This window comes from Doryrhamphus excisus, chromosome 23 (genome assembly GCF_030265055.1).
Source record: "Doryrhamphus excisus isolate RoL2022-K1 chromosome 23, RoL_Dexc_1.0, whole genome shotgun sequence".
NCBI classification, from domain to species: Eukaryota; Metazoa; Chordata; class Actinopteri; order Syngnathiformes; family Syngnathidae; genus Doryrhamphus; species Doryrhamphus excisus.
The window spans coordinates 3,202,509-3,445,280 of record NC_080488.1 but is presented as its reverse complement, the minus strand read 5'-3'; the positions used below and the strand labels follow the sequence as shown (position 1 = coordinate 3,445,280).

At 39.7% G+C, this 242,772-nt stretch overlaps 12 protein-coding genes across 26 annotated transcripts; 2 read left to right on the top strand and 10 right to left on the bottom strand.

Annotated features, from left to right (window-relative positions):
- Positions 1 to 868: 868 nt before the first annotated feature.
- On the bottom strand, positions 869 to 21,356 carry kdm3b (lysine (K)-specific demethylase 3B). 3 transcript variants are annotated; one of them, XM_058063159.1, is made up of 25 exons: positions 20,838 to 21,356; positions 19,769 to 19,924; positions 18,357 to 18,470; positions 17,359 to 17,464; positions 17,049 to 17,173; positions 16,912 to 16,971; positions 16,129 to 16,818; positions 13,711 to 14,830; positions 13,418 to 13,634; positions 12,156 to 12,370; positions 11,922 to 12,074; positions 10,144 to 10,251; positions 9,946 to 10,073; positions 9,581 to 9,875; positions 9,238 to 9,491; positions 7,978 to 8,250; positions 7,724 to 7,895; positions 7,548 to 7,638; positions 7,339 to 7,469; positions 6,308 to 6,427; positions 5,811 to 5,834; positions 3,468 to 3,607; positions 3,217 to 3,393; positions 3,008 to 3,142; positions 869 to 1,842 (listed from the first exon to the last, which is right to left on the bottom strand). In XM_058063159.1, exons 1-25 carry the CDS (start codon positions 21,042 to 21,044, stop codon positions 1,762 to 1,764), a joined length of 5,292 nt encoding a protein of 1,763 aa, XP_057919142.1. In that variant the 5' UTR covers positions 21,045 to 21,356; the 3' UTR covers positions 869 to 1,761. The 3 variants fall into 3 exon arrangements, with proteins under 3 accessions (XP_057919142.1, XP_057919141.1, XP_057919144.1); XM_058063158.1 differs by having other exon boundaries at positions 9,581 to 9,878; positions 20,838 to 21,355; XM_058063161.1 differs by lacking the exon at positions 5,811 to 5,834 and having other exon boundaries at positions 9,581 to 9,878.
- Positions 21,357 to 21,934: 578 nt separating this feature from the next.
- spon2a (spondin 2a, extracellular matrix protein) lies at positions 21,935 to 52,116 on the bottom strand. 3 transcript variants are annotated; one of them, XM_058063162.1, is made up of 8 exons: positions 51,839 to 52,116; positions 48,406 to 48,525; positions 38,889 to 38,983; positions 34,125 to 34,356; positions 30,016 to 30,236; positions 24,188 to 24,379; positions 23,861 to 24,032; positions 21,935 to 22,546 (listed from the first exon to the last, which is right to left on the bottom strand). In XM_058063162.1, the coding sequence occupies exons 4-8, from the start codon at positions 34,351 to 34,353 to the stop codon at positions 22,359 to 22,361; spliced, it is 1,002 nt and encodes a 333-aa protein (XP_057919145.1). In that variant the 5' UTR covers positions 34,354 to 34,356; positions 38,889 to 38,983; positions 48,406 to 48,525; positions 51,839 to 52,116; the 3' UTR covers positions 21,935 to 22,358. The 3 variants fall into 3 exon arrangements, with proteins under 3 accessions (XP_057919145.1, XP_057919146.1, XP_057919147.1); XM_058063163.1 differs by lacking the exon at positions 51,839 to 52,116 and adding an exon at positions 48,833 to 48,900; XM_058063164.1 differs by lacking the exons at positions 48,406 to 48,525; positions 51,839 to 52,116 and adding an exon at positions 42,311 to 42,466.
- Positions 52,117 to 52,300: 184 nt separating this feature from the next.
- Positions 52,301 to 70,192, bottom strand: ctbp1 (C-terminal binding protein 1). 3 transcript variants are annotated; one of them, XM_058063782.1, is made up of 11 exons: positions 70,016 to 70,192; positions 68,981 to 69,030; positions 67,339 to 67,465; positions 63,044 to 63,198; positions 62,800 to 62,944; positions 61,007 to 61,213; positions 60,618 to 60,832; positions 58,647 to 58,777; positions 58,425 to 58,552; positions 57,099 to 57,216; positions 52,301 to 56,028 (listed from the first exon to the last, which is right to left on the bottom strand). In XM_058063782.1, exons 3-11 carry the CDS (start codon positions 67,397 to 67,399, stop codon positions 55,845 to 55,847), a joined length of 1,344 nt encoding a protein of 447 aa, XP_057919765.1. In that variant the 5' UTR covers positions 67,400 to 67,465; positions 68,981 to 69,030; positions 70,016 to 70,192; the 3' UTR covers positions 52,301 to 55,844. The 3 variants fall into 3 exon arrangements, with proteins under 3 accessions (XP_057919765.1, XP_057919766.1, XP_057919767.1); XM_058063783.1 differs by lacking the exon at positions 70,016 to 70,192 and adding an exon at positions 69,764 to 69,783; XM_058063784.1 differs by lacking the exons at positions 67,339 to 67,465; positions 68,981 to 69,030; positions 70,016 to 70,192 and adding an exon at positions 66,080 to 66,177.
- A 657-nt stretch (positions 70,193 to 70,849) lies between these two features.
- On the bottom strand, positions 70,850 to 77,639 carry LOC131110346 (protein FAM53C-like). Its single transcript, XM_058063392.1, has 5 exons — positions 77,581 to 77,639; positions 76,125 to 76,292; positions 74,896 to 74,956; positions 74,020 to 74,816; positions 70,850 to 73,054 (listed from the first exon to the last, which is right to left on the bottom strand). The coding sequence occupies exons 2-5, from the start codon at positions 76,200 to 76,202 to the stop codon at positions 72,812 to 72,814; spliced, it is 1,179 nt and encodes a 392-aa protein (XP_057919375.1). The 5' UTR covers positions 76,203 to 76,292; positions 77,581 to 77,639; the 3' UTR covers positions 70,850 to 72,811.
- Positions 77,640 to 78,028: 389 nt separating this feature from the next.
- On the top strand, positions 78,029 to 82,638 carry phykpl (5-phosphohydroxy-L-lysine phospho-lyase). Its single transcript, XM_058063719.1, has 12 exons — positions 78,029 to 78,187; positions 78,292 to 78,410; positions 78,536 to 78,695; positions 79,643 to 79,717; positions 79,802 to 79,889; positions 79,969 to 80,085; positions 80,158 to 80,240; positions 80,303 to 80,528; positions 80,609 to 80,763; positions 82,224 to 82,313; positions 82,381 to 82,514; positions 82,588 to 82,638. The coding sequence occupies exons 1-12, from the start codon at positions 78,129 to 78,131 to the stop codon at positions 82,605 to 82,607; spliced, it is 1,326 nt and encodes a 441-aa protein (XP_057919702.1). The 5' UTR covers positions 78,029 to 78,128; the 3' UTR covers positions 82,608 to 82,638.
- A 689-nt stretch (positions 82,639 to 83,327) lies between these two features.
- hnrnpaba (heterogeneous nuclear ribonucleoprotein A/Ba) lies at positions 83,328 to 87,466 on the bottom strand. Of its 3 annotated transcripts, none has more exons than XM_058063723.1 (9): positions 87,359 to 87,466; positions 86,054 to 86,256; positions 85,527 to 85,695; positions 85,286 to 85,444; positions 85,079 to 85,210; positions 84,904 to 85,000; positions 84,651 to 84,812; positions 84,463 to 84,545; positions 83,328 to 84,056 (listed from the first exon to the last, which is right to left on the bottom strand). In XM_058063723.1, exons 2-8 carry the CDS (start codon positions 86,239 to 86,241, stop codon positions 84,478 to 84,480), a joined length of 975 nt encoding a protein of 324 aa, XP_057919706.1. In that variant the 5' UTR covers positions 86,242 to 86,256; positions 87,359 to 87,466; the 3' UTR covers positions 83,328 to 84,056; positions 84,463 to 84,477. The 3 variants fall into 3 exon arrangements, with proteins under 3 accessions (XP_057919706.1, XP_057919705.1, XP_057919704.1); XM_058063722.1 differs by lacking the exon at positions 87,359 to 87,466 and adding an exon at positions 86,703 to 86,863; XM_058063721.1 differs by lacking the exon at positions 87,359 to 87,466 and adding an exon at positions 86,644 to 86,808.
- Positions 87,467 to 87,897: 431 nt separating this feature from the next.
- Positions 87,898 to 91,232, bottom strand: LOC131110308 (nucleoside diphosphate kinase homolog 5-like). The gene is made up of 5 exons (XM_058063295.1): positions 90,837 to 91,232; positions 89,546 to 89,742; positions 88,312 to 88,412; positions 88,134 to 88,246; positions 87,898 to 88,048 (listed from the first exon to the last, which is right to left on the bottom strand). The coding sequence occupies exons 1-5, from the start codon at positions 91,005 to 91,007 to the stop codon at positions 87,965 to 87,967; spliced, it is 666 nt and encodes a 221-aa protein (XP_057919278.1). The 5' UTR covers positions 91,008 to 91,232; the 3' UTR covers positions 87,898 to 87,964.
- On the bottom strand, positions 89,637 to 95,717 carry LOC131110309 (nucleoside diphosphate kinase homolog 5-like). Of its 3 annotated transcripts, none has more exons than XR_009120869.1 (6): positions 95,389 to 95,717; positions 95,126 to 95,322; positions 94,189 to 94,289; positions 94,005 to 94,123; positions 92,573 to 93,893; positions 89,637 to 89,742 (listed from the first exon to the last, which is right to left on the bottom strand). XR_009120869.1 is itself a non-coding variant. In XM_058063296.1 (5 exons), the coding sequence occupies exons 1-5, from the start codon at positions 95,509 to 95,511 to the stop codon at positions 93,828 to 93,830; spliced, it is 606 nt and encodes a 201-aa protein (XP_057919279.1). In that variant the 5' UTR covers positions 95,512 to 95,717; the 3' UTR covers positions 92,397 to 93,827. The 3 variants fall into 3 exon arrangements, 1 of the variants encoding a protein (XP_057919279.1); XR_009120870.1 differs by lacking the exon at positions 89,637 to 89,742 and having other exon boundaries at positions 92,397 to 92,747; positions 93,733 to 93,893; XM_058063296.1 differs by lacking the exon at positions 89,637 to 89,742 and having other exon boundaries at positions 92,397 to 93,893.
- Positions 95,718 to 97,735: 2,018 nt separating this feature from the next.
- rack1 (receptor for activated C kinase 1) lies at positions 97,736 to 102,261 on the bottom strand. Its single transcript, XM_058063260.1, has 8 exons — positions 102,037 to 102,261; positions 101,518 to 101,689; positions 99,687 to 99,834; positions 99,489 to 99,584; positions 99,190 to 99,300; positions 98,327 to 98,467; positions 98,025 to 98,135; positions 97,736 to 97,848 (listed from the first exon to the last, which is right to left on the bottom strand). The coding sequence occupies exons 1-8, from the start codon at positions 102,143 to 102,145 to the stop codon at positions 97,783 to 97,785; spliced, it is 954 nt and encodes a 317-aa protein (XP_057919243.1). The 5' UTR covers positions 102,146 to 102,261; the 3' UTR covers positions 97,736 to 97,782.
- A 744-nt stretch (positions 102,262 to 103,005) lies between these two features.
- On the bottom strand, positions 103,006 to 235,320 carry LOC131110289 (collagen alpha-1(XXIII) chain). Of its 4 annotated transcripts, XM_058063255.1 has the most exons (30): positions 234,802 to 235,320; positions 234,280 to 234,349; positions 149,989 to 150,053; positions 144,086 to 144,112; positions 133,739 to 133,765; positions 133,623 to 133,649; positions 132,416 to 132,442; positions 130,657 to 130,683; positions 125,385 to 125,459; positions 123,598 to 123,705; positions 118,222 to 118,248; positions 118,074 to 118,100; positions 117,954 to 118,007; positions 117,803 to 117,862; positions 117,672 to 117,707; positions 116,301 to 116,378; positions 111,672 to 111,716; positions 111,521 to 111,565; positions 111,351 to 111,431; positions 109,968 to 110,021; positions 109,726 to 109,800; positions 109,633 to 109,659; positions 109,493 to 109,552; positions 109,338 to 109,409; positions 109,226 to 109,252; positions 109,088 to 109,141; positions 108,099 to 108,185; positions 107,847 to 107,948; positions 107,390 to 107,428; positions 103,006 to 106,181 (listed from the first exon to the last, which is right to left on the bottom strand). In XM_058063255.1, exons 1-30 carry the CDS (start codon positions 235,096 to 235,098, stop codon positions 106,179 to 106,181), a joined length of 1,803 nt encoding a protein of 600 aa, XP_057919238.1. In that variant the 5' UTR covers positions 235,099 to 235,320; the 3' UTR covers positions 103,006 to 106,178. The 4 variants fall into 4 exon arrangements, with proteins under 4 accessions (XP_057919238.1, XP_057919235.1, XP_057919236.1 ...); XM_058063252.1 differs by lacking the exons at positions 125,385 to 125,459; positions 149,989 to 150,053; positions 234,280 to 234,349; positions 234,802 to 235,320 and adding an exon at positions 125,679 to 125,738 and having other exon boundaries at positions 144,086 to 144,609; XM_058063253.1 differs by lacking the exons at positions 125,385 to 125,459; positions 149,989 to 150,053; positions 234,280 to 234,349; positions 234,802 to 235,320 and having other exon boundaries at positions 144,086 to 144,609.
- Positions 235,321 to 235,676: 356 nt separating this feature from the next.
- Positions 235,677 to 241,288, bottom strand: LOC131110287 (dual specificity protein kinase CLK2-like). Of its 2 annotated transcripts, XM_058063242.1 has the most exons (13): positions 241,165 to 241,288; positions 240,031 to 240,191; positions 239,674 to 239,926; positions 239,005 to 239,107; positions 238,650 to 238,716; positions 238,462 to 238,578; positions 238,199 to 238,365; positions 237,996 to 238,090; positions 237,776 to 237,905; positions 237,608 to 237,690; positions 237,451 to 237,530; positions 237,277 to 237,367; positions 235,677 to 236,282 (listed from the first exon to the last, which is right to left on the bottom strand). In XM_058063242.1, the coding sequence occupies exons 2-13, from the start codon at positions 240,189 to 240,191 to the stop codon at positions 236,100 to 236,102; spliced, it is 1,530 nt and encodes a 509-aa protein (XP_057919225.1). In that variant the 5' UTR covers positions 241,165 to 241,288; the 3' UTR covers positions 235,677 to 236,099. The 2 variants fall into 2 exon arrangements, with proteins under 2 accessions (XP_057919225.1, XP_057919226.1); XM_058063243.1 differs by lacking the exons at positions 239,005 to 239,107; positions 240,031 to 240,191; positions 241,165 to 241,288 and having other exon boundaries at positions 239,674 to 239,823.
- A 262-nt stretch (positions 241,289 to 241,550) lies between these two features.
- Positions 241,551 to 242,408, top strand: tmem126a (transmembrane protein 126A). Its single transcript, XM_058063261.1, has one exon. It carries the CDS (start codon positions 241,676 to 241,678, stop codon positions 242,291 to 242,293), a length of 618 nt encoding a protein of 205 aa, XP_057919244.1. The 5' UTR covers positions 241,551 to 241,675; the 3' UTR covers positions 242,294 to 242,408.
- The last annotated feature ends 364 nt before the right edge of the window (positions 242,409 to 242,772 follow it).

The following is a 242,772-nucleotide window of genomic DNA, read 5'->3' as shown; positions in this document are numbered from 1 at the left end:
AAATACATTCTAAATATGTAAAAGCAGTACATCTGTCATAAAATGACATACTTAAGGAGTCACATTTAACGAATGCAAAGTCTGTGTCTTAAAGGGCCAGTAACACTCATTCTATGGTGCTCCTCCCATTCATGACAAAAAGTTAAACTTTAATGCATTTTCTTGTTACAGTTTCCTTGTATTTATTCAGTGCAGTAAATATTTTACCTAAAAATACAATCTAAATATGTAAAAGCAGTACATCTGTCATAAAATGACTTGCTTAAGGAGGAGTCCCATTTAATGAATGCAAAGTCTGTGTCTTAAAGGGCCAGCAACACTCGTTTTACGACTTTCCTCCCATCCACGTGACATAAAGCTATACTGTATTGTATTTTCTAGTTGGGCTTGACTTGTTTTCATTCAGTACACTAAATATTTTTACCCAAAAAAATACAGTCTAAAGGTCATAAAATGTCATGTTTACACCGATCACTTATTCTGGTCCTACATTTAATGAATTTGTGATGTATTAACCAGAGTTAACTCATTAATTTTGTGAGATATCTTCTAGAAAATGTTCTATTCCATGCCCCAATTGCAGATTCTATTTTCAGGATAGTCATTGGAAACTAGGCCACACATGATTGAGTCCGGTATGTCTTAAATTAGTGAGGAAAATCAATTAAGTGTTAAGATGCATTTAATCTATGAAGCCATTGTCTTCTGGGCGTGTATGCTATCACATTTGATTGGAAAGTATCCCGAATATAATCAGAAGGCCAAATATCATGCTCACAAAATGTATTTTTAGTGGAAGTAAATGAGTTAACTATACTGTGGAGAAAAGTATCTATTTTCAGGGAATAGAGGACTAAACACACACAGCCATTTTCCTCAGCTTTATTGTGAAAAATCAAACAGACTGCTAAGATCAATATATATATTGATACAATGTTAATGGCCAGTAGTTCTGTTCAGCTGCAAATGTGATTTTTTTTTTTTTTTTTTTAGAACAATGTTGTTGCAAATCTGCAGTTATTCAGCCTATGAAATAAAGTAACCCAAAAAAAAAGCCACTTCTATGAAATCCACCTGTGTAATGATGCACACAGGTGTAATAATAAAAGAAAAAAAAGACTCATTATTCTGAAAGTGAAAACTAAAAAGATACAAAACTTTGGTCTGCTTCCCTTCGCTTGGCTGCTTCACAAACACATTTCAGCCATATTTAGGGTAGGAGCACTCTTGTTTGAAAACTGCAACAACGACAAAAAAAAAAAAAAAAGAAATCTACAAAAAACATGTTAACCTTTGCGTCTATTGAAGAAATACGTCGACGTCATTAAAATAGAAACGCACATTATCGGTTTCGTACACGGTAGCTGAACATCTGCTGCGAAGGCACGCGCCAGCTTATACCTCCGTTACTCGTTAACTCTCACATACATACGTATACAATGGGAAACGACATAAACACATTGACCTTAAATACAGAGTTAATCAAAGCAAAAAAAAAAAAAAAATTTGAAAACAAAAATTGGAAAACTTGACAAGTTTGAGCGTATTGTGTGACAGCGATGACGGGACTTTCCTTCATTGTGGCGCCCCCCCACAAGTCCAAACTCGGATTGAATCCCTCCCCCTTAAATTTGCCATGCTTTTTTTTTTTTTAACCCACACTTTTAATTTCTGCCCGTTGCACCTTTTTGAGTGTGTCTGTGCATGGGAAGGTTTGCAATGTAATCGTGTGGATGTGTGTGTGCGGACGGGATTAAGTGACTAGGGGCGGGCTAGTTTCGGTTCGTGAGCCTTCAGCGTGCCGACGGCGTCCTTCACTGCGTGGTAGATGATGTTTTTCACCTGCAACAAGTGAAGAAAAAGAAAAATCTATCAGTCGACGTACACAAATATTTTGATTTCACTTCTTTTCAGGAGCTAAAAAGCAGGAATAAACGCAAACGCTTTATATTCCGGAGACTACGCTACAGCAAAAGCGGACGCTATTAAATATCAGGGTTGCAGCTTCGGGAAATGGAAGCTAATATCACGTTGAGAAGTCTTACGCACTCCAAATTGTCCATAGGTATGAATGCGAGTGTGAATGGTTGTTTGTCTATATGTGCCCTGTGATTGGCTGGCCACCAGTCCAGGGTGAACCCCGCCCGCTCTCGCCAGAAGACAGCTGGGATAGGCTGCAGCACCGCCCGCAACCCTTGTGAGGATAAGCAGTAGAAAATGAATGAATGAATGAGTTCTTCTATTTTGTGTGGAAGTGGTAACTTTTTGGCTTCTTATTTTGTCTTTCCCCACCCTCGGCCATCTCTGTGTGGAGTTTGCATGTTCTACCCGTGCATGTGTGGGTTTTCTCCGGGTACTCCGGTTTCCTCCCACATTCCAAAAAAACATGCTAGGTTAATTAGCGACTCCAAATTGTCCATAGGTATGAATGTGAGTGTGAATGGTTGTTTGTCTATATGTGCCCTCTGATTGGCTGGCCACCAGTCCAGGGTGTACCCCGCCTCTCGCCCGAAGATGCCTGGGATAGACTCCAGCACATCCGTGACGCCCGTGAGGATAAGCGGTAGAAAAATTAATGAATGAATGAGTTCTCCTCCTATTTTGTGTGGAAGTGGTAACTTTTTGGCTTCTTATTTTGTTTTTTTACATAGATATGTCCATTTTTTCTACATTTATTTACTACTAAGGTACTTATAAAATTGCACTTCTGGTTGGATGCTAACTGCATTTTGTTGCCCTGTACCAGTGACATGAGCAATAACAATAAAGTTGAATCTAATCTAATCTAATGAAGAGGATGGGTCAATATAAATGGCTAATTTGCCTTGAGACAAAACAGCAACAGCAAAACATGGGGAGGCTGACAACGTGTGTGACAAAGGAAGATGCTAAAAAAAATGACATCATCAGGTATTGGACGTGGGTAACTTAAAAACTGCATGGAGGTTACTGATTAAAAAGACCTGCAGAAGCAGATTTAACATGCAAACATGGCTAATGTTCTAACCTGTAGCTTGTCTTCATGGTTGGTGTGAGTGGTGGACAGATGTCTGAACTCCTGGGTCAGTCTGAAGCAGTGTCTCACATGCTCCGGAGACACAAAGTCCTCAGCCACCTTGATGCAACTGTACAGGTTGTGTACCTGAGAGAAGAACCAAGAAACGCTAAGTGAAGACACGTTCTACAGAGTGACGGGCAGGAACACGTGTACAAGACCTGGTGTGGCGCTCCGGCGGGTATAAAAACCGCATCGCCTAAGAACTGCACAATGGCCCAGCCTTGGACGCCGTATTCTTCAAAGAGTCTGCGGCGGAGGACCTGGTCCAAGTACCAGCTCTGGTCGTGGATTGGGTCATGGTCCAGAGGATTCTCCTGACCCTGTTCCTCTCCCACCTTTGGAAGAGAACACATGTCAGCCGCATGAACTTCTTCGTCTTGTGACCGGAAAAAATCTACTAGGTGCTAACCTTGCGGAGCAGTTCTCGGATCTTCTCGGCGTCCTTGGCCGCGTAGATGTGCCAGAGAGCTCCGGGTTTCTCTTTTCCTTCGTAGACCCTCCTCTTTGTCATTTCATCCACGTCACCCTCCTCAATAGTGGTCATGACCTCTGGAGGATCAAATGAAAACTGAGGTGAGAACATGTTTTTAAAGACGACCTTCTCAAGGGACAATACTATAAAGTGAAACTAGTACTGCCACAATAAGTATATCCACCACTACTGTGGGTTTTCTCCGGGTACTCCGGTTTCCTCCCACATTCCAAAAACATGCTAGGTTAATTACCGACTCCGAATTGACCATAGGTATGAATGTGAGTGTGAATGGTTGTTTGTCTATATGTGCCCTGTGATTGGCTGGCCACCAGTCCAGGGTGAACCCCGCCCGCTCTCGCCAGAAGACAGCTAGGATAGGCTCCAGCACCCCCCACATCCCCAGCCGTATAAAATGAATGAATGAGTTCTCCTCCTATTTTTGTGGAAGTGGTCACTTTTTGGCTTCTTTTTTTGTCTTTCCCCACCCTCGGCCATCTCTGTGTGGAGTTTGCATGTTCTCCCCGTGCATGCGTGGGTTTTCTCCGGGTACTCCGGTTTCCTCCCACATTCCAAAAACATGCTAGGTTAATTGGCGACTCCAAATTGTCCATAGGTATGAATGTGAGTGTGAATGGTTGTTTGTCTATATGTGCCCTGTGATTGGCTGGCCACCAGTCCAGGGTGAACCCCGCCCGCTCTCGCCAGAAGACAGCTGGGATAGGCTCCAGCACCCCCCTGTGACCCTCGTGAGGATAAGCGGTAGAAAATGAATGAATGAGTTCTTCTATTTTGTGTGGAAGTGGTAACTTTTTGGCTTCTTATTTTGTCTTTCCCCACCCTCGGCCATCTCTGTGTGGAGTTTGCATGTTCTCCCCGTGCATGCGTGGGTTTTCTCCGGGTACTCCGGTTCCCTCCCACATTCCAAAAACATGCTAGGTTAATTGGCGACTCCAAATTGTCCATAGGTATGAATGTGAGTGTGAATGGTTGTTTGTCTATATGTGCCCTGTGATTGGCTGGCCACCAGTCCGGGGTGTACCCCGCCTCTCGCCCAAAGACAGCACCCCCCGCGACCCTTGTGACGTGAGGATAAGCGGTAGAAAATGAATGAATGAATGAGTTCTCCTCCTATGTTGTGTGGAAGTGGTAACTTTTTGGCTTCTTATTTTGTCTTTCCCCACCCTCGGCCATCTCTGTGTGGAGTTTGCATGTTCCACCCGTTCCGGGTACTCCGGTTTCCTCCCACATTCCAAAAACATGCTAGGTTAATTGGCGACTACAAATTGTCCATAGGTATGAATGTGAGTGTGAATGGTTGTTTGTCTATATGTGCCCTGTGATTGGCTGGCCACCAGTCCAGGGTGTACCCCGCCTCTCAGCCTGAAGACAGCTGGGATAGGCTCCAGCACCCCCACAACCTCTGCAGTAGAAAATGAATGAATAAGTTCTCCTCCTATTTTTGTGGAAGTGGTAACTTATTGGCTTCTTATTTTGTCTTTCCCCACCCTCGGCCATCTCTGTGTGGAGTTTGCATGTTCTCCCCGTGTATGCGTGGGTTTTCTCCGGGTACTCCGGTTTCCTCCCACATTCCAAAAACATGCTAGGTTAATTGGCGACTCCAAATTGTCCATAGGTATGAATGTGAGTGTGAATGGTTGTTTGTCTATATGTGCCCTGTGATTGGCTGGCCACCAGTCCAGGGTGTACCCCGCCTCTCGCCCATTTTTGTAAACAACCCGTGGACATAGCATGCTAACAAGTTTAAGTGACAGTGTATTATTACTTTGTTTACAGCAATTTTACAAGTACCGGTATTTCAATTGTCTTGTCTTGTAATTGTAAAAGCTAGACTGAATGTGTGTGTTTGTTTAGTCGGTTATAAAGACTAGACCAGGAAAGAGAGGAGGGTGGGAGTCCACCAGAGGAGGGAAAACTTTTGTCCCACAGTGATAACAGCAGAGCACAACACATCAACTTCACATGAACATGTTAAGGAAAGGTTATCAAAGTGTTACGTTCAGACATTTAAAAGGGAAAACAAAAGAGAAGTCAAAAGGCCAAAGAATGAAGTTTCCAGTTCTTATTAGCTTGAATTATTTGGCAAAGCTTGTATTTAAATACAAAAGGGGAGTCAACACAGCTAAAGCCCCACTCGCATAGATAACGACAGAGTGATGTGGAGTGGAACTGTCGAGAGAGGAGAGGGGTGGTTGGGGGGAGTTAGTCAGGAAGAAGGGCATGCTACTCAAAAGCGATACAACTGAAAAGTCTACAGACCTTTGGATCCAGAGATATCTGCCTCTGTGAAGGAGAAATGTTGCCATAATGAAACGGACAGATGGCGTCACAATACTACTGTTATTTATGCCGATATAAACATGTGGGGCGCTTTGCCATGACATGTACAAGAGCAAAGAGAAAAGTCTTCCCGCTGTCCTCTTAAAGGGGGAAGATGTTGAATAAAATGTAAGTTACAAGGTAACTTTGGGGACAATTTGCGAGGTCAAAGGTCACTTCTGTTGGACTTGACGGAAGGTGTGGTGGTTCTACTTCATGGCAAAGGTGCTAGAGGTCGAGAACTTGGTGTGTGTGCACTGGGGCACAGTCATACCGGAACAGAAAAAAGGGCCTTCCCGGAACTGTTCTGCATAATAATTTCAAGCTTAAAAAAAATGTCCAAAAAGTCTAAGTTTTTGTCTTAAATGAAGTCCTGTCGTCTGTAATCTGTCATTGCTGATAATCATAACAACAAATTGTTTAAGTCGTCAACTGACCTTTTTCCTGGTCACCCTCTCCTTGGGGTATGCCAACGTAAACCATGACGTTGACAGCATCGGAGACGTCGAGATGAAGGTTGGTGGTGCCGACCTTTCTGTCTTCACTCGAAATCAGTCCTGAGGAAAAAAAAAAACAAAAAAAAAGTGAGAAAAAAAAGCTCAAATGTGACGACAAACGTTTTATATAGAGCAGGGGTGCTCATTAAGTCGATCGCGAGCTACCAGTTGATCGCGGAGGTGGTACTGGTCGATCGCGGCGTGACATAAAAAAAATATCATCCCAGCATCAATGCCGTCACTTGATTGATATACAGGGCAGCCATTCAGATGACAACTGAATGTTGCCCTTCGGGCGACCAATCAAATCAAACAACGTCTCTAAGTGCAGCAGAACTTACGATGTCAGCCTATCATCCATCCCCGTTACTTGATTGACATACAGGACAACCAGTCAGATGACAACTGAATTTTGACCTTTAGGTCACCGCTCATGCGTAAACAACGATGCAAAGTGCTAAGCTAGTCGGCGAATTGCGAGATTTTAAAGCCCTCGCTAAAGTTTATGGTCACTAAAATGAGTGAAGGAGCTGGACCAAGTAAAAAGGCAAAAACTGGACCAAGTAAAAAGGCAAAAAACATATCACTTCCATACGGATATGGAATATTATACGGATATTGTGATACGGATATTATCCATGATAAACATTTGGAAGTGTGCTTGAGGCTGGCTATCAGCAGCTACTGTCCGGACTATGCATCCCTGGCTGGTTCAATTCAGTGCAAGTCATCAAAGTAAACTCAGGTAATTACAAAAAATGTTAATAGTTAATTATGTGTGTTTTGCAATATTGGCTCATTTGGTTATGTAAGGTACATCAACATACATTGTACGTACAAATAATCCTCAATACATTTGAAAATAAATAGATGTTTTGCATTTTTGTAGTGGGTAGATCATTTTGACTCGGTCATTTTAAAAGTAGCTCGCATGCTGAAAAAGTGTGAGCACCCCTGATATCGAGTCTCACCATAGGCGTTGTACATCTTGGGTCCTAGATCGGGTCGCACAAAAAAGTTAGGCAAACGGGCGGCTAGGTTTAGTCGCCCGTCTCTTTTAGTGTACTCGGGCAAGGGAAGGTTGTCCATCAAATCGTCAAACCTGGGACACATGGAAAAAAAAAAAATCAATGAAAAAAAAAAATGAAAATATGCTAATTTTTGTCTCCCATCTCCTCACCGTGTGGGCATCATGTCCCTGAAATCTTCTCCTGGAGGCCAGTCCTTTAATTTCAACACCATAGGCTGACCTTCACTGTCCTGCAGTCGCTCTGCAGTTCAAAAAATAGCATTCGTTTTAAATGGACGCAAAAAAAAAAAAAGTATAATATGTGAATCAAGCATTAGGAGACTTACTGGAGATGATCTGGAAGCCATCCCAGAAGTCCCGCACCTTCACATCAGAAATGATGGCACAGTTTCTGCAGTTGACCAAATCCACATCCTGGTCTCCAAACTCCTCGCTGAATGCCTCGGGACGCCACAGCTCAGATTTCAGTCGTTTGTGTATCCCCGACACCAACACAGGCTAAGAAACAAACAAACAAACATGAATCGCAAATAACAGAGGAGGCCATTTTTCCAAGTAAATGTTCCGCAATCATTCTTACTTGTCCTTGCTTCCAGCACTCTCTAAAGATCTTCCAGTTGTTGCTATTTCGAGGGTCTTGCAGGCAAAGGAGTCGCCCGTCACACAGCCAGGAGTGCGAGGTATGCGGTTCCAAAACACTGAGCCCCATGACGCCGTCTTTACGGGCTCCGAGCACACCAAGCTCGCTGCCGTCTGAGGTTCCCGTACGACGGCCTTCCGCCTTCTTGGTCTCCACCACTGAGGCAATGATGTGGTCCAGAAAGTTAGGAAGGCTGCTCTTCAGCTTGTCACCCTGGTAAAGAAACATTTACCATAAAGAAGCTACGTTGAAGGCAGAGTACTACAGTATGTTTTAGTAGTAACCACTTATGGAAGGTTGGGGTAGTAACACAAAAACTAAAATTTCTTAAAATTTATAAAAGGTAAGTTAAAAAAAGTGAATGGTATGATAGCAAAAACATGTTTTTTGAGGAATACCTGGAATATGAAACAATAAAACATTTTCATTTTTGGCATTTTTGACCCACTTATGGAAGGTTGGAGTAGTAACACAAAAATTAAAATTTCTTAAAATTTATAAAAAGGTAAGTTAAAATTGTGAATGGTATGATAGCAAAAACATGTTTTTTGAGGAATACCTGGAATATGAAATAATAAAACATTTTCATTTTTGTCATTTTTGACCCACTTATGGAAGGTTGGAGTAGTAACACAAAAATTAAAATTTCTTAAAATTTATAAAAAGGTAAGTTAAAATTGTGAATGGTATGATAGCAAAAACATGTTTTTTGAGGAATACCTGGAATATGAAATAATAAAACATTTTCATTTTTGTCATTTTTGACCCACTTATGGAAGGTTGGAGTAGTAACACAAAAACAAAAAATTCTTAAAATGCATAAAAGGTAAGTTAAAAATGTGAATGGCATGATATCAAAAACATGTTTTTTGAATAATACCTGGTATATGAAATGATGAAAAATTTTCATTATGAAGATATTTCAAGAAAACAACCTGACCGGGTCATTTTTGACCCACTTATGCATCTAAGGGTTAATAGGAAATACTAATTACAGATTACTGTATTGCAATTTTTGGGCTTCACCAGTAGGTGGCAGGGCAAGTATGAACACGCACAAGTACCAGTACACACACCAGAGATGCGTTCAGAGTCTACTTTGGAATATTCTCATCATTTCTTGATGGGTGTCACTGCATTTTCCGTCATTTGGGAATTGCAAAACACACACACACACACAAATTGGGAGTGTATACATACGCCTCCAGAGGTAAAAACCGATGGGAATGGAACCCCGCTCTCTCCGGGTCCTTGTGGAAGCTTGCCGGGTCCGGAGTTGAGCAGGTCACGAAGACTGGAACCTTCAGGTTTGGACTGGGTCGCGCTGGCGCCCAGCAAAAGGCTGTTGAAGAGTTTGGGGCTGGAAGCAGAAGGCCTTGACAGGCAACTGAGGGAGTCCAGGCCAAAAGGAGGCCGACTTTCTCGGTTCATTATGGCACGGAGGGAACCGGATTCTGAATGGTGGGAGAAGACAGCGGCGTCAGTCAAATTATTGTTATTATTGTTATTAATTATTGCAAATTATTATCTTTTGTGTCCCCACCTTTTGTGTCATCCTTGGATTTCTGCGCGGCCAAGTCTGCCAGCCAGTGCAGAGCGGAGCTGTTGCCCTCGCCCGATAAGCGCGGCGACTCCTTCGTGGAGGACTGTGCGAGGTTACCGATGGACGGCGTGCCGCCGCTGGTCGGGTTACTCGTACTCCCGACGCTTTCCCCTCCGCCGCCGCTGGAAGACACGGCGGTCTGCGCGCTTTCAATTTTGATAGTCGACGCTTCGCCTTCGGACTTTACAGCGACGGCGGGCGCAGCGGCGAGGACGCCGCCGCTGTTTGTCGTCGACTGCTGGTTGTAAACAAAACAAGTGTGAGCGCACATTAACAAAAAAAAAGATCCCTACTTCCTGTTGTACCTGTGAAATTCCATTAGGCGCGCTATGGCGGACTAGGGACTTAGTATGCCGACTGGTGCAGGGGCAGTTGGCTTTAATGCCCCACTTGCCTCTCGCTGAGTGCACCATGTCACCTATGTTGTAAAGAGCTGTGGGGGGGGGAAACAAAAATAAATCATATTTTCACAGCCTTTTCACAAGAGTGTAATAATTTTTTACCTGTCCCAGGTATAATCTGTGTCGGCATGAGGTTTTGCGGCTCATGAGGTTGGCCCTTTGCGCACTTCAACCAGGAGAACACCTCATCCTCTGGGCCTTCGTCTATCTCTGAAAACGTACAAGTATTTAGTACAAAGTATTATTTGAATGAACGCCGTACAATTCATACAATACCAGGGCTCTACATTAAAAACAAAAATTACTAGTCCATGGGGAATCCTTAAGGTGAGAACTACTTGCCCCCATGTAAAATGAAAAGACTGCCATAATAATGATAAGATAAGACAAAATGATTATCATTTCTTGTGGTTGTTTTCCTACATAGATCATGACGTTGCATGGAAATGTAGACTTCTAGGCACTTTGCCTTGATAAATAAAAAGTAAAAAAAATTGTGGAGATGTATACAGTAAACCTCGGATATATCGGATTCAATTGTTCCCACTGGTTTTGTCCGATATAAGCGAAATCCGTTATATGCGTATAGCGGAAAATGTCCGTTTTACGCATATATCGGATTTATATCCGGTATATGGAAACAGAAGTAACATAGTAACATAACATAGTTGGAAACATAGTCAAGGAAGTGCCTTTTTATAACGGATAAAATCCGATTTACGCATATACCGGACCGCGGACCGCGGTCTAAATAAATAATTCTGATTGGTCCATTTTTATTTGTTTAGGAGGCACTGTTTCGTCACTTTTTGGTGTTTTCCTTCACAAGTTGTTGAAGAATTAGACCATGTTGGCAGGGACGCCATGATGGATGTTTTCATAGTCAAACCATCGCTGATTGGTTGATCGCAAACAAGAACGGGTAAAACGCGGACTACGGACCGCGGTCTAAATAAACGATTCTGATTGGTCCATTTTTATTTTTTTAGGAGGCACTGTTTCGTCACTTTTTGCCGTTTTCCTTCACAAGTTGTTGAAGAATTAGACCATGTTGGCAGGGACGCCATGATGGATGTTTTCATAGTCAAACGATCGCTGATTGGTTGATCGCGAACGGGTAAAACGCAGACTGTGGACTACGGACTGTGATTGGTCCATTTCAAGATTTGCAAGGATTGGTTTGCAAATTACCACCGGAATTACGCAGTCCGTGTTTTACCAACACCCAACAAGAACCGCTTAAAAAAAAAAAAAAAAAAAACTCTTGGCAGTATGGCATGCCAAAGTGCATTCCCGACAGGAATATCACTGATTGGATTTACAGTAAACCTCGGATATATGGGAAATTCGCTCACAACGGACAGATAAAAAAAAGAACCGATTTTTCTGTAATGCATTTCCAATAAAAATTCATTGCATAAATCGGATTTTTTATAACGGATTTCGCCTATTTCGGACAAAATCTCCAGTCCCGTTCCAATGCATTTCCATTAAATTTCCCTCGCATATATCGGATGGCCGCATCGTGGCGCTCCGATTCGCCGAATCGTGACAGGCCGCTATACGACGTCATTTGCAGCGTTTGCAGCGTTGCCTGCGCGTCCAGGTACATTGGAAACATAGTCAAGGAAGTGCCTTTTTATAACGGATAAAATCCGATTTACGCATATGCCGGATATATATCCGATATATGCGTAAAACAGACATTTTCCGGTATACGCATATAACAGATTTCGCTTATATCGGACAAAACCAGTGGGAACAATTGAATCCGATATATCCGAGGTTTACTGTACTTGCCCCAAATTTAGTTTTAACTTGCCCCGGGCCATCGGTATACATGGTTATTGTCGAGCCCTGAATACCAAACGATGACGTACCCTCGACCGGTCTGTTCCTGCGAAGCCGATAACAGTCGAGACACACTCCGAAGCCACACTTGCGGCACACCCAGTGGATGTTGAACAAAGTGGTCTCGCACACGTCACACATTTCCCTCACGCCTCGCACTGCACGTTTCCAAGCTACTTTCTCTGTGGAAAAAAAGTCATAAAAATAAAAATTAATCAGTCCGATAATTCTGACAGCATAAGAATATGACAATTTTTACTTACGGTGAGGTTCCACCATCATCATGGCCTCCTTCTCAGACATTACCAGTTGGCAGAACTGGTCCCCCACATTGGCGAGGATATATTTCGATGTATCAAGGTCGAGACCTTCTTGGACAGCGGGCGCTGGTAGCCAGAGACCCATCGCCATGGAGTCGCTCTGCTGGGGGCTTAGAAAGCCTTCGACACGCAACATGCCTTTACGAGTGAACGCCAACCTGGTCACAGAGTCGGAAAAAAAAAAACGTTATGAGTCATTTACACACAGACTGGAAAATACAGTAAACCTCAGATATATCGGATTCAATTGTTCCCACTGGTTTTGTCCGATATAAGCGAAATCCGTTATATGCGTATACCGGAAAATGTCCGTTTTACGCATATATCGGATTTATATCCGGTATATGGAAACAGAAGTAACGTAGTAACATAACATAGTTGGAAACATAGTCAAGTGCCTTTTTATAACGGATATAATCCGATTTACGCATATACCGGATATAAATCCGATATATGCGTAAAACGGACATTTTCCGGTATACACATATAACGGATTTCGCTTATATCGGACAAAACCAGTGGGAACAATTGAATCCGATATATCCGAGGTTTACTGTATTTATAAGTTGTGCACCACAATGAAACATTATACAGTAAACCTCGGATATATCGGACTCGGATATATCGGAAATTCGCTCACAAAAAAGAACCGTTTTTTCTGTAATGCATTTCCAATAAAAATTCATTGCATATATCGGATTTTTTATAACGGATTTCGCCTATTTCGGACAAAATCTCCAGTCCCGTTCCAATGCATTTCCATTACATTTCCATCGCACAGATGCGTATACCGGAAAATGTCCATTTTACGCATATATCGGATTTATATCCGGTATATGCGTAAATCGGATTTTATCCGTTATAAAAAGGCACTTCCTTGACTATGTTTCCAATGTACCTGGACGCGCAGGCAACGCTGCAAATGACGTCGTATAGCGGCCTGTCACGATTCGGCGAATCGGAGTGCCACGATGCGGCCATCCGATATATGCGAGGGAAATTTAATGGAAATGCATTGGAACGGGACTGGAGATTTTGTCCAAAATAGGCGAAATCTGTTATAAAAAATCTGATATATGCAATGAATTTTTATTGGAAATGCATTACAGAAAAATCGGTTCTTTTTTTTTATCTGTCCGTTGTGAGCGAATTTCCGATATATCCGAGGTTTACTGTATCTCCCGAGTGATTCCGATGTATCGTACCTTCGGAAGTGAAAGAAACGACACGCCACGTTCGGGTCGTCATCGTCCTCGCTGTCGTCGTCCGTATTGCGGTACTTGCGGTAGCGCTCCAAGCGGCACTCGCGGCACTTGTGCAGGTGAGGAGCCACGTTGATGCACGAGCCGTCCTGAAGGAAGGATTCGCCGGACTGCTTCAGACGGCGGACTTTGCTCTGGTCTTTCAGTACAGATTGTCCCACTAGGAAAAAAAATTGACTGTTTAACCTATTTTATCGATTTAAGTACTTCGGAATTTCTTAGGAATTAATAAGTACCTTTGAAAGGTTTATTACGCGGGCGGCTTTTTGCATTGCCTTGGACTTTCGTTTTCTGCAGCATGGCGCCATCCTTCGCCGGGTGTGACAAAGCTCCCGGGGCTTGACCTTTGTCTGGCGCGTCCTCGTTGTCACTCAGGTCTGAGAGGTCGCTGTTGCTGCTGAGGTCGGAGTCGCGTTTGGTGGACTGGGCTCGTTCCTCCAAGACAAACCTCTGACTCGGGTTGAGGTCAAACGACACGGGGAGCTGATCCATTCTGGCAGGGCCGGCGATTCCAAAAACGGAGCTCCCCGATGTGGATGACGGCATCTCTCCGATTGACTTTTCGTCCTTTATCGGAGTGCCTTCGTTCTGCGATCTCTGAGTCGTAGTCGGCGCCGGAGAGGTTGAGGAGCTGGGCGAAACAGCGGATGAGAGCGACAAAATTCCCATCGGCGGCTCCGCCATTGTGAAAAGGTTTGACTTGCTATCCGAGCCAGGCTCGACCCTGGAGAGTCCGGCAAAGGTGTGCGCCAAGAATGGATTCGCCGGCTCTTTGGAGCCCTGCAGAAAAAGGTTCTGATGGCCGTCTGAAGGTTTAAAACTAGACTGCATAACCACACCTGCTGTAGATGTGCCGTTGTTACAGTTCTTTAAAAGATTCTGTAGTCCAGATACCGCCGTCATGGTGGAAACCCTTCCTGCTGCCGCGGCGCCCATGCCCGGGAAAGCCGATGACGAGATGACACCGTTTCCCGTTGGATGGGATTCAGGCATTTTGGGCTGCTCCGGTTTTTTCATTCCTTCTGTAGAGGTCTTGAAAAGGTTCGAGGACTCCCTACTCAGGGCTTCAGACGCCGCGGCAAAGTAATTTGTGTCCTTGGACTGGCTTTGTGCAGCTGCGAGGCCTGCGTTGGTGTCGGAATTGTTGGTCATGCACTGGAAAAACAAGTTTTGATCCGGCTGAGATTTAGTTTCAGTCTTATCTCTGCCAAAGCCAAAACCAAACGGTCTGGAAGTAGTGTCCTTGGAGGTTGTCGAAGAAGCAGCAGGCGCTCCGTTGGTTTGGGAGGTAACCTCGCCGAATACAGGAGCGGTAGACGCAGCCGGAAGACGGAAACTAGACGCGGTCTTAGATGCCTAAAGACGCAGGGGAGGGGGGGAGAAAAAAAAAGGCATTTTAAATACAGAGTTGATGATCAGGTTGTGAACTTGGAATCGGTGTGGTGAAACTGTTACCATGGCAACTAGTCTGGGGCCAACCCCAAGTCAACTGACACTTGCCTTATCGTCCCTCGTCACCTCCACTTTGGTTGCATTTTAGCACTTTCAACTGCACTGAGTTATTGATAGAAACCTACAATAAAACCACCTATGAGGAAGTAACACTTCCGTCAATAAGATCTCTTGCACAGGGGTCTCAAACACGCGGCCCCCGCTTTGATATGAAAGTTTAATGTTAGCGCGACCCCGCGCCAAGTTTGATATGGATGCTGTATGGTATCATGTACCCAGAGCAAAATTATTACGTTTCATTAATGTTCATGTTAAAGGTTAAATAACTGTTAATAGTTATCCTCCCTATCCGTGTGGAAGTGGTAAGTTTTTGGCTATTTAAGTTTAAAGGAAATAACTTGAAGGCTACCGTTTAGGTCGCTAGCGGTCTAGTTTGCGAGTTAGCATGTGTCTCGAGACCCCGCAGTTGCGCAATATGTTGTAAATAAAAAAAAATTGAGTATAAATGTGACTATAGTCGTGTTTTGTCATGTCTACAGGGCTCTAATAATGCTTTGTTCATTTTAATATGAAAAAAAATAATTTGTCTACCCACCAACTATATGTGGTTTCTTAAGTTTTTATTATTATTATTATATTTATTTATTTATTACTAATTGATTGATTTTCTTTATTCTTGATTGGTTTATTTATTTTTCATCTTATTTTGTGTAGAAAAATAAAAATTTTAGATATTTGAGCACAGTGGAGCTTTTATTGTAGAAAATCGGAACCAAAGCACTGAAAAAGTTTGTATATTTTTCTGTTTTTAATAAATGCGTTTTTTTTTTTTTTTTTAAACCTGATGCGGCCTAGCCTTGCCCAGACCCTAGCTCCAATGGCCCCCAGGTAAATTGAGTTTGAGACCCCTGCTCTAGCACCACTCAAAAATGTATTAGACCGAATAAAGGCTTACTTACAACCTTGTGTGTAGTAAATATATATGTTACGCGCTAACTATGGATCGCAGAAATCGATCGATTTGTGCGCTAACGATGGATCCATCTCGGGCGCAGCGCTATCGATCGTTAGCATGTAATATATATATATATATATATATATGTATGTATGTATACACACATACAAACAGAGCACCACAATAATAGCTTTCCCATTGCTTTTCATACAAATAGAACAAAAGGGACTGGGACTACAGGTCTTACCTCCGTCTGGTTCCCCCAAGTGGGTGCCTTGGAATTGAACCCCACAGAAGCAGACAGCGCCACGCTCGGGCTGCTGTCTGGTGAAGACCAAGAAATGGTGACGGGCCCGGGGGAAACAAGAGCGGCCGTCTTGGAAAAGGACTGTGAGGCCTCTTCTCTGGCCGGCTGAGGGGTCGGGGAAGCCTTGGGGACCGGGGCTCCGGGGACCAGGCTCGGCATCTGGCCGAGAGAGGGGAAAGATGTGGCGGAGAAGGGAGAGGGTGCTGGTTTGAGCGGCGGCGGTATGGGCGTGTGAGACACCGACGTGGTCGAGTCCGCCGCGCCTTGCGTGGACAGCGTCCGCCCGTTTTCTTTAACGTGCGTGTAATAACACGCTTGGGTGGCATTGGACTGGTCCATCTGGACGACGGGGTTGGCGTGGGCCGACGGCGCTTTGCTCGGGTGAAAAGTTCCATCCGAGGAGCTTCCGTTTTTGGTCGTGCTGCTGACTCGGTCGCCGGAGTCGCCTCCCCGCACGTCCGCCCCGTCTGTCGAATTCGTCTTGGGATCGTCGCAGCTTTGTCCGTCCTCTCCGGATTCGGCTGCTCCTTTGAACCGCTTCAAGTTCGTGTCTTCCTCCTCGGAGGCGGTCCTTCTCCGGCGACTATTGTCCCCTTTCAACGTCTCGCTGTCCATCTTTCGTCGGCCATTCTTGTCGAAAAACAATAAAAATGTTTGGAAGTTAGTTGAAAGTTGATGCCCCCATTTTGTGGGAATAGTGACTTCATTCCCGGAAGTCCTTACCTCTTCTTCTGCTAGCATGACTTGTATCACACGAGGGTCCACCATCTGCTTTTCTTTACTCTGCAGTACAGAGTTCATTTTTAATACAAAACAAAAGTGACATATTATTTTTTTTTTTTTTTTAAATGAATGATTACCTTATCCAACATAATCTCCATAATGTGTGAGACGGGGTCATGCTGGGAGACAAACCCGGGGGCCCAACATTCCTCAAACTCCGGCTTATAGACACACACCTTTCGTCCTTGAATTGTGAACGAACCTAAGCAAGGAATAGACAGCATTCCGGTAGATAAGGGGGGAAAACTGTATCAGCAGAACTCCGAATGCAGTAAAAAAGACATTCCCAAGTGGACTTGGTATCCGAACAAATTCCCTGAAGCTTCCATTTCTATTAAATAAGACGCTAAGCCGTGGAAAAGGAAGACTGACCAGTGTTCATCTTACCCTTCCTGAGGATCTCCTGTAGTTCAAAGTCGCTTCGCCAGCTGGAGATGGCAGCCTGCAAGGACGGCTGCTCCAACAGCAGTGGGTGTCTGATGTCTTTATCAACCTGCACAGCAACACAGTACACATCGGTACTACAAAGAAGCGTATAAATACACTAAGTCGCAAAGAACTTTGTTATTTCTTTGTTGTAGCCATACTTCCAGTTTCATCTGTCTATCATCTGGATGGAATGGAAGGGAATGGCCTTTATTGTCATTATACAAGATGTACAACGAAATTGGAGAGCTTCTCCTTTCAGTGAAGTAGTCAAGTTTAAAAACTAAAAAGTATATAAAGTAGAGTAAAAAAGACAATTTAACAAGATACAGTAAACCTCGGATATATCGGACTCGGATATATATCAGAAATTCGCTCACAACGGACAGATAAAAAAAGAACCGATTTTTCTGTAATGCATTTCCAATAAAAATTCATTGCATATATCGATTTCGCCTATTTCGGACAAAATCTCCAGTCCCGTTCCAATGCATTTCCATTAAATTTCCCTCGCATATATCGGATGGCCGCATCGTGGCGCTCCGATTCGCCGAATCGTGACAGGCCGCTATACGACGTCATTTGCAGCGTTTGCAGCGTTGCCTGAGCGTTCAGGTACATTGGAAACATAGTCAAGGAAGTACCTTTTTATAACGGATAAAATCCGATTTACGCATATACCGGATATAAATCCGATATATGCGTAAAACGGACATTTTCCGGTATACGCATATAACGGATTTCGCTTATATCGGACAAAACCAGTGGGAACAATTGAATCCGATATATCCGAGGTTTACTGTATATTAATTTTAGTGCAATGATCAATATGTCATATGCAAATAATGATGAATGGTGTATACAGATGAGTAAAGTCACATATGAGTGTATTATATTGGGTTGTTAAATAAATAAATATGATTGAGGTAGTACTATCAAGTCACAAACACAAAACACACCTCAAACCTGTGGATGGACTTTTTATCGGGTAGAAACTCAAGGTCGTTGTTTCCAAAATACTGCACTGGAAGAACAGATCCTAAACCCACTCTGTCCACGAGTGAGTGGAAAGCCTGTGGGAAAAAAAAAAAGCATCGTTCAACTCATGAACCTAGAAGTAAGAAAACCCACATTTCAATTGTGTGGGTGCAAATTTCACAGACTTTTTCCAACACAGCTATATTGAAAAATTAGGACTATATTATACTACACTATATATTAAAACACAAATACTACCTCACACACTCTGCCTTAACCCTCCTCCACCGACCCGTTTTACATTTTAATGCATAAAAAGAATCACATAACATTTGTTTATTGCATTTTAAGGCTTTTTGACTTTGTCAGGAAACTATTTCAACAAAATAAAACCAAAAAAAATAATTTTTACTACATTTTAAAATGGTCTGGTTGAAATTATGGGATAGGCTCCAGCACCGCCCGCGACCCTCGTGAGGATAAGCGGTAGAAAATGAATGAATGAATGAGTTCTCCTCCTATTTTGTGTGGAAGTGGTAACTTTTTGGCTTCTTATTTTGTCTTTCGGGTGGCACAGGGGTCTAGTGGTTAGCGCGCAGACCTCACAGCTAGGAGACCGGGGTTCAATTCCCACCCTCGGCCATCTCTGTGTGGAGTTTGCATGTTCTCTCCGTGCATGCGTGGGTTTTCTCCGTGGGTACTCCGGTTTCCTCCCACATTCCAAAAACATGCTAGGTTAATTGGCGACTCCAAATTGTCCATAGGTATGAATGTGAGTGTGAATGGTTGTTTGTCTATATGTGCCCTGTGATTGGCTGGCCACCAGTCCAGGGTGTACGCCGCCTCTCGCCCAAAGACAGCTGGGATAGGCTCCTGCACCGCCCGCGACCCTCGTGAGGATAAGCGGTAGAAAATGGATGAATGAATGAGTTCTCCTCCTATTTTGTGTGGAAGTGGTAACTATTTGGCTTCTTATTTTGTCTTTCCCAACCCTCGGCCATCTTTGTATGGAGTTTGCATGTTCTCCCCGTGCATGCGTGGGTTTTCTCCGGGTACTCCGGTTTCCTCCCACATTCCAAAAACATGCTAGGTTAATTAGCGACTCCAAATTGTCCATAGGTATGAATGTGAGTGTGAATGGTTGTTTGTCTATATGTGCCTTGTGATTGGCTGGCCAATGAATGAATCTGCAACATGGCCACACAGTGGATTCGTGGCTAGCATGTTGACCACAGTCAACAGTTCCATAACTGTACACAACCTTCCCACTCCAGTTGTGCCTCTTTACATGGAAAACTGCAGTGTCGATTCCGTCCCCTCAAGTTGTGTTCAGGGCACAGACACAGCAATCAAGTAGCTTTTCAAGTCAACGTGAAAGGGGCTTAACACTCACCAAAGCAGGCCAGGTCATGGCTGATCCGGTAGCGCCAGTAGGAGCGTTGCGATTGGCCCAAACGACGGAATCTTCCACCAGCACGGCCTTAACGCTGTCGTCGTACACCTGCACCCACGAACACTGCTGGGATGCATTCTCAAACTCCACAAACACCTGCGGTTGGACACAAAACAAAGAGACGCCATCAGTTAAGATAATGAAACTTAATATTTTGCATTGTTTTTTTGCATGTGACTTTATTTGACTTAAGCTAAACCATTCATGTGAATGAGACCCGCTTTGATTAGGCATAGGTTGGCGGTGCGTTCACTACTAGTTCACGGACTTTTTAGGCGTTTTAACAACAAAAAACACCACAAAATGCTAAGAGGTCAAATCTACACTTTCAAAATATTTTAAATGTATCAATTAAACCCCAGTCTTTCTGTAAATTACAACTTTACGCATCAAGAAAGGCTCTAAACTTTGATATTTGTATGATAACAGCCTATGATTTATATGTAGGTCAACCACCTTTGTACACCGTAGTGGCGTTTTCTTGTAGTCTTAAAGCTTTGGCTTTGCATCAAAACCAAATAGTTTTACCTAATATATTTTTAATAATTACTGAAACAAACAATTATGTGACGTGAAATGTATTTACTCGCTCTCAACTTCCAAGGCCGCTAATCTGTAGACTAACGACAAGCTAGCAGGTGAAGAGCTACATGCTACATGAGAGCGAACAACGATTAACAAGCAAAGCTAACTATTTAATAATACCAGATATATAATTAGTTTATGTTCACATATATGCTGTATTATTAACGGCGAATGTCACTAGTATATATGCTAAAAAAAAGCGAACAATGCCAAGGCCATAAAAATCCCCGAACTCGATTTTAGCTTCAGTCCACTATCTGTGACGTTAGCTTGGGCGTACTTGGGAAAGCTAGCATATGACAAACAAACGAATAGAAAACAAGCACATATTATTTAAGGGATTACAGTAGTTATTATAGGTTCCGGTTACTTAGTTGTTATTTCGTTTATGCGGTCCGATACAATAATGTATGTAAACACGAACCGTCAGTCCCGCAGCAGGAGTTGTTGTTGTCGCCTCCCCTGCGCTAGGCTCCGGAGCGGCCAGGCCGATGACACTCACTGCCCGCACCGTCCCCCGCAGCCAGTCCCGGATTCGCGGCGCCTGCTCCGGTTCGGCTCCGTTGGCAGTCCCGCCGTCGCGAAGGAGCAATAGTAGACGCTTCCCTATTAATTCTAGAGACTCCCCCATGGTTTCCCCGCAAGCTAGCTTGCTTCTATTGAGCCACCATGAAACACTGTTAACTTCCTCGCTCGGGAACTCCGAAGTCCTCAAAGACGCGTACGGGGGTTAAATAACCTTTCACTGCTCTTAAACGTATCCACAATACACCGCAAACTGAATACCGAGCGGTGTTACCAGCAGCGGTCGAGAAACGACGGCTGGTATTGAACTAGGAATAGATGTTATTGTCCTCCGTTGATGTGGGGCGACTACAGTGCGATGTCCGCCATTGAGCCCTGCAACAATCAAACGCACTCCTCGTAGGCAGAGCAGCACTGCGGAGATACGGAGCGTGTTTTTAGTCCAACGGCGACCTCTAGTGGCGGAGTTTAAAACTACACCCGTCTGGATGACTGCGGAAATGGTGGCTCGCACAAGGAGTATGATGTTCCATTTTCTTTAAATCTTTAAAGAATAAACGAATTATGCGTCACAAACTCAATGAAACGTTAAACACTTTAATACAACATATCTTTCACATCACAGTTAACGCAACTCTTATTAAATTATATAATTAGAACCAACCACATTGTAACTTTTTATAGCGCATAATGGGGTTTGTTCTAACAGCAGTACCAATACTGGCCACTGCATGGCGCTACAAAACAGAAAACCGAAATCTCATTGCAGCAGACAGAAAGGGTGTCGGCTTAACCTTTGGGGTCAACAAAGAGGAAATAATTGATTGATTTTCTTCTTAAATGATCAAATAATATAATAATTTAATTTTGCACACACACTGCAACTCCTACAAGTAAAGTGTCGACAGTGCAGATCCAGAAAATGATAATAATGATCATTTTTCCATGCTGAAAACCACACAGAAATGTCCTACTTGAAAAACACTCCATATTTATTCATGAGTATACAATATAATATATACAAAAAACATCCATGTTAAAATAAAATAAATCAAAATACAAATATTATTTATTTCTGTAAAAAAAATGTATCTAAATGTTTCAAGCCTTTCTGTCAATTTGGGTGTGAGGTTATTTTTAGAAAGTTTGGCGAGCATATGTTATGTACAATAATACACACATGTTATGTGTGTGTGTGTTCCGTGTCCACTGTGACTTAATAACTGCAAGAGCAACATTGGTCCAATACTATATTAATATATTCATATATTCATATATTCAATACAATAATACACACTTAAAAATAATAAATGCAGTCTTGACAGGGAGAGAAATTCATTCCATTGCATAGAAATAACACAGTACGTTTTTCCCAGTCCAGCAGTAATAATGAGTCCCAGTGTTGGCTCTTCTCTGTGGGTTACTGGAGCTTCATGCAGCTGTGTGGTACGCACTCGGCCTGTTCCTCCAGCTCGGGACAGGGGACGCCAGCGTTGGCCGGTCGTAGCAGGATGTAGCGTGTGCGATGGCGGACGCCGCCTTTGGAGCAGGGGCCCAGACACAAGCCCCAGGATGACCACAGAGACACTTCACAGTCTAGGGGGGTCACTGGGGAGGGGGAGAAAAATATACAAAAACTCACTGGATGAATAAGTAATGGTTTAATTTCATTTGAACATGCATCAGATTACAATTGAATGCATCACATAATCAGTTCACAGTTCCACATGTCCAAAAAGGAGTAGGAAGAAGCAAAGCTTATTAAATCCTACCCCTCCATCTGGTACTTTTACAATCAGTAACTGTTACATTTGTTCACTTCCTGCTTTCCTAATATAGTTTAAGTTTATTTTTTTTTAATTTTAGGCAATTTTTAAGGCAATTAAAAGACGTTGCGATGACATGTAGTAATCTATACCGGTCACTAGGTGTCAGTATTGTTGCACTGATGAGACAAAAAAAGAAGTACAGTACAAAACAGGAAGTAAAACAAAAATAGGAAGTCTTCCAATGCTAACATGCGTCTTATTTTCTTTTACTATATTGTGTAGTAAGTGTAAAGGTGATTATTGGTGATTATTGATTATTGGTGATTATTGGGGTGTTATTTAATGAAGAAGGCTGTAAACAGGTTTTCTATGCTTTAACTACAAAAATATTCAATTTCTATAATATGATATGATATAATATGATGATATGATATAATGATATATATTCATATATTAATTAATATATATAATATATTAATATATATATATAAATAATATTATAATAATAATATTATATTCTATAATAATATAATATAATTATATTATATATTATATTATAATCCCTCGTTTATCACAGTGACAGTGATAAGTGAAGCCGTTATTATATTGTATATATTATATTATAATATAATATATTATATAATATATTATAATATAATATAATTATATTATATATTATATTATAACCCCTCGTTTATCACGGTGACAGTGATAAGTGAAGCCCTTATTATATATATATATATATATATATATATATATATATATATATATATATATATATATATATATATATATATATATATATATATATTATATTATATTATAATATAATTATATATTATATTATAATCCCTCGTTTATCACGGTGACAGTGATAAGTGAAGCCCGAATTATATTATATTATATTATATTATATTATATTATATTATATTATATTATATTATATTATATTATATTATATTATATTATATTATATTATATTATATTATATTATATTATATTATATTATATTATATTATATTCATTCCTTCATTTTCTACCGCTTTTTCCTCACTATTATAATAATATTATTAATATATAATAAGGGCTTCTGAAAGACAGTTATGGCGCCAAAGAAAGTGCAGTAAAATCCTGATCCTTCTCTGCGACTCACCTGAGAACCTCTGAGGACTGATGGAGTTTGGGAAGATGTGATTGGACATGGGGACTTGGCGATGAGGGGACCTGCTCTGCCGCATGATCTTGATGCTGGCAATGGGCGGAAGGTCCTTCAGGCGTGGATAGTAGAAGGAGTTCGCTGGGTGGTTTGGCATCTGAGAGGTGATCTGGAAGACACACAAAGAAAAATATACAGTCAGAGCCAACTAAAGTCCAGTCCGCCCCCCCCCTCCCCGACCCCATGTTCTCCTGATCTACATCCAACTGAGAAGATGTGGTACATTTCAGACGACATATTATAAACAAGTATACGATAACTGACCTTCGTAATATTCTCCTGGGGGCTGGTGGGAAAGTTGGGGGAAGAGAAAGTGAAACCGCTGTCCGTCCCGGCGTCGTACGGTTGGAGGTCGATGGTCACTTCCTGTTTCCAGTGGTTGCCCTCGCAGAGGGTGAGGCTGTCCACACCCACAAACCAATCAGGGCTGGGGATCATCTTCACCAGCAGAGACAGCTGGAGGTCAAAGAGAGGAAATATTATTTAAAAAATTAATAAATTATAATAAATAATATATAATTATAATTAATTTTAAATAAATAATACAAAGTATAATAAAAATTAAATATTTTTTATTCCAAGAGAGGAAATATTCCAAGAATAAAAAAATAAATTATAATGAATAATATATAATTATAATTAATTTTAAATAAATAATCAAAATTATAATAAAAATTAAATATTTTTTATTCCAAGAGAGGAAATATTCCAAGAATAAAAAAATAAATTATAATGAATAATTATAATTAATTTTAAATAAATAATAAAAATTATAATAAAAATTTAATATTTTTTATTCCAAGAGAGGAAATATTCCAAGAATAAAAAAATAAATTATAATAAATAATTTATAATTATAATTAATTTTAAATAAATAATAAAAATATAATACAAATTAAATATTTTTTTTAATAATAAAAAATATTAAAAATATTCATGTAACTATATGTTTATTATTGTGTAGTGTCAATCAAAATGACGGGCGAGTAGGTTTCTCAAGGTCGGCTTCTTGTTCTCCTTGTATTGGCGCTTACAAGATGGCGTAGGTCGGGGATCTCAAACATGCAACCCGCGGGCCAAATGTGGCCCGCAGGACACTAGTTTGAGGCCCCCGCCTTGATATGAAAGTTTAATGTTATGAAAAACAGTTTATATAGACACTTAGCACCATCATGCTATGTGTTAGCATGATTATACATTAGCATAGTAGTTTATTAATTTTTTTGTTTTTAATAAATGCGTTTTTTTATTTTTGGAAAACCTGATGCGGCCCAGCCTCACCCAGACCCTAGCTCCAGTGGCCCCCCAAGTAAATTGAGTTTGAGACCCCTGGCGTAGGTGTACCTCGAGTGATTTCAGCACATGTGAAAGCAGACATGAATATGATATCCAGAAGTAGAAATTAATAATAAAATAAAAATACATATACAGTTGACAGGACTTTGTTACTTGAGTATTGCACGTGTATGCCCCCCCCCCCCTCCGCTCAGTTTCCTGTGTGATAAATGTTTCCTGTGAGCTCATGACCTCATACAGGAAGTTGCCTTGGGGGGGGGGGGGGGGGGGGGGTCAGCACATGTTGGGCTGGCCGTCACCCAAAAAAGCAGCGGCGCTTTATTCTTTTCAAAGGACTAGAATGATTGGGAAAGGCTGATTAGGGTAAGTAGGTGGGGGGGGGTGGTCATGGGGGGGGGGGGTAGATGTCAAATGAGTTCACCAGGCTGAACCACAAAGTGGATGTGTTGCTTCTTTAATTTAATTTAATTTAATTTAATTTAATTTAATTTAATTTAATTTAATTTAATTTTATTTTATTTTATTTTATTTTATTTTATTTTATTTTATTTTATTTTATTTTATTTTATTTTATTTTATTTTATTTTATTTTATTTTATAATTTAATTTAATTTAATTTAATATTATGATATTATATGATATTATAACCTGTTTACAAGTGGATGTGTTGCTTCTCAGTTCCGACTCCGCCGCCATCTTTGTCGCCAGGAGCCATCGTGCCACCGGGACCCGATGGCGCCGTGTCAAAACGTCCCACAAAACGGACTTTTCCTTTTCCCGCATGGCGGATCTCCGACCGCAAAGCTTCCCAAACTTGGAATCTCATGTTGCAGAGCTGTTATTGTCCCACTTTTATGTTGTTCTATCTGCTTTAAATAACAAGTAAACAGCAAAAGCGGGAAGCTCTTGGGAATTGTGGAGACGGGAATGATGGAGATATTTGCGGAGGAAAGGATGGCCTCTAAAAAAAAAAAAAAAAATGGCGCCTGCACAAAAGCTGAATAACAGATTAAGCTGTCAACAGAGTCTCTTCGTGTTGTCATGTTCGACAAACCACACGACCGTCTGACCCCCGCCCGCATTGTCCGCTTGTCTGGAATCAAACGTGCTCGGCGAAAGCGGCCCACAAACCCACGACAATATCCGAGATCATATGGCGAAGGCTTGTTTTGAATTTAAAGGCCCTTGAGGTCAGGCAGTGGAAGAAGTAATAAACATATGTAGGTCACCAGACGCACACCTATTGTCTAAAAACACACCCCTGACCCTCTTACTCATGGCCTACATATGTTTTACACATAAAGCGCTTTATTTCTGTCCTACTCTCTACGGAGTCTATGTTTTTTTTTCTTTCCTTAAATTAGTTCACTCAAATTTAGCCCACACCGCAAAGAGAGTCCGCTCTTGACCTTTTGACTTATTTGGATCAAGATACAAGCGCCATGCGCTTATGAGGCATTCAAGCGCACTGCGTGTTTTAGTGTTTAGATGAGTACATGTTGACAATTACAGTGGACAACAGGAAGCCATTCTAGCATACAAAAATGTGAAATTAGTGCTTATTGTTACTTAAAGTAGGGCTGCACGGTGGATAAGTGTGAAGCACAAAGACCTCACAGCCAGGAGACCAGAGTTCAATTCCACAACGGGTTTCCTCCCACATTCCAAAAACATGCTAGGTTAATTAGCGACTCCAAATTGTCCATAGGTATGAATGTGAGTGTGAATGGTTGTTTGTCTATATGTGCCCTGTGATTGGCTGGCCACCAGTCCAGGGTGTACCCCGCCTCTCGCCCGAAGACAGCTGGGATAGGCTCCAGCACCTCCCACGACACTTGTGAGGATAAGTGGTAGAAAATAAATGAGTTCTCCTCCTATTTTGTGTGGAAGTGGTAACTTTGTGGCTTCTTATTTTGTCTTTCCCCACCCTCGGCCATCTCTGTGTGGAGTTTGCATGTTCTCCCCGTGCATGCGTGGGTTTTCTCCGGGTACTCCGGTTTCCTCCCACATTCCAAAAACATGCTAGGTTAATTAGCGACTCCAAATTGTCCATAGGTATGAATGTGAGTGTGAATGCTTGTTTGTCTATATGTGTCCTCTGATTGGCTGGCCACCAGTCCAGGGTGTACCCCGCCTCTCGCCTGAAGAGAGCTGGGATAGGCTCCAGCACCCCCTGCGACCCTCGTGAGGATAAGCGGTAGAAATAGAATGAATGAATGAGTTCTCCTATTTTGTGTGGAAGTGGTAACTTTTTGGCTTCTTATTTTGTCTTTCCCCACCCTCGGCCATCTCTGTGTGGAGTTTGCATGTTCCACCCGTTCCGGGTACTCCGGTTTCTTCCCACATAGAATAAGTGGTAGAAAATGAATGAATGAATGAGTTTTCCTCCTATTTTGTGTGGAAGTGGTAACTTTGTGGCTTCTTATTTTGTCTTTCCCCACCCTTGGCCATCTCTGTGTGGAGTTTGCATGTTCTCCCCGTGCATGCGTGGGTTTTCTCCGGGTACTCCGGTTTCCTCCCACATTCCAAAAACATGCTAGGTTAATTCGCGACTCCAAATTGTCCATAGGTATGAATGTGAGTGTGAATGGTTGTTTGTCTATATGTGCCCTGTGATTGGCTGGCCACCAGTCCAGGGTGTACCCCACGTCTCGCTCAAAGACAGCTGGGATAGGCTCCAGCACCTCCCACGACGCTTGTGAGGACAAACGGTAGAAAATGAATGAATGAATGAGTTCTCCTCCTATTTTGTGTGGAAGTGGTAACTTTTTGGCTTCTTATTTTGTCTTCCCCCACCCTCGGCCATCTCTGTGTGGAGTTTGCATGTTCTCCCCTTACATTGGCACACCACAGTGGCATTACGAGAGCGTTAGGACTTGTGTAAACAAAGTGGCATCACGATGTGGTCATTTCTTTTTACTGAGGCATTGCGCAATCCCTGTAGACCGCACATCCAAAACATTAGACTGGTATCAGTCAGGCCTCCTATAAATATAGTGCACAGAAAGCCAAAGTTGGAGGACCATTTCCAATAAATCAGCGGTGTTTATGTTGTAATGTAATTCTGGAAGAAAGCTGATGAGTGCATTTGAAAATTGTCAAACTATTCTCCCCATGAGATGACCGGGGTTCAGTGGGACAGGCGTCAGGCGTACAGAACCCAGACCGTGCAGGATACTTGTGGGCGTTTGTGGCTGCAGGGCTTAGAAGCTGGTGAAACAGAAGTCTGATTGGATGATCAGTTCACAGTTCCACATGTCCAAAAGGAGTCGGAAGAAGCAAAGCTTATTAAATCCTACCCCTCCATCTGGTACTTTTACAATCAGTAACTATTACATTTGTTCACTTCCTGCTTTCCATAATACAGTTTGTTTGTTTTTTTTTGTCAAATAATCAGTTCACAGTTCCACATGTCCAAAAGGAGTAGGAAGAAGCAAAGTTTATTAAATCCTACCCCTCCATCTGGTACCTTTACGATCAGTAACTGTTACATTTGTTCACTTCCTGCTTTCCATAATACAGTTTGTTTGTTTTTTTTGTCAAATAATCAGTTCACAGTTTCACATGTCCAAAAGGAGTAGGAAGAAACAAAGCTTATTAAATCCTACCCCTCCATCTGGTACTTTTACAATCAGTAACTGTTGCATTTGTTCACTTCCTGCTTTCCTAATATTGTTTGTTTTTTTTATTTCTTAAAATTTTAATAAAAATTAAACAGTTTGATGTGGTCTGATATTTATTATATGATATATAAATTTTTTATTAAAATTAAAATTAAAATTAAAATTAAAATTAAAATTAAAATTAAAATTAAAATTAAAATTAAAATTAAAATTAAAATTAAAATTAAAATTAAAATTAAAATTAAAATTAAAATTAAAATAAAAATTAAAATTAAAATTAAAATTAAAATTAAAATTAAAATTATGGCTACCACATAGTTTCCAGCTTAACAAAATTGTTAAAAAGTTAACAAAATCGTCCGGGGGGGGGCAGAACATATATTTAACACACACACACACTATTTTATGCTTATAATTATCCTTGAATTATTAGTCTAATTTTACCCCGCCTCTCGCCCAAAGACAGCTGGGATAGGCTCCAGCAAACCCCCGCGACCCTCATGAGGATAAGCGGTAGAAAATGAATGAATGAATGAGTTCTCCTCCTATTTTGTGTGGAAGTGGTCTAATTTTATACATTAAAAAAAAAAATGTTTAATGTTATACTACTTTTTACTACTATACTACTTTTTTCAGGAGCACTTCAAATATCAGACCACATCAAACTATGTTATTTAATTTTACAGTTTTGTTATTTATTTATTTTTTTTTTTACAAAATAAGACTTGTAAGTCATGTTCCCAGTTTTTATGTTAAAAGTTGAAATACTTAGAAAGCAACTGGCGGGCCGGAGTCAAACGCTTGGTGGGCCGCATTTAGCCCCCGGGCCGTAGTTTGCACACTCCTGCTTTAAACCCTACCATCCATCAATTTTCTCTTCCGCCAATGGACGTGATGTATTTGTGTAGGTGTGCCCCCCCCCCCCCCCATTTGTCCACGTGTACATGCTATATAATTCAAACCTCGGTCAAGCGGAGGCTATATATAGCCTAGCAAAAAATTGTGTCACGCTGCTATGATGTCATAGTATTTATACAGCTGACGCAGCTATGGCGTTTCCGTCGACACACCCTGGGGTCGAAACACGAGCCAGATCAACGTCTACAGTCGAAAAACGGGCGGAAAAACGTCCGAGCGTGTGCAATGTGTGCTTTTGTGAATGAGTTCAAGTACCAGCGAGTTCCTGGGCTGCATGAGCATCTCTGTGGAGCTGTGCCCGATTCCGTTAGGGATGCCGGCCGTTCGGTACATGGCGCCGACTGAGCGTCTCCTCCTAGCGTCCTTGGCCGCCTTCATCAGCTCCACCGTCACTCCCAGTTCAGCAAAATTCTGCACCCCTGCACTGGCCGGAGAACCGTCCTCCCAGAGTCGAAAATGGCGATTATGGCTCACCGCTAAAAGTGAAAAAGACGTACAAGACAGCAGTGAGATTTCTCATTCATTGGAACGATTCCCAATGTCAGCGAAGGACCGCAAGAGCCTCCGCCAGACGCTGAGATCATTTCCACCGTGCTGGAGTCTGTATGTATTTCAATGGCCGCCTCCGACTTCCTGCATTTAAAGAGATAATGCTTCAATTCATAGCTCCTGTAGCTAACATGCTAGGTTATTTAGCGACTGCAAATTGTCCATAGGTATGAATGTGAGTGTGAATGGTTGTTTGTCTATATGTGCCCTGTGATTGGCTGGCCACCAGAACAGGGTGTACCCCGCCTCTCGCCCGAAGACAGCTGGGATAGGCTCCAGCACCCCCGCGACCCTCGTGTGGATAAGCAATAGAAAATGAATTAATTAATAAGTTCTCCTCCTATTTTGTGTGGAAGTGGTAACTTTTTGGCTTCTTATTTTGTCTTTCCTCAGCCATCTCTGTGTGGAGCTTGCATGTTCTCCCCGTGCATGCGTGGGTTTTTTCCAGGTACTCCGGTTTCCTCCAACATTCCAAAAACATGCTAGGCTAATTGGCTAATTTTCCATAGGTATGAATGTGAGTGTGAATGGTTGTTTGTCTATATGTGCCCTGTGATTGGCTGGCCACCAGTCCAGGGTCTACCCCGCCTCTCGCACAAAGACAGCTAGCATAGGCTCCAGCATATTTTCTCCCATCTGGTGCGGCCGCTACAAATCCCGAATATACTTTTTAAAAAAATAATAAACCCTCGATTCCTTTAAGCCAACACGATAATTTCACATTCTCAAATTTAGTTCTGGTTATCAATGAATGGCGTCAGCTTAGGTGAAACGGGCGCTCCTTATTGAAAACCGCAGAACCGCTGGCCCGGGTCTGTGGTTTTAAGGCCAGGGTAGGGTTAGCCAGAAACACGCTGACAAATACTCTGATGGTTCTGCCTTACCTCACTTTGCAAGGGCTGCCTACACACACACACACACACACACACACACACACACACACACACACACACACACACATGCGCTCATACTTAAACAGTCCTGACATATGTATTAATGCACACAGACACACACAAACACACACAATGTGACCGGGACACTTTACACACTATCCTATTTCTCCCCATACTGTCATTACCTATGCCTATAATTGCGTTTCCATTCTAACGAGGTTCCCACAAGCATCAGGACCTTGAAATCCGATAACCCATCACGGTTTTTTTTAAGCCCCACCAAGACGTTAAGGCTTCCCGTGCTCTTCTAGTCAGTCATTTTTAAGTACCTAAACCTCATTAGGTACCTGGGCACGATATTTGACAGCAGTCCGGCTTCTGAACTTGGACCCATTCCCTATCCAGATTTCGCACAAACTCGCTTTAGCTTATTCATTCATTCATTCATTTTCTACTGCTTTTCCTCACGAGGGTCGCAAAGGGTGCTGGAGCCTATCCCAGCTGTCTTCGGGCGGAGAGGCGGGGTACACCCTGGACTGGTGGCCAGCCAATCACAGGGCACATATAGACAAACAAACATTCACACTCACATTCATACCTATGGAAAATTAGCCAATTAGCCTAGCATGTTTTTGGAATGTGGGAGGAAAGCGGACTACCTGGAAAAAACTCACACATGCACGGGGAGAACATGCTAACTCCACACAGAGATGGCCGAGGGTGGGGAAAGACAAAATAAGAAGCCCAAAAGTTACCACTTCCACACAAAATAGGAGAACTCATTCATTCATTCATTTTCTACCGCTTATCCTCACGAGGGTCGCGGGGTTGCTGGAGCCTATCCTAGCTGTCTTCGGGCGAGAGGCGGGGTACACCCTGGACTGGTGGCCAGCCAATCACAGGGCACATATAGACAAACAACCATTCACACTCACATTCATACCTATGGACAATTTGGAGTCGCTAATTAACCTAGCATGTTTTTGGAATGTGGGAGGAAACCGGAGTACCTGGAAAAAACCCACGCATGCACGGGGAGAACATGCAAACTCCACACAGAGATGGCCGAGGGTGGAATTGAACCCTGGTCTCCTAGCTGTGAGGTCTGCGCGCTAACCATTCGACCACCGTGCCGCCGTGTCTAATCTTGTGCATTAAAAAAACAAGAAGTTGAGACAGTTGTGAAGAAGTTGTGTCTGGACAGGTGACCAACCCTAAGTCCTACCTGAGGTTTTTAGACGTGCTTTTTGGTTTGTGTGTGTCTAGTCTTGTGCATTAAAAATCAAGGTTTTAGGTTTTAGGTCTTCTTCATGGAGTAAGTAGGCCATCATCTTCTGGCAAGGTAGGTAGGACCAGTGCGGCTGAAAACGAAGAAATCCGCTGTCGCCACAAGCACTGACGCACAACCGCGGTCTGGCACAAACACGCAAGGACACACACATGCATAAACATCTGACATCCATTGATGATTGAGAAATGGGGGGGTGGGGGGGTGGGGGGGTTTGAGATGATGTTAAATTGTTTCCCATTCTCCTGTCTGACCCCACCACGCCCCGACACCCACCTTCGCTCAACCCCCAAACCTCCGCTCTGCTCTTTATCGCCAGCACTGTGGTAAACCAGTGGAAATGTAGGGTGGGGGGGTTAAGGGGGGTGGACGGGGGGGTGGAGAAATATTAAAGATATGCCTGGACAGTCAGGAGACAGTTCGAGAAAACCCCCAAAAGCCATCTGGTAGCGTTTAGGCCGTCTGCTCCTCGCCACTTAGCTCATTAACATCTCCACGCTGCTCGTGCCCGCGTGTTGAAGTGCGTGCTGACAGCGAGGCCATAAACTGACACTTCACGGGGAGCAAAAAAAATAAAAAATACCATCCAGGCAGCGAGCCCGATGGTTTGGATTGGAAGAGGATGAAGGTGGAACGCCATGGACCGCATTGGGCCAAACTCAATTAAAGAAATGGGGATTTGGAACTGGGGGCCAGGGTCTATGGTTATAAACTGTATTGATTTCTAACATGTCAAATCAAATCAACTCAACTTTATTTGTAGAGCACTTTTAGTGCTTTACAGAATTCAATGAATTAACAATTTAAAAAAAAACAATCACACACAGTAGGGAGACAAGCCAAAAAGTTACCACTTCCACACAAAATAGGAGAACTCATTCATTCATTCATTTTCTACCGCTTATCCTCACGAGGGTCGCAACGGGTGCTGGAGCCTATCCCAGCTGTCTTCAAGCTGAGAGGCGGGGTACACCCTGGACTGGTGCCCAGCCAATCACAGGGCACATATAGACAAACAACCATTCACACTCACATTCATACCTATGGACTATTTGGAGTCGCTAATTAACCTAGCATGTTTTTGGAATGTGGGAGGAAACCGGAGTACCCGGAGAAAACTCACGCATGCACGGGGAGAACATGCAAACTCCACACAGAGATGGCCGAGGGTGGGGAAAGACAAAATAAGAAGCCAAAAAGTTACCACTTCCACACAAAATAGGAGAACTTATTCATTCATTAATTTTCTACCGCTTTTCCTCACGAGGGTCGCATGGGGTGCTGGCCGAGGGTGGGGAAAGACAAAATAAGAAGCCAAAAAGATACCACTTCCACACAAAATAGGAGGAGAACTTATTCATTCATTCATTTTCTATTGTCTGGCAAATATCAACAGTCTCTGCAGTCCTGAGGCTCTCCGGCAGGCTGTTCCACAGGTGGGGGGCCATAGTGGCTAAATGCTGCCTCACCGTGGGTTTTTGTTCTGGGTTTTGGTATAGTTAAAAGGCCAGTGCCGGAGGACTGCAGGGTATGCAGGGGTTGATATGGTAAAAGCATAGATAAATAAGATAAATAAGAAGGTGTTAAGACATTTAAAAGTAAAAATTGAGTATTTTATGCCAGTATGTTCTCACCTATGAGCTTAGACCACTGTGCAGGGGGCCGGAACAGTGGATACTGCTTCGGGAACGCCTGCGGACTCCAGTGACCCGTAAACACCACAATGTAAGAAGCAGGTCCTTTGGCTGTGCATTCGGTCCCGTTGAGCGGCCGCAGCGGACCAGCAAACGTAAAGCAGAGCTTCAAAAACACGACGAGAAGCCGCCGCAGCCAGCTGCCGCTCAGGTGTTGCGATGACGCCATGGTCTGAAAGAAACAGATGGGAAATATCCTTACTGGAAGTAACATTCCAGTGACAATTAAGCTCATTCCTGCACAAATAAAACAACATTTTCGGTCTCCAGACCTGTTTTTTTTTTTACCTCCAGTCTGGAATCTTACAAGTTCTTATTGTCTTGTTTATGCGAGTCAGTGCTTGTGCAAATTCATTTGTGGCCGCCATGTTTGTTTATGTGGCCTTCACATCTTACTTTTATTATTCTCCTGATACCTTTCAGAACTCTTTATGGAGTTTATTAATTCCCCAAGCATGTTGAATGCTACAAAAAATAAATAACATCCTGTCAAATAAAACATAATGGGCAAACATAACATAATAATAATAACAATAATAATAACAACAACAATAATAATAATAACAATAATATTATAATAACTATTATTATTATTATTATTATTAAAAAAATAATAATTACTATGATTATGATAATAAAATAATAATAATCATCATCATCAGAAAAATAATAATAACAATAAAATAATTATTATTTTTATTATTATTATAATAATTATTATTATTATAATAATTAAAATAATAATAATAATAATAATAATAATAATAATAATAATAATAATAATTATTATTATTATTATTATTATTATTATTATTATTATTATTATTATTATTATTAAAAAATAATGATGATGATGATGATTATTATTATTATTATTATTTTATCATCATCATCATAATTATTATTTTTATTATGATGATGATGATTATTATGATGATGATGATGATGATTATTATTATTTTTATTATCATCATCATCATGATAATAAAAATAATAATAATTATCATCATAATCATAATAATAATTGTTATTATTATTTGTATTATCATCATCATCATGATAATAAAAATAATAATAATTATCATCATAATCATAATAATAATCAAATAATATACTATTTTCCTTTATAAATATTTTTGAAAAACTTTTTTCTTTTAAAATATGGGACATTTCAGACTGCAATAAAATAAAAATATTTTTAATATATTTTAAAAAATAATTAATATTAAAAATAATTAAATATAATAATTAATACATAAAATAATAAATAATTAAATAAAATAAAAATAATTAATAGAATTAAAAGATATTACATGGAAGCAGAAGTTTGATACCAAGGAACATGGAGCTGTCTCAGCATCTCGGGGGTCAGTTCTAACTATAAGCTGTTAAGTTTTAAATAGGGAGAGGGCGTCTAGGGGGAACGGGGGGGGGGGGGGGGGTGGCGGATATTCTCCGTCTATGTTGTGTTTGGCTTCTGTTGTGCTTCGACATAAAATATGCAACCTGAGGCCGCCTTCCCTTTTAAAAATAACTGACGTATTCATTGTAAGAACACATCCCTCATAAAATCATCGCCCGGGAAGAAAAAACGGACATTGATAAATGATAAATACAAATGATGTCATGATGAACATTAAAGGAACAGATAGAGGAGAATCAATGGGAGGCTTGACACTGAAATCTCCCTATAAGCTCATACAAACACCTCATCTGTCTTATTTAAGCTGGGTGAACCTATTGAACCCCCCCCCGTCCTGGCCGGGCCCGGCCGGGGTGGCTGTAAGGGGCGACTGGGACTGGTCATCCCAAAAAAAGACAACATGGACGACATCCCTAATGATAGACTCAAATCCCGTCTGCTGCGCTGCTCTACTGACCTCAGCAACTGACCATGCTGACCACGCCGCCATGTTGGACTGTACTCATAGCATCATTTTTTTAGCATAATTCTATAAGTAGTGCGCAGGCCTCACAGCTAGGAGACCCGAGTTCAACTCCACCCTCGGCCATCTCTTTGTGGAGTTTTCTCCGGTTTCCTACCACATTCCAAAAACATGCTAGGTTAATTGGCGACTCCAAATTGTCCATAGGTATGAATGTGAGTGTGAATGGTTGTTTGTCTATATGTGCCCTGTGATTGGCTGGCCACCAGTCCAGGGTGTACCTCGCCTTAAGACAGCTGGGATAGGCTCCAGCAACCCCCGTGACCCTCGTGAGGATAAGCGGTAGAAAATGAATGAATGAATGAGTTCTCCTCCTATTTTGTGTGGAAGTGGTAACTTTTTGACTTCTTATTTTGTCTTTCCCCACCCTCGGCCATCTTTGTGTGGAGTTTGCATGTTCTTCCCGTGTATGCGTGGGTTTTCTCCGGGTACTCCGGTTTCCTCCCACATTCCAAAAACATGCTAGGTTAATTAGCGACTCCAAATTGTCCATAGGTATGAATGTGAGTGTGAATGGTTGTTTGTCTATATGTGCCCTGTGATTGGCTGGCCACCAGTCCAGAGTGTACCCCGCCCGCCTCTCGCCCGAAGACAGCTGGGATAGGCTCCAGCACCCCCGCAACCCTCATGAGGATAAGCGGTAGAAAATGAATGAATGAATGAGTTCTCCTCCTATTTTGTGTGGAAGTGGTAACTTTTTGACTTCTTATTTTGTCTTTCCCCACCCTCGGCCATCTTTGTGTGGAGTTTGCATGTTCTTCCCGTGTATGCGTGGGTTTTCTCCGGGTACTCCGGTTTCCTCCCACATTCCAAAAACATGCTAGGTTAATTAGCGACTCCAAATTGTCCATAGGTATGAATGTGAGTGTGAATGGTTGTTTGTCTATATGTGCCCTGTGATTGGCTGGCCACCAGTCCAGGGTGTACCCCGCCTCTCGCCCGAAGACAGCTGGGATAGGCTTCAGCAACCCCCGTGACCCTCGTGAGGATAAGCGGCTGAAAATGAATGAGTTCTCCTCCTATTTTGTGTGGAAGTGGTAACTTTTTGGCTTCTTACTTTGTCTTTCCCCACCCTCGGCCATCTCTGTGTGGAGTTTGCATGTTCTCCCCGTGGAAGCGTGGGTTTTCACATGATCTCACGTATTATTACTTTTTATTAGTGTTTATGTGTACGTGTAAGCCACTGTGTTGTTTCTGCATGCTACTATACTCTAACTAACCCTGGGGGGCAGCTGCAGAATGCCCTCGGTTAAATCCGGTCAAGTTGGCGAGCACGCATGTGTGCGCGCACTAACACATTGTCCCTGAAGTCTATTTCAAGAGGTCAGATTGTGTTACTCTGCTATTGTGGATGCAAAACTCCCACTCTGACACCCCCCTGTCCCCCCCTCCCTCCCTGAGCAGGTCTCCTACGTCACAAGCATTTTATCAACCCCCCCACCCATCTCCATTAAGTTGTGTATTAACCTCTACACAGTTTTTAAGAGCCTGCAGTAAAAATAAATAAAAACGGCTGCAGGATGGAGACGTGACGGAGTTCGGCTTTGAGCTCGCTGCTTAGTCACATGATTGCGGCAAATAAAACATAAGCTCCATGCAGTCTGTGACTTTCTGTGGAAATCATGACCTACTAAATATACGGTTCATCTACACGTACTTGGAAATGGAATTAAACGTAAATAAATGAAAAGCTAAATATAACACATTTTTTATTGATGTATTGGAAGTAACCATAAAAGGACGTGCGGCGGTGTAGCGGTTTCTCAAATCCCGCTGACAAGTGCATTTGTTCTCTTCCTCGTAACTCATCCAATTCCAGAGTTTCATCCAGAAAACGACAACCCGAACCAGAGAAAAGAATTATCTCTGAAGCCAAGACATTACAAACGCCTTGGAACCGCAGACGAAACTCCAACAGGAAGTGCTAACAATTGTAAATAAAAGGGATTGACCTTGCTGGGAGGTAAGAGAGTATGCCAGACTAAAGGATCAGATCTAGTGGTATATTATACTGTATATTCCACCATATACTACTACTACTACTACTACTACTACTACTACTACTGCTACTAGAGATAATAAAACAGAATTTATCTGACTTTTGTTATCCAGTTGTTGATGTCTTAGTGCAGGAAGTGAACAAATGTAACAGATTGTAAGAGTACCAGATTTAAAATTAAAATTAAAATTAAAATTAAAATTAAAATTAAAATTAAAATTAAAATTAAAATTAAAATTAAAATTAAAATTAAAATTAAAATTAAAATTAAAATTAAAATTAAAATTAAAATTAAAATTAAAATTAAAATTAAAATTAAAATTAAAATTAAAATTAAAAAAAACTCAAATTATATTAGGAAAACAGGAAGTGAACAGTTACTGATTGTAAAAGTACCAGATGGAAAATTAAAATTAAAATTAAAATTAAAATTAAAATTAAAATTAAAATTAAAATTAAAATTAAAATTAAAATTAAAATTAAAATTAAAATTAAAATTAAAATTAAAATTAAAATTAAAATTAAAATTAAAATTAAAATTAAAATTAAAATTAAAATTAAAATTGGAGGGGTAGGATTTAATAAGCTTTGCTTCTTCCTACTCCTTTTGGACATGTGGAACTGTGAACTGATTATGTGATGCATTCAATTGTAATCTGATGCATGTTCAAATGAAATTAAACCATTGCCATTACCACAGTGAATATGGGTGAGGTTAAGATAGCTCAGAGCGGAGGTGGTCTGAGAACAGATTCTGACCTGGATTTCCAGCAATGCGGGTTAATGGAAGTTCACCACCCGGGGTCGGCCTTTTTTTTCCTTGGCTGCCACCGTCTCGTCTGTCTGCTCTGTGCCTTCAGGATGGAAAAAGAGGTCAGTAATGTCAGGCTGTTGCAAATATTAGTTTTTCTGTGTCACTCGCCAGAGGTGGGAGCAAAGTCGGTGTTTTGAAAGTCTCAAGTAGGCCGCAAGTCTTTCATCTTAAGCCTCAAGCCAAGTCTGAAGGAAAAAACGTGCGAGTGTCAAGTCAAGGGCTTTACATTTGAGTCCTTATAAGTCAGCGGTCTATTAAGACATGCCATAAAAAAGGCATTTTAATAGGGTTAGAGTGCCTTGGAGTTTTGCAGTTTTTGGCGATTTCCTGTCCCTATTCCAAAGAGTACCTCTTCCTTGTGACTTCTGCAGTTTTGGGGGTCCTCTTGAACCCTTTTTTGATAGTCATAATCACAGGCCTCACAGCTAGGAGACCCGAGTTCAATTCCCGCCTCGGCCATCTCTGTGTGGAGTTTGCATGTTCTCCCCAAAAACATGCTAGGTTAATTAGCGACTCCAAATTGTCCATAGGTATGAATGTGAGTGTGAATGGTTGTTTGTCTATATGTGCCCTGTGATTGGCTGGCCACCAGTCCAGGGTGTACCCCGCTTCTCGCCCGAAGACAGCTGGGATAGGCTCCAGCACCCCCTGCGACCCTCGTGAGGATAAGTAGTAGAAAATGAATGAATGAATGAGTTCTCCTCCTATTTTGTGTGGAAGTGGTAACTTTTTGGCTTCTTATTTTGCCATCTCTGTGTGGAGTTTGCATGTTCTCCCCGTGAGCGGTAGAAAATGAATGGAACACTTTGAATGGTTACTCAACACAGACGCTCAACCTCAAGTATTTTCAAGTCCGAGTCAAGTCCTGAGTCACTGATGTTAAAGTCCGAGTCAAGTTGCAATGTGATCTTGTCAAGTCATCAAAATTGTGACCCGAGTCTGAGTCCACACCTCTGTCAAGTTCCACATGGAGGTCCAGTGAGTCAGTTCCATGCAGAACGTCTGTTATGGTAATTAGCTGATGTCATGTGACCTCTGCTGCTCCAATATGACCCTATTCTAAAAGATGGGATTGAGTGCACATTTAACAGACATTTCCACATTGACTGCTGGAGCCACTAAAAACACACTAATAACACATAATAATAATAATAATAATAATAATAATGACTCTCCAAAGTATTTAGGAGTACGCTTATTTAGCTTTGTCTTTGATGAACACATACTAAAAGATGATCAGTCAGCATGTACAGACACAATATTTTGGTCCCAGACGCAAGACATTATAAATACAGAGGGGGGGTGGGGGGGTGGCGTAGAGCCAAATGTGCTGCCACATGGGCACCCCCGACTGTGTAATTACGGCAGAGTCACGCAGAGATAATACACACATTCACATCGCCTCATATACACAGGAACGCAGCCATGCACGCACAAGCGAGCGTTTACACAAGCGTGGAGGGCGGTCAGATGGCGCTTTTTTTTTTACGAAAGAAGATGTCGGAAAGGTCATTCCTCAAAGCTGGCGACAGAGAGATAAATGCGCTCGACTTTGGCACGGCTAGGAAAGCATGACCGTGATGGCGACAGTTCAGAGAGGAAACGGGAGAAGAGTGTGCGGGGCTCTTTAAAGCCTCGACTTTGAGAAGAAGGAGCCACGGAGAAATTTTACGCCTAAATTTAAGAGCACCTGAGGGCGAGGTTGCTAAATGTGTAATTACAGTTGCAGCTTTGGGTGGTCAGGACTCGTTCATGTGAGAAATGGCTTGATTGCAAAATCAGCATATCAGAAGATCTAATTGCAGTTTATTGGGTGTGGAGTCGTATTGGGTAACAAGTGGGAGTTCGCTGCAGGTTTCGATATAAGAGAGTAAAAACCGTGGGATTTATCGTAAATGTAGTGAGCTCTTAATGACGAAAAAAACGTACAATAGGCTCCGGTTACCTACGACCCGAAAGAGGTCAAGTCCTATGGAAAAATTTACATTTTAATAATTAAAAAAAAAACATTTTTAAAATGTATTACATTTTAATTTGAATACATTTTACTATAAAATTAAAAATAAAATTAGGATGACCTTAATTTGACCTTCACAAATTTTCAATACCTGCTGTTTTCTAATATAATAACAGTTGTGCATGTCCGTAACTTCTTGGGACTATATTAATATATATTTTAAATTTTTGTTATTTTTTAATATATTTTAAATATATATTTATATATTATATTCTATTATATATTTTTATATTTATTTATATTGTTATATTTAATATATTTTATTAATTTTTCTAATTTATATAATAATATTTATTTATTTATTATTCTTTTAATAATATATAATAGTGGAAAACTACATATAAGTTACCTGAATGTTCAAACTCTGAATGTTCAAATCTTGCATAAAAACCGATAAGCATAAAAACCGATAAGTTTTTGCATAAAAACCGATAAGCCGATATCTGGTACTTTTACAATCAGTAACTGTTACATTTGTTCACTTCCTGCTTTCCTAATATATTTTTTTTTTAATTTTTTTTTTGTCACATAATCAGTTCACAGTTCCACGTGTCCAAAAGGAGTAGGAAGAAGCAAAGCTTATTAAATCCTACCCCTCCATCTGGTACTTTTACAATCAGTAACTGTTACATTTGTTCACTTCCTGCTTTCCTATTTTAGTTCAAGTTTTTGGGGGGGGGTTTTTGTAATTTTTGAAAAACTTTTGTCACGTACCAAAGTCCCCTATTAGCATAATTATACATAATATAATCTGTAATAAGTTAAAAAATATTTTTTTATTGTATTTTTTTTATTTTATATTTTTATTTGTTTATTTTTTTAAATAAATGACATTTATCAGCAATGGAAAAAAATATAAATGTATATATATATATTCCTCTATTAGCATAATTATACATAGTATAATCTGTAATAAGTAAAAAAAAAAATAATGTAAATATTAGCATAATTATACATAATTATACATAATATAATCTGTAATAAGTAAAAAAAAATATATATATATATATATATGTTTATCAGCAATGGATTCTAAAATGCTAATAACTGCAAAGGTAGAATTATATATTGAAAATCTTCATTGTGAGCAACTTCCTGGTTACTGTAACATCACAACGGTGGTGAGTGAAATTATATGATGTCAAACATATTACGCATAAAATAAAAAAAACAGCACACGAATCTGATCAAATGTGACACGAGAGCACATTCGAGTCCGCTGTCCAATGCGCAAAACCCAAAACCTCTCATGCAACTTGAGTGGAATTCCAAATGCACGCCAAATGATCTTTTTTTCCAAAGTGCATCCTCAAGGAAGCGAGGGAATGAATGGAAGCCAGTGTGTCCTACCTGCGTTGGGTCAGTCGGGTCAGTCGGCTGAGCTGCACGGTCGCCGGTTCGACACCTCAGGCTCCGCTTGTCCCTAAACGGTCACTGGTGCAACCTTATCAACATTTACCGGCTTTATCTCCCGCTCCACGTTTCTCTCCTCCCTTCTCTCTCTCATCGTTGTCTCCCGTTGTCACCCACCGCCCTCGCTGGCTTTCTCCTCCCCCTCCTCCTCCTCCTCCTCCTCCTCCTCCTCCCTTTCCTTGTATGGAAAGGAGGTCTTTTTCTGTCCCTCCTGACAAGCTAATCAACACCACATTGGCGTCTAAAAACATCACACCGCTTAGCTTTGTATAGCATGTGCAGGTGTAGCGTTCCTGAAAAATGAAAATAGTCATCTCGGATCCGACTCGGAGCGGCGCCCACTTTAGTTTATTTACAGATTCGGGAAGAAAAAGCAAAGCAAATTCTTGTCCGAATTGTAGCACATCCAGCTGTGATGTCAGCTGAGGAGCTGCTTTTCTTCAGGTCAACGTGCGCTAGTCACCGCTTCCCACAGCTGCTAGACACATGCACGACTCGGGAGGTTTTGTTGCCGGCCGGCCGCCCCTCACTTATCATCATGTGTGTGGAAATTCATTCATTCATTTATTTTCTACCGCTTTTACTCACGAGGGTCGCAGGTGGTGCTGGAGCCTATCCCAGCTGTCTTCGGGCGAGAGGCGGGGTACACCCTGGACTGGTCGCAAGCCAATCACAGGGCACATATAGACAACCATTCACACTCACATTCATACCTATGGACAATTTGGAGTCGCTAATTAACCTAGCATGTTTTTGGAATGTGGGAGGAAACCGGAGTACCCGGAGAAAACCCACGCATGCACGGGGAGAACATGCAAACTCCACACAGAGATGGCCGAGGGTGGGGAAAGACAAAATAAGAAGCCAAAAAGTTACCACTTCCACACAAAATAGGAGAACTCATTCATTCATTTTCTACCGCTTATTCTCACGAGGGTCGTAGGGGGTGCTGGAGCCTATCCCAGCTATCTTCGGGCGAGAGGCGGGCGGGGTACACCCTGGACTGGTGGCCAGCCAATCACAGGGCACATATAGACAAACAACCATTCACACTCACATTCATACCTATGGACAATTTGGAGTCGCTAATTAACCTAGCATGTTTTTGGAATGTGGGAGGAAACCGGAGTACCCGGAGAAAACCCACGCATGCACGGGGAGAACATGCAAACTCCACACAGAGATGGCCGAGGGTGGGGAAAGACAAAATAAGAATCCAAAAAGTTACCACTTCCACACAAAATAGGAGAACTCATTCATTCATTAATTTGTACCGCTTATCCTCACGAGGGTCGTAGGGGTGCTAGAGCCTATCCCAGCTGTCTTCGGGCGAGAGGCGGGCGGGGTACACCCCGGACTGGTGGCCAGCCAATCACAGGGCACATATAGACAAACAACCATTCACACTCACATTCATACCTATGGACAATTTGGAGTCGCTAATTAACCTAGCATGTTTTTGGAATGTGGGAGAAAACATGCAAACTCCACACAGAGATGGCCGAGGGTGGGGAAAGACAAAATAAGAATCCAAAAAGTTACCACTTCCACACAAAATAGGAGAACTCATTCATTAATTTATACCGCTTATCCTCACAAGGATCGTAGGGGGTGCTAGAGCCTATCGCAGCTATCTTTGGGCGAGAGGGGTGGTGGCCAGCCAATCACAGGGCACATATAGACAAACAACCATTCACATTCAACCATTCACTCACATTCATACCTATGGACAATTTGGAGTCGCTAATTAACCTAGCATGTTTTTGGAATGTGGGAGGAAACCAGATTACCCGGGAGAAAACCCAAGAGAACATGCAAACTCCACACAGAGATGCCCGAGGGTGGAATTGAACCCTGGTCTCCTAGCTGTGAGGTCTGCGCGCTAACCACTAGAACACCGTGCCACCCTGCAGCATAGTCTTTTTTTCTTTGTTATTGATTGATTTTTTGTTTATTATGATTATTATTATTTCTTTAACTAAAGCTGTATAGGTTTAGATGCAGACCACTGTATGTGGAAATGTGTGTAATTTTGTGTTCTGAGTCAAAAAAAAGGCCCGAGTCATGATGAATATGATGTAATCACAGTGTTTTTACACTGAGCACATCAGTGTTCAACTGGTTCATATAAATGTTTGTTCATATAGTTTATATATTATATTATTTATTTATATTTATTTATATTTATTTATATTTATTTATATTTATTTATATTTATTTATATTTAATATTTTTTCTATTTTATATAATAATATTTATTTATTTATTATTTATTTAATAATATTTATTTATTTATTATTTATTTAATAATATATAATAGTGGAAAATTACATATAAGTTACCTGAATGTTCAAATCTCCAATATTGTCTTTTTTTTGCATATGTGTAACATTAAAATATCTCTTCTTAGTGTCTTTTTAGTGGTTTGTGTGCGTCATTTGGAGACAAAACACCATTTTGACAAGAATGAAGACTGTTTTTGGATGTAAAGTTTCATTTTGCAGGAGAATTGAGGGTTTTTTTTCAGAAATGTGTGAGTTGATTTTTTGGATTTGTGTGTAGAGTTCTGAGAATATGAGGCATCCTTTCACAAAATGTGTTTAAAACAATCGAGAAAAACTGTAACGTCCATGAGCTCAGCAAGTCACCCTAATGAGAAACACTACATATACACACAAGTGTGTGTATACGCATGAGTGGACGCACAAAATGACTCACTATCGGAAATCTGCGCTTGACCTCGGGCACAAAATGAGGGCATTTAGAGTTTGATGACGACTTGGAACAATCTGACTATTTACTGTACTACACACACACACACACACACACAGCGAGATCTCAGGTTGCTTCCTGCCAATGGCGTGCACACGTCAACGTCACATGAGCCAAGTCAGTGAAGCATTGCGAGGAAAACCAATAAGCTAATCACGGCGCATTAGCTCAACGCTTCGCTGCATCAAACCCTCCAGATATACACCCACGTTTACGCAAACACACGGTACAGCTTAAAAGTGGGAACCCAATCTGGTGCCCCGGACGCAGGTTGATTTCCGATGGCAAAACTAAATTTCACGTAGGAAATTGAATGAATCTGTTCCAGGGTCAAACTCGTCCAGTGGTAAGTTTGTACTAACTGCGGTGCTTTAATGCTAAGAGTCCACTGTGCCGATGGCAGTTGGTGCCAGTTCGCGTCAATGCAATTTGCTGTGGCATCTAGTGTCACCAATAAGGTGCCTAGTGGCATGCAGTGGCTCAAACTGCCTCCCAACTGGCTCGTGGTGACCCGTAAGTGTTGGTGTTAAATTCTTATGCAACGAGTTCACTGGGCCGGTGCCAGTTGGTGCCAGTTCGCGTCAATGCAATTTGCTGTGGCATCTAGTGTCACCAATAAGGTGCCTAGTGGCGTGCAGTGGCTCAAACTGACTCGTGGTGGCCCGTAATGGTGGCAAAAATTGAGTTTGGCGGCAAGAAAATTTCAAAATATTCATCCATCAAGTGGAACCAAATATCACAAACAATCCGCCTACTGGAATCCATTGGAATGTACTGGCGCGAGCCAAGTTGTGCCAATGATGCTCGGAGTCCACTGGGCCGGCGCCAGTTGGTGCCAGTTCGCGGCAATGCGGCAATTTGCTGTGGCACCTAGTGTCACTAATAAGGTGCCTAGTCGCGCGCAGTGGCTCAAACTGGCTCGTGGTGGCCCGTAACGGCAGCAAAAATTGAGTTTGGTGGCATGAAAATTTCAAAATGTTTAAAATCTTTTAAGAAGATTTTCCACCAAGTGGAACCAAATGTCACAAACAATCCGCCTATTGGAATCCACTGGAATGTAATGGCGCGAGCCAAGTTGTGCCAATGATGCTAGGAGTCCACTCGGCTGGCGCCAGTTCACGCGCCAAACATTATATGATTGGCACATGAACGTTAATTCGGCGCCATAGTGAGCCACTATGCGCCATGGACTCCTAGCATCATTGGCACAACTTGGCTCGCGCCATTACATTCCAGTGGATTCCAATAGGCGGATTGTTTGTGACATTTGGTTCCACTTGATGGACGAATATTTTAAACTATTTGAAATTTTCTTGCCGCCAAACTCAATTTTTGCCACCTTTACAGGCCAGTTTGAGCCACTGCATGCCACTGGGCACCTTATTGGTGACACTAGGCGCCACAACAAATTGCATTGGCACGAACTGGCACCAACTGGCGCCGGCCCAGTTCAAAATAGTTGGAAAACTGCTAGATTTAGGATCTTTAAGAGATAAAACTACACACTTTAGCTAAAATTATAATTGAGAATATGATTTTTCTTCGCAAAAATGCCAATCTGAAAATGAATGGTACAATATTCTAAGTGCCTGACGTAATAATAACGAAAGCACATACAGCTGAGGAAGGTTTAAAGATGGCTGCCGCCATTCTATACCGTCCTGCAAATCTTTCAACAAAACAAATCAGTCGGTTTCTAATTACCCGTCTTTTTTTGTACCCGGGCGGCAAGATTTATAGCGTAAGTGTAGCAAGCAAGCTTTGTAAATACACAGCGAGGGGAAAAATGGGCTCACGGGCAGGAGAATGAAGTCACGCACCCACATGCGCGATGTAATCTGAGCACTGTTATGATAGCTGCTGTGGCCTTGTGTGTGCATGTTAGTGCGTGGGATGAAAAGATGGCAGCAGCGGGCAACCTAAAGTAGAGACTTGGACACATGAGGGATTTTTTTTTTATGGGGGGGGCAATGAGATGCAGTAGACTTGAAATTCTTCCACTGGCTCAAAAAGGTTTCTCACCAGTAGTGCCAGTCTTTACTGGCTCCTGTACTATATTACATCACTTGGGGCAATAGTGCGAAATCTCGCAACCAAACAACTCAAAATCTTCATCTCAAATCGTAAATTAAGAATATGAAAGGGCTGCACGGTGGTCGAGTGGTTAGCGCGCAGACCTCACAGCTAGGAGACCAGGGTTCAATTCCACCCTCGGCCATCTCTGTGTGGAGTTTGCATGTTCTCCCCGTGTATGGTTTTCTCCGGGTAGGTTAATTTGCGACTCCAAATTGTCCAAAGGTATGAATGTGAGTGTGAATGGTTGTTTGTCTATATGTGCCCTGTGATTGGCTGGCCACCAGTCCGGGGTGTACCCCGCCAGACAGCTGGGATAGGCTCCAGCACCCCCTCTCCAGCACTATCCTTATGAGGATAAGCGGTAGAAAATGAATGAATGAATGAGTTCTCCTCCTATTTTGTGTGGAAGTGGTAACTTTTTGGCTTTGTATTTTGTCTTTCTCCCACCCTCTGCCATCTCTGTGTGGAGTTTGCATGTTCTTCCCGTGTATGAGTGGGTTTTTCTCCGGTTTCCTCCCACATTCCAAAAACATGCTAGGTTAATTAGCGACTCCAAATTATCCATAGGTATGAATGTGAGTGTGAATGGTTGTTTGTCTATATGTGCCCTGTGATTGGCTGGCCACCAGTCCATGGTGTACCCGGCCATACAGCTGGGATAGGCTCCAGCACCCCCTCTCCAGCACTATCCTTATGAGGATAAGCGGTAGAAAATGAATGAATGAATGAGTTCTCCTCCTATTTTGTGTGGAAGTGGTAACTTTTTGGCTTTGTATTTTGTCTTCCCCCACGCTCGGCCATCTCTGTGTGGAGTTTGCATGTTCTCCCTGTGTATGAGTGGGTTTTTTTTTCCCCAGGGACTCCGGTTTCCTCCCACATTCCAAAAACATGCTAGGTTAATTAGCGACTCCAAATTATCCATAGGTATGAATGTGAGTGTGAATGGTTGTTTGTCTATATGTGCCCTGTGATTGGCTGGCTGGCCACCAGTCCAGGGTGTACCCAGCCTCTCGCCCGAAGACAGCTGGGATAGGCTCCAGCACCCCCGCAACCCTCGTGAGGATAAGCGATAGAAAATGAATGAATGAATGATTGAGTTCTCCTCCTATTTTGTGTGGAAGTGGTAACTTTTTGGCTTCTTATTTTGTCTTGGGTTGGCTGGGAATGAATGAAAACTTACTTACCAGCCGCTACGATCTAAGAGTAATCATAGTAATGATTGACATGTCAGATTGAAGACTGGTGACGGCAGTGACCAATCCACGGTGCTGCCATCAATGACGGACATGTAGAGCGTTCAATGACTGCATGAAAAGAAAGTGAAATATCGGTCAATGACAGTATAGACTCAATATTCAGAGCTAGAGACAGTGAAAGAATACATGGAATAATGGTAAATATTACTATATGGGAATGTGGGAATATGGAGGAATATGATGGAATGGGAATGCACATCTCAGGTTGCGTATGAACGTCATGTAAACTGATCGGGGAAACACACTCAATTCAATTAGGTTTTCTACATTATCTGCAAAAGGCCGTTGCTAGCAACAACGATGACGGCTCCAAATGGCGCGTATAGAAGATCAGATTGATTTAGTGGAAAAATACCCTCACTCCCGGATACAACGCTCCTGAGGGCATTCCGTTCCCTTAAGTTTTCCTGCGGTGTGATTCCGTTGCTGTGTGGAGAGAAAACAAAAAGGTAGCGGTGAGCGCTACCTTACGCAAATGACGGCCATCAATCTCATGTAATCAACGGCGGTGACATTTACTATTACTGCCAAGGAGGTGTTTTGATTGATGGGAGTCATTATGCAAAAATGACCTAATCAGGTTCCATAAAACTTTTACATAATTAACAAAATTAAAGTGTTTTTTTTTTGTTTGTTTTTTTAAGCAAGCATTGCAATTGTTACATGGCTGTCTAGAGGGCGCTAACTTGCTAGCATGCTTCTGGCATTCTGGCCCAACATTGCACATGTTTGATGTCAGCTCATGATAGTGATTTGGCATTGTTAAGCCACTAAAGGCGGCACGGCGGTCGAGTGGTTAGCGCGCAGACCTCACAGCTAGGAGACCCGGGTTCAATTCCACCCTCGGCCATCTCTGTGTGGAGTTTGCATGTTCTCCAGCACCCCCCGCCACCCTCGTGAGGGTAAGTGGTAGAAAATGAATGAGTTCTCCTCCTATTTTGTGTGGAAGTGGTAACTTTTTGGCTTCTTATTTTGTCTTTCCCCACCCTCGGCCATCTTTGTGTGGAGTTTGCATGTTCTCCCTGTGCATGCGTGGGTTTTCTTCGGGTACTCCGGTTTCCTCCCACATTCCAAAAACATGCTAGGTTAATTTTTCGACTCCAAATTGTCCATAGGTATGAATGTGAGTGTGAATGGTTGTTTGTCTATATGTGCCCTGTGATTGGCTGGCACCAGTCCAGGGTGTACCCCGCCTCTCGCCCGAAGACAGCTGGGATAGGCTCCAGCACCCCCGCCACCCTCATGAGGATAAGTGGTCAAAAATGAATGAGTTCTCCTATTTTGTGTGGAAGTGGTAACCTTTTGGCTTCTTATTTTGTCTTTCCCCACCCTCGGCCATCTTTGTGTGGAGTTTGCATGTTCTCCCCGTGCATGCGTGGGTTTTCTCCGGGTACTCCGGTTTCCTCCCACATTCTAAAAACATGCTAGGTTAATTTTTCGACTCCAAATTGTCCATAGGTATGAATGTGAGTGTGAATGGTTGTTTGTCTATATGTGCCCTGTGATTGGATGGCCACCAGCTGGGATAGGCTCCAGCACCCCCCGCGACCCTCGTGAGAAAAAGCGGTAGAAAATGAATGAATAAAGCCACTAATGAAGATCGACACTATTGATGATAAGGGGAATAGAAAACAGATGAATGGAATATTACAATTCTTAGTGGTTTTCGTGACATGTGTTGTTGGCAGGTAGGTTCCACTCTGCAGACATGACTGTATTAGTTTTGGAACGTCTGCGTAAGAGTTTAAAACTGAGCGGGAGAGAAAAACAAAGAAGCCAATAGCTTACCACTTCCACATGGAATGGGAGGAGAACTTCTTTTGACTCAGTTATGCCCTTTTTTGTTTTGGCGTGCCTGCTTAGTGCGAAGGAAAGTGGGCAGAGGATGCTAATTAGGGCGAGACACGATACTAAACACAATTGATCGTTATTGTCTGCAATACTACGAGACACAAATGATCTGATTTTGTCATCAGTGGGCGATCGGTCGGCGTATCCCGAGTCATATCGTATCCCGAGTTTCACAACAAATCCACATTTAGTTTTGTATTTCCTGTATATTTATTTCTAAAGGAATTCACAGTACTAATTTATACAAAGGAATAATCTAGTTGGTTTAGTCCCACTGTGATGTAACATTTGTGTCATTCAGTAGCTGCCAGAATATAAAATGACTAAGTTAATGCATCCAAGTGTGTTAAGTCATCTAGCAGGAGACTAATGCATCACACAGACAGTGTAAACACACACACACACAACTTCAGATGTCAAACGACTCTTCTTTCTCCGAATCCGAGCTCTTGGCTCGATGCTCTGCATTCGAACACTGGAATAATATGACGCATATCGAGCCGGGTTCGCTTTTAGAGAATGAATGTAATCAGGATGGGTCGGAGATACAGTAGCGAGCCAGCTTCACTGCACGAGCTCGAGTTCTTATTTTACTGGTTTTGGAAGGTTCTCACACCAGATCAAACCCACTGGGCTTTCAGCGCCATAACTCTTTTGTCCCGCGTGGAGGTGTACAAATAAATAAAAGTAATCTGGCAACCCAGCATGGGAGCTGACAGTGCTTAATGTATTGCACGCTTGCACAATCCTGAGTTGGACTTGTGGAAGTAATGAGGCAAAGTGTTGTTTGAAGTGTGTCTGAATCAGGCCTGTAAAAATACTGCTTGCATCCTGGGCCTCCTTGGGACTACCAGAACTTGTACACACACAAGCTCTTATGCAACCTGTATGTCCTTCAACTTTGGATACACGGTGTCCAGCTAATACGCACGGCTGGATACTACACTGATTCAAATAACATTCATGTATACAAAAAAAAATAATAATACATTCAATGTTTTATGTCAGCCTAGCAACTAGCTGTATAGCATGGAAATGTTGAACGCTTTCCTTCGTCATTTGTGAAGTGTTTTACCATGTGTACCTTATTTATTTTTATTTTTTTACAGGTTTAGGACTGTTTAAAATGTGAAAATATTACTTTCAACATAAACCGGATTAGACTCTCCCTCGTTTATCGCGGTTAAATGGTTCCAGAACCGACCAGGATAATTTAATTTAAGTAGTAGTCAATATTCCAGTAGTGTAGGGTTCTTAAAAAACGACTTTCGTTTACGTTATTATGTTTATTTAAAGTTATAATTGTCATTTTAAATGTTGAAACTACACACGGAAGTAACACACATAAGTATTACGTGCGCATGCGCAAAGTACGTCACACAGTCAAACAAGTACAATGATTAATCATTCTTCACAGCTTAATTACTTCTTTAGAAATACATTTAAATATATTTCTAAAAATGTAGATTTACAATATCGCTACTATATTCAGCTGAGTCGCGTTACTTACAAATGTTTTCGTTAATGTATCGCAGAGACACCGACCGAGGAAGAATGCCGGATACAGTACAAACTTTCGTGCGCGTGCGCAGTGCTGCCTTTACAATGTGACATCGCCAACTACTGGTCTGGCATGCACATTACATCATTTATGTGCTCATGACTGTATTGTAGTACTGTAATACATTTTCCTTTTACTGTGTTGTGGTGTAAATCGTTGCATGCTAATAAATGATTACATAATACAGCTGATACTTCTGTGGGTGTCAGCAAAATAAAGGTTCCTCATGTGACTGTCTGGCTGGCTGCTTTTAGTCCACTGTCATTTAAAAAAAGCAGGCCCCTGATTATGTGCATGTGGTAGCAATTTTAGGCCCGATAATCCCCCACCCAGTTCTATAGCCTGCGGGCGTACACAGAAGCCCCTTTCCCGTGTGTGTGCACTCCACCCGTAAAAAAAAAAACGTGTGGCCATCTCGGCACTGCGGTGCCCGTGTGACGCCCAATAAAAGAACCCGACAAACCGCAGTAAACAATTTTGTTTATGGTGAAAGCTCCGTAAACACAAATCCGTGTCCTAAAAAGCGGTGGGATTGCACACTGGAAACCAGTTCAGATGAAATGAGCTATAAAAGTTTGTGTACACAACACAAAAGTATAGCGTTTATAAAGTTAAAACATGTAAACAAGTTTAATTTTTAAGATTTTATTAAAATATGGTGTGGAGTTTACCATTGGGAGTTACCATCACAAACATGATTGTTTCTAATAAAAAAAAAAAGTAAACAAAAAAATAAAGCTTAAGAGCCTAGTTACAGAGATGGGTTGTTTTTTTTTTTTTTTCATTTTTTGTGTTTTTGTTTTTGCAGTCTGGTGAAAATCAGTACACAAATGAGGGTGACAGAAAAGAGGAAAAAAAAAATTCACGTCATAAAAATACATTTCCCAATCTTAACATCACACACACACACACACACACACACACACACACACTTACTAGCATTCTTTCATTCACTACTTGTTAGATGGTTTAGACGTCAGTGCCAAAAGGAAAACAAGAGAAGGAAAAAAGCTGTGGAACAAGACAAGAGGTCGGGGGGGGGGGGGTTCTAAAAACACTCGGCCGTTCTACATTCGGAAGGAGGGGACAACTGCTAAAGGATATGTGTGTGCATTCAAACCCTGAGAGAGAAAAAGTGACCAATTCTTTTTTTTTTTTTTTTTGGGACAGATGACACCAGTGTCTGCTGTGCCCCCCACCCCATACTTCACCCCTTCCACCCAACTCCAGCCCTTCTGGGGGGGGGCTCTGTCACAGCAGAGTGAAAGACCCTTCATAAGCTCCCCGGTAGTAGTAGAAGTAGTAGCAGGAGGGGCGGTGGTGGTAGTGGTGGTGGGTGCATTGCAATTTTAACACCCGAGAGTGAAATATCAGCTGGAGCTTTGTGACCACACACACACACACACACACACACACACACACACACACACACACTGTGCTTATATTGGTAGCCTGTGAACAAATATACTGCTGGCTTGACTTGACAAGGGGAGGAAAAAAAAAATTGTGTTTTATGTTTGATCCAAAAATATAAACTGTCGACTCCGGACTGTATTTGGTGCAAAGGTGATATCGAATTCTATGAAGTTTTTTCAGAGCCACACGGTAAAGAAAAGAAAATTGTACTGAGAATAAAGTTGAATATTACAACTTTTTTTTTCTCAATGACTATTTTCTGTCTTTTTTTACTTGCTAGAAACTCAGGAGTGAGGGGTTCTTTTTTTTTTTTTTTGGCTAGTTGGTTTCTACCGGTCACCTGCTGTGGTCAACTGTTATTAAGGCAGTGAGTGGTTCCATGGCGACTTTCTAGAACAGCTACAAGGGGGGAGGATAGTAAGGCCGGGGGGGGATATGGTAGGAAGCAGAGGGGTATCTTATCTAAATTTTTCAGTACAACATGTAGAACACAGCATATATGCATTAAAAAAAAAACAAAAAAAAAAAACATCTACGTTAAAACTAACCGGTATACATGACAGTGCACGGCTGAAATGAAAAAATATATATCATTATCATTATCATCATCATCAACAGCGAAAAATTTAAGATTACTCATTAATGGTAAAGTAATGGGGGGGTTAACAGAGAGGGAGGGAGGTTATTCTTAAAAATATATATTCATCACATGACATGAGGAGCTAAGCATCACATGCTCCAAGTCACTCTTAGACTCTGAGGGTACAGGATAGCGGGGGACGGGGCGGCAAGGGGGGGTGGTAGAGGAGCAGAACTGCACATTACTGGAAACTGACCACGACATAAATGTCAACTGGGGCTTAAAAAAAAAAAAAACAGCCATTATTTTGAAGGGTTCAAAACAAACAAATCACACATGCACTACAAACAAGAGCAGCAGGGCGATGACAAAAAAAGGGACGCAAAAAAAAAAAAAAAACCTTTCTTTGTTCCTCGTTTATCATTAGCCAGTAAGACAGAGGACAAAAAGTGGTCATAAAGGTCAAGGCAAAAAAAAAAAAAAAAAAAAGACAAGCATTGGTTTTTTCGCAGCCTGAGTATTCAGTAGCCTATGAAGAGACAACCTATTGGTCTATTTTATTTTATAACGAGGGGAGTTTTTTTTTTTTTTTTTTTTTAATTTCATCTTATTACTGCTACAATATCACAACCCTTCTGGTAAAGAACAGTAAGAAGAATCTAGAAAAATCTGTACAAAAAAATAAAAGGGTATGCACGGTACATTCAATATCTGTTACTGAGGTACGAGAAAAAGGTGTTTTCCTTGACACCAGAGGGACAGCGGTAAAGAGTTATTCCCGGTGGGGGGGGGGACTATTCCTTTGGAAAGAAATCAGCTTGTTATAAACAGGGTGAACAAACACGCATATACACACACACTCATTACACACACACACACACCGCTGTTGTTAACAAAGCCAGCATGTAAAGAATAACGTCCCCCTCACTCCTTGTGACGATCTAAAACTCCACTGTCCCCTCACGTTTAAAGGAAGAATGCATACTGGGTTCATGAGCATGTGTGGGGGGGGTGGGGACATGACAGGGTGGGATGGTCTGCACGTTTTTTTTTTTTTTGGGGGGGTGTCTTTGCTTCACAAACCAGAGTTGTCCTATTGAGGCTGAAACAAAGCAGTCAGGCAGCGCCCTCTGCTGTTTGAATGTTGGCTCTGCGGCTTTTTTTGGGCATGAGACAGAAATTCATGCCCGGGATTGGTGGGGGGGAGTGGGGGGAGTAGGGGGGGTGTACGCAAATTCATCAATTCTACAAAGGATTCTGGGCATCACTGATCACTGAGGCTGGGACTAACAAATAACGAGCTGAACAAAGTCAAAAGCACCAAAAGGTTAAAACTGGGGCTCGAGGTGATTAACTCGATTAACTCGAAGTACACATCAAACCCTTCACAACTACGTTGGATGGCAGAAGAAGAGGAGAGAGGGGTAAGAAAAGAAGAAGAAAGCAGTAACACAAGCCTTTCATGGACAAAAGGGCGGCTTCCTGCCCCCGAGCACCTCCACTGGGGTGAGTCAAGTAGAGGATGCGGCCAAGTGGAAAGCCTTGAAAATGTTTTTTTTTTTTTTCTTTTTACAAACATTAACACCTAAAGTCACAAGTGATCGACTTTCCATTGAAACGACAGCCAACTACGGAGAAAAAAAACACCACTCCGATGAATCGAATCCTTGAGAACAAAGTTATTGCTGACTTTAAGGGGTTGTGAGGATGACTGGGGAGGATGAAGGAAGGGTGAAAGTGAGAACGGGTGTGAGTGGTGGGCCGGTCACGTGACGGCGAGCGGCTCGGCATCAGGGCGTACTGTGTCTGATGCTGCGTGGATGGGTTTGGAGCCCGTTTTTTTTTTTTTCCCAAGAGGTGACGGAATGTGCTGGCGGCAGCAAGGGGAGGGGCTAAAGTGGGGTGTGTATGGTGGTGGTGGTGGTGGTTGAGGGGTAAGGGAGGAGTGGAGGGGGGGGGCTATTGGTCGGAGGGGATGTCTCTGTCAGCTTCGGCCTTAGTTGGCTGCCCCGGGGAAGGGGCATGTGGTGGGTGAGAGACGGGGGCGATGCCGTGAGCCAGGTTTCCCGACACCAGGCTTTCAACCCCGGCGCCGGCTCCCGGGAGACCCCCTGCGGCAACATTGATCAGACCTGGAGGAAATCTGCAAAAATAGATGGGATAGATTACATTCTATTTTAGTTTAGGCAACATATTTTTGGGGGTCTTGAGAAGACGCCGTTTTTGCTGATTTTAGCTCTTTGCACAGATAATGACCGAGTCATCATAAATGGAGTTAAAAACACGGGTGTCCAAAACCTGCTTCCACTGAGGGCTCTCTGGTTCTACCATATCTTACTTATTGTGTGGAAATATGGGCTAATAACTATAATAAAAGCAATCTTCACTTACTAAATGTACTGCAAAAAAGGCCAGTAAGGATAATTCAGAGAGCATACTAACTCCTTATTTCTAAAATCACAAATACTTCAACTTGCTGATATAGTTCATGTTCAAACAGCTAAAATAATGCATAAGGCTAAAAATAACCAATTAGCTAAAAATGTCATCTAATACTTCTCTACAAGAGAGGAGAAATATGATCTCAGGGAAGAAATACATTTGAAACACTTCTATGCTAGGACTACATTATGCTAGCCATAGCATTTCAGTATGTGGAATCAAACTATGGAATGGATTGAGTAAGGAAGTCAAACAATGCACAACGATGAGCCAATTCAAGAAACAATACAAGCAGTTGATGTTTGCTAAATACAAGGATGAAGAGTCTTGAACCAGTCATGATGTGCTATATATATCACTATATTGACACTTACTATGGTACCCATTATGGCATTGGATGCTCATATCACCACCTACTTCGGTACGTGACAAAAATAAAATAAAATAAAAATTAAAAAAAAAAAATTTATGTTTAAAAATTTTACAAATTTTGAAAAATTTTAAAAATTGTAAAAAAAAAAAAAAAATAATAATAATAATAAAAAAATAAATTAAACTATATTAGGAAAGCAGGAAGTGAACAAATGTAACAGTTACTGATTGTAAAAGTACCAGATGGATGGGGTAGGATTTAATAAGCTTTGCTTCTTCCTACTCCTTTTGGACATGTGGAACTGTGAACTGATTATGTGATGCATTCAATTGTAATCTGATCGCATGTTCAAATGAAAATCAAACCATTACCAGTACCCCCGGCTCATTCCTTCTTACCTGTACGTTGCTCCGTTAAGTTCCGGGTGAACGGTGGCAGCCTCCATGCTGGGCCACTGAGACGCTGCCATCAGATACTCTTTATTCACGCAGTTCTTCAGGCTGTCCGGGATACGACCTTGAGCAGAACAAGGAAATTTTAAAAGGCTGCATTTCGATAGGATACAGGAGACCTGTAGTCATATACACAAGCCAGTGCTTCAGTCTGGATGATATGTGGGTGGAGCAATAGCTGAGACGGTCAAAAATAATAGAATAATAATATATGTATAAAAAAACTCTAAACTCTAAACTAGGGCTGGGACAATGCAAAAAATACATCGGCACACAAACTACACATCGATGCGTCGCAGATCGTCTGCATGATAAGATGCTCCACTCTGTTTGCTAATCACCCTCTGTGGGTATCTTACATTTATATTGTATACATATATTATATTTTTATATAAAAAAAATATTAAATATATATTTTTTAATTATATATTTATATATATATTTTTATTATATTTTATTTTAAATATATATGTATATATTATAATTTAAAAATATTTATAATTTTTTGTAAATATATATCTTTTTAAATTATAATATACATATATATAATTTAAAAATATATATATTTAAAAAATATATAAAAATATAATAATTATTTTCAAATATATATTTTTTTAAATTATATGTATGTGTATATGTATATACGTATATATATACACATACGTATACACATATATATACATACATATACACATACAATTTAAAAATATATATATTTGAAAAAAAATAATAAAAATATAATATATGTACAACATATAAATGTAAGATACGCAACATGGACCCACAGAGGGTGATTAGCAAACAGAGTGAAGCATCTTATCATGCAGACGATCTGGGCCTATTTTTTTTTTTTTATTCTGAGTGCCGACGCATCGATGTGTAGTTCGTGTGCCGATGTATTTTTTGCATCGTCCCAGCCCTAGTTTAGTGAAGAATTGTCTTTTCAGACTCGGATGTCAGAATTATGGCACTGGTGTACTCTGCCCTGAAACACAAGCAGACTAAAAGGCATTTTGCACATTGGTCAGGAGTCTCCATATTTCTAAATAATGAATTACATATCTTTGAAACAACTACGGATTTAAGACAGGCTGCTGTATTCACCTAATTTGGGCATTCATTGTCCTGATTTGCTTAGAGAGGATATCGCTACAGTCGGCTTTATTTTCAAAGCTTTTCATGGGAATCTTTCAAAAGATTGAGCGAGTGCTTATGGCATTTAAAAATCATGTCAAATAAATGTGTTGTTTTCGGTTTGACCTCATGACCTACCAGTGATGGCACGACGCACTTCCCTGGCTGCCTCCTCCCGAGCCTCCACCGACGCCTGCTCGCTGTACCAGGAAGTATGTGGAGTGCAGATCAGGTTTGGGGCATCCTTCAGCGGGCCTGTTGAAAAACTGTCAAAGAACAGGAGCGTTGCTATGGACGGGAGTGATGAATTGAAAACATCTTTGAGGCTGGAAGAGGGAGGAGGGCCTGTGGTGAATTTACCTGAAGGGTTCGGTCTCATGGACGTCCAAAGCGGCCCCTCGTATCCGACCCTCCTTCAAGGCCTGAGCCAGTGCTTTTTCGTCAACGAGACCGCCTCTTGATGTGTTCACAAGGAAAGCTCCCTGCCGCATCTAGGTTGTGGAATTTAGTCACGGATCAGTCAAACTTTATTGTGTACAAAGATGCGATCATGAATACGAAAATACTATAGTTGATTTCAGACTGAGCAGGTATATCGAATACGGAGGTGTGGCAGTCGGGCTTTATTTTGGCAGCCAAATGTTGATTTTAAGCTCATTTCCTCTCATTTGTTGCTCTTTACTACTGTTGCTTTTTGTTTGCTTCAACTTGGGAAGCCATAACAGTAAGTTTTATTCTTGGAACCCACACTAAAAGAGGCTGATTTGGGTTCTAAACATCTGGCTGCTCATTTTACTGTGACATTATTTTGTTGGTACGCCCACCTTCAAGCAAACCTGTGACACTATGACTAAATCCAGATTGAAAAGAATATGAGAACATCAAGCTAATGATAAAACTTGTAGCCTGTTTGTGCATATTCTGCTTGTATTGGGGTCCTTTCAAAAAAACAGGTCTCAGCGAGGCAACAGAGTCATGTGACTTTCTCATGCCAATCAGCCAAGATCAGACAATATCACAGGAAGTGACATCATGGGCTGTGATCAATCAGGAGTGAGCCAGAGAGTATCAAACTTCCTTCTTCATTCAGAAGTCGGAAAGACGCTTGGGCCCCCGGACACTCTTGGCCCAAACATAAAAACTAACCATCTTGATTTGCACCCAAAACCTGAAACTTTTTTAATTTTTATAATTTAATTAAATTTTTATAGTCGAAAAAATGTCTTCTTATAGCCCCCAATAACACTGAAGGATTGAATTGTTATATTTCTAAGTATTTCAGTGAGTGCCCTATAAAGAGGGGTCTCAAACACGCGGCCCACGGGCCAAATGTGGCCCGCAGGACACCAGTTTGAGGCCCCCGCCTTGATATGAAAGTTTAATGTTTGATATGGATGCTGTATGGTATCATGTACCCAGAAAAAATTATTACGTTTGATTAATGTTCATGTTAAAGGTTAAATAACTGTTAATAGTTATCCTCCCTATCTGTGTGGAAGTGGTAAGTTTTTGGCTATTTAAGTTTAAAGGAAATAACTTGGAGTTTATCGTTTAGGTCGCTAGCTTTCTAGTTTGCGAGTTAGCATGTGTCTCAAGACCCTGCAGTTGCGCAATATGTTGTAAATAAAATGTGACTATAGTCGTGTTTTGTCATGTCTACAGGGCTCTAATAATGCTTTGTTCATTTTAATCTGAAAAACAAAATTTGTCTACCCACCAACTATATGTGGTTTCTTAAGTTTTTAGTATTTGCCGTTTTATTATTATTATTATATTTATTTATTACTGATTGATTTTCTTTAATCTTGATTTATTTATTTATTTTTCATCTTATTTTGTGCAGAAAAATATTTAAATAATAATTTGAGAACAGTGGAATGTTTTATCAGAGCTTTTCTTGTACAAAATCGGAAGCCAAAGCACTGAAAAAGTTTGTATATTTTTCTGTTTTTAATAAATGCGTTTTTTTGGGGGGAGGGGGGAGGCCTGATGCGGCCCAGTCTCACCCAGACCCTAGCTCCAGTGACCCCCCCAAGTAAATTGAGTTTGAGACCCCTGCTATAAAGGGTTAACAGAATTGCCCCATAAAAGCAGAATCCCACAGAAATTGACATAATGTGAATTAAATGCTATCATGGTGAAGAGAAGGAACATTCGTGTGGGGAAGTTTTCGCTCAATCGTGGCGGAATCTCATCACAATCACCCGCCTAACGTCCTGAACTAAACATGTCAAAATGTCAACCCGAAACACTGGCAAAAGTTTACGTAAAAAAAACATACCGGAAGCTACCAAAACCGTATTTCATACAGCACCAGTGAATGCAACTCACCTGTTTGATGGTGAAGTCGTTGATGAGGTGGTGGTTGTGCTCGTTGAGGCTGCAGTGCAGGGATACGCAGTCGGAGTGGATGAGCAAGTCCTGGAGGGTGGCCATGCGCTGCAGGCCCAGGGAGCGCTCCACGCCATCAGGCAAATAGGGGTCATAGAAAATAACGCCGAATCCGAACGCTTTGGCACGAAGCGCCACTGCTTGTCCAACGCGCCCTGGCGAGGCACAATAATAAGCTCGTGAGTGCAACTGAGGGGCGTTTATTGGAACCGAGGCTTATGTCGTCAAATACTAATCTTTCTTTTATTGACAATATAACAATATACTGCACTTGAGCAGGTCCACAAAAAAAAAAAAACTACTCCGCACAATTTAACAAGTGGACTTACCAAGTCCGATGATCCCCAGCGTCTCTCCTCGTATGCGAGCGGCACCGCCAGCCACCTCTCGGATCTGCTCCACACTGGAGGCACGGGTTCCCTCCCTGAGAGCCTGGTGCATCCATGTGACTCGCCTGTACAGGTTGAGGATCAAACATAGAGAAGTATCGGCTGTCTCCTCCACCGAGGACGCTGGAACGTTACAGACAGCAATGCCTGCGCCGAAGGAAACATGAAACGTACGGTTAATTCAATGACTGCTTTAATGACAAATGTCAAAGCATGTATTAAGTTGCTTCGCAAGATGGCAGGATTTGTCCAAACAAAGAAAAGAAAGCACGATGCTTTCAAATGTTCAAGGCAAATCTACATCAAGTTAAAAAAAGGACCACAGGAAGCCAAAGTACTTGATGACATCAAGGAAGCGGACAAATATTGAGGATTACTTTACAGCAGGGGTCTCAAACATGCGGCCCGCGGCCCAAATGTGGCACGCAGGACACTAGTTTGAGGCCCCCGCCTTGATATTAAAATTTAATGTTAATGCGGCCCGCGCAAGTTTTTATATGGATGCTGTATGGTATCATGTACCCAGAAAAAATTATTACGTTTGATTCATGTTCATGTTAAAGGTTAAATAACTGTTAATAGTTATCCTCCCTATCCGTGTGGAAGTGGTAAGTTTTTGGCTTTTTAAGTTTAAAGGAAATAACTTGGAGGCTACCGTTTAGGTCGCTAGCTCTCTAGTTTGCGAGTTAGCATGTGTCTCAAGACACTGCAAGTTGCGCAATATGTTGTAAATAAAAAGTAGTCGTGTTTTGTCATGTCTACAGGGCTCTAATAATGCTTAATTTTAATCTGAAAAAATAATTTGCCTACCCACCAACTATATGTGGTTTTTTAAGTTTTTATTATTCGCCGTTTTATTATTATTATTATATTTATTTATTACTGATTGATTGATTTTTTTTATTCTTGATTTGTTTATTTTTCATCTTATTTTGTGCAGAAAAATAAAAATGAAGATATTTGAGAACAGTGGAATGTTTTATCAGTGCTTTTATTGTAGAAAATCGGAACCAAAGCACTGAAAAAGTTTGTATATTTTTCTGTTTTTAATAAATGCGTTTTTTTGGGGGGGGGAAACCTGATGCGGCCCAGTCTCACCCAGACCCTAGCTCCAGTGGCCCCCCAAGTAAATTGAGTTTTACAACATCTTGACTACAAGGAAAATGAAAATCAGCCTAATGGAACAATAAGCTACAGCAACACAATGAATGAATGAATTATGTGAATGAATTATCAATAATAGACACGGAAAAGGGGTAGGATTAAATAAGATCCACTTCTTCCTAATCCTTTTCAGACTCGCCTGGCATCGGGGAGAAGGCTCTGCTGCAGCATCCGCTGTAGGACGACCAGGTTCAGAGACAGCTACTTCCCCCTGGCCATCAGACTGCTGAAAGCCAAATAAGCCCCTCTACCTTACTTACATTATTATTATTTATTTAAATTATTTGGGCAATTTACTGTTCACGCTGCACTTTACATTATGTTGTTCATATTTGGTGTCTATTCTATCTATTTATTCTCCACATTATTATTATTATTATTATTTCTTATCTTCTTTTGTGTCTGTTATTATATGGGAGCCAGGCAACAACATTTCGTTGGCAATTTCACTACTGTGTTTTTGTGCAATGACAATAAAGGGAGTCTATCTACATGTTGAATTGTGCACTTGTTAAGCAAGGGCCACAAACAAAATAAACCATAAATCTATGTAAGTTGGGCTTTCTTACCAAGTTCAGCAGCTGCTTTGATGTCAACATTGTCAAAACCAGATCCAATCCGCACAATTACACGTAGGCCTTTAAACTTCTCTAAGTCATCTCTGGATAGAGTGATGGTGTGATAAAGCAGGGCGGCCACAGCCTCATTCAGCACCTGCGCAAAACAATTGTATCATTAATGAAATGATGAAATGACGTCTCCACATAATCAATACAGACGACAGATTGTTGTTCAAATTATAGTCAAACTTACCTTCTCGTGAATTTCTTGCGTGGACTGTGCATCGCAGAACGCCACGGTGGCGACATCTTTCAAAATGGGCATTTCCACAGTGCAGTCGCGCCCATCCAAAAGCGCCACCAGAGGCCGTGGATGCATGGGCCCATTAAGGATGGGGGGGCGGATACCTGAGTCATGTAGAGAGAAAGCATTAAGATATGAATTTGTTGTTTTTGAAAAGCAATATAATGCTAACAGAGCTATGTAAACAAGCAGCACATATTATATAACCTCACTGAGCCGATGCAGTACTTCTACATAGTAGCGTTTCATTGTACAGTAAACCTCGGATATATCGGATTCAATTGTTCCTACTGGTTTTGTCCGATATAAGCGAAATCCGTTATATGCGTATACCGGAAAATGTCCGTTTTACGCATATATCGGATTTATATCCGGTATATGCATAAATCGGATTTTATCCGTTATAAAAAGGCACTTCCTTGACTATGTTTCCAATGTACCTGGACGCGCAGGCAACGCTGCAAATGACGTCGTATAGCGGCCTGTCACGATTCGGCGAATCGGAGCGCCACGATGCGGCCATCCGATATATGCGAGGGAAATTTAATGGAAATGCATTGGAACGGGACTGGAGATTTTGTCCGAAATAGGTGAAATCCGTTATAAAAAATCTGATATATGCAATTAATTTTTTATTGGAAATGCATTACAGAAAAATCGGTTCTTTTTTTATCTGTCCGTTGTGAGCGAATTTCCGATATATCCGAGTCCGATATGTCCAAGGTTTACTGTAGTACAGGATAAACAGTCAGAGCAATGGTAATGGGCAGCCGGGTGAGGGCTTGCTGACTCGGGGCTGCGGCCCACTCTCAACACGCCCACCCTGGCTTTTTAATGCATGACACTATGTATGATAAATACAATTAAATAAATTAATAAATAAACAAAAAATAAAAGAATAAAGGAAGTGGAAAACACTGTAGTTGGGATAGCAGTGATAGGGAAGAAGCAAAACTCAAGTGTGATTATTTAATTTGAGGTATTTTAAAGAATATTTTTCTTTTTTTCATTCACATTTATTTATTATTCAATCTCACAGAAACAATACAATAACAGTGATGTTTTTATATCCTTGTTAACTTGTGATGACCGGACAATATAATACAATAGGATGACTAGTAATTGAACTGGTTGCTCTTGGCACAGTGGTCGGGTGCCTCAAGCTAGGTGAGGGTGCTTGGATGTGGGTTTTTGCATTCTGGTAGACAAGGAATAATATATGTTTTTGTTGTGATGAGGCTGGAATCTGGGTGGGATTAGATAAGTCTTGACTTCGTCCCATTCCCTTTCGGAATATGTGTATGTTTATATGTACATAGGTGTTTTTTATTTGTGTTGATTTATGGTTAGTTTGTTGTGCTTTTGGATGATTTTCATGTTCGAAATAAAGAAGAAAAAAAAATGGCACAAATTGCTAAGCAAAAATGATCAATGCTTGCCTGGGTATTGTTACAGCCAGGGAGAGCTATTCCTATTCCTATTTCTTATGTGAAAATACATTTTTTGGATGTTACATACGTGTGTGACAAGCAAGAATGCTAGCTGCTAATAAGTTAAGACAGTGGCTAACTTATTTTTACACTTGCATCACACACTCAGTTCTTAAAGGTTTAATAATAGCGATTGTTTGACCCTAGAATTACTGGATTTTCCATTTAATTAAAAAAAGGTGAACCAGTGCCCCAGAATGAACTACGTTTGACCCCAGAAGTTTGACTGTGTACATAATTCCTCCTTACTGTATGTAGGGGAAGGGGGGGCATGCATGAGAAGAGGGTGGGGGACACAGAAGAGGTGATGGGGAGTGTTGTGGCTAAAGGGGCAAAGGGGGAGGGGTGTAGAACTCTGCAGGGTCTCAGAGGAGAGGCGAGGGGGGTGGGGGTGGTTGGGGGTTCATGACTGGGTCTGAGTCATGACCTAAATTCTCCAATGTGGGAGACTTCCTCGCATGTATTTTTCCTGCGTCTTCCACCCCCCCCCCTTTCTCAATTTAAGAAGACAACTTTGCAGCGACACAGTATCCCATCATGTTGCATTTGAGAGAAACGGGAAAAAAAAATGCTTCCATTGAAATTGACTTTAATAACAACACAGCTACTTTTAATTCCATGCTTAGTGCAACGTCACACATGCACCGGTACACACCATCATGTTCCTGCTGCGTGACAGGTGTCTGTGTGTGCGTCTCCCAGTGTGGGGGGGGGAGTGTGACAAGCTGGAACATTTACTTGGGAAAAAAAAAAAAAAAAAAAAAAGGAAGAGATAATAATGGAGGCACGCCGGCTAGTAGTCCAGGGTGCAAAACAAATATTTGTTCCCGCTTGCTGCAATGTCAGATATTTATCGACGTGGAAGAAATGAAAGAGAAAGAGAAACACGCTGCTAGTGAAAAAGTGCCGCATATGGCTGAGAGAGAGAGGGGGGGGGGAAGCAAATACGCATACTTCTTACACCCTGGGTGGAGAAAGACAAACCAAAATGGCTTCATGACAAAGAAGGCCTCAGAACAAGTTGCAGGGGAAATACACAAGGCGGCCCACTCACAGTGGGTAATTTGAGTAAAGGACGCTAGCCGACAAAACGCAAGCATGGCCGCACACAATACATTTCATTCAGTGTTTCATTCATTCTCCCTTTTTCTCTCCCCCCCCCCCCCACTTCATGCTCACTCTGGCTGCATTTGGACGAAGAAGAGGAGGGGGGAGGGGCAGCAGATGATGATAATGCAGCAAGAAACGGTACTCCACCCAGACATGCGCGCGCACGCACACACACGCTCTTATTCAGTTCCTTCTGTGCGGCTGCGACAACACAAATGTGCTGAAACGCACAAGCGGAAAAACATACCCGCCTTGAATTTTGCGCCACACCCAAAAACCACAGTCCTCCCCCCTCCCCCCCACAGGCAGCACAGAAAACCAAAACCGGACAAAAACACACACACACAACCCCAAACAGAGAAAGACATGAGCAACAAGAGCTAACCTTGCATTATGAAGTCTGTCAGCCCTTCTTCCTCTCTCGCCTCGCTCTCCCGCTATTGCTTTTCGCTCTCCCTCTCTCGCCACACGCTCCCTCCCTCTCTCTCTCTCTCAGCTGTCATACACGCCCAGCCGTCCGTCCCCTACCCCGCCACCCCGACTCCGTGGTCCAATCGCACGCGGCTCCATTCAAGGCCAGCCAACCAGCACTAACCTTATTAGCATATAGCCGAGGCCTGAGGGCGGTTTGGGGCCGTTGTCATTTTTTAAAGAGACAGCTGGCCCGTTTCCCCATGGCTGTAGCCGCGACCCTTCACCTTGCACTCTCCTTCTCACCCGTCTCCAGAGACTCTCCCACAATATTCCCTCCATTTCAAGCTCGCCGTTTACGTCGGATGTCACATCGTCTACTCACAATACTTCAAAACGTGTCACATAAAATTTCAGCAACAGAAATTGATATTTTTGTATTGTTGCATATTGCATGTAATGAATTAAACTATCACTGTGCAAGTGATCATTTATTTTTTTATTCCTCTACTTGGATTGTGAACACATGTGTCCAACATTTTTCTGCCGACCAAAGGGGCCACAAATGGCCCCTGGGCCATATTTGGGACACCTCTGCTTGACACTTCATTGTTACCATGTGCTTGATTTTCTCGACTATATTGAGTTTTCTATTTATATTATGAAAGGTGGTGATTATTGAAAATTGTCGAGGAGCAAATTACACGCAACAAAATATATAAATACTCAAAAAATATAAAAATAACACTTTGGTTTCTTCTTCCATTTTTCATCAGATGAACTCAAACAGCAACAATGTTTATTCTATGCAAATAAGTCATATTTCGCTCAAATATTCTACTCAAATCTGTACAAATATGTACCGACATAATCTATCCACCTATCTATCACAGGTGTGGGATTACACAGCATGACTATTGCACAGGTGTGCCTTAGACTGGCTACAATAAAAGGTCAATTCAAAATGCCCGGGTTTATCACAGAGCATAATACCACAGGTGGCGACTGTGCAGTCGCCATGCCGACGGCAGGAATGTGAATTGAATTTTCATTTTTCATACTTTTCATAGAATTTGGCAGTAAAGCCAACCGGGGAATCATAACCGCAGAGCCAAATAGTGCACCTAAAGTTGTGTTTTGTGCATATGGACTTAAAAGCCAGATACTGATCATGATTCCAATTCTTAAAAGTTTAGTTTTGTAACAACAACAAAAAAACAAACATAACCTCACCCTCACAAATGCGGTCGAGCCTCTGGCGCTTGACCTGTTTATGTTTGTCCATCAGAGCCATAGACCGAGCACACTGGATGTCCAACACAGGAGAACCGATCTGAGAACCTCTTGATCAAATCCACTCCTGTTGACCGGAAAACACAAAGAAAACAGTTAAAACTTATGACAAAGTACCAGAAAACAGTGTATACATGGAAAGGAATATTCCAATCTCCTGTCTACATGCACCGCTATAATAAAAACAGAATAGTCAATGGGGCATGCGCAGTAAAAACGTAAACAACATCACGTGATTCATCAAAGATGGCGGACAAGAGTGTGATTACCACAGTTGTTGGGACAGTTGCTACTCTTTTTCGCAGTTGCGAGTTTTTCATCCGTGCAGTTCTTTTAAAGTTTGTATCAAAAACGAACTTTCCACTGTAGTCCAGTGATGACTGCTCGCCGCCATTTTCAAAACCTGAGAGACGTCTGCGTGTTACGTCACGGCTGAGCGTGCGCTAAAAGAACGCACCCTGACAACTTTCCGATTGAACGGGTACAAGATATGTCAATGCGGCACGGTGGTCAAGTGGTTAGCGCGCAGACCTCACAGCTAGGACACCAGGGTTCAATTCCACCCTGCATGTTCTCCCCGTGCATGCGTGGGTTTTCTCCGGGTACTCCGGTTTCCTTCCCACATTCCAAAAAACATGCTAGGTTAATTAGCGACTCCAAATTGTCCATAGGTATGAATGTGAGTGTGAATGGTTGTTTGTCTATATGTGCCCTGTGATTGGCTGGCCACCAGTCCAGGGTGTACCCAGACAGCTGGGATAGGCTCCAGGACCCCCTGCAACCCTCGTTAGGCTAAGCGTTAGAAAATGAACGAAAGAATGAATGAGTTCTCCTCCTATTTTGTGTGGAAGTGGTAACTTTTTGGCTTCTTATTTTGTCTTTCCCCACCCTCGGCCATCTGTGTGGAGTTTGCATGTTCTCCCCGTGCATGCGTGGGTTTTCTCCGGGTACTCCGGTTTCCTCCCACATTCCAAAAACATGCTAGGCTAAGTAGCCACTCCAAATTGTCCATAGGTATGAATGTGAGTGTGAATGGTTGTTTGTCTATATGTGCCCTGTGATTGGCTGGCGACCAGTCCAGGGTGTACCCCGCCTTACGCCCGAAGACAGCTGGGATAGGCTCCAGCACCCCCCCTGCGACCCTCGTGAGGAAAAGCGGTAGAAAATGAATGAATGAAGATACCTCAATCGGATTGGGGAAAGGAATATTATTATATATTATTATATATTCATTCGGATTGGCACTTTTCTTTCGGAATGAGGTGTATACAAAGGTTTCCGTTTGAGCAAATAACCCGAATGGAATTGAATATTTGTGTCCATGTATACGTGGCTATTGTTAATACTGTATTTTGATACAGTCTTGCCTTTTTAGGAAAAATTGCTTTAGGTTTTCATTTTATGGAACAACTAACAAAAACAAGATTACATTAATAAGAAATAAATTACAATAGCATCATTTTAAATTTAAAAAAAGTGACAGCATATGTTAATATTCTGACTTTCTTCTTGTGCACAGCGTCAAAAAGGATGGATAAAAAAAGAGCATTATATAACCGTAACGTTTTGTTCCAGCACTCACCTGGAAAGCAATGTCTGTTGTGAAAGTTAGGCTGTCAGCTGAAGTTGATACTGAAAACAAAGAAAAAGTACATTGACTTTAGATCGACATTGTCGTGCTTGTGTCTTGTTAGCTTGACAATAGCATGCTAACAACACTCAGTAATCAATGAAATAAATACAATACCGCCAATACATTAGTCACGTGTTTACAGTATATATACCAAAGTGTACAATAGACTATAGTTTTAAGTATATGGCGTAAGTTAGCCTCTCACTATGTCACGCACGACTTGTACAGCGTTTAACAGTTGAAGACAACTTATTCAAATACTTATTCAAAATAAGACATCCAATACTTTATCAACTATTAGTGTAATTTTAGAACTCGCTACCTCGACAGGGCTCCCTTGTTAGCAGCAAAGTTACCGTTACCCAATTAACATTAGCTAGCTAGCCACACATCGATATAATAATGAATGGTGGATGCTACTTCAAAAGTATTTCATTTAAAGCGTTTGCTAATATAAAACACGTACAGTGGCCCCGTTTGTTAAAATGAGTCATGTTAACTTCTAAGCAGCGATCTCAACTATAGCTAACTATCGACTTAGCTAAAATCAGCTAGCTTAGCCGATGTGAGCTAGCGTACCCAAACACAAACATGGGGTTCTTAAGTAGATTATATTTGAATGGGAAATAGCAAAAACGCACCGAGATTATGTGTGCGCGACATTTAAATGTGACTTAACTACAGCTGAGTGGCAAAAAGTGGCGTTTTTAGCCATGTATAAAACTACATTACCTGGTACGTTTACACATTGCTAACTAGCTAGCTAGCTAGCTCGTGAAGCGAGCGTGTGTGGGGAAGGATGCAAAGAGGGGAGCCCATTTCGCTCGATTTGTTATCAGCTACGTTGAAGGGAAAATCGATCTACATTTTTTTTAAAAAACTACAAATAAAAATACAAATGTCCATTGTGACTCAATCCAAGTAGCACCACACACACAGTGCCCAGAGATCGAATCTAGTTTGAAATAAACGCTAGTTATTTACCCCGAATCAACTCTTTTGGAGAGTGCCGAGACAGTGTGCGTGCGTCGGTGTGGTTCCCTCTCTCCCGATCGCCATGAAATTGCACAAAAGAGGAAGTACTATGTTTGGTGGGGGGCAGTGTGACTGTGAGAAAGAGCGCCGGTGGTCTGGAAGGAGCGCCCTCACCTTTCATGGCGGAAAGATTGCCTTCAATCTTGACACTACTAGAGTGAAAACATCTTTGACCTTACCATGATGGCGGAACTTTAAATACCGGGGGGTACTGCTGTTAGCATCTTCGATTATGACTCATTAGCGCATGTCCGTTATAATAGAAAAGAGTAAAAAGTTTTTTTTTTCTTTTACATCCAAATGCTAACTTTTGTAAAATGACAGTTTTATGAACATAGTCATAATTTTACGGTAGGTACTTTTAGGTGGTAGGTACGCTTCATAGTTTTAGATTTGACTTCAGTATTTGACAAATGGCAACTTTACAGTGAAGTCATCATTTTATTTATTTATTTATATTATTATTTTTTATTTTTTTTATTTTTTTCATCATTTTATAAAATCATATAACTTGTATGAAATGTTTAAACATTTAATTACAGACCCTAGCTCCAGTGGCCCCCAGGTAAATTGAGTTTGAGACCCCTAGTGTATATAAAAAAAATGCTAAGAAAAGTCTTTAACCTCCGTTTAAAGGAATATATATAATTCTATTAATTTTTTTGCTGATCAATAAATAAGTTATATTTATCCCCAATTATGTAGAAGAGCATTGTATCATACTGACGTTAGATGTTTCTAACACTTACCTTCTTATCACACACAAACACATTTTTATCATTCTCTATCAAACTTTATTGGTACATAAATTGTGCAATACTGTATATCCATATCTGGAATATGGCCATCTGAAAACATACTGTATGCAAAATCAACTCTGAAAGGCCACTAAAAAAATCAGCCATGTCGCATTCAATCACATCCACACTCACAGTCCATTCATTACATTGTGCCGTATTGTATGTAATGAGCTGGTCAAAGCGTCCATGTTTGGTGATTCGAGAGGCTTTTCCAGCGTGTAACGCCAACTCTAAAATATCGGAATCACCAACAGCACGTCAAGTTTAAGGCATGGTCCGATTATAGTGTCGTAATTGCTTGTTTAGAAACATTTGGTCGTGTTCGAGGAAAATGGACGATAAATGAAGGTACATCCATCAACCTTAAAGGAACGGATACATCTGATGATCGACTTCAATCATGAACAGTAGCGAACTAATGAATCGGGAAAACGACACCAACATGAGATAAGTTCAAATCAATAACAAACAGGTCATGTGACAGAGACGCCATGCTCAAAAATGAGCAGTATTAGACGGAACTCAAAAAGGCTAACTTTTTACCTCTTAACCTATACATGACAATCATAAAATAATGGCAGTGGATTCAAGCTATATCAGCATATTTTGCTCACTTTTTCCAATATATCAATTATGGATGCAGAATTAACCCTTAGATGCACGAGTGACTGGACCCTACACTCTTCCATAAGTGGGGCAAAAATCACCCATACTAGAATCAATGCGTTTTTTATCCCAATTTTGTCATTTTGGTTAGGAATAATCACTTGTATGATATTTATTATTATATTTAGGACCACACAAGAATGAATTCATGTTAGAAATATCTTCATTTTTTTACTTTTTTACATCTTTGAAAAAGAAAATGACCCCATACAACAATAGAAAATGTGAGGATCCATTGTGTGTTGCATAAAGGTAAGTTAAAAATGTGAATGGCATGATATCAAAAATATGTTTTTTGAGGAATACCTGGAATATGAAATGATAAAAAAAAATTTCATTATGAAGATATTTCAAGAAAACAACCTGACCGGGTCATTTTTGACCCACTTATGGAAGGTTGGGGTAGTAACACAAAAACAAAAATTTCTTAAAATGTATAAAAGGTAAGTTAAAAATGTGAATGGCATGATATCAAAAACACGTTTTTTGAGGAATACCTGGAATATGAAATTCTAAAAAATTTTCATTATGAAGATATTTCAAGAAAACAACCTGACCGGGTCATTTTTGACCCACTTATGGAAGACTTCTTAAAATTTCTTAAAATGTATAAACGGTAAGTTAAAAATGTCAATGGCATGATATCAAAAACATGTTTTTTGAGGAATACCTGGAATATGAAATGATGAAAAAATTTCATTATGAAGATATTTCAAGAAAACAACCTGACCGGGTCATTTTTGACCCACTTATGGAAGGTTGGGGTAGTAACATAAAAACAAAAATTTCTTAAAATGTATAAAAAGGTAAGTTAAAAATGTGAATGGCATGATATCAAAAACATGTTTTTTGAGGAATACCTGGAATATGAAATGATAAAAAAATGTCATTACGCAGATATTTCAAGAAAACAACCTGACTGGCTCATTTTTGACCCACTTATGCATCTAAGGGTTAATGTGTGGAAAACATTCTCTAAAGTCAGGTCCGGAAGTCGGAACCCGGAAAGAATAAAGCTTAAAGCTCCAGAAATTATTTACCACCAGAAATCCATAACGTCTCAGTCTTGGCGGGTCGCTAATGGAGGCACTATGTACTGTATAACGCTGACGTTTTTAACAGGAAGTAGCTCCAGAGTGGTTGCTGTAGCTTCAAACTGCTTCCATCTTGAGTATCGTGTAAAAGTATAGTGTAGTACTGAAGCCCGAGGCAGCAAGCAGGTCCTTAACGTGGTAAAGGAAGCCGTGACCACAGGAAGCACGGCGCTCTACATCCGTCATCAGTTCTCTTCTATGAGGTTCAAGTCCAGTTCTGTGCAGTCTCTTTCAAAAAACATTTGCACCTCAGGTGTTGCAGTTCTTTTGATTGAATCATCGTCGTCATCATCGTCGTCGTCGTCCTCTTCACTTTCACTTAGCGGCCCGATGCTGGCTCGACCCAGGAACTCAGCAGGCGAGACAGCAGAGTTTGTCTGGATGTTACAGGCACCTGAAGTGGACATGAGAATGTCACCATTGCCAATCTGCAGGGGAGACAGAAGCAACGTGATTATCAGGTCTTAGTTCTCAGCAAACATGCAACAAAGTCCTGTTTTATTTTAGTCATCATCATGGCACTATCATGCTGGAGGAAACAAACACGCATGCACGGGGAGAACATGCAAACGCCACACAGAGATGGCCGAGGGTGGGGAAAGACAAAATAAGAAGCCAAAAAGTTACCACTTCCACACAAAATAGGAGGAGAACTCATTCATTAATTTTCTACCGCTTTTCCTCACAAGCGTCGCGAGGGTGCTGGAGCCGATCCCAGCTGTCTTCAGGCAAGAGGCGGGGTACACCCTGGACTGGTGGCCAGCCAATCACAGGGCACATATAGACAAACAACCATTCACACTCACATTCATACCTATGGACAATTTGGAGTCGCCAATTAACCTAGCATGTTTTTGGAATGTGGGAGGAAACCGGAAAAAACCCACACATGCACATGCAAACTCCACACAGAGATGGCCGAGGGTGGGGAAAGACAAAATAAGAAGCCAAAAAGTTACCACTTCCACACAAAATAGGAGGAAAACTCATTCATTCATTTTCTACCGCTTATCCTCACGAGGCTCGCGGGGGTGCTGGAGCCTATCCCAGCTTTCTTTAGGCAAGAGGCGGGGTACACCCTGGACTGGTGGCCAGCCAATCACAGGGCACATATAGACAAACAACCATTCACACTCACATTCATACCTATGGACAATTTGGAGTCGCTAATTAACCTAGCATGTTTTTGGAATGTGGGAGGAAACCGGAATAAAACCGGAGAAAACCCACGCATGCACGGGGAGAACATGCAAACTCCACACAGAGATGGCCGAGGGTGGAATTGAACACTGGTCTCCTAGCTGTGAGAACCAAAAAAAAAAAAACAGAGACCAGTCCAGAAGTACTGGCACCATCAACCAGGAGAATATGATCTACCATATGATCTGCCAACCTGTGTCATCTTGCCGAAGTCCAGTCCAGGCCTCGGACCAGGTAACACATCTGGATCGTGACGCCTCTTCAAGCGAGGTTTCCGCATGTCGCAGGGCTGCGAGTGGCATCGCGGCAGTGTCGGGTGCAGGCTGCGTCGAGATGATGATGGCGTGCTGCAGGCCGAAGTGGGAGAAGGAGACAAGGCGGGGACCTCCATGCCCACAGCGTGGGCTGCCTGAGGGTGCTGGTGCGGCGTGGATGCGGTCTGAACTTGCAACGGCGAGAGCGAGTAGCGGCGGTGAAGCAACAAGTGGCGCATTAGCGGTGTCGGTGATGATGAGCATGAGGAAGGGGTGGCCAGGGATGAAGAGCAGGCCGTTTTTGGCGAGTCGCATGGGTCCCACGGAAAGCTCCACGGCAGTGGAGAGTCCGCCGACAGTGCTAAGCTAAAGAAAGTAGGGCTGGAGGAGGAATGCAAGGACGACTTATTGGAAGTCCGAGGACCACTAAGACTTAACAAGGCATCTCCAGAACCCACATTAGATGTTCCTATGCTTTGACTGGTACGTTTTACTGGGGTCCAAACTTTGGATGCACTGGGATGCCATGTGGAGCGACATCGAGAAAGATCCTCCGGAACAGAGAGGGAGCGACAGTGGCGTTTTGGAGGTGGCGGAGGAGGAGAGCTGTGGAAATCCTGGTTTGTCATGGAAAACTCAGCTCCACGTTGAGGTTGCCGAGGCCACGTGGAGTCCAGTCCCCAGGTTGAATCCAGAGGTTTGGCTTTGAATGATGGCTGCGGAGCAAAGCTGGGCTCTGGGGGCGCCAAGAGACAAAACATGAGCCAGATCTCACAACATGAACATGTAGCAAACATGTCATCCACTGGACTTGCCTTGTGTGGATTTGCATGTTCTCCAGGAGATTGTGGGGCTGGAGCCTAACGCAGGTAGCGTCTAAAAAAATAAAATGGATTTAATAAAAAAAATATATATGAAAATATGAGCTGGAAATCTCATGTTACAAATATACAACATAAGGTGGCCAGAAATATTTCAATATTAAAATGAAATAAAAAAAAATTGTAATAAAAATTTTCATTAAAAAAACTATTTAACTCTTTTAAAGGGACAAAACAGCATTTCAGTGTCATCATTGAACAGTACTAGTATGTATGCGAGTACACAATCATTTGATTATATCTTCTCATGGGACAATACAAAAAAAAATTAATTAAAAAGTTTTTTTATTTTTTTTAATTATTTTATTATTATTATCATTTTTTTGGTATTGTCCCAGGTTCAATGATGACACTGCAATGCTGTTTCCCGTCTCCCTTTAAGAATGAGCTGAGTTTTTTTTTTATAAAAAAAAATAACATTTAAAAATAAAAAATAAAAATTTAACAAATTTTAAAAAATTTAAATAAAAAAATTAAAAAAAATTTAACTAAGCCAAATACAGGGATGAAGAGTACTAGTACGTATGCGAGTACACAATCATTGGATTATATCTTCTCATGGGACAATACTAAAAAAATATATTTTAAATTAAAAAAAAATAATTTAAAAATTATAAAAAATTAAAATAAAAAAAAGACTAAAAAACATAATGAACTTAAAAACTTAACTTAAAAAAAACATTATATCATTGTATGGTCATATCACCTCGTACTTATTAAAAATGACATTAAAAAAACAAAACATTTTTTTTTACTATATTAGGAAAGCAGGAAGTGAACAAATGTAACAGTTACTGACTGTAAAAGTACCACATGGAGGGGTAGGATTTAATAAGCTTTGCTTCTTCCTACTCTTTTTGGACATGTGGAACTGTGAACTGATTATGTGATGCATTCAATTGTAATCTGATGCATGTTCAAATGAAATTAAACCATTACTAAAAACCAGAACTGATAAGTACAGCAATGTTATTCCTCCAAGGGGTACAGATCAATTCTTTATATCATATGGCACCAGATGATATAATAATAATAATAATAATCTCACAAAAGTGGGTACACCACTCACAATGTAGTAACCATTCTTATTATGGTACTCTTCTCATGGGATACTACTAGTAATCAGTATTTTCTAAATTAGGGCTTGTCAACAGACGACGTACCACATTCACATTAAAAGCCTTGTGATAAGGTTCTTCCAAACTTTGCTTCCGGAGCTGCTCCGTGATAAGTGTCACCATAATGGCCGCTCTGATCCAGTTCAGTCAGACCCCTGGCATGGCGTGCGGCCTCCACACATCAGTGACCAGTCGTAGTCATCTTTATTCCACCTGTATGACCGGGAATAAAAACAATAACAATATTTAATGTAACACTAGTTACTTAGCAGTTATAGCATCCTTTATAGGCTTTTATGGACTATAAAGCTGCATACAAGTTTCTCTGTAGTGAATAAAATCCTGAACTTATGAGTCCTTTGCAGGCCAGGAGCAGAAGTTCACGTTCACAAAAGCAGAGAGCACACATGGACACGAGGAGACCCAGAACAAAGAAACACTTCACATTCCATCATAGTCACATAGGAAGTGAACACTGAAATCTTGGTATTAGTACAAAAAAAAAAAATACAAACTATAGTCATGCATGGCAAAGAACATAAGTCCCCGATTGGAAAGCTTTGAGGTAAAACTTGGGGAGTTGGCCTAAACAGATAACAGCAGTTGGGACTTGTGAAGGAAAGGGGGAGGGAGAGTCAAAAAGGGGAGAGAATGGGGGAAGTGTGAGGAAAATGAATGGGGATAGAGACTGCTAGCATGCCATAGAACCTTTACAAGGGGGGTACAAAAGAATAATTCAACATTTATACTACAAATTCAGGATAATTGTTGCACAAATAATTGCACCAAACCTGCATTGTTTGTTGCATGCAAGAGAACCTTTGCACGGCTCCATAAAAAAAACCACCATGCCTATCACCAAATGCTTGCACACAAAACCAAAAGACATATTAATATGTAACATGGTTGCACAATGACACCATAAGTGTGTGAAGATTGGTTCTAACATGCTGACACTATGCAACTAGGATGAATATGGTGTGATTCAACACTTGTTGGCAGTCAGACGTGGCCTTGCAGGAAGTGTGCATGCAAACACTCAATAATAACTCAATTTTGACACCAACAATACATATATTTTTAGCGTGTAATAAAACACACTAGACGTGTTCTGACAACTACAGAGTTCATAGTTCCACCAACTTTATGCAACATTCAACCCATATACATGGCGCGTCATAACTTATTCTCTTTTTGCTTCTTTAATCGAACACAAGTTGGTTCAGTTACACGGTTAAGGTTGTCATAACATGGGTTAGCAAGCAGCCCCTGCTAGCATGCTACTGGCATCACAAGTGTCCATATATACGACGTTAGCCCTGCTATTCGACACGTTTTTTGTACATTAAAAAATATATTGACAGTGAATAGAAGTGCCTCTATGTTTCTATACAGAATAATATGTCAGAATATTTCAACCGAAATACCACGTCGGAGCTGATATGTTCGCGTTAGCTTATTTATTGTAAGCTAGCGTGCTACAGCTGTCCTGATGTATTACCTTCGTTCTGTGTTTCCTTAGCAACCGAAGCTGCACAGTGCACCCAGATAGCCACTGCTAGGCCGAGTGTTTATATAGCTCTTGAGCGATACCATTATACCATTACTGGGGGGGAGAGTATTTCTAATGTCATCATGAAAGGACACAATGAGTGGCATTTTTTATAATATAATTAGTTTTATACGTGATTAATGACTACGTGTTTGATGTACTTTAGAAGCCTTAGCAACACAGTCGATGTTAACTTGGGCGTATACACCCCTGAATAAATCCTAGTTAGACCATTCCATAAAAAAATTAAAGGCGCAAATGTAAGAATCGTAACAACATTTTTTATTTTGCTGTATTTTTATATGTGTGCTAATTTAAACAGTTGTTTTAAATTTTGATTTCATAAAAATGTATAATATAGCACGGAACGTTTGTAATCACAAAGCGTGATCAAATGTCTACGCATGCGCATGGCATATCAAATTTGAGCCACTGGGCTGTCTTAAAAAAGTAAAGCTTTGATCATTATTGTACGCAAAGCACAACCCGAACAAGACATGGCGTCACATTTACTCAGCAAGGAGGACACCCTGGCAATGAGGAAGAGATTGATAGGGTAAGTACTTTGTTTTTAAAACCATGAAACCTCGTTCGATGCCATTTGTATTTAGCCATAGTGTGTCACGTGCTCACTGGCCGACATGGCGTTTTTCATTACAGAGAATCGTGCAGACTTTTTTATTCAGACGATCCTGTCAAAATTATCAAAGCAAGGGGACAATATCTTTTTGATGAGAACGGTAGTCGCTACCTGGACTGCATCGGAAATGTCCATCACGGTAAATATATCTATTAATTCAATGCATTGGTCACCATATTTTAAAAGTTAAAAAAAAGAAAACCTGCGTACACTCCTGCCATCTAGTGGCCGGATTTAGAATCAACACTTTTCTTTGTGCTGTAGTGGGCCATTGCCATCCCAGTGTTACAAAGGCTGCAGCAGAACAAATGGACCTTCTGAACACCAATACCAGATTCCTGCACGACAATTTAGTCCTGTATGCAAATCGCCTGGCTGCCACGTTGCCAGACAAACTGTCTGTCTTCTACTTTGTCAACTCTGGGTAGGTCTGAAAACACAAATAATATTAATAGTATATATTTGTTTTATTTAAATTTTTAATATTATTTAATAAATGTATTAAATTTATTTATAATAATAATAAATTTATTAAATTTATTTTATTTATTAATTTTATTTATAAATTTATTTTATTTATTTATTTTTAATTCAATTTCACTCATTCATTCATTTTCTACCGCTTTTTCCTCACAAGGGTCGCGGGGGTGATGGAGCCTATCCCAGCTGTCTTATTAAATTTAAAAAATATATATATATATTATTTAATATTTGTCAACTCTGGGTAGATCTGAAAACATAGATTATTAATAGTACATATGTTTTATTTCAATTTTTAATAGTATTTAATAAATATTTATAATAATAAATGTATTAAATTTATTTATAATACAAATATTAAATATATTTTATTAATTTTATTTATAAATTAATTTTATTTATTTTTAATTTATTAAATAAAAGCAATTAAAAAATATTATTTAATATTTGTCAATTCTGGGTAGGTCTGAAAACAAATAGATTATTAATAGTATATATGTTTTATTTCAATGTTTAATATTATTTAATAAATTTATTAAATGTATTTATAATACATATATTAAATGTATTTTATTTATTAATTTTATTTATATATTTATTTTTAATTTAATTTATTAAATTACAAAAATAAAAAATATTTAATATTATTTCTTTTGCACCACCCAATTTGTACTAAGTTGCAACAACATATATAATTATCTCATGCCATGCTTTTCCAAGTATGAGACTTACTTTAAAAAATTGTTCAAATCCCGCAAAGCACACTTTAGCAATGTTCTAGCCCAAATGAATGCAATTTTCATATGCATAATCCACAAAAGTCCACAAAGTAGTCCGCCAAATGTGACTTTATCGAATCTATTGCAACCAAAAATGTCTTTTCTCTCCCAGCTCAGAAGCCAACGATCTCGCACTACGCCTGGCCCGCCAGTACACCCAACACGAGGACGTCATCGTGCTTGACCAGTGATGCTTCCCTTTTCAACGAATCATCATCATCTCAACTCATACGCCAGCCATGTTTAAAATGTCCGCCTGTTTTGCTTTTAGTGCGTATCATGGTCATCTAGTGTCCCTCATCGACATCAGTCCTTATAAATTCCGGAAACTATCAGGGCAAAAAGAATGGGTTCATGTGGTGCGTAAAATGAATAATTATTATTATTATTCAAATATGTTTCTCAGAAATAATATCTTTGACCCCCCCCCTCACATAGGCCCCCTTACCAGACACCTACAGAGGCATATACAAAGAGGATGAACCCAATCCGGGGTTGGCTTATGCAAATACAGTGCGAGACTTAATAGAGGATGTGCAAAGCAAAGGTCGAAAGGTGATGTCACTCAAAAGTCACTACTGCAATTCTTACTTAACAACACCCCCCCTTGCCCCCCTCCCCGAATAGATTGCTGCCTTTTTTGCTGAATCAATGCCAAGTGTCGGAGGACAAATCATTTTACCCCAAGGTTACTCATCCAAAGTTGCAGAGTAAGTACTTGTACACGTTTAACTCTATTACATCTACTTCAGTTATTACTCGTGCTCTACAGGTACGTTGGCGCAGTGGGCGGTGTGTTTGTGGCCGACGAGGTGCAGACAGGATTCGGACGCGCGGGGAGTCATTTTTGGGCTTTTCAGTTGCAAGGTGCAAATTTCTGCCCCGATATATTGACGATGGGGAAACCGATGGGAAACGGGCATCCGATCGCGTGTGTGGCGACGACGGCGGAGATAGCCGGAGCGTTCACCGACAATGGCGTGGAGTACTTTAATACGGTGAGATTTTCATAGTATAATTATATATATATGCCATTCTAGACATGTTATTAAAGTACTTTTTTGTCAATTTCTTTCAGTTTGGAGGTAATCCAGTTTCGTGTGCAATCGGGCTGGCGGTCCTGGAGGTCATCGAGAAAGAGGACCTGACAGGAAACGCCACTCGGGTCGGCGCGCATCTTAAAGATTTGTTCACAAAACTGCAATCTCGACATCAAATAATCGGCGATGTTAGGTACTGATGCAGTAAATGAGTACATGCAATTCTAGTACATTTAGATTAGGAACTATGAAGTATTGTGTAAGTCGAGGCTGTTTCCGGTAAACGTTGACCTCCGCCAAGGCTGCCCTGTTCAAGGTGTTGAGGGAGTCCGGTTCGGGGGGGGGGGGTCTTAGAACCTCATTTCTGCTAATTGCAGATGATGTGGTTCTTATGGCGTCTTCGGTCTTCGACCTTCAGCGTCTTACTGGGACGGTTTGCATCTGGGATGAGACTCAGTACTAGTCCCAAATCAGAGGCCATGGTTCTCAAGTCGGAAAAGGGTGGAGTGCTCCCTACCGGGTTGGGAATGAGGTCCTGCCCCCAGGTGGAGGAGTTTAAGTATCTCGGGGTCTTATTCAAGAGATGTGGTTCTTATGGCGTCTTCGGGCTGCGACCTTCAGAGTCTTACTGGGACGGTTTGCATCTGTGATGAGACTCAGTACCAGTCCCAATTCAGAGGCCGTGGTTCTCAGTCGGAAAAGGGCGGAGTGCTCACTCCGGGTTGGGAATGAGGCCCCCAGGTGGAGGAGTTTAAGTATCTTGGGGTCTTATTCAAGAGATGAGGTTCTTAAGGCGTCCTCGGTCTTCGACCTTCAGTGTCTTACTGGGACGGTTTGCATCCGAGTGTGAAGCGTCTGGGATGAGACTCAGTACCAGTCCCAATTCAGAGGCCATGGTTCTCAGTTGGAAAAGGGAGGAGGGCTCACTCCGGGTTGGGAATGAGGTCCCCAGGCGGAGGAGTTATGGCGTCTTCGGGCTGCGACCTTCAGAGTCTTACTGGGACGGTTTGCATCTGAGTGTGATGCATCTGGGATGAGACTCAGTACCAGTCCCAAATCAGAGGCCGTGGTTCTCAGTCAGAAAAGGGTGCTCACTCCGGGTTGGGAATGAGGTCCTGCCCCCCAGGTGGAGGAGTTTAAGTATCTCGGGGTTTTATTCACAAGTGAGGGAAGGTGGGAGCATGAGGTCGACAGATGGACCATCGTGGATCTATGTTCCCACCCCATGAGGTTCGGGTTATGACCGAAAGAATGAGACCCCGGATACAGGCAGCTGAAATGAGTTTCCTCCGAGTCCTAGCTGGACTCACCCTAAGAGATAGGGTGAGGAGCTCAGTCATCCAGGAGGGGCTCAGTTGAGGTGGCTCGGGCATCTAGTCCGGACGCCTCCCTGGTGAGGTGTTCCGGGAATACCCAGCCGGGAAAAGGCCCCAGGGGGCAGACCTAGGCCACGCTGGAGGTTATTATGACTCACAGCTGGCCTGGGAACGCCTTGGTGTCCTCCCGGTGGAGCTGAAGGAAGTGGCCGAGGACCGGGAAGTCTGGGCTTCCTTACTAAGACTGCTGCCCCCTCGACCCGGACCCGCATGAAAATGGGTGGATGCACTGCTCACCTTATGCAAGATACAAATTTAAACAATGCAATTTTAACAGGGGCAAAGGTCTTTTTATCGGAGTCGAGCTGGTCCAAGATCGACAAACGAGGAAACCTGCCACCAAAGCTGCAGCACACGTGGTAAAAAGGTAACGTACAGTAAAACCCAGTGTTCAATGCTGCGGTTGTAATTTCTGAGAAAATTATTTAATTCAGGCTGAAAGCTGAGGATCGAATCTGTGTCAGCACCGATGGCCCCTGGGACAACGTGTTAAAGTTTAAACCCCCAATGTGCTTCAGCGTGGAAGACGCTGAGCTGGTGGCGAGGTGTATTGATCGCATACTCACAGGTGACTCCCAGGCAACCATTAATCATTGAAAATTAATTTTCACAACATTAAATAATGTAATTTTTTTTTTTAGACATGGAAGCCAGCCATTGACGTGAAACTGGAAAATGAAGACATCTTTTTTTTTAAAAAATAAAAAGGTGTGTGGAGCCTGTATAGAAAAAGTTTTAATATGTTCAGACATTGTCATATGTCACATTCATAAAGTTCAGAGGTAGAAATTAGCATTTTGGCAGATGAAACAGTCATTTCATATACTGCCATTTCCTTGACCTAGCTAGGAATTTCATGTCAAAAAAAGCAACTATCAATTTGTATCATTTGTAACATTTTTTTTTACCTTGTTTTCATAGGAATCAGCCATTTTGCAATACTGAAGGGTGTGTGCGCCGAATCCATCTGGCTGCAGACAGCTCTACCATATCAGCATTACTGCTTTGAGAAATTTAAAATTTCAGTTTTTTTTGTTATAAAAAAAACATTGTAACATATGCGAGTGAACAGACATGTCTTTAAATACTTAGCAATTTTAAAAAAATAATTTCTCTCACATAAAACACTATTCAAATACACGTTTTTAAAGATAATCACTTACCAGATTACACTCACACTAACGTTCAAGTATCGCAGTTTCACATCTTTAGTGGGTTGAATATTAAACACTGCAGGTGGCGGAAGCCCTCTTTCCCACAGCTTCCCAATGTAGGCATCCGTCGCGACGTTCACATTACTCCGGCTATAAATCCAGCAAGCCATTTAACAGTACAATACATTTAACGTTAACTTTACAAAAATAATAACAGTAAGGTCCAGTTGTAATAAACCAAAAGTTTATTTCTACCAATTTGCCCAAGACACTAGAGGAATGAGTATCCAGTGAGAGAGGGGGTACCCTCTTACATTTAACAGGCTTGCGTTCAGTTGTGTTACACTAGTAAAGCCACTTAAAAATTGCAAACACGAAACGGGGGAAGAAACTCCTTAAAAGCCAAAAAAAAAATGAAAAAAATGATGCTGGTTGTCTTCTACTAAGCCATCTGCAAACATTCATCAAACACGCTTACAATGAACCCCTTTGATTGGTTTTCAATCCCTTATTTTGCCTCACCCCCACAGCCGAATGCACAGCCATGCAATTTGCATCCAACACTCAGCACGGGAGAACATAACTAAGACCTAGAAACACTGAAAAGAAAAAAAAAAAAAAACTAATTTGTTTTATTGGGGAGCTTTAAAAGCTCTTTGCTCCTGTTTTGTCTGTGAATCCAGTAGACATGTAAAAATACAACCATACAATACATTAGATTCAAAAAGGTACCAAAAAGTACAGTAAAAATAACACTTCCGTCACTGGAAATGTAAATGGACACAAAAAACAATATAAAATAAAAAGTGGAAAAGTGACATTTGCTTCCCCAGTTCCTCACTTGATCTGTACAAATGGAGCATGAGTCCAAATTTTCTGCCAACTCCAAAGGAAAAGCCAGAGCCCATGTTCGCTGTGGTCAGACCATGGATCTCTTTTTCTTATTTACGTTAGACCTTAAGAGAGAAACACGTTGCTTAACGTTACTGGGAATAAAACGAAAACGTGGTGAGCAGTTACAAAGACAAAAAAAAAAAAACAGGTGCATGAATGAGTTAACAGGTCGGTGAACAGACAAGAACCGAAAAGCAATTACACCAAAAAAGGTGAAACGTCCTATTCTCAACCACCACCAGCTCAACCCTTATCGATCAAGTAGTGTTTGTAGGGATGCATCTTGTGATGATAGGTGGAATGGATCCTGACCCCCATCAAAACAATCTACCCTAGCCCCCGCCACAATGTTGGAATGGATTTAAGAGTAGATGGAGGGTTTTTTTTTTTAAGGGAGGGGGGGTCAAAAAGGCACCAATGGTACGAGCTATAGTCTCATACTACCATGGATGATGCAAAAATGCATACCTGCACTACGTGTGATCAGTATGGCTTGTAGCTACTCGGGTGGCCACGTCTTGGAGTTTTCCCATAGCTTGTATTGTTCTGGTCTGGAGGACAAGAGAAAAAGGGACTGAGTTCTGTACAACATGGAGGACCAAGAAAAATAAGCTTCTCCCATTCAGTCTTTCCCCCTGGGGCCACTTATCGCTTACTGTAATCGTAGCCACCCCCATAGCCGTAATAACCGGTAGAGTAGTCATAGCCGCCATAGCCACCGTAGCCGCCATAGCTCTGCTGTCCATAGCCATAGTTCTGGTTGTATCCTCCTTGGTTCCAGTAGTTGTTGTAACCTTGATTCCAGTTGTGGCCCTGGCCTATTTCAATTTTTAAAAAAAAGCAAAACAAAAAGCTATGGTACAGCTAACAACAAAAACGGGCAAAATCAGAGTGCAAAAGCATTCTTACCTGGACGACCGCCCCTGCCACGTGCACCGCCGTACCCACGAGCGCCGTACTGCTGCTGCTGGTAGACCTCTTTGGGTTGAGCGATCTTAATTTCACACTGTAATATAAAAAAAAACATTATTGTACCTCATTGATACGCACTAACATCTAAAAATGTGACAAAACACGAGCTCACCTTGCTTCCACCGACGGTGTGGTACTTCTTCTCCATGACTTTCTTCACGTGGGCCTCCTCCTGGTACGTGATGAAGACAAAACCTCTCCTCTTTTCAGTCTTTGGATCTTGAGGAAGCTCAATTGTCTCGATCTGTAAAGACAAAAAGTATTAGTCGGCAAATATAAGTAGTTATTGTACTACAGCAGCAAAAATTCACAGTCATACCTCGCCAAATGTTTTGAAGTATTCCTCGATGACCTCCTTTGCCGTGTCTGGGTTAAGACCCCCCACGAAAATCTTCTTTACCGGATCCTTTTTCATGGCCATCGCCTTCTTGGGGTCAATCTGTCGTCCGTCCAGCCTGTGCTCCTTCTGTTCAAGAACCTACAAATAGCCAAAATATTAATTACATGAAAAATACACATAAAAAAATGATTAAACTACTCAGACAACTTCTCCAGCTCACCTTTTCCACACTAATTGGATCTTTAAAAAGAATAAATCCAAAGCCTCGTGACCGGCCTGTCGTCTGATCGATCTTAATGGTGCAGTCTGACACCTCGCCAAACTTGGAGAAGTAATCTTTGAGATCCTTCTTGGTCGTATCCCAGCTGAGGCCACCGACAAACATTTTCCTGAATACAAAAAAAGGGGATAAATGAGGTCATTGAAAGCATTTGTGTCCTTACAGCTACATGTGGATTGTGTGGGGGAGTGTAAAGCTACAATGTTCCAGAGTATGAGTTTAACAGAGGTTCTATTTAAGCTAATTTGCGTTATTGTACTGCGTCAATTTGTTTAAAAACACAACATAACCGAGTAGCTTATATGCTACTCGTCTTCGTGATGGATTAGCTGTTCCCAGTAGCGCCCATCCCCCACCCGCTTTGCACATGGCGCCAACAAAGGCCGGCTGGAACAAAGAAACACCGCGGCTCACCAAAAGCCCCGTTTTCTTGGTCAAAATGAACAACAAATTTCATTTTTACTTACCCCGCATCCTCTTCGCCTTTACTCGCGTCGATTTGACCGCCTTCTGTGCCGCCGTTTTGCGAATTGTCGTCCGCGTCGGGCCCTGCGCCATCACAGACGGTCCCTTCCGCCTGGTCGCCTCCATTAAAGTCGTCGACTTCGTGGCCGTTTTCTGAGGTCTCCATGTACTGTTGCTCGATATCGGCCATTTTGTACTAATACAGCTAATGAACACATAGAAAGGTACATAAGCGTTTGGATTACTCTAATAGGTTATATAAGTGCATGCGGTAGGAGTGTAGCTATTTTGATAATACATGCGTTTCCCACCATTTTGACCGGCACGGTTCGGCCTTCGATTTACCGGTTTAAAATTATATAACTAACAGTTAATCACTCAACATATATATAAAACATGCGTCATTTTTTGCTGTTACCATACAATAGAATTAAACGCGTATTTCCCATGTATAAAACGAAACCTTGTTTGTACAATTCATTCGCAGTTACGTAACGCATAGGCCTCATCATAAGTCGCAGCAATAATTTCAAAACGCCGCTACACTTCGCTTACAAAATAACAAACGCAGGTACAAAAGCACATCACTTACTTGCCAATTGAGGGGAAAAAGCACAATTTAAAGTAAATTACGCAAAATTGTTCGCTAACCACGCAATCGGAGTGCTCTCTTTAAGATGGATTCTCCCACAAGACGGCGGTCCTGGTTGCTTTTCTAGCGCCGGTGGGGAAAAAAACGACAGTACTGAGATGACGAGATTTGATTGGACAAGCAGCGGCGCCATTCACAACATTGACCAATCAAACGCGAGACGCTTGCTATGCATAGGGTTCCTACCGAACGAACTAGTTATAATTTATCAACTCTAAAACAATTTTACGTTTTATTTAACTTAACACACGCTGTACATAATCATGCGTCTGCATTTGACTATTATACACGATGAAATACTTTATTTAAAAAAAAGAAATCAGCTACTGTGCGTGATGTCGTCGGCCCGCCCATTTGATAGATGTATGACATCCAAGATGGCTGCTCCTTCTTTCGACAGGAAGTGAACGATGAAGTGTGTGCTTTCATTTTTTGTTTATACCCTATTTGTCGGTGATATTTTATGTATAATAAAATTATCCATATTTGCAGCGACGCCACTGTGCTGACCTATTTTGTCATCATTATTATTATTATTATTAAACTCATGAACTGGTATTGCTAACCACGTAGTATTTCTGATACCGCGACATCATGGAGTAGAGTAGTTTTAAATACAAAATAAAGACATTTGAGCAGCAGATAAGCAACGTACCTTCATTAAAAGTTGTCAAAGATGGGGAATGTGCTACGTGCGGGAGCGTGTGAGTGCAAAAGCACTGCGATTGTGTCTTTACATTGGACCTCTTTCATATATGTGACGTCACCAAATGGAGACTTTAATACCACTGTGTAACTGTTATTTTTGGCGTGCACTCGGATTGAAATGCTTGTAAATTATGGGATGATCTTTGAAATTATTAAATCCTAAGACTGGGGAAAGAAAAAAAATAGTAGCATTCATGCTCTACCAATGAATTGTGACTAAGAACATCATCAAAATGCAAAAAAAAAAATGTTTTGCTGAAAACAATGTTGAAATTAACAACTTTGGTTTCAGTTCTTTAAACGCAACATAACCACAGAAACATACCTGACAGAAAATAACATGAAACTCTGATTTTAGTGCAAATTTGGACTTTTTAAAGCTTCAGTTTTGAACTTTCAAAACACTGTTTTCAATTGTATGTTTCTTCTTTTTGCATGTTGATCCTCGACTTACATTTGTCTAAAATCAAGTGCAAATTCAATATCAGTCAACATATTTTTATTAAATTCGCATTTCCTGCAATCACATATTCCTCTTGGTTGTTCCTAAGTGTTATTTTTCTTCTTCCACAAGAGCATCATCACATATTTGAGGCCTGTTTGGATTATTTTTGATGAGCCACGCGGCAAGCCAAACCTATTGAGAGAATAATAAATAAGGAATATTTCACACTTTTATTCAGTAAGAATAAATAAGTGCTTATATCACATGGAGTACTTACACACGGCGTCAAAGGTTTGTGCTTGCAGAGCTCAGTGAGTCCTTGCAGCAACGTTTGGTTCACGTATTTACTCAAGTATTCTTCCGTTTCCTCCTTCGTGGGAACAGTTAGAGCTACAAAGATAGCGTTTTAAATACATTTGTGTTCAAATGCAAACGGGTGTATGTGTTTATCTTACTTCTCGGGAACATGAATTTGATCTCTCGCTCGGCCACGTGAAAGGAGTCGCTGCCATGGAGTGCATTTTGCAGCTCAGAAGTGCCATATTTTGCTCGAAGGCTGGGGAAACAGAGTGGTACAATACAAGCGTTTAAGACTTTTTCAAGAAATAATGTGGGGGAAAAAATGTGTACAAGTCAATCTATTGAGGAATAAAGTATGATAACGAATTTAATAGAAAATAATGATTTACAATACAAAAAATTAAAAAGAAAAAAACTGCTTTAATGCATGTGTGTTAGAGCAAAAAAGGTTGGTTGTACACTCAAAAAATAAATGTTTAGCCTCAAAAAAAAAAAATCAACGCAACAATTTCCAAAATGTTAAGTCAACTGACTTCATCATTTTATTCAAAGTAGTTGAATTTGTTGTCGACTTAATTATAATAACAATGCACACAGCTTTTTAAGTAGCAGTAACTTTATATATATATATATATATATATATATATATATATATATATATATATATATATATATATATATATATATATATATATATATATATATATATATATATGAATAAAATTTGATGAATAAAATAAATAAATAAAATTTGAGTGTATATGACATGCAAAATTTTATTTATTTAGCATATTTATTTATTATTTATTATTATATTTATGTATAATAATAAATAATAAATACATATGCTAAATGACAATGACATGCAAAATTTTATTTAGCATATTTATTTATTATTTATTATTATAATTGTTTATAATAATAAATACATATGCTAAATAAATACATTTTATAATATTATAATTATTTATAATAATAAATAATAAATACATATGCTAAATAAATACAATTTAGCATGTCATATACACTCAAATTTTATTTATTTATTTTATTTCATTCATGAATGAATGTTATACATTTGAGTGTATATGACATGCTACATTTTATTTGTTTAGCATATTTATTTATTATTATAAATAATTATATTTTATTTATTTTATTTAAACATATCTTAAAACGATGAAATGAGCTCCCGCCATTACTACATTGATTCTGTTGTTGCTGTGCTGTGCCGTAAACCTGTTAATAAATCACCATGTGACCACAAAGAGCTATATTTTTCTTCCCACTTTCTCATGCACTCCAAATCATTGTTAAAGTCTAAAAAAAACTGTTGTCTTTCCAGCAGTTTGCATAAATAAACATCCCTATGAAGCCATCAACACTCACCATTCCGAATGAGTTTCTTCAGGCTTAGCGGGTCCAATGATAGATTTCCAAAGCGCTATTGCATTATCCCGAGCTAGAGTCAGTGCAAGGATCGGACCGGAGCTCATGTAAGCAGTCAGTTTGGAGAAGTTGAGTTTTCCATGGTGTTCGGCGTAGAAGTCACTGCACTGTTCCGGACTCAGATGAAGTTTCCTCTTCTGCCACATGGAGGAATGATTGCACACTTGAGTTAAATGCACAGGCGTGATCATATTTAATGAACTGTATTTGGCCTATTGAATTCAAGGGGAAATCATCTCATAATGCAGAATAATAATGAGCATAGTCATAATCATTTAGCATTTCATTTAGAACAGGGGTCTCAAAATCGCGGCCCGCGGGCCAAATGCGGCCCACGAGACGCTAGTTTGAGGCCCCCACCTCGATACCAAAGTTTAATGTTGAAATGACAGCTTAAAGCTGTGTGCACACCGGACACAATTACCCAGAACGGCCCGGCTTCACCCAGAACCTAGTTCCGGAAATTTAAATTTAAATTTCCGAAAAAAAAACCCAAAACGCATTTATTAAAAACTGGGGGAAAAAATCAATAAAAAATGCTTTAAAATGCTAAAAAATTAAAATTAAAATTAAAATTAAAATTAAAATTAAAATTAAAATTAAAATTAAAATTAAAATTAAAATTAAAATTAAAATTAAAATTAAAATTAAAATTAAAATTAAAATTAAAATTAAAATTAAAATTAAAATTAAAAAAATTAACATCTTATTTTGTGTATAGAAAAATACAAATTTACATTTTTATAATAAAAAATAAAATAAACAATAAACATTATTTATTTATTTTTCCCAGTTTTTAATACATGCGTTTTGGCTTTTTTTTTTAAACCTGATGCGGCCCGGCTTCACCCAGAATCTACCTCCGGTGGCCCCCATGTAAATTGAGTTTGAGACCCCTGATTTAGAATTTCTCCCAGCAAATCAGTGAACAAAGTAATAACACATATTACAAATATGAAACAGTAATTTGAACTATTACTTATTATATATATATCAATGTATTAGCATTTGATGTGAACCAGAATTATAACTTTTATACATGGAAAAAAAAATAAATGAAACACTTTCTGTGATGTCATTTGAATGACTGTACGTGTTATGTTTCATACATCAGTACAGTACATTAGAAAGTTATTGACGTTATGTCCTATCGTAATCAATGCATAACGTCCTTGACGTCATTTCCCATCGTAATCAATAACAATTACGTTTATTGTACTTTATAACCAACCTGCAGGATAGTGAAGCCCGACGTCAGGATGATGTCCTCAATTTCTCCACTTTTATGGATCGCGTCAGGTTTAATGATGGCTAGTGTTCTTTCCACATAAACACGGGTAAACTCGTCTTTTTCGTCCGTTTGAGGGTCTTCAATAGATCGATTCTCGGCTTTTTCGTCCATTTTTTGGGTATGTAATATATTGATTCAAGTCTTTTTCGCTTGTGTTGGGTGTTTCGACTTCTGTAGAAGTTATTATTTCCACAAGCTCAGCGAGAATGGTACTTTCTGATGTCATACGGACGTTACGTTATGTTGGACTGGGAGTGGACGTGATGACGTCACAAGTTGATACCTATATACAAGTGTGTATTTTCTGCAGAACAGTTATTTGTGTAAGCTATTTATTTGACGCACTTGCTTTGGTACCCCCCACAGGATGTGCTGTTATTTTGAAGGCCGGAAGTGTGTGTGTGTGTAAAGGCGTCCCCAGCATTCCTCCTCCCGTGCTTTTGTTCCCACTGCGCTTCTACACCTTTATTTTTGTCGCTCGTCTCTTCACTTCCCTCCAACAAGCTACCTCAACACAGATACTTCCGGCCTTCAAAATAACAGCACATCCTGTGGGGAGGGAGTACCAAAGTAAGGGCGTCAAATAAATAGCTTACATTTGGATATCTTCACAAACATCATTATTGGTGTGTAATAACCTACATTTTTAGACTATGTGTGAAAATGATTTGACAGATATACCATAATAGTGGCCTCTGTAATGTTAATGGATGCACTATATGATAGTGCATCAATAGATCTTGTTTTTAAGCCACTACTAGGTAATGGTAAAGGTAATGGTTTGATTTCATTTGAACATGCATCAGATTACAATTGAATGCATCACATAATCAGTTCACAGTTCCACATGTCCAAAAGGAGTAGGAAGAAGCAAAGCTTATTAAATCCTACCCCTCCATCTGGTACTTTTACAATCAGTAATTGTTACATTTGTTCACTTCCTGCTTTCCTAATATGTATAAAAATAAAAATAAAAATAAAAATAAAAATAAAAATAAAAATAAAAATAAAAATAAAAATAAAAATAAAAATAAAAATAAAAATAAAAATAAAAATAAAAATAAAAATAAAAATAAAAATAAAAATAAAAAATTTTTAAATTTTAAAATAAAAATTTTAAATTTAAATTTTAAATTTCAAAAATTTAAATTTAGGTTATTTTTAGCCTTATGCATTATTTTAGCTGTTTGAAGATGAACTATATCAGCAAGTTGAAGTATTTGTGATTTTAGAAATAAGGAGTTAGTATGTTCTCTGTAGGCGGCATTATGAATTATCCTTACTGGCCTTTTTTTTGCAGTACATTTAGCAAGTGAAGATTGCTTTTATTATAGTTATTAGCCCATATTTCCACATAATAAGTAAGATATGGTAGAACCAGAGAGCAATAAAGAGTGGGGGTTGGATCCTTTCATTTTTCACTATGTGGCCCTCAGTGGAAGCAGGTTTTGGACACAAGTATTTGTATTTTCAACATGGACGTTACAGTAACTAATCAGCAATTTTCCAACATCCAATTTATTTTTGTTTCCTGTATATTCCCAATGGGATCTCTAAAATGTACTACTTGAAAGAATATAATATGAATATATTCATATAAAGCATGTCATCGGTATGTCATGTACATCTTAAACAAGTCATCAGAGTTACCATCATCATTACACACGCTTACATACCTTTAGCATCATAATTGTCATACTCTTTGATGAATACAGCATAAACCAAATGGGAGAGAACAGCCTTGGTCAGATGGATGAAGTCCTGCCCCAGGTGGAGTTGAATAACTGAGAAGGATGGAATACGGGATGGACAGATCGGGCTCTGCATCGGTCCGTTGTGGTGAAGAAGGAGCTGAGGTGAGAAGCAAAGCTTACCGGTTTACCGGTTGTAAGATTTTAAGTCGCTTAATTTGGAGTCGCTAATTAACTATTTATGCTCTTAATGTTTTTGGAATGTGGGAGGAAACCGGATAACCCGGGGAAAACCCACGCATGCACGGGGAGAACATGCAAACTCCACACAGAGATGGCCGAGGGTGGGGAAAGACAAAATAAGAAGCCGAAAAGTTACCACTTCCACACAAAATAGGAGGAGAACTAATTCATTCTTTCATTCATTTTCTACCGCTTATCCTCACAAGGGTCGCAGGGGGTGCTGGAGCCTATCCCAGCTGTCTTCGGGCGAGAGGCGGCGTACACCCTGGACTGGTGGCCAGCCAATCACAGGGCACATATAGACAAACAACCATTCACACTCACATTCATACCTATGGACAATTTGGAGTCGCTAATTAACCTAGCATGTTTTTGGAATGTGGGAGGAAACCGGAGTACCCGGATAAAACCCACGCATGCACGGGGAGAACATGCAAACTCCACACAGAGACGGCCGAGGTTGGGGAAAGACAAAATAAGAAGACGGAAAGTTACCACTTCCACACAAAATAGGAGGAGAACTAATTCATTCTTTCATTCATTTTCTACCCCTTATCCTCACAAGGGTCGCAGGGGGTGCTGGAGCCTATCCCAGCTGTCTTCGGACGAGAGGCGGGGTACACCCTGGACTGGTGGCCAGCCAATCACAGGGCACATATAGACAAACAACCATTCACATTCATACCTATGGACAATTTGGAGTTCCTAATTAACCTAGCATGTTTTTAGAATATGGGAGGAAACCGGAGTACCCGGAGAAAACCCACGCATGCACGGGGAGAACATGCAAACTCCACACAGAGATGGCCGAGGGTGGGGAAAGACAAAATAAAAAGACGAAAAGTTACCACTTCCACACAAAATAGGAGGAGAACTAATTCATTCTTTCATTAATTTTCTACCATTCATTTTGGATGGATGGATGGATGGATGGATGGATTGATGGATTGATGGATTGATGGATGGATGGTCTTCCTCAGTGATTTATTCCCCAAATTCAAACCCCATAAGATATTTGAGGTTTGTTTGGATTGTGTTTGATGAGCCAGTCAGCAAGCCAAACCTATAAAGAACACAATATATTGTTTACAATGATAGAAGGCCCATTGCAACAAACAAGTGTTATAATGTACAGTGTGCGTCTTTAACATAGTACAGAACATCCAGTACTTACACATGGGTTGAGTGGCTTGTGTTTGCAGAGCTCAACGAGTCCTTGCATCAACGTTTGGTTCACGTGTCGACTCAGGTATTCGATAGTGAATTCTCTCGTGTGAACGCGCTCGATGACGGCTGCAGAAGAGTGAATGTGTTGCATTTTAAATGTTAAGAATTTAAATAATATGAGTATTTCTTACTGTATGGGAACATGAATCTGAGTTCTCTCTCGGCAGCTAGCAGGGATCCGCTGCCATGGAGGGCATTCTGCAGCTCTGAAGTGCCATATTTTGCTCGAAGGCTGAGAGTGGAACAAGAGTGGAAAGGGATCATCACACAGGATTCCTCATCTGACACCGCCACAATAAAATGCATATTATATACTGTATAAAGGTGAATTAGCACGGCACGGTGCTCGAGTGGTTAGCGTGCAGACCTCACAGCTAGGAGACCAGGGTTCAATTCCACCCTCGGCCATCTCTGTGTGGAGTTTGCATGTTCTCCCCGTGCATGCGTGGGTTTTCTCCGGGTACTCCGGTTTCCTCCCACATTCCAAAAACATGCTAGGTTAATTAGCGACTCCAAATTGTCCATAGGTATGAATGTGAGTGTGAATGGTTGTTTGTCTATATGTGCCCTGTGATTGGCTGGCCACCAGTTCAGGGTGTACCCCGTCTCTCGCCTGAAGACAGGTGGGATAAGCTCCAGCAATATCCTCGTGAGGATAAGCAGTAGAAAATGAATGAATGAATGAGTTTTCCTCCTATTTTGTGTGGAAGTGGTAACTTTTTGGCTTCTTATTTTGTCTTTCCCCACCCTCGGCCATCTCTGTGTGGAGTTTGCATGTTCTCCCCGTGCATGCGTGGGTTTTCTCCGGGTACTTCGGTTTCCTCCAACATTCTAAAAACATGCTAGGTTAATTAGCGACTCCAAATTGTCCATAGGTATGAATGTGAGTGTGAATGGTTGTTTGTCTATATGTGCCCTGTGATTGGCTGGCTGGCGACCAGTCCAGGGTGTACCCCGCCTCTCGCCCCAAAGACAGCTGGGATAGGCTCCAGCACCCCCGCGACCCTCGGTAGAAAATGAATGAATGAATACTGTATAAATATACAGTATAAAATAAATATCACATACCATTCTGGATGACTTTCTGTAGCCTTAGCGGGTCCAATGATGGACTTCCAGTGAGCAATTGCATTGTCCCGGGCTAGACGCAATGCAATAATGGGACCAGAACTCATATAAGCAGTCAATCCGGGAAATATTAATTTTCCATAATGTAAAGCATAGAAGTCACTGCACTGTTCTGGAGTCAGCAGTAGCGTCCGCCTCTGTCAGACACATGAATTGTTAGACATTATAATTCAAAGTATAAAGAAGCTGAAAAATGAACCAACCTCCAAGATATTAAAGCCATTCCTTTGAATAATGTCCTCAATCTCTTCACTTTTATGGACTGCATCTGGTTTAATGAGAGCTAGAGTTGTTTCCACGGAAATAGAATAAGAAACGGGCTCCATTTTCAATAGGAGTCAATAGGCTATTGGGTTGCTAGGATACAGTAAACATTGTACGGCATGCATCGTAAACAAATAACAGGCGGTCGCCATCTAGTGGCCAACGAGACGTTAGCAATTTAGGGGGAAAATTAAGTTTCCTTATAAACAAATTAGTTTCTAGATTTATTACAGCGCCATATTTGTTTTGTCGGCAGATGTAGAACCTGTAGAAGTAGCAACGCGATTCTCTCAGGTGACAACAGCGCCATCTAGAGGATAGGAGTAATCACATACACATAATCACATACAGCATATTAAGGGCTCTGTGCTGCCCTTAAGGCAATTTTCTGAATATATAAGTTGGGTTTAAATAAGCAAAGTTAAGGGTATGTATTTTGTTAAAAGTGATTAAAAGTTGTTTAGGTAAGTAATTCATGGTTTATACAAATTTGTATTAAAAAAATGTTATCGCCGGGGTTCACTTCCGGTTTTTGGAGATGCACTTCCGGTTCACTTCCGGATGTCGCAGGGGAGGAGATCGCTCATTGAGACTGCACGTGGATGTCACCCATGTTGAGTTATCACGCTGGAATGCCGTGAGTTTGACTGTATTGTGATTTATTTGTGATATATTTGGATATATGTTTTTGTTATTGATTGGGCTTGGGGCATTTGATAATGTAGCAGCCGCTCAAGATGTTGAAATGTACCTTTTCTGTTGTAGTTTTCACTACTGTAGCCTTTGCTTTGTTAGTCCTATTTAATGCTCTTAGTCTTCAGCTTTTAACTCCAGTGTTTTGTTTTTATCTTTTTAGTCATATTTTTTTGCTCTTGGTCTTCAGCTTTTAACTCCAGTGTTTTGTTTTTATCTTGTTAGTCCTATTTTATGCTCTTAGTCTTCAGCTTTTAACTCCAGTGTTTTGTTTTTATCTTTTTAGTCCTATTTTATGCTTTTGGTCTTCAGCTTTTAACGCCAGTGTTTTGTTTTTATCTTTTTAGTCCTATTTTTTTGCTCTTGGTCTTCAGCTTTTAACTCCAGTGTTTTGTTTTTATCTTTTTAGTCATATTTTTTGCTCTTGGTCTTCAGCTTTTAACTCCAGTGTTTTGTTTTTTATCTTTTTAGTCATATTTTTTTTGCTCTCGGTCTTCAGCTTTTAACTCCAGTGTTTTAATTTTAACTTTTTAGTCCCATTTTATGCTCTTAGTCTTCAGCTTTTAACTCCAGTGTTTTGTTTTTATCTTGTTAGTCCTATTTTATGCTTAGTCTTCAGCTTCTAACTCCAGTGTTTTGTTTTTATCTTTTTAGTCATATTTTTTTTGCTCTTGGTCTTCAGCCTTTAACTCCAGTGTTATGTTTTTATCTTGCTAGTCCTATTTTATGCTCTTAGTCTTCAGCTTTTAACTCCAGTGTTATGTTTTTATCTTGTTAGTCCTATTTTATGCTTAGTCTTCAGCTTCTAACTCCAGTGTTATGTTTTTATCTTTTTAGTCCTATTTTATGCTCTTAGTCTTTAGCTTCTAACTCCAGTGTTTCCTCAGGGGGGGTTCTCCACACTGGGGTCCCTTCGACACGGCCGACTGGGGGTTCCTCCCTTTAATGAGGGGGTCCGCCCGTCTATCGGAGTCGGAGGGGCCCGGTGCTGGTCCTCCGATGGCACGGCCTGCAGATCCTCCCAGTGTGGACGGCCCCAAAGGTGGCGTTTCCTTGTTCCTCAGTGCCATGCCATGTCTCACTACTGTGTGTGATTGTGTGTGTGGGTCTAGTATGGAGGGTGTGAAAGAGGGGCTTTCTTTTTGCTTCATTTGTGGAAATTGTTTTAATTCTGTAAAGCACTTGGTGTTGCATTTCTTTGCAGGAGAAGTGCTATACAAGTAAAGTTGATTTGAATACTTGGGTTGTTTATATTGTTTTTCTATATTGTGTATTTTGTACTGCTTAACTGACTCTGTACTCTTGCTGTGCAATACAAATTTCTCCACTGAGGGACGAATAAAGGCATATCTTATCTTATCAAACACTTATTTTCTGTGCAGTTTAGTTTATGTATGAACCTTCATTACAAGCTTTTGATCATAAATGTTATATGCAGGGTTAGAAAACAATCATATCTACAAGTACAAAAATGTCAGGTTTAAGGGAGTCCTTGAAGTGGATTTATTTCAATTTCCGATACACTGTAACTTATTTCAAAATGAAACAATAAGAAAAACACACAAAAAGCATTAAATCCACATAAACCACACATTCTTTCAAACTGTCTTTTATTCAAAGTTAACTTTGATGAAAAGTTCTTATCGGGTTCCAATAGTAACCTGCCACACTCTGATAAGGTTGTCAGTGTAGCCAGCAAACAGAGTCTGCAAAAAAAAAATAAAAATTAAATCTCAAATATTGTTATTTTATACAGTAATACTATATTTCCCCCTCATATTTGCAGGACTGTCACCATGAGACATCAGAGCTTAAAGTGAATGGGTATAATCACCGGGGGATTTACAAAGAGTCGCTGTGTATATAAAAAGCAAAACATTACCTGTCCGTCAGCAGACCAAGCCAGAGAGGTGCATTGTGGGGGCTCAGCCTTGCTGTTTGTGCTGATCACCTCCTGTCTCAGCTCGTCCACGATAATCTTACCCTCCAGATCCTGTACAAATAAAATGTGCGTGCAGTCAGTAAATATCGAGGAGGTTCATACAAAACCAGGAAGTCGGTTCCCAAAGCGCTCAGAAACAGCCTCATTGTCATCAAATAATACAGTTGGCATTGGTCTCATTGATCCATCATCGCTTTTAAAACATACACACAGCACGGTCGGCATTGAGAAAGTGTTTTTACCCAGATCTTGATACTGGGGCCGGTGGCGGCACACAGCCAGTAACGGTTGGGGCTGAAGCAGAGGGCGTTGATGGTGTCGCCGCTGTCCAGGGTGTAGAGGTGCTTGCCCTCATTCAGGTCCCACAGCATGGCTTGACCGTCCTGAAGTGGACAAAACAATCCAAGTAACATTGCTGTTCAGCCTCTTTATCATCAACGGCAGGGGTCTCAAACATGCGGCCCGCGTAAGTTTGATATGGATGCTGTATGGTATCATGTACCCAGAAAAAATTATTACGTTTGATTAATGTTCATGTTAAAGGTTATATAACTAAGTTATCCTCCCTATCCATGTGGAAGTGGTAAGTTTTTGGCTTTTTTTTTTTTAAGTTTAAAGGAAATAACTTGGAGGCTACCGTTTAGGTCGCCAGCTCTCTAGTTTGCGAGTTAGCATGAGTCTCAAGACCATGCATTTGCGCAATATGTTGTAAATCAGGGGTCACAAGTGGCCCGCAGGACACCAAGTTTGAGGCCTTGATATGAAAGTTTAATGTTAGTGCGGCCCCGCGCAAGTTTGATATGGATGCTGTATGGTATCATGTACCCAGAAAAAATTATTACGTTTGATTAATGTTCATGTTAAAGGTTAAATAACTGTTAATAGTTATCCTCCCTATCCGTGTGGAAGTGGTAAGTTTTTTGGCTTTTTTAAGTTTAAAGGAAATAACTTGGAGGCTACCGCTTAGGTCGCTAGCTCTCTAGTTGCGGCCCAGTCTCACCCAGACCCTAGCTCCAGTGGCCCCCCCAAGTAAATTGAGTTTGAGACCCCCTGATCAACGATGTACAGAATTGATTAATTAATTGCGTTGAGAGCGAGGCGTTACCTTTCCACCAGATGCACACAGGGAGCCATCAGGCGAGACGGTCACCGTGTTCAGGTAGCCAGTATGGCCGATGTGGTTCGTCTTCAGCTTGCAGTTGGCAAGGTTCCACACCTTTGGGAACAATCAACCGTTATGTGTGGCATCACGTAGAGTCGGTCACATGATCAATTGTGTACGATGTGCCCTCATATGGAAAAGGTTTCGTCAGCGTGAAACTCGGATAATACATGCAATAAATGAAAATCATCGGGCGTACGGCATCACGTCTCAGTGGGAGTGGGGGAAGTGGGGTAGCGTACCTTGACCATCTTGTCCCAGCCACAGGACACAATAATGGGGTTGCTGCTGTTGGGGGAGAAGCGGACACATGACACCCACTCAGAATGGCCTTCATCCTAATCACGGAAAAACAGAATATATATTTTTTAATCGGAAATGTCAATTAGCCGGGGTGGCAGCACACTTCAGCCGCCCCACCCATCCACCCACCCACCTACCTGGATCGTGTACTTGCAGACACCAAGCGTGTTCCACAGCTTGATGGTCTTGTCCCGGGAGCCAGACACAATTTGGCGGTTATCGGCGGAGAAGGCCACGCTGAGGACGTCCTTGCTGTGTCCCACAAACCGGCGAGTGGTGGCGCCACTGAGGAGACACAATACGAAAGTTGAGAGGAATATTGAACTGCATCGAGTCCGAGGTCGGGAAGAAATCATGCATGCAATTACACCTCATAATTTGCATAAACTCTGGTCTTATTTTGTAAAAATAAATACAAAAAAATAAGAAAACGTTAAAAAAATTTAAAATTAAATTCAGTGTATGTCGTTCGACTTACATACAAAACATACCGACTTGCCCCCACCTCTGCCATCCAGAATGATTTTCGCTTATTAAATTATGTTTTTAAATGTAATATTGCAGTTATGGCCAGAGGAAACACACTAATGTAGGTTCTTACAAACATTACTGCATTTGAAACTTGTACATATTACACATGTTCTACTATAAGACAATGGTATTAACATGGGTTCTATGATTTTGGCTTATTAAATTATGTTTTTAAATGTAACATTGCAGTTATGGCCAGAAGAAACACTAATGTAGGTTCTTACAAACATTACTGCATTTTAAACTTGTGCATATTACACATGTACTACTATAAGACAATGGTATTGACATGGGTTCTATGATTTTTGCTTATTAAATTATGTTTTTAAAAGTAATATTGCAGTTATGGCCAGAGGAAACTCTAATGTAGGTTCTTACAAACATTACTGCATTTTAAACTTGTACATATTACACATGTACTACTATAAGACAATGTATTGACATGGGTTCTATGATTTTGGCTTATTAAATTATGTTTTTAAATGTAATATTGCAGTTATGGCCAGAGGAAACACTCTAATGTAGGTTCTTACAAACATTACTGCATTTTAAACTTGTACATATTACACATGTACTACTATAAGACAATGGTTTTAACATGGCTTCTATGATTTTTGCTTATTAAATTATGTTTTTAAAAGTAATATTGCAGTTATGGCCAGAGGAAACACTAATGTAGGTTCCTACAAACATTACTGCATTTTAAACTTGTACATATTACACATGTACTACTATAAGACAATGGTATTAACATGGTTTCTATGATTTTGGCTTATTAAATTATGTTTTTAAATGTAATATTGCAGTTATGGCCACAGGAAACACTCTAATGTAGGTTCTTACAAACATTACTGCATTTGAAACTTGTACATATTACACATGTACTACTATAAAACAATGGTATTAACATGGGTTCTATGATTTTTGCTTATTAAATTATGTTTTCAAATGTAACATTACAGTTATGGCCAGAAGAAACACTAATGTAGGTTCTTACAAACATTACTGCATTTGAAACTTGTACATATTACACATGTACTACAATAAGACAATGGTATTAACATGGGTTCTATGATTTTTGCTTATTAAATTATGTTTTTAAAAGTAATATTGCAGTTATGGCCAGAGGAAACATTAATGTAGGTTCTTACCTCTATGTACCTCTTCTGTACTACTATAAGACAATGGTACTAACATGGGTTCTATTGCTGTTGAGTTAACCATTACACTTGTTAATAAACTTCCTCATATACTTCAAATCATTATTAAATACTTCCGATTACCACATTGTCCTCTATGCATAAAAAAACTATAAGAAAATAAAAACTATAATAAACTATAATAAAATTTACAGGACTTAAGTACCTCAGAATAATCTACAGAGATATGAATCAGTAAGAGGTTGAAGGTTCATCTCCCTATGCTGACAGGTCTTACGTGGTAAGGTCCCACAAGCGGAGGGTTCCGTCCCAGGCTCCGGATAGAGCAAACTGTCCATCCGAGGAGATGACAACATCACTTACAAAGTGAGAATGGCCCTTCAATGAGCGCTGGGGGACGCCATAGTTCGTTTCATCGCGGGTCAGCTTCCACATGATGATGGTCTTGTCTGCGGGGAATGGGCACTATTACTTTACAACGGATACAGAGTTTTGGGTCAGGGATGATACATTAACGAACAGTGCTAATTTTATGGACACACCGAGTTTTACTTAACGCTTCAGCCACGCAGTCATTTTGTGGTTACAGGTGACCGCAACCGCGGATAAACCTTTTTCTTACACCCGACTAGCTTAGCCAGAATGAGTCAATACCCGTTATGAATGCACGACTTCTAATGTATGTTCGGTAAATATTCACCATAAGTCTCGTTAACTTACATGACGACAGCTAACTTAGCTAGCTTACTTATGCTAGCACAGCCATGTTGTCGAAGCCGGCGGGGGGAAAACTCACCTCGGGACGCCGACAGAATCATGTCGGGATATTGAGGCGTCGTGGCAATTTGGGTGACCCATCCACTGTGCCCTTTAAGGGTCCCCCTTACTGTCATCTGCTCGGTCATTTTGGCGTTGTTCGGTGATGCCTACGACAAGGATGGATTCGGATTTTTTAGAGGTCCGATTTTACTTAGGTCCTCATCGCATCGGAGAACAGAGGAAAAGGAAGTAGCGACCCGGATGCAAAAATTATGAGGGAGGTGAAAAGCCAGCAAAGGATGCTGGGAAATGTGGAGGTTAGTCGAAACAGCGCCACACAGGCGTAAGACGGTACTACAGTTAAAAAAGTTATTTTTAAATGTATTAAATTGGTTCATTAAGTTATTGTTTTAAATTAAATTTGTATTTCTGTTCCACGCAAAAGCACCATGACATACTTTTAAATGAAGCACATTATTTTACTTAAAGGGATATTTTAAATTCATATTTAATATATCCCTTGTATAATATAATATAATATAATATAAAATTTGATTTTTTACCCCAAAATTATAATAATAAAATAAAATAAAATAAAATAAAATAAAATAAAATAAAATAAAATAAAATAAAATAAAATAAAATAAAATAAAATAAAATAAAATAAAATAAAATAAAAAATATATATAATTTGATTAATATATTTTGATTGACATTTTTTACCCAAAAATAAAATGAAAGAAGGTAGAGAACGTATCTATGATACATTACTTTCACTTGTCTATCATAAACAAAGCTGCCATTATATAAATATAAAAAATATTTTTTATTGTTGTTGCTTTTACTTATGCATGGCAGTACACTACCAAAATGCTAACTATTACTAAATATGTACTACAATAATCAGACAGAAATGAAAAGGATGACTGAATTATTGAATAAAAAAATGAAGTATTCTGTTTTATTTCATGAACTGACATGTTTGACAAACACAAACACGAAGAAAAAAAAATATGTTTCACGCCAGCTTTATTAGAAACTGAAAATCAATGATCATATTCAAATTGTCATGTTCATGTCTAATAATTTATACTTACTAAGACATACGGGACAAAAAAAAAAACGCATGAAATCATACTTTTATTTTAGTCTGCATGTTAAAATAACCAAGTTACACATACTGTATATTTAAACAACAACAATTACAAAAATAGCTTAATTCTCTTACAACCAAATACACACCCAAAACATTCTCCCAAAGTCAAGCTAATACTGCGATATTAGATTACTGGCTACAACACCAAACAATCCAGTCGTTGGGCTAATGTTAAAGATTCCATTAAGCCTTAAAAGTGATCTGCGGAGGAAATCAAATGTTGACAGCTTCCAGTCAAATCGAAAAAAAAAAGTGTGCATTACAGAGAAAACACTTCAACCATTCATATGACTAAAATCAAATAATTAAGAATACACAACATTTTCCTGGTACAATTACGTGAATAAAACTTTATGTACATAAAGTCAATTGAATGCACTGAAAGTGAAAGAATAACGGGACTCTGGCACTTTGGTGATTTCAAATCCTGATTAATAATACAGAAAAAAACATTTTAATACAAAATAAAACAGTGTACTTTATCTGGATTGCATACAAAGAATTGCAATGTGCATTGGAGAGAACAGTCAGCCCACCAGCCGAGGTCAAGCAAGGTCCAATAGAGTCCCCGAACTATTTGGATTCAACCAGTCCTTGGCTAGACGACTGAGCATCTCAGCCAGACTCATAATAAAACTATATATGAGAGATATTAATTAAAACAGACACATGCATGTTGCAGTACCCATCCAGAACAAAGTAGTTCTTCAATAAAATTTTGCTATTTTAATTTTTTTTTAGGCCCTATTCTTATATAATATCACAGTACAGTATGTCTTAAAACCTTACATACACTGTATAGGAAGCCGACTCTAAACACATTCGTTAATATCCAGTAAATGTGATGCAAACACCAACCAATAAAGGTTCTGTAACATTTTGTCGGAAATTCAAATAAGGCACACACACATTCATATTAAAAAAAAAAAAAAATCCACATAACTGACCCAAATGTCATACTTTAGTCGGTTAGTTCCTCAGGTTAAATGACTAATATTCATTCAAAACTATCATACAAACAACACATTTAAGTCAGCAGCAACAGCGAAGCAAAAGAATGAAAATCTCCTGATCAGTCAATAAGTGAAAAAGGGTGTCCTAACTTTTTCCATCAATGGCGACGTACTAAAAAAAAACTAGAAATAATGAAAGACATTATATTTTTTAAAACGGCCAAAAATGTTATATTTGCATTTCTGTACATTGTGCCTGAGAGGGGTTTTGTTTTGTGTCTATGATGCGCCACGGGCCAATAAAAAACTAACCACGGGACACATCAGTTTTAAGGCAAAAATACAGATTGTTCATTGGTGCACTGGTTTACCGTCAATACTGTTGTGGCTACTTCAAATATTAAAAAAAAAAAAAAAAAACACGGGCCGATAAAAAACTAACCATGGGACACACCAGTTTTAAGGCAAAATACCATCAATACTGTCCTGGCTACTTCCAATATTAAAAAAAAAACACGGGCCAATAAAAAACTAACCATGGGACATATCAGTTTTAAGGCAAAAATACAGATTGTTGATTGGTGCACTGGTATACCAACAATACTGTTGTGGCTACTTCAAATATTTAAAAAAAACCACGGGGCAATAAAAAACTAACCATGGGACACATCAGTTTTAAGGCAAAAATACAGATTGTTGATTGGTGCACTGGTTTACCATTAATACTGGCTACTTCAAATATAAAAAAAAAACACGGGCCAATAAAAACCAAACCATGGGACACATCAGTTTTAAGGCAAAAATACAGATTGTTGATTGGTGCACTGGTTTACTATCAATACTGTTGTGGCGACTTCAAATATTAAAAAAAAAAAAAAAAACACGGGCCAATAAAAACCAAACCATGGGACACATCAGTTTTAAGGCAAAAATACAGATTGTTGATTGGTGCACTGGTTTACCATCAATACTGTTGTGAATACTTCAAATATAAAAAAAACACGGGCCAATAAAAACCAAACCACAGGACACATCAGTTTTAAGGCAAAAATACAGATTGTTGATTGGTGCACTGGTTTACCATCAATACTGTTGTGACTACTTCAAATATTAAAAAAAAAAACACGGGCCAATAAAAACCAAACCATGGGACACACCAGTTTTAAGGCAAAAATACAGATTGTTGATTGGTGCACTGGTTTACCATCAATACTGGCTACTTCAAATATTAAAAAAAAAACACGGGCCAATAAAAACCAAACCATGGGACACATCAGTTTTAAGGCAAAAATACAGATTGTTGATTGGCAAAAATACAGATTGTTGATTGGTGCACTGGTTTACCATCAATACTGTAATGGCTACTTCAAATATTAAAAAAAAAACAAACAAAAAACTGCATAGGAATGCAAAATGTAACTGGCCGAGAAAGCACATTTCTACTGCCGCATTAAAAAATAAAAAAATCAGTAAAAAGCCTGCAAAATACGTCGTAATTATGCAGTTAATTCTTCCCGTAATACCCAAGCATAATACTGCACGTGCTGTCAATGCTTCCTTCATCAGTCACAGCATCCCGGGGTGGGGAATCGCGGAAGTGGATTTGTCGCCCCCTGCTGGAGAGTCTCCATTATGGAGCCTTTTAAGTGTTCATGGCGACACCAAGGCAGTGCATGTTGAGCTCCCGCCTCCTTTAAGTGTTCCTGTTCTCCAAGCAGGCCCTCACGGCTGAACGAGACGCTTACGTTTAAGCTTCTGCCTCGCCATCTCCTCCTTTTTTTCCGGAAAAACAGAGAGGAAAAAGACATCCAAGCATCCAATCAGCCTGTGTCGGTCAGCCTTTGTTAGTAACGACACTTTCGACTCCCAACACGATGCATCTGGTCCCGCTTCCAGTTCAGTTCCTTAAAGCGTGGCTGCTTTTTTTTTCTAAACAACATGGATCTCTGGAGTTCTTAATAATACCGTGGAGGTGTCCATGCTTCAATATATTATATAAAAAATGAAAAGGTAATCAGTTGCAATATATACCATAACAATATGTACAGATTCCATGCTGCTGGTTAGTCATCACTGCAAAAGAAGACAACAGAGGGGATACGGTTAGTTGTTTAGTCATACCAAAACAGAAACAAATAGGGGTGTCCAACATCTGGTCTCTGACTGGTAAAACATCACACGACTAATCCTGAAGTACGACACCTCGATCAAGATTATCAGCCAATGATGACCTCATTATTATATAGGTTATAGGTTATATAGGATGTTTACAGTAAAATAACCTATAATAATAATATTAATTATTATTATTATAAATTATAATACATATTATAATAATGTAAAATGACCTATAATAATAATATAATTATTAATATAATAATAACAATAATTATTATTATTATTAGGTTTAGGCTATTATAGGTTATGTTACATAATAATAATAATATAATAAATATATATTATAATATTATGAGTATTATAATAATATTATAATTACTAATATAATAATAATAATTATTATAGATTATTTTACTATAAATATCCTATAACCTTTATAATAATAATAATTATTATTATTACTATTATTATTATAGGTTATTTTACTGATATTGAAATGATATATACTGTATATATTGTGAGGAACCAAAAATAATAACTATAATAATAACATATAATAATAATTATTATTATTATAGGTTATTTTACTGATATATAAATTATATATACACTGTTTATATTGTGAGTTTTTATAATAATAATAGTTATTATTATTATTATTATTATTATTATTATTATTATTATTATTATTATTATTATTATTATTATTATTATTATTATTATTATTATTATTATTATTATTATTATTATTATTATTATTATTATTATTATTATTATGGTGGACAATGAGACTGGTTCACTGATCGCCATTATCTTAAAATTAAAATGACAACTGTGGCTCGCGGCTGCCTCTCTGCAGGTCACTAGCGTGTGTGAGTGACAGGAAGAAAAGCTCTGACCGGCATGAGTAAATCTCTAGACCACAAGAATTGATTTTTTTTAAAGCTGTCTTATATTCCGGCGAATATGTTTTTTTTCTCTTATCACCTACTGTATAATAGAAAACTGCAATATAGGCTGTTTTTCTTAAATATATAATTTTGTACACCCATGCATTAAACTCACTGTAGGTCTTCCCGGTATCAAACCAGCACACACATTCCACTCTCACTTAGCCATAATGCAAGGCTATTATATAGACAAGATGCCCGTCCAAACCGTACCTTGTGCCAGCAGCCTGGTATGGGCAGCCCGTCGTGTCCCTGCATGGAGACAACAATAGAAAAATTCTTATTAACAAGCTAATACATTGTATTTATTGAATATATTTATATATAATTCATCTTCTATGACAGTAGAATGTTTTTAAAAAATCAGCAAATGTTATTATATATGATGTGATATGTTTGTTTACTGTTTATAAGGTGTTAATATAATGTTAATCCTAAAGTTATTAAAGTAATTAATAAATCCAGGCTTATTCGATGTGTGAAATTATACACATACTATATGTCAGGATAAAAAAATTAATAATTTCTTCCCTCTTTTGTCACTTTTAGATAAAAGAAGATAAAAAATCCATTTTAATATTCCATAGTCTTTATTAGTGAGAACACATAACATGTTGTGATTGAGGTAAGGAAGGAAAAACAGAAATACTGTAGAGCAGAAATACCGTACCACAGGACAAAGGGCCACAGGGGCAGAAGGAGGAAGAGGAGGAGGAGGAGGAGAAGAGAGTGCTCCTTCCGCACGAGAGACATCTTTTTTGTCATCACAACCCTGTCAGCAAGAGTTAGTTACACAACTCGGAGGAAGGACGTTAGATAGATAGATTCAGGACTCAGATGGAGATATAGAGGTTGGTGGTATGGTGTGTGTGTGTGTGTGTGTGTGTGTGTGTGTGTGTGTGTGTCGGTGGAGGTCACATACCACAGGACAAGGTTGGTCCAGACCAGGAGGACCTTGTTCTCCCTTCTGACCCTTCAGTCCTCTCTTTCCGACGCTTCCTCTGTCTCCCTGAATGACACAAGATTGATAATAAATACATTTTTTCATAATAAATGAAAGTGAACTCGACAATGGACTGCACGGCGGACGAGTGGTTAGCGCACAGACCTCACAGCTAGGAGACCTGGGTTCAATCCCACCCTCGGCATGAGTGGGTTTTCTCCGGGTACTCCGGTTTCCTCCCACATTCCAAAAACATGCTAGGTTAATTAGCGACTCCAAATTGTCCATAGGTATGAATGTGAGTGTGAATGGTTGTTTGTCTATATGTGCCCTGTGATTGGCTGGCCACCAGTCCAGGGTGTACCCCGCCTCTCGTCCAAAGACAGCTGGGATAGGCTCCAGCACCCCCCATCACCCCTGCGGTAGAAAATTAATGAATCAATGAGTTCTCCTCCTATTTTGTGTGGAAGTGGTAACTTTTTGGCTTCTTATTTTGTCGGTCCCCACCCTTGGCCATCTCTGTGTGGAGTTTGGATGTTTTCTCCGGGTACTCCGGTTTCCTCCCACATTCCAAAAACATGCTAGGTTAATTAGCGACTCCAAATTGTCCATAGGTATGAATGTGAGTGTGAATGGTTGTTTGTCTATATGTGCCCTGTGATTGGCTGTACCCTGAATCTCACCCGAAGACAGCTGGGATAGGCTCCAGCACCCCGGTGAGATGTTAAATTAAATTAAATTAAATTAAATTAAATTAAATTAAATTAAATTAAATTAAATTAAATTAAATTAAATTAAATTAAATTAAATTAAATTAAATTAAATTAAATTAAATTAAATTAAATTTAAATTAAATATTTTTATTTTAATTTATTGGATGAGCCAAATACTGCAATAGATCAGTATATACAGTAGGTGTGTGTAAAAAAAAAATGAATTTTTGACATTTCTGCATATTTTGTACCAACCTTCTCCCCTCGTTCCCCCCTGTTTCCTTTCTCTCCCATAGAGCCTGGCAAACCCTGTAAATAATGACATCATAACATACAATTCAGGATAAAATATCTAAAATATTAATATCATATTCCATAACTCCAGATACTCACATCAAGTCCAGGTTCCCCTGGTCTGCCCTGTAAACACAACACATGATTCATACAATGGATTCATACAATAACATGGAAAACGTGTTAAATGTCTTAGTATTATGATGCCTACTCTTTCTCCTTTAGCCCCAGGTAGACCCACTAGGCCGGGAGATCCAGGTGAACCAGGAAGTCCGTCTAATCCCTGCAGTGGGAGCATAAAAACACATTCATCATACCACATGGTTTGATTCCTCAACAATCAACCTGAATAATTCCGTTACTCACGTCTGTTCCTGGTGCACCAACGTCACCCTTCTCCCCTCTGATTCCAAATCCTGGCTCCCCCTGCATTGCAGTAGAGGAACATGAGTACCAAGTAACACGTCATACCTTCATTATTACGTTGTTGTGTACTTTATACTCACCTTAGGTCCAGGCATTCCGTGCAACCCCTAAAAAACATAATTATTATATGACTACTAATACTGACAGTATGATTGTATGATATGAGAACTCACCATAGCTCCAGGGGACCCGGGTACTCCAGGCGGGCCTGGTGGGCCAGGAAGACCCGGTTGGGAAATCATTTGAACCTGAATAAAGAAACGTCATCTTTCATTGTGATGCTGTGATGTCTGGTGTTTTCTGATGTATAATTGCTAATATACATACAATAATACATGATGCTCTATATATGAAATATATATATATATATATACAGTACATACAGTACTCATCCCAGTAAGGAAATGACACTCACCAGGTTGTCATCCAGTCTGCAGTCGCCCTTCTCTCCTTTCTGTCCATCAACACCCTAAGAAACAACATGCGAGATTCATTGAAAACTGTTTATGCTTTAAGCGGCAGTTGCTGGAGCCTATCCTAGCTATCTTTGGGCGAGAGGCGGGGTTACACGCTGGACTGGTGGCCAGTCAATCACAGGGCACATATAGACAAACAACCATTCACACTCACATTCATACCTATGGACAATTTGGAGTCGCTAATTGACCTAGCATGATTTTGGAATGTGGGAGGAAACCGGAGTACCCGGAGAAAACTCACGCATGCACGGGGAGAATATGCAAACTCCACAAAAAGATGGCCGAGGGTGGGGAAAGACAAAAATAAGAAGCCAAAAAGTCACCACTTCCACACAAAATAGGAGGAGAACTCATTCATTCATTCATTTTCTACCGCTTATCCTCATGAGGGTCGCAGGGGGTGCTGGAGCCTATTCCAGCTGTCTTTAGGCGAGAGGCGGGGTACACCCTGGACTGGTCGACATAAAGACAAACAACCATTCACACTCACATTCATACCTATGGACAATTTGGAGTCGCTAATTAACCTAGCATGTTTTTGGAATGTGGGAGGAAACCGGAGTACCCGGAGAAAACCCACACAGAGATGGCCGAGGGTGGGGAAAGACAAAATAAAAAGCCAAAAAGTTACCACTTCCACACAAAATAGGAGGAGAACTCATTCATTCATTCATTTTCTACCGCTTATCCTCAATAGAGTCGTAGGGGGTGCTGGAGCCTATCCCAGCTGTCTTCAGGCAAGAGGCGGGGTACACCCTGGACTGTTGGCCAGCCAATCACAGGGCACATATAGACAAACAACCATTCACACTCGCATTCATACCTATGGACAATTTGGAGTCGCTAATTAACCTAGCATGTTTTTGGAATGTGGGAGGAAACCGGAGTACCCGGAGAAAACCCACGCATGCACGGGGAGAACATGCAAACTCCACACAGAGATGGCCGAGGGTGGGGAAAGACAAAAATAAGAAGCCAAAACGTTACCACTTCCACACAAAATAGGAGGAGAACTCATTCATTCATTCATTTTCTACCGCTTATCCTCAATAGAGTCGTGGGGGGTGCTGGAGCCTATCCCAGCTGTCTTCAGGCAAGAGGCGGGGTACACCCTGGACTGGTCGCCAGCCAGCCAATCACAGGGCACATATAGACAAACAACCATTCACACTCACACCCCGCCTCTCGCCCCAAGACAGCTGGGATAGGCTCCAGCGACCCTCGTGAGGATAAGCGATACAAAATGAATGAATGAATATCTTTTTGGATTCTCCAGGTGTACCTAATAAACTGACCAGTGAATGTATCTGACTGCTTACCGCAGGCCCCGAAAGCCCCATCTCTCCCTTTTCTCCTCGATCCCCTGGTGGTCCCATTTCACCGATGTCACCTTTAAATCCCTGGTGGCCCCCGTCCAAAAAAAGTACCAATGAATGGCTACCAGCCCATAATATATGTACAGTATTGTTACAGCTTTTCCTCTACGTACCATCTCTCCATCCACTCCAGCTGGCCCTGGTAAACCGAGCTCCCCCTGATGAAAGCATATAAACACTCTTAGTGTATGAACTTAAACATAAACAATATTAATTTGACTCCATTATGTTCACTTTAAGATAATAATAATAATATTGGCATACCTTTTCTCCTGGAGGACCTTGGGGGCCAGGTGGTCCTGGTGGGCCCTGGTGAAACAAGCCAAAGGTCGGTCAATGCTAACTCAAAACTTAAATTTTGGAGTCAAAAACGATACGGGTATAAAATGCTAAATAAGCTATGATTTAAACGCATGCAAGCAAACTTAATAAAGCGTCCATCGGTCATATTCTTGCACACGCATGTAACATATATGAATGACAGGAATCTCCCGTGCATGCTAGATCCACCTCAGAGCCAATTTGTATGCCGGTTGGTGACAGACAGCTCCCTTAAATCAAGCTCTTAAATCTCTGCATCCGCAAGAATCCACCTTGCTACACTTATTACTTTCCCCTCTGAAGTCCTCGGCCATCTTGAAGTCATAAAAAAAAAAAAAAAAAAAAAGGAAACCACATTGCCTCCTGAAGGTGTACATGGCGCTCTGTGAGCTCCTTCCTAATTTACGACATTGTGTTTGTCTTCTATTAAAACCATGGAAAGCACGGCAACAAAGCATAACAACCCATGCAAACAATTAAATAACAAATACAAATAAGTACAACAAATAAGAAGCCAACAAGTTACCACTTCCACACAAAATAGGAGGAGAACTCATTCATTCATTCATTTTCGACCGCTTATCCTCACAAGGGTCGTGCTGGAGCCTATCCCAGCTGTCTTCGGGCGAGAGGCAGGGTTACACCCTGGACTGGTCGCCAGCCAATCACAGGGCACATATAGACAAACAACCATTCACACTCACATTCATACCTATGGACAATTTGGAGTCGCTAATTAACCTAGCATGTTTTTGGAATGTGGGAGGAAACCGGAGTACCCGGAGAAAACCCACGCATGCACGAGGAGAACATGTAAACTCCACAAAAAGATGGCCGAGGGTGGGGAAAGACAAAATAAGAAGCCAAAAAGTTACCACTTCCACACAAAATAGGAGGAGAACTCATTCATTCATTCATTTTCGACCACTTATCCTCACAAGGGTCATGCTGGAGCCTATCCCAGCTGTCTTCGGGCAAGAGGCGGGGTTACACGCTGGACTGGTCGCCAGCCAATCACAGGGCACATATCGACAAACAACCATTCACACTCACATTCATACCTATGGACAATTTGGAGTCGCTAATTAACCTAGCATGTTTTTGGAATGTGGGAGGAAACCGGAGTACCCGGAAAAACCCACGCATGCACGGGGAGAACATGTAAACTCCACAAAAAGATGTCCGAGGATGGGGAAAGACAAAATAAGAAGCCAAAAAGTTACCACTTCCACACAAAATAGGAGGAAAACTCATTCATTCGTTCATTTTCTACCGCTTATCCTCACAAGGGTCGTGCTGGAGCCTATCCCAGCTGTCTTCGGGCGAGAGGCGGGGTACACCCCTGGACTGGTGGCCAGCCAATCACAGGGCACATATAGACAAACAACCATTCACACTCACATTCATACCTATGGACAATTTGGAGTCGCTAATTAACCTAGCATGTTTTCGGAATGTGGGAGGAAACCGGAGTACCCGGAAAAACCCACGCATACACGGGGAGAACATGTAAACTCCACAAAAAGATGGCCGAGGGTAAGGAAAGACAAAATAAGAAGCAAAAAAGTTACCACTTGCACACAAAATAGGAGCAGAACTCATTCATTCATTCATTTTCTACTGCTTATCCTCACAAGGGTAATGCTGGAGCCTATCCCAGCTGTCTTCTGGCGAGAGGCGGGGTTACACCCTGGACTGGTGGCCAGCCAATCACAGGGCACATATAGACAAACAACCATTCACACTCACATTCATACCTATGGACAATTTGGAGTCGCTAATTAACCTAGCATGTCTTCGGAATGTGGGAGGAAACCGGAGTACCCGGAAAAACCCACGCATGCACGGGGAGAACATGCAAACTCCACACAGAGCGATCTCCGAGGGTGGAATTGAACCCTGGTCTCCTAGCTGTGAGGTCTGCACGCTAACCACTAGACCGCCGTTAGTAGCATTCTTAGCATCATGTATATGAAACCAATATGGCCGCTAACACAAATGAGCAACAGGCAGGTGGTTTGCTGAGAACTCCAGCTGAGAAAGTGTACGATTCGGTTTCAAGTCACCCCCTCCTTTGGTGCGAGGCTTCTGATAACATCTCAGGTTGGTGTTTTACCGACTTTTTTCGAATCATGCTGTTTTAGCCGCGTTGCATGCAGAAGCCCACAGCCGTGAGGGACTTGGCTCTGTGAGTAGTTCGCTTTAAATTAAACACACACTCCACGGCTGAGATATCCATCTTCTATTAGCATGTAGCCCAGGACTTGGTCGGACTCTCGTGTGCACGCAGGGAGGGATCTTAAATCGTGCACCAGCTGAGTAACGTGAAACACACACAGCCAGAAAAACTCCATGCTGCCAAAAAAAAAACACTGTCTGAAAAAAAACAAACGTGACAAAGGCTGTTGATGTTAACGCATGACTGAGTACTGCTCTGCAGTCTACACTTTATCTGATAGAACCGCGCAGCTGAATTGAATTTGCAGAGGCTGTGCATGACTTCCCGGACAAATATACAGGAATAGACAAGTTCGCTAGAAATCCCGCTAAACATGACATTTAATACGCTAAAAATTGAGATGATTGTGGTTGTGCGACTGTTGAAGTCTGTGTGAGTCTGCTCGGCTTCCTAATGTGGGGTTAGTCAGTGTTGGCACATCCAGACACCATGCAGAAACAGAAAACCTAAATATATGTATTTTTGACATTATTAGAGCCCTTTAAGCATTTGCACTCATATTACCAAATTTAGTATAGTACAGTAAAAAAAGCATTTTAGACATAAATAAGCCTTATACTTGCATTTGTTACTATAAATGTGGAAAGCAGAGTGCAACAGTACCCCCGTATTTATTAGGAATTATTGTTCCTCTTGTATATTACAAAATATAGTATATATAATACAGTAAAAAAGGCATTTAAGACGGAAATAAGCCTTATACTTGCATGTGTTACAATAAATGTGAAAAAGCAGAGCGCAACAGCACCCCCTGTTTTTATTAGGAATTATTGTTCCTGTTGTATATTACCAAATATAGTACATATAATACAGTAAAAACGATATTTAAGATGAAAATAAACCAAATACTTGCATGTGTTACTATAAATGTGGAAAGCAGAGTGCAACAGTACCCCCTGTTTTTATTAAGAATTATTGTTCCTGTTGTATATTACCAAATATAGTATATATAATACAGTAAAAAAATTATTTAAGACGTAAATAAACCAAATACTTGCATGTGTTACTATAAATGTGAAAAAGCAGAGCGCAACAGTACCCCCTGTTTTTATTAGGAATTATTGTTCCTGTTGTATATTACCAAATATAGTAAATATAATGCAGTAAAAAAGGTATTTAAGATGTAAATAAACCAAATACTTGCATGTGTTACTATAAATGTGGAAAGCAGAGTGCAACAGTACTCCCCGGTTTTATTAGGAATTATTCTTCCTGTTGTATATTACCAAATATAGCATATATAATACAGTAAAAAAGGCATTTAAGACATAAATAAGCCTTATACTTGCATGTGTTACTATAAATGTGGAAAGCAGAGTGCAACAGTACCCCCTGTTTTTATTAGGAATTATTGTTCCAGTTGTATATTACCAAATATAGTACATATAATACAGTAAAAATGATATTTAAGATGAAAATAAACCAAATACTTGCATGTGTTACTATAAATGTGGAAAGCAGAGTGCAACAGTACCCCCTGTTTTTATTAAGAATTATTGTTCCTGTTGTATATTACCAAATATAGTATATATAATACAGTAAAAAAAATTATTTAAGACGTAAATAAACCAAATACTTGCATGTGTTATTATAAATGTGAAAAAGCAGAGCGCAACAGTACCCCCTGTTTTTATTAGGAATTATTGTTCCTGTTGTATATTACCAAATATAGTATATACACAATACAGTAAAAAAGGTATTTAAGATGTAAATAAACCAAATACTTGCATGTGTTACGATAAATGTGGAAAGCAGAGCGCAACAGTACCCCCTGTTTTTATTAGGAATTATTGTTCCTGTTGTATATTACCAAATATAGTATATACACAATACAGTAAAAAAGGTATTTAAGATGTAAATAAACCAAATACTTGCATGTGTTACGATAAATGTGGAAAGCAGAGCGCAACAGTACCCCCTGTTTTCATTCGGAATTAGAAATCCCGCTAAACATGACATTTGATACGTTAAAATTGAGATGCTTGTGGTTGTACAACTGTTGAAGTCTGTGTGAGTCTGCTTGGCTTCCTAATGTGGGGTTAGTCAGTGTTGGCACATCCAAACACCATGCAGAAACAACTGCAGATTACCGAAATACTGATAGTGTTGATGGCCTGTCAAAACAAGAAATGGCAGCATGACTAGTTTTGTTTGATTCCTATTGAAAAACCTCATACATGTGAAATAACCACACAAAGGATACACTCATAAACTCCTGATCAATATTTTAAGACTATTTACATTACATTACACATACACAATGCGTCCCACTTTTGGGTTCAAACCCACCAGTTGAGAATCCCTGGTCTACTTTCCCATGTGATGTCACTCACCTGGAAAGCGTCTAGAAGCTTCCCATTGAAGTCAATAATGTCAGAGGAGCCTGCGATGCCTTTTGCACCAGGAAATCCCTAAAATGAGACAAGTCAAAGAAATTCAATACACATGAGATTTATTCCTGCAAACAATAGTTGACAGAGCTTTTCTTCTTGTCACTCACACACACTTCTGACTTGTACAGATGCAGTCAAGCGACACCCCAAAAGAAAAACAGGTTTCAAAGTTGTTAGCAAGTTAGCAAACAATAGTTGGCAGAGCTTTTCTTCTTGTCACTCACACACACATACACTTCTGACTTGTACAGATGCAGTCAAGAGACCCCCAAGAAAAAAAGGTGTCAAAGTTGTTAGCAGGTTAGCAAACAATAGTTGGTAGAGCTTTTCTTCTTGTCACTCACACACACACTTCTGACTTGTACAGATGCATCCAAGAAACACCCCCAAGAAAAACAGGTTTCGAATTTGTTAGCAGGTTAGCAAACAATAGTTTGCAGAGCTTTTCTTCTTGTCACTCACACACACTTCTGACTTGTACAGATGCAGTCAAGAGACCCCCCGAAAAAGAAAAACAGGTTTCAAAGTTGTTAGCAGGTTAGCAAACAATAGTTGACAGAGCTTTTCTTCTTGTCACTCACACACACACTTCTGATTTGTACAGATGTAGTCAAGAGACCCCCGAAAGAAAAACAGGTTTCAAAGTTGTTAGCAGGTTAGCAAACAATAATTGGCAGAGCTTTTCTTCTTGTCACACACACACACTTCTGACTTGTACAGATGCAGTCAAGAGACCCCCCGAAAGAAAAACAGGTTTCAAAGTTGTTAGCAGGTTAGCAAACAATAGTTGGCAGAGCTTTTCTTTTTGTCACTCACACACATTTCTGACTTGTACAGATGTAGTCAAGAGACCCCCCCCCCAAGAAAAACAGGTTTCAAAGTTGTGAGCAGGTTAGCAAACAATAGTTGGCAGAGCTTTTCTTTTTGTCACTCACACACATTTCTGACTTGTACAGATGCAGTCAAGAGCCCCCCCAAGACAAACAGGTTTAAAAAATTGTTAGCAAACAATAGTTTGCAGAGCTTTTCTTCTTGTTACTCACACACACACACGTCTGACTTGTACAGATGTAGTCAAGAAACCGCCCCCCAGAAAAACAGGTCTCAAAGTTGTTAGCAGGTTAGCAAACAATAGTTGACAGAGCTTTTCTTCTTGTCACACACACACTTCTGATTTGTGCAGATGCAGTCAAGAGACCCCCCGAAAAAGAAAAACAGGTTTCAAAGTTGTTAGCAGGTTAGCAAACAATACTTGACAGAGCTTTTCTTCTTGTCACTCACACACACTGAAGAAAAGTTTGAAAAACTCACCATGGGGCCCCGCTCTCCTATTGCTCCTGTATCACCCTGAGTAATACAGACACAAAGATAAATGCACCAAATGCAAGGAAGCACAATGCATAATAATTAATATGCATGCACTGTTAACCCCTTTATTTTACCTTCGACCCTGGTAGTCCATCCAAGCCTCGCTCTCCTTTTTCTCCAACACCCGCTTCACCCTATTTGATACACAGTAACCCAATAAGCCGAGTGGTCTAGTATATGACAAGTTCCATCTTAACAAGACGTTGGTGAGGATTGTAAATATACCTTTGCTCCAGGAGGACCCTGTGGTCCTGGATATCCTGGCTCACCATCTTCTCCCTATGATGATAAAATCATAATTTACATTTTTGCAAAACTAAATATTGAAGTCTGCGTCAATCTTACCGGCTTCCCAGGCGATCCTTGAGGTCCCTGAAGCAGAAATAAATTTATTAACTATATGATCTTTAGTAGTCATGATAATAAAAACAGATAATAATAATATGGCAACATTGCATGATTTGTATTTAAACATATTTAAAATGATATTCACCTCAATGCCATCACGGCCTGGAAAACCCTAAGACAAATAAATGGAAGTACATGAGTTTGACCACAAGATGTCAGTATTTAACAATGTACAGCATTGGGAATTGCTTCTGTATGGAACGTGCATGCAACTGGAAAACACAATATGTAAACAACAGTCTTCCATATGAGGGGAATAATCAATATCAATGTGAAGTGACGGCCTTCATAAGACACTTGAAGGACATTTTGGACATTGGGAATATCTTCTCACGTACCATGGTTTTCCATTCATATGTGTTGAAAAATATAAATACATTTAGGAATAAGAAATAAAAAAAAAGAATGGTGCAAGATGAGCAATAAGCCACAAATGCTAAGTACCAGCATCCCAGTTCTGCAAGTGATTAGACTCATTTCGAGTAAACACAACAATTTGTGAGGGCCACTTGGCCGTCTTAGCCTTTCAACATCTGTTACGAAGCGGTGCATGGCAGTGCATCTTATGAGCGCGCCAACTCTAAATATTGCCGTGCACTATTGCCACACACATATACAAACAATTGGGGCAATTTGAACCCGGAGAAATGTGTGTTGGAGTCGGACTTGAGAGTTGAGGTTATAAGCATTTAGCCTTGATGAATACATGCGGTACATAATGCATTGATGTTTGAAGTTGTGGTAGAAGATGGACTTAAAAACGGCATTTACTATTTTTGTAGACCCGATATTTTTTATCCCAATTAGTTTGTGGTTATTGAATGACTACTTCATAATTATTTTTAAGAAAAGTCAAATAAAATAGAAAATAATAAAAAAAATGTTCTGCTCATTGTGGTTGTTCAAGACAATAATCCCTCGCTTATCACAGTTAATTGGTTCCAGACCAGACAGTGATAAGTGAATTTCAGTGAAGTATGATTCATTTATTATAAATGACATATTTTCCTTGTTGGTTAATAGAAAACCTAAATATATGTATTTTTGACATTATTACAGCCCTTTAATTTGCACTCATATTACCAAATAGTACAGTAAAAAAAAGCATTTAAGACGTAAATAAGCCTTATACTTGCATATGTTACTATAAATGTGGAAGTCAGAGTGCAACAGTACCCCCTGTTTTTATTAGGAATTATTGTTCCTGTTGTATATTACCAAATATAGTATATATAACACAGTAAAAAATGTACTTAAGATGTAAATAAACCAAATACTTGCATGTGTTACTATAAATGTGGAAAGCAGAGTGCAACAGTACCCCCCTCGTTTTTATTAGGAATTATTGTTCTTGTTGTATATTACCAAATATAGTATATATAATACAGTAAAAAAAGCATTTAAGACGTAAATAAGCCTTATACTTGCATGTGTTACTATGAATGTGGATAGCAGAGTGCAACAGTACCCCCTGTTTTTATTAGGAATTATTTTTCATGTTGTATATTACCAAGTATAATATATATAATACGGTAAAAAAAGGCATTTAAGATGTAAATCAACCAAATACTTGCATGGGTTTCTATAAATGTGGAAAGCAGAGTGCAACAGTACCCCCCGTTTTTATTAGGAATTATTGTTCCGGTTGCACATTACCAAATATAGTATAGTACAGTAAAAAAACATTTAAGATTTAAATAAGCCATATACCTGCATGTGTTACTATAAATGTGGAAAGCAGAGTGCAACAGTACCCCCCGTTTTTATTAGGAATTATTGTTCCTGTTGTATATTACCAAATATAGTATATATAACACAGTAAAAAATGTACTTAAGATGTAAATAAACCAAATACTTGCATGTGTTACTATAAATGTGGAAAGCAGAGTGCAACAGTACCCCCCTCGTTTTTATTAGGAATTATTGTTCTTGTTGTATATTACCAAATATAGTATATATAATACAGTAAAAAAAGCATTTAAGACGTAAATAAGCCTTATACTTGCATGTGTTACTATGAATGTGGATAGCAGAGTGCAACAGTACCCCCTGTTTTTATTAGGAATTATTCTTCATGTTGTATATTACCAAGTATAATATATATAATACGGTAAAAAAAGGCATTTAAGATGTAAATCAACCAAATACTTGCATGGGTTTCTATAAATGTGGAAAGCAGAGTGCAACAGTACCCCCCGTTTTTTATTAGGAATTATTGTTCCGGTTGCACATTACCAAATATAGTATAGTACAGTAAAAAAACATTTAAGATTTAAATAAGCCATATACCTGCATGTGTTACTATAAATGTGGAAAGCAGAGTGCAACAGTACCCCCCGTTTTTATTAGGAATTATTGTTCCTGTTGTATATTACCAAATATAGTATATGTAATACAGTAAAAAAATGTATTTAAGATGTAAATAAACCAAATACTTGCATGTGTTACTATAAATGTGGAATGCAGAGTGCAACAGTACCCCCTGTTTTTATTAGGAATTATTGTTCTTGTTGTATAATACCAAATATAGTATAGTACAGTAAAAAGGTATTTAAGACATAAATAAGCCTTATACTTGCATGTGTTACTATAAACGTGGAAAGCAGAGTGCAACAGTACCCCCCGTTTTTATTAGGAATTATTGTTCTTGTTGTATATTACCAAATATAGTATAGTACAGTAAAAAAAGCATTTAAGACGTGAATAAACCAAATACTTGCATGTGTTACTATAAATATGGAAAGCAGAGTGCAACAGTACCCCCTGTTTTTATTAGGAATTATTGTTCCTGTTGTGAGATAATTCAAACCTGCAATAAAAGCATGTTGTTCCAGCAATCACATCATTACTGACACCTAGTGTATAATACTACTACATCAATGCATATTTTGAATACATGATATTGATATTCTAATAACACACCATACAGGCCTGTGAAATTTGAGATTTTTTTTGTAAAAAAAAAATAAATAAAAAAATAAAAAAAATAAATAAAAAATATAAAATTATTTAGGGGGGGTTAAGAACATTTTAGGGGGTCTGAAGCTCCCCTAAAATAGGCCACTGGGCTGTAGCCAATCTCATTAGTATATTTTAATTTATATATATTTATTTCTTACATATATATATATATATATATATATATATATATATATATATATATATATATATATATATATATATATATATATATATATATATATATATATATATATATATATACATATATTTATTATATTAATTTAATATATATATTTAATATATATATATATATATTTATATTAACTCTGACAAAACCTCCTTCTTTGTATGGTATATGCATTTAATGCATATAATACATGTAATATAATAGGGTGCAGTTGTGCCTAATTGAGCATCTATTGTGTTGATATTCCAAGATATTCCCAATCCGAAAGTGAGCAGTAAGCCGATGCTTGAAAAATAGCAGACATTCCTGAACTTCCTTTCACTTTATAGTGACATGACACATATGACAACATGACCGCACAAAACCGGCTCTCAGACATCTGCACACAACATGGCCGCCACCATACCAAGATTTGTTTCCCATGTGCAATTGTTCTTTGGCGAGGGAGCGCTTGTTTTACTCATCTGTTTAGTACTTATTGTCGACATGCTCTTCATTCCGTATGAACTGAGCTGCGTGTGGGAAAAATGATCCTGGGAAAGATAAAGATAAACGCCCCCCCCCCCGGTGAGAAGCGTAGCTATTGTTTTGGTGGTGGCGGAAAACTGCCGGTGAACTTGCCGCCATATCTGGTTCAGGGATGCGTGGCGATGGAGAGTTGGGGTTGGGGGGTCGGGTGGGGGGGGGCTTGTGGCTGCTGTCTTACACAAAACAGATGAAGCCAGGAAAGATGGTATGCTGGGAGATTTTAGGTAAACCACATTCTCGCTAGATTGAGTACAGTCGTGTCTCGCTACGCTGTAACTCTCACTCGATTGCCATTTTGCAAAAACGAATACACGATCGCAGTTTTGTGGTTGAATATGAACCATTATTAGTAAAAAAGTACTGCATATGTAAGCAAATTGTACATATTCATGGTCTAAATTAAGCAACATTAAACATATAAATGGCTAAGTCAACAAAACCCTAAATAGAAGGAGATGGATGGATGGATGGATGGATGGATGGATAGATAGATAAAATAATAAATAAATAAATATATAATAATAAATAAAATAATAGATAGATAACAAAGCTGTGAAATTGCCAACGAAATGTCGTTGTCTGGCTCCCGTATAATAATAATAGTAATAATAATAGTAATAATAATAATAAAATAAATAATAATAATCATAAAAATAACACAATAAATAATAATAAAATAAAAATAAAATAATAGATGGATAGATAACACCAGCTGTGAAATTGCCAACGAAATGTCGTTGCCTGGCTCCCGTATAATAATAATAGTAATAATAATAATAATAATAATAATAACACAATAAATAATAATAATAATAAAATAACACAATAAATAATAATAATATAAAAATAAAATAATAAAATAATAGATAGATAAAACAGCTGTGAAATTGCCAATGAAATGTCGTTGCCTGGCTCTCGTATAATAATAATAATAGTAATAATAATAATAATAGTAATAATAATAATAATAATAATAAAAATAACACAATAGATAATAATAGGAAAATAAAATAATAAAATAATAGATAGATAACACAGCTGTGAAATTGCCAACGAAATGTCGTTGCCTGGCTCCCGTATAATAATAATAATAATAGTAATAATAATAATAATAACTATAATAATAAAATAAATAATAATAATAAAAATAACACAATAAATAATAATAAAATAAAAATAAAATAATGATAGATAACACAGCTGTGAAATGAAATGTAGTTGCCTGGCTCCTGTATAATAATAATAATAATAATAATAATAATAATAATAATAACACAATAAAGAATAACAAAATAATAATAAAATAATAAAACTTCTTGTGCTAGCTGCAGGTTAGCAGTGTAGAGAGTGGCAGACAGCAGCTCCTGTGTGAAATGTTCACTCCAAATGCAGCCAATGAAGTACATCATGAGTCTCTTTTTAACCATGAACAGCGGCAGTAGAGTAGTATTCCACACTAGTCTCTGGGTGTCAATCATGTTACATTGATGATGCAATAGCTACCAGGAAGTACGCCATCTGTGCTAATGTGTCCAAGATTGCTTATTTTCTATTATTACGTCGACTATATCGGATAATACAAGTGTAAATGTGACTATAGGGGTGTTATTTCATGCCTACAGGGCTCTTATGGAACTAAACAAATATTAAATGTATTAAAATCGCATACCGCATGTGAAAACGTGTACATCTCCTTTTAAAGAGAAGATTTACGTGTGCAAGTGAAGGACAATATTTACTACGCCATATTTTTATCACTATGCCATCAAAAGGTAAAGTCCTTACTGGCTCTCCCGTTGGGCCACGGGGTCCGTCTTTGCCTGTGTTCCCGGGCGGACCTCTGGGACCTGGAGGACCCGGGGGGCCAGCAGGTCCAGCCTGGCCTTGGTCACCCTGATGAGAAAAACAGAAGAGTGTTTGAAAGGACACAATGAACATTTCGCTATGTGTAGTAAATAATGTTTGCTTTTCAACATGCTAATGCTAGGCTTCGGCTGCTGTTTGGACACTTCCTGTGGGAGGAGCAGGAAAAAGATAAACTATGGCCAAATGTGGCTAAATATATTTATTCCTTTCACACAATGGGAAAACATAACTGACAAAAAAATGCCCTCCAAAGCCACACAGTCACATATTTTTATTGCTTTTCTAATGCATTGTGGTTTACTATGTTATGCCAAATCAGTACATTAGAACTGTTCATTACTATAATAATTCATTGTTCTTATCGCAGGATACTATTTCCTCAGCACTGACAGTTATTAGCTTGATATCATGCTCTTCACATTTTTAACTTATCTTTTATATATTTTAAGAAATTTTAGTTTTTATGTTACTACCCCAACCTTCCATAAGTGGGTCAAAAATGACCTGGTCAGGTTGTTTTCTTGAAATATCTTTGTAATTAATTTTTTTTTAATCATTTCATGTTCAAGGTATTCCTCCAAAAACATGTTTTTGATATCATTTTTAACATATTTTTTATAGATTTTAAGAAATTTTAGTTTTTGTGTTACTACCCCAACCTTCCATAAGTGGGTCAAAAATGACCCGATCAGGTTGTTTTCTTGAAATATCTTTGTAATGAAAATTTTTTATCATTTCATATTCCAGGTATTCCTCAAAAAACATGTTTTTCATATAATTTTTAACGTACGTTATATAAATTTTAAGACATTTTTGTTTTTGTGTTACTACCCCAACCTTCCATAAGTGGGTCAAAAATGACCCGGTCAGGTTGTTTTCTTGAAATATCTTTGTAATGAATTTTTTTTTTATCATTTCATATTCCAGGTATTCCTCAAAAAACATGTTTTTGATATAAATTTTAACGTACCTTTTATAAATTTTAAGAAATTTTAGTTTTTGTGTTACTACCCCAAACTCAGGTTGTTTTCTTGAAATATCTTTGCAATTAAATTATTTTATCATTTCATATTCCAGGTATTCCTCAAAAAACATGTTTTTGATATCATTTTTAACATACCTTTTATAGATTTTAAGAAATTTTAGTTTTTGTGTTACTACCCCAACCTTCCATAAGTGGGTCAAAAATGACCCGGTCAGGTTGTTTTCTTGAAATATCTTTGTAATGATTTTTTTTTATCATTTCATATTCCAGGTATTCCTCAAAAAACATGTTTTTGATATCATGCCATTCACATTTTAACTTATCTTTTATACATTTTAAGAAATTTTAGTTTTTGTGTTACTACCCCAACCTTCCATAAGTGGGTCAAAAATGACCTGCATGCATTTTCTATGGAATCCAATAGGAACCTTTGATTCTTATCAAATTTGGCTGTCAAGAATAAATTAACCTAAATAATAATAATAATACTAAATATAATACAAGTGATTATTCCTAACCAAAATGGCAAAATTGGCATAAAAAGGCATTGATTCTAGTATGGGTCATTTTTGACCCACTTATGGAAGAGTGTAGGGTCCAGTCACTCGTGCATTTAAGGGTTAATTACATGCTCGGACACACAACGATTTCATGCCATATTGTTAAAAAAATGAAAAACTGATTTGGGAAGGGAGTGGCATGCCGTGCAGTTGTTGTATACCTTCAGAAAACGTCTCTGAAAAGTGCTGGACTGGTCACCGGCGAGAAAGCCGTGATCGTATCGAGGATAGACCATCTATCAGGCGAGGGAAGGATAGAGAAGTGGAGAAAAGGAGAGGATGTGAAGTCAAAAGGGAAGTGATAGTAAAAGGAAATCGGAGGAAAAAGTCTGGAACAGCTGTAAGGAAAAAGGAGACGAGCGACCAAGTGGACACCGACGGAAGAGGAAGTGGAATCTGGCACATCAGCACCTCGACGAAAGAAAGAAGGAGGGAGTTCACCGCTAAGGACAAACCTTGACGGTGAGAATCTGATTACTGTGCAGTCCTGCAAATGTGCTGTAGTTAGGAGGACCCTGAGGAGGAGAAGTGACAAGTAAACAAACATGGCGACCGTTTTGACTGCAGTATATCATCATCGGGGGGTGCTGGAGCCTATCCCAGCTGTCTTCGGGCGAGAGGCGGGGTACACCTGGACTGGTCGTCAATCAGCCAATCACAGGGCACATATAGACAAACAACCATTCACACTCACATTAATACCTATGGACAATTTGGAGTCGCTAATTAACCTAGCATGTTTTTGGAATGTGGGAGGAAACCGGAGTACCCGGAGAAAACCCACGCATGCACGGGGAGAACATGCAAACTCCACACAAAGATGGCTGAGGGTGGGGAAAGACAAAATAAGAAGCCAAAAAGTTACCACTTCCACACAAAATAGGAGGAGAACTCATTCATTCATTCATGTTCTATTGCTTATCCTCACGAGGGTCTATGGGGGTGCTGGAGCCTATCCCAGCTGTCTTCAGGCAATGTACACCCTGGACTGGTGGCCAGCCAATCACAGGGCACATATAGACAAACAACCATTCACACTCACATTCATACCTATGGACAATTTGGAGTCGCTAATTAACCTAGCATGTTTTTTTGGAATGTGGGAGGAAACCGGAGTACCCGGAGAAAACCCACATGCAAACTCCACACAGAGATGGTCGAGGGTGGGGAAAGACAAAATAAGAAGCTAAAAAGTTACCACTTCCACACAAAATAGGAGAACTCATTCATTCATTCATTTTCTACCGCTTATCCTCACGAGGAGAAAAAAACTCACATATGCATGGGGAGAACATGCAAACTCCACACAGAGATGGCCGAGGGCGGAATTGAACCCGGGTCTTCTCGCTTTGAGGTCTGCGCACTAACCACTCGTCCACCGTGCCAAGCATGGTGGTGGGAGCATCGTTTCCGAGGGAGGGCCTCACAGGCGAGCACCTGGTGGTAGACCCACCACCCACGGGGGCAAGCATAAGGGACCGGTGCATTGCGGCCTGGGCGACCTGGTCTTGGACAGCCAAATCTGGTACTTGGGACATGTTTTTTTTTTTTCCATGATTTTCCCGGCACCACCAAACATGGTCCTTTGTGGCTTTTCGGCAGTGGCGGTGCCCCCTCCGCCCCCATTCCTCCATTGAAGGTACCAGGAGAACGGAATCAAGCTTTCAGAAAGAATGAAAGATGGCGCACAGGAAGTCAAGAGGAGATATGCTCATCTGCTCATGAGGTTCCTGTTAACAGGCTGCTGAGAGATATGGGAATATTGTCTTTTTTTTTTTTTTTTTTTTTTCAAAACCGCAAATGCGCTCCCTTCCCGATTCCCGATTCACACGTGTTCCTTAAACGCCTCATAAGAGAGCTGTTTCACGGTGGGCTTCTCCTATTGCTCATTTTCATCATGGAGACCTTAAGCTTGATATCGAGACATTCAAGCTCCGTGCTGGGGAGGGGGGGGGGGGGGGGGGGGCAAAGGAATGCTTTGGTCGGGGATGAAATTTGAACATTGTGTCTTGTCTTTCAGTGCGGCTACGACTAACCTAAACATGAAGTGACAATCTCCTCCATATGGAATCGAACGTACGAGTCCTGCCTCTAGATGTGACCTTTAGTGGCGTGTTTGACACTTTCATGACATGTGATTATCTTTTAACGCCGACTGTTGTCACTTCAACACCGAGCCTGCATTGTACTCGATGAAGGCGCTGCGAAGGATCTATTGACAGGAAGTCAAAGGTTAACAGAGATTTATTATCACTTCCTATTTGCACGTTTTGGCGTGGGTGAAAAGTGGGTGAAAAATTACCCAGTCAGGTTGTTTTCTTGAAATATCTTTGTAATGAAAAAATTGTATAATTTCATATTCCAGGTATTCTTCAAAAAACATGTTTTTGATATCATGCCGTTCACATTTTTAACTTACCTTTTATACATTTTAAGAAATTTTAGTTTTTGTGTTACTACCCCAACCTTCCATAAGTGGGTCAAAAATGACCCGGTCAGGTTGTTTTCTTGAAATATCTTCGTAATTAAAAATTTGTATCATTTCATATTCCAGGTATTCCTCAAAAAACATGTTTTTTTATATCATTTTTAACGTACGTTTTATAAATTTTAAGATATTTTTGTTTTTGTGTTACTACCCCAACCTTCCATAAGTGGGTCAAAAATGACCCAGTCAGGTTGTTTTCTTGAAATATCTTTGTAATGAAATTTTTTTATCATTTCATATTCCAGGTATTCCTCAAAAAACATGTTTTTGTTATCATGCCATTCACATTTTTAACTTACCTTTTATACATTTTAAGAAATTTTTGTTTTTGTGTTACTACCCCAACCTTCCATAAGTGGGTCAAAAATGACAAAAATGAAATTTTTTATCATTTCATATTCCAGGTATTCCTCAAAAAATTGTTTTTGATATTCATGCCATTCACATTTTTAACTTACCTTCTATACATTTTAAGAAATTTTAGTTTTTGTGTTACTACCCCAACCTTCCATAAGTGGGTCAAAAATGACCCGGTCAGGTTGTTTTCTTGAAATATCTTTGTAATGAAATTTTTTTTATCATTTCATATTCCAGGTATTCTTCAAAAAACATGTTTTTGATATCATTTTTAACGTACCTTTTATAAATTTTAAGAAATTTTACTTTTCGTGTTAATATCATGCCATTCACATTTACCCTGAAAGACGTTTGGGATGGTTCTGAATGCTCGGTTTCAGAGAGTTTTTTTTCAATAATGGCTCCCTGTGACATCACAGTGAGGTGCACTTCCTTGTATGGGCATGCCCAGGTACAAACTGTGCAAGCAGATTCTGAATCCCTTCTTTTTCTCGTTATTCTCTTAATGAGCAACTTGTATTAATATTGAACCCCTTTCAAAAAATATTAATTTTGGGGTTAAATAAAGAGTTTTGAGGCGGTAAAATATTGAAGTTAAGCGGTGAATTCTTTATTCTGAAGCTTGTGACATGCTGAGATTCATGAGGGGGGGGGGGGGGTGCAGACGTACTCAAAGACTCCACAAGTCCTTTCCAAGGTCAATATTAACCAATTCAAGTATTGTGCAAAATGCTAAAAAAAAGCTATTATTTCACAATCTAAAATAGACAAAAGGGAATTCATCAAGTGTGCACATTCTCTCCGGTGATTCCTTAGGGTGAAGCCCCCCCCAGCTAAAAAAAGCAGGGCTTCAACCCCCCAAACACTGCATAAATGACCTCAGAGGGCTATCCTCACTTTCATTCTCATGACCTGATATTCCAAGCACAGCAAAGGAAAACATTCGGAATTAATGGGAGTACGTGACTACTTCAAAGAATCCACAATGGTGGTATTTTCAAACCACACTGCATGAAGACAATTACACAGTCGTCATGGCGAGTGGAATGATATCACATGAAAAGACTGACAACATGGACCAGATACAGAGCTTAGAGTCGCCCCACAATGTTTTTTTTTTTAAAGGGACGAGATGGCAGCTATGGCTTTGTTTTTTGTGGCTCCGTAGCTTTAAGGATGGAAGGGATGAGGGCTTTTTAAACCTCATCTGAAGAGCCAGATTGTTATTATTGGAATAGATGTACAAAGTAAACATATATATAACTGCTGGGTATGGTTTCACCTTGTTTTTTTTAGGAAAAGCCACAATATGTGATGATAACCATAGAACTGGAAATTCAATGTATGACTACTATTATTATTATTATCGACAAAGAGAACATTCTTATTCTTCCCCTTCTTACACCCTGGACTGGTGGCCAGCCAATCACAGGGCACATATAGACAAACAACCATTCACACTCACATTCATACCTATGGACAATTTGGAGTCGCTAATTAACCTAGCATGTTTTTGGAATGTGGGAGGAAACCGGAGTACCCGGAGAAAACCCACTCATACAAAACTAAACTAAACTAAACTAAACTAAACTAAACTAAACTAAACTAAACTAAACTAAACTAAACTAAACTAAACTAAACTAAACTAAACTAAACTAAACTAAACACAAAACTAAAAACAAAACTAAAAACAAAACTAATTAAACTAAAAACTAAACTAAACTAAAAACTAAACTAAAAACTAAACTAAAAACTAAACTAAACTAAACTAAACTAAACTAAACTAAACTAAACTAAACTAAACTAAACTAAACTAAACTAAAAACTAAACTAAACTAATTAAACTAAAAACTAAACTAAATTAAACTAAAAACTAAAAACTAAAAACTAAACACTAAACTAAACTAATTAAACTATAAAAGAAACTAAACTAATTAAACTAAAAACTAAACTAATTAGACTAAAAACTAAACTAAAAACTAAAAACCAAAAACCAAAAACCAAACTAAACACAAAACTAAACTAAACTAAACTAAACTAAACTAAACTAAAAACTAAACTAAACTAAACTAAAAACTAAACACAAAACTAAACTAAACTAAAAACTAAACACAAAACTAAACTAAACACAAAACTAAACTAAACTAAACTAAACTAAACTAAACACAAAACTAAACTAAACACTAAACTAAACTAAACTAAACTAAACACTAAACTAAACTAAACTAAACTAAACTAAACTAAACTAAACTAAACACTAAACACTAAACTAAACTAAACACTAAACTAAACACTAAACTAAACTAAACTAAACTAAACTAAACTAAACTAAACTAAACTAAACTAAACTAAACTAAACTAAAAACTCAACCAAACCAGAAAATAATTGACTTGGCCAGTTGAATATTTGTATAATATTATATTAGTACTAGTAGTATAATATATAATTTAATAATATGTACATTCTATCAATTAATTATTGAAAATTGCTGGCAAAATAGTGACATTTTGTCCACTTGTCCACCAGATTTCTATAAGACTGTATGCAAGAATTCCCATTTATGTTCCAAGACAAAGATTTGGCTTACCCTCGGTCCGATGTCTCCTTGGTCACCCTGGAGGAGAAATATCAATCATTATGTTTGTACAGGCCAGTACCTACGTAATACTGTAATACTGCAATACTGTAATACTGTTAGGCAATTGGAACTGACAAGCTAATAAATTACTTTTGAGAGTAGGAAGAAAAAGTATTCAAAGTTAATTTGTCCCTGAACGATCCGAGGATTCTGATCCAGTTGGAATCATCCCACAATTCCAATGCTGATTTTTTTCTGGAAGACTCGGAGTACTTGAAGCGTTCCGGTTTTTCATACTTCAACATCGTTTTGTCAGCCTGTGACGGATGCTGTTTATGTCAGCCGTGTTGTTCTTGCGGTCGAGCGCCATTTAAACGTCTCGACCGGCGAAAACCGTCCTATCCACGATGGCAACTCAGAGTTGCCATCGTCTCCGATTTGGCCAGAGGTTCAGAGAACGGGAAAAAAAACATCTGGCTACCATCGAGGCCTGTAAACCTGTTAAGTGCCCTGACGTGAGAATGCGGCGAGACACATGAGATCCTGCATTTCGACATGTAATCTACGGCTGCTTTTGACGGATGCCCGCTGAAAATGGGAATGTGGGAGGGCGATGGAGAAAACACCTGATCGTGTTCCCGACGCCGTGGCTGCTGTTAACCCTTAGATGCTTAAGTGGGTCAAAAATGACCCGGTCAGGTTGTTTTCTTGAAATATCTTTGTAATGAAATTTTTTATCATTTTATATTCCAGGTATTCCTCAAAAAACATGTTTTTGATATCATACCATTCACATTTTTAACTTACCTTTTATACATTTTAAGAAATTTTAGTTTTTGTGTTACTACCCCAACCTTCCATAAGTGGGTCAAAAATGATCCGGACAGGTTGTTTTCTTGAAATATCTTCGTAATGAATTTTTTTAAAATCATTTCATATTCCAGGTATTCCTCAAAAAACATGTTTTTGATATCATGCCATTCACATTTTTAACGTACCTTTTATAAATTTTAAGAAATTTTAGTTTTTGTGTCACTACCCCAACCTTCCATAAGTGGGTCAAAAATGACCCGGTCAGGTTGCTTTCTTGAAATATCTTCATAATGAAAAAATTGTATCATTTCATATTCCAGGTATTCCTCAAAAACATGTTTTTGATATCATGCAGTTCACATTTTTAACTTTTTTTAATGCATTTTAAGAAATTTTAGTTATTGTGTTACTACCCCAACCTTCCATAAGTGGGTCAAAAATGACCCGGTCAGGTTGTTTTCTTGAAATATCTTTGTAATAAATTTTTTTTAATCATTTCATATTCCAGGTATTCCTCAAAAAACATGTTTTTGATATCATTTTAATGTACCTTTTATAAATTTTAAGAAATTTTAGTTTTTGTGTTCCTACCCCAACCTTCCATAAGTGGGTCAAAAATGACCTGGTCAGGTTGTTTTCTTGAAATATCTTCATAATGAAAAATTTTTATCATTTCATATTCCAGGTATTCCTCAAAAAACATGTTTTTTTAATATCATTTTTAACGTACCTTTTATAAATTTTAAGAAATTTTAGTTTTTGTGTTACTACCCCAACCTTCCATAAGTGGGTCAAAAATGACCCAAATTGTCATAAAAAGGCATTGATTCTAGTATGGGTGATTTTTGCCCCACTTATGGAAGAGTGTAGGGTCCAGTCACTCGTGCATCTAAGGGTTAATTCATGTTAGATAGAAGCAAAGAATGCTTAGTTAACAGGTGGTATTGAAGCCTACCTTTTCTCCCTTGGGCCCCATCGGTCCCTGTGGGAGAAAAGGAGGTAAGTGGAGGCAGATGGTCAAATCATCTATCATAAGCAACAAGCAACATGTATCCGAATAAGGCATATTGCAGCATTTCTTGTGTCTGGAGATATTTCACTGCAGGAAGGATGGATGACATGACACAACATCTTGAAGGATTGCAGGAAAACTCGTTTAGGTGACACAGCTGACTGGGTCTATGCAGAGGCGGAGATCACACTTGAACAAAGTGACCGAAATGAACGGATCTTTTTACTGAATGAACCGTTTTGCCCACCACAATTTGGAGTCGCTAATTAACCTAGCATGTTTTTGGAATGTGGGAGGAAACCGGAGTACCCGGAGAAAACCCACGCATGCACGGGGAGAACATGCAAACTCCACACAGAGATGGCCGAAGGTGGGGAAAGACAAAATAAGAAGCCAAAAAGTTACCACTTCCACACAAAGTAGGAGGAGAACTCATTCATTCATTCATTTTCTACCGCTTATCCTCACAAGGGTCGCGGGGGGTACTGGAGCCTATCCCAGCTGTCTTCGGGCGGGGTACACCCTGGACTGGTGGCCAGCCAATCACAGGGCACATATAGACAAACAACCATTCACACTCACATTCATACCTATGGACAATTTGGAGTCGCTAATTAACCTAGCATGCCACGATATTGCGGCGTAAAGATCAAGCTGTTCGATGTACGGCCATTTTAGTTTTAAAGTCTGTGTCTGCTTTTTACCCAATGCTGTGTAACCCATTTTAACATGCTTCGCTTGATTCCATGCAACACTTGGGGGGTGGGGTCTCAGAGTGTGGGCGACGTTTCAGGCAATGATGGCTGATGAATGGGACTCAGAGGTGAAGTGCAAAGGGGATTTCAGCACTTGGTGTAGTCCAGCCCTGACCAATTTCGGACTGAGAGCCAGGTCTCGGATGACTTAGGAGGTGGAAGAAGAAACAAAATGGCATTGTTTTTTTTTTTTTTTTTACTCCACTTGAATTATTCCCCCTGGGAAGAGTGAAAGTGACTGATGAGGTAGCAGACCAAACACCCGCATGGATCCATGACTCCAAAAGTGGGAATTCTTTTGGTGCAAATGATAGGTGCTGACGTGGGCTAAGAACAAGTCAATAGGTGTGTGTGTGTGTGTGTGTTTGTGTGTGTGTGTGTGTGTGTGTGTGTACCTCGCTTCCCTTGAGACCCGGTGGTCCCTAAAAGTAGTAAAAAAAACACAGAGTTCAAGTATGGCCAATCTAGTTTTAAAGTATTTCCTTGTATTTGTGATTTATGGTCTACTTACCGGTTTACCATCCAAGCCGAGTGGACCCTGTAGGAGACAAATAAACACAATGGATTAAAAAACATGGGGGGGGGAGGTCACCAAGATTGACATCGGTACGGTCTAAATAGTAAGTTGTCCTATTATTATATGACATGATCATACATAGTAGTATAAAATAATAATTTATCTAATAATATTTATATTTATTAATAGTTTTTAAATAATATTTATTATTAATTTATAATCATATGTATAATATATGTATATTTATTAATATATTTTACATAATATTTATTATAATTATATAAAATTAAATTAATTAAATTAAATTAATTAAATTATATAATTCATATTTATACTGATAATAATATTTATATTTATTAATAATTTTTAAATACTATTATTAATAATTAATATTTATATTGATAATAATATTTACAATAATAATTATTATTTTACCCATATTGCACTTTTTTGCTAACAGGAGGTAAGTTGTCTTATTATTATATAAAATGATCACTGCACCTACATTGTAAACATAGTATAAAATAATAATCAATATAATAATATTTATATTTATTAATAATTTTAAATAATATTTATTAATTAATATATATATATATTTACAATAATATGTATATTTAATCATATTTTTACATAATATTTATTCTAATTAATATTTATATTTATAATATTTTTTATTAATAATTTTAAAAATAATATTAATAATTCATATTTATATTTATAATAATATTTACAATAATAACAATTATTATTTTACACATATTGCACTTTTTTCTGACAGGAGGTAAGTTGTCTTATTATTATATAAAATGATAACTGCACCTACATTGTAAACATAGTATAAAATGATAATTTATATGATAATATTTATATTTATTAATAATTTTTAAATTCTATTATAATAATATTTATAATAATTATTATTATTTTACACATATTGCCTACAGGAGGTGTCATGCTATGGGAAATGGCCTGGAAGTAGGAGTTCAGAATATTCCAGGAGAGATTTCCCCCATCTCTAGTTGGCTGATATGAGTCCTGATATGAAATTATGTAATAGTTGATTGATAGATACAAAAATGTCAGAAAAGAAGAATGATTGACAGCTTGTTAAGAAGACAGTAGCAGGCAAAGATCCAAAGATTGTGCCACGGTAAAAAAAGAGATACATGTTATCGGAAAATACAGACTATCCTGCCCCATTTTTTGTGTACTATAATGTGTATGTGATTAACTTGATTAACTCAAGGTGGTTTTGTGGTTAATTTTTGGATGGATGTTGGTGTGATAATAACCAGTGGTGTGTTAGTGGTGTCTTTCGTCATTGACATCACCACACAGACAAGAGCCTTCGGTCTTCGGTTGCCCCCTTGCGACATCTCAACATAGCCATCTGCCGTTAGACGCCCCTGCACAACATGAAGCTCCATTGTTCCATTACAGGAAATATCACCGTGCCATGTGGAAACCATCTCCTTGTCATGCCAGTAAAGTTGGAAGCCATCAGGAGCGTCAAGGTTACATTTTTTTCTCATCAGAATAAAACTTCCACCTTTCAATGTCCCAAATTTAGTGCTCTTGTGCAAATTCCAAAGAGAGCAATTTGGTAGCGTTGAAGGACACGAGGCCTTTGAAGACATTTTATGTTCTTAAACCCTTCTCTTGCAGATGGCATCTGATGGTATGGTATGTTTTTTTCTACCCAATTGTGGATTTTTGGCCTTGTGCGACTTATACTCCAGTGTGACTTATGTATGTTTTTTTCTTCCTAATTATGCATTTTTGGCCTTGTGCGACTTATACTCCAGTGCGACTTATGTATGTTTTTTTTTTTTTACCTAATTATGCATTTTTGGCTTTGTGCAACTTATACTCCAGTGCGACTTATGTATGTTTTTTTTTTAACCTAATTATGCATTTTTGGCATTGTGCGACTTAAATTCAGTGCGACTTATGTATGTTTTTTTCTACCTAATTATGCATTTTTGGCATTGTGCGACTTATACTCCAGTGTGACTTATGTATGTTTTTTCCTTCCAAATGATGCATTTTTGGCATTGTGCGACTTATACTCCAGTGCGACTTATGTATGTTTTTTTTCTACCTAATTATGCATTTTTGGTCTTGTGAGACTTATACTCCAGTGCGACTTATGTATGTTTTTTTTAACCTAATTATGCATTTTTGGCATTGTGCGACTTAAATTCAGTGCGACTTATGTATGTTTTTTTCTTCCTAATGATGCACTTTTGGCCTTGTGAGACTTATACTCCAGTGCGACTTATGTATGTTTCTTTTTACCCAATTATGCATTTCTGGCCTTGTGAGACTTATACTCCAGTGTGACTTATGTATGTTTTTTTTTTTTTTTAATAATTTTTTTTTTTTTTTTTTTTAATTTTTAATTATGCATTTTTGGACTTGTGCAACTTATACTTCGGAGCGACTTATAGTCCAGAAAATACGGTAGTTCTTCGGCTAATACTAATTAGAGTACATTTTGGGGGGGGGGGGGTCTAGAACTTGACTTTTGGATCCCATAACCTTGCAGATTTTGGATGAAGTTACAAAACGTTTTACTGCGTCCAACATCAGCAGCAATGTCGTCCTGCACGAGGCCTTGCTTATGCAGCTCAATAATCCGACAAAGGCTACTTAAAGAGAGAAAGCTTTTTGGCCTTTGCTATCAAGCCATCATTTTTAAGGTTGTGGACTTAAAGTTTTGTTAGCAAAGAGAGCTAACGCGGGGTTGCCATCTGTTTTCCTAAGCAGAGACTCCAACAAAACCATATCAAATGTGTGCGTCTGTGTTTGTAGCGACGTGAACATCCACCAGACGCCCCCCCCCCCCCAGCTTGTAAATCTCGACCCCAACCTCACCAAAGTGCAAAACCAGCAGTGGAAGTCATCCACCGTGTTAACCTGTACAATAAAAAACCTAAGAGGGATCAACCACTGAAGGACGTCTGCAGTCGCTTTTCAGACCACTCCATCAAAAGTCTCCAAAAAACCACTTTGCAACTTCCTCCCTTGACAAGCATACACAAAGTGTTTGTACGCGGCCCGTTTGGGTCACGCTTTAAAACCAGAAATCACCTTCCTCTTCACCGTCATCATGTGGCCTTGGAGAGTTCACATAAGCTGGACTTCGACTTTTATCACGCTCTGGGGTGCCATCAGTCCACGTATATGATATAACAGGAGGAAGGATGGAAGTTCTTTGTGCTGAAACCTTTCTGCTTCTCTTATGTGCCGTAAATGCCGTGTAAATGTGAATAAAGAGATTTACAACATCAACCGAAAAGCATTTCCAAGGATGCATTTTTTGCATGATTGATGGTACAGAGATATTCATAATATCAATGTATGCACAAGGCCGGTTATCATTAATAACTGGCAGGACGGGGGGAACACTCGGATGAATTATGAGCCACTACATTAAGTGTGTGTCATTAAGTGTCCAAGCATGAGTGAGTATATGGCGGGTTTTGTCTTTGCAGTCACTTGTATTATGCAAGAGGAAGGTTATCATTAATAACTGGCAGGCGGATTGATCACATTCAATATATAACACAACACATGTTAGAGTGAGCAACTTGCAGGCTTTGACTTTATGGATGATTTCACTCTTGGATTCACTTCTATTATGCAAGAGGAAGGTTATCATTAATAACTGGCAGGAGGAGTGATCGCATTACATATATAAAACATGACATGTGTGCATGTCAGAGTGAACATCTCACAGGCTTTTACTTTGTGGATGATTTCAGTCTTTGAATTCACTTCTATTATGCAAGAGGAAGGTTATCATTAATAACTGGCAGGAGGAGTGATCGCATTAAATATATAAAACATGACATCTGCCCATGTCAGAGTGAGCATCTCGTAGGCTTGGACGTTGTGGGCGATTTCAGTCCGTGCATTCACTTGGATTATGCAAGAGGAAGGTTATCATTAATAACTGGCAGGAGGAGTGATCGCATTAAATATATAAAACGTGACATGTACCCATGTTAGTTTGAGCATCTCACAGGCTTTGTCTTTGTGGATTATGTCAGTCTTTGTATTCACCTCTATTATGCAAGAGGAAGGTTATCATTAATAACTGGCAGGAGGAGTGATCGCATTAAATATACTATAACACGACATGTTCCCATGTCAGAATGAACATCTTCACAGGCTTTGACTTTTGGGTGATTTCAATCCTTGCATTCACTTCCATTATGCAAGAGGAAGGTTACGATTAATAACTGGCAAGAGGACTTATCGCATTAAATATACTATAACACGACATGTGGCTATGTCAGAGTGACCATCTTGCAGGCTTTGACTTTGTGATTATTTCAGTCTTTGCATCCATTTCCATGATGCAAGAGGAAGGTTATGATTAATAACTGGCAGGAGGAGTGATCGCATTAAATATATAAAACGTGACGTGCCCATGTTAGAGTGAGCATCTCGCAGGCTTTGACTTTGTGATTATTTCAGTATTTGCATTCACTTCTATTATGAAAGAGGAAGGTTATCATTAATAACTGGCAGGAGGAGTGATCGCATTCAATATATAACACGCCATGTGCCCATGTTAGAGTGAGCATCTCGCAGGCTTTGACTTTGTGGATTATGTCAGTCTTTGCATTCACTTCTATTATGAAAGAGGAAGGTTATCATTAATAACTGGCAGGAGTGATCGCATGATTTCAGTCTTTCAGTGTAAAAATATTATGCAAATCAGCACGACGCGTGTGCCGTGGATTTTGACTATTTCCAGTCTTTCTGTCTCTGTTATACAAAGTGTGCCACCATTGCAGTGTTCCTGACTTTATGGTCTATTGATTATTAATCATTAATAACTGGTGAGCTTGATGATACGACGTTCGTGAGGGAGTGTCCCATAGACTTAGTGCATTATTTCATATATTTGTAGTGTGCCCATAACCTGCAGAATAAAACAAATAAATACGTGTAAAGAAATAAGGCATTAATGTTAAGACGAAGGTCCATAAATCCTAAGAAACATCTCTGGTGAATTCAGAGGAAATGAAACATAATTTAGAGTGTACTGTATTTGCACATATTACCATGTTATCCTGCGGTGTACCTCGCCATGTAAGTGGAACGGTCAGCATTCCCGGCACTTATATAGCCATTAAACACACTTCTGGAAAATAACTTGACCACAGGAGATCACGTCTGTGTATGTTTGTGAATGTGCATGATTTCTAGTGTGTGTGTGTGTGTGTCTGTGTGTGTGTGTGTGTGTGTAGTCCCAATGAAAAAGGGCAAGGGGTTCTTTGACGTTCTTTACTGTGTTCCCTACAGTGTAGACTCCCAATTAGCCAGTGGGGGGTAATTGTAGAGGATGCAGCTTAAAAGGTAGGGTGTCTACATACAAGAACAATCACAGGGCACATATAGACAAACAACGATTCACACTCACATTCATACCTAGTTACCTAGCCGGAGTATCCGGAGAAAACCCACGCATGCACGGGGAGAACATGCAAACTCCACACAGAGATGGCCACGGGTGGGGAAAGACAAAATAAGAAGCCAAAAAGTTACCACTTCCACACAAAATAGGAGGAGAACTCATTCATTCATTCATTTTCGACCGCTTTTCCTTACGAGGGTCGTGGGGGGTGCTGGAGCCTATCCCAGCCGTCTTCAGGAAAGAGGTGGGGTACACCCTGGACTGATCGCCAGCCAGCCAATCACAGGGCACATATAGACAAACAACCATTCACACTCACATTCATACCTATGGACAATTTGGAGTCGCCAATTAGCCTAGCATGTTTTTGGAATGTGGGAGGAAACCCACGCATGCATGGAGAGAACATGCATACTCCACACAGAGATGGCCGAGGGTGGGGAAAGACAAAATAAGAAGCCAAAAAGTTACCACTTCCACACAAAATAGGAGGAGAACTCATTCATTATTCATTTTCTACCGCTTTTCCTCACAAGGGTCGTGGGGGGTGCTGGAGCCTATCCCAGCTGTCTTTGGGTGAGAGGCGGGGTACACCCTGGAATGGTCGCCAGCCAATCACAGGGCACATATAGACAAACAACCATTCACACTCACATTCATACCTATGGACAATTTGGAGTCGCTAATTAACCTAGCATGTTTTTGGAATGTGGGAGGAAACCGGAGTACCCGGAGAAAACCCACGCACGCAAACTCCACACAGAGATGGTCGAGGGTGGGGAAAGACAAAATAAGAAGCCAAAAAGTTACCACTTCCACACAAAATAGGAGGAGAACTCATTCATTCATTCATTTTTTACCGCTTATCCTCACAAGGGTCGTGCTGGAGCCTATCCCAGCTGTCTTCGGGCAACCGTACACCGTGGACCGGTGGCCAGCCAATCACAGGGCACATATAGACAAACAACCATTCACACTCACATTCATACCTATGGACAATTTGGAGTCGCTAATTAGCCTAGCATGTTTTTGGAATGTGGGAGGAAACCGGAGTACCCGGAGAAAACCCACGCATGCACGAGGAGAATGGGCTTAATTATGTGATGTTAAAATAAGGGATTCTACCCCCCCCCACCCCCGTCAGTCCATCTCATGTTTCAGAAGGAACCAGTCAAAGCTACATGACCGCAACGTGCCGTACATGACATTCGCCTGTGGTTGCATCCAGAAATAATCACAGTCGGAAGACGACAATGACAGACGTGTTGTTGGCTGGAAGTCTGGCTTTCATGTGTACTCCGCAAGCGAGGGAGGCGGGAACATGGAGGCCCGCTTGACCCGCTTGTCTATCACAAACTGACATTGCTATAGAAACACACTAACCGTAATGGTGACTGCGCATAGGAATTAGAAACAACGTGTGTTTTCCATGCTGTAGTAATTCTGGTAAATGTTAATTGTCTGACAGCGAGGGGAGGTTTGAGTCCCTCGGCGGTGATTGATGAGGAAGAAGTGTGACGAGGATGACATGAAGAGCGAAAACATACATCGGGACATATATGATCATATTCTCACAGCACGGATTTGCATAAACAACACGTCATTGACTCTCATTGACTTTGATGCATGCATTGTTTTTATGTAAGACATTCCAAGCCATTCCAGGACACTTGGGAATTGCATTCATTTTCTACCGCTTATCCTCACAAGGGTCGCGGGGGGTGCTGGAGCCTATCCCAGTCATCTTCAGGTGAGAGGCGGGGTACACCCTGGACTGGTTGCCAGCCAGCCAATCACAGGGCACATATAGACAAACAACCATTCACACTCACATTCATAACTATGGACAATTTGGAGTCGCTAATTAACCTAGCATGTTTTTGGAATGTGGGAGGAAACCGGAGAAAACCCACGCATGCACGGGGAGAACATGCAAACTCCACACAGAGATGGCCGAGGGTGGGGAAAAACAAATTAAGAAGCCAAAAAGTTACCACTTCCACACAAAATAGGAGGAGAACTCATTCATTCATTCATTTTCTACCGCTTATCCTGATGAGGGTCGCGGGGGTTGCTGGAGCCTATCCCAGCTGTCATTGGGCGAGAGGCGGGGTACATGCTGGACTGGTGGCCAGCCAATCACAGGGCACATACAGACAAACAACCATTCACACTCACATTCATACCTATGGACAATTTGGAGTCGCCAATTAAACTAAAATAAGACAAAATAAGAAGCCAAAAAGTTACCACTTCCACACAAAATAGGAGGAGAACTCATTCATTCATTCTGTACCGCTTATCCTCACAAGGGTTGCGGGTGTGCTGGAGTCTATCCCAGCTGTCTTCGAGCGAGAGGTGGGGTACACACCCTGGACTGGTGGTCAGCCAATCACAGGGCACACATAGACAAACAACCATTCACACTCACATTCATACCTATGGACAATTTGGAGTCGCTAATTAACCTAGCATGTTTTTGGAATGTGGGAGGAAACCGGAGTACCCAGAGAAAACCCACGCATGCACGGGGAGAACATGCAAACTCCACACAGAGATGGCCGAGGGTGGGGAAAGACAAAATAAGAAGCCAAAAAGTTACCACTTCCACACAAAATAGGAGGAGAACAATATCGGCATATCGTTTTTCCGCAAAAATTAATTTTCCGTATTTATTTTTGAGTTACAACCAGATCCCACTGCGCTTCCATGCTAAGGCCGCTGCCCCCTTGACCCGACCTTGGATAAGTGGAAGAAGAGTGGACTGGAGTCATAAATAAAAGTGTGCTTAGGCCCCCACTTTGTGTCCACACAAACCCCCCTCCTTCCCAATCATTTATTTTGTGTATTTTTTGTTGCCGATGGGATTGATTTCACTACACAAAGTAAATATCATTGTATCATCCAGATTAAATATCCTCAAAGTACTCCATCGTGCAGTTGTCAAGTCGTCCAAAAGTACTTTTAAGGTCTTGCTGATTAAGACGGTGACAAAGACGAATCGAGTCGCAGACAAATAAAAACAAATGCTTTGTGCCTTTGCTCCACCTGCGTGTAATTACAAGCAGGCATTTCCCGTCAGGAGGCTTGTGCAGTGCCAGGCAGACTGGGAATCAGACTGGGAAAGAGCCAAATCCCTGGTTAGACAACATCCAGAACACCACACCGGGTAACAAGTTTGTACAACTGTGTGTGTTAGGGTGGGGGTGTTTGTGGGGGGGTGGGGGTGGCATGACAGGTTGTCCTGCTAGAACACGCTCAGGGAATGCTGCACCCAGGCTGAGTTCCACGCTGCTGGATAGGCTCTTTTCAATGGAGGATAACAAGTCAATGGCATCTCTGGCCACTAGAGGCCGCCAAACCTCAGCTAAAAACACCATTAAACAACTGAAAAACCTTTCTTTTACGGTTACTGATAATCTTTCATTCATTCATTTTCTACCGCCTTTTCCTCACGAAGGTCGCAGGGGGGTGCTGGAGCCTATCCCAGCTGTCTTCGGGCGAGAGGCGGTGTGGTTACTGATATCATATGTGTATTATTTCAAACTCATTTGATTAATACTGTTGTGGGGCTGCATGGCAGTCGAGTGGTTAGCGCGCAGACCTCACAGCTAGGAGACCAGGGTTCAATTCCACCCTCGACCATCTCTGTGTGGAGTTTGCATGTTCCAAAAACATGCTAGGTTAATTAGCGACTCCAAATTGTCCATAGGTATGAATGTGAGTGTGAATGGTTGTTTGTCTATATGTGCCCTGTGATTGGCTGGCCACCAGTCCAGGGTGTACCCCTGCCTCTCGCCTGAAGACAGCTGGGATAGGCTCCAGCACCTCTGCGACCCTCGTGAGGATAAGCGGTAAAAAATGAATGAATGAATGAATGAGTTCTCCTCCTATTTTGTGTGGAAGTGGTAACTTTTTGGCTTCTTATTTTGCCTTTTCGCACCCTCTGCCATCTTTGTATGGAGTTTGCATGTTCTCCTCGTGCATGCGTGGGTTTTTTTTCGGGTACTGCGGTTTCCTCCCACATTCCAAAAACATGCTAGGTTAATTAGCATATCCAAATTGTCCATAGGTATGAATGTGAGTGTGAATGGTTGTTTGTCTATATGTGCCCTGTGATTGGCTGGCCACCAGTCCAGGGTGTACCCCGCCTCTCGCCTGAAGACAGCTGGGATAGGCTCCAGCACCTCCGGCGACCCTCGTGAGGATAAGCGGTAGAAAATGAATGAATGAATGAGTTCTCCTCCTATTTTGTGTGGAAGTGGTAACTTTTTGGCTTCTTATTTTGTCTTTCCCCACCCTCGGCCATCTTTGTATGGAGTTTGCATGTTCTCCTCGTGCATGCGTGGGTTTTTTTCGGGTACTCCGGTTTCCTCCCACATTCCAAAAACATGCTAGGTTAATTAGCGACTCCAAATTGTCCATAGGTATGAATGTGAGTGTGAATGGTTGTTTGTCTATATGTGCCCTGTGATTGGCTGGCCACCAGTCCAGGGTGTACCCCGCCTCTTGCCTGAAGACAGCTGGGATAGGCTCCAGCACCCCCGCGACCCTCGAAAACGATGCGACGGGCCAGATCTGGCCCCCAGCCCTTGAGTTTAACACTTGTGAGAAATTCCAAAGGGTGTTTCAGCATTCATATTTCTAGTTATGTAAAAATGTTTTTGTAATGTATCCAACATGTGGGATGTTAATAATATTTTCCCCCATTCATAATACATGTCATATCATGTTTGTAGTATATTAGTGTATTCAGGTGTGTACTATTCAATCATAGGGCAGGATAATGCAGATAAAGTCAGAAAAAAACCACAGAAAAATCAGAAGAATTTCCAGAAGAGGTTTAAAAAGAGTCGTGATTGGCTGAAAAGAAGAGTGACAGGCTATACAACAAATGTTAAAATTACCGGGTATCCATCCCGTCCCGCCTTGCCCTGGTGAGGGTTAGAGATGAAAGCATGAAGCATTGAAACAGGTTAGAACAAGGCTGCAATTTGTTGGCTATGCTGGAAATGATTCAGGGTGGAATTCAGTGTGGGAATATAATCAGAAAAGTACACTGAAACCTCCAAAGTCAAACTCTATTCATGGTGTTCAATGAAAAAATTGGGCAAAAATGTGGGGAAGAAATATGTAAATCAGAATTAACTGGCAGTACTTCGTACCTTTGATGTGACTTTGACGAGTCATGGAAGCTTTTACATCTTTTTTTTTTCACATCTTAACAATAGCAATTGACTTCTTTTTACACTTAAAAGTTTTTTTCTGTACACTTTTTATTTTTATTTTTTTCCCTTTTACATCTTAACAATAGCAATTAACTTCTTTTTACACTTAAAAGTTTTTTCTGTACACTTTTTATTTTTTATTTTTATTTTTTTCCTTTTACATTTTCACAATAGCAATTGACTTCTTTTTACACTTAAAACGTTTTTTCTGTACACTTTTTATTTTTTAAATTTTTAAATTTTTTTCCTTTTACATCTTAACAATAGCAATTGACTTCTTTTTACACTTAAAAACTTTTTTTCTGTACACTTAAAATAAAAAACAAAATTGTACGATAGCGACAGTTGATCCCGGAAGAGATTATTTTTACTTTTGTGAGGAAAAAAAACGTACAATTTTTTTTCTTTTACATAGTAACAATAGCAATTGACTTCTTTTTACACTTAAAAGTTTTTTCTGTACACTTTTTATTTTTTATTTTTATTTTTTTTCCTTTTACATCTTAACAATAGCAATTGACTTATTTTTACACTTAAAACGTTTTTTCTGTACAATTTTTTTCATTTACTTTTTTTCCTTTTACATCTTAACAATAGCAATTGCCTTATTTTTACACTTAAAACGTTTTTCTGTACACTTTTTGTTTTTATTTTTATTTTTTTTCCTTTTACATCTTAATAATAGCAATTGACTTCTTTTTACACTTAAAACGTTTTTTCTGTAAACGTAATTTTTTTTCTTTTACATCTTAACAATAGCAATTCACTTCTTTTTACACTTAAAACGTTTTTTTCTGTAAACTTACTTTATTTCTTTTAGATCTTAACAATAGCAATTCACTTCTTTTTACACTTAAAACATTTTTTCTGTACACTTTTTATTTTTAATTTAATTTTTTTCTCTTTTACATCTTAACAATAGCAATTGACTTCTTTTTACACTTAAAACATTTTTTCTGTACACTTTTTATTTTTAAACATTTTTTTAATTGTATTTCCTTTTACATCTTAACAATAGCAATTTATTTTTTTTCTTTTACATCTTATTAGCAATGGACTTCTTTTCACACTCAAAACGTTTTTTCCGTACCCTTTTTTTCCCTTTTACATCTTAACAATAGCAAGTGACTTCTTTTTACACTTAAAAACTTTTTTCTGTACACTTAAAATAAACAATAAATTTGTATGATAGCGACAGTTGATCCTGGAAGAGATTATTTCTACTTTTGTGAGGAAAAAAAAGGTTCAAAACTCCAAACAAATCATAATTTGGAACAATGTATTTGAGTTTAGAGGTTCCATTGCGTAATAGCTTTATAAAAACACCATTCATATCTGTGATATATATATATATATATATATTTTTAGCTGGATTTGTGTGTTAATAAAGCCATTCCGCCGCTGCTCCTACTACACCCACACGGACACTTCCTGCTACACGATGCTACCAAAGTGATATGAGGTGAAACCGGGAATTGTGTGATCTGGAATCTCAAACCGGAAGGCTGCAGACGTGTCCATTTAGAACTGGGATGTTTTGTGTGCATATAAGTAAGATTTATGAGCCCTCGGGGAAGAATAACTTGCTTTCTGTCCTTAACACACACGTATACACACACACGTATACACACACACGTATACACACACTTCCCTTGGTGGTCCATTTACTGCTGTATTCCGAGCGTCCACATGTGTCACAGTCGGTATTGTTGCTTTTTAACGCAGTACAGCCACTGAATGTGACTTTTATACGAGTGCTGGTTAATACTACCTTGCTGGAAGAGAAGGAATTATACTCACAGGAGGTCCTGCAACAGAAAAAAAAGAAAAGAAACATGAGATATACTGTACTATATACTGTATGCTTAGAGTACTTCCAATGTGGTTTTGTCTGCAATCAAACATGCGACATGAACATCAGATCGGCCGCCAGAGGAGTTTGTGGCGAAGATGTTATGATAAACAGACCTCGGGATTATTTGTAATGTTTGGCGTAGGCTTGTGAAGTCATGTAAGGTCTTTGATGGAATGCATTAAGGTCTTGTTTTGTCATGCTTTGTTATTTTAAAAGAACATTTCCAACCTAAAAAAAAAAGTTTTTTGAAAAAAAAACAAAAAAAAACACAAAAAAACCTTAAACCATATTAGGAAAGCAGGAAGTGAACAAATGTAACAGTTACTGATTGTAAAAGTACCAGATGGAGGGGTAAGATTTAATAAGCTTTGCTTCTTCCTACTCCTTTTGGACATGTGGAACTGTGAACTGATTATGTGACAAAAAATAAATAAATAAATACAAAATAAAATAAAAAAACTTAAACTATATTAGGAAAGCAGGAAGTGAACAATAACAATTGCATTATAACACAATAAAATGAGTTTTAAAAATTGAAAAAATAAAGTATAAAAAAAGTTAATATGAGCTAGCTAACAATGCAGCATTATGTGTATAAACGTTTTGTTTTTAAAAAAATTGAAAAAATAAAGTATAAAAAACAGTTAATATGAGCTAGCTAACAATGCAGCGTTATGTGTATAAATGTTTTGTTTTTAAAAAAATTGAAAAAATAAAGTATAAAAACAGTTAATATGAGCTAGCTAACAATGCAGCATTATGTGCATAAACGTTTTGTTTAAAAAAAATGAAAAAATAAAGTATAAAAAAGTTAATATGAGCTAGCTAACAATGCAGCATTATGTGTATAAACGTTTTGTTAAAAAAAAATTGAAAAAATAAAGTATAAAAAAAGTTAATATGAGCTAGCTAACAATGCAGCATTATGTGTATAAACGTTTTGTTTTAAAAAAAAATTTAAAAAATAAAGTATAAAAAAAGTTAATATGAGCTAGCTAACAATGCAGCATTATGTTTATAAACGTTTTGTTTTAAAAAAAAATTTAAAAAATAAAGTATAAAAAAAGTTAATATGAGCTAGCTAACATTGCAGCATTATGTGTATAAACGTTTTGTTAAAAAAAAATTGAAAAAATAAAGTATAAAAAAAGTTAATATGAGCTAGCTAACAATGCAGCATTATGTGTATAAACGTTTTGTTTTAAAAAAAAAATTAAAAAATAAAGTATAAAAAAAAAGTTAATATGAGCTAGCTAACAATGCAGCATTATGTTTATAAACGTTTTGTTTTAAAAAAAATTGAAAAAATAAAGTATAAAAAAAAAGTTAATATGAGCTAGCTAACATTGCAGCATTATGTGTATAACTTAATACAACACAATATATGTGACTGGCAACAAAACTGATGTGTTCCAGGGTGAAACTGTTGCCATTTTACAATAACTGAACATCAATTATAAATGGAGTAATTATTCGCATTATTGTATCCAATATATCCATCATGGCGGGCTACTTGTGGTGTTCTGTTACTATTCAAACACTCGGCAAATGCGGCCCAAATCTTTCTGTTGCGGTTGACTGAAAAGAAAAAGCCGTTTGCTTACACGACGAATGAAAAAAAGGCAGCGCAACGAGGATGTCAAGGGGAGACGAAGTTGGAGGTGTTGGGGTTTACGAGGCACGGAGACCGAGTCAATTACGTGCAGTTGCGTCTAGACGCTGGGACAAGGACCTCCTGCGCCAGACGGTAAACAAACACGGCGACTCAAAGCGGACTTAAACTTAAACTTGACACTAACGAGAAGAACAGGAACTTGAGTGGTTAATATGAATGAGGTAGAGGTTAACAGGGATGAACTACAGGGTGAAATATAATAAAAGTAATACAAAAAGAACAACAAAAAAAACACAAACATTCATTCATTTTCTCCCGATTTTCCTCACGAGGGTCACAGGGGGTGCTGGAGCCTATCCCAGCTGTCTTCGTACGAGAGGCGGGGTACACCCTGGACTGGTGGCCAGCCAATGACAGGGCACATATAGTCAAACAACCATTCACACTCACATTCATACCTATGGACAATTTGGAATCGCTAATTAACCTAGCATGTTTTTGGAATGTGGGAGGAAACCGGAGTACCCGGGAATGCAAACGCCACACAGAGATGGCCGAGAGTGGAATTGAACTCGGGTCTCCTAGCTGCATTCATCATTCAAATGAAGTAAAATAAAAATATAAGAAGACACTTTCAAAGACGATCATATGAAGCCGAATTAATGTAGTGAACAGGAAGTAAAAAAAAGAACAATGATGCTCCCAATGCTAACAATGCTAACATGTGTATCTAGTAAGGCCTTTATTGTCGGAATTTTTCTCCTCGATTTTGATGGTGGCCAGCCAATCACAGGGCACATATAGACAAACAACCATTCACACTCACATTCATACCTATGGACAATTTGGAGTCGCTAATTAACCTAGCATGTTTTTGGAATGTGGGAGGAAACCGGAGTACCCGGAGAAAACCCACGCATGCACGCGGAGAACATGCAAACTCCACACAGAGATGGCCGAGGGTGGGGAAAGACAAAATAAGAAGCCAAAAAGTTACCACTTCCACACAAAATAGGAGGAGAACTCATTAATTCATTCATTTTCTACCGCGGGGGTGCTGGAGCCTATCCCAGCTGTTTTTGTACGAGAGGCGGCGTACACCCTGGACAGGTGGCCAGCCAATCACAGGGCACATATAGTCAAACAACCATTCACACTCACATTCATACCTATTGACAATTTGGAATTGCTAATTAACCTAGCATGTTTTTTGGAATGTGGGCGGAAACCGGAGTACCCGGAGAAAACCCACGCATGCACGGGGAGAACATGCAAACTCCACACAGAGATGGCCGAGGGTGAGGAAAGACAAAATAAGAAGCCAAAAAGTTACCACTTCCACACAAAATAGGAGGAGAACTCATTCATTCATTCATGTTCTACTGCTTATCCTCACAAGGGTCGCGGGGGTGCTGGAGCCTATCCCAGCCTATCACACCCTGGACTGGTGGCCAGCCAATCACAGGGCACATATAGACAAACAACCATTCACACTCACATTCATACCCAGGGTGGAATCGAACCCTGGTCCTCCTAGCTATAAGGTCTGCGCGCTAACCACTCGTTGTCGCGTGCCGCCCAAACACAAACATATTTGTACTATTTTGGTTTTAAACGCAGAAAACAATTCTAAAGAGACTCTAACCAGGGCGGACGCTAACCAAGGTCCAACTGGTTACTCTTACTATTATTATTTTACTCACTCTTAATTGGACCATCATTAATACTGTATTAACTATTCAGTCAATTGTCCTAGTACAGAGTCTAAAGGGTATCGTAGTCACGCGTTTACGACTGCGAACCGCATGTCGATGAACCGACGTGAACCGAACCGAGTCGCTAGCTCCAAGCTAAAGCGACACAATAATGGAGGGCAGTGATGTTGGCACTCATTAGCCTCATTACGACCGCAGCTGCAAGTCCTCAGCGAAGACGGCGTGACATCTGGACGGGGTTAGCGCTACCACATGGACCAGGTTAATGTGTAAGGAGATGGGCCAACCCGAAGCCTGAAGGCCCCCCCGCCTTTCCAAGGTTGCCTTCCAGGTCCACTCGGAGAATGTTATAGCGAGGGAACGAGGGAAGAAGACACGAAAAGAAAGAAGAAAGAACAGGTGGTGGGTTTGACTTACCCGGTTCCCCTCGTCTTCCCATCCTTCCACGCTTTCCGGGAGGCCCTGTGAAAACACAGATGGAGCAATAAATTCCACAAATCTTCACTGGATGCTCGAGTAAAGAACAAGTGAGTTTCGCTTCTTGTTTCCCTGCAGGAGGTCATGTGTTGTGTGGCGTTCGTGTGCGCCGATCACACGTTTTGTGTCATCTCATCGGTAGATAAATGAGTGACGGTGCCACTGCTGCTTTACTTAGATCGGATTCATTCGATATTCCGACTTCTGCTTCGTTCAGCCATCTGGGGAAAGACGTTCCGGTGTCGGTGGGAAGTCTGGTCAGGTTGTAAAAAAAATAAGAGGGTCGTGAGGAGTGGAGGATGTGATGTGGCCACATTTACGGAGTCGTGAATCATTCTGACACCTCAACCGGTTTACGTCAGTATTGATCCAGGAACTGGATGCAACACTGAAAATTCACTTTTTATTCAGGAATATAACCTTTTAATAGTTCAATTCCACCCAGGATAAGCGGTATAAAATGAATGAATTAATGAGTTCTCCTATTTTGTGTGGAAGTGGTAACTTTTTGGGTTCTTATTTTGTCTTATTTTGTGTGGAGTTTGCATGACCCTCGTGAGGATAAGCGGTAGAAAATGAATGAATGAATGAGTTCTCCTCCTATTTTGTGTGGAAGTGGTAACTTTTTGGCTTCTTATTTTGTCTTTCCCCACCCTCGGCCATCTCTGTGTGGAGTTTGCATGTTCTCCCCGTGCATGCGTGGGTTTTTTCCAGTTTCCTCCCACATTCCAAAAACATGCTAGGTTAATTAGCGACTCCAAATTGTCCATAGGTATGAATGTGAGTGTGAATGGTTGTTTGTCTATATGTGCCCTGTGATTGGCTGGCCACCAGTCCAGGGTGTACCCTGCCTCTCACCCCGAAGACAGCTGGGATAGGCTCCAGCACCCCCGACCACGACCCTTGTGAGGATAATCGGTAGAAAATGAATGAATGAATGAGTTCTCCTCCTATTTTGTGTGGAAGTGGTAACTTTTTGGCTTCTTATTTTGTCTTTCCTCACCCTTCGGCCATCTCTGTGTGAAGTTTGCATGTTCTCCCCGTGCATGCGTGGGTTTTTTCCAGGTACTCCGGCTTCCGCCCACATTCCAAAAACATGCTAGGTTAATTAGTGACTCCAAATTGTCCATAGGTATGAATGTGAGTGTGAATGGTTGTTTGTCTATATGTGCCCTGTGATTGGCTGGCGACCAGTTCAGGGTGTACCCTGCCTCTCACCCCGAAGACAGCTGGGATAGGCTCCAGCACCCCCAACCACGACCCTTGTGAGGATAAGCGGTAGAAAATGAATAAATGAATGAGTTCTCCTCCTATTTTGTGTGGAAGTGGTAACTTTTTGGCTTCTTATTTTGTCTTTCCCCACCCTCGGCCATCTCTGTGTGGAGTTTGCATGTTCTCCCCGTGCATGCGTGGGTTTTCTCCGGGTACTCCGTTTTTTTTCCGACATTCGAAAAACATGCTAGGTTAATTAGCGACTCCAAATTGTCCATAGGTATGAATGTGAGTGTGAATGGTTGTTTGTCTATATGTGCCCTGTGATTGGCTGGCGACTAGTTCAGGGTGTACCAGCAAGTTGAAGTATTTGTGATTTTAGAAATAAGGAGTTAGTATGTTCTCTGTAGGACAGCAGACTGGTGCTAAAAGTCTGCATGGGTCCCTGCAAGTCACAGCTAATGTGAGTCGAAGGCACGACAGGACCCGCCCCCACATGAGACAAGCGGAAAGAGACAAATGGAGTCAAAACAATGAAAACCTAAACTGGCACCGGTAAAAGTCAACTCATGACTCCAAAGTGGATCCAAGCATCAACACGGAACACTTCATAGCCGGTTTTTGTTTTGCCGACAACTGATAAATGTATCCGTGTTTACCGCGTTTGTTTACGGCAAATCGTGCATGATTAAAAACAACCAATCAAATCCTTCTTCTGAGTGCTTGTGAATGTGACTGGAAAAATCGGCGAACACCCTCGCGTGACAATACTCGAAATGGACTAAACCCACCCAAACAAACCGATAAATCACACAAATGTTCACACAAATACACCGACACAATGCTAATGCTAGCGTGTGATTATTGTTCAGCATTACAACAACAGTATTGTTTATAAAATGGCTTCTTTAAAACATGTAATAATAGTATATCTTAAAGTTTGATCTACTTTTAAGTTAGCTTCAAGTGTTCTATTAATCCGTTGTTAAAATGCTGGGAATGACAATAAGAGTTATTTTTGCAGACAAGCCAAGTTTGGGACCACCGGTGTTGCAAAAACATCCCGGATGCCTGAAGGTGTGAAATCCAGGCCTCTCGGAGAATAAACACAAGGGTTAACACGCCAAGCCACGCCAAGCCACGCACACACGCAGAGCACACGCTAGGAAAACAATTGGGTCACCTGAAGGAGCACGGCCAAATAATAAATACTAATATGTATTCTCCGGAGGGCTGCACGGTGATCGAGTGGTTAGCGTGCAGACAACACAGCTAGGTGACCTGAGTTCAATTCAGCTCTCGGTTATCTCTGTGTGGAGTTTGCATGTTTCTCCGGTACCTCCCACATTCCAAAAACATGCTAGGTTAATTAGCGACTCCAAATTGTCCATAGGTATGAATGTGAGTGTGAATGGTTGTTTGTCTATATGTGCCCTGTGATTGGCTGGCCACCAGTCCAGGGTGTACCTTGCACAAAGAAAACTGGGATAGGCTCCAGCACCTCCTGCGACCCTCGTGAGGATAAGCGGTACAAAATGAATGAATGAATGAGTTCTCCTCCTATGTTGTGTGGAAGTGGTAATTTTTTTGAATTCTTATTTTGTCTTTCCCCACCCTCGGCCATCTCTGTGTGGAGTTTGCATGTTCTCCCCGTGCATGTGTGGGTTTTCTCCGGGTACTCCGGTTTTCTCCCACATTCCAAAAACATGCTAGGTTAATTAGCGACTCCAAATTGTCCATAAGTATGAATGTGAGTGTGAATGGTTGTTTGTCTATATGTGCCCTGTGATTGGCTGGCTCGCGACCAGTCCAGGGTGTACCCCGCCTCTCGCATGAAGACAGCTGGGATAGGCTCCAGCTTCTCGTGAGGATAAGCAGTAGAAAATGAATGAATGTTTTATCCAGTTATATTCTTTATTTAATCCTAAATATGTTCCTGGTTTGGTGCTCTGGAACATGTTAAAGCAAAACCAGAGAACAAAGCACCAAGAAGGGTGTGTGTGTGTGTGTGAGTGGGGGGGGGGGGGGGGGGGGGGGGTCCTCTACAGTATATTGTAAAGTCTGTTAATCACCATAACTTTAAACTTCAGCATCTGTGCTGATGTGAGATCCATGCCTGAGGTAACATAGTGGAACTAAGTCAACCCACTCACTCTCTCTCCAATGATCAAGACATTTTTTTTTTTACCGTGTATACGGCGCCTCTAATCCCCTCAGCTATTACCCTTAAGTGTCGTCTTGCTCTGCTTTGTATCACCTCTTCGGTCACACCTAAAGCGGACATGACACTGTGGATGTGGTCAAGGTGAGAGCATGCAATAGTGATTTTGGAGACCGGTTCAATCACGACCTTATGACACACTACAACATGTTATACCCACTCTTTTAGTCTGTCAAATATATATATATAATATCTATGACCCAATTTATCCCCCCCCCCCCCCAGTATGTAAAAACACAGGCAGTGAATGTACTGTAACTGGATTATTCCCAGAGTCAATGTTACAGTTACTGATGCAGCACTTCAGTGACTTGGATGGATATGAAACAGTCAAAAGTTAAATCATCGGTTTAACACATGAAGCAGGCTTTGTAAATTTTAATTTTAATTTTTAAAATTTTGATTTTAATTTTAAAAAATTTAATTTTTAAAATTTAAATTTAAAAAATTTTGATTTTGAAAATAATAATTATTTTTTGCTCCCTCCTTGTTAAAGCCTCGTAAGATGAAAGCGGACAACGATTTAATTTTAATTTTAATTTTAATTTTAATTTTAATTTTAATTTTAATTTTAATTTTAATTTTGAAAATAATAATTATTTTTTTCCCTCCTCGTTAAAGCTTTGTAAGATGAAAGCGGACAATGATTTAATTTTAATTTTAATTTTAATTTTAATTTTAATTTTAATTTTAATTTTAATTTTAATTTTAATTTTAATTTTAATTTTAATTTTAATTTAATTTGTTTAAATTTAAAACATTTTAATTTAAAACATTTTAATTTTGAAAATAATTACTTTTTTCTCCCTCCTCGTTAAAGCCTCGTAAGATGAAAGCGGACAACGATTTGTAGCAGATAACAGCTAAGAAACGCGTCAACACTTTGGGAAACAGTTTTGTCTCACAAGCTAACAAAACGATTTCTGGAAGAAACTCTCGGGTCTGGAAGCCATTAACCACGATAAACGAGAACTTACTGTATCACACTACTTACCTAAGAACTTTATTTATCCGTTAGGAAATTAATTTGTGCAGAGCATCAAAACCGTGTGCAGTTCATGTACCCAACAATACAACATAAAACACTAACAGTTCAATTGGTTATTTTTAGCCTTATGCATTATTTTAGCTGTTTGTGATCATTACTTAAAGTGATACCGCTATAATGTAAAGGGGAATATTCATTAACAAGCAATGCTTTATTGATAAATATCAACATTCCTGCAGCTTTGTAGCACCAGACAGCTGCAGATATGTTAGATAGCCTTTCTGTGCACTAATAAAAAAGCACAGAAAGGCTTTCATATTGTGGTGACCTTGCATGGAGGTCGAATGAGGGCATGCAGGCAAACACTAGTGACGCACAGCTGCAGCGGGAGCGACGCAACAAGTCATCATCTCGCTCATTTCACTCCACACGTCCTCATCTAACGCCCTCATCCAAAGTCAGCACGTTTACTATTTGATGTCATGGAATTTATTCTTTACACTTTCAAGCTAGCTGCACCTGCTTCTTGCCAAACGATTGAAAACAAAACATTACAATCTTTTACGGGCTGATCAGTGATTTAAAAAAAAAAAACAACCCCGCCGAGGTACACCGAGCGTACACCGACCGGCCCGAAGCTGGGACTAAACAGTGCAGATGGTTTGAAGCCACTCTTGCATGAACAGTTTCAGCTTTCCGTTCTAGTCTGCCAGAACCACAGTAAAACTAGCAGGCTGGTTCCTAGCATACAGGAGTACCAGGTCAAAGGTCATAGGGTACATCGCTAAATGAATACATACAGTAGACGCTTGTTTATGGTGCATTTAATTAATTTTTGTCGACGTAGTGAAGGTTATTGTTCAATTTTGCTAGCTAAAGATAAGAGCTAAAACAAACACATAGTCTCAAAAATGCAAACAAAAGATTGGTCCACACTGATTGGTCCAGGACTCCAGCCTCTTACACAATCTTTAGTGTATAAAAACACAGCCGGGCAGGGAAATGAAGGGTGCTTTTTTTTTTGCAGCTACGCTGTAATAAGACCCGCTTACTTGTAGGTATACAGGGACTGCAAATAAGCCCAAATGTCTATATCAGGTATTGTTGTCAGGAATAAACAATGTGGTTCTCATTCTATGATTTGGTTCTTTAAGATCCCCTTATTCTCTATTCGAAACCCACTTAGAGTCCTCAGGGGGAGTTCAAGCAAGGGCAGTGGCGAAAGCTGATTGGTCCAGGACTCCAGCCTCAGGACTCCAGCCTCGAGTGTATAAAAGACCGGACAGGGAAAGGAAGGGTGCTTTTTTTGCAGCTATGTTGTAATAAGGCCCGCTTACTTGTAGGTATACAGGGACTGCAAATAAGCCCAAATGTCTATATTAGGATTTGTTGTCAGGAATAAACGATCTGGTTCTCATTCTATGATTTGGTTCTTTAAGATTCCCTTATTCTCTATTCGAAACCCACTTAGAGTCGTAGGAATCACTGTTAATATTCATATTTTCATAGTTAGAGCATAGAATTAGGGAAAGGAACAGTGTTTTTTTGCAGCTGCGCTGTAATAAGACCCGCTTACTTGTAGGTATACAGGGACTGCAGATAAGCCCGGATGTCTGAAACCCACTTAGCGTCCTCAGGGGGAGGATTTCTACAGTAGGAATCACTGTTAATATTCATATTTTCATAGTTACAGCATAGAATTAGGGAAAGGAAGGGTGCTTTTTTGCAGCTGTGCTGTAATAAGACACACTTACTTGTAGGTATACAGGGACTGTAGATAAGCCCAGATGTCTGAAACCCACTTAGCGTCCTCAGGGGGAGGATTTCTACAGTAGGAATCACTGTTAATATTCATATTTTCATAGTTAGGTTATATAATTAGGGAAAGGAACGGTGTTTTTTTGCAGCTGCGCTGTAATAAGACCCGCTTACTTGTAGGTATACAGGGACTGCAGATAAGCCCGGTTGTCTGAAACCCACTTAGCGTCCTCAGGGGGGGGATTTCTACACTTCTCCATTCAAAGGAGTCTGATTCGGCCATCAATGATGAGAATGGAGGACAGCAACAGTTTTTTTTTTTGTTTTTGTTTTTACAACGTTCCACACAACTCACACAAGCCTAATTGATTGCACAAACTCACATTATAGTATTTATGCATACATGACAGCTTCCTGGATGTGCATGATTGCTCCGGCGTGTGTGACCTCCACTACCGAGACTGATGGAGGCCATAAATCTGCCGCTGTGACCTCCGAACCCAATACGGAAATTCACATTTTCTTTCCTCGGCCGAGAGAGGTTATGAACGTTATAAACACGTGTTTTCACTTCATCTTGCATGGCGGTATTATAATCAATCCCCTAGCTTGATCAGCACACACCTCTTACGGTTGAGAGTTGGAGTCAAACCCGAGAGGAGCCTCGTGTTGCCGTGTTGGCTCAACACTTCCTAGATGTCACCTTCCTGTTCGCTTCTCACGCCCGTCTGCTGCTCTGTCAGTCACCTCTGCTGTCATTTTGTGTCACACTTTGGTATTCGCCACTTGCATCAGCAACACTTGTCAGGGTTTCATCTTTCATCATCATACCTACAGAAGCATGCTTGCCCTCTGCGATGCCTGTAATTTACTAAAAAAAAAAAGCATGACCCTCTGCCATGCCACAAACAAACAACTGCGGCCATGGGCTCCCTCTAGAGTTGTGATGTGTAACTGACATACTTGAGGTTCTACTAAATGTTTTTTCAGATCATGAACCAAATTAAAATTTTCATCACATGACAACACAACTGAACAGAAAATTCAGTTTTCAATGAAATTTTTTGTCATTAAAAAAAGGAGAAAATAAATCTTTGGGACTCCAGCTAACCACAGTGAGAGCCATTATCTCTGGTGAGTTCAGTGGTGAACTCATTCGACGACTCATCCAAAAGGTCACAAAAGACCCCACAACAACATCCAACAGAACGGAAGTCCTCGCTTGCCATATAATCAACCAAATATCGAACAGAATTTTTATTCATTTTATAGTAATTCCGGATCAAAAATGTATATTTATAATCCAAAATTTAAATTTTAGTCAATGACAACACAACTGAACAGAAAATGCAGTTTTCAATCAAACTTTTTATCATTAAAAAAGGAGAAAATAAATAATTTGGGACTCCAGCCAACCACAGTGAGAGCCATTATCACCAAAAACACAAAAACAAGGAACAGTGGTGAACCTTGTTCCCAGGAGTGGCATAACAACGACTCATCCAAGAGGTCACAAAAGACCCCACAACAACATCCAACAGAACGGAAGTCCTCGCTTGCCATAAAATCAACCAAATATCGAACAGAATTTGTATTCATTTTATAGTAATTCCGGATCAAAAATGTATATTTATAATACAAAATTTAAATTTTAGTCAATGACAACACAACTTTGGGACTCCAGCTAACCACAGTGAGAGCCATTCTCTCCAAAAACACAAAAACAAGGATAAGTGACCCTTGTGAGGATAAACGTTAGAAAATGAATGAGTTCTCCTCCTATTTTGTGTGGAAGTGGTAACTTTTTGGCTTCTTATTTTGTCTTTCCCCACCCTCGGCCATCTCTGTGTGGAGTTTGCATGTTCTCCCCGTGCATGTGTGGGTTTTCTCCGGGTACTCCGGTTTCCTCCCACATTCCAAAAACATGCTAGGTTAATTAGCGACTCCAAATTGTCCATAGGTATGAATGTGAGTGTGAATGGTTGTTTGTCTATATGTGCCCTGTGATTGGCTGGCCACCAGTCCAGGGTGTACCCCGCTTCTCGCACGAAGACAGCTGGGATAGGCTCCAGCACCCATACGACCCTTGTGAGGATAAGCGTTAGAAAATGAATGAATGAATTGTCCTCCTATTTTGTGTGGAAGTGGTAACTTTTTGGCTTATTTTTTCTTTCCTCACTCTCGGCCATCTCTGCGTGGAGTTAGCATGTTCTCCCCGTGCACGCATGGGGACTCTGGTTTCCTCCCACATTCCAAAAACATGCTAGGTTAATTAGCGACTCCAAATTGCCCATAGGTATGAATGTGAGTGTGAATGGTTGTTTGTCTATATGTGCCCTGTGATTGGCTGGCCACCAGTCCAGGGTGCCTCTCACCCGAAGACAGCTGGCATAGACTCCAGCAACCCCCGCGACCCTCGTGAGGATAAGCGTTAGAAAATGAATGAATGAATGAGTTGTCCTCCTATTTTGTGTGGAAGTGGTAACTTTTTGGCTTCTTATTTTGTCTTTCCCCACCCTCGGCCATCTCTGTGTGGAGTTTGCATGTTCTACCTGTGCATGCGTGGGTTTTCTCCGGGTACTCCGGTTTCCTCCCGAATTCCAAAAACATGCTAGGTTAATTAGCGACTCCAAATTGTCCATAGGTATGAATGTGAGTGTGAATGGTTGTTTGCAAACCGAATGATGTCTGATGCAGAAATGTCGACTCCTGAAAAGCGGCTGGGCGAAAGACTAAACAAATGTAGCGTAGCATTAGCTCTCATGCAGACTGGGTGTGTGTGTGTGTGTGTGTGTTTGAACCGCTGCCACAAGACATCACAACAAGCGTTCCCATCGGAGACTGGCGCTGGCGTGTTATGGTAGGAATGGATACCGCAAAAAGACGACAACTTCCTCTCCCTTTGGGTCTTTCATAACAGCATTAGATGACAGATATCAAAATATTATGCAGAGCTGGTAACTGTGTTTGGACATGGAGCGGTGCAAACATAAAAAAAGCCCAAAGGGGGGGGTAAGCGAGGGGGGGTTTGGACCTCTCAGGGATAAGCATGGATTGAATTTGCTGCAGAATTGTCATTAGCTTCCCGTTTTAGACACACAAAATGTGCTATGAACTTGGCTCTTCTACCATGCTTGGAGAAATAAACAGGCTTAGAATAATTCAGCAATACATAAATATTCCAGGGAGGGAGACACGATTGCTTCCAGGTGTGGATGCACATTTGACCACCAACTGCTCAAGCATCCCCTCGCCTTCCTTTCACTGCGCTGAGAATTTATGCTAGTTTACCACAAAGCGATGACTTTCGCTTTTATACATCCTCCCTTTTGTCTATTTTTTTTGTCTATTTATATCTTTGTCGATATTATATAATATAATAATAATAATTATATATAATTATATTACATTATTTTACATTAAATTACATTACATTTTATTTTATATTTTATTATATTTGTTATATTTTATTACATTTTATTATTATTATTATATTATTATTATATACTTTGAACATGTGTACGTTTATATATACATGTATTTTTATTTGTCTTGATTTTGGTTGGTTTCTCCCTTTTTCCGGAATATGAATATGCGACCTGAGATTGTCTATTTATACCTTTGTCGATATTATATAAATCTATATTATAATATATAATATAATCTATTTTATATATAATTATATTATATATATTATATTATTTAATTATATTATAATAATATATATTGTTATAATTATATTATTTATATATATATATTATTTATTATATTATTTTACATTAAATTACATTACATTTTATTATTATTATTATATTATTATATATTTTGAACATGTGTACGTTTATATATACATATGTATTTTTATTTGTATTGATTTTGGTTGGTTTCTCCCTTTTTCCGGAATATGAACGAGATTGTCTATTTATACCTTTGTCAATATTATATAAATCTATATTATATTATAATATATAATATAATATATTTTATATATAATTATATTATATATATTATATTATTTAATTATATTATAATATATATTATTATATAATATATTATTATAATTATATTATATATATATTATTTTACATTCAATTACATTACATTTTATTTTATATTTTATTATATTTGTTATATTATATTTTATTACATTTTATTATTATTATTATATTATTATATATATTGAACATATGTATTATATATATTATATTATTATAATATATATTATGTATAATTATATTACATTATATTATATTATTTTACATTAAATTACATTACATTTTATTTAATATTTTATTATATTTGTTATATTATATTTTATTGTCTATTTATAGCTTTGTCGATCTGCAGCCGGGATACGCAACACAGCAACACAAAAACACAAAAACAACAGCCATTATTCTCCAAACAATTCAACCCCGAAGAGTCTATTTTCCTCTCTCTTCAGTCTTTCTCTGTGGTCGGAAATGTTTCCTTAATGGCTTCCTGTAACGTTCCCAGAGTCCCCAGTGTATGTTCAACCATCCTTAAGGGGAGCCTCGTCTGGGCGCCCAGATTGGGTCCAACAATGTAATCAAGACATGCGCTGCTGAGCCTCGGAATATCCTAAAACGCACACCACACGTGAGTCTGCATTGAAGGTGAGGTCAAAGCATCGTTCACGTGTTATGGCCCGCTTTCAGGAAGCGTGACTTCATTTCAAAATAAACTGTCACATGGGGGGTGTTTTATGTCCAGCTACCTGTCCATGTGAGGACGCTCAATAAGTTCTCTCGGGAAAAGGAAGACATTCATTTTTCCTTGAGACTTATGTTTGTGTGTGTGTTTCCTATTCGGAAAAAAACTCGATTTTCACCTCTGTGAGACCTTGCGCAATCATCGAGAATCAGCACCTCGGGGCAACGAGGCTGCTCTAAGTTGAGCAGCCGTCGTGTTGCTTTCAAGGCCCCGCCTCTGGGACTGTAGTTACATACAATGGTACTGACTGTTAGCACTATAATGAATGGCTATTAAATGGCACAGAATGAAGGAAAGGCATTAGGTAATATGGGATTATTAGGCTGGCTTATTAGCAGTCATCCATGTTGTTTTGGTTCAGTGAGCTAGGACAGCTGTTGCGGAACACGTGTGTGTAACAGAACACAGGGAAAAATGGAGGGGGGGGGTACTATTTTCCTTTTCATGTACATGTTGTAATATATTCATTTATTGATGCATTAACATTTGTTGATGGAGTCGTTCATTAGGACTCTGCAGACTTCACGGTGACGCTTTTTATGTTTCTACCGTATGTCAACAATGTACTTTGTGCTTTTTTATGTCTGTGCAATCCCGAAAAAAAAAACATTTTTAAACGTTTCCTGCATCGTACGGTAGAATATGACTCTTATTAATGCCTGCTTGGGTTCAGCGAGCTCGCCTCTAAGGTTCACGTGCACACACGTGCTCTACATCAGTGGTTCCCGAACCTTTTACAGCGGCGTACCCCTTCAGATATATTTTACCCCCATGTTTTTTCTTAATTAAATTTAAATAAACTGAATTTCGGATCAAAAATGTATATTTATAATCCACTCCCGCATCCACACTAATCTTAATTGAAAAGGTTTTCGTCTTTTTGCACTTAAATGTTTCAGATCATGAAGCAAATTAAAATTTTAGTCAATGACAACACAACTGAACAGAAAAAGCAGTTTCAAATGAAACTTTTTTATCATTAAAAAAGAGAAAATAATTTTTTGGGACTCCAGCCAACAACAGCGAGAGCCATTATCTACAAAAACAAGGAACAGTGGTGAACCTTGTTCCCAGGAGTGGCGCAGCGACGACTTATGGAAAGGGAGTGTCCCATGACATATGGCATAAAAGTAACATTTTAGAAAAAGAACAGTAAAATATGGTGGTGGTAGTGTGATGGTCTGGGGCCTTTTTTGCTGTGATAAATGGAACCATGAATTCTACTGTCTACCATAAAACATCTAAAGTAGAATGTCGGGCCATCTGTTCGTGACCTCAAGCTGAAAAAAAACCATTAAAATATGGTGGTGGTAGTGTGATGGTCTGGGGCTGTTTTGCTATGATAAATGGAACCATGAATTCTACTGTCTACCAAAAAACATCTAAAGTAGAATGTCGGGCATCTGTTTGTGACCTTAAGCTGAAAAAGAACAGTAAAATATGGTGGTGGTAGTGTGATGGTATGGGGCCTATTTTGCTGTGATAAATGGAACCATGAATTTAACTGTCTATCAAAAAAATCAAAAGTAGAATGTCGGGCCATCTGTTTGTGACCTCAAGCTGAAACCCCCCCCCAGTAAAATATGGTGGTCGTAGTGTGATGGTCTGGGGCCGTTTTATTGTGATAATGGAACCATGAATTCTACTGTCTATCAAAAAAAATCTAAAGTAGAATGTCGGGCCATCTGTTCGTGAACTCAAGCTGAAAAAAAACCCCAGTAAAATATGGTGGTGGTAGTGTGATGGTCTTGGGCCGTTTTGCTGTGATAAATGGAACCATGAATTCTACTGTCTACCAAAAAAAATCTAAAGTAGAATGTCGGGCCATCTGTTTGTATCACAGCAAAACGGTCACAGACCATCACACTACCACCACCATATTTTACTGTTCTTTTTCTTTTTCTGTTCTTTTTACTGTCTACCAAAAAACATCTAAAGTAGAATGTTGGGCCATCTTTTTGTGACCTCAAGCTGAAAAAAAAAAAAAACAGTAAAATATGGTGGTGGTAGTGTGATGGTCTGGGGCATCCACTCCTGCATCCACTCTAATCCTAATTGCACACACTCGAACACGAACGCAACCCCACTAAGGTGTCCTGCATTATATCATATACAGAAGCATATGTGCGTTCAAGCAAAGACATCCATCTCAGGTAACCGCAGCACCAATGCTCTTCAGCTGCGGCCCGCCACAACATCAACTTGTCTAAACTTACACTTCCTTTCATGTGTGCTTGACCCACGCGTCAGATCAGACCTCTGCGGGGGGGGGGGGGGGGGGTTGGGGGCGACGATGGCTCTTCTACGGGCTTCAATAATGCGAGGAGAAAGTGTTCCCTTTCATTCAAATCATGTGTTGTGTAGTTGCTGTAAACAACAGGCAGAACAGAGGCAGCCTTTGATTTGATAACAAGCGTGTTTGCCATATTTTGACATCTGGGAAGGCTTTCATTTTCACGGTAGTGAAGAACGCCATTTATAGCGTCTTTTTTTTTCTTATATGGCCGCACCGTGATTTATTTGTACTTCAAATATGCATCAGAATACACTGGGAAGAATGATATGAGTTTTAAAGCACTAGGATTCCATTTCTAACCACAAGGTTAATATTTGACCCAACAGTCAATTCACATTATTTTCTACAGAAAAATGAAGTCAAAATTCAAGACAATAAAGCAAATACATTAAATATTAAGATAAATGTGTTGTATGGTGACAACATGTTTAGTTTAGTTTAGTTTAGTTTAGTTCAAACATAAAAAACATCCAAGCACAACAAACCAACCAAAATCAATACAAATAAAAATACATATGTATATATAAACATACACATGTTCGAAATATATAATAATAATAAAATATAATAAAATATAACAAATATAAATAAAATAAATAAAATGTAATAACAAATATGAATAAAATAAATGAAATATAATATATATATAATATTATAATGAAATATGTTTATATAAAAAATAAAATAAAATAAAATAAAATAAAATAAAATAAAATAAAATAAAATAAAATAAAATAAAATAAAATAAAATAAAATAAAATAAAATAAAAAACATCCAAGCACAACAAACCAACCAAAATCAATACAAATAAAAATACATATGTATATATAAACATACACATGTTCGAAATATATAATAATAATATAATAATAATAAAATCTAATAAAATCTAATATAACAAAATGTAATAAAATAATAAACTAATAATATATTATATAAATTAAAATCAAATAAACTGTAATAATAATAACAATAATAATAATAATAAAATATTAAGAAAATAAAAATAAAATAATAATAAAAAAATAAAAAATAATAATAATCATAACAATCATAATGGTAATAATAATCATAACAATCATAATAGTAATAATAATAATGTTAATAATGTTAATATTAATAATGTTAATAATATTAATAATATTAATAATATTAATAATATTAATAATATTAATAATATTAATAATATTAATAATAATATGTAATATGTAATATGTAATATAGCATTGTTTCGGGTGAAGGTCAGCCCTCGAGTGAAGAAGAGCAGAGACAATATGGGACGCTTTAGAGGAAGAACATCACTCCTTCCTGCTCAGTGTCTGTCTGTTCCCCCGGGTGGAGGTCGGGGACAGAACATGAGTGCTGACAGGAGAAGATATGGCCAGAACCCAACTCAACATGGAGAACAGGGGTGACATAAATCACTCTTGGCTGCCCCCATCCACCCCTCACACCCCCACTCCCTTGCATGGATTGACTAACCAGACTGAAGGCTTCAAACGTTGTGATTGAGTGAGGTGAAAATCATCTTGTGTCAAGATGTACGTGCTGTGAAGGACACATCGATGTTTGGGCTCGTTTTTAGCCGGAAAAGGAATGATGTGGTGTGTTTACAAAGCTTTATTGACTACTTTAAACCTGCACCAGATGTTGGCAAAACACGCTGAACTTTGCAACTGGGACGCATCTAAACATTGGAGGCGGGACTCATCTGCATGCTCATTGTCCTAATTGCAGTTTGTGGTCGTAACTTAGCTAAAAGCTAAGTTGCAGCATGATAATGCACAGCCCCATGTTGCATGGATCTGTACACAATTCAGGGAGGCTGAAAACATCCCAGTTCTGGCATGTCACCTGTTGCAGGTGTTTGGGATGCTGTGGATTAGCGTGTATGAGACATTGTTAGAGTGGTTATCCAGCAACTTTGCACCGCCATTGAAGAGTGGACCAACAGTCCACAAACCAGAATTAACAACCTCATCAAAGTTAAATAAATCTAATGAGCGCATTTTTGTAAAGTAATAAAATAAAATAATATAAAAAATAATATAAAAAATAATATAAATAAATTAAATTAAATAAATTAAATAAATTAAATAAATTAAATAAATTAAATAATAATAAACATTTTCAACTTCAAATTCACACTACTGTTAGTGGAAACATACACTCAAATCTTCAAAAACAAGCTAAAACACCAGACAGTTGTTATCCAGCAACTTTGCACCGCCATTGAAGAGTTGACCAACAATCCATAAACCACAATTAACAACCTGATCAAAGTTAAATAAATCTAATGAGCGCATTTTTATAAAGTAATAAAATAAAATAATATAAAAAATAAATTAAATAAATTAAATAAATAACAATTTTCAACTTCAAATTCACACTACTGTTAGTGGAAACATACACTCAAATCTTCAAAAACAAACTAAAACACCAGTCTAAGTGATTCCCTGACAGACTGTCAGACTTGTGCACTGTCACTACCTCCTCTCCAGTTCAAGTCCTGCGTGTCCAACAGGGGTGCAGAGTTAAAAGTGGGCCGACCTGCTGGTTCTGATTAGCTTGTTTGCTTTCTATGGACCTGAGAGAAGGAAGTTCCCCTGCGAGGGCTCAGCGTCAACAGTCCACCCTTTGCTGCCTCGCTACAAGATCTCCAATGGTACAAGTACTAGATGTGCGTGTGTGTCGATGGTACTGCACTTTTATGATGAAAAATGTATGTAAAAGTAACATTTTAGAAAAAATATGGTGGTGGTAGTGTGATGACCTTGGGCCGTTTTGCTATGATAAATAGAACCATGAATTCTACTGTCTACCAAAAAACATCTCAAGTAGAATGTCGGGCCATCTGTTTGTGACCTCAAGCTGAAAAAAAAACATTAAAATATGGTGGTGGTAGTGTGATACTCTGGGGCTGTTTTGCTATGATAAATGGAACCATGAATTCTACTGTCTACCAAAAAACATCTAAAGTAGAATGTCGGGCCATCTGTTCATGACATCATGCTGAAAAAGAACAGTAAAATATGGTGGTGGTAGTATGATGGTCTGGGGCCTTTTTTGCTGTGATAAATGGAACCCATGAATTCTACTGTCTACCAAAAAACATCTAAAGTAGAATGTCGGGCCATCTGTTCGTAACCTCAAGCTGAAACAGTAAAATATGGTGGCGGTAGTGTGATGGTCTTGGGCCTTTTGCTGTAATAAATTAACCATGAATACTACTGTCTAACAAAAAACATCTAAAGTAGAATGTCGGGCCATTTGTTTGTGACCTCAAGTTAAATAAGAACAGTAAAATATGGTGGTGGTAGTGTGATGGTCTGGGGCCGTTTTGCTGTAATAAATTGAACAATGAATTCTACTGTCTACCAAAATACATCTAAAGTAGAATGTCGGGCCATCTGTTTGTGACCTAAAGCTGAAAAAGAACAGTAAAATATGGTGGTGGTAGTGTAATGGTCTGGGGTTGTTTTGCTGTGATAAATGGAACCATGAATTCTACTGTCTACCAAAAAACATCTAAAGTAGAATGTCAGGCCATTTGTTTGTGACCTCAAGTTGAATAAGAACAGTAAAATATGGTGGTGGTAGTGTAATGGTCTGGGGTTGTTTTGCTGTGATAAATGGAACCATGAATTCTACTGTCTACCAAAAAACATCTAAAGTAGAATGTCAGGCCATCTGTTTGTGACCTCAAGTTGAATAAGAACAGTAAAGTATGGTGGTGGTAGTGTGATGGTCTTGAGCTTTTTTTGCTGTAATAAATGGAGCCATGAATTCTGTCTACCAAAATACATCTAAAGTAGAATGTCGGGCCATCTGTTCGTGACCTCAAGCTGAAAAAGAAGAGTAAAATATGGTGGTGGTAGTGTGAAACATGCCACAAAAAAGCCACAAATAGTCTCTAAACGATGTTGGAATGTGGAGCTAATGCATCGAGACCCAGGCAACATACCTGCGGTGGTGCTTGGTTATAAGCTGTGCGGAACGTGTGTGTGTGTGTGTGTGTGTGTGTGTTGCAACGGGATCGCTTAGGGAACAACACATGGCAGGAGTGAATGGAGAGAAATGCAGATGATGCTAACTGTGTTGCCAGAAAATTTGAAAAGTTCTTGCAACATCTCTTCATGGAATTCTGCCTCAAGCCAGGATTGATCTCCTGGACCCCTGGGCTTCCAGTACACTGTAGTGGACCTGCATCATGCCAGACTGCGCTATGCTGAGCAGGGGGGGGGGGGGGTCTAGTGTTACAGTCTATTTGTCACAGGTCAGCGATGGTCTCAGGTTAATCATAACCTGTGGTCCACAACCTCCAAATAGACACGTCTGGACATGGTTAGCTGCAGTCCCACGCTGGAGATCGAATGAACAATGGCCGAACATGTAAACCTGAAAAGACGGAATGTGTGTGCGTTCACGAGACAATGGAAATCTAACACGTAAAAATCCATGCGTGCTCAAACAATGTGCTGCCCTGAGGCTAATCAACAACCCGACGAACAACCAGCAGGCCTGGGATGCATCATGGATGTATTTCTTATTTCTCTTCAGTTGGTTGCATCCTCTCACAGCTAGGAGACCAGGGTTCAATTCCACCCTCGGGTATCTCTGTTGTTCTCCCCGTGCATGCATGGGTTTTCCTCGGGTACTCCGTTTTCCTCCCACATTCCAAAAACATGCTAGGTTAATTAGCGACTCCAAATTGTCCATAGGTATGAATGTGAGTGTGAATGGTTGTTTGTCTATATGTGCCCTGTGATTGGCTGGCCACCAGTCCAGGGTGTACCCTGCCTCTCGCCCGAAGACAGCTGGGATAGGCTCCAGCACCCCCGCGACCCTCTTAAGGAAAGGCGGTAGTAAATGAATAAATGAGTTCTACTCCTATTTTGTGTGGAAGTGGTAACTTTTTAGATTCTTATTTTGTTTTTCCCCACCCTCGGCCATCTCTGTGTGGAGTTTGCATGTTCTCCCCGTGCATGCGTGGGTTTTCTAAGGGTACTCTGGTTTCCTCCCACATTCCAAAAACATGCTAGGTTAATTAGCGACTCCAAATTGTCCATAGGTATGAATGTGAGTGTGAATGGTTGTTTGTCTATATGAGCCCTGTGATTGGCTGGCCACCAGTCCAGGGTGTAGACCGCCTCTCGCCTGAAGACAGCTAGGATAGGCTCCAGCACCAGGCGGTAGAAAATGAATGAATGAATAAATGAGTTCTCCTCCTATTTTGTGTGGAAGTGGTAACTTTTTGGCTTGAATGAATGAATGAATGGTTGCATCCTTTCAGTTCTAACATCCTTGCATCATCTTCTCATGGCATTCCCAGGCTTTCTCTCCCACGCCTCTACCCCCCCTCCCCACCCCCCAACTGTTTATATGGAGCGTGGAAGCTGCAATACTTTGAGGAAACCCATGCATGCACATTAAACCCCTCAATCTCCTGAATGGGCAGCCACCACTAGACCGCTGTGTAGCGTCTCTCTATTTTTTCCCAGGTAGCTCAGAGCTAGCTAAACTTCACACAATTCACGGAAGCTGAAAACATCCCAGTTCTGGCATGTCGCCTGTTGCAGGTGTTTGGGATGCTGTGGATTAGCGTGTATGACACATTGTTAAGTTGTTATCCAGCAACTTTGCACAGCCATTGAAGAGTGGACTACCAATCCACAATTAACAACCTGATCAAAGTTAAATAAATCTAATGAGCACATTTTTGTAAAGTAATAAAATAAGATAATATAAAAAAAATAATATAATAAATAAAATTAATATAATAAATAAAATAAATTAAATACATTAAAGAAATTAAAGAAATTAAAGACATTAAAGAAATTAAAGAAATTAAAGAAATTAAAGAAATTAAAGAAATTAAAGAAATTAAATAAATTCACATCACGTGATTCTTGTTGGTTCGTAATATAAAAAAATTAATATCATATAAATTAAATAAATTCACATCACGTGATTCCTGTTGGTTCGTAATATAAAAAAATTAATATCATATAAATTAAATAAATTAACATCACGTGATTCTTGTTGGTTCGTAATATAAAAAAATAAAATAAATAAAATAAATAAAATAAATAAAATAAATAAAATAAATAAAATAAATAAAATAAATAAAATAAATTCACATCACGTGATTCTTGTTGGTTCGTAATATAAAAAAATTGTGTAATATAAATTAAATAAATTAAATAAATTCACATCACATCATTCTTGTTGGTTGGTAATATAAAAAATGTATATAATAAAATAAATAAAATAAATAAAATAAATAAAATAAATAAAATAAATAAAATAAATAAAATAAATAAAATAAATTCACATCACGTGATTCTTGTTGGTTCGTAATATAAAAAATTAATATAATAAAATAAATAAAATCACATCACGTGATTCTTGTTGGTTTGTAATATAAAAAAATAATATAATAAATTAAATAAATTCACATCACATGATTCTTGTTGGTTCGTTCGGGAAAAGTTTAAAAACTTTGAAAGCCTAAGGGAACTTCACACCATTCACTTTGCATCAGCCGGCATTGGAACTCGACTTTTCATCGCAGCCCGTTTATGCAGAACTCTCATGATACCGACATTGCTTCAAGATGTATCCTACTACACTCCGTAAGCTCGTTGATACGAACGTTGAAAAGACTCCAAATTCCATTCCAAAATTTGATAAACATGTCCATACATTCTTAAATCTCTGCGCAGATTTGCCCGACTATCAGTCAATCAAAACATATAGAAAGAGGTTATTTCCAATTGCGCTCATTTATCTAAAGAGCTGATTATTACTGTGGCGGTTAGTCGATGTATGCGACTGATTTCCTGCCTGACCAAGCCTGAAATCCTCCAAAGATGTTCCTAATGCCAATTCAAAGCGCTCCCAGCCTCAAACCTAACTGTCAATCATGGCCCGAAATCACTTTGGACTTTGTCGAGCTCATATTTCATTGACACACGGTCTGCCAGTAATCACTCTAACGAGCTGCGACACAGCGAAGCAGTATCGACTTAATCGCTCGATGTCACGCCGATGAGATAAATGACGTCATCGGACTTCATCAAAGCAAACGGAAAATGACAAGAGTGAGATTATGTGGCTGGCTTTGGTGAGAAGCGTCGGTACGTTGCGGCAGTGGAAGTGGGCGATGCATGTGGTCGGAGCGGGTGATGGAAGCGTTTAAGGAAATGGACAATTTTGATGAATCAATACGATGTGTTCGAGGACGGAGGTCTGGCTGACAGGCGGTAACACAAAACCTTCCCGTTTTCTATGTTTCTATGAAAGGTTTGATGCAATGTGCATGTGGGTCGGGAAGGACGGGACAGGACGGGACGGGAAAGGGACTGCACACAAATGAAAATCGGAGGATGTTTCTTCTGGGAAAACAAATGACGAGATGGCCAAAAAAAGATTTGAGCAGCACAGCTCAAACCAGATGAAAAAATTTAATACTTTGGCTGTTCTACAAGGTCATTGGACGATCACAACAATTAAAACCAAACGGCTCACAAGAACACGAAGAGAGCTAGCCGACTGTCATGCTAACCATTCATTCATTCATTTTCTGGAGTCGCTAATTAACCTAGCATGTTTTTGGAATGTGGGAGGAAACCGGAGTACCCGGAGAAACCCCACACATGCACGGGAAGAACATGCAAACTCCACACAGAGATGGCCGAGGGTGGGGAAAGACAAAATAAGAAGCCAAAAAGTTACCACTTCCACACAAAATAGGAGGAGAACTCATTCATTCATTCATTTTCTACCGCCTATCCTCACGAGGGTCGCGGGGATGCTGGAGCCTATCCCAGCTGTCTTCGGGTGAGAGGCAAGGTACACCCTGGACTGGTCGCCAATCAGCCAATCACAGGGCACATATAGACAAACAACCATTCACACTCACATTCATACCTATGGACAATTTGGAGTCGCCAATTAACCTAGCATGTTTTTGGAATGTGGGAGGAAACCGGAGTACCCGGAGAAAACCCACACATGCACGGGAAGAACATGCAAACTCCACACAAAGATGGCCGAGGGTGGAGAAAGACAAAATAAGAAGTCAAAAAGTTACCACTTCCACACAAAATAGGAGGAGAACTCATTCATTCATTCATTTTCTACCGCTTATCATCACAAGTGTTGCCGGGGGTGCTGGAGCCTATCCCAGCTGTCTTCGGGCGAGAGGCAAGTTACACCCTGGACTGGTGGCCAGCCAATCACAGGGCACATATAGACAAACAACCATTCACACTCACATTCATACCTATGGACAATTTGGAGTCGCCAAATAACCTAGCATGTTTTTGGAATGTGGGAGGAAACCGGAGTACCCGGAGAAAACCCACGCATGCACGGGGAGAAAATTCTCCCCCTAAAAAAAGTACAGCTTTCCTTTAAGCTGAACTCCATTATAAAGGCAAGAAGAGCAGCTGTTCACCATTGGATTCACTGCAAAATAAATCAGATGCAGGATTTCCTCATTTTGAAGCCACATGAGAGCTGCAGCTTAAAAAAAAAAACACTTTCCAGCAATCGACTTGTTGTTCCTGGACTTTTTTTTCCCTCTATACTCCATCCTTTATAAAGTACAGAGTGAAAGTAAAGTACAGAAGTGTGTGCTTTATTAATTTCCGAAAACAGGAAATGTTGCCATGGGGGTGGGGGGGTGGGGGGGGTGCGATAATGTCCTAGGATGTCCTGCTTTCACTACCTGAGAGCGATAAGACATTCAACAAGATGATAGTCTTCACCTCTACATTCAAAACATTCATTAATTTTCTATCACTTATCCTCATGAGGGTCGCGGGAAGTGCTGGAGCCTATCCCAGTCGTCTTTGGGTGAGAGGCGGGGTACACCCTGGACTGGTGGCCAGCCAATCACAGGGCACATATAGACAAACAACCATTCACACTCACATTCATACCTATGGATAATTTGGAGTCGCTAATTAACCTAGCATGTTTTTGGAATGTGGGAGGAAACCGGAGTAAACCCACACATGTACGGGGAGAACATGCAAACTCCACACAGAGATGGCCGAGGGTGGGGAAAGACAAAATAAGAAGCCAAAAAGTTACCACTTCCACACAAAATAGGAGAACTCATTCTTTCATTCATTTTCTACCGCTTATCCCCACGAGGATAGTGCTGGAGCCTATCCCAGCTGTTTTGAGGCAAGAGGCGGGGTACACCATGGACTGGTGGCCAGCCAATCACAGGGCACATATAGACAAACAACCATTCACACTCACATTCATACCTACAGACAATTAGCCAATTAACCTAGCATGTTTTTGGAATGTGGGAGGAAAACCCACATGCACGGGGAGAACATGCAAACTCCACACAAAGATGGCCGAGGGTGTGGAAAGACAAAATAAGAAGCCAAAAAGTTACCACTTCCACACAAAATAGGAGGAGAACTCATTCATTCATTCATTTTCTACCGCTTATCCTCATGAGGGTTGCGGGGGTGCTGGAGCCTATCCCAGCTTCCTGCTCACATCGTCATCATCAGCCCACAGAACAATATGTAAACAACAAACAGCTCCAGACCCACAAGCCCCCCCCCTCCTCTATTTGATGTCGGTAATTGATAGTCAGGCCTCATCTCTTCTTCCCCGCAGCGACGATGTAATCCACTTAGAATGTAACCGATGCCGGCAGCACGGCGAAGAGCGCGGAGATGAGCAAAAAGAAGTTACGCGTCTGGGAATGTCCAGCGAGGGTCTCAAAACGCCGACACAGATGGGCAGAGCGCCGCCGACGCCGCCTCTCGGGGCAAATGCTACATCCTGTTTGCGGCCAGAGGAGATACAACCGGTGCCGGAGGTCAACACGGCGGAGGTCAGAGGTCGGGGAGGTCACGTAACCTCACCTCAGTTGCAGACAGTGGAACAAACCTGTTCAAATGCCTCAGGAGTAAGGGATACCAAGCATGGCAGGCTAGGATGCACTATGTGGACAAAAGGGAGCCAATACATGGTTGGCTGCCTTTCTAGTGGACATCATTTTTACATGTTTGCCAGAATTTTTTTTTCCTCAGTTTTCAAAATAAATGTTAAAAATCATATTTAGAAGGTCGTAAAAAGGTTTTCAAAGCTCTAACTACAATATTTTCTATTTATAAGTAATGAATCCTATCCTACTTCACGGAAATTCACTTATCACTGTCAGTAACAAATTAACGGTGATTGTTTATAAGCTATAAATCCTATCTTACTTCACGGAAATTCACTTATCACTGTCAGTAACCAATTAACAATGATTGTCTATAAGCTATAAATCCTATCTTACTTCACGGAAATTCACTTATAACTGTCAGTAACCAATTAACGGTGATTGATTAAGTGGGTGTTCTGTCAAGTGCGTTGAGCTGTGGGAGAAATTTCAAGTCCGTCCTACTCAGGGCATTAATTTTTTTTTCCTCAGTTTTCAAAATAAATGTTAAAAATCATATTTAGAAGGTCGTAAACAGTTTTTTAAAGCTCTAACTTCAATATATGCTATTTATAAGTAATGAATCCTACCCTACTTCACAGAAATTCACTTATCACTGTAACCAATTAACGATGATTGTTTATAAGCTATAAATCCTATCTTACTTCACGGAAATTCACTTATCATGGTCTGTAACCAATTAACGGTGACTGATTATGTGGGTGTTCTGTCAAGTGCGTTGAGCTGTGTGAGAAATTTCAAGTCAGTCCTACTCACGGCATGAATTTTTTTTCTCAGTTTTCAAAATAAATCATATTTAGAAGGTCGTAAACAGGTTTTTAAAGCTCTAACTACAATATATTCTATCTATAAGTAACGAATCCTATCCTACTTCACGGAAATTCACTTATCACTGTCTGTAACCAATTAATGGTGATTGATTCGTCAAAAAAAAAAACTCGCAGTTTTCAAAATAAATGTTAAAAATCATATTTAGAAGGTCTTCAAAGCTCTAACTACAATATATTCTATTTATAAGTAACCAATCCCACCCTACTTCACGGAAATTCACTTATCACTGTCAGTTAACTATTAATGGTGATTAACTGTTATTAGTCGAAGCTCATCTTTCTCATCCATCCAGGCGCTGATGATGCTGCAACAGTTCAGACGTGTACTGGCTCAGCACGCCATCAATAATAATTAATAATAAATAATAATAAAAAATATGTCACTCAAAAAAAAAACAACATTTTGAGCGACAAACAGGAGAAGCCACTTACAATACAAAATATTCAAAACTTTTTTATCACTCCTATGATCAACTGAGCATGTCCGAAACAAACAAACCATGAAGTAAATACATATTTCTTTTTATTATTATTTCATTTAAAGAGACGGTGCCATTAAAGTGGGTCCACTGGGGTTCTGCGGACGGCTCCTGACCTTTATCTTCTCCTGCACATGCTTGAATCCGACATACTGATGCGATTGTATTGTTATTGTTCATTTACTACAAAGCTTTTATCGTGCTGTTTGTTTATCCCGTGATGAGATCTTATTAAATTTGCCACTAAGAGCCTATTAACTCTGACAGGCCCTGCTGTGACAATAAACATGCATCATATTTCAAGCCAAATATGTGAACAATAGGAGGGAGATTATTGTATGTCATTTTTTTTTTTATATTATCGGAATTTTGCAAAGTGCAACATGTAAGGTCTGGTGCTGTTTGACGGCTTTGCATTATATATCTTCTCAGTTTTCAACCCTTAGAGAACTTTATGTGGCTTATATAATAAAGGACAACAAAGATGAATAATTTTCAAGTGGAATTCCTGTGTAGCGGTGCCAGAAGGGGCGGGGGGCAGCACAGCTGGAGGTGCTCGGAGCTTAGAGGAGGCATAGCGGTAATTAAGGTATTTGTTACATTTAGTTAGAAAGCAAAGAAGTCAATTGGATTCACTAAAATATCTTCAAACGTTGCAAAATATTATCTAATTAATATTCAAAATGGTGATTTTCTATTCCGAGAAATCTTGAAAAGTGATTTTGAAGGCAGGAAATGGACAAGTTGTAATTATTTATAAATATTCACATCATAGCCGACAAGCGGTGTGTGTGTGTGTGTGGGAGAAAAAAAAAAGGGGGGGGTGTTTAGGGAAAGACAATTTGCACTTCCCAGACTGGGACACGATCCCAAAAATTGGCCGTGTTTTTATGGTCTGCATCTGTGGCAAACGACTTTTTCTGGTTTCTGTTTTTCACTTATGCTAATACAGTCTGTCGTCAAGATGAAAATATTGTCAAGCGGTTAAACAAAGAAGGAGAGAAATGTTTTACGTGAAATTAGACGGTAGAAAAAAAAAAAAAAAAAAGGGTGACCAAACTTTTTCCACCAAAGCCGACATACTGAAAACAATTTTGGCAACATTTTTAGGGCTGAAGACAGCTGGGATAGGCTCCAGCACCCCCTCACGACCCTCGTGAGGATAAAGCGGTAGAAAATGAATGAATGAGTTCTCCTATTTTGTGTGGAAGTGGTAATTTTTTGGCTTCTTATTTTGTCTTTCCCCACCCTCGGCCATGCATGGGTTTTTCTCCGAGTACTCCGGTTTCCTCCCACATTCCAAAAACATGCTAGGCTAATTACCGACTCCAAATTGTCCATAGGTATGAATGAGAGTGTGAATGGTTGTTTGTCTATATGTGCCCTGTGATTGGCTGGCCACCAGTCCAGGGTGTGCCCCACCCGCATCTCGCTCGAAGACAGCTGGGATAGGCTCCAGCACCCCCCACAACCCCTGCGCTAGAAAATGAATGAATGAATGAGTTCTCCTCCTATTTTGTGTGGAAGTGGTAAATTTTTGGCTTCTTATTTTGTCTTTCCCCACCCTCGGCCATCTCTGTGAGGAGTTTGAATGTTCTCACGTGCATGTGTGGGTTTTCTCCGGTTTCCTCCCACATTCCAAAAACATGCTAGGTTAATTAGCGACTCCAAATTGACCATAGGTTTGAAAGTGAGTGTGAATGGTTGTTTGTCTATATGTGCCCTGTGATTGGCTGGCCACCAGTCCAGGGTGTACCCCGCCTCTCACCCGAAGACAGCTGGGATAGGCTCCAGCACCCCCCACATCCCCTGCACTAGAAAATGAATGAATGAATGAATGAGTTCTCCTCCTATTTTGTGTGGAAGTGGTAACTTTTTGGCTTCTTATTTTGTCTTTCCCCACCCTCGGCCATCTCTGTGTGGAGTTTGCATGTTCTCCCCGTGCATGCGTTGTTTTTTTTTTCCGGGTACTCCGGTTTCCTCCCACATTCCAAAAACATGCTAGGTTAATTAGCGACTCCAAATTGTCCATAGGTATGAATGTGAGTGTGAATGGTTGTTTGTCTATATGTGCCCTGTGATTGGCTGGCCACCAGTCCAGGGTGTAACCCACCCGCCTCTCGCACAAAGTGGGCGTATCCCGGAGGCAAGTGAGTGGAATAAATTAAAACAGTTGGCAGGAAGCACAAATGAAAGAAAATACAGCTGGAATAGGTGCAGATTCTGGAAAATCTAAAAGTTTTCTGTGCGGGTTATTGTGTGTAGCTGCTCTACAGGAGCCCACAACTCAATACAAACGGTCAGAAAATGAGCAAAATAAGTCTAAAAATTGGGAGTTAAGAATGTTAAAATGGGACTAAATGTGACTCCTTATGGAGTCTGGGATTGATTCCTTCTATTGTCCTTATTCCCAATGGGAACGGTTCTTGTGAAATACAAATCAGATTGAATTCAACCTCACTAGATGACTGAAGCCCGGCCTCTCTGTCCCCCACTAGGAGGACATGACCTCCGAGCGAGGGGGCGTCTGTTGGAAGACGGACAAAAAAAGGCATCTGTGACCCCCCCACCCCTCCTCGTCCCAAAAAGTGTGATGTTGGCTAACTCTGCTTGACAGGCTCTCAGATCAGGTGTCCCTACCCCCCCCTGTGGGGTGAGGCTGCGCTGAGGTGACCTGTAGCCCGAACAGGAGTCGCCTGACATGGGGATCAAACAGTGGCACACATTTTTTCCAACATTTATATCATATCTCATACGGTTCCTCGGTTTACCGTTTGATTTACGATTAGCAAACTAATCTACGAGTAAGACTACACTCACATTCATACCTATGGACAATTTGGAGTTGCTAATTAACCTAGCATGTTTTTGGAATGTGGGAGGAAACCGGAGTACCCGGAGAAAACCCACTCATGCACGGGGAGAACATGCAAACTCCACACAGAGATGGCCGAGGGTGGGGAAAGACAAAATAAGAAGCCAAAAAGTTACCACTTCCACACAAAATAGGAGAATTCATTCATTCATTCATTTTCTACTGCTTATCCTCACGAGGGTTGCAGGGTGTGCTGGAGCCTATCCCAGCTGTCTTCAGGCGAGAGGCGGGGTACACCCTGGACTGGTGGCCAGCCAATCACAGGGCACATATAGACAAACAACCATTCACACTCACATTCATACCTATGGACAATTTGGAGTCGCTAATTAACCTAGCTTGTTTTTGGAATGTGGGAGCAAACTCCACACAGAGATGACCGAGGGTGGGGAAAGACAAAATAAGAAGCCAAAAAGTTACCACTTCCACACAAAATAAGAGGACAACTCATTCATTCATTCATTTTCTACTGCTTATTCTCACGAGAGTCACGGGGGGAGCTGGAGCCTATCCCAGCCGTCTCCAGCCGTCTTTTTTTTTTTTAATTTTAAATAAAAGTTAATTTGTTTATTTCTTTCATTTGTTTTTTGAGTTGCTTATTTATTTTTCCATTTTATTTTGTGTCAAAATGTTTTATCAGAGCTTTTGCAAAGAACCAGCAGAAGCATTGAAGACTATTACATGATGTATATATTTATTAATATTTAATATAATTCATATTTATTAATATTTTTATTATATATTTTTTCTTTTTAATATATATATATATTTTTTTTTTAACCTGATGCGGCCCAGCCTCACCCAGACCCTAGCTCCAGTGGCCCCCAGGTGAATTGAGTTTGAGACCCCTGCTTTAAAGGGAACACAGTCTGATGATTGGGAAAAGATGCGTTTAAAGACCCTCTGTTTAAAACTACATATACTGTATACATACAGTACTTTATACTATGAAGTTGTATTGTCATACCAAAGCCACAAACCTTGAGTCATGTATTGATTATTAAGGCTAAATAAAAACGGCCCTGTGAGGTTTAATTCCTCGCTTTTAGCGGTAGAAAACACATCTGGTCGTGACCAGCTGCAAAAGGCGGAGCTTCAGTGTGAAGTCACCGAGGTTAATTGTGCCTTCCGATGTTGTTCTTTGTCTGATCGTTACATAAACACACATAATTGCGCTATAAGGGCTGGTGTTTCCTATCAAGTGTAATTCTGTCACTTTTATACGCGTTCACACTTTTATTTATTGCTAAAATTGGCTTTTTTTTGTCTGAAATGGAAACAACGCAGCATAAGAAACAGATTTGTGTTGGCTTCTACCAGATTTACGGGTAGTTTTTCCCCATCCAGATGGTTTACCGTTGCCGTGGAGACAAGCATATCCAATAAAAGTCCATCCAACGAAATATTCATTCATTCATTTTCTACCGCTTTTCCTCACGAGGGTCGCAGGGGTGCTGGAGCCTATCCCAGCTGTCTTCAGGCGAGAGGCGGGGTACACCCTGGACTGGTCGCCAGCCAATCACAGGGCACATATAGACAAACAACCATTCACACTCACATTCATACCTACGGACAATATGGAGTCGCTAATTAACCTAGCATGTTTTTGGAACGTGGGAGGAAACCGGAGAAAACCCACTCATGCACGGGGAGAACATGCAAACTCCACACAGAGATGGCCGAGGGTGGGGAAAGACAAAATAAGAAGCCAAAAAGTTACCACTTCCACACAAAATAGGAGGAGAATTCATTCATTCATTTTCTACCTCTTGTCCTCACAAGGGTTGTGGGGGTGCTGGAGCCTATCCCAGCTGTCTTCGGGCGAGAGGCGGAGTACACCCTGGACTGGTGCCAATCACAGGGCACAAAAGGACAAACAACCATTCACACTCACATTCATACCTATGGACAATTTGGAGTCGCTAATTAACCTAGCATGTTTTTGGAACGTGGGAGGAAACCGGAGAAAACCCACTCATGCACCGGGAGAACATGCAAACTCCACACAGAGATGGCCGAGGGTGGGGAAAGACAAAATATGAAGCCAAAAAGTTACCACTTCCACACAAAATAGGAGGAGAACTCATTCATTTTCTATTGCTTATCCTCACGAGGGTTGCAGGGGGTGCTGGAGCCTATCCCAGCTGTCTTCGGGCGAGAGCGGGCGGGGTCCACTCGGGACTGGTGGCCAGCCAATCACAGGACACATATAGACAAACAACCATTCACACTCACATTCATACCTATGGACAATTTGGAGTCGCTAATTAACCTAGCATGTTTTTGGAATGGAAGAACATGCAAACTCCACACAGAGATGGCCGAGGGTGGGCTTGAACTCTGGTCTCCTAGCTGTGAGGTCTACACGCTAACCACTCGGACACTGTGCAACCCCAATAAAACATAAAACTGGAAAAAATGTGCAATGACACAGAAGTCCGGGAACAGTGAAAGGGAACTACCTCAATGTTCACACTTGACATTTGGCACGGAACCGCTCGGAATGAGGTCTCAATGTAACCTCTACTTCATGTTTTCCACCTGCAGCATGTGACCACATGACCGAGTGCACATTAACGTCAGACTTCAACAAGTCTCGTGATTTAGTGTGCCAATACGGAAGGTGCAGCAGTAAAAACCATATCACATTTCAAGCAGGTTGTAAAGTACGATGGCTGCATGGTCTCCTGTGGTGATCGTTTCATTAGTTGGCTAGCGAGATTCGGTTTCACAAAATAGGCAGGTAATACAATTTATCACATAACTTACATGTGATATGAAAACATGTAGAAATATTTTGGCTCCGATTTCATAGCAAGAGGTATTTTTATTATGATCATACACATTTTTGTTAAGGTTATCCGCTTATTAAACTTATCCCTGCTCATAAAGATAATAAAAAACAGCGACACAATATAGTAGCGTCATTGGTTAGCATTACAAGCCTAAACGCTTTCACCGATTGTGTTGCGTTGTGGTCTATCCCGAGTCCAAATAGGTAATGGTAATGGTTTAATTTCATTTGAACATGCATCAGATGACAATTGAATGCATCACATAATCAGTTCACAGTTCCACATGTCCAAAAGGAGTAGGAAGAAGCAAAGCTTATTAAATCCTACCCCTCCATCTGGTACTTTTACAATCAGTAACTGTTACATTTGTTCACTTCCTGTTTTCCTAATATAGTTTAGTTTAATTTTTTTGATTTTTTGAATTTTTTGAATTTTTTGAATTTTTTGAATTTTTTGAATTTTTTGAATTTTTTGAATTTTTTGAATTTTCAATCATTAACTGTTACATTTGTCCACTTCCTGCTTTCCTAATATAGTTTAATTTTTTTAATTGTAGAATTTTAAGAATTTTAAGAATTAAGAATTTTAAGAATTTTAAGAATTTTAAGAATTTTAAGAATTTTAAGAATTTTAAGAATTTTAAGAATTTTAAGAATTTTTAATCATTAACTGTTACATTTGTTCACTTCCTGCTTTCCTAATATAGTTACATTTTTTTAATTGTAGAATTTTAAGAATTTTAAGAATTTTTAATCAGTAACTGTTACATTTGTTCACTTCCTGCTTTCCTAATATAGTTTAATTTTTTTAATTATTATTTTTTTAATTTATTTCAATTTTAGAATTTTTAAATTTTTTAAATTTATTTACATTTTTTTATTTTATTTTATTTTTGTCACGTACCGAAGTAGGAGGTGATATGAGCATCCAATGCCATAATGGGTACCATAGTAAGTGTCAATATAGTGATATATATAGCACATCATGACTGGTTCAAGACTCTTCATCCTTGTATTTAGCAAACATCAACTGCTTGTATTGTTTCTTGAATTGGCTCATCGTTGTGCATTGTTTGACTTCCTTACTCAATCCATTCCATAATTTAATTCCACATAATAGGTCACGGACCGAGTTGAGCAGAAAATTCCCACAAGATACAAGGCTCCTCGTCCCACTTTTACCACACACATTCACACAGCGACGGTTGACACATGCGAGCAAAGGCTTGTTTGCATAAAACATTCCAGTGTGACACTTCCTTGGACATTAAAGAACCCCCCACCTCAGCAAGCCAAGCTGTGCCCCCCTACCCGGCACACATCCGCTGTGCCAGGGTAGGGGGTCCTATTTGCTTTATCGCTTTTGTTTGGATTCTACAGTTGATATCCAATCGTGAGCACGAGTGCCGGCCTCTCGGTTTGTTGTTGTACTGTGTCACTGTCCTTTTGAAGTGGCGGGAAACAAAAAAAACCTGTGCTCCATTTACAGTGCATGGAAACTGGGAAGCATGGAACTGAATGAGTGACCAGATCCGAGACTTATTCTAACTTGGTTTGGAAGAGGAAAATCCGTTTTTTAAAGAAAACATGCGACAGATACACAGATGTGTACACAAGTGAGGGTTTTATATTCATGGAAAAGTGAGTAAAAATATCAGAACATACTAATTGCAAGTAATATATCATATAGGTCATATCACCATTTTAATTTTAATTTTAATTTTAATTTTAATTTTAATTTTAATTTTAATTTTAATTTTAATTTTAATTTTAATTTTAATTTTAAAAAAACTTAAACTATATTAGGAAAGCAGGAAGTGAACAAATGTAACAGTTACTGATTGTAAGAGTACCAGATGGAGGGGTAGGATTTAATAAGCTTTGCTTCTTCCTACTCCTTTTGGACATGTGGAACTGTTAACTGATTATGTGACAGAAATAAAATAAAAAAATCAAAATAAATAAAAAATTAAAATTAAAATAATTTAAAAATTAAAATCAAAATCAAAATCAAAATCAAAATCAAAATCAAAATCAAAATCAAAATCAAAATTAAAATTAAAATTAAAATTAAAATTAAAATTAAAATTAAAATTAAAATTAAAATCAAAATCAAAATCAATTAGGAAAGCAGGAAGTGAACAAATGTAACAGTTACTGATTGTAAAAGTACCAGATGGAGGGGTAGGATTTAATAAGCTGTGCTTCTTCCTACTCCTTTTGGACATGTGGAACTGTGAACTGATTATGTGATGCATTCAATTGTAATCTGATGCATGTTCAAATGAAATTAAACCTTTACCATTACCAAATAATATAGAAGTAGTCCTCTATGTTGACATGACAGAGATCCACAATACATAGATCGGCTTCATATCCAACTTCCAATCCACCACATCCGTTGAGTCGCTCGCTTACACATTGATCTGCGTGAGTTACCGCCATACGTGATAAAACAGTCATGGCGGAGTCACTACAGCGCAGACACAACACAATAAAGCAGGATCCGGGACCGACCGCAGGAGCTGACTAATATGTTTGCTTGGAGAACTCACGACCATCACAGCGCCGCGCAACCAAAATAAAAAACGTTATGGACTCGCAGCAACAGCTTCCACTTTTCTGGGAAGATTTTGGAGGGAAGATTCTATGGGAATGAAAACGTCCGCAGCTGTTCGACTCCGATGGCGTTATATAACGAGTGAGGCTGGGAACACCAAGGTAGGTTGGATTGCAAGGTTTATAGTGCGCGTTTAATCCTTCTATATTACTTGTATTATCATTCATAATAGCGAATTCTGTGGTTCACAGTATTCCCTGTTCTTCCGAATCAGCTTTTCGATAAACCAGAAATGTTTTCACATTTTAGTCTAGTCTAGTCTAGTCTAAGTCTAGTCCAAGGCCGAGCTGCAAGATGTATTTATAGATAGAGTGAACAACTGCACGGTCGCTGTGTGAGCAACAGTAACTGGAGCAGAAAATAGAAAACACACACACACACAACCGTGAAGACTTAGCCAAAATGCAGGACTGGAATCCATACACACAAACCACTTCCACATGAGAGTGAGAGTCAGCAAACTGTGATTAATACTTTTTAGTGGTAAATTGTCATCCTTATGATAACCAGCATGTTACAGTCACGCCAGTGAGAAACAGTCAACCTGACTGGATGGAAATGTGGATGCAGACTACATGAATGCATTACATAATATTATATAATAATATAATATTATAATAATATAATATCGTCATTACAAAAGGTCTCATATCATGCCAAGTCTGAGAGGTTGGTCAAAATCACATTGAGTGAAGGAGACAATGGGAGAGAAATGTTAGCAAAAATAGCACCCCTATGTGAGCTACAGTGCTAACATTATAGCACATAAAAAATGAATGAATTAATGAATGAATGAGTTCTTCTCCTATTATGTGTGGAAGTGGTAACTTTATGGCTTCTTATTTTGTCTCCGCCCCCCGCGACCCTCGTGAGGATAAGCGGTAGAAAATGAATGAATGAATGAATGAGTTCTTCTCCTATTATGTGTGGAAGTGGTAACTTTTTGGCTTCTTATTTTGTCTTTCCCCACCCTCGGCCATCTCGGCCACCATGCGTGGAGTTTGCATGTTCTTCCCGTGCACGCATGGGGACTCCGGTTTCCTCCCACATTCCAAAAACATGCTAGGTTAATTAGCGACTCCAAATTGTCCATCGGTATGAATGTGAGTGTGAATGGTTGTTTGTCTATATGTGCCCTGTGATTGGCTGGCCACCAGTCCAGGGTGTACCCCGCCTCTCGCCCGAAGACAGCTGGGATAGGCTCCAGCAACCCCCACCGCGACCCTCGTGAGGATGAGCGGTAAAAAATGAATGAATGAATGAGTTCTCCTCCTATTTTGTGTGGAAGTGGTAACTTTTTGGCTTCTTATTTTGTCTTTCTCGTCCCTCCCACATTCCAAAAACATGCTAGGTTAATTAGCGGCTCCAAATTGTCCATAGGTATGAATGTGACTCTCGCCCGAAAACAGCTGAGATAGGCTCCAGCACCACCACGCAGTAGAAAATGAATGAATGAGTTCTCCTCCTATTTTGTGTGGAAGTGGTAACTTTTTGGCTTCTTATTTTGTCTTTTCCCCACCCTCCCACATTCCAAAAATATGCTAGGTTAATTAGCGGCTCCAAATTGTCCATAGGTATGAATGTGACTCTCGCCCGAAGACAGCTGGGATAGGCTCCAGCACTCCCCACACAGTAGAAAATTAATGAATGAATGAATGAGTCAGAAAACAGAGAGAACAACATCACATACCTGAAGAGAAGGAAGGCAGGTCCATCATCATCAACATCAGAAAGTGGAGACATGTCAAAGGGAGAAAAACAGAAAAAAAAATCAGTTAATGGCACATAATTACTGTATCATGTTCAATGGTGGAAGAGATGCTAGCCTACTAACCGAGTCACCCTCACCTTCTCCACATACCGAACCCTCAACCTTTGCTAACCTGGTCAAATTAGACCTTCAACCTCAAAATCAACCTCAACCACCAGAAAAAATACTTTAAAAGACGTCAGCCGGATTAACACTGGCAAGATCTAAGAAGGTCACTCTTAACTGCAAGCACGTGCAGAATTACTGGAGATAATAGATCGTTTATTTGTTCCTCACTAAGAACATTTGCACACAAGGGGGAGCCTTTTGGTTGCTGTGGAAGTGGGATGCTTCCACTTCTATTGTTGATCTGATAATTGATAGATAAACTCATTAACGTTCCTCTTGGGTTAGATTTCTGGTATCATCTCTTATGTTAACGGGTCAGTTTTGACCCATGTATTAAATGAGGTATAAAATACACTAAAAACAATAAGTTACCATTAAATTTGGTTCTCATGTCTTGGTTACCTTCTTAGGCTTCCTCAAACATGAAAATGTTGGTTTTAATACTTTTGGTGTGGCCATGTAGGCCTTTTATTGTCACTGTACCTCTCGATTTTAATTTCCAAAAATGGTCAAATGAACCTCAAAAGTTAATTTCAACCAGACCATTTTAAAATGTAGTAAAAATGATCATGATTAAAAAAATCATGATTAAAAAAATAAAAAATAAAAAATAAATTAAAATGAAAAAATAAATAAATAAATAAATAATCATTTTAAAAATCATAATTTCAACCAGACCATTTTAAATGTAGTAAAAATTATCATAATTAAAAAAATCATAATTTCAAAAAATAAAAAAATTAAAAACATTTAAAAAAATTTAAAAAATCATCATTTCAACCAGACCATTTTAAAATGTAGTAAAAATTATCATAATTAAAAAAAAACATAGTTTAAAAAAAATAAAATAAAAATAAATAAAAATGAAAAAAAATAAATAAAAATAAATAATTTAAAAAAATCATAATTTCAACCAGACTATTTTAAATGTAGTAAAAATTATCATAATTAAAAAAAATCATAAATTAAAAAAATTAAAAAAATAAATACATAAAAAAAAATTTAAATCATAATTTCAACCAGACCATTTTAAAATGTAGTAAAAATTATCATAATTTCAAATAAAAATAAAAATAAATGAAAATAAATAAAAAAAATTAAAATAAAAAAATGAAAAAAATAATTAAAAAAATCATAATTTCAACCAGACCATTTTAAAATGTAGTAAAAAAAATTGTTTTGGTTTTATTTTGTTGTCAAGTCAAAAAGCCTTGATGCAATAAACAAATGATATGTGATTCTTTTTATGCATTAAAATGTAAAACGGGTCGGTGCCGACCCTAACAAAAGAGGAGGGTTAAGAACATTTAGGGTTGTGATTTACAACCAGGGGGAAGATGAAGGTTATTATTTGGTGAAGAGCTTTGCTCCACAATGAAGGAACCTCCTGGCATCCCGACCACTGCAACATAATCGTAACATTAAAACACAATAATAACATCCGTGTTGTGTTTCAGCCTCGACGTTTGAGAACATCAGAGCGCAGCTTTATTCCCCCTTGAAGCATCGTTGCGTCTTTATCTCCCCCAGAGCATCCATCTATGTATCCATCATCCTCTACAGGGCCTCTGATGGCCATTCCATTTCTCAACTTCTGCTCTTCAAAGCCAAAGTCAGATGTTCTACAGCGATTTGAAGTGTCTTAATCAATGAAGACCAGCTGAGATATGAACATCTATTTATCTTTCAAGAAGAAACCAGAAACCGAGTCGACACGGTTCTTTAATGACTGCTTCTTATTACGATTCATATATTAGGAATTAGACGCGTTCAATCTTAATACTTCTTCTCATGAGCAAGACATTTTGGACAGCTTAACGCTTTCAACTTTACGGGAACAGATGTGGAAAAGCTCTTTTTTTCGGTCCCCAGAGCACAAAGCAAAGTTCATAAAGAAGTGCTTGGATGAGTTTGGTGTGGAGGAACTGAGCCCTGACATGAAACACCTGAGATGAAAAATAACCGATCTGGTGAGCCCGCAGAGGCTGTTCTCACCGGCGACTTTTGATCTCTCAAATATTCTTGCCGATGAATGGACACATTTTTTTTTGTTGATTTGGGCCCATTTGCAATTCCTGTAGGTTTAGGTTTAGGTTAGTCATATAGTATATATAATTACCATTATTAGAGCCCTCTAGACATGAAATAACACCCCTATAGTCACATTTATGCTCACATTACCCAATATAGTAGATATAATTACCATTATTAGAGCCCTCTAGACATGAAATAACACCCCTATAGTCACCTTTATGCTCACATTACCCAATATAGTAGATATAATTACCATTATTAGAGCCCTCTAGACATGAACTAACACCCCTACAGTCACCTTTATGCTCACATTACCCAATATATTAGATATAATTACCATTATTAGAGACCTCTAGACATGAAATAACACCCCTATAGTCACCTTTATGCTCACATTACCCAATATAGTACATGTAATTACCATGTACACAAGCACATAATAAGCACATAATAATAATAAAAATTAAAATAATTATTATATTATTATTATAACTATTATGATTATTATATTTATTATATTAATGCTAATTATTATATTAATTATATATAATAATATTGTTATATTTGCATATTTTACATTATAATAATATAATTATTATTATTTTAATTTTATTTTAATTATTATAATATTTGATTATTTTTAAAATATTTAAATATAAATATAAAATAATAAATAATAATAGCAGATTGCATGACAATTTTACAGATACAATAATACCAGGTGGACTGTTACGTGTAAAATATATAGTCTGCCCCCCCCCCGGAAATTTTGTTATATCAATGCGGCCCGCGAGTCAAAAAGTTTGCCCACCCCTGCTTTAAGGTCACGCTTAAGCAAGGTAAAGGACTCTAGTTGCAAAACAGCATCGAACCAGCGAGTTCCCACCAGTCAAACAAGGTATAATCTGCCTACTGTGATTATGCCCTGCGAGGTTCCACTGTAGTTATTAAAGTGGTAGTGGAAATCAGTGTCGGTGATGAGCAAGCCGGGCAGCGTGCTCATTAGAGTCCGGTCGTTAGCTGAGCAAAGTGTTATATAAAAAAAAAAAAAAACACTCATTAAGCATCACATGTAAACAATGGAGATTGGCCCAAAGCCCGGTGAGATTCTTATCACCTCTCTTCCTTCTCCCCAGAGGGCTAAAACAACACGGATCAACATGTGGCCTGTTTTTATTCTGCACAACATGGGGTCAAACGCTGAGCAGATCTCGGAGATAGCAGACCGTTAGCATCGCTTGAATCAACCAACTGGGAACATGACAACAAAGAAAACAACAAAGCAAACTAACCCCAAAAATATCAGTGTCTTTCAGCGTCTGTAGTCCATTAAAATAGGAACTTCGCTAGTAAAGGTCTGTTGCCTTGCTTCCCGCTGAAAGGATTCCGACAAATCGTGAGGTGTGCACGCTGTGACTCATTGTTGCCGTGGTAATTAGACTGTTTGAATAAAAAACGGGATGAAGCGTGTGCTTTTATTGAGCGGAATGTTCATCACGGAAACAGAGATGATGTCGGCAGTTTTGATAAAGGGGCTGCTTGTCGGTGCCCCGCTGCTGCACATGTGAAGTACAGATGGATAGCCGGAGTTTACATCCATCATGGTGCCCACCCCCCCACACGACCCCCCCGTACCCACCCCCCCCACCACCAATGCACTGCCTCCATGCACCCATTCCCATACGCGTCAAGCTGAGAGTCAGCTGTCGCTCTTATCACTGGGATAGAAGCCATGGGGTCGCACATCTGGCAACCCCTGGCAGGGAAGTCCCGCTGCCCGACCTGCTCCATCATGCCCCCCCCCCTCCCCATTTTAAGGCGCTCATGGGTGGATATCTTTCATTGGCTTTTACACCTCCTGAAAAAACAGATCTAAAAACCGCCAAGAGGTGGTCTGGGTTTCATCTGGGCCTACATGCTCTCAGTCAAGAACTTGCAACCATACCAATTAATAACCAGAGTTAGCATCTTTAAGCGTTCCCGTTTTTCTCAACATGAATAATAGATAGATTGTCCTTGAACTTAAGTAAAACTAAAATCATGCTATTTGGTAACATAATTACCATTATTAGAGCCCTCTAGACATGAAATAACACCCCTATAGTCACCTTTATGCTCACATTACCCAATATAGTACATATAATTGCCATTATTAGAGCCCTCCAGACATGAAATAACACCCCTATAGTCACCTTTATGCTCACATTACCCAATATAGTTACCCAATTTCAGTATGTGGAATCAAACTATGGAGTGGATTGAGTAAGGAAGTCAAACAATGCACTCAAACAATTTTTTATTGATTTTTTAATTTTTTATTAATTTGTAACATTTAAAAAAAAAAAAAAAATTTTTATTTTTTAAAAAAAAAATTAAATTTTTTTTATTTTATTTTATTTTTGTCACATACCAAAGTAGGAGGTGATATGAGCATCCAATGACAGTACGGTACGTGACAAAAATAAAATAAAATAATTTTTTTTATTTTATTTTATTTTAACTTTTTTAATTTAAAAAGTTAAAATTGTTTAAACATTTTTTTAAAAAGTAAAAATTAAAAAAAAAATTTAATTTAAAAATTTAAAAATTAAAAAAAATAAAATAAATAAAACATTTTAATTAAACTATATTAGGAAAGCAGGAAGTGAACAAATGTAACAGTTACTGATTGTAAAAGTACCAGATGGAGGGGTAGGATTTAATAAGCTTTGCTTCTTCCTACTCCTTTTGGACATGTGGAACTGTGAACTGATTATGTGATGCATTCAATTGTAATCTGATGCATGTTCAAATGAAATTAAACCATTACCAATTATTCTAATGAGACGGTGTGATGTCATTGTGAAAGACTTCAATAAAGTTGTACACTATAAGCCTGTCGAGCAGCTGTCTTCTATCAGCAAGCGATGCAAGATCAATAAATCTTCCAAGCCAACGCTGTTACATTAGTCTTTGGGAATGCCAACACAAACACAGCATGCATGGCCCTCCAGTTATTTTCCCTAAGCAGTAATCTACTTCTTTGTGTTGGGCGGTTTGCAACACTCGGGGCTTTGGGGGGCGTGCAGAGTCTGCAGGGTGTATCTATGGGGAGATTAGCCGCCTTCCGCTCCCCCCGGTAGGCTCTGTTGGTTTAAGGACTTAGCGTTATCTCGCCAGGCTGGTGAACCGCTTCCCAAAACAGGCTCTTTTATTCACTAACTAGGTGACCCACAAACGTGTTTGGGAAGGGAGGAGAGGGGAGGCATGTGGGAAAGTCGGACAAACGACATCACCACCCTGATTAGTAATGGTAATGGTAATGGTTTAATTTCATTTGAACATGCATCAGATTACAATTGAATGCATCACATAATCAGTTCACAGTTCCACATGTCCAAAAGGAGTAGGAAGAAGCAAAGCTTATTAAATCCTACCCCTCCATCTGGTACTTTTACAATCAGTAACTGTTACATTTGTTCACTTCCTGCTTTCCTAATATAGTTTTAGTTTTTTGTTGAAATAAAAAAAATAAAAATAAAAATAAAAATAAAAATAAAAATAAAAATAAAAATAAAAATAAAAATAAAAATAAAAATAAAAATAAAAATAAAAATAAAAATAAAAAAATTGTCCTGTATCGAAGATTGCTTTTATAGTTATTAGCCCATATTTCCACACAATAAGTAAGATATGGTAGAACCAGAGAGCAATAAAGACTCCTAACTCCTTACCTTATGTTATATATTTGTAATATGAGCTTTCCACCTCATATTTCCATCTTTTTCTCATATAATTTAGCGTATTTGCAAACGAAAAAACACTTCCCAAAAGTGGTGTGTTGCAATATTTAAAAGCTGGCGTCTTACATAACATTTAATTACCGCAATGGACTCTGGCGGGAGACTCATGCAAGGAAGAAACGAACCAGCGTGGCTTTCATTACGTTGCTTTGACCTCTCGTGCACACGTACGCATGAGAACGAGCGTGCCGCTGGGAGAACATGCGTGCCCGTTGATGCCCGAGCGTATCATGATATCCAAGCTCAAACTCAATTTAAGTTGACTTGAGACAATCAGGCGGAATATCAAAAACAACAGAGGCCATTTTGAAAATGAGTCGACCTTGAAGTGAGCCGAGCGTGCACTCGCGTCTGTCTCGTGTGGAGCAGCGACTCATTTTATTCATGTGGACAGTTCATTTGTCAATTACATTGTGGACTTTTATGGCAGCGCCGCAATGATGGCTTCCACCGGACACATCAACAAGATGGAGAAATCCAAAATGTAGCAGAAAACACATTTTACTGCATCGTTTTATCCAAATTTAGTTTGACTTAGCAGCCACTTTGCTTCAGTGTTCACGCTGGACTATTATGCCAAAACGCCACAACATACCTTCTAAAAATAACAGAATACAGTATTCTTGACATATTTGTTTCACTTACTTCGCTGCACGAGTAGTAGAATGACAACCATAATAATAAACATATTGCTAAGTGAATACCAGTGACAATCAAAACCAACTGTACACAGATCTCGAGATATGAAGGGGTAAAACTTTTTGTTTTGGAGAAAAAGTAGCATACAGTGGAACCTTGGTAAGTATCAATATATATAATTACCTTTATTAGAGCCCTCTAGACATGAAATAACACCCCTATAGTCACCTTTATGCTCACATTACCCAATGTAGTAGATATAATTACCATTATTAGAGCCCTCTTGACATGAAATAACACCCCTATAGTCACTTTTATGATCAGATTACCCAATATAGTAGATATAGTTACCATTATTAGAGCCCTCCAGACATGAAATAACACCCCTATAGTCACCTTTATGCTCACAATACCCAATATAGTAGATATAATTACCATTAGAGCCCTCTAGACATGAAATAACACCCCTATAGTCAGCTTTATGCTTACATTACCCAATATAGTAAATATAATTACCATTATTAGAGCCCTCTTGACATGAAGTAACACCCCTATAGCCACCTTTATGCTCACATTACCCAATATAGTAGATAAAATTACCATTATTAGAGCCCTCCAGACATGAAATAACACCCCTATAGTCACCTTTATGCTCATATAACTCAATATAGTAGATATAATTACCATTATTAGAGCCCTCTACACATGAAATAACACCCCTATAGTCACTTTTATGCTCACATTACCCAATATAGTAGATATAATTACCATTATTAGAGCCCTCCAGACATGAAATAACACCCCTATAGTCACCTTTATACTCACATTACCCAATATAGTAGATATAATTACCATTATTAGAGCCCTCCAGACATGAAATAACACCCCTATAGTGTAAAACATTAAGTTTTGGTGATCAGCAAGGAATATCTTTCTCTACTCCCAACTAGAACTTTGAATAAATTCATAGTACAACACTTAAAGTGATCTGGATGGATGTACTGTCTTTATCTGGGTTCCAAAAGTAGAGATTTATTTTCACCGTAAATAGTCGGATTCGGAGAGCGCTTAAACGTGTCATCGTAAAGGAAAGGAGGAAAGCCAGTAGCTCGGCAATGACCTTCTCTTCACCTTCTTCACGCGTTCAAATGTGTCGAGTTAAATGGAAGCAACCCTCAAGAGATGAGGGAAAAGGAAATGTTATGTAGCGCCACTGGCCCACAAAAATCACAGATTCTTTGAATATGTCAACATGAATAACTATTTATACGTTTGTTTGCTTTAATGCTGGGATTTCCTATTATTTCCCACCGAGTCAAGATTTATTGTCCCTGAAGCACATAGTCCACATTCTCGGCACTTCTGTTTTCTCTCAAAGATTTGTTTTTCTTCATATTTCATTATTTTTTTTACCAACATGCTTGATGTGCGTGGTCAGTATTTTCTCGCTGCGCCGATGGAACGTTGCCAACATGTCCCACTGATTCATACAACACACATTCAGCCTTTCTTTCCCAGAGCGCACTGGCAAAGTGTTGCGGTCGCAAACTCTCCCCCCTGTGGTCCGCAGGGTAACGTTCTTCCACTTCAACACTTGGAAAAATAAATGAAAACTGGATGGATGTGGTACCGATTCCACATTCCTACTGGCGGTTTGATTTAACCTCATCTTTAAAATCGATTACCCAATATAGTAGATATATTTACCATTATTAGAGCCCTCTAGACATGAAATAACACCCCTATAGTCACCTTTATACTTACATTACCCAATATAGTAGGTAGTAGAAAGTAGATTTAATTACCATTGGAGCCCTCTAGACATGAAATAACACCCCTATAGTCACCTTTATGCTCACATTACCCAATATATTATATATAACTACCATTAATAGAGCACTCTAGACATGAAATAACACCCCTAAAGTTGTCACCTTTATGCTCACTTTACCCAATATAGTCGAAATAATTACCATCAGAGCACTCTAGACATAAAATAACACCCCTATAGTCACCTTTATGCTCACATTACTCAACATAGCAGATATAATTACCACTATTAGAGCCTTCTAGACATGAAATAACACCCCTATAGTCACCTTTATGCTCACTTTACCCAATATAGTCGATACAATTACCATTAGAGCACTCTAGACATGAAATAACACCCCTATAGTCACCTTTATGCTCACATTACCCAATATAGTAGATATAATTACCATTATTAGAGCCCTCTAGACATGAACTAATACCCCTATAGTCACCTTTATGCTTACATTATCAATATAGTAGATATAATTACCATTATTAGAGCCCTCTAGACATGAAATAACATCCCTATAGTCACCTTCATGCTTACATTATCAATATAGTAGATATAATTACCATTATTAGAGCCCTCTAGACATGAAATAACACCCCTATAGTCACCTTTATGCGCAACATTACCCAATATAGTGGATATAAATACCATTAGAGCCCTCTAGACATGAACTAACACCCCTATAGCCACCTTTACACTTGATTTGGAGTCGCCAATTAACCTAGCGTGTTTTTGGGGTGAACATGCAAACTCCACACAGAGATGGCCGAGGGGCGGAATTGGACTTGGGTCTCCTAGCTGTGAGGCCTGCGCGCTAACCACTTGACCCGACCACTGAATTAATTTCATATATTGCCTTTTCACAAGTTAGCCAAAGTGCTTCACAGTGAAGTAAAACTGTTATTCATTGGTGGTAATCTATGTCCGTAAACACAGCTGCAACATTCATTCACATTAGTTATTTTCTGCTGTTTTTGCCTTCCAGTGCCACTTAATTAGAGGAGGACAAAGGACGTGTATTAGGATCACAGGGGGCTAAGCTGCACTTTCAACTAGCATCCACATGCTAGAAATCCGCCCCCCCCTCCCCGTCATCCTGTTCTTGTCCCATAGGTCTAAGTCACATTGAATGGATATGAATCTTTGGCTTAGCGTCGTCTGGACGCTCATTTCCTGTTTCTCACACCTCGCCGCCCTACACACACACGGTAGGCGAAGACTCGTAGGAAGGGAGATTAAGAAGCTAGTCATCAAGGTCAGAAGGTTAGCAAGTTAGCTAGCATTCAGTGATTGCGGGTCAGCGCGTTATGCACGTGTGCGCGGACAAAGCCGGGGGGGGGGGGGGGGGGTTGTGCACCGGCGCACAGCTGCGAGGGGACACGTTGATGAAGTCTTAATCAGCGCGGTTACAGCCGAGGTTGAAAGGTCGGCGGTTTGACGCGAGGTTTGGATTGGCCCTCTGGGAAACGGAGGGAGCCGCGGGGCACGCAGGCAGGGTGGCAGCAGAAAGGCCGTCGTGACACGGCTCATTCTTTACGCTCAGCACACTTTTTTTTTTTTTCGGTTTTTTTTTTTTGTTTGGACATGAGTCGGAATACAAACGCACGCATTTAAAGGGCCAGTACACACAGACAAAACCCAGAGGTTTTGTTATTATAAAGCAGGAAGTTCCTGCTGTGTGGGGAAAGCAGCTTTGTGCGAATTCTGACATTATAAAGTCTGTCCATTTGTAGAAATGGGGGCAAAGTTTTATGGGGGGTTCCACTCCTCAATGTGCTCTACTTGATTCCCTGCCAAGTGTCTAAGGTTGTGTACTTTTAAAAGGTGGGGGTAATAAATGGTAATAATTAAAATAGTTCTTGTTTATATTTTGGTTGATATAGGGGCTGCACGGTGGTCGAGTGGTTAGCACAGAGACATCACAGCTAGGAGACAGGAGTTCAATCCCACCCTCGGAGTTTGCATGTTTATATGTGTATCTTCCAAAAACATGCTAGGTTAATTAGCGACTACAAATTGTCCATAAGTATGAATGTGAGTGTGAATGGTTGTTTGTCTATATGTGCCCTGTGATTGGCTGGCCACCAGTCCAGGGTGTACCCCACCTCTCACCTGAATACAGCTAGGATAGGCTCCAGCACCCCTGTGACCCTTGTGAAAATAAGCGGTAAAAAAATGAATGAATGAATGAATGAATGAGTTCTCCTCCTATTTTGTGTGGAAGTGGTAACTTTTTGGCTTCTTATTTTGTCTTTCCCCACCCTCGTCCATCTTTGTGTTGAGTTTGCATGTTCTCCCCGTGCATGCGTGGGTTTTTTTTCCGGGTACTCCGGTTTCCTCCCACATTCCAAAAAACATGCTAGGTTAATTAGCGACTCCAAATTGTCCATAGGTATGAATGTGAGTGTGAATGGTTGTTTGTCTATATGTGCCCTGTGATTGGCTGATTGGCGACCAGTCCAGGGTGTACCCTGCCTCTTGCCCAAAGACAGCTGGGATAGGCTCCAGCACCCACTGCGACCCACGTGAGGATAAGCAGTAGAAAATGAATGAATGAATGAATGAGTTCTCCTATTTTGTGTGGAAGTGGTAACTTTTTGGCTTCTTATTTTGTCTTTCCCCGCCCATATGTGCCCTATGATTGGCTGATTGGCGACCAGTCCAGGGTGTACCCCCCTCTCGCCTGAAGACAGCTGGGATAGGCTCCAGCACCCCCATCATCACATAGCAGTGCATGTGAATTAAACTACTACACAAAAAGCTGACATAAATAATCCACATATGAAAGGAAATAAAGCACTTAGGGTGAATCTCGGGCTTCAAACAAAACCAAAAAGCAGCCATGCAAATTTCCACTCCCCCAATGAGTCAAACCTGATGTCATCCAGGCGGCAGAACGCCCTCCGCTTGGCTTTTTAAAGCAGCATGACATTACATTACCATCACCATCTTTATCTCATGTAACCTGAAGACAAATGTGCTCTCACACAGTTCTCCGGGGACGGCACGCCCACCTGCCACACACGCCAGACCGGATAAACCGCAAAGTAAGCAAACCACACAGCAGATGCTCCTCCAGCTGAAGAACGCATGTTCCTGGACCTTCACATGACTGGTGGCCGTTTGAGGCTACTCATGCCGTCAATAGCCATTTTTGACATCTTAATATAATATCTAGCACAACAAATTACAACTGGATTTGAAAGCAACATAAACATCCGATTATGTAAACTTCCAAATCAGAAATCACTCCTGGTTCTACCATATCTTACTTATTGTGTGGAAATATGGGCTAATAATAACTATAAAAGCAATCTTCATTAAGCTAAATGTACTGCAAAAAAGGTCAGTAAGGATAATTCAGAGAGCATGCTAACTCCTTATTTCTAAAATCACAAATACTTCCACTTGCTGATATAGTTCATCTTCAAACAGATAAAATAATGCATAAGGCTAAAAATAACCAATTAGCTAAAAATGTCATCCAATACTTTTTTCCAATTTTAATTTTATAATTTTAATTTTTTAATTTTTTTATGTTAATTTTTTAATTTTCAAATTTTTTAATGTTCAAATTTTAATGTTCAAATTTTAATGTTCAAATTTTAATGTTCAAATTTTAATGTTCAAATGTTCAAATGTTTTAATTTTAATTTTAATTTTAATTTTAATTTTAATTTTAATTTTAATTTTAATTTTAATTTTAATTTTAATTTTAATTTTAATTTTAATTTTAATTTTAATTTTAATTTTAATTTTAATTTTAATTTTAATTTTAATTTTAATTTTATTTTTTTAATTCTCTAATACGCAATCAGCAATTTGCTGACTTAAAATTAAAATTAAAATTAAAATTAAAATTAAAATTAAAATTAAAATTAAAATTAAAATTAAAATTAAAATTAAAATTAAAATTAAAATTAAAATTAAAATTAAAATTAAAATTAAAATTAAAATTAAAATTAAAATTAAAATTAAAATTAAAATTAAAATTAAAATTAAAAAAAAATAAACTAAATTAGGAAAGCAGGAAGTGAACAAATGTAACAGTTACTGATTGTAAAAGTACCAGATGGAGGGGTAGGATTTAATAAGCTTTGCTTCTTCCTACTCCTTTTGGACATGTGGAACTGTGAACTGATTATGTGATGCATTCAATTGTAATCTGATGCATGTTCAAATGAAATTAAACCATTACTATTGTAAAAAGTAACACCTAACTTCAACAAGCTGTAGACACTAAATAGGGCCTGTCGTTCAAACAGAGTTAACCTCCATAGTTGGAGCTGCAATTATTTACTTCCTAGTGAATTTCAATCAAGAACTTTCCCTAGAACCGCTACAAAAAAAAAGACTGTTTGTATAAAGGAGTGTGTGAGTATGTACGCCTGTAGGAAATCCAAGTGTGTGCTACGTAAACAGCCACTAGATACACAGCAGACACAAACATTTATAATAACACATGTGTTGGACTTAGGATACCAGTACACAGAAAGAAAGGACTTGTTCATATGCTAGCATCGCTCATAAACTACAGCAACTAGCGCAATCACGACCGTCTTTCGAGGTAAGGTAGTTGATATAGTACTACATATAGTAGTATTTGCGGCACTTAAAAAGATGCTAAAACTACGTGTTTCGAGGTAAGGTAGTTGATATAGTACTACATATAGTAGTACTGTAGCATGCTTTGCGGCACTTAAAAAGACGCTAAAACTACGTGTTTCGAGGTAAGGTAGTTGATATAGTACTACAAATAGTAGTACTGTAGTATGCTTTGCGGCACTTAAAAAAACGCTAAAACTACGTGTTTCGAGGTAAGGTAGTTGATATAGTACTACAAATAGTAGTACTGTAGCATGCTTTGCGGCACTTAAATAGATGCTAACACTACGTCTTTCGAGGTAAGGTAGTTGATATAGTACTACATATAGTACTACTGTAGCATGCTTTGCGGCACTTAAAAAGATGCTAAAACTACGTGTTTCAAGGTATATAGTACTACATATAGTAGTACTGTAGCATGCTTTGCGGCACTTAAAAAGATGCTAAAACTACGTGTTTCGAGGTAAGGTAGTTGATATAGTACTACAAATAGTAGTACTGTAGTATGCTTTGCGGCACTTAAAATTATGCTAAAACTACGTGTTTCGAGGTAAGGTAGTTGATATAGTACTACATATAGTAGTATTTGCGGCACTTAAAAAGATGCTAAAACTACGTGTTTTGAAGTAAGGTAGTTGATATAGTACTACAAATAGTAGTCCTGTAGCATGCTTTGCGGCACTTAAAAAGATGCTAAAACTATGTCTTTCAAGGTATATAGTACTACAAATAGTACTACTGTAGCATGTTTTGCGGCACTTAAAAAGATGCTAAAACTATGTCTTTCAAGGTATATAGTACTACATATAGTACTACTGTAGCATGCTTTGCGGCACTTAAAAAGATGCTAAAACTATGTCTTTCAAGGTATATAGTACTACATATAGTAGTACTGTAGCATGCTTTGCGGCACTTAAAAAGATGCTAAAACTACGTGTTTCGAGGTAAGGTAGTTGATATAGTACTACAAATAGTAGTACTGTAGTATGCTTTGCGGCACTTAAAATTATGCTAAAACTACGTGTTTCGAGGTATATAGTACTACATATAGTAGTACTCAGTGGATAACCAGGCCACTTTCAGGACAAGGACTTTCCCCCTTAAGTGGAACCAAACTATGACCCGACTCTGCTCTCCTGTTAACCATTACGTCCTGCTTTCATTCCGACATCTTTATGCAAATAGATCTTATCCAGGACAAGCATTTCCTGCCAAACAGGAAGTACTTGGATTGCATTTTTATGACATACAGAAAAGGGCAAAGCAAATTAGAGCTCATTAGTTCGTTTTTCTGGGGGGGGGTTCTGACTCGTGTCCATATTGTACACAACTTGTTTGGCGTTCCGGGGTCTCCATAGCAACATATATACACAATTCATCAAAGCTAATGCTAGCAACTTTACGCTGGACTTTAAGCAGGGTGTCCAAAGTGCGACCCGTGGGCTATTTATGGCGGCATAAATATAAAAAAAAATTAAAGCCATATTATTACGAGAAACAAACAAACAATTTATTCATTTTTATATTATATTTTTTACATTATTTACTTATTTTTAATTTGCGGAAAATTTTGAATGTTTGAATAAAATTCATATAAAAAAATAAAACCATATTATTATGAGAAACAAACTAACAAATTTATTTATTTTTTATATTATTTATTTATTTTTAATTGGCGAAAAAGTTTGAATAAAATTCATATAAAAAATTCAAACCATGTTATGAGAAACAAACTAACAAATAATTTATTTTTTTATATTGTATTTTTAATATTATTTATTTATTTATTTTTAATTGGTGGAAAAGTTTGAATGTTTGAATAAAATTCATATAAAAAAATTTAACTATATTATTATGAAAAAGAAAGAATTTATTTTTTAAATATTTTTTATTTTTTATTTTTTTAAATTGATGGAAACGATTGAATGTTTGAATAAAATTCATAAAAATGTATAAAATATTAAACTATTTTTTATATTATATTTTTATATTATTTTTTTTTAATTGGCGGAAAAGTTTGAATGTTGGAATAAAATTCATAAAAATGTATAAAATATCAAACATTATCGTGAGAATGAAGTCACATTTATGAGAAGAAAATTTCCAAGAAGAAGAAGAGGAAGGCCGTCGTTGGTCAAAGTGTGGCCACCCCCGCCTTAACGCCTAACACACACTTAGCTAATTAGCCGCAGCGTTGAACCCTAAACTATATCCAATAAAGGGGCGCTAAACATAAAAGCAGAAATGACACGGCTTCACATGAACTCAGGACCCCGCTGGCTTGAGTTTCATGGTCAATAAACAGCCTCTGAAAATCAGTAGTTGGAAACGTGAATTTGCCAGCTTTAGCGCTACAAAAGATTCATGAGCGGCAAGTCACATGCTTGAAGCAGACATTCTGAAAACAAACTCCTTAATTGGCCCTCGTTAGACCGTTCTCCTCGTTGATTATTATGCTTTGGGTGCAATATCCCACATGTGCTGCGGTCCCTACTCGAGTCCCGCTTCACCTTCCACACACACATGACCTCTAACGTGACCTTTGACCCCACCAGGGTCACTCCATGTGGACCCTGCCCGGTCTGTCTCTGCCCCGTCACTTATCACCCACCAGGAAGCACAGCTTGTCCCAGCAGCGAGCAGCTTGGCTCGGCCTGCTGAGGTGGCCTCTCTCTGGGGAGGATGGTGACGGACGAGGGGCGGCTTGGGAAAAAAGGAGGATGATAGCAGAAGTTCCACTCAAGTGTGAGACCGTGGGGGGGTTGAGTGGGTGGTGGGGGGTGGGGGGGGTAGCCTTGTTGTGTGAAGGGCACTTGTTGGTCGTCCCTCGCTACATCGGTGGTTCGAACATCACACCCTCACTTTATCGCGTTTTTTCAAAAGTGCTTCCCAGCATGCTTTGCGGCACTTAAAAAAATGCTAAAACTACGTGTTTCGAGGTAAGGTAGTTGATATAGTACTACATATAGTAGTACTGTAGCATGCTTTGCGGGCACTTAAAAAGATGCAAAAACTATGTCTTTCGAGGTATATAGTACTACATATAGTACTACTGTAGCATGTTTTGCGGCACTTAAAAAGATGCTAAAACTACGTGTTTCGAGGTAAGGTAGTTGATATAGTACTACATATAGTACTACTGTAGCATGCTTTGCGGCACTTAAAAAGATGCTAAAACTACGTGTTTCGAGGTAAGGTAGTTGATATAGTACTACAAATAGTAGTACTGTAGCATGCTTTGCGGCACTTAAAAAGATGCAAAAACTATGTCTTTTGAGGTATATAGTACTACAAATAGTAGTACTGTAGCATACTTTGCGGCACTAAAAAAACTAAAACTTTTCTACTACTACTACTACTAAAACTAAAACTACGTGTTTCGAGGTAAGGTAGTTGATATAGTACTACATATAGTAGTACTGTAGCATGCTTTGCGGCACTTAAAAAGATGCTAAAACTATGTCTTTCAAGGTATATAGTACTACATATAGTACTACTGTAGCATGTTTTGCAGCACCTAAAAAGATGCTAAAACTACGTGTTTCGAGGTAAGGTAGTTGATATAGTACTACATATAGTAGTACTGTAGCATGCTTTGCAGCACTTAAAGAGATGCTAAAACTATGTCTTTCGAGGTATATAGTACTACATATAGTAGTACTGTAGCATACTTTGCGGCACTAAAACTACTAAAACTTTTCTACTACTACTACTGCTCAAACTACGTGTTTTGAGGTAAGGTAGTTGATATAGTACTACAAATAGTAGTACTGTAGCATGCTTTGCGGCACTTAACAAGATGCTAAAACTACATGTTTTGGAGGTAAGGTAGTTCATATAGTACTACAAATAGTAGTACTGTAGCATACTTTGCGGCACATAACAAGATGCTAAAACTACGTATTTCGAGGTAAGGTAGTTGATATAGTACTACAAATAGTAGTACTGTAGCATGCTTTGCGGCACTTAAAAAGATGCTAAAACTACATCTTTCGAGGTAAGGTAGTTGATATAGTACTACAGTAGTAGTAGTACTGTAGTTGCATGTTAAGTTTCCGTGTGACGTTTCCACAGTGAGCCGTCACCATGACTGCTTGGTTGAGTAATGACCTCCTGTTTGGTGCCGTGTCAGTCACTTGGTTGAAACATGATTCCGGACCCCGTCGAGACCCCCTGCTCGATTCCGCCGTCCCTAAGGAGATGGACTTTGTGCAGATTGTGCAGGTGTACCTAATCAAGTGCAACTAAAGTGTGTATAAATAATCCCGACTACCTCTTGGCTAATGTACTTATGGAAGACAGACTCCGAAATTGGGTATTGCCAATCAACATTCAACATTCCAGGTTTTTTCCGTGGACCAATGAGAAGGAGACGTTTGTGTGCATGCTTGTCAAACAAGACTGAATGATATCAATGGAGGACTTGAACATTGTTTGCAAAGACAAGTGTCCTGTTCTTTCCGTGAAAAGTTCCGAGTCTCGCCGAGTGTTTGTGTGTGTGGCCTCACACGGAAAGTTGATGTTTCCATTTCTGGTAATGAACTTTCCCTCGGCGACCGGGGGGCTCCGAAAAGGTCATCCCACTTCCACCGGTTTTGACATCGGCAAACAATTATAGCTCAGAAGACATGAGGAGGAATTTTCAGTGGATCAAACGGGAATATAATCCGCTCTAATGTCCGCTTACCCATCCGACTTTTACAAATGTCAGGCTTGTATTTATGTTTCGATAATCTAATAAGCACCATCTTCTAATCTGGACCGCGGGGATTCGACCTCTCTTCTCGGCGCCCCGCCCCTCCCCCCCCAAGCCAGATGTGAGGTCACGTTACGGAGAAGATGATGAGAAGTGGCGTGCATCTGTCTTCACGCCATCATTTTTTACCAAAGCAGAAAAGACACCTTTGACTGTTTGAGAGGCGAGGCCAAGACGACTGTGTACGGGGGGGGGGGGGGGAATGGATGGATCGATGGGCTAAGAGGAACTCTCGTTGACATTGATGGAGACAGGCGGGGCGGGGCATTGTGGTAAACGGGCCCGCTCAAGGTTAAGGTTAGGGAAGGGAAGGGTGGCCGTTTGACTTGGAATGGAGTAGAAGGCACAAGGCTCGGACTCGAACACCAGTACTTCAAACACATTCCTCAGCGTAGCATCTGAGCACGGTCTTAGTGCGTGAAAACATACGTGAAAACAAAACTTTAGGGGCAAAAATATGGATAATATGAGCAAAATATTGTTGGAAGCTACACTATATTTAATATTTAACATTTAATGTAATAGCTATAGCTATAGTAATAGGTATGAATGTGAGTGTGAATGGTTGTTTGTCTATATGTGCCCTGTGATTGGCTGGCCACCAGTCCAGGGTGTACCCCACATCTTGCCCAAAGACAGTTGGGATAGGCTCCAGCATACCCTAGTGAGGATAAGCGGCATACGAAATGGTATCTGGATGCATCTTGCAATGTTTGCATGCAACACTATCATCGCTGGGATAGGCTCCAGCATACCCTAGTTAGGATAAGTGGCATAGAAAACGGATGGATGGGTAACCTTAACTGCCGTCATGTATCTGTATGCATTTTGCATTGTTTGCATGCAACACTGTCATCGCTGGGATAGGCTCCAGCATACCCTAGTGAGGATAAGCGGCATAGAAAATGGATGGATGGGTAACTTTAACCTTAACTGTCACGTATCTGTATGCATTTTGCATTGTTTGCATGCAACACTATCATCGCTGGGATAGGCTCCAGCATACCCTAGTGAGGATAAGTGGCATAGAAAACTGATGGGTAAACTTAACTGCCGTCATATATCTGTATGCATTTTGCATTGTTTGCATGCAACACTGTCATCGCTGGGATAGGCTCCAGCATACCCTAGTATGCATACCCTAGTGAGGATAAGCGGCATAGAAAATGGATGGATGGGTAACCTTAACCTTAACTGTCATGTATCTGTCTGCATTTTGCATTGTTTGTATGCAACACTATCATCGCTGGGATAGGCTCCAGCATACCCGAGTATGCATACCCTACACAGCATACCCTAGTGAGGAAAAGAATGGATGGGTAACATTAACCTTAACTGTCATGTGTCTGTATGCATTTTGCATTGTTTGCTGGGATAGGCTCCAGCATACCCGGGTGAGGATAAGCGGCACAGAAAACGGATGGCTGGGTAACCTTAACCTTAACTGTAGTCATGTATCTGTATGCATTTTGCATTGTTTGCATGCAACACTATCATCGCTGGGATAGGCTCCAGCATACCCTAGTGAGGATAAGCGGCATAGAAAACGGATGGATGGGTAACCTTAACTGTTATGTATCTGTATGCATTTTGCATTGTTTGCATGCAGGTTTTACAACGGTGACAATTTGACTCTGGTGCAGAGAACTTCTACTCCCAACAATCTGGTGGATGTCAGGCTTCCATCTTGGAGATTCTACGGTAAGTGGAAGAGCAAGAGAACCGAATACGTGGACTCCCGGTTAAAGCGTGGGAAGAGTCATCCACACTCCTTGCCAATAAATCACGTGTTAAAAGCACTCAAGGACATGTTTCATTTGATGTCCCATCTGGAGGAGAACCACTGTTTACCCGCAAACATCTGCTTTCCCCGCAAAAAAGTATACAAAGCTAACCTGGCAACCGCCCTACACATTAGAAAGCACTTAATGCCCATTAATACCTGAGAAACTGGTTCCAATGGCGGAAACACAGGAAGTGATGTGTACACTTGAAATGGATACGTTGTGTTAGGTCAAAAAAAAAAAAAAAAAGGCACACAAACTCACAGCAGGGATTCGAACAAATAGCGTTGGTGTGTTGCATTTCCATGTGTGTGTTTATTTGTATACGTGAGTGGAACCGTGGCGTGTCTGGAGATAAACATGTTTTCCTCCAGGCCTTTTTTTTGCAGGCTCTGCTGGAACTAATGACGCTCCCAATCACGGTGATAGTCATCAGAGAGTGACAGCACGCCAAAGCGGGTCGGCACACTTTACTGCACCACACCAGGCCACACGTACGTAAGTCATGGTTGGGGATTTCCTTGGAAAAACACAATTCAGCTGACGGCTAAAAATCAGCCTCTCTGCAAAAGTCAACTTCAGCATAGGTAAGGCAATAACTATTATACTGTATTTTCCGGACTATACATAAGTCACACTTTTTTTCATAGGTTGGCTGTTCCTGCGACTTATATTCCAGTGCGACTTATGTATGTTTTTTTTTCTACCTAATTGTGCATTTTTGGTCTTGTGCGACTTATACTCCAGTGCGACTTATGTATGTTTTTTTTACGTAATTGTGCATTTTTGGCATTATGCGACTTATTTTCCAGTGCGACTTATGTATGTTTTTTTAACTAATTGTGCATTTTTGGCATTGTGCGACCTATGTATGTTTTTTTCTACCTAATTGTGCATTTTTGGTCTTGTGCGACTTATACTCCAGTGCGACTTATGTATGTTTTTTTCCTACCTAATGATGCATTTTTGGCATTGTGCGACTTATACTCCAGTGCGACTTATGTATGTTTTTTTCTACCTAATTATGCATTTTTGGCCTTGTGCGACTTATACTCCAGTGCGACTTATGTATGTTTTTTTCCTACCTAATGCAGTGTTTTTCAACCTTTTTTGAACCACGGCACATTTTTTACATTGGAAAAATTTTGTGGCACACCACTAACCAAAAATATTACAAAATGACACTGCACAGTATATTTAATTACAATATAATTTCGTAATTTATTTGTACTCAGTCAGTGTGAAACCTGGGCCTGTTTAGATGAACACAAAGCCGATATCCGAGCAGGAATGGAAGAAAGACACACACGAAGCTCTTCTTCAACAGCTCTCAGTCTCTCTCTGTTTTTAGTTTTTATACTAGCAGTTAGGCTTGAAAAGCTCAGCTCACACAGATATGTTGTGGAAAATGGGAGCAATGTCAGAACAGCTTTGTTGGCCAGAATGGGGAACTCCTTTGCAGCAGTCAACCAAAAACTGTCCAAAGGAAGATCAGAAAATCTTAGTTTTACAGGCAGGTAGTATTAATGTCTCTGCCACAGTGTGCGACTTTTTGGATTTAGCAACGAGTTCGGCAACTAGGTATCTAGCTTTGAGCGCTTTCTCATTTACCTTTCGTGGTTCTTCTCATAAACGTTGCCTGTTTCGCTGTGTTAACACGCTGGCGAACAAAATAGTCCATTGGCTTGTTTTGAAGCGACGGGTGTCTTCGTTTGGAGATGGCGTTTAAGCTTGCTTGGCACCATGGCGCTGTTGGATAGCTTCTCGCCACATACCAAGCACAATGGAATAGGTGTTGTCTCATCCCCGGTGACGGTAAATCCAAACGAAAGATAGCTTTCACTATATTGCCTTGAGCTCACCGTCTTTGCTTTCTTTTTCCCACCACTCATACTAGGACCTTCCTCCGGGTCAGAATCTTGTCCAGGGCCCAGTTCGGAGTTTGCAGTTGTCCTTTTTAAAAACTTCTCCATGACTCACCACGACTTCTCAAGTGCATCACTAATTCTGTTGGAGGAACGAGCCAATCAGCTCCGTGTTGCCACACGGACGAATATTACATTACTCTGCCAGTCTTTACAGCACGGACACTCGACAATGACATACTATTTGTAGAAAATGATTAATAAATATTATTCATTCATTCATTCATTTTCTACCGCTTTATAAAAAAAGTGATACTGGATAATTTCTCACGGCACACCTGACGATCTCTCACGGCACACTAGTGTGCCGCGGCACAGTGGTTGAAAATCACTGACCTAATGATGCATTTTTGGCCTTGTGCGACTTATACTCCAGTGCGACTTATGTATGTTTTTTTGTACCTAATTATGCATTTTTGCATTGTGCGACATACTCCAGTGCGACTTATGTATGTTTTTTCTACCTAATTATGCATTTTTGGCATTGTGCGACTTATACTTCAGTGTGACTTATGTATGTTTTTATCTACCTAATTATGCATGTTTGGCATTGTGCGACTTATACTCTGGAGCGACTTATGTATGTTTTTTTCTACCTAATTGTGCGAATTATACTCCGGAGCGACTTATAGTCCAAAAAATACGGTATATTCTCCGACCATCTGCAGGAACGTGGAGTCCCTCAAGGTCTCCATGATGTCATGATGGAGATGATAAGACAAGTAAAGTCAAAATATTCACATATTATTCTCTTCTGGTCATGTGACGTGACGAGGTGGTGAAGCGAAGACCCTAATATTGTGTTTTTTTAGAGCACCGCTAATGGTGATCTTTACAAATACACATCTAATTTGCGACTTTTTCCCCCTTAAAAAAAAACCCAAACCCTCAGATAAACAAACATGGTAGGTGTAAGCGTTTATGCCAGACGCTGCTTCCTGTGTAGATTAGCTCAGTAGTTCAGAGCAGGCTACGCCGTCTTTGAGTGACAAGTCCCTCTATAAAATATCCCGGCGCTTAAACTACAAGCACAGAAACATCTGCTTTGGCCGTAAAGTCATTTGACAGAATCAGTAGCGTGTAATTGGCGATGTCTTAAAGGAGCCTGGTCTATGTTGATTCTTTTTTATCTGATGTTCCTCAAAAGATCTCATTAAATGAAAGCTCAGCTCCAGCGGCTTCTGCGGGGCCTGATGTTGACAATGAGATAATCACCATAAAAGTCCCAAAGATTCCTGAGGTTTTTCCTGCGGAATTTTGGAAAATAGAAGAAATGTTGACACGGCACTTTTAAAAATAGAAAAAGTTCACAAGCTCAAACCACACTTGAAGGTTTTTTTTTCCCTATTTGAGTATCTTCTAAACAAATATTAAACATTCTGCACGTAATGACGGAGCAAGAATCTGAATTTAATTCTGCCGTAATCCAAGAAGCTGAGGTCAGAAGTTCAGATCCATGTCCGTGGTTCCTTGTGAACGTTCTACACAATTTTCTTTCAAGGATCATCATCAGGATATCAAATCCAACGTTGCAAAACCAACCAAACTAGCTTTATCATTATATAGCAATTTAAGCAATTTTAGCATTTTAATCCAATATGGCACATTTTAAGGAACAAGCTAGCTCAGTGTATCTGAATTATAAATCCACAAAGACTGTAAAGTACTGCAAGCGGGTAGTAGGGAGTATTTCTTGAATATAATATTACATGAAAGTCACTAGGTTTTTATATGGATGTTTGTGCCACATTTGTGGATGTTTGTGCCACATTCGGTAATGTTTTTTATTTCATTTGAACATGCATCAGATTACAATTGAATGCATCACATAATCAGTTCACAGTTCCACATGTCCAAAAGGAGTAGGAAGAAGCAAAGCTTATTAAATCCTACCCCTCCATCTGGTACTTTTACAATCAGTAACTGTTACATTTGTTCACTTCCTGCTTTCCTAATATAGCTATTTTTCAAACGTATTTGTTTTTTTAATTTTAATATTTTCAATATTTTTAATAATGTTAATATTTTTCATAATGTTAATATTTTTCATAATTTTAATATTTTCATAATTTTAATATTTTCATAATTTTAATATTTTCATAATTTTAATTTTAGTATTTTCATAATTTTAATTTTACTTTATTAAAATTACAATTTTAATTATCTATGTTTTGTATTTTTATTATATATTTATTTATATTTATTTGTACTTATTTTTAATTTATTTATTTTAGATAAGTGTTTCATTTGTGAATGTTTGTGCAACATACAAATGTGCAGCTTTCCAAAATTGTACACTTAGCCAAAGTTCTCTGACTTGTTGATAGTCGGAGAATGTTCCGTTTAGCTGAAAACAAAATTTGCCGCAAAGCATGCTGGGAAGCCGGGGACCTCTCCCAACAATGAGTGCGATGGTGATGATTTTTGATGACTTTTATTGAGACAAAATGTTAATAAAAAATAAATCTGGTACTTTTTCTAATTGCTTAAATATTGCATATTGTCTTATTTGTCTTATGTGTCTTATTTTGTGTTTGTTCATTAAGTCCCGCCTTTCTGCACAGTCCACCTGTACCGCTATTGGCTGGTTTTTAAGTCGCTTCTAATGCAAACATTGGGCGGTCTGCATGTCCATTAAAGATCACACATGTTTATTATCGCACATAAAATATTAAAAGTAGGTATCTCTGACTGTTGTCGTTAGCAAAGCATATATGGTAGTTCTGGAAAACGTCCAAAAATTACTCAGACGGTCAGCGGTTGTATCATTTCGTTGTCTTGGCATCGTTGCCCTCTTAAAGGCCATCAATGGATTCGAGTTGCTGCTAAATGTCAAATGCCGACTCCAACAAGTGCATGTGTTGCAATTTAGAGCTAGCGATATCGTGATATACCCAGCTAATACCGCTAGTAAAATAAAAAGTACTACATTTTGTATGCAAATTAGTTGTTGTGGATTGAGTGTGGTAGGGAATCAAACCTGTTTGAATTGTAAGAAGCAGTTAAGATGACCACACAGAGTGTCAAAAAAAGTGAAAAATAATAATAATAATTACTCCCATATTGAGGACATTTAAGTGGATTAGGGATTGGGTAATAACAATGAATAGAGCTCAAGGTCATCGTGCCCTTCCCGAATGGGATGCACGTTTATGCGCACAGAAGTCCATGGCACCGTGACCGCGTCGGGGTGTGTGATTCCAGCAATCCGATTCCATCCGTGGGCTTGTCGGTATGTTTTACCCCCCTCGGAATTGGGAGAGGATAAAAGGAATGTAAGTAACCAAGGATCCCGCTTGAACCCGACACCGCCATCGCCCGTAGCAGCGGGACGACAACGTGCCAAAGCATTCCAACGTTCCTCTAAACATGGCCTTCGCTCCTATGCTGCAAGACGCCGCTCGGCTTTAGCGTTCCCGACGGTGATCTATGTGTCACAGCAAACACGTTATGTCTTCTGGGTCTTTCTTCGCTTCGTCCGAGTCCAATCTGATTTTTCTGGGTTGTCCGCCATTTAACAAAATAGAGCAATCCAATTAGCAAGCACAGACAATCGATCAGGATTCCTTACCCCCAAAACGGTCCTGATAAGAGCATGACGGATTCTAAACACAAGGTCTGGATTCTTCATGCAAAGACCAGAAATGACTGATAGACTTATCATGGAGATAAATGTCTCCACAAATCCACACCCAAAGTCACTCACGCTTCCTAAATCTTTTTTTTATCGATTGTTTACTCAATGACTTAAGTTTCACTTAAGTCTCACCAAAAATGATCCAAGATAACACCGTGGAACATTTCCAAGTCTAACACAAAGGACCTTCATACGTGAGGAATATTCAGAGTTCCGACTGTCCTCGTGTGTGTGATGTCATCGTGTTTCATTAGACCTCGATTCAGTGCTCTTGTGGATGACTTTGAACGTTAAAATGTGAAAAATCGATTGGACAATCTACAAAATGATGTGACAAATTTGTAGCTTAAATAAAAGGCAAATAAAGTAAAAATACTAAAAAGTATTTATTTTCGAAAAGTACATATAATGTCATTTTTCTTTGTTTCTTTATAACGCCATTATTATTATCTACAGGGTCGGGCAAAATGATGTGACAAATTTGTAGCTTAAATAAAACACAAATAAAGTAAAAATACAAAAAAGTGTTTTAATTTTTGAAAAGTACATATAATTTGCCATTTTGCTTTGTTTTGTTTATAACGCCATTATCATTATCATTATCTACAGGGTCAGGCAAAATGATGTGACAAATTTGTAGCTTAAATAAAAGGCAAATAAAGTAAAAATACAAAAAAGTATTTATTTTCGAAAAGTACATATAATGCATTTTGCTTTGTTTTGTTTATAACGCCATTATCATTATCTACGGGGTCAGGCAAAATGATCTGACAAATTTGTAGCTTAAATAAAACACAAATAAAGTAAAAATACAAAAAAGTCTTTATAACGCCATTGTTTTTCGTTTCTTTTTAAGTTGCTGCCATGAATTGGACCAATGAACATGGCGCTTTCATTATAGAAACGTTTATCAAAACAAACAAATCGGTAACTACAAACCAAAAATGCCATTATATGTACTTTTCGAAAATGTATCTTTACTTTATTTGCGTTTTATTTAACCTACAGATCATTTTATCTGACTCTGTATTTTTATTACTGGAACCGAGCGCATGTCATCTGTGATGCTATCCAGAGCGGTTCATTTCCTGAAATATGTTTGGATTGTCTTAAGTGAGAATTTTAATGAAAATTGTTAAATATGGAACCCGTGGCGTGAGAAGGTGCGAGACTTTTTAAACGAACGGCGCTCGGTAAGATGAGAGTTTAATTACAAAAGGCAGGCGTGGAAAATGTATTAGGCCATTTAGTCTGGCTGTTAGTGGAGCATCGCTGCAGGGTCACTGTGCTCATAAAAGGGTGGAAACGGGGGGGGGGGGTTTAAGGTGGGGGGGGGGCAATAGAGCCTTCAAGGCCACTAGCTTACTCCCTTACGTTTCTCAATTATCTTCCACTCAAACACACAGCAAACGCCGGGTCACTGTGAAAGGGCATTCGGCATTCCCAGCATTCCCCCAGGGTGCCTGGCATCCTGGCCTCCATCACAGAAGATCTGGCGGATCCCTTTGCACCACACACAAACGCAATCTACCACACACACACAGGCTGGACACAGATCATCAAACCGCAAGCTTCGCCTCCCGACACCCTCGGAACGCTCCATCCATCCATCCTCCCGTTCTTATTGACTTGACTTAGCAGGAAGCCACATGTGATTCCCATTTGGAATTTTGTGATGTCATACTTAAGTGGGGACGGCACATTGCCTCGCCAAGGAGGGTGATTTACAGGTGTGTTTTGTCACCGAGGTGTCTCGCGCTCATTTGGGTTATCAGGTGGTATAAAAGGTCCGAGTCGGGAGCTAATGAGGGGTTCTAACAGATCTTCCAGCAGGAGCTAAATTATTGGTGCGACATGTCCAAGGGTCACCGGTGTGCAATGAGGCCTCGGCTACTTCAAGTCTAATCATGCTTGCGACTGAAATGTGTTGCCTTCGTTTGTGTTCGAATACTCCGTTTGTCACCGTCGTGGTACCCGCTAAAGCACTTTTTGGTATCTAGAAAATGCAGATACGTTCAATTCCAACACAAGTTTGCATGTTCTCCCCGTGCATGCGTGGGTTTTTGTCCAGGTACTCCGGTTTCCTCCCACATTCCAAAAACATGCTAGGTTAATTGTCGACTCCAAATTGTCCATAGGTATGAATGTGAGTGTGAATGGTTGTTTGTCTATATGTGCCCTGTGATTGGCTGGCCACCAGTCCAGGGTGTACCCCGTCTCTCTGCCCGAAGACAGCTGGGATAGGCTCCAGCACGATCCTCTTGAGGATGAGCGGTAGAAAATGAATGAAAGAATGAATGAGTTCTCCTCCTATTTTGTGTGGAAGTGGTAACTTTTTGGCTTTTTATTTTGTCTTTCCCCACCCTTGCCCATCTCTGTGTGGAGTTTGCACGTTCTCCCCAAAAACATGCTAGGTTAATTAGCGACTCCAAATTGTCCATAGGTATGAATGTGAGTGTGAATGGTTGTTTGTCTATATGTGCCCTGTGATTGGCTGGCCACCAGTCCAGGGTGTACCCTGCCTCTCGCCTTAAGACAGCTGGGATAGGTTCCAGCACCCCCGCAACCCTCGTGAAGATAAGCGGAAGAAAATGAATGAATGAATGAATGAGTTCTCCTCCTATTTTGTGTGGAAGTGGTAACTTTTTGGCTTTTTATTTTGTCTTTCCCCACCCTTGCCCATCTCTGTGTGGAGTTTGCATGTTCTCCCCAAAAACATGCTAGGTTAATTAGCGACTCCAAATTGTCCATAGGTATGAATGTGAGTGTGAATGGTTGTTTGTCTATATGTGCCCTGTGATTGGCTGGCCACCAGTCCAGGGTGTACCCCGCCTCTCGCCCGAAGACAGCTGGGATAGGCTCCAGCACCCCCGCAACCCTCGTGAAGATAAGCGGAAGAAAATGAATGAATGAATGAGTTCTCCTCCAATTTGTGTGGAAGTGGTAACTTTTTGGCTTCTTATTTTGTCTTTCCCCACCCTCGGCCATCTCTGTGTGGAGTTTGCATGTTCTCCCCGTGCATGCGTGGGTTTTTTTCCAGGTACTCCGGTTTCCTCCCACATTCCAAAAACATGCTAGGTTAATTAGCGACTCCAAATTGTCCATAGGTATGAATGTGAGTGTGAATGGTTGTTTGTCTATATGTGCCCTGTGATTGGCTGGCCACCAGTCCAGGGTGTATCCTCAGATAACAGAACAACAGAGTACCGTTTTCGGAGGCTTATTCCGTCTGTCCCATCGGGTGTTTGCTGTCCATCCAACCATTGTGAACTCATGTGTCACCAGACACGCTTGCTAGCTTGCTAGCTAAATAGCATGCCAAGGAACACTCGTTCCAAATTCCTTCGACTGTTTTCATTGTGTCTCTACGGAGGGATGAGTCCAGCAGGGTTAAATTTAGGCTTCCATGTTTCGGTTCCTCCTCTATTGTCAGACAGCAGACAAGTGTGGCGGACAGCGGGGGCTTAGTATGTGGGGGGCGGGGGGGGGGGGGGGCGCTGTGGTGGGCCGTTTAATACTCAGATGATCAAGTCCAGAGACCAGAGATGATGAGAAAGATCATCACCTCGGTTGAGAGACAGATAGCCAGGAACAGATGCGGCAGCGGATGAAGCAAAGGGGTGAAGCAAAGGGATGCAAACAGAGTGATGGACAGATGGAGGTGTGAAATGAAAGCAGGAGAGAGAGGAGGTCGACCCTGACGGCGATCACAGGGGTCGTGACCTCCTGACAGGTGTGGCGGATGGATGCCATAGCTGCAGCCTTGCGGGGGGGGGGGGGGGGGGGGGGGGACGACAGATGACAGGTTCGCTCGTCTTTTGGTCTTTCCGCCGTACCGCTAATGACATTCCGACTTTATTGTGCGGACGTTTGTGTTCGTGGGTGTTCCACAGTCCTTCAGAAACAGAACGTGGTTCATTGACTTGCATGGAAAACCAGTATCTGGTCTGAGGACCACTATTGGTCTCAAATACCGGAGCCTATCCCAGCTGTCTTCCGGCGAGAGGCGGGGTACACCCTGGACTGGTGGCCAGCCAATCACAGGGCACATATAGACAAAAACTTACCACTTCCACACGGATAGGGAGGATAACTATTAACAGTTATTTAACCTTTAACGTGAACAAGAATCAAAACATTAAACTTTCATATCAAGGCGGGGGCCTCAAACTAGTGTCCTGCGGGCCACATTTGGCCCGCGGGCCGCGTGTTTGAGACCCCTGATTTACAACATATTGCGCAACTGCAGGGTCTTGAGACACACGCAAACTAGAGAGCTAGCGACCTAAACGGTAGCCTTCAAGTTATTTCCTTTAAACTTAAATAGGCAAAAACTTACCACTTCCACACGGATAGGGAGGATAACTATTAACAGTTATTTAACCTTTAACATGAACATTCATCAAAACGTAATAATTTTTTCTGGGTACATGATACTATACAGCATCCATATCAAACATTAAACTTTCATATCACGGCGGGGGCCTCAAACTAGTGTCCTGCGGGCCACATTTGGCCCGCGGGCCGTGTGTTTCAGACCCCTGCACACATGTTGCAGAGGCGAGGAAAAATACGTTTTAAAAAAACGTACCACTTCCACACGGATAGGGAGGATAACTATTAACAGTTATTTAACCTTTAACATGAACATTAATCAAACGTAATAATTTTTTCTGGGTACATGATACCATACAGCATCCATATCAAACATTAAACTTTCATATCAAGGCAAGGGGGCCTCAAACTAGTGTCCTGCGGGCCACATTTGGCCCACGGGCCGCGTGTTTGAGACCCCTGCAAGGAAAAATACGTTAAAAAAAAAAAACCCGGGGATCTGAGGATAAAGCAGCCATGAGCAGCACTCCAAAACTTTTTTTGTCAAATAATGTGCTGCCAACCTAATTATGGTATTATGTTCAAGTCCTGTGCAACTGCAAACATCTTGACTGAATCACGGCTCTCAAAGCCCATCGGACGACATGCGAGTTGGGCTAAATTGGAAGCGACTGAGGTTTTGGTTTTTTTTTTGGGTCGTTCAAACTGAGGATTTACATCTGAGCTTGAAAAAAAAAAAAACCTAACTCATGATTGTGATTAACATGGAGATCACTTGAACAATCAGTATAAAAGACGCATGTCAAACACTGAATTGTATCTTCATAAAATGGCCACAGGAGAGAAAGAACAAGAACACTGATTATTTTCAGACACAGCGTCCAATTATGATGATTAAATTTAATCCATAAATGACAAATGAATAGTTGCATTGCATTAACCTTGCTACATCCATCATCGACGTGATGCAGATAAAGCAAAAAACAGGAGATTGATGGAAGTCCGCAACCTCTGCCAGGGCTTTGAACTAGCGGTTTTTTGAGGCCGTATGACCAGAAATGAATGATACAGTGTGGAAAGAACGGATGTCACGCTTGTGGTAACGCTTCAGCAACAACTTATTTAGCATTAGCATCTTATTTCTGCGGTACATGGATTAGTCATGTCGTCTCTTGTACATCAAGTACAACTTTATGAACGAAAACATGGAGAATTATATCCTTGAAAATACACTTCAATATACTTTCAATGGAATACTTTCATTAATAGATTCAAAGACTGGTGGCCAGCCAATCACAGGGCACATATAGACAAACAATCATTCACACTCACATTCATACCTATGGACAATTTGGAGTCGCTAATTAACCTAGCATGTTTTTAGAATGTGGGAGGAAACCGGAGTACCCGGAAAAAACCCACGCATGCACGGGGAGAACATGCAAACTCCACACAGAGATGGCCGAGGGTGGGGAAAGACAAAATAAGAAGCCAAAAAGTTACCACTTCCACACGAAATAGGAGGAGAACTCATTCATTCATTCATTTTCTACTGCTTATCCTCACAAGGGTTGCGGTGGGGGGTGCTGGAGCCTATCCCAGTTGTCTTCGGGCGAGAGTCAGGGTACACCCTGGACTGGTGGCCAGCCAATCACAGGGCACATATAGACAAACAACCATTCACACTCACATTCATACCTATGGACAATTTGGAGTCGCTAATTAACCTAGCATGTTTTTGGAATGTGGGAGGAAACCGGAGTACCCGAAGAAAACGTTTTCCGCTGCACTGGTGTGGTTAGCGCGCAGGCCTCACAGCTAAGAGGCACAAGTTCAATTCCCCCCTCGGTCATTTTTGTTTGGAGGTTGCATGTTGCATCCAAAAACATGCTAGGTTAATTAGCGACTCCAAATTGTCCACCATAGGTATGAATGTGAGTGTGAATGGTTGTTTGTCTATATGTGCCCTGTGATTGGCTGGCCACCAGTCCAGGGTGTACCCCGCCTCTTGCCTGAAGACAGCTGGGATAGGCTCCAGCACCCCTTGCGGCCCTTGTGAGGATAAGCGGTAGAAAATGAATGAGTTCTCCTCCTATTTAGTGTGGAAGTGGTAACTTTTTGGCTTCTTATTTTGTCTTTCCCCACCATCGGCCATCTCTGTGTGGAGTTTGCATGTTCTCCCCGTGCATGCGTGGGTTTTCTCCAGGTTTTCTCCATGTTTCCAAAAACATGCTAGGTTAATTAGCAATTCCAAATTGTCCATTGGTATGAATGTGAGTGTGAATGGTTGTTTGTCTATATGTGTATATATAAAATAAATGCCGTCATATCAGTCCAACAGTCCAAGACCTCCTTGAGGCAAGTTATTCCGGTCCCAAACTGCATCCCTGAAGTCAGCTGCTACACGAGTCCACTTCCATATGCAAAGCGTCATCATATCCTCCACATGTGTGCCGCACTTGCATAAAAAAAAACAGTACGTACGCATAGTGTGCACACATGCCTGCTTGGACGGGAGTGTGTGAAAGCTGCATGAAAAAAAGGAAGATTTTCCTTCTGAAGATACTTTAATTACCGTAAAGACGAGCCGTCTTTTAGCTTGTCATAATAATAATACCCCAAGTGACGATACCGCAAAGGCGACTCACATGGCACAAATATGACAGCGAAGGAGCCAAAGACCGCATGCACAATTATAACCAGCAAGAGTGGCTTGGCGTGGGCGTCAAAAGATTTCCACGCTTTTTTATGTCGATTTTTTTTATGTCCACTCTGTTCGTGCAGGCTTGGCGTGCAGAGTCAAAGTCATGATGGTTTACATCCAGGATCTGCGTTTCGCCATCCCTTGCATCAGGGGTCTCAAACTCAATTTACCTGGGGGCCACCAGAGCTAGGTTCCGGGTGAAGCCGGGCCGCATCAGGTTTAAAAAAAAAAAAAAAAAAACGCATTTATTAAAAACTGGGAAAAAATCAATAAAAAAACTTTTGCTTCTGCTATATCCTACACTTTTTTAGTACTTTGGTTCCGATTTTCCACACCAAAATATCTGATAAAACATTCCACTGTTCTCAAATATCTTAATTTTTATTTTCAAAATAAGATTTTAATATTAATAAATTAAAAAATCTAATTTAATTTTATTAAATTGATTAAATATTAAATATTTTTCAATTTACATTAAAATTAATTAAAATTAAAATTTACATTAAAATTAAAATTAAAATGTAAATCAAATTAAAATGTAAATTAAATTAAAATGTAAATTAAAATGTAATTAAAATTAAAATGTAATTAAAATTAAAATGTAATTAAAATTAAAATGTTAATTAAAATCAAAATGTAAATAAAATGTAAATTAAAATGTAAATAAAATTAAAATGTAAATTAAAATGTAAATTAAAATGTAAATTAAAATGTAAATTAAAATGTAAATTAAAATGTAAATAAAATTAAAATGTAAATAAAAATAAAAATAAAAATTAAAATTAAAATTAAAATTAAAATTAAAATTAAAATTAAAATTAAAATTAAAATTAAAATTAAAATGTAATTAAAATTAATTAAAATTTAAATTAAAAGTATCCTGTTCCCCAACCCGACATTAAAATTGAAATTTTTATTTAATTTTTTATTTTTTTTAAATTAAATTTAATAAGATTTAATATTTAATACATTTAATAAAATTAAATTTGATTTTTAAATTTAACAAGATTTAATAAAATTTTAAAAATATAAATTTTAAATTTAAATTTAAATTTTAATTTTGAGACCCCTGCCTCTCATGTATGTTCGGTATTACATGGCGAGTGGGGTCTCCGTGTACCCGTTTACGTGTTACGTGTTAGTTGGCGATCAGGAAGCAGTTTAGACGTCCTCATTGGGGTCTGGTTCACGACTGGATTCAGCTTGAATGAGTCTGGTATCAGAGCCTGGGGTCAGGAACTGGTCTGAGGGGCCGTGTGTATGTGTATGAGCCTGACTAAGAGACTGATGATTGACAGCGGGCAGGCCAGTAAACAGAGCAGCAAACTGACAGGCAGACAGACGGACACTTCAAGGCCATTAAAGCAAGGTCATCTGATCTGGTTTTTGTGGAGGACCGTTTGACCCTTTGGGCCGGTCCTGCATCCCCCTTCACCCCCCCACCCTCTCATACATGTTTATTCCTGATGTCCTGCTTTCCATAGGAATATTAATGCATGGGAGTCTGTGTTGCGTGTGTTCCGTATTATGAAAAAAGAAACACGGATTAGAACGGGAATGTTGTTTTCGCTACTGGTGACATTGAGAAATATGATCTCGGGAAGTTGAGGAGGAACCAGAAGAGTTAGTTTGAAGAATATATCAAGATGCCAAAACGCTGCACGCTTCTGCAGAGATTGAACGCAACATCACGGAGATGTTATCGCTCGGCCAATCAATTTATTCTTCATGCGCTTGTGGCTGCTGTTAGCTTCCATCCTTTAAACACACAAATCATTTGGTCATAAAAAAGGGAAACATTTGCATCACTGTTCCTAAGTTGAACATCACGATGCGTTCAAGACATCTTGCTGGAGAAACAACAGAGCCGGCGGCAAGCTATAAATGTACCAAGATGAACATCCATACCTGCACGCTTGCTTAAGGGGTCGCTATGGCAACCAAAACACATAGAAAGTAATAAATACTTAAAAGTAATAAAGCAGTATTAAATACTAAAAACGCAGCAGAAGATACAAAGCTGTCGTAACTAGCTTGCAGTCGGGGGGAGCCATCTTGAAACATGTCGATATCGATATTTTGATATGTTAAAAAAAAATTAATACATTGATATATCGCCCAGTGAAAATGTAACAAAACATATCGGTAGTATCCGTGGGAGAATAATAATAACAATGTTATATTATGATTAATAATAATTTATGGTTATTATTAATAATAATAATAATATTATAATAAATAATAATACTATTATTGTAATTAATAATAATACTATAATAATAATAATATTTAATATTTTATAACATAATTATTTCATAATATTATTTTATGAATAATATTATTATTGTTATTATTATAATATTATTATTATGCTAATAATATTATGATAATAATAATAATATGATAATAATATAATAATGTTATTACTATATTGTATTATTATTATTAATAATAATAATAATAAATATTATTATTATATATTGACTGTGAAGATGGCCAGGTGTGCTCGAGAGAAGAACATCACAAGCGGGATCAGATATTTTGATGAAGTAGAGACGGAGATCTGACAAATTCTGAGCTCGATTATGTCATTATATGTTCATTAGATGAGGAAATTTACTCCAATCACAAACTTCTGAAAGAAAAAAACACTGGGTTAAACCAAAAAACTACCACTTCCACACGAGATGGGAGGATATGTTTTTTTTTTCCCCCCACTTTATCATGTCAGACATGCAATGGCTGACTTTATGCACTGTTGATGTTTCAATGACCAGAGTACTACAGATGATTAGGCTTCACTACACATCTTAAAATGCTAACAATAGAGACATGGGAGCTGAAGGGTTCTAAAATGTGACATAAAAAAGGTGCGATACCAGTAAAGCTAAACTAAAAGGCCTTTTAAATGGTCTAAATTCCATCTAGGCTGGATTTGGGCCGACACCCTTCAAATAGACCTCTGAGACGATTCCAAAATAGTTGAAAACCTGGATCATACGAGTCCTTTATGGTCCTTTATGCTTTCATTTCCCAAAAGGTTTATTTTCATTAGTCAGCTTCTGGTTTTATATTCTTGCTTTTTCTCCCACCTCATTCTTCACCCCATCACTCATCCAAGACTTCCCACTCCACAATATGACTGGAGACCCATGCCAGGGTGCTGATGGACGTCCAGTCCCCGGTGGAAACGGGAGAAGAGTGTGTGTGGAATTGTGGGGGGGGTTCTGTGTTTCAGGCATCCTGTTTTGTCCACACTAAATAGGACTTGTTTAGGTTTTAAGGCTTACGTGGAGAGAGATTGTGGGATGACACTTTTCAGGGGGGGTGGGGTGGGGGGGTCAAAAGGTTGCAAGGTTACAGCCAAAGGATGATTACTGGATGCGAGGAGGAGGGTAAACAAAGCTAGCTGCAGATTAGCTTCAGTGGACGCAAGTTCCCAGACAGTGAAATCCAGGCTTGTAATAATATTTGATAATAATGTGTCTCACACAGTGCCGACTATTTACAGACAGGGGGTGTGGGGGGTGGGGGTGGGGTGTGGGGGGGTCTGGTTAAGGCAGCTAAAATAGAAGTGCAACAACAGCTGTCTTTGTGTTGCTATCCGAGCAAAGCTAAATATACACCACAATCATTCCAAGACACCGCGCAGCTCACATTCCCTCCTTCGCTTACACTTCCTCGTTATGAATTTTTTTTTTTTTTTTTAAGAAATTGAGCACCTAACCCTGGCTTCACAGGACCATATTAAAACACACTGCTGTTTTTTTTTAAATTTATTTTTAATTTAATTTAGCAGCACATTCAAAAAATACTATTTAAAAAAAATATATATATATATTTTTTTAAATATATTTAATAGTATTTTTAGAATGTGGCATAGACAATTTAAAAAATTGATATATATAAAAATATTTAAAAAAAAATGGTCCACTGCACATTCTAAAAATACTATATAATAAATAAATAAATAAATAAAATAAAAAATAAAAAAAAATATATATACACAGTTATTTTTTTGCTCATATGACTTAAAAAAAGTCTTTTTTATATATTTTTTAATTTTATATGTATATATATTAAATTATATATATATATTGTTTGTTTTGTTTTTGTAGTATTTATATAGTATATAGTATTTTTAGAACATATATGTGTATAATTGGTATATATATATTTTTTATAGTATTTTTAAAATTTTATATATATATTTTTAATTTTATATATATATATATATATATATTTGTTTTTTTTTTTGTTTTTATAGTATTTATATAGTATTTTTAGAATATATATATTTTATAGTATTTTTCAAATATATATGTGTATAATTGGTATATATATTTTTTAATAGTATTTTTAAAATTTGATATCTTTTTTTAATTTTATATATATATAAATATATATATATATATATATATATATTATATATAAAATATAAAATTAAAAATATATAAAAAGAAAAAAGACTTTTAAAGTCATAAAGAAAAAAACAACTGTCATTTTTGGAAAATGATATTAAAGAAGAAATTCCACCGTGACCAGAATAAAGTGAACATATGATGTGAATAAAGTCAGTTCCAAGAAGAACATTGCATGTAAAATGTTGCATTCAAGTGCACGTGTCTAAAAGAAATCAACCACCTCCCCTGGCTTCACGGGACCATATTTAAAAACAGGACACTAAAGATAACAAGCACAGCCGCTTTGCGCTACTTTTGCTTTGTCTTTGACCCACAAATGTAAAATTTGTCAAATCAAAACATTCAGGCCGGCCTTTGAAATGCGGGGCCTACTGTCATGTCTAGGACACGACCTTGGGGAAAACATGAAAGGCAATCAGTCACTTCGGAGGGTCCTGGACGAGTGAAGGTGGTCAAAGAGCGGGGGCCCAAACATCGCAGAGACACAGCATTAAATGTTAAAGGTTGACCCCACTTTACCGAGGTCCTGCTGCGAAGGAGTGAGGGGGGGAGGAGGAAGATGAAGAGGAGGCAGTAAAAAAAAAAAAAAAAGGGAGATGCGACACAGAAGGAGGAGAGAAAAAAATACGAGCGGAGGAAGCTCCAGACGTGAGGACATTGTTTGGAAAATGAAGAATAATGGAGTGGACTGGGAGTTAAAAAGATGGGTGGATGCAAGAGAGAGATGTTGGAAGGTAAGATGAAAAAAAAAAAAAAAAGACAAGAGAGGAGTGGAGGAATTTGAGGGAGGCGGAGAAATGGGGTCAAGTCAGGAAGGCTTCCAGCTGCGTTCGCCTCTTTCTTGCTTTGGGGTGCGAAAAGGCGCTTCCCCAAATTCAATTCCTCTTCTCTTCTATCACCCGACCCACACACACACTGAATCCGGAATCCTGTCCACATGGGTGGGATTTTGGTAGTTGGAAAAACAATTGAGTCATCATTTTGACACCAAAGTGACTAAATTTTGACAAGCAACATTGCCAAATTGCACGGTGCTCAAGTGGTTAGTGCACATGCCTCACAGCTAGAAGACCCGAGTTCAATTCCAACATGAGTTTGCATGTTCTCCCCGTGCATGTGTGTGTTTTCTTCGGTTTCCTCCCACATTTCAAAAAACATGCTAGGTTAATTAGCGACTTCAAAATTGTCCATAGGTAATAATGAATGAATGAGTTCTCCTATTTTGTGTGGAAGTGGTAATTTTTTTTTGCCTTTCCCCACCCTCGGCCATCTCTGTGTGGAGTTTGCATGTTCTCCCCGTGCATGCGTGGGTTTTTTTTTTTCCTGGGGTACTTCGGTTTCCTCCCAAATTCCAAAAAACATGCTAGGTTAATTAGCGACTCCAAAATTGTCCATAGGTATGAATGTGAGTGTGAATGGTTGTTTGTCTATATGTGCCCTGTGATTGGCTGGCCACCAGTCCAGTGTGTACACCGCCCGCCTCTTGCCTGAAGACAGCTGGGATAGGCTCCAGCACCCACGTGACCCTTGTGATGATAAGCAGTAGAAAATGAATGAATGAGTTCTCCTATTTTGTGTGGAAGTGGTAATTTTTTTTGTCTTTCCCCACCCTCGGCCATCTCTGTGTGGAGTTTACATGTTCTCCCCGTGCATGCGTGTTTTTTTTTTTTTCCTGGTACTCCGGTTTCCTCCCACATTCCAAAAACATGCTAGGTTAATTAGCAACTCCAAATTGTCCATAGGTATGAATGTGAGTGTGAATGGTTGTTTGTCTATATGTGCCCTGTGATTGGCTGGCCACCAGTCCAGGGTGTACCCCACCCGTATCTTGCCTGAAGACAGCTGGGATAGGCTCCAGCACCCCCCGTGACCCTTAAGCGGTAGAAAATGAATGAGTTCTCCTCCTATTTTGTGTGGAAGTGGTAACTTTTTAGCTTCTTATTTTGTCTTTCCCCACCCTCGGCCATCTCTGTGTGGAGTTTGCATGTTCTCCCCGTGCATGCGTGGGTTTTTTTTCCCGGGTACTTCGGTTTCCTCCCACATTCCAAAAACATGCTAGGTTAATTAGCAACTCCAAAATTGTCCATTAGGTATGAATGTGAGTGTGAATGGTTGTTTGTCTATATGTGCCCTGTGATTGGCTGGCCACCAGTCCAGGGTAACTTCAATCTTGAGCAACTATATTTAACCGTCGCTAACGAGTGAATGCTGGGAACACCGAGTTTATGTAGCATTGCAAGGTTTATACAGTGTCAATCTGTGTAAATATATATCTGTAATATCTTTATGGAATTCATGTATTCATATTACAGGAAGAAAAAAAAATAGAAAAGGGGTTTAAAAGTTCACATGCAAATGAGGGAAAAATCAAATTAGCTTCCCCAGACAAGATACTTTGTCACGTCTGGCTGACGGGATCAAGTGAGATCTCCCACGGATAAAGCAGCTGGGCATTTGCCGCCAATAAAGTCATTCCGCGTGACAAGTCCTTGTGTAAACGGATCACAAACATCCACGTTGCTAAAAAAAATGTGCTCGGTACCCGATTCCAAGGGTAGCAGACTGTGAAAAAAGTGGAAGTGATGCTAAAGCGTGTTATAATACTGTGTTTATACGCTTGGGAAAAAAAAAAAATATTCCGGATCTTCCATCCATCCATCCATCAAGAGGCACCGTGAGTCATAAAGGATGTGACTCCGCCCCAGCGAGTGCCTGCATCCCACTACTTTCTCCCACAGAAAACATGAAGAGCTCTTAAAAAACAACAGACCTCGAACTTTTGACTTATCCGGCAAAAGAATGGTACAAACGCTTCTTTCCACTTCAGCAATACGCGACTGGGACGCACTGGGAAAAAAACAACAGCAGTAAACTAGATCCAGTCACTATGCTCATGACACACCACTGGTTTGTATTTTGGAAATGGTCCACGGCATATTCTAAAAATATTTTATATTTATAATAGTAATAATAAAATAGGAGGAGAACTCATTCATTCATTCATTTTCTACCGCTTATCCTCACAAGGGTTGCGGGGGTGCTGGAGCCTATCCCAGCTGTCTTCGGGCAAGATGCGGGGTACACCCTGGACTGGTGGCCAATCACAGGGCACATATAGACAAACAACCATTCACACTCACATTCATACCTATGGACAATTTGGAGTCGCTAATTAACCTAGCATGTTTTTGGAATGTGGGAGGAAACCGGAGTACCCGGAGAAAACCCACGCATGCACGGGGAGAACATGCAAACTCCACACAGAGATGGCCGAGGGTGGGGAAAGACAAAATAAGAAGCCAAAAAGTTACCACTTCCACACAAAATAGGAGGGGAACTCATTCATTCATTCATTTTCTACCACTTATCCTCACAAGGATAGTGCTGGAGCCTATCCCAGCTGTCTTCGGGCGAGAGGCGGGGTACACCCTGGACTGGTGGCCAGCCAATCACAGGGCACATATAGACAAACAACCATTCACACTCACATTCATACCTATGGACAATTTGGAGTCGCTAATTAACCTAGCATGTTTTTGGAATGTGGGAGGAAACCCACGCATGCACGGGGAGAACATGCAAACTCCACACAGAGATGGCCGAGGGTGGGGAAAGACAAAATAAGAAGCCAAAAAGTTACCACTTCCACACAAAATAGAACTCATTCATGCATTTTCTACCGCTTATCCTCACAAGGTTCGCAGGGGGTGCTGGAGCCTATCCCAGCTGTCTTCGGGCAAGAGGCGGGGTACACCCTGGACTGGTCACCAATCAGCCAATCACAGGGCACATATAGACAAACAACCATTCACACTCACATTCATACCTATGGACAATTTGGAGTCGCTAATTAACCTAGCATATTTTTGGAATGTGGGAGGAAACTGGAGTACCCGGAGAAAAAACCCACGCATGCACGGGGAGAACATGCAAACTCCACACAGAGATGGCCGAGGATGGAATTGAACCCTGGTCTCCTACAATTAGCATCATTTTATCAATAATAAACGGAGCTTAAACATGACTTGAAATGGAAAAAAATGTGCTAAAGAAAGACAAGACAGGAGTCGAGGTCCAAGTTAGAGATAAAAAAGGCCCCCCCCCCCCCCCACCATTGAGAACCCCTCCTTCTCATGCGCTGGTGTTAAGTTGTTGAGAGCTACCCCCCCCCCCCAACAACACTGACGAGTGATGCTAAAGGTTCGTTCAAAGGCCCCCGCATCAATTTTATGAGCGCTGTTCTCATTAAAAGAGGTGCCGGCCGAGTGACGAACCTGGATGGAGGATAGGTGGGGGCTTTTACATAGTGCAGGAGCGTGGGGGGGTTGGGGGGGGTCAACATCTGGATCATCAACCTTCACAGTGGCGGCACACAAAAACACCCAAGCCGCTGATTCAGTGCGCCTCCAGGAAGGGATGAGCGCCGACGACTGCGCCTCCCTTTCGACCATCACAATGCTTCTTATCTGGAGCCGGAATCAAACGCGCTGCATTCCTTCTGCACTAAATGGGTTGTAAGCGTTCCCCGGAATGTATTTCCGTGTGTAAGCTGCCTGTTGGATATTCGAAGGGATGAAGGGATTTGCATCAAAGGCGGTTTGAGTGCTTAGCGGCCATGTTGGACGATTCTTTTAATGTCCGTCAAGGCTGGGAATTGACGGAGAGTGTGACCTTGCGACGGAATCGAACAGCAGCAGGAGGGGCGCGCGAGGTTAGTCAGCTGACTAGTTAGTCCTCCAATTCTAAACTTAAGTGTTTCAAACAAAGTGGTGAAGAAGGACAAAGAATCCGAAAACCACTTCCACATGGAATGGGAGGGGAACTTTTTCCCGCTCCATCATGTCGGACATACCACTGCTGACGAATGTTAATATAATGTCATATAATGCATATTAATAATATAATGCATATATTACTGCATATTATGCAGTAACAACATTTATTATGTACTATTACTGTTGTGTACTATTACTGCCTAATGAAGTTATTGTTATTTTTGTAAGTAGTCATTTCTGTTGCATTGGCATAAAAGTACCGTATTGACCCGAACACCCTGCATAAGAATCGTCATCTTATACTAAAGGGTCTAGAGCAGGGGTGGGCAAAGTACGGCCCGGGGGCCACATGCGGCCCACCAAGTGTTTGAATCCGGCCCGCCAGATTTCAAATTTTAACATATTTAAATTTTAACAAGTATTTCAACTTTTAACATACTTTACTACGTAAATATGAATACAACTGGCAAGTCATGTTGCCAGTTGTATTCATATTTACGTAGTAAAAATTTTTTTTTAAATAACAGATAAAATTAGACAAATAATTCAAGGAAAATTATAAGCATAAAATAGTGTGTGTGTGTGTTAAATATATGTTGTGACCCCCCCGGACAATTTTGTTAACTCAATGCGGACCACGAGTCGAAAAATTTGCCCACCCCTGGTCGTTAGAGTGTTAGATTAATCCCTCGTTAATCATGATTAATTGGTTCCAGACCTGACTGTGATCAGTCCATTTCCGTAAATTGTTTTATTATTATAAATGGAATATTTTCATAGTTACAACATTCTAAATACAGTTTTTAGCAGTATTAGAGCTCTCTGGACATGAAATAACACCCCTATAACTACCTTTACACTCATATTCGGGTTTTTATTAGGGATTCTTGTGGCTGTTGGGACGTAATTCACACAAATGCGACATAACTGCTGTTTGTATGTTGTATTACTGACTTTTAGTAACCAGTATAGAAAATTAAATATTATTCCAGCATCATTTGGATGCCTTATTATTATTATTATTATTATTATTATATATGAGTTCATATAGGCATTGCTTAAAAATGATTAATTTCAGCATCAAATAGGTCAAATTTGCAGAAAAATACCAATTTTCAGGGGTCTAATAGGCTGAATTTATTTTTATTTATTTTTTTGATTTATTAATTCATATGTTTCTGCATGGGAACCCATGATGGAGTGAAGCTGCCCCCTCCCCTCCCCCGCCCCCGACGAATGCAATGGTTCTGCAATGGCTTTGCTCCAAAAAAAGGTACAGTAATGCGTGTATTGCTACCATACCGTGTCTAGATTAAGTCGGTTTTGTTTACGTGTTCCGCACATCCCAGACTCTCGGCCTTTTACTCCTTCGTGTTTCCTTCTGGGCCCCGGAGTCCCCTGAAGGCCCTGAAGGCCCTTCGCTTGGGTCAGGCTGTTTATTTTTCAGAAAAGGAAGAATGTCTATGCGACTATTAAACGCTGCGGTTGCACAAAGCTAACTTTAATAAGACCGTTGATGAGAGGCCGATGGGGGGGGGGGGGGGGTGGCTTGAACGTTCTGGATATGATTTGTGTGAATGCACGTCCATATGAAAAGTGTTATTCCCGAAACGTATACATTTTGTAGTTTCGGAACACATTAGGGCTCGTACCTGCAACTGCAACTTCATGTTCACAATTATACTTTTATGTACTGCAGATGTTTCCTGGCGACTGCATGGGGTTAGCATACGCATTAGCTTGGAAGGATGTAACACTATTATGCAGTTGCAGGTTAGTGGAAGTCTGCATAGCCCTGAAAAAAGCACAAAGTGGATCCAAACAACCTTGAGTGACACGGAGACGCCATTAGAACGCAATTTAGCCTCGGGTGGCGTTCATTTTACGATTTGCGTTTATCGAGTCTTACGCCGTCCAACTTCAGGATCAACGGTGCGCCGCCACAGGCCTCGCTTGCTCGGATCAACCATCTGACTGCGCTTCCGAGCCTTTGCCATCAAAATGACCCTCAATCCTCATATTTGGTTCTTAAACTTTGATCAGTCTATTTCACTTTTGCAATAAATTTCTCCATGAAAGATGTACGTGTTCATGTCTTGTACCATATTAATGCCAAAAGCATGAATGCATCATAAAAGAGAACAAATATAAAAAAGTAAGTACTCATTTCCTGCATGTATACAGTTTTCAAATGGCCATTAATGGCCCCCGTTATGACCAATGTACTCTTCCTGTGGTGAAGGTATGTATAGCTGGCTAGCGGAGAGCTTCCTGCCTGATTTATTATGGTTTTAAAAACAAATGCTGCTCATGGGCGGGAGGGGGGGTGGCCCCCATCCTGGCTCTCAGTCCCCCCCCAAAGCCTAAGCTTTGCCTCTGTCTCCAGCGGGGAGAGCACCGTGTCTGGTGGACGGAGAACACTTAGGTTATCATGTGCAGAAAACACACAGGACAAGATTGTTGTTGTTGTTATTATTATTATTATTATTATTATTATTATTATTATTATTATTATTATTATTATTATTATTATTGTTAAGGTCCAAGACCCATGGTCCAAGATCCATGGTCCAAGATCCATGACCCAAGGTCCAAGACCCAAGATCCATGACCCATGACCCAAGATCCATGACCCATGACCCAAGATCCATGACCCATGACCCAAGGTCCAAGACCCAAGGTCCAAGGTCCATGACCCAAGGTCCAAGACCCAAGACCCAAGACCCAAGGTCCAAGACCCATGACCCATGACCCAAGACCCAAGACCCAAGACCCATGACCCGTGACCCAAGACCCGTGACCCAAGACCCGTGACCCAAGACCCGTGACCCAAGACCCGTGACCCAAGGTCCAAGACCCGTGACCCAAGGTCCAAGACCCGTGACCCAAGGTCCAAGACCCGTGACCCAAGGTCCAAGACCCATGACCCAAGGTCCAAGACCCATGACCCAAGGTCCAAGACCCATGACCCTAGATCCATGACCCTAGATCCATGACCCAAGGTCTAAGACCCTTGATCCAAGATCCATGACCCAAGGTCCATGGTCCATGAGCCAAGATCCACGAGCCAAGATCCACGATCTATGAGCCAAGATCCATGAGCCATGAGCAAAGATCCAAGATCCAAATAGACAAACACGCTTATCTCCAGCTCAGTGTTGCCATCCAGGGTGTTAATAAGGTCTTATCTGATGGAAATGGATCTGACCACACAGCCGGGGGTCTCACCTCCCGCCATGGCGCATGCTAACGCCAAACACTTGGATGCTCCTTGCTAGCTGAGCTAACACAACAGACGGGTCAAAGTATGAAACTCAAGTCTTCATACATTTTCCAAGTTTTACATAAAACTTTGCGTACTCTCGTTAGCATTTGTCCTTCAGTCATATGTACATAACTCTGATTGTGCTACGTGAGTGTGTGTATTGTTAAGGCCTCCATGGTGGTGCAGCCCAATTTGCCTCAGGTGCACAATATAAGAAAAAGACCAAGCACCTTTGGCTTTTTCTTTGGCTTTTATATGACACAAATAATGAATTGCCACAGTGCATAATCTGCCAGTGACATACACCAAAGTATGAAATCTGAATAATTGCTTTGTTTTTATGGACTTTATTAATAAATGGCTTTCATTGCATTACGTTACGCAAGACGTCACTATTGCACAACAGCTCCGTTTACAAAGCAAAAGGATGAAATGGAGGCCGGGTGTTTTGCTTTTAATTTGTTTTTTTTTTTTGTTGCTTTTGGGCGTAATAATCATGCAGGGACAGAAGCAGTAAAACTCCAGATGCAGCACCATACTTTTTGTCCTGCATATGACGAGTGTTTTGTTGCTTATTAACTTATTTTTATTTCCCGAGTACTACATTCAATTGGATAGTATCCTAGAATGGATTGGGTCCCAACGATTTATGGTAATGGTTTTATTTCATTTGAACATGCATCAGATTACAATTGAATGCATCACATAATCAGTTCACAGTTCCACATGTCCAAAAGGAGTAGGAAGAAGCAAAGCTTATTAAATCCTACCCCTCCATCTGGTACTTTTCATGTCTAGAGAGCTCTAATAATGGTAATTATATCTACTATATAGGCTAATGTGAGCATAAATGTGACTATAGGGGTGCTATTTCATGTCTAGAGGGCTCTAATAATGGTAATTGTATCTACTATATTGGGTAATATAAGCATAAAGTTGACTATAGGGGTGTTATTTCATGTCTAGATGGTAATTATATCTACTATATCGGCTAATGTGAGCATAACGTTGACTATAGGGGTGTTATTTCATGTCTAGAGGGCTCTAATAATGGTAATTATATCTACTATATTGGATAATCTAAGCATAAATGTGACTATAGGGGTGTTATTTCATGTCTAGAGGGCTTTAATAATGGTAATTATATCTACTATATGATAATGTAAGCATAAAGGTGACTATAGGGGTGTTATTTCATGTCTAGAGAGCTCTAATAATGGTAATTATATCTACTATATTGGCTAATGTGAGCATGAAGGTGACTATAGGGGTGTTATTTCATGTCTAGAGGGCTCTAATAATGGTCATTATATCTACTATATTGGGTAATGTAAGCATAAAGGTGACTATAGGGGTGTTATTTCATGTCTAGAGGGCTCTAATAATGGTAATTATATCTACTATATTGGGTAATGTGAGCATAAAGGTGACTATAGGGGTGTTATTTCATGTCTAGAGGGCTCTAATAATGGTCATTATATCTACTATATTGGGTAATGCAAGCATAAAGGTGACTATAGGGGTGTTATTTCACGTACCGAAGTACTAGGTGATATGACCATACAATGACATAATGGGTACCATTATCAAAAAAAAAAAAAAAAAAAACTTGAACTATATTAGGAAAGCAGGAAGTGAACAAATGTAACAGTTACTGATTGTAAAAGTACCAGATGGAGGGGTAGGATTTAATAAGCTTTGCTTCTTCCTACTCCTTTTGGACATGTGGAACTGTGAACTGATTATGTGATGCATTCAATTGTCATCTGATGCATGTTCAAATGAAAACCATTACCATAGTAACCACAGTACAATTTAGCTTTTCTATAAGAGTCTGAATAGAATTTCACCGGCGACATGACTAATATGTAATATTAATAGGCGCCTCCGCCTGGCATTTACATTTGGATTTGTGCCCAAGAGTGGGCAGAGTCACTGCACCCCCCCCACCTCCACCCCCAGCAGAATGAGGCGTGTTAAAAAGCTTTTTAAAGCAAATTGCCGCGATGACAATACAGGACACATACAACGCTCACATGGTTGTAATTAGCCCAGACTGGAAGACTGTTTGTGTCCATGTGGTGCAAGTCATGAATGTGTGTGTGTGTGTGTGTGTGCGTGCGTGCGTGTGTGTGAGGAGGGTGTTAATGGCAAACACCTGAAGCTTGTAAGAAGCGCTGCACTGCCTAGCAGTTTGTGTGAGCGTTAAAAGTGTCACAACGGACAACATAAGTATGAGCAAAGTCACAGTTACACTGTCAGTCAGTGTCAGGACACTCCCAGGCGGAAATGTCGCCCCCTGTTGGACACTGGTGTGAATGCAATGCTGAAAAAAGGTGACGCTGGAGGGCAAAAAGCCTGTCATGGCAGAAATGTCATGTATGCTGCATGTGGCGCTGTATCCGTCACACACACACATACACACACACACACGTGATCATGGATGCCTCGGAGATGAGCTTCGGGTTTCAAATGTGCTGCTAAAGGGAGACGAGGGTCTCTCCTTACAGAGCGAGGAGCCGCCGTCCCCCGTTCCCCCTTTTCAAAGACTGCGTCAATTTATGGGATGCACACATGTCAGCGGTGACTATAGGGGTGTTATTTCATGTCTAGAGGGCTCTAATAATGGTCATATCTACTATATTGGGTAATGTGAGCATAAAGGTGACTATAGGGGTGTTATTTCATGTCTAGAGGGCTCTAATAATGGTAATTATATCCACTAAATTGGGTAATGTGAGCATAAAGGTGACTATAGGGGTGTTATTTCAAGTCTAGAGGGCTCTAATAATGGTCATTATATCTACTATATTGAGCATAAAGGTGACCATAGGGGTGTTATTTCACGTCTAGAGGGCTCTAATGGTAATTATATCTACTATATTGGGTAATGTGAACATAAGGGTGACTATAGGGGTGTTATTTCATGTCTAGAGGGCTCTAATAATGGTGATTATATCTACTATATTGAGCATAAAGGTGAGTATAGGGGTGTTATTTCATGTCTAGAGGGCTCTAATAATGGTAATTATAACTGCTATATTGGGAAATGTAAGCATAAAGGTGACTATAGGGGTGTTATTTCATGTCTAGAGGGCTCTAATAATGGTAATTATATCCACTATATTGGGTAATGTAAGCATAAAGGTGACTATAGGGGTGTTATTTCATGCCTAGAAGGCTCTAATAATGGTAATTATATCTCCTATATTGGGTAATGTAAGCATAAAGGTGACTGTAGGGGTGTTATTTCATGTCTAGAGGGCTCTAATAATCGTAATTCTATCTAATATATTGGGTAATGTGAGCATAAAAGTGACTATAGGGGTGTTATTTCATGTCTAGAGGGCTCTAATAATGGTAATTATATCTACTATATTGATAATGTAAGCATAAAGGTGACTATGGGGTGTTAGTTCATGTCTGCACGCATGTGAGGCAGGAGGACGCAGCTCCTTAAAACACTTTCCGTTTGTTGTGGGCCTCACAAACAAAAACAACGTGCACATACTTGACGCCCCGAGCGAGCAAAGCAAAGCAGCAGAGAAAGGCTAACAAATCTATAACGAGCAATCTAATTGTCGAGGAAACAAAAAATGTCCACAGGCATTCTGGCTGCACCAGCGTGGCAATAAACAGCTTTCCTTTCAAGTAAACAACACGCCAATGTCGACTCCATGACACTTCATAGTTCGATTTATCTAAAAATGCATAAAAAAGGTAAACCAGGCTGGTCCTAATCTAACTTTTTATGATGCGTATATAGTTGGAACCCGACTCGCATTAACAGCATCAGTAGCGTTGGCTGTGCACGGTCCGGTCAAACAGCAGCAGAGGCAGAACTCCATCTTGGCACACATGAATGCAACTCACACTAAAAAACACAACGTGTTGACTGCAGGCCAGAAATTCCACCTGTTGTAGCTGTTGCTTTTCACACCCCCACATTAAAGAGTGGAAGGGAAAAAAACATGGAGACTGCAGGAAACCCCAAACTTACTAAAAAAATAGCATGGAAAGCCCCCCCCCCCTGCCAGAATCATGATCAGTAAAACACTTTATACAACGTTTTGCTCTGAAGGTGTCTATAGGTGACTATAGGGGTGTTATTTTATGTCTAGAGGGCTCTAATAATGGTAATTATATCTACTATATTGATAATGTAAGCATAAAGGTGACTATAGGGGTGTTAGTTCACGTCTAGAGGGCTCTAATAATGGTAATTATATTTACTATATTGGGTTAATGTGAGCATAAAGGTGACTATAGGGGTGTTATTTCATGTCTAGAGAGCTCTAATAATGGTAATTATATCTACTATATTGGCTAATGTGAGCATAAAGGTGACTATAGGGGTGCTATTTCATGTCTAGGGGGCTCTAATATTGGTAATTATATTTACTATATTGGCTAATGTGAGCATAAAGGTGACTATAGGGGTGCTATTTCATGTCTAGGGGGCTCTAATATTGGTAATTATATCTACTATATTGGGTAATGTGAGCATAAAAGTGACTATAGGGGTGTTATTTCATGTCTAGAGGGCTCTAATAATGGTAATTATATCTACTATATTGGGTAATGTAAGCATAAAGGTGACTATAGGGGTGTTATTTCATGTCTTGAGTGCTCTAATAATGGTAACAATTGTATATGGAAAGTCATGTCCTATTCTAACTATGAAAATATTCTATTTATTGATACCGAACCCGACTTAAAATTCACTTATGACGGTCTTGAAGAACAGCTGTCACTACGGTTCACTTTTAACACTCAAGTCGGGAACAGCACCATGCATGAACCACCAGCCAAAGCTAATGAACGCCTTCCATTTCAATTGTATAGGAAATAAGGGGTCGTCCCACAATGTAAATTACACTCTTTCCTACGCTGTAGGGAACAAGCCAAATGAATCAAAGTCAGCATCTCCCACTCACTGGCCTGAGTGTTTGACTACTGCTGTCACAATAAGAGCTCCGGACAGTTCAGGAAGGGTTGGCTTGAAGCACTCATCTACAGAAAGTGACAGGCACACATACACACACCACGTACCTGGAGGACAGGCGCAGTCTTGGCCAACATCTCGAGTTGATCGCATCTTTGGCATGAGCACCATGACTTTCTGCAGACATAGAACATGACATTGTAAGACATGAACATGCAGTATAAAGGTATGTAAATATTCCATAAAGCAATATTTGTTTTAATACTTTGTCTATTGGTGAATATAATAAACTTTCTGGTTTGCAAACACAAAACACCAACATAAAATAATTCAAATATCCCTAAAAGTCCCAATCAGAAGTCTCCATCTTCTACTATTAAATGTACCGTAATGGCAGTGGTTTCCAATCACGTCATTTAGCGTCTATCATCAGTGGTTAATCGCAGTTAATCGCAGTTTAAACCATTTAAACTAATAGTCCACATGCAAGTCCGCTTAGTCCCCAGAGGATATCCCTTTTAATTGGGCCGCAATTACTAGAAAACTGCCGGCATTAAGCGTGCGTAAAGTACGCCATTTTTACACACAGGCACATCCAAAAGAGTATTTTGGCTGAGGTATACAAGTACCTCTTCCACGAGTTTCCCCACGGAGGAGCTCAACTCAGGCACCAGAGTCCCATCCTCGTGGATTAAAGCCCCAAGCGGCGGGTGGAAGGCGGGCGCTCGGTCCAGTACCATCTGGAGTCGCTGCTCCAGCCGGTGGGTCTTGACGCTCATGAGGAGACACACGCTTATGGAGCAAAGGGACAGCAGGATGCACACGGCGACGGGGAGACCCGGAGGCCACCGGTAGAGTGCGGGTTTAGGTGCGCACTGACACGCAGACGACTTGCCGTCTCCAGTTGGGTCGCTCAAAGACTCCATGACCTGAAATCCTGCTTTGGAGGTTTAAAAGTCAAAAGGTAATGGCGGTCCTTTAAGTAAACGTCAGGCATCCACAGTCAGCCGGTTCTTGCTCTTCGAAAGGTCGGCAGTGCGCAATGGGTTTACGCCGCCAACAGATGCTTTGGATGCGGATCCACAAGAGCGAAGCGAGGCTTGCTAACGCGGAGGTTGCGGAGTTCTGCTTTGTGTGTTGAGCAACTACCAATGCATCCAATTGTTTGCCTCATTAAAAAGTTGCATGTTCAACTTCGGATAAGCCCGCCCCCTGACCACGTGGGGTAGGGCGGATTGACAGCTCATAGGTACAGCCGATTGGCCAGGACATGATTGCTTATTACAAAACAGCCACGCCCAATTAAGTCATTCTCATTTAAGGTACACTTGCATACGTTTACCGTATTTGTTCTACTACAAGAGCAGTGATATATTATTTATCAAATCTTAACTTGTTTCCTTTAAACTTTCTTTCAAGGGGGCTTCATGCTGCGTTTTAGTGCCCCCCACTGGATTTACCAGACAACTGCATGTTTAAAAAAAAAATAAAAAGCCATGAAGTATCCATTAGTAATTATCATTTATTGAGAAAACAAATGAGACCAGTCAGTGACCCCCAAAAATATATAATAAAATCTATGTACACAGATATTCTGCCTCATAACTTTTTACAATACAATGCTGCTGATACAAAGGCAATACAGTTTAACAGTCAAGACCAACCCATTATTATTATTATTATTAGGGACTGTACAATAGAAAAAAAACATGATTTGAACCATCCACAGGCTGTACTTTAGCATATGGCAAATATACAAAGCAGACAGAAATATCCAATGATTGACATGTCAATGAATATTCTTGGCCAAGGACAAGGGTACAGCAATGCAGGGCTGAGGACTGATACAGTCTGCGTACGTTCACCTCTCCCGGAGAGTGAGGACGTTGAGGCTGGGCGTTGAGCATCCTTTTTGGAAAATGGCGCTTCAGTGTTTTTTGGTGTTGCTACCGCTTGCGCTGCTGCCGCTGCTGCTGTCTTGGTAGCAGGAGAAAAATTGGTGTTGGAGGGCCTTGTCCAGGGTGATGCGCTTTGCTGGGTCGTATTCCAACAACTTCTCCAGAAGGTCAAACAGCTGCTGGTGGTCCTCGTTTTGTGAAACCATGTAACGCTAGTTGCAGGGATAAGAACAAATATATGGATACTTCCTTGTGCTTAAATGCTAAATGTAGCTACGAGCGCAAAAATAGGATAAAAAACCAGAAGTGGTCTTTTAAGGGATTTTTCCCCAATGTTGAATTCTTAGATTCCAAATGACAATATTAGATTCTCTTGGATGTACAATGCCTCAATGTGACATCACAGCATATCCAGTTGACCCAATGCTAATACTTACATAGTGGGGAAGTGGTAAATTATCATCAAATGTTTAAGGTTGTTGCCCAGCCATGCTGGCGTCAGTGTGGTATCAAATATCATTCATTTTTGAAAGAGGGTATATGTAAAACCATGGAGAGGATTATGAGTTAGAGTGTGACTTTCATGTGAGAAATTGTATCTGGGCCACCTGGTGGGAGACTCTGTGTTAAAAAAGGATAGGTATTTTTTGTATAAAATCATGTTGGTAGCAGGTAAAAAAGCCATTACCAAAAAAATGGCTTCATCCAAGACCCCCCCGGTACTGGAGGACTGGCTTTGTGTGATGACCACAATAGATGATATGGAACTATTGACACATAGATTGAGGACTGAGGAAGACATGTGTGGAGAAAAATGGGTGAAATGGACACCGTTCACGGACAAAAATCAAGGAAATGAGTCAAATTGCACCATGACAGGGAATGTGTGACAGCCAAATTGTGTGATGTGTATGTTTAGAGTGTGTTTGTAATGCTGTTGACGTTTTGTTTAAAAAATATAAAAATAAAGTATTAAAAAAATGTTTAAGGTTGGCGGGCCTGATAGCATATTTCATGCTGGTGCCATCAACTCATCCAGTGGTTTGTACATATAAACAAAACAAAATATAGGTTTGTATTTAAAATTTTAACTAGTGTGCATGACTGAAAAGAACCACTGTGCTAAGCGATAGAGAGAAATCTACTAAGGGTATTGTGTACTGTTTTGTTCGTATCAAGAACTGGTGGTTAAAGATGCGTTCTCACCCTGAGTGGTTTGCAGTGCTTCCGGACGTATCTGCCAGCCGAGCTGTCGACATCCCAGTCCAGCTTGCTGCGGTGGACATACCGCTGTTTTCTATACAATAACAATTCAGAAAGTCATCATTCTTATAAAGTGTTGGGTATTTCTTTAAAGTTACACATTTTCCTCTCCCTTACCTGCTTTTATGAAGGAGACTGGTAGGAATGGGGCCCAGGACCCTCTCCATCATAGCCAGGTGCTCCTTGCTGTCATGAGTCTGAAAGTGAAAACAAAGCAACATAGTAAAACGCGTTCATGTGGAATATTCCATATATGCATCATAATTCCACAAACCTGGAAAAGAGTTGAACCAAGGTAGTATTCAATGAGGATACAGCCCACGCTCCAGACATCGCAGGAATGATCCCAGCCGAGATCTGAAAGACAACATGTCCGCTTAACAAAATCGTCTCAGTAAAAAAAAAAAAAAAAAAGTTCAGTGTTATGTAGAGCGCCACGCACCTAAAATGACTTCGGGGGCCCGGTAGTGACGCGTGGACACCACAGATGTATGATGCTCGTGTTCGTATGTGGCATTTCCAAAATCCACTATTTTTATATCCGGTCTCTTCAATGTCCGTTCATCTCGTTTCTAGGGATGGTGACAATACAAGGTTACGTTTGTAAAACTGCATTAAGACAAAGCCTTCAAATAATAAATAATAAGCCAAAGCATGTTTACCTTTGATGAATTATACTCTAGCTCATATTCTGAATCAATGAACAGAATATTCTCAGGCTTCAGGTCCGTGTGAGTCAGCTTATGTTTATGGAGAACTAAAAAAAAGGGATGAGTAAAATACCTCAATTAGTAGCAGTGGAAGGAAAGGCAAAAATAAATAAATGATAGAAAAATAAACACTCAAAGTGTCTCCACTAACTCACATTTGACAGCACGGATGATCTGGTAGGCCATTCGTCTGATGTGCTCGATGGGGAACGGCTGGAAGTTGTTCTCCTTGAGGAAATCGTAGGTGCTGAGGCCAAGCAGCTCAAAGGCGATGCAGATATGACCGTGATAGTCAAACCAGTCCAACATGTGAACACAAGCACTATTGCGGGGGAGGAGAAAAAAAAAAAAAAGGAATTAGAAATATCTCCTTTGTCATAGTTCCAAACCAATTACTGTTATGTGTAAATATACTTACTATCTGCTCTGAGCGTCGAGAGACTTGAGCTGTTCGAGCACAGCTACCTCAGACTTTGCTGCGTCTCGGTAGCGTTCAATGTTTTTAATAATCTTCAGAGCCACTTGAGCACCGTTACTAACAAACAAGCAAAATGTTAAAATTCTGACATGATAAATAAAATGAAAAGAAATGATATCAGTTCTTACTTTAGGTGATCAATGCACTCAACCACCTTCCCAAAGGCACCCTCTCCAAGAGTACTCACAATCTCATCTATACAAGATAGGGGGAGATAAGTTAGAAACAAAGCACTGATGTGTGAAACACTGCCTTGTGGCTGCTTCACTGCACTGTGTAGCTATTAACTATTTAATCTGGCTTGAGAATAATGTCATAAAAGTCAATGTTTAATGTTACACGTGCAGTAGCAAACCTAATCTAATATGTCATCTAATGACAAAATATATGTGTATCTATCAAATGTTTAGAAATAAAGACCAGACAAGAGTGTGAGAGAAACAAAATGTGAACAACAGTAGAAAAAAAGTGTATATTCTATACATCTCGCTTTCAGCATGTCTCCATTGTGATAGATGAGGTGACCCTCGTCATCATCCTCAACACTCCTGGATCTTTTCCTGCTCCTGCGGCGATGGCTCCTCCTCTGCATCGGAACCGCCGCAATCCGCCATCACATCAATAACCCATCAGTCAGCCAGCACCAGGCCACCACAACGCGACATCGTCATTCATTCAACCAGGCCAAGGGGGGAGGTGAGGGGTGGACAGTTTCGGCCCGTTCAGTAACACCGCCAGGCGATTGGACGGAGCAGCAAATTCAAATTCAGCCCCATCGAGAAATTGGGCGCCAGCCACCACATAGTGTGCGTTACAGAAGAAAAACATGGCAACAAGATTTTCAGATGAGAGACTTTCTCAAAGTAGTACAGGAAAAAACTGAACTTGAGTGAAAACAGTCTTCTACATGTATGTATGTCTTGCAATAACAGCTTCATTCATTCTTTTATAGTTCATAAAAAACATTAATATTAGATCCCCTTCCACTACAATGACTTGTGTAATCCCCATGTTCCTACATTTTCAGTACTAGAAATCATTTCAGTATGAAACATAAGGTGTTAGCATTGGCTAAACACCAGAGATAATGACCCTGATGATTGTTTGTGGTAGACAGAAGAAGAAGTGGATTGGAAAGGAAGTTACCCGTACCGAGGAGGACCGGTGGCGAGAATGACTACGCCTGTGTCGTCTGTCTCTATGTCTGCTTCGCCTGCTCCTGTGACTGCGGCCGCTGAGCCCGCTACGTCCGGACGACTTGCTGTAATGGTGCCAGTCACGATCTCGTTCCTTGAAGGTACAATAACGGCTGTCTTCCGCACAAGCCGTGTCCAAACTGTAGTCCTGGTTGTGCTTCCCACGTGACTCAAGACTGTGGTTTAAACTGCGGTTCTCCAGGAAGAGGCTGTGATGTAAACATCCCACAAAAAAATAAAAAAAGTGGATCATACACTGAAAACAAAGAGTTAAACAACTGAACATTGCGGAATATTATTGAGGAATATTTACCCATCATTAGACTTGTGGTGTCTGTGAGTTCTTCTGTGCTTGTTTTCTCGTTCGCTACTGTGCGAATCCCGCATCTTCCGCTTGCGATAGTCCATTCTTTCCTCCCAGCTGTACTCGTCAAGCCAAACACCCGGGGAGTACAAAGTTGTACAATGGCGCATCTACAAAAGACGTGACATGTTTTGGTCAAATTCTGACAAAACAATACAGAATACTTGATTAATTATGGAAATGCGGTAGGAACAGCAGTGGTGGAACATTGGCGCCATCTAGCGGCAAAACTATATAGCATTATTAGAGCTAAAGATATGCACAATGACATCACATGTCATTATTAAAGACATAAACACATACACAATTACATAACATATTACAAAGCCAAGCAGTAATTGCAAGCGGAGACAAAAACACAATGGTACTTGCAAAGCAAACTTATTTTGAGGTGATTATTGAGTGAAAATAAGCTTAAGAACCATTTGTCTAAATTGTATGAAATTTTAAAAATTGAAGAATAAGCATAAATACTAATCAACAGCAACATAACGGCAAACGCTATTATATCAAGATAAAAATTAAACAAAAAGCATCTTCACTGCTATTCAGAGTACATGCTATTTGTCTTCCCGAAGGCCGCCATGTTCTATTGCACATTGTCTTCAAATGCATTAAATTACAAAATACGACCACTCATTAAACTTGCGATATTTGGTAGTAACTTAAGAAATAAACACTAGCGCCAATACGAAGATAATTCAATGTTGTTTGGAACTGGTTTGAACCGGATCACGGCTGAGGTACAACGAACGTTGTTTTTCTAGGCCTAAACTACCGAGCATAAAAAGACTCCCACATGCCAACAAACGTGGTTAGTGTTCATTTAACGATGAAAGACTACACTTAATATTCAAACTATCAACAGTAAGCATTGTGAAAACGATCCCAAAATAGTGACTTAAAGCAATATTCAACGTTAGCATTAGCTTATTTACTGCGAGAAAGAGCCGCCATGTTGGGGCCTGTCGTCGTAGATTGGAGAAGCTAACGGGCTAAATTTAGCATTCGCACGCAGAATATACCACACGTTTCTTTTGTGAATAAATTGCCTCTTAAGAACCATACAGGTATCAATCTCACCTCCTTAAATTGGACGCAATGTTCCAGGAATTCACCTAGTCGTGCTGCAGAAAAATATTTGCGTAAATGTATTCGACGAAGCTCTGTCAAATATGGCGAATGCTGTGGAACACCACTGAACGTTTTTTTTTTGTCAAGTGACACACAAAACCCCGCCCATTATTTCTACATATTTGGTACCCTGAGTTTAACCTTCCAGGTACTTTTGTATACATCAGTACAGTAGTTTTATGTTATCAAATATGTAATAATGTTTTATAAGATTGCTATTTTACAGTATAATACGAAACGGGTTAACGAACGGGGTTTTATTGAAAACTGGGTTGCGCAACTTCTCCTTAGAAACAAAAATCAGGAGTTTTTTACGATAATTCAAGTCGGCGTTACCTTGTGGGTAAGACATGGCCGCTCCCTGGTTGACAGCAAGGAAACACACCACCTCTGTTACATTGAAATACTCAAGTTTAACGTGCCAGAAGACATCATTGAAGGTGTGCACATAACCCGAAGAATGTTGGAAAACGACACACAGGAAAGCGTGGCTGCTAAGACCCTTTCACGGTCAGTGATTGTCGAACTACTGGCAAAGAATTTCCACAAACTGCCCGACATTGACCAGAAGCTCTTCATGTACGGACCAATGTATCTGGGCGGAAATGGTGGCCTGGCAGGACTGATAGCAAACAGCTTGTATCGCCGTGCCCTGAACGTCACACAGGCACCCATCACCTCCAGCCTGCCGATGGCGGTGCTGCCCTTTGTGACGACTTACGCCCTCTACAACGCCACAGTGACCAGCCCGCTCCTATCTGGGGATCTCCAATGCCCGAGCTGCGTGCTGTTGAGAGGCACACTTGTGGGTGTAGTCGGAGGCGCAGTGTACCCCATTATTCTGGCCTTACCTGTCAACATTGGCCTTGCTACAAGGTACAACACGGCGCCCTTGCCGGAGAAGGGAAACCTCATCCGGTTTTGGATAGACCTCTCCAAACCGATCCTGAGGAAGATGAGAGCTGTTGTGGTCATCCAGGCATTTTTTGGCACCTTCCTCAGTTCCAGGAACTTTGAAAGCTACACCAAATTAGCTAAAATCACATTTGACTCACAAGAAGAAGACCTACAAGACTGAAATGTGGGGTAAATTTGTGCAATACTGTGTTTAGATACGTCATTTACAAAAACACAAGCATAATTTAGGTTAATAAAGAGTATGTTATTAAAAGAAACACCAGTTTTATCTGTGCGTGATTAACGGCTCATTTTTTAGATAAACTTCTCAACTCTCTCTGTGGCTAAATGCTAATTGCTAGCATGTTAGCATTTAAGCTAATTTACGCATGTCTAAAGGCAAATACACACATGGCATGATGTAGGGAGGCTAAAGGACAACCTTGGCACATTCTAAACTTGAGGCTGTCTTGCTAGGTGCTAGCATGGTAGCAGTTAGCATGTAAGCTAATTTACTCATGTCTAAAGGCAAATACACACATGGCATGATGTAGGGAGGTTAAAGGACAACCTTTGCACTTTCTAAACTTGAGGCTGTCTTGCTAGGTGCTAGCATGGTAGCAGTTAGCATGTTAGCATTTAAGCTAATTTACTCATGTC

Bases quoted from the DNA above. Each gene is read 5' to 3' on its own strand.
- kdm3b (XM_058063158.1), bottom strand. From the start codon at position 21,044: ATGGGGGAGTCTCTAGAATTAATAGGGAAGCGTCTACTATTGCTCCTT. The intron at 16,972-17,048 runs GTAATCATTCAT...TCTGTACTGCAG, and splicing joins TGGAGATTATGTTGGATAAG to AGTAAAGAAAAGCAGATGGT. The intron at 3,143-3,216 runs GTCTTGTACACG...TTCTTCTCTCAG, and splicing joins CCGCCGGAGCGCCACACCAG to GTACACAACCTGTACAGTTG.
- spon2a (XM_058063162.1), bottom strand. From the start codon at position 34,353: ATGGCGTCATCGCAACACCTGAGCGGCAGCTGGCTGCGGCGGCTTCTC. The intron at 30,237-34,124 runs GTGAGAACATAC...TTTCACTTTTAG, and splicing joins ACAGTGGTCTAAGCTCATAG to CGGTGAGCCATAATCGCCAT. The intron at 22,547-23,860 runs GTGAGTCGCAGA...CCCCCTCCCCAG, and splicing joins CAGTCCTCAGAGGTTCTCAG to TGACCCCCCTAGACTGTGAA.
- ctbp1 (XM_058063782.1), bottom strand. From the start codon at position 67,399: ATGGCTCTGATGGACAAACATAAACAGGTCAAGCGCCAGAGGCTCGAC. The intron at 62,945-63,043 runs GTAAGTTTGACT...TGTTTTGCGCAG, and splicing joins CGCAAGAAATTCACGAGAAG to GTGCTGAATGAGGCTGTGGC. The intron at 58,778-60,617 runs GTGAGTTGCATT...TCCACAACCTAG, and splicing joins ACGACTTCACCATCAAACAG to ATGCGGCAGGGAGCTTTCCT.
- LOC131110346 (XM_058063392.1), bottom strand. From the start codon at position 76,202: ATGGTGACACTTATCACGGAGCAGCTCCGGAAGCAAAGTTTGGAAGAA. The intron at 74,957-76,124 runs GTACGTCGTCTG...TTATTTTTTTAG, and splicing joins AGGCTTTTAATGTGAATGTG to ACGCTACCTGCGTTAGGCTC. The intron at 74,817-74,895 runs GCAAGTCCAGTG...TGGCGCCCCCAG, and splicing joins AACATGCAAATCCACACAAG to AGCCCAGCTTTGCTCCGCAG.
- phykpl (XM_058063719.1), top strand. From the start codon at position 78,129: ATGGCGTCACATTTACTCAGCAAGGAGGACACCCTGGCAATGAGGAAG. The intron at 78,411-78,535 runs GTAAATATATCT...TTTGTGCTGTAG, and splicing joins CATCGGAAATGTCCATCACG to TGGGCCATTGCCATCCCAGT. The intron at 79,890-79,968 runs GTGCGTAAAATG...CCCCTCACATAG, and splicing joins AAAAAGAATGGGTTCATGTG to GCCCCCTTACCAGACACCTA.
- hnrnpaba (XM_058063723.1), bottom strand. From the start codon at position 86,241: ATGGCCGATATCGAGCAACAGTACATGGAGACCTCAGAAAACGGCCAC. The intron at 85,445-85,526 runs GTGAGCTGGAGA...GGCTATTTGTAG, and splicing joins ATCCAATTAGTGTGGAAAAG to GTTCTTGAACAGAAGGAGCA. The intron at 85,211-85,285 runs GTATGACTGTGA...TTGTCTTTACAG, and splicing joins ACTTCAAAACATTTGGCGAG to ATCGAGACAATTGAGCTTCC.
- LOC131110308 (XM_058063295.1), bottom strand. From the start codon at position 91,007: ATGGACGAAAAAGCCGAGAATCGATCTATTGAAGACCCTCAAACGGAC. The intron at 88,247-88,311 runs GTAAGATAAACA...CTATCTTTGTAG, and splicing joins CAAATTCATGTTCCCGAGAA to CTCTAACTGTTCCCACGAAG. The intron at 88,049-88,133 runs GTAAGTACTCCA...TTCTCTCAATAG, and splicing joins ACAAACCTTTGACGCCGTGT to GTTTGGCTTGCCGCGTGGCT.
- LOC131110309 (XM_058063296.1), bottom strand. From the start codon at position 95,511: ATGGAGCCCGTTTCTTATTCTATTTCCGTGGAAACAACTCTAGCTCTC. The intron at 94,290-95,125 runs GTATGTGATATT...TTCCACTCTCAG, and splicing joins ACAGAAAGTCATCCAGAATG to CCTTCGAGCAAAATATGGCA. The intron at 93,894-94,004 runs GTAAGTACTGGA...TGTTCTTTATAG, and splicing joins ACAAGCCACTCAACCCATGT to GTTTGGCTTGCTGACTGGCT.
- rack1 (XM_058063260.1), bottom strand. From the start codon at position 102,145: ATGACCGAGCAGATGACAGTAAGGGGGACCCTTAAAGGGCACAGTGGA. The intron at 101,690-102,036 runs GTGAGTTTTCCC...CATTCCCCGCAG, and splicing joins GATTCTGTCGGCGTCCCGAG to ACAAGACCATCATCATGTGG. The intron at 99,301-99,488 runs GTACGCTACCCC...TTGTTCCCAAAG, and splicing joins GCTGGGACAAGATGGTCAAG to GTGTGGAACCTTGCCAACTG.
- LOC131110289 (XM_058063255.1), bottom strand. From the start codon at position 235,098: ATGGAGTCTTTGAGCGACCCAACTGGAGACGGCAAGTCGTCTGCGTGT. The intron at 118,249-123,597 runs GTAAGGACTTTA...TATTTGTCTTAG, and splicing joins GTGGCCCAACGGGAGAGCCA to GGTTTTCCAGGCCGTGATGG. The intron at 107,429-107,846 runs GTACGGTATTTC...GTCTCCATGCAG, and splicing joins CTGTGGCCCTTTGTCCTGTG to GGACACGACGGGCTGCCCAT.
- LOC131110287 (XM_058063242.1), bottom strand. From the start codon at position 240,191: ATGCGCCATTGTACAACTTTGTACTCCCCGGGTGTTTGGCTTGACGAG. The intron at 237,368-237,450 runs GTAAGGGAGAGG...GTTATTGTATAG, and splicing joins AGTCTCCTTCATAAAAGCAG to AAAACAGCGGTATGTCCACC. The intron at 236,283-237,276 runs GTGAGAACGCAT...CCCTGCAACTAG, and splicing joins AGCACTGCAAACCACTCAGG to CGTTACATGGTTTCACAAAA.
- tmem126a (XM_058063261.1), top strand. From the start codon at position 241,676: ATGTTGGAAAACGACACACAGGAAAGCGTGGCTGCTAAGACCCTTTCA.